This window comes from Passer montanus, unplaced genomic scaffold (genome assembly GCF_014805655.1).
Source record: "Passer montanus isolate IOZ18808 unplaced genomic scaffold, ASM1480565v1 scaffold10, whole genome shotgun sequence".
Taxonomy (NCBI): domain Eukaryota; kingdom Metazoa; phylum Chordata; class Aves; order Passeriformes; family Passeridae; genus Passer; species Passer montanus.
In genome coordinates, this window is record NW_024356505.1 from 7,784,055 (window position 1) to 8,072,412 (window position 288,358).

Sequence of the window (288,358 nt, forward strand, 5' to 3'; positions counted from 1 at the left end):
GAGGGAGTTAATATATTTGTGTTTTCTGAAAGAGTACAATGTCTTTAAAGTATTTGCAGTTTTATTGCTAAAGTGTTTGAATAAAAGTAATGCAAATGGCTCAACAGAAATTATATTTTGAAGCCGCTTCTAGGGTAGACATAGTATCCTTATTATTAATATTTCAGCCTTGTTTTTAAAAAGTTTCTTCTGCATTCTTTTTCCCTAAGAAGCATAAAATATTATTCTCGTACTCTCAAAATACAAAAAAACCACTCCCCTCAAACCCTTTCAATATTCAGGGTTTTTTATTTTATTTTAAATTTATTTCTTTGAATGCTTCAGAGGATAAAGAATTAAGAATAGAAGTTTTCATTGCAAGGATTGTGAAGATATCCAGCATCTTAACAAAGCAATTGTTAGTGCTTTGGAAAGGCTTTTCTTTAATCAGATATTTAATGCTGCAGCAATCAGAAATCAGGATAATAGTGAGTCTTTAGCAGCTTGGAAAATTGGGACAATGGCTATTGTAGTGTGTAGCAGTGGTCCTTAAATGTCTGTCTACCACAGCTAAACACCTATTGAGAGCAAAGGAAGATGTGTTTTTCCCCCATTTTGAAGAGTTTCTATCCTCTATTAATTTTGATGTAATACATGACAAGAATTTACTTGTTATTGCAATGATGAATACCTTACCTTGCTGTGATGGCTGAAATATTTTCTATTTAATGGGGTAAAACCTAGAAGGGCCGTGATAATCACCAAATCCTTTTATGACTGGGGACCGTATGCCCTTTTTCTTTCAATAACTACATATTGAATGTCCTCTTCAAACTGCTTAGCTATATGAATTACAGGTTGCAGTCTGACCCTAGAATTTTGCCAGGGAAAATTTGATTAAAGTGATTTCTACATTCTCTGATTTACCTAATATCTTATTTGTTTGTAACTTAAGAAGTAACAGAGTACAGCCAAACTTTTTTGCCTTCAGCAAGCACATTATGGAAAATCTTCACTGAAATAATGTACTTTTATCTGAAGTTCTAACTTTCTATGGCTCTATGAATAGCCTCAGAAATAAGATGCCAGTGGCCATGAGGGACATAGTGAATACAGGTCTCTAAGTATTTAATAATTGCATAGAAAGGAACAAATTAAAAACATGTTGTTGAAGGAGATACGCTGCAGAATATCTTAGAGCCAAATCAGGATAAAAATTTCTTCAGAGAGCAGAAAATTAATTTTCAAATACTTAGTCTAAATAAAACATGAACTTTGGGGACCTAATTTAGATTTTTTACTATGTAATGGAAAGATTACATTTAATGGAGAGACACATTTAATCAATTTTTATATCCAAATTTCCTTCAACTTTTTTAGTTGTCTCATTTAAATGCTTACAGCATTTAAAAATCCTCTAAGTAAAAGTAGTGTTAGACACACTTTTCATTTAGGCTAATAAAAATAACCAATGAAAAATCCCAATTATTTTTGGAACTGAAAGTGAATGGAGGAATACACTGCTTACAGACAAGGCATTCCACTCTCTGCTACTGGGTTAAAGATCAACATAGACAAATCTTTCGGCAGTGAAAGTTGCTTTTGGATCTCCTGCAAAAATTACAACTTACATGGCCCTAGTTTGTTAAAGGGAGAAAACATCTAACTATTGCTGTTGAATGACAGAAGGTAATTCAGTTTAATCTTCGCTACACTTTAAGGACCTGGACGGAGTCTACACGGATTGTATCTCCCTTTTCAATATTGGAACAAGGAAAAACAGTGGAGAACTTCAGACCAGTAACTAAGGAGAGATTTTTTGCAAATTTTTTACTTGCTTTATACATTTTTTAGCACTAGGATAAGTAAAAAAGGTCAGATGCTTTGTAAATGGGAGACAAATATTATCCCAACAGTGATCATCCCCTATGGAAATAATTGAGCTTCCTCTGTATGAAGGCTGTCAGCTGTCATGTGGGATATTGGTCAGTCAGAGCAACATTCTGGTAAAACTAACTGGATCCTGTTGGAACAAGAGCTGTAGAGATTACAACAGCAGAATTTTCATACTCTGAATTTACGAGTTTCCCTGGCTGAGAGTGGAAACTTGATTCAGTATTTAAGAAGAGATCCATATTTTGTATAAAAAGAGGGCTGGCTGATGATGAACTCTTCCAATTTTGTGTAAAAGTTTTCTTTTTTTTCAAACAGAATATCACCTTTTCCACAAATGAGACATTTGAGACATACTTTGTGCATTCAGCAGAGGATTCAAGCAGGAAGGGAAGTATCTATCAAATCACGAATAATATTATAGATAAGGTCAAAACCAGTGATTCACATGTTGAACATAAAAGAAAGCATCAAGGTAGTAGGAATCTGTCTATAAATGCTGTCTGTATGAACTTTTCAGTAATGGAAACAGTAAATTAATCTTAAAACTTTGGCTGCAGGAACAATAAACCTGGTGTTTCTCCTTTGCCCACACTTCTAGAATCTCAGAGTGAACAGCTCCCTTGCCATAGAGTATGGACTAGAATGGGTGGCTCTGTTAAAAAGAAGTGTGGAAAATGTCTTTATTACGTCTGGGGTGGATTAGTGATGGTTACACATGAGAACAAATGCATATAAGTGTTGCATATAAGTAAGTGCACATATTAGTGCATATGTGCTGTAAACCACAAACAGACAGTGGTGCAAAGGATCCTGTGAGTGGGCAGAATGACTGTCTAAAGTGAGATTATCAGGTGCTCCCTCCTCAGTAAAGCACTGAGATACCTTCATAGCCAGAAAAGACTGTCAAATCTCTGCAACTCCCTTTCCTGAACCAGTTGCATGGCGTCTTGAGCAAGCTTATATGATGCTACTCAAAGCATTGCAATCCTAAAAACCCACAGAAGGAAGCATATTTATACTGTTTTTTAAAGGAATGTTAAGTAAAGAAAATAGTTGTTTCAGTCTGGATAGACTAAAGAAGAGATTACTGCTCTTTAATGTAAGATCTCTGAAAGTCAGGCTGGTAAACACTTTGTAAGATAACACCAGGACAGCTGGACAGCTGGGTTAGAGCATGAATAAATAACCTCTAGATTTATGCTTAGCTGAATCTAAAGAAAGCCTTAAAAGAAGGGGGGAAAAAAAAGTCTTGCATTACTGTGCACATCAATTCTGTCCTTCTTTTGTGCAGGTTTGATGGGCTGTAATTGTCTTCCTGGCATTCACAGTGAATAACATTAATTTTGCTTTTAACTCTTTTGAAATTCAATAGAAAAATATGCAAATTGTTGAGAAAGAAGCATGTAATTCAAAAGAGGTGTTATATGCTGGGTTTTTATTCCTAACTGAAAGAACAGAAGCTTCATTGTCTTTTCAGGACTCCTTTATTTATCTTGATAAATCAGGAGTCTGTTTCCTCCACAAAATTTGAAATTAATTTTTCCAGCTCTTGATTCTATTCTAGTGTTTCTAGTGTAGGAAGAAAGGAAGGGTTCTCGTTGCTGTTATTATGTAATTGCATACATTCCTCTATGACAAAATGGGTTGTTCCCTTATGGATTTTCTTAAAAATGAAACCATCACAGTGATATTAACTGATTTAGTCAGCAATGTATAGACGAGATTAACTCTGCTCTTAGAGTCTCTTTGTGAATAAACTTGCTACTGTAATTTTGAGATGTCAGAGCTCCAGTGTGAGATCAAATGCATCTTATGGAAGTAGGGTTTATGGAGAGTCACAGACATAACAGAAAGATTATAACCTCTCAGCAGTGGGATTTACAATGGGTTTAACAATGTCCCCATGACCATCAGATAGCCCTCAGATAATTTCTGACAATTTCTCTAACATATTCTCCCACAGCAGTCCAGTACCCTCTGTTCAAATACTGATTCCTAACCCAAATGAGGACCGTTCCCCCCCTGTTTTGAGCAGGATGGAATATGGATGAGATAAGGAAAAGAAAAACATCTTACCAAACAAATCAACTCACAAAGCCTTGCCCTGTGCATGAATATTACCTTTGGAGGGGTGGTATGCATCTATTCAAACTCTTATGCTTAGCTTGATGGCAATGCAAATATGTGTGGAAATCTATTGCTTGCTGCTGACCTGCTGTGAGCAGGAGATCGGGCCATGCAGAAAGGCATTGGCCTCTCATCCTATGTGACCTTCTAGATAGAAGTTATTCAGTACTACATTTGCTCTGATTTTCCAGCTTAATTCCAGCAGCTGCCTTTGCCAGGATATCTTGTGAGCTGGAAAGAGAGAACAGTCTTACTGCTCCCCACTTCCTGCCAGAGAGTGTCCCCCTGGAACACTTGTGTGTTTTTCTCTTATGAAATGAAGCGAGGAAGGATGGTAAAGATGCAGAAGCACCGTAAATGGCTATTGATGGTCATTTTAATATCTCAGCTTTGACCTCGGAGCAAGCTATTACCCATCAGCTGTACTCCACTAAGGACAAAATAGAAACAAGAGGTTACTGTGGAGAAAACACCTTGTGCCAGCTCTCCATCCTGTGGGAACTTCTGTTCCTAAAGCTTTGAGAAGAATGAAGCAATTAATGTCTGAGAGGCTAAAGTGGATATTGCTCATTAAGGTGTACTTCATGTGTATTTCTCCTGTTGTATTTGTGACTAACATTGGCCCCTGGGGGCTACCTGAGGGATACTGCTGCTGCTTTAAGCATACTGCAGGGTAATGGCTGCTGTGGATGCCACAGGAAGCTGGTGATGAAGGGAAAGGTGGATGCTGAGTGGGGAAAGGAAGGAGATGTGGGACAAATTGGCAGTGTGCCTACTAAATAGGGAGGGAAGCAATAGACATTTCTGCTTGGCAGATGTGTTTGGTGTACCATATCCCCCAGACTGCATCACCTAGAACCTTTTGTTTTAGCCCTGTTCCCACATTTTGTGCTGCTCTTACTTACGAGAAAGGCATGTCTGGTGTATTTGTGCTCCTGGGGATAGGTGTACGTTTCCAATAAAGTCTGCAAGGGAGGTGCGTGTGGGAAATACTGAAAAATTACTGATACTTCTAAAAGGTTTTTAGCCTTAATGCTCTTTAAGGCTGTTTCTGCTCACACCTGAGGTTCTGGGTTTGGTTGTAGAAAAGGCCTAAGTGTTGTCCTTCCCACCCATTCTCTGAAGATATACAAGAATAAGAGGAGGGTGCAGGAGGGCATATGTAAACTGAACTGTCTCAAATTTAGAAACTATTTAAAAGTATTATTTTCATGCTGTGAGGGGAAGAGAGGCAATATAATTCTCCACGGACAAAATTGTTTCTGTTTTATTTGGGGAGTGGACAGTGAGCAGCAATACAAGGTTGACATTCATCCAAGTTAGCATTCAAAACAAAACATTCCTGGAACCACAGCTTAAATTTGTTTTTTATTTGTGTGAAAAGCCTTTGCTGTTTGTGCTGGAATTTTTAATTAACAGTGTATCACTACCTTCAGCCTTTCATGCTAACTACAAGTATTTTCCTTTAAGCTTACTGTTGTGTCTTCACCCGTTTGCATAAATACTTTGAAAAAATAGATTCATTGGCTTGCATCATATGGTGGCTTGTTGGTTCCTGCATGCTGCACCTATGCACAGGTGTATTTTCAAGTACATTAGTCTGAAAACTTAGATCCTGCAATTTTTCCATAGTTAAGATTGAAATTTAATGTTTGATACTTCAAAGGATTTTGGTTTTGTTTTGTTTAATTTTTAAAAAAACACTGATAAAGCCCAGGTGTATATAATAACTATAGTGCATAAAACTCTTTGTAATGTGCAGTTATATTCTGAGTCTTGCAGGTGGTATCTTACAATGGAAAGATTTCAGAATAAATTTCCAAACGTGACCAAAAAGGACAATAACTTCAACTTTGTTGTAATTCAAAGCATGTAAGAGTGGCAGGGCAGAAAAACCAATTATCAGGCATCCTCGTGGCCATTTTCACACATTTTTCTAGCACAGTTATTAAAATGGAACAATAACAGTTAGGATGAATGAAAATTGCAAAATTTTAATGACTATGTCAAGTGCAACTTCTGCATTTTGCAACTTGGCTTGTTGCTGTCTGTGGAAAGTTTTACACACTTGAACAGTTTGTGAAGCTGTACCATGGCTGCCATTTTATGTAAGCAGTGTAAAACCTGCAGATTAAGGTCATAGTTATTGTTTTGGTGAAGACAAAGAAACCTTGAATGAGAGAAAGGTGATAGCTTTTACAGGGAAGTGAGGAGATGGGAAAGGATAGGAAAACTTCACAAACTGGGCTATTGTTTTCCAGAAAAGCAAACATGATTGCGAATGGGATCTAAAAGCAGGAAGTTCACACCTGAATTATGTGAAGATTGGAGTCTTAAACATTTGGCTTCATCCTTTCTTGATGCATCCTTTTTTCACTGGCTTTCCCTCTTTGCTCATTCTCATACATTCCTGTTTTCAATAGCCCATCTCAGGAAGGGATTTCCTTTGGCATTCTCCTTTATTAAAATAGAAATCTAAGTTTCTGGGTTTACATAAGTTTATTGTCAGCCTCCAGGCTTGTCTTGCTGCACCTGTAGTTCAAAATGATTTGCCATACACTACTAGCAGATTGACAATACTCTTGTGTTTCATTTTTCTTTTATTATCTGCTGCAATATAATCTGATAAAGAAACTTTACATTTTCCACGCATAGTCATGGAAGTAAAGGAGGATTTATCCATTCTCCTGACATGGAGAAAAGTCAGAGAGAGAAGGATGAAAGTGGAAAAACTGCTTTGGTCCCCTGCAGAAACTGAAATTTTATGTCACTCATAATTACATTCAAGCCCCTAGAAAAGGTATACTTGCTGAAGCTTTGGCATTCTGCAATATAGCAACATCGAAGGCAGATTTCTCTTTACTTTTCTTCCTTCCAAGTACGTCATTCACATTTGGTCTCCTCTTTGTAAGCAGTGTGAGTCAAGGCCACTGTCTATCTGTTGGAATTCTTGCAGTTTTACTGAAAATCGCTTTACCTGATGGTGCCTTCCCTAGGAGGAATATGAGCTAGAAGTAGCAAGAAAAATATATTCTATACCTAAAACAATAAATAGGATTTATGTCTCTAAACAGAAACTCAGCAAAGTTGATACCCCACAAGAACTACAAGAAAAAATTGTCAGTCTTGATTTTGCTGTATTTTATTTGTGGTTTTTGGTTTTACCTGTGTTTTACCAGGGTTCAGTTATCCTGGTTTTACCAGGGTTCAGTTCCTTCTACCTTGAGTGCAGTGTTGGTTACCAGGAGGACTTGGAAAGGTCTTTTCCATTTTTCCTTCAAGGATTCAAACTTCCAAGTCTTTACATATACAAAGTGCCCAGGATGGTATAATTTAAGCATAATTTTTATCAACTCTCTAGTTTTATTTGTATGACGGGGAAAGGCCTCTGCCCATCCAGAAAATGTACCTACCAATACCAGAAGATATCTGCACCCTTTTTGTCTAGGTAATTCAGAGAAACTTATTTGCTAGTAATCTCCAGGTGATTTTCCGTGTTTACTGTTGCAGGAGGTGACCTTTTCTGATTTATAGGATGTTTTTTTAAACAAATGGGACATTTCACTGTTATTGATTTTGCTATTTCAGTCATTCACACACAAAATGCAGAATTCTGGAGACTAGAGATCATGGACTCAGTGCCCCAATGGGTTTTGTTGTGTTCTTTTTCCATTATTTTCCTCATTACAGTAGGTGGAACTATAACCTATTGGCTGTCCACCATCCTTATGGATACTTAGTGGGTTTTAATATATTCCAAGTTAAGTTCTCCACTGCAGGTGTTCAATACTGAATAAGCTGTTTCTGTATAAATTAAAAAAAAACAACACCTTTTAATTCCCTACCAGTAATGTAACCAGGAGGTCAGCTGAGGAAGATTACCCTGGACCCCTTCAGGGTGATTTTTCATCTTCATTAAAGGTCATGGGTTTGACTGCTTGAAGAGCTGGGCTTAGGTTTTCTGTCTGACTTTCCCCCACCCTGGTGACATTCTCTTTTCCAATGTTCTTTATTTCGCTGGATGCACGAGGGAATATCTCCTCTGAAATAACACGCCTGCTAAGTACAGAAAAAGGTCCTGTTTGTATATTTTTTATGCATATTCATAGGTTTTTCTGAACACATTAACATATGTTCCCTACCCTCTGTGCATGTGTTCTTCTGTCCTGGAGGTCTCTTTGGTGGTCCCTGGTAGTTGGTGACCCCAGAGTCATACCTGATTTTCTGGTGAAGTGGTAAAACCTGGCATAACTTGGCTGGTTGATTTCTGGTTCTTCCTACAGAATGAATATTGTGTGGCCCCATAGGCTAGTGGTTTTTGAAGAGTGAGCACTGCATTAACCCACGAGGTACAAATGATTTTTCATCTGGCAACAGCTGAGGAGTGGAAAAAATGTGCTCATAGAGGGAAACTTAAAAAGATGGGTTGGATGTCTCTTATGTATTAACAGTCTGAAAGCAGATTGCTCCCCTCAACCCTATAGCATCTCATAGTATGTTTCCTAAACCAGTCTAGTGAATTTAGGTGTATTAATCTCAGTTCTTGAGCAGCTGGATTTATAATGTTATCTTGCAGCGGAATACATAGTCTAGTTTAATAATACAGAGCTGTCTAAATAGATTGCATGGCTTTTACACAATTCTGCTTTTCAGTGCAAGGAATGCAGAGTCAGATACTGTGTTCAGGAGCACAGCGCAGGTATAACAGACCTGTACACCTACACAGATCTACACCACAGGTGTGACAGCCTTCTCCTAAAATGGCTGTAAGTTTTCCTATTGTTCATCCAGCTCTAAATGCTCTTTTGTCTCTGAAGAGGAAAGAGAGTTGTTTGTACGGTGAGATTTGATGTCTCTAACAGAGCTTTGGCTCTTACTTTGCACACCTACATAATTCCTGCAGAGAAGGAGGTGCTCTGAATTGTTCTCCTGGGATGCTTATCTTTCTGTATTGACTGAGAAATGAGATGCGGAAAGGCAATCTTCCTTTACATTTAGTTGCAAAGACATGAATATACCCCCTTCTCTCCCACTACCCATGCTGATGAATCTTTTATTCAAGCAAACTAATTTCCAGACTTGGAACAAATATATGAGAAAGCATGTGGTGCTTTAAAAAACAAGAAAAAGAGAAATGTCATGGAGAACAGGCAAAACGCCATATGTGTTGGTTGCAGCAGTAAACCCATGGAGAGAGCAGTAGGGACTAGAATTAAACAGCTTTGAAAACCATTTCACTACTGGTGTGTAAGCTGAAAGGTGGAGTGAGAGCCAATTCTCTTATCTCAACAGCATGAGCCTTGCAATCAAAGCTGTCTGGGTTTTTAGTTGTCACCTGGACTGATTTAGTGTTCTAGCACAGAAAAGTGTTTGGATTTGCCTCCATGGTTGCATCTGGAGATAAAAGTGCTTATGCACATCTCTGATAGCAGGCTTCTCTGCAATGCCCAGTTGTGCTTCCAGAGGAGTCATCAGGAATGCTTTGCACTCCAGAAAGTGCTTAATTTCTGCTTAGATCCCCACCTCCCACTTTCCAAACCTCTACTAAGGCCACTGTTGATATTTGAATCAAGAGGGATTTTTTAGCAGGACTTTTTGCTGGTATGATTGGAAAAGAAAATTCTGTTTGGTTCTAGGAATGGAAATCCAGAACCTGTAAATTTTCTTGAAAATTAAAAAAAATATTACAGTTACATTAGAAGAATTAAGTCTTTAATTGCTTTATTGATTGATGTATGTGTGCTTTAGGAGAGCACATAGTATTTACCTCAACCTCCCCAGTGTTACTGTGGAATTTTGTGAAAAGAAAAAAAGAAAAAAAAAGCCCATTATAAAACCAAGCTACAAATCTCCATGAGACCACTGATATCAATGGAACTCATTGTTGATTTAAAATTTGGATAAGTGTAGTGACTTTGAGTAGCAGACGTGATGCCTGTCAGGATAAAAGCTAGGATCCACTGTGGTGATTTGGTAACATTCAGACTTCAAATAGCTTCCTTCTGTTTGAGAAGAACATATATATTATTTCCTCTGCTCAAGAAAGAGTTGCATGCCCTAAAATCTCTACATTTTTGTTAAGATCACTGTTGTTTATGGGTACTATTTAAAGTTCTAAAAATCCTTGAGCTTAGTTCTGTTAATCTCTGTTTTCCTACAGACTTTTTTCTTTCATATGGTTGTTTGGGACCATTTGAAAAACTATTTAAAATGCGACATGAGCAAGGTGCTACCTCTATAATACCAAGGAAATGTCTTTAACTGCCTTTTATCTAAAAGCTAAAGGTCTTGATGTCATTTTTTCACAGGCATCTTATTAGCCAGTGTGACATGTGTGGGAAACTTCTGGCTTGTAACAGTCAACGTGTATTTGTTGAAAACAGTCATGTCAAACCAATCTAACTTCTTCCAGTGGCAAGGTAGCAGGGCTTTGCATAGAAAAAAGAAACAGATGTTGAATATCTTTAGTAAAGCTTTCTTGTTGATATGCACTACATTTCCACAAGCAAAGTAGATTAATACATTTAATTGTAACCAGTAGAAAAAAATTTCAGTAGTCATTGGACAAAAAGACAGAATGGATGAGTAAACAAAAAAGGATCCTTAAGGGATCCATCCTGTCAGAAATATAATTCAATGTTTTTATCACTGTGATGACAAAATTGAGGATTTTTAAAAATCCTCGATTTTAACCTGAGGAACAACTGTGCAGGTAGCAGTTCCCTAAAAAGTCTGGGAGGTAGCATGGATCAGAACCTGAACAGAAGCTGACAGTGTCACACAACTATCAGATGGAAAAGGGTAAATTAAATGGAAGAGTTGAAAAATTGTGAGATTCTGAACATTGGTAAAAACATAGTTGGAACGTGGTGGCAAGTTTTGGTTTAGAAGAGAATCGTGGCACACAACAATCAGGTGCCCAGCATGTGGCAATCTTGTGGCAGTCACACCTGGTGTATGATGATAACAAGAACTGCTATGCTGACTTCCACTCAGCATCATGTAATATAGGAATAGTCCAGAGCAGGAATCCTAGGAATGCACTGATTTCTCATCCTTGTTTTTACAAAAATGAGGTCACTGGTGGTTAGAACTGACATTTTTCACTCACTCTTCACAGCTGTAAAATAAGAAAAAATGCTTGAAATTACAGCAGCCTACAAAATAGTAGTTAGGCTAAATAACACAGTAATTCAAAATAAATAGAACAATAATTCAAAGTAGTACAAACAATCAAGAGTGCTTGCGATCTAATATATCCACTTAAGCTTCAGCAGCTCCAGAATTCTGGATTCTGCTGTTTTACTGAACTGAATGTTCAGGATAGAGGGTGTAAATGACTCCACAACATTTGTCTCTGTTCACTACAGGCAGGTTTTAAAGTATCCTATTGATTTTAATTCCAATACCTGTTAAGCAATGAGCACTGAAGGACTTAATTTCCTCTTTACCTGCTTTTCCTCCTTCCCTTAGGGATACTTCTTGCCATGAAAACACCCACACTTTTAACTGTGTCACCAAAAGAATAGTGACTTGCCTTAAAAATTCTGACTTTAACCATCAGGCATTTAGCACACAGGGGGACTTGGGATATGGTAGAATAACCCAACACAGTGGAAAATAATACAAGTTATTTGTGGTAACAGCCACTGAGGAATTCAGTGTTTGGGTCAGCAGAAGCCCAGCAGATGGGTCTGTCTGTCACATGATGAGGGAAGTAAATTGAAGTTAAACTTCCCAAAGATCTGTGCGTGTGCCTCATCGTTCCAATAGCCTGGCTAACCCTCAGAGCTGCTTCTGATGTGAAACTGGAGGATTGGGCAGTCTACCAGCTGGATCAGGGAATCACTTTCACCAGGAACTATGACTTTCATTTGTTGCCAAAGAGCAATGAAATTTTTCTTTCTTAATGAGTGCCAGCAGCACTTGAACCTGCAGTGGGTAGCAAGTCCACAGGAGAGGATGAGCCAGGATTTCTCTGCTGTTCAGAAAGATGTGAATGATTAAAAAATTTTTTGTTGAGCAGCTTGCTTTCTTGTTTAGTAAACACCAAGCTAGCCAGGCTGTGCAGTACCACAGTTTACAGTTTAATTGCAGAAGAAACACCATGGGTGTGCTGTACCTGCACTAAGGGAAAGCAGCAACTAGCAAAGAAGAACAGTTGAGGCAGAGAAAAAAATGCTGGTAATACTAAATAAGGAAAAGAGATGACAAGGGACTGGAAGAAATTAAACTCAGAAATAAGCAAGATGTATGCAATGTTTTTCACCAGGGATTCTATGCCCAAGCTTTGGCTTGGCACCTTAAGTCTAAGTGGCGCTGCATGAGATTCTTGCTTGATGTAGATAAATTAAAGCTGCTTTGCAATTTGGAGTACATGAAGTCTCTCAGCACCTTTTGATACTTCTGAGAGTGGAGATGGTGAAAAGTGAAGAACAGTCTTGAGTTCTCATCCCAGCCCCTGAAGAAGGGAGCTTGGGCAGCCTTGCTTGTGCTGATCTTACATGAACGCCCACCAATGCCCTCAGTTGTTAGGCATACAGAGCAGCATAACCTGCCTCCCCACCTGTCAAAGATGTAGGAAGCATCTTTGTTAGCAAATCTTATGTTAGCAGTGCCACGTGAGCTAAAATTTTGTTTTCCTTTAAGGCAGCAGTGACCACTGAGGAGAGACACCTATTTTCATAGTACCTGAAAATATGTTTGACTTTGCTAGTTCTTTCAGTCCTCATTGCCAGAAGGTCATTAAGGAGGAGCATTATCCCCTTCACATTAATGTAATCCATGCTGTCATTGCGTTTACATTCTGTCAGGGCTCGAAGTCCAAACTGTAAAATGGGCTTTTCAAGGTGTCAGATGTATCTGCACCAAAAATGAGTTCCTTGTCTCTGTGTCTTCCTCTTCCTCAGCAAATTAAAAGAGAAGCTAAATAGGCAATGGCAAAATATTTTACTTGTAGATACTTTACGGTACAAATCTGAGTTGTTATGGGGTTTGATTATGGGGTTAAATTACATGCTGTATTGCTGTTAAAGCTGTCACAGTGTTATGTGGATGAAGTATAAGTTCAGTCTGTAGCTTTTAAAATGGTGTCTGCCTCCTGGGATTTGTGAATTATAATAATACTTAAATTTTTCCTTTGCTCTTGGTGATGAGGAAAGTTTTATGAAGACAATTATCCTTCCATCTGTAGTTACATCATTCAACTTTGTTTTCTTTGTCCTGTGTTATTCCACCTACTACACTCAACATCCCTGCTCCTGCTGGTACAAGCTATTGTCCCAATCTGTTCCAGACTTTTAGTGTGTGAATATTGGGGTTTATTCTAAGTCCTTCTTTGCTACAGTGTCCTGCTTGCTGTGAGCGAGCTGCTATTGCCCTTCCTGCCCTGTCAATCCTACAGATTAATTCCTTTCACTTCCATATTTCTATCTTTCTGCTGCTGAAAAGTAGATTGTGTTTCTGATACTATGATTTTTGTGAGTAACTTTATGCTTTTTGTCAGTGAACTCCAGCATTGTTCCTGCTGCTTGATCAGACACTTGTGCTGACCTAGCAGGCAGAAGTATTTGTTTTCTCTCTCCTGCATTGCTATTTTTGTTTCTTGCCCTCTTGATCATTGCTAAGTTTTGAGGGTATTTTTTTAATCAGCTAATTCTCATTCATATAATTTTCTTTACCTCATCCCTGTCCAATAAACCTGCTACATTTGAATTGCTCTGCCATTTATTTGACTTCTCTGGCTGTAAGTATTCATATACACCTGCTTTTTGTGGACTTCTTGTCACTTTTTCTCAAATGGATTTTGCAAATACGACCAATTGCAGCCATACTTTAGAGAAGTAAGCTATCCAGGAAAATTAAACTTCTACCCTTTCTGTGAAAACTAGAACACTGGAATGGGTTCCCTAGGAAAGTGGTCACAGCACCAGCCTGAAAGAGTTCAAGAAACTTTTGGACACCAGTCTCTGGCACAGGGTGTGATTCTTGGGAATGGTCCTGTGCGGGGAGAGGAGTTGGATTAAATGATCCTCATGGATCCATTCTAGCTTGGCAAATTCTTTAATTCATTGTGATCTGTTATTATGGTAGAAGGCACATTTTAAAGAAGTTTTTGGGGAGAGGAGTTGGATTCAATGATCCTCATGGATCCGTTCTAGCTTGGCAAATTCTGTAATTCATTGTGATTCTGTTACTATGGTAGAAGGCACATTTTAAAGAAGTTTTGCTAATGTATGTCTTTCTCAGTTGCCAGTATATATGGAAAATGTGTACAATTGCTGTGAAAAATTATTCAAGTTTAATTATACACTGCTGTTTAAAAAAATTATACCATTTTTACCATATAAACAATTTTTTTTTCTCTGAAGGCTTGTTCAATTGACAGACTAGTGTTTCTGTCTTTTTTATGTGTACCTGACAGCTGCTTTTGACACCCTTATTGTTTTCTCCTTTATGGGCTTCACAGGCTGCTGTTGAAAAATTTCCCATGCTTGAGTATTGGTATGATTTTATTTTTAATGGCATTTATCATATGAATTTATTTTTAACCATTTTAATTTTTTCTCCTGTAAAAAATTGCTGGTTGAATGGAATCTCTCTTTGGCTCCGTCTTTCCAGAGGTTATTCTTCTGAGACTGTAAATGGAAATACATGAAGCTGAAAAGTCTGCAACAGCAAAGAGTAGCTGTAATCTTTTCGTGTCGTTCTAGAGGCAACGAGGTCTTTCAGGGGCAAAATAAGTTCACAGTTCAGGCTATAGCTATATTATGTCTCATCCCAGGGATACATTAAAAAATGACTTCTGTTTCAGCACAGATTTCCTGGCATGGAGAATAGTGTTGGCATGGATGACAACATCTGTGTGGATGATTGTATTTCCAATATCCAGAGCTCTTCAGAAAAGCTCTAAGAGTTTCTGCTGCAGCAATTCTTATTTTGCTTTGCTCATCCAAAGATAATTTTCTTTATCATCCATTAATTTCAGTAGTGATTTTCTACACAGAAACAGTAAGATCAGCAGTGGGGTTGTTTTAATTGAATGCAGTTGAATGAAATAAAACAAGAGGCATCAGAGTAAGGCTGTGCAAGGAAAGGACTGTACAGTACAGGCCTCTTGCAAATGGAGGTGAGGATGGTTAGAACAGGCTATAAGGCTTGTGACGGGCAAACCTTATCTCTGCTACTAGATTTTTCCTTTTTTACATGGTCTGTCACATACATCTTCCATCTCCTTGTCTGTGTTAACCTCAAATGTAGCTACCTTTTACCCAAAATTTCCCACCTGACATTTCAGGCAAGAGTTATCAGTCCAAATGTTATCTGTGGGGACATGCTTAATTGTTGTTTCCTGCCTAAGCTCTGTCAGGTGCTTTCCTCAGCACTGCCTATTTGGTGAAAGATTATCCTTCACTGCTGAAGGTGGGACTGTTCCAGATATTTTGAAATAGCAATTAGGTATTTCCCGTTGTCTGTATTGCCATAGAATCACAAGGATCCTTTCCATCTGATGTTACAATCTCTAGCTTTCTGAAGCTAGAGATTCACAAAATATGTTCTTCAAAATTATCAGCAATGCTTTCTGAAGCTAGAGATTCACAAAATATGTTCTTCAAAATTACTATTCATATTGGAGAGAAATAAATTTAATTGACTTGCCTAACTAAAGTTCACATGACTAAATTGTCTTTGCTATATTTTGTCAGTGACGGAAAGGCTCGAAACCAAATATAACTGAAGTTAAACTCTCTTTCTTTAGAAGAGTCAATAAATAAAAGAATGGAAATTTATAGTATCCAGCAGTGTGATTTCAGAATCTATGAGACGTGTGTTTAAACACTTCCTTGCATGGTTATAATTTCTATCATTGCTGACTACTATGTTTCTTAAATTACCTCTAAATATGTCTACAGCAGTGCAAAACCATGCATATGCTTACAAAGCATTTCTTACACAACCCAAAGGAGAATGGAGGAAGAGATCCAGGTCTGGGTTATCTAAGGAGGGAGGAAGAAGATTTTTTAGTGCAATACCCCAGAAAAGGATTGCAAGAAGAATAAAATTTGATATGAGAAAGTTTTAAAGATTTACATTGAACCTAGCTGCAATTTTAATATCCTGTTTTATCCAGATGAGCAGTCATATTGGCAGAATGCTATAGAAAGAAAAGATGTGAAAATAAAGGACTTAATAGCATGGGTGAGACTCATGTTTATGACAGTTTCTGAAAGCTCTGTTCCTGTACCTGGCCAAAATAAAATTTCCATGCTAAGTTGCCTGAGATACATTCACTTACAATATAAATCTGAGATGAAGAGTGCCATAAACATAGTACTAGTTTGGCTTCTGTAGGAGAGAAATTCTTTAATCTGTAATGCAAATCTCAAAAGCTGTATAATGAACATAAAAAACAATATAAAAAATCATATAACTTAAAATTGTTTTGGAGGAAATTATTTTTAGAATGGTGCAAGTAGGAACAATTAAAAATTACTGCATAGTGCAAAATATGATTTTCCATAAGAGTTAAAATTGTGGAATGCTTATATCATAGTTTCTGAGAGGAGACTAGAAAGAAAATCTGTCTAGTGAATCTCTGAATGGGGGCCTTGTCTTTCAGCAACCTTCTTGACCTCCATGGCAGAGATCTGAAGGGTCTGATTATTTCAGAGACACCTAGCTCAGTCCCAGACAGCTAACAAGAACCACACAGTTTTCCATTAACAGACTGTAAATGAATCAGTCTGTTTTATAGCCTGCCCTCTAGTAGTTAGCCTGTGAGAGCTTTCCTAAGATAGTACATGTAAAAGTAGCATTTTTTTTACAGCGATCAACTATAGTGTGCTTTGTTTTTCCATACATAATAGAAAATTTTATTTACACAACTTATTGCAATAATAATAATAAAAATAATAATAATAATAGTAATAGTATTTCATTCAGTATTCTACATTCCTGCTACCAAGTTATAGGGTAGGATTTAACAGATACCTTAATCACAATATGTTCTTTTTGCCTAAAATCATAATCTAGCTGCCTCTGTGTTTTTGCTGTCACAACAGACAGCTTCCACTGCTGGTGCATTGTCATCCCCAGCAACTGATTTTGGACATGGAGCTCCACTGGCAGAAGTGCTGGGAAGGGCAGTAACTCTGAGCCAAGCCAGCAGGTCCATAGGCTGACCACAGGCATGTGCTCCACCAGAGCTCCTGTCTAGCTGCACCATAAGGACGAGCTCATTTATGTTGGGAATCACAGAGGGAAGAATACTTGGAGTATTAAGCAGCAATAAAGACTGTTGATATTTCAACAGAGGATCTGTTGAAGGAGACCAACTGTGTGCTACAAGTACCCTGAACAAATTCCAGGTTTTGAGAGAATAATTTTTGTCCTATGCTTTAGTAAGTAAACTTTTGGTTTAGGTCCTGACACAAGTTTTGCTGAGAGTAAAATCAGCAGCATTGACCCAGCTGCAGACAGAATTTTTTCGGGCTCAGTGAAAGAAAGTGCCCCCCCCCATTGGATATACTAGAAGTGTTGTGAAGTTCTCAGGTATTGCCACTAGGTGTTACTCTCTCAAAGAGGACCAGGCTGACTTTGTCTTCGAGTAAACCAAAACAACATGTGGGAACCTAAGTTGACAAATGACTGCTGTAAACCTTCAGATTAAAAAAAAATAATTCTAGCTTAATACATATAACTTGAAAATTAATTATTTTCAGGATTTTCACTGTGCTGTGATTTGGGAAACAACCAGACTGATAACTGAGGGAGAGACACTATGTAGTTGCAAGGATGAGGAGAGGAAGTAGATTTGACTGAAGTGAAGCATCTCATGAGGCATGGAAGCACCCCTGCAGCATGCAGCTCTCAACCCTTTTAACCTATTATGGACAGATTTTGTGGCTGATACAAAAGGAAGTTTGTGGCTGATACAAAATGATCTAATGGAGTTTTAAGTGGTAAATAAAACTCAAGTGAAATCTAAAGACTGTGATACCTGAGTAAAATATATATTGGTGGTTCAATACAAAATTAAGGATACAGAATAACTCTTTTGGCAAATGCAAGGTTGTCTGAAGTCGCATTTTTTTCTCTTTGCTCTGATGCATACATGGGGAAGAACAGGTTCATGGATAGCTGGTTTTATGTGGCTGATATACTGCAGCTAATTTTTATTGTGCTGTCTAAGCCCTATCAGTCTAATTCAGATATTATAGTTCAAATATTTCACTTGCACGTGTGATCTAAAACATCACACATTTTAAGCAAGTGTGATAAATTATTTTAAGGGGTTGATATTTATAATTTGTAATGTCTTTCCAACAGTTTTGGTTTTGGCAAATTAATATTTCCTAGCACTTTGCCCTCATCTCTACCAAAAAAAAAAAACCCCAGACCTAGAATATTTTGTCAAAAAGATCATGACCAAGCCTATCTGACACCGTTTGTGTTCAGGAACTGATATGCATAAACAAACATCGATTCCATGTCACTGATCTGTTTGAAAGCTGGCTCAACATCTGTTACTGCTTGGCAGAGGGAACAGAATGTACAGATTTTTAAAGCCTTGTAAAATGTTTTCATATTTATTTAATGATTGATATTTCATTGCAATTAATAACCTGATAAAATTCTTTATCAGAGGTAGGAGAATGAGAGAAGTTAGCAGACAAGCACATCTGCTAGTCTTTTGGAGATCCAAAAAACTTTTAAAATGAGAATCAGACTTGGAACTCCTTTTGAGTTTATTTTCATCCTGAAATCTAGAGAGGATAGTAATGGGCTGAAAGGAAGCACACTGTATTGCCATGAAATGTGTCCCAGAGGAGCCTTTACAACTGGTCTATCACCAGTTTCATTAGTCAAATGTTTTCACTGGAGAAATAATGGGAAGCTGGCTGTTTTCCTAGCAAGTGAATACCACCATCTATGACACTTCTATGCTTGAAAATATTCCATCTCACAAATGATAGTAATCATGTAGTCATAATCAGAGTGGAGAAAGACTTCTGAAAATACTGGTTAGAAATTCTGTGAGCATGAAAGACATTAAAAAAAAAATATATTTCATTAAATGGCAGAAAAGTGAAATTTTGAAATGAAAAAAGATAATAGTCACCATCTTAAATGTTCAAGTGTTCTATTCAAGACATTTTTGTTTACATTTGAGGTACATTGCCTTTAAATCAGATATTCAAACTTTAATGTAATTAGATGTTATCTTCAATAAGTTCCACAGCATCAAAATGTTCTGCAAATGATAAGTAGATATCCCCAGCTGATATTAGAAGAACTCGAAACAGAGTGGTGCAGTCACTCCACTGGTCTCAGCCAGTGTGTTGCTTAGCCTGGCAGCAGCTGGTGGAGCTGAGATTGCAGCTGGAATCATTAGCAGCATTTTGCAGTGTTCCATGGGTGACTGCCTGCTCTGCCTGGGGGCAGGCTGGGATTCCCTGCAAGAACCACACAGCCCAGAGCTCGTACACTTCCCTGTGGAGCCTGCAGCAAGCTTGCTTTGTCTTTTCCAAGGCTAACTGGGTGAACACGGCTAGATGTTGGCTAAACATCAGGTTCATGTCTTTGAGTAGGGCAATTCACAGAGGTACACAGCAGTGTTCTCAGGCAACTGAATTTACAAAACTAGGGATTTAAACTTAGCTTATCATTTAACTTAGCTAGAACTATAGCAGCCAGTGCTGGAAAAAAAATAAAAGTGAAAGGATAAAGACAGCTGGCAAATCTTGAAAAGTATATGTGTAGGTAAAAAGATGTTTTTATGATCATGTTTTAGAAAAAAACTTAACTTTGCTATAATATAATGGTATGCAATTTAAGTTGACTAATTAAGCAATGAAAATTGAAAAAGGCCAAGATTTAGGTTGCATGTGAGCCCTCATGAGTATGCATCATGGCACAATATTTGCTCTCCATAAGTTCTCTCTGTCTCTATTACTCCCAGTATATTCTGTAGTGGTCTTGAGCTTGAATCATTGAGAAAGCAGCAGAGAGTGAGTTTTTCTGAGTTTAATTTCTTTCACAAAACAAATGCAGGGGAAACTGTAAAAATCTGCTCTAGAACAAGTCCAGTATAGAAAGAATTTATTCAGAGAGCAATTATTCAGAGACTCTGTTGATCATATGTAAAGTTATTTTTCTAGAATGCTTATAGTTGTACCTGTTTGCATCTGTTTAACTATTATGTGCATTGCCTCTGCTTTAAATAACAACGTTTTTACTCAGTTATGATAAAAAGCTTTCCAATCTGAGAAAGCTGTAGAAACATGGTTTCCCAATCTTCTGGAAAAACATAGAGCTTGTTTTATGGTAGTATCTTAAGTTAACAAATATATTTTGTTTGAAAAACAAACAAGGCTTTGAAAATTTTGGCACTGACACAAATTTTTATTAGATCAGTGAAGGAAAATGGGGTTGGATCCTATTACTAAATGATTGAGTGGAATTTTTTCAGTAATGATATCCTCACTATTTCAACCTTTGAGTAAATTTGCTAGTAGAAAAGCTATTTAATCTGTCATTCTCTTCCACAATAAAATTCTTTAGCAGAAGAAAAATGAATGTTTACTAGATATTTGCAGTCTATAATGAAGAAAAAAATAAAATTAAATTGGAATATTTTGATTTCAAAAGCATGAACAGTTGATGCTAAAAAGTAAAAATCATCTTTCCCAAACATGGCACACATCAATTTAAGTTTAATTAAAAGTAACAACATCAATAACATCTTCATTCTCGTCAGAATATTGAAGAGTTTTTGACAGATGCTGGCAATACAGCAGTAGGTATGAATCTTTCCCTGTTGTATCATTTAATTTTTTAATGAAATCACCGTGCTTATAGACTGTTCAGGTACATTCAGGTCCACAGGGTATTGCTTACACACAGCACAGCATAAGGCAACCTGTTTTCTTAGGTGAAATCTATGCAAGTCTAAAAATAACTCTATGAACATATGTGCTACAGTATTTTGAGGTAACCGTTGTTTTCTCACAACTTAATGTAATAAATCAAAATCATAGAGCAAGTACATGCTGTTTCAGCTCCTCTTGAACTGCCATACATCACTTCTCAGTGCAGAAAGAAAACTCCTGATTTGTATATAATATAAAATCTATAGAAAGTACTTACAGTAGTGTTTTAAAAAGAAATAGTATTTGTAAAGTACTTACCTCTTTAAAAACTCACATGCTAACAAAAGGGATGGCTGATAGGAGAGTAACTTTCTATTGAACTTTTTTATCACTTTAAGGGCTCTATACTTATCGATCACCTGCTGGGTGGTTGATAATTGTTCATTATCTTGTGGTTTGTGTTAAATGAGACCAAGGTCTGTACACCACAAGTCTGTCTCAGAGAAACTTGAATAATACATGGGCCTTTCACATTCTTGTGGGTTTTCTTCATGGTCCAGTACTTAGCGACTGGAGCTGCTTTCATCATCTGAGGAGTAAAGTAAATTGGTATCAAAGATGAAGAAACATTGCTCTATTTTGGCAAGTCTAACGTGTTCTCTCTTCAGTGGGAAAAAAATTGTCAGGTTATCACTCACGATTATTAAATTGGCTCAAGCGTTTAAAATGTGAAAACAAATTGCTTGTGGAAGACCAACTAAGCTTACGACTCTGAAAAAAACCAAACAGATGTTGTGCTTGACAATGATGGGCTGTGGGTGCCAAAGGGAGGCTGCTGCTGATCAGCCTGACAGAAGGAATGAAGGGAAGCAGGAAGACACAAGGAAGCTGATACTAATGTCAGCAGTACAGAAACATTAAGGAGGCAAAAGGAAGAGCTGTGTAGTGAAGTGTAATGCATATGGAGAGTTGACAAAGGCACCACCCATGCCTTCAAAGGCCTGCAGCTACCTAATTAATGAGTAGTAACAGCTCTTAGAACAATAACAAGTAGTGCAGGAAGGGTGCTTTTGGTTTTCTGGTTTGTGTGTCTTGTATCTTGACATGGTGGAATGAAGTAGCAAGGTGGAGCTCAGCTTCGGCAGGGTTTTCCTTTTTGTTTGGAGCTGCAGTAGGCTCATGCAATGTCCTTTCTTATGACACCAATACTTTGTCAACTAAAAAAATAGAAATCTGCAATCTAATATTTGTCTGCAGTGAGTGAAAGAACAGTCACGTAATTTAGAGTTATATCTTTTAGCTGGTTTTCTCAAGCCATCTGGATGACTTACTACAAATTCTCTTAAATTTCTTGAAGACTATTCTCCGTGTATTTTTTTTTCCAAAAAAGATGTTTTTATATTACTGTTACAAATATGAACTGGTGTTAGAAGTGTGCTTTATACAGATAAAATACATGTATCTAAAAATGCATCACAGTCAGTTTCAGATAAAATAATTGCTAACAGTCTAAATAAATTTAAATAAAGGCATTACTTCCATTCTTTGTAAAATAATCTGCTTGTAAATTAAAAGTTTGGATTATGATGCATAAATTGAAATAATGATATGGAATCTTTGGTAGAAGACTGATTCAGCAGTTCATTGTGTGGGACTGACATTGTGCAGATATTTTTGGCTTGTCTTCTAGTTAAGTTCTTTATTCTTTTCAATTTTTCTCCACATTTGGCATTCAAATGTTACTAATATCTGTGGAATGTGGTCTTTCATATGGTAACAGCCTCAACCAACCCCTGCGTGTTGGTTTTCTCTTCCTTAGGGTGGATTCTGAAATTGATGAATTCTCTGTGGTTGGAGTTTACTGTTAGTCTGAGTCATGAGGACAGTGCCATGAGTGCCAGGCCAGAACAAAACACACACATTTACTTCTGGTTTAATGGGTGCACAAAAAGCATAAATATTATTGTGTGAGTGACTTTTAATCTGTCTTTAACAGCAACTGAAGGGTGTCAGGAGATCAGTCTTTTGCCTTACCAAGAACTCCGACTGAAGGCTTCAGTTTCTTCAACCAAAGTAAACACTCCACTAGTCCTGGGACAATTTTTTAGTAAGTCCTAGTCAGTGAGTAAATATTGAAGTTCATAATATAATAAGGAAGGGAAGAACGGGGGGATTCTTAGCTTTATTGCTTATCTGTTGGAAAAGAAGAGTTACCTGAAGGGAGATGAGAGATAAGAACCATTGTGAGACCTCTTGGACAGCACTGGTGCTGGTTGCAGATGAGGAAGACAGGCCATCACTGCAGGGAGTGCCAAAGTTGGCAGATTTTTTTGTCTCCTGTCAGAAGGTCACAACGTAGTGGGATGATGTATTACATACAAAAGCCATATGGCACCTCCTGACAATAGTGCTGTAGTTAAAAATAACACCTGAACACCATAAGACTACTGTGGATTTCATAAATGTGTTTTTTTCAATCTATCCTATTAGCAAATTTCACATTGCATTTAATCTTATTACATTCATTGAAAGGAGACAAGCTATACTTTTAAAAACATGTTTTCTACAGTAAGTCACTAGACATTCTTGAATACAGAAGGTAAATAAACAAACACATCTGTTTTAATACAGTCAGTACTTGCTTTACTGCAAATGATGTCAAGCATAGAAAGAGACAAGATATTCCACTCAGAGTATTTAATCCCTTTCAAGATAACTTTCTTAGGTTAGGCTTAAATGCAGCGTGTAAAATGTTAATGCAAGTAATTCTGCTTTTGTTGTCCATGAATTATTCAGATCTGAGTATCTGCTATGTGTAGTCTGCAAGTTCACAGAAGAATCTTATCTAACTACCCTGGCAGTCAATCATTAGAAGTTTTAAGAAAGTATAATGTGCTCAAGTACTGTAACTCAGCTGATTGCACGAACACAGCTCAAAGAGATATATTTGTACAATAAAGATTATTAAGAAAAAGGTAGTTATGTGTTATGAAGGCAGGTGTTTTCAAACCGCAATTACATCCAGTAAAAAATTGTCATGAAAAAGTCAGTCTTCTCTAAGTTATAGCTGTCTTTGCCTCTGCTCAACACACAACTCTTTTGAAAGTTTGGCATATCTTGCAGCTATAAAAAAACTCATCAATAAGTGGTCCTTTAACAATTATATAAAAATATTTAGATGCAGCACAAATTGATTTTAAAAAGTGTAATAATCCAAGACTTGGTTTGGCCCATACATGAAGAATTGGTTGAGTGGAAACAGCAGTGAGGTGGTAAGGCCTGGACCTCTACTACTCTCCTAGGCAGTGCTTTTCACCTTTCCTGTCTTGTCCTCCTTTTGTCTGCTTGTCATCTTCTTCGTGACAGAGATGACATACATGACCTGCAGGTGACTGTGGTACATGACATTGCACACTGGGTCTTGGGACAGGGGAAGTTTTAAATCATGTCCCTGCAATATGAAAGCATAAAGTATGATGGTGAGAATAAGGGTGCTAGGAGGAGATGGGTGTCATCATGGTTTTCTGGCCTTTCTTTAATCTCTTGTAACAGTCCTTTGTGTAATGTGATGACAGAAATTATTTGGCATGTGGAGTGCACATGGGTGGATGGGTTTCTAGGAGAAAGATGTAAAGGGGAAAGAAAAATATATGGAGTGTAATGTAGGAAGTTATAAAAAAGAGAAGAGATACAAGTCTGTATTTGCCATGGAAAGAAAAATGACTGTGAAATTTTTAGGGAAATTGACTTCAAAATTGTTAATATCTTAACTCCTTATTAAAGACGGGACAGTTGTCAGAGAAAGCAGTAGCAAGTTTGGCACAGAATTCAAAAGGCAACAAATGTTTTGATTCATTTTTGTGACAAGCATCTTAAGCTTTATTTCGAATGTGCATTGCACATGGCACATTTATGAATGAGTTTTGTCATAATGACTTTTTTCAGAATGGGGAAGAAGATTTTTTTGGCAATTTTCAGGCATTTAGAGGTCCTGTGTTCAAGGTGCCCCAGAAGTCTGGCTGGGTGCTCCCTCAATCCCACTCTGCATTCCAGCCTGCTGCAGTAAGCTCCACTATAGCAGAGTTCACCTTGATATGAAGGCCAAATGCATTTACTTTTCAAACAAATGAAAACCTCAGTCTTTTCAAAAGGTATCAAACAATGCAAACAGCTTCATGGTCTGCAACCAAGCCTGCATCTGGTTCTTGGAAACATTTTCATGCTTGCTATATCTAAATACTGGGTTCAGTCAACTGATCTCAATGTCTCATTTTTGCATGCACCATAAAAAAAAAATCTCTTTATGTATGCAGGCCCGGCTGTTTACTTGGTTCTGGTTTCTCTGTATCTGAATTTCTCTGAATAATTTCATAAGGCAGCAAAAGGGTAAGAGGACATCACAACTCAGTTTCTAGGCTTTATTTTTTATTCACAGGCTAGCCTGGATATGTTTTCTGAATGTTCCTTGTTATCACAGAATCAGCTAGGTTGGAAAATACCTTTGAGATCATAAAGTCCAACCTATGACCAACACCACCCTGTAAATTATAACATGACACTAAGTGCTACATCCAGTCTTTCCCTAAACAGTTCAAACCACAGTGACTCTACCACCTCCCTGGGAGGCCCATTCCAAAGCCCAATCACTACTTCTGTGAAGAAAAAGCCCTGGCACTCCTTCTACTGTGCCTTTGTCATTCATGTAGTGATTTTATGTGGTGTTTCTCTTGATAATTGGATAGATTTTTCAGAAGCAGATTGCAAAGAAGTAAAATTGTCAGAGGCAATATGCTTTGTTCTTCAGAGATCTTAAGAGAAGTGGTAGACACTCAAATGAGAATTTTCTTTTCCGGGATTTTCTGTGAGAGATGATAAATAGACGTGTTTCTTTTGAAAACCACTCAAAAATGCATCTGTACACAGTATTATTACAAAGCACTGTTACAAGTCATTTGCTAGTGATGCATGAGTGAGTTAAAAGTGCCTTTGGACATGACTTATTCCTCTTGCTAACATCTACTATTCAAATAAATATTAGACAGCATTTGGGCATAAAAAAATGTGGAGGAAGAAAAATTGAAATGTATGACAGAAATATAGAAATATAACTATATAATAAAACTGTAGTAAGGGTGTGGCAAAGGGAGAAAAGGTCATAGAGAAGGTGGTTATTATTTTTGTTCATTTGTTGACGTTTATGTGCCTCTCAAGTGACATGACAGAAATGTGCAACTATTTTGAACCTCAGCATTATCCCTCCAGTACAAAAGAAGCAAGAGTTTCTTGTGAAAATAAAAATTCAATTGTGTAAATAAAAGTCATGTGGATGTCGTTCAGATTGCAAATGACTCCAGTAATTCATCGTGGTCATCAGGGATTGGCAGTCAGGAGGCTGTGAAGAGGGCACAACATCAGCCAGGAGAGGAGCAGAGGCTGGAAACTTGTGTTAGGAAGAGTAAATGCTCATCCTAAGCTATGATACGTGTGCAAGTTGTCTTCTGCAGTGTTAAAGAGAGGCTGTAAAGTGCTACCTGAATTTAACACTGTGTTCAAGTCAGGCTGACAAAAATTTGTCACTGATGGCTTTGTAACTTTAAATAACTTGGTGTTTGTTTACAAACTCCCAAAAATTTGATGCTACACTGCACATGTGATATCACCTGTTTTTGCACTGCATGTACTCATGTAAGTTTCTGCATATGCATTTGGTCTATGTATGTCAGAACCATATGTAAAACGTGAAACAGGTGCTCTCATATTATGAACTATTTGATGTTAAAAAATTCAGAATATTTATATATATATGACCCTGTTAAATATCCTTATTTTACTTCAGGGTGTCTTATCACTCTGTAGGTCTCTAACAGTTCTTCCTGTTATCCTATATATTCCTATATATTGACATTATTATTGAATTATTCCTATATATTGACAGAGACACTCATAGCATTTTTGTCCTTCTAGGCACATACTTGTGTATTTTGACTTTTTTTGCCTTTTTAAATTTTACCTGCTGCTTTCTGTGTGGCAGGGATTGGGTGCTACTAGTATTCAAAATTACATTCAGGAAATGTGCAAATTGCCTGGAGAGCAGTAGAAAGATGTTACATCCATTTTTTACTGTAATTGAGTAATATAATAAGGCCACAGTTTTCATCTTGAGTGTCACCAGGAACATGAGGATGGGGACTGGTACAATTTTCATATGGATCACGTAATTCTTGAGCATTTCAATGGCTTGTGCAGGCTGTCAGGGGGCTGTCCTGTTGGTGTTGGTGGTCTAATTTCTAAACAAAGGCAGGATGTGCACTGGTACCAAGGTGGGTTGAGTGTGAGCTGGCATGTGAAGTGTTTAGCAATGTTTGGGAGATGGTATGGGCTGTTTGGAGGGGATCTGTCCTATGAATCCAGAGAACTCATGCCTGCTTCTGCTTTCCATGCCAGACTGCTGGGTATCTCTCCCTGGCAAGTTGCTTTTCCTGTCTGTTCTGCTGCTGCTTTGGCAGTTTATGTATCTTTACTAAAAAAGGAAGCTTTTGGTGGTATGGAATGTCACCAACTATGCATTGTCACAGACTATGTATTGTCACAGAGTATGCACTATGCTTTTGTGCCTTGCTGTCACAAGGCACTGCTGTGAGCTGTCAAAAATCCCAGAGAATTTTCAACTGTCAAAACCTTTTGTAATTTCCCTGGCAGAATAGTTTGCTGTGGCCATTCTGTCTACTCCTGTTTTAGGATTTTTGCCTGCTTCTTGCCATTCCCTGCAAATACCGGCTCCACTGCCATTATTTTTTAACTCACACATACAAACACACAGACACGTGCTCCTCCCAATTTTTTACTTATTGCTTCTCTTGAGGTTTTCTTTGTTCCTCTCCTCCTTGCAGTAGGAGTGCCTCCCTCCCTGGAGGTTCATTGCAGGTGTTTCTTACCTTCTGCTGTGACTTTGCTTTTGAAGGATTATCACAATTCACTAAAAATCTTTTGGGTAGTAAACAAATTAAAATGGTAGCCAAAGAATGCTCAGGTTATTAAAGTTATAAAGATTATAAATTCCTTTACATCCTGGACATTGGAGTACTCAGATGAGAATGACAAGGCTTGCTCTGTGGGCAAAGGAGCCACTGAGTCTGAGTTAACTTGATGGAAGCCAATCCAGTTATTAATGGTTTCCTTAAGGAAGCTTAATGTGGAGGTTGTTTGCTTCCTTCTTGTGAGATGGAGTGTGGCATGAAATGAAGTTGAGGGAAGATAGATAAGAATAAGAAAGTCAGAAGAAATTTCAGCTCCAGCTGGGCTCTCTGTTTTGATTTTGCTTTGAATTTTTTATTCTTATTTTCCTAAGTTGGCTTGAATTTTCAGGCACAAATTTTAGTCTAATCCTGAATTATTTGTAATTTAAATGTATTTTAGTTATCATCAGTTGCAGAAGTACATAGAAGAAAAAAAAAAGAACCATGCTTTTAGTTTACTGAAAATGTAAATGCTGGTTTGGAGACTATCTCACTTTGAACAAGAACAAATTAGTTTTGAAATTTTTGCTGAACTGGAAGTTTGAAAATAGTTGACTTTTAAGTAGAAGTTCAGTGTTCTGCCTTTAGGCTTTCTACACCTGGTTTTAAAATGAATGGAAAGAAAAGGTTGAAACAGCAAGAAACTTGTCTTAACAGCACAGCTATATGTTTGATACAACACTGGAGTCTTAGAAGTCCAGTTTCCCTTGCTGGAAACTGTTACTTTGTGATTTTACCTGAAGTGGAGCCTACCTCAGACAATTTTAGTTTTCAGTTATAATGACATTCACTAGCTATTCGAGTAGCTGCTTTCTCCATGTGATACTTAGTGGTTCCTTAGAGAGTTCAGGGACAGAGGTGAGAGAGGTGAAGCTTTTATTGTTATTGTGTGGGTCTGGCCAGGGTGGGATCTGATTCTTTCCATAGCTGATCATATACTCTGCTGTGACAGTTCAGGCTTCTCAGGGAACTGCACCTGATGACAAAAGTATTGTATAAATAGACAAAGAGAAAACTACCTGCAGGTTGAAAATTTGTGTTCTCATCCCTACAGCACATCACTTTAGAAGTGAAAGAAGTGAAAGGCAAGGAATTATCAAAAGAAATGAAATTGTTAATAACACATCAAGTATTAAAAATTGATCTAAACACAGTTTTACAGAATCATGTGAAAAAGCTTTTTCTGGCAGCATGCTGATAGTATATGTAGAGGAGAGAGAGATTTATTACATATTATAAAGCCTTAACTGGCAGCCATCTGAGAGAAGTATTCTCTTTGGATCTAAGTTCTGTAAATAATGTCCCTCCCTAGAAATGGGTTAATATAATTTTTCAGGTGTCTTCAAAAAGTTGTTGCTTAGAGAGTGAGCTGCTTCTCATCCTGTAATAGATGAGAAATTCATGCTCCTGCTTGGACCAGAAGACAATAGCAAAGTGGTATCTGTGGTTTGCAGGCTGGCTCTGCCTGCAGAGAGAACACGCCCATCCTTGACCTTCACACACCCAGCTAGCTGAAAGCACTGGCAGAAAGAAAATGGGCTCTTCACAATAGATCAGAAAAGGAAGGGGTAGGGGTTTTTCAGTATTCTGTGTAGTTACTAATGGAAAAATAACAGCTCAAAATAATTTTCTGAAACGCTCAAATAGAATGAGCATAGCAAAGAAGGATACTTATTTGTTGAGGCAGCATCAATAAAGTACACCTTAGCAAGATGCCTGAGATGTGATGGTCCAAAGCTGTAACTTCTGTTCAATGTGAAATATCAGCAGCTGGTGTTTTAGTTATATCTGAAGCAACCAGGAGATTTTTTAAAGATTTTAAAAATCTTTTATTATGTAGTTATTTGAAATGGAATTATTTACTAGTGTGTACATGACATAGTTTCTGAAACTTCAAAGCTAAGTTCTCAAAGTCCTTGAGATTAGAAATTAGGGTTTAGGGTTCCTTAGTATCCATGATCTAAATTTCCAGTGCACCCACAGTTTGGTATCACACAGGTATACACCTCTGGTGGTTTATATAACAGGGGCTACCCTGGAAAAGCAGACTTGGAAAGCCCAAAGACTATCATGCTTATTGTCTGGGACCTGTCTTGGTTTTGTTAAACATCAGTGGCAACTCAGATATTTTTAGAATGCATTTCAGGCTCAATGATTCTAAATTTTTCTAGTTAAATTTGTTTCACCTGAAAATTCCTGGTGTAGCAAGTGTGTTTGACAGACCTTCATCATTTATAAGCACATAAAATGTATTGCTGTGTGTGAAGAAAACAGTGTCTAGTGGGAAAAAGTCTTTCTGAGTAGTTGCAGTTTGATGTATCCTAAACAACCAGGCAACTTTAAGCAGCGTCTGGGTTTCTGTTATTGCCTTCCTTGGGACATTATCTGAAAACAAAGGCATCAGTATTTTTGTCTGATTTTTGTTTTTGACACTAACAAGAGAAGACTTCAGCACTAAAGTCCTGAGGATCCTCATTTACTTCAGACAGCTCTTGTATCCATCCCAACTTCAGGATAATGCCACAGATTTCTGATGAACCTCACATTTACAGGCTTTTGCAATCCTCTTCCTGTGTGTGGGTGATTCTTTCCCCTTCCTTGCAGTTGGTCTGTCTTTCGTTGTTGTTTTACAGCTTTTTCTTGTTAAATGTTTTCCAGCTGGCAGTGAATCATTATGTGCTACTTTATCTGCTTTCCACTGCTCTGAGGGTTTCTTTATTTATTAATAAGAACAATAGCAAACTGAAATGCATGTCCTTTTCATAGTTATTAGTTGCAAAGTACATTGTTCCAGGCCACCTTGCATGGCTGTCGTAAATAAAGCCTGTAACAGCCACTTAACCCACATACAATGAATATTAAAACCAATGTTCATTTGGCTCTGTTTTAAAAATAATAGATTTAGACTCTGTGTGGATCAGCAGTTTTAATATTTGGCTGAATTTGAAGAGGACAATTAATTCCTTTTATCTTGCAATTAAACCATTTGTTTTATATCAATGTTGCTCACATGACAGAGTTTACACAAGCTAAGGAAATGAAACAGGCTCAAGAACTCTCCCTGTGGAGAGGAAAAAAGGTTATTTCTAAGTCACCACATTCTGATTTAAACCAAACAATAGTGGGAAAGTAGAAAGTGAGAACAGATTCACATCAATATTAAGAATTAAGAGTTCACTCTGGAAAGCTCAAGCTTTATGAGAGTCATACCCTGGCTGAAGAAATACAATAAAGTTGTAGTTAAGAAAAAAAAGATTAATTTCTACCACTGGCATTTCTGACTGAAAAAAACTCTTAAATGTTCCACCCTGCAGAACTCAGCTTAGAGCTGACAAGGGACCCTAGAAGCATTGGGATCTTGCAGTAAACTCTCTGGGCTAGACTTGGATGTGTCTAGAAAGTTCAGTGCTGTTATTTGTGAGAGAGAAAGAGAACTGGAAACTGTTTCACTGTTGGAAACTTTCACTTCTCAAATATAGTTTGGAGAACAAATGCCACTAACAGTGGTAGGCAAAAGACATATTGGAGAGACGACAGCTTGCAGATTTAATCACCAAATGGTCACTTAAAAAAACAAGAGGAAGGTCCTGTACCTAGGTCTATTTTGGACTTCTAACCGAGGCATTGCAGAAGGTAACCTTGGCCCAACTGACCACATGTAGAGAGTTTAAATTAAATGGAAAATAAAAGTCTGAAATGATACACATATGACAATCTGAAGTTAGTTGAATCTAATTGCTTAAGTATATGAAAGCTGAAGTGGCCTTTCTTTTCTTCAAATTAAAGATGCAACAAAATACCTAAACTCCCTATTCCTAGAAAAAAACCCATTTTTTTTTTTGTGGCAGGTTCCAGTTTTAACGTCTTCATCCACACAAGAATTTGTGTCTACATCGTCCTGTTCAACATCACCTGGCAAATCAGTCAAACATTGAATTATCCAACTGTGTTAACAATATGGAATTTTTTCAGATGTTAAGCTTGAAGTTTGGCTGTAAATAACTGTAAAGGACCTAATTGTTGCTGATGTGGGGAGAGCCTGTTCCTATTCCCAAAGCTGCCAGCTTTTTCCTTACCTTGTTGAGTGTCTCAGTGGTTATTAAGTCATACAAAGACTGCGCTGAGAGGCAACATTGAACATAATTTTTTGGGGTTTTTTCACAGTTTGTTCAATTTTTTATTACAGTGTTTCCCAAATTATAGTTAATTTCTGGTATCAAATAGGGCCTGGGGTCCTCTGACTACCACTTACCCAATGATTGGGGAGAAAGTGTAGAAGAAGAGAAAGCATAGGATGTAAAATGCCTCTGAAGGACTTGGCTGCCTGTGGTTGCAAGGTTTGCTGTAGCAGCAGTGTGGCTTGCACAGCTGTGCATGCAGAGTCAGCAGATGTGCTGCATATTGCTGGAACACACTGTCTGCCTTCTTGCCCCTGAAAATACTTGACTGAGGCAAACTTTACTGTCATGGGTCGGTATTTTTCAGATGTGATTTTTATGTCTGATGGCAGGTGAGGGAAAAGGGCTGCTGGCTGCTCCTGCTAACCTGGGATTGCAGGTGCAAAATAAACCTTACACAAGGCCTTCAGAGACTTTCTTTTATTCTACCTTGCACACAAAAAGAGGCTAATTAATTATCAACTGGCTAGCATAATTCAAGCACCTGCTCTCAGAAACTTAATAAGTTCAGTTACAGAAACTGCTGTTGCTATACTGCCCTCACCACAGACAACTCTCCCATATGTCTTCTTCATAGGCACTCTACTTTTTACAGAGCATAGTCCTGGGAATCCTTTAGCATTTATGCTTGGAAATATATTCTGCTCTCCTAGGGCTCTGTTTCCTGTTGCAGCTCTCACTGCTCCTCTGCTGCTGGGCAGCAGGGCAGGCAGGGAGTCCACCCCTGCCTGCTGCCTCCAGGCTGGGCAGAGGGACCCATGCTCAGGCAGCCAACAGTTCTGCTCCTGCCCCCCTGCAAGCCATTGTGGGACCTTGGATAAATTTTTCATGCTCCTTTTTCTCTTTGTGCAACTCCTTTTTTTTTTTTTTTGTTAGGTTGAAAGCTCTCTGAACTTTTTATTATCTCCATATACTGTGGTGAATACAACAGACTCCTGAACAATTTTAGGTGCTCCAGTTTCTACTGCAATGTGAATAATTGCTAAACTAAGCTCCATATGATGCCATTTATTTTCAAATACAATTTTCTTATTGAAGCAAAGGGCAACCAATGTTTCAAAAGGTTCTGTGCTGTGCTATGGCTCTGGTAAGGACATTGTCATACGTCTCTGAGAGTTTTTACTATTCACCTGTTTCATTTTTCTGCTAGTAAGTAGCTATATAGACACCAGCTTTTCATAACAGCTGTTTGCTCAAAGACTCTGTTCTCACCAGTATTTGAAAGAACACAATATTTACATATTGATATGCACCAGGAATAGGCAGCTTATCACCTTGGATGCCCTATACTTGTTACTGCTGAGAATTTGATCCTGAAGGAGAGTACTGAGGATTGCATTGGGTCTGGCTGAGGCAGAGCTCCTTTTTGCCTCTCCCATTTACCATCCTTTTCTCAAAACCCTTATGTTCCTTAATTTCAGCCCCAAAAAGTCATGCCAGGAGCCTATTCCAGTGTGGGTCCCCCCCATAGCTGCAGGCGGATCTCTGCATCCCTGTTGACTTCCATGGGCTCCAGGGGTACAGCTGCTTCACCATGGTCTTAACCACAAGCTTCAGGGGAACCTCAGCTATGGTGCCTGCAGCACCTCCGCTGTCTGTCCTTGGTGTCTGCAGAGTTGTTCCTCTCACATATCCTTACCCTGCTTTTTTTTTGGCCACAATTACATCTATACAATAATTTTTCCCCTGCTTTTTAAAATTTGTTATCACAGAGGTGTTCCCACTATTTCTGGTTGGCCCAGCCTTGGCCAGTGGCAGGTCCATTCTGGAGCTGGCTGGCATTGGACATGGAGGAAGCTTCTGGCAGCTTCTCACAGAAGCCACCCCTGCAGCCCTTGATACCAAAACCTGGTCATGCAAACCTAATACACGTATAATGTTTTACAAAAGACCAAGCAGCAATTTTATTTTTTTTTAAAATAAGCTTTTCATGTTGTTGGAGAGGTGGAGAATAAGGAATTTTTGCCTTCTCTGTGATTGTGGTACAAATACAAGTAACTATTTTTCTGCTCTATATATACATTTGTCAGAGATTCTGTGGCACAATCTGTAATGTAAACTGGTAATTCAGTATGGGAAAAAATAAGCAGGTGATTGCATGTCTTTGAACACATTTAAGCTGCTTGATAATCATGACTCAGTAACATTTAAAATTGATGTTATGAGATAGTGTAGCATTCAGAGAATGTGTGTGTTGCTGGTGATGCTCCTGTCCATCCTGCCTCATGTCCTTGCCTCCCACAATTTCATTACCTGCAAAGGCACAGAAAAGACTTTTGCTATTTACTTTTGGAAAATTTCAGACTACTGTGGGTGAGATGAAAAATATTTTCTATTAAGTGGTTATCATTTTCCTTTCCTATAAACAAGTATAATGCAAGAAACCCCTTCATTTATTTGCATACTACAGACTTTAAAATTCTGCTTAGAAGCCATTTGCATGGTTACTGAAATATTGCTTGCATTTTTCAAGTAAGAATACCAGCTGTATTTCTGTGCTGTGTAGAGGTGGAGAAATGAAATCCAGCAGCTCTAGATATATGTGTTAAGTTAAAAAAGTCATGTAAGGAAAGCCAGGAAGTAAATGATTGACAATGCTGGCCTTTAAAAAGGTATAATTAGTCTGTAATATTGCTGCCTATTGAGGCTTGTGCTTCCAGTTTGTCTCAGGGTGCTGCTGTTTTTGTCCTGTGTCTGACTGCAGAGTCAAGAAGGAGCTGGCGCGTGGGATTTGATTGTTTGTGCCTAGGAAGGTTAACACTGTGTGGGTTTTTTAAAATCTCCTTCTTCTTGAAGGAAGCTTTGGGGTTTTTTGAGCAGGAAGCAAACTCTTTAAATTGCCTCATGAAACGAAACCCCTCCAAATATGTGAATTTTTAATCACTATAGTTATTTTGTATTGTATCAGGGTGAGCAGAAGAAGACTATTTAATTCCATGAAGAAGTCAGAGGTAGACTACACTAAAAATAAAGAATCAGAATAGCTACCATGTAGGCCAGGACAGGGTGAATACATACACATAACATTACCCACTACATATGAAATGTGAAATTTAAGTGCAGATAAAAGTGCGCTTAGACATTTGGAAATTTGAATTGACTGTCGTAAAAATCCTTAGGATGTGTGGATGTTAAATGTGAAGGCCTATGAAATTTTAATTTTCAAAAAAATTTCCTCATTTCATTTGCACATTTCCCTGAGAAGTCTTCCATTGCTCTTTGATTTACTTAAAACTTCCACCATTGCTTTCTAAGAGCCTTGGATTCTTCTGCACAAAGGACCTTGAGACATCCCAAGATTTACAAAGAAAATGTTTGGCAACAGGCAAAACTGCAAGTTTATGCAGCTGTTCCTACAGCTGTCATTTATGGCAATGTTAACCCTTGCACCACTTTGCATTTTGAGAGAAATCAATGTAATAGATCAAAGGCGTTTGAAAAAGAGAATGAATTCAAATAGTTGTCTGGAGTTGTAGCTCTTTTAGGGATCCTGTCAGAGAACTTTGAGTATGTGAGGCTGATAACACAGCATCTAGGATAATAAAACTTGAAAATTGAGGAAATACTTCTCATAAGCCTATTGGTGGAAATATTTATTGCATGTCATATTATTTCTGTTGATATTTTATACTATGGTTAAATACATACTAGCCATTTACAATTGTAAGATATAAATTGTAAAATTAAGTGTCATTGAAGATAAAGATCTTTACTATTTTTTCTACTTTTCCTTTTCTTGGTCATATATAAAACCTTTGGATTTACCATTGAAAAAAAAAAAAAGAAATCAGTGGGTTCCAGAAAATCTGTGAACAGAGAATAAATTCAAGTGTTAATCTCTTGGAAATAAATGCACAGACTTAAAACACACCATCAAGGCAAGATGTAAGGATCCATACTAAATCTTAAAATTTAAAACAATTTGAAAGAGGAAGGTACTGCTTTTCCTCTTTTTGTGGTACCAAGCTGTGACTGACACAAGTCTTTCAATTACTAAACATTATTAACTTGTTTCTTTGAGAGATTTCCAAAGACTGGGAAATTCCAGTATCAAGGTACATAGATAAAATTTTCTTTTCATAATCCAGTTTCTCTAAATGAAAGAATCAGATCTGTGGCATTTCTTTCTGGTTATGAAACAAGAAATTGCTGTTTCTTGTCATTGTTGTTGCCACTGACAATGTATGATAGGAGAAATGAAGAGACCCTGGGAAGAGAATTTTATAAAATACACAGGAGATTAGTGGTTGGTCTAGGAATTATAGGATTTTTATGCTCATCTTGAAAGGGGTGAAACTGATTTTGCATGTCGCATCATCTAACAAACATGCAGCTGTGAATTTTTTTTTACTGGTATCTAACTATTTTGACAATTTGCAGATAATGAATGAGATGAACTTACATTTCTTGAGATAAGCTACTTGATTTTCTGAGTGTAGCAAAGACTCAGTACCATGTAGGCTGCTGGAATTGATGACAGCTGGGCAAATTCCTGTTACTGAGATAGGGGAGTGATCCAGAAAATCAAGCACGAGCCCTTTTCCGTTTCTTATTTCTTACTCCACTGCTAAATTACCAGCTATAGCCTCATTCTTTTAAGGCTGAGGTAAATTGTTAGAAGTGTTTTTCTAGAACATGGGAATGTGACTGTGCACTTTTTGTGGTAGTCCCAGCAGCAGAAGATATCTCAAGTATGTCCTACTGAGAGGCGTGTGAGGACTGTGTACTTTTAAGTTAAGGAAAGAAGATGCAGGAAATGTTGAGATCAGCTTGTTTCAACCCAAGGCTTCATTTGTGAAACACAGGATTTTTTACAAGCAACCAGGTAGGTTATTGACACAGTGTGTTACAAAATTGCCTCACAAAGGGAAATGTGTCGAAATCTCACCTGCAGATAGCAGATGGACTAATTAGAGTAAGTTATTTGTGGTAGATAACCAGCCAATGGTCAAAGCAAGATTATCACAAGAGCTGGTTATGATTTGTGAAAAAATGATAAGTATTTGCAGAATTTGTGATAAGCTGTGTGTCTTAAATTGAATCTAGTAGGTACCACAGGCACAAGACAAATACATATCTGTAATGATGTATCTTAAGCAGAAGACAAATTTCCTACTTTGGGTATTTTGATTTGTTTGTCTTCCAGTGCATTTTTTTCATGTTTTCCATTCTTTTTCCCATCCCCAGTGAAGGGAACTTCAGCATTGTGAGAATATAACAGTGCAGGAGATTTTGGTTAAAGTCCAGTGATTTACTGCCTGAGTCTTGACAGAGATCAAATGTGGTGTCCTATTGCATGACAGAGTTCAGTGAATGTTTAGTTTATTAGTGGCAGACTTAGGATGATTCTTAATAGAAAAACTGCCAGGAAATGAAAGACATTATTGAGTTTGATGAAGTTAGAAAGAGAATATAAAACTGAATAAGTGGGAAAAAAGATGAGGAAACAAATAGAGATGGAAAAAAATAGTTACTCTACAGAAGAAGACACAGACAGTGATGGTAAATGCAAGAAAGGAAATAAATGTAGCAAATTTAGGAAGTAAACGGATGCAGAATTAGATAAGAAGACAATCCTTAACAAAAACAATTTAAAAATTTTTTTTGTAAAGCTTAGTGTAAAAAAGAATAAATTCAATTGTCTCAGCTGGGTGGTTGGATGTTAGGGCATGGGATGCTTGTATTAATTTTCATATTGAGAATCTTTTGAAGGTGACATATTAATATTACAGTGGTTGTTGCTTTAATCCCAGATATCCTCAATGATCACTCTGTGTTAGAATTATTATGTCCATGGTAGTCTTGCTTGGATACTGTTCCATTCAAAAAATATAAGCCTTCATATTTGTCTCTGTGAATTGTCATTTCACCTTCAAAAGTGAAATGTTTTGCACTGCTTGCAGATACTTTCCAACAAAAGCTGCTTGAGGAATTATTTTCCTGGGACTTTCATATTATGATGCTGTCAGGGAGTTTAAAATAGTACAACTCTTCAAGACCTTCCTCTTTACTTGACTTTGGGCAGGTGTGCTGGTCTTGGCTGGGAATTTTAATTTGCTTCACACAGCTCTTCATACCAGCTCTTCACAGCAGCTGGTATGGGGCTATGGTTTGAATTTGTGCTGAAACAGGGTGATGAAAGGGTTTTTGCTAACGCTGAGCAAGGCTAACACAGAGCCAAGGCCTTTTCTATTCCTCCCCCTACCCAGCAGCGAGGGGTGCTCAGGAAGTTGGAGGGGACACAGCCAGGACAGCTGACTCCAACTTACCCAAGGGACATTCCATACCATATGGTGCCATGCTGAGCATACTAAAGCAGGAGGAAGAGGAAGGCAGGGAGGAACATTTGGAGTGATGGTGTTTGTCTTCCCAAGTCACAGTTATGCATGACTGAGTCCTGCTCTCCTGGAGATGGCTGAACACCTGCTGCCCACAGGAAGCAGTGAATTCATTCCCTGCTTTGCCTTGTTTGCAGGCATGGCTTTTGCTTTCCCTGTTAAACTGTCCTTATCTCAACCCATGCATTTTCTGCCTTTTCCTTTTCCAACTTTGCTGCTTATACTGACAGGAAGGAAATGAGTGAGTGGTGGCATGGGGCTGAGTGCTGGCTGGAGTTAAACCACAACACCTGGAATGAAGGTGTTGTTCTTGCCTTGTCTGAAGTTCCTTGAGCTTTTCCTTGGAAGGCAGTGCACTCACCTGTGTGATGCTCATTTACAGAGTCTCTGCAGTTCTGGTGTATTCCTTGAAACTATGGCCAGTACAGTGTTTGCCAGCTTTGTTTGGGATGTGCTTGACAGTTGCAGAAACAAGGAACAACTTAGAACAGATATCCTGGTGCTATTTCTAGGTAATTACTGCACATGCATTTTTATTTTGTTTGTGAATAAAATGTACAACACTAAAGCTTAGGCTGTGTATGCAAAGAGGATTTTTGTATTTCCATTGACGTTTTTAAACTTTCATACACAACTGGCACAAAAACTCCAGGACAAAACATTTGGTTTTAATCTCATGACACCAGTGTTTATACTGGGAAAAAAAAAAGCCAAAATTTTAATGCACATACATAATGATTTATATGTCATAAAATGAGAAAGCAAATGCTTCTCTCAATTTATATGGGCAGTGACAATTGTTAAGTGATATTAGGAACTAGGCATGGTGTGCTTGTGCATTGTCAGTCAATAACTGGAATATGGTAGGCAGAAGAATCAGGATTTGTGGACAGCTGTGCAGCAGGTATCCATGCATCCTCAAGGAGATATGCCTTGTGGTGAGGAGAGGACTGTGGCTGTAGTGTGCTGAGGTGAGGTGGGGTTCCTGCCCTGGGATTGGGGAGCAGGCAGCCTCCCTCAGCCTCCTGCCCAGTGCTGAAGTGGGGTGGGTGGCAGCAGATGGCTAAAGGTGAACCAGAACTGTTTGCAGAAATACCACAGAACTGTACTTGCTGCTGTATTTGCTACTATCAATTAATATTTTATTATTTTTTAAAATTTCTGGGATATTCTTTATTTAATCAGTACTTCTCTATTTAACCTTAAACTAAGTAAAATCTGGAATAAAGGGAAAGTAAGAAACCCTGTATACAAACACTCACATTGAGGTGTAGACACACTGGCAAAGTTCAGGTAGCCCAAAATGAGAGACGACACTTCATCCCTAATTTGTATCAGTAGGAAAATGGCTGTGAAAGGATGTAGGTTGGGCACAGATTATCAGCTGGGCTTTGTGTTTCCACACACGGCCACATGTTAAAATATATTCTGTCTTTGAAGTTTCCACTAAAAATCCCACCAAAACCACCTCTTAAGGAAGTTAAGCCTAAATCTGTGCTCTATAAAAATTTTAATTTGATAGCCACAAGTTTGCAATTATTAAATATAACTCAGCTTACTTATCCATTTTAGGACATTTATTTTGGCTTGTAAGCATGCTTTTTTAGAAAGCTTGTTAAATGATATGTAAATTTCATGCTCACTGCACATCTTTATATATAAAAATCAAAATTCCAATGCAAATCTGTAGCCTTGGTTGCACTGTAGCAATATGTTTCTAGTACATTAAATACCAGAAAAAAATATTGAGGGGGCATTAAGTCAGGTTGTGGATTAAATAATTTTCCAAGCCTGTAGTATCTCTTTTTAAAAAAAATCTGACTAAAAGTCAAAGCTAGTTTTTAGAGATGAAACAAAAAGATCAATTAATAATTAGCTACATAATCTTAATTCTTTCATTCAGACTTACTAAAATTGTAATTTTCATATTTAATATTCCTCAGTTTGCTCATTGGTTTTCATCCCTTTTAATGTTCTTAACCGGATATAACGTCCCTAAACGAATGTATTTTAAAATATTGACTTACTCGGTCTTACAAATGACAATGTAATGCTAAGGCACAACCCAAGAGTACTTAATGTTATCAGTATAACAACTCACTTTTTAAGTAGTGATACCTTTTTATAGGATAAAACATTCCAGCTCTTTTATTTTTAAAAATAAATTAATACCTTAATTTATTTGTATTCCACCAGAATGAGTACATTCATTGCAAATTGCATGCACATAAAAGGGAAGCCATTTGTAAACTACATGATATCTTAACAATAAATAGTATTTGATCTAATACACGATGGTAGTTCATTTCTTGTAAAACTGCAAGCTTTTACCAAAATGAAACCAAACTCTTATTCTCTTTATAAATATTTTAAATAATTTTTAGGTACATGTTTCTTACCAAGTATATAAAAATAGTGTTTTTAGATAAATTAAGAGGTTTCATTTACATGACAAATAACGTGCAACATCTAAGCACTCTCTAGCAGCTCTATTTGGTTGATTGTCTAGATGACATGCAGCGAATGTCCTTTGCCTTCACACAACTTGACAAAAAGACCAGCAGGACCCACGATCACCTGAAGCAAACAGTGCCATAGATATTGTTTGGAAACAACAGTCAGACACTCAGAGAAAACCTTTGCTTCAATGAACAAAAGCCACCCATGACGGTTCTTTGTGCTAGACTTCCAGCTGCTCTGACCCTCAGGGTCTTTGGACTATCACAAAAGTCTGTCAAACAGACAACTTATATCTGTATTCAAAATGTTTTTTCAACATGCTTCTAGAATCTAGAAATTTATTGTTTATCCTATAGTATGAACCATTACCTTTTCTTACTTTCTATAAGTCCGAATTTTCATGTTTGTAAGTCTCCATGATCACCAAAACAGGGATCAAGTAAAGCAGTCATGCAGTACTCTCTACATTTAAAACTGGCAGCTGTGGAACATGCTTTGAGTACCACTTCACTGTTTCTCATACATCTATGGCTTGGCAGTCTTTATCTTTAACATCCCTTGTGCTTGTCACAATGTCTACTGGGAAATCTGGGGTCTGTGCAGAAGTTACTCCGGCTGTTCCTTCCAGGTCCCATGATCCTGGCAGGTTTTCAAGACTTAGTGAGCTGATTGCTCCTTGGCTAAAACTCCCTTCCTCTGATCTGCTGGGCAGCACTAGGTGCAGTGATGTCTCTGATGAAGAGCATACTGAAGGAGAAAGCGTTGCTGAAATAGACTGAAGAGGAGTCAGGGTAGTGTCTGAATGGGGAGAGGTGCTTCTTAAAAACTGCAGATTGTCTTTCTGAATTACCTGATACTGGGAAGGGGAATTTTGAAGGCCTGTTGTATAATAAAGTTCACCATCCATAGAATTTTGCAGGTTGGGTTCAGTCCTTTGGGGACTGCTGCCTACAGAAGACAGATCTGTATTCCAAATGTCACATAGTGTGTTTCCACGACAAAGTTGTGCTTTGGTGCAAGTGAAGTTCCCAGCTTGCATGTGCGAGCAGGGTTGATGTGTAGTCCAAGCCACTCGAGGCTGCAGACTGTCCAGTGTGGGACTTCGAGATAGGCTGTGCACAGCACAGAATCCTGGAGGCTTCTGGGACGTGAGCAGGTTTTCCAGAAGATGCATCACATTTTTCATATCCTTACGTAGTTGTGAGACTTCTTGACTTAAAGATGTCATCTGTTGTGAAAGGGCAAAATATCACAGTATTTATTCACCCACCATGCCTAAAATATGTACATACATCCCTCTTTTCTTTCTAGCAATAGCAACTCTCATCTTTGGCACAGTGTAGAAATGAATTTTGCTAGTGTATATGTGGGAAATAGTCATTCCAGCTACTTTAATCCACCTGACTTGAAATTATTCTTTGCATATAAAAACTGATCATAGGGTGAGAACTGAGATGATTTCCAGATGCAGTATGACATCAATATTTTCTTAATCAATATGGTTTAAATAGTTTAAACCATAAAACTTTGTTTTTAAACAATTTCATGCTGATGAATTACATAAAAATGAGGTCTTGTGAAATTATGTTTAGAAATACATGTGAAGTATAATGCCGTCTTCATAGGAAAATAAAAGAAATCCATACTCTCAGCTGTGGACTACTACTAAAAACAAAAAAAAAAAGGAGGAAAAACTGGAAACTCTAAAACCCACTTGTTACCTCTAATTATTTAAAAAATATAAAAGATTGTGAAGCAGTTAGTTTCCATGCATTTTTGAGTACGCTTGAAAGGTACTACATATAACAGACATTAATCCATTGCATAAATTTCTCTGGTGTGTGCGCAAAAGGAACAATCAGATTTTTTATTAGACCTTTTATCTTAAATGCTGAAACTACTGGTAGCACCCATTTGGTTTCATGAAGTACATGAAGTCTTTTCTCAACACTGCTGTTTTGGGTGGGTATTGGACTGGCAAGTTCTGAACTTGTGTTTTAAAATTGACTGGCATTTGAACATTAATGGGGACATATTTTTAGGCCTTTGTAAGGGTGTTCTGAGCAAAGAAAAGTCTAGCTCAAACATAAAAGTAACACACATAATTTTGAAGGGTAGAAAGTAAATTTGTCTCCATGGTAGTTATCAATCTATCTTAGGTCATAGCACTATCATTATCATTAAAATAGAGTTTCTCATACTGGTGCTACTCTGTTGAAAAAAAGACATGACTGTGCATTCATCTTCAAGCCACATGTCAAAAAGAAAATAATTCAGGGAGCTTTTCTTTGATCTCAAGTAGAGACACCACTGATTAGATGACCTACACAGACTAATTTTCATTGTTCTGTCAGGATAGCTCTGAAGAAATCTGCTGGAAATACATTTCAGGCTGAGTTTGATTGTGTTATTACAGGCACAATAATTATAAAGAAATTCGGAGAAGAAAGTAGGAAGCTCCAATACAGCTCCTACAGATCTATTTATTTTTCTCTGAGCTTCTTGTTTAATAATTTTCTAATGATCACACTGCCTCTGGAGAGAAAATCCTTAAAGGGAAGAGAGTTTTGAGTGGCAGGTGACAGGATCTCTGTCTCTGCACTTCTTTTTCTTTCTACCTCATTGTCTAATTGAGTCATGGTAGATAGAAAATACCATGAGATTCTCTTCTGCCAGCAGAGATTAAGCTTTGAATGCCTGGTAACTTCAGTTAATGTGAGAAATTAAAATATGCTGCCAAAGTGCTCTGTGAGCAGGCTTCCTGTGTGGTCAGAGCACCCAGTGAAGGTTCTTGGTACCATCAGACTGTGAGAAAACACAGTGAGATTTCTGGACAAATCAGCTTCACAAGAACTCCTGTGTTCTGTTGGACCCTAGGAAATGATATTGCAAAACCTCCAAAAGAGGTTTTGGGAAGGATGGGGGAAGACAGACAATCAAACTCACGGCTATCTAGATTCACTGGTCATCAGTTCTTTCTGGGATCCTCACTGGCCCCTACACCTCGTGGATACAGCAACAATTTTCTGTGCATAACTTCCCAACTTGCATCATTTTTTTCAGGGCTTTCTGCAGGTGTGCAAATAAAAATATTGACACTACTTTATGAGTATGTACCTTACCTAGACTATGAATGCTGTGTGAAAATATCTGCAATTTTAAAATGTCTTGTTTGGTTTGATCCTCATTTTTGTTTTCCATTTCTCATCACTTATGAGCTTTTTAGAAGTTGAATCATCATTTAACATGTTTCCTTTGCCAAATCATTAAGAAAATACAGCAAAAATCAATCCCAGTATCAGCACTTGTGGCAGCCCTGAATTTCTGTTCATTACAACTTGCTCTAGTGCCCAGATACTCTATTTTTGATTTATCAGCTAGGTCACAGAGTGTTTTCTTCTCACAAATTTGCTTTTGCACCAACATAGGGATTTACTTGATAAACCTCTATAAAGTAGGCTTTAATGGTTTCCAGTAGTATGATAGTCAGAGTAGTCATGCCAAACTTAATTCAACACTATCAGTTAGTAAGACCTGTTGGGACCTATTCTGGATGTCACATAAACAAAAGATTACAAGATTAAACATCCAGTATCTATATCCATATTAATTATCATATGTCTCTACATTATTGTAGTTCTACACATGCATAGCATACTATTAGTGTTCCTACCAACATTACACTGTTTATGCTATTATTTTTTTTTTTACCCTGAAGAGATCCCTGAGCAGATACAAATAAAAAGGTGTAACAGGGGAAAAAATGTTATCAGTACTCTTAACAATTTCACAGTGTTTGAGAAAGTGCAAAAGAACTGGGATTAAAAGCCAAAGGAATTTTAAGTCTATGAAAGAGAAATTGAAAGCAGTATGGTTTCTTCCTGAGGAAAAAGGACTAATTCCTGGCATACCACTAAGGCTGCACTCTTTTCAGGAGCTCACTGATTATTGCTAGGCAAAACAGCTACTGGTACAAATGGTTCCTGCTGTGCTAGGCAGACAGCTTTAAAATTATCTCTGAGATCCCAAATATACTCAAAATGCTGCCTTAACACTTCCTAGGACTTGAAAAAGATATTGCAATGTTTCTGGATGTAGAAACTGGATTCTATACAGATTTAACTTCAAGTAGCAAGAGGTGCTTCTCAAACTGGTTGAAAGCAATGTGCTGGTGCATTTTTAGTAGACTATTTTATCAGGAAAGAATATATTCAAAATAGAGGTTAAAATATAATTTTAGTAGATGTATTTTGTATTTTAAAATTACTTTGACAGTTGCAGAAGAAAGAGTATTTTTCTTTACTACCAGTATTAAACTGTTGAGAAGTTTGAGTATTTTGTTCCATGTAGTTAGGTAGGAAAGGTGTGATGCTTGTTCTTGTTTAAATGGCTAAACAGATTTCTTTTTCTTCCCATTATATATTCCAATATCTATTTTTTAAAGACAAATTTTAAACTGGAATGCCTAGCTCTCATCCCTGTTCCTGGATAATTCTGAATGTCCTAGGGTGACTTTAATATATGAACCCTAAATTAAATAATGGGTAAAATAAGACTTTTTCTGATTGGAAGCTGATTAGATTCTTATTTGTACATATTTTTCTCTCCCTGTGTTTACTCCCTTTTGAAATTCAAACTTTAGACCCAGATGTCTTCCTGCTTTGACTCTTTCCAAACTCCCAAAATGAAGATGAATATTGGTTTATTGAGAAATGGAAGCTGCATTTTGGCAAAGTGGAGGAGTTCCCTGGCTTGCACTGCATATGGCAGCTTCTCTGTTCCCTTGCTTGGTCTTTCATTGCTTCTTCTATTCTGGTTTTTCATTAAGTCAGGGAGATTTTCAGCTAGAATGAGTTGCCTTTGAAGCTCTGATTGACTAACTGCTGGTATTCTGTTTCTTACTGACTGTGTTGTTGAATGAATGAAACAAGAATTGAGCAGACACAGACACTTCATTGATCATCTATCAGCAGCTCTGTGGCTGTTGGTATTGTGGTGACTGACATTTTTGATTTAATGGCTTTAGGAACAAAGCTAGTTGCAGAAAAATAAATCCAGTGTAGCTAATCTGAGTTCAGACTAAATCTATAGGATTTGTGCAATGATATGATGATTTAGTTTCAGTGACATAAATCCAGGAATCTGGAAGGTTGTGCAATTGGCTTTGCCACGTAAGAGTAGGAAATTTGGTCATTTGCTTATTCTCTAGCCAGCTCTTTGGTAGTTCCAGTCACCAGTCTGGGTAAATTAGGACACCAAGATTATTGCTATTAAACAGAAGGATAAATGAGAGAAGTATAAAGGACTAGAGTATTTAAATATATTCAAGTTAGCAGGCATCCCATGAAATTCAGTCAGGAAAAGGGGCTCCCAAACTGCAGTTTTAATAATAATTTGTGGCTCTTCACTGGGAGTGAATCTGGTGGGAAGGAGAAGGGAGGTGGTATGTAGCATCTGTCTGCTACAGAGAGGCTGAGAGAATTGGGATTTTTCAGCCTGGAAGAGAGAAGGCTTTGAAATAACCTTCCAGTACCTAAAGGAAGGCTACAAGAAAGATGGAGAGGGATCATTTACAAGAGGATGTAGTGATAGGACAAGGGGTAATGACTTCAAACTGAAAGGCAGTAGGTTTAGTTTAAATATTAGGAAGAAATTCTTTACAGTGAGCATGGTGAAGCACAGGAACAGATTGCACAGGGAAGCTGTGGGTGCCCCACATCCCTCAAGGTGTTCAAGGCCAGGCTGGATGGGGCTCTGAGCAACCTGGTCTAGTGGAAGGTGTCACTGTGCTTGGCAGGGGGGCTGGAACTGGGCGATCTTTATGACCCTTCCAACCCAAACCATTTCATGATTCTATGATTGTTTGATGTGGACTCTGCCTTCAGATTGGCAAAGAATCAGGATGGTGTCAGCATAATGGTGGCAATAAGAAAATCAGGTTTGGAAATTACTGCTTTGAGGAATTAAAAATTACCAGGGCCAAACTGACTGACTAGCTGTTGATTGAGAGAAAATGGAGGATTGTGGAAATCTCAGGTGGTTGGGAGAGGAGAAGCTGGCAATATGTACTGATGAAAGGAAACCTGAGGTAGTATGTATGATATTGGGCAAAAATATCAAGCAGACAATTTCTATAATCAGTTAAAGGAATATTTAAAAGAGAACCAGAAACATTATGGTTCTTAGATATAAATTATGGCAAGGCTGTAATTATTTTCTTTAACTGAAAAGCTATTTTAAAATATAAGAAGAAACTTTAAACATAATATACACCTTGTCAGAAGACTTCTAAGATATTACTGTCCACCTGACATTCTTCTAGAACTACAAGAAAATATGCACGGGACATAATCACCATAAACTGGATTCTTGCATGATTAGTATGATTTATGACTGATATCTAGCTGTCATCCATGGACATTTTAAGATATTCTTTTTAGCACCCTATCCCGATCTGTTTTTATTTAATGTTTATTTTTAATGTTTAAATGGAATTCATGTTCACTTTTAAATATCAGTAATATGAAATTCAAGAAAGATAAATGTTAAACATTATATCTGAAAAGAAAATGTCAGAGACATGAATATAATATTCTGCCTATGCAGAGTATTATAGAAAAATGTCTGTGGAGGTCTGTTGAATGACACTTTGTGGGCATTAATCATATTCCCAGGATATACAAACAGCGTACCTTTAATTGAACTTTAGAAGGGGGGTTTCATCACAAGGAATTACTAAGGCTGCTTGACATTGTGTACTTTGTCAGTGACTTCAAAGATGTAAAGACAATTCAAAAGAAAATTATACCAGTGAAGAGCTTTTAGCAAATGTAATGGGCAAAGAAAGTCAAAAGGAATTTGGTTTGCTGAGATCTGGTGGAATAGCATGTTTCCAGAATAAATTTACTTTAGAAAGAGAACACCAATCAACTTTTTCCTATGATCTAGGCAAAAAAAAAAAAAAAAAGCAGAACTTAGGAACTTGCATATCCACAGGCGTTGACATTCAGATGTTGGGAAAATAGATCTTATGAGTACAGAAACATTTTGAAATTCCTGTTAGATATTAACTGGACAATTGTCATCATCTATCATGGTAAAAATATTTTTTATTCAAATTTGAAGTCAGCTTTTGGTGTCCAGTTGATTTGTAGACTGCATGGCAGCCTCTTGGTTAATTCCTTTGTCTCAGGAGCCTTTCCACCACGGAAAAGTGTCAGGGACACACCACAGCACATGGAACTCATGTCATGTATGTACAGTGTGTTCTGCTTAAAAAAATATAATCTAAGCTTCAGAGCATCAACTATTTTTGTTACCTTCATCAGCCAATACCTATTAAACTAACATTAAAAGAAGAAAAAAAGTTAGCTGGAAAGATTAGGTCTCTACAGCAATCAAAGTATGAGAGTAGAGAAAAAATAACAAGGTTCTTTGGGAACATTAATGTCAATGCTAAAAGAGAAGAAGTATTTTTAAAAATCTCAGTAAGCAAAGTTAATTTAGTCTGCATGTATAGTTTAGAAAGCTTTTATTTCTTCATACAAATGATACTTGGTTTTATGGTTTTGCATTAATATGAAATTTACATGTCTAAAATCCAAAATGGATAGATTACTTTTAATAGTTTCCATCATCTATAACTGCCATTAGTTCACTTTTTGCCACATTTTCTTGATTGAAAAATATTTTACAAACCAAATCCCTGGGATAACCTTGCTGCAAAGTGATTTCTCTTGTGTGATGATATAGTTATGAACTTGTTAAGAAGAACATATCTTTAATTACTCTAAGTCAAGCGAGTTCATTATATGAACTCTCAAGTCACAAATTGAACTTTAACAGTATATCCCCTATGTAAAACTAGAAGCCTGACTGGCTTCACCAAATTTTCTTTAGTGGCCTTGACTAACACTTGCATATATTTGTAATATTAAAAATGCATTTTTTCTGTACCGAGAGGAGAATGGGATTGTTCTTTTGGCAGCTGGAGTTGAAATACATTTAAAAATAAAATATGCATAAAATTTATGATCTGGAAAATAAACATATTTGTTTAAGATTGTTCTTTTTGTTACAGGAAAGTTAAATATCCCCGTGAATATATTTTCTCTGTTCTGCATAAGTGCCAGATGCTTATTTTAAGTACTTGCATTTAAAAAACCTAAAATTAAAAATAGCTGAATTTCCACTAAGTGCTTCAATGTGGAGCTAAATAGAAGGCAATTACCTAGCTCAAAACCTGACCCTATTCATATTTCCTCATGTTTGTTTTTCAGCTGAATGGGAGAAATGTGAGTACTGTGCTCATTATACTGTTTGAGTACTGTAATTGTGGGATCTACTAATGTGGTAAAACATGGAATCAGTCCCCAGATTTCTGAAGCTGAGGGAGGCTGCATTGAAGCTGGGTTACATATGAGGAAACCAAGGGACATGATGAAGCAATCTGAGTTTGTCTTCATGTGCTGTATAAAATGGCTTTTTTATGATCTCAAAATCATGGACCATGTTTTTAAATGGAGAATGTGTACATGTAATTAGGGGGGGAATATGACTAAATATTGGGTATTTTTCTTATTTTAACTGAACTGTTTTAAATAATTCAGGTTTGGGTTTTTCTAACTGAATCAAAGTACAAGTATTTCTGTGCTCTTTTTATACAGTGTCATTCAAATGATAGAGAGTTAAAAGCCTTATTGGATACAGGCAATGGAACAGTGATAGGCACGTGCTTTAATCTAAATGTCTTGTCCGTCTGTATACCTCAGAAAATCTTCTTAGTGGTTTCCTATTTTTACTTTGTGGGCTCCTTAGTATTTATCTATGATTGCATCAGGTAAATGGTGCCTCTGAAAATATGATAAATGTTCAGATACACTAATTTGATCAGCCTTTGCAGACAAATGCATTGGAAAGACCAGGTCATATGTAGAGATCTCTGTAAAAGAGGGACACAGACTTGTAAGGCAGAATACTCTTCCTGAATTCTTGCTCTGCTTAGTTTGGACCAGATCTTTGAATCAAGCTCTTCCCAACTCAGCAAATGTACAGTGCTGGTAAATATTTAGTAACCTAATCTTGAAATAATTGTTTAAATAAGTGTGTTTTTACCAGAACAAGAACCTGAACCGTAGCTCTCACCTGCCATATACTGGTGTTACTGGACTATAATGAATAGCATGCCTGCCTTATTCAGTGATTATTTATTCTAAGAGGAAAGGACAAACATGACAGGAGATAAAGTCTTCCTATTCCACTCTACCTTGAAATACTGAACTGGGAGGAAATTCCTGTATCAGCTTGGATGCTCAATGAACAGCGAAGTTAGGTGAGGAAGTGAAGAAGGTGGTTAACTGGCTGAGCAGCCAAACCATGGAGCTGTACAACAGCAATTGGGGGTGTGTTCAAGTTTGTCTCCCATCCACTGTGCTGACTCTGGAGACTACTCTCCTTAGAGGAAATCTGTGCATCCTTTACTACTAAAGTAAAGAAATCTGAGAAGTGAAACCAAGGCACTGACTTCTGTTACTCTCTTAGGTAAATGAAATGGCCTTTGGATTATGTAGTGAATGCTATGTATCTAAAATACTGCCAAGAGCTCAGCTAGGTATAGCTAATTTTGTAGATTTTTCTCTGAGGTAACTACTTTTTTTGCTAACAAGAGACTTTATTGAAAGTCTGAATGGAAAGACACGTGTCTATTCCCCCCCCCCCCCAAACAGATTAAATGTTTCTAAGGTAACTAGTGAAGTGTTGTAATACAATTGCCTTTCATGAAAGCAGTTATTTTTGCATTCATTCATTGATTTCTGATCTCCACTGGAAAATGTATGAATGACAGTGTTTACTGCTGCTGGTTACTTGTGACCTATTTTCTCATATTTTCTTTTCCAGGAGGAGACTTCATGTCTTTAATAGAGAGCTTTGTTTCAGACTCTGCTGGTATTTTAACTACTGCTAGTAGTCTGCTGCAGCATCACGGCTAAGTTCCCATTACTGGTCATCATCAAATGATGGAATGATGAAAGCACTGGGTCTAAAAATATTCTATACTTTATACAACAACAAAAAACTTCAAGCTGCAGCTACTGTGGATCAGCAAGGCTACCCAGAAGATCATTTGGGTAAGCACCAACTCCATACTATCACTTCAGAAACTCCAGCTGGGGCATGCTTAAGTACATGTAGAATATGCAATTAAGCAGCCTTTCAGTCATGCATCCAATGTAAATTTTGATCCATGGGAGGACTTGGAGGATACCCATCCATCTCTGGGATTTCGCCCAGAATATTACCTATGAAATCTAAATCTAATCCTACTGCCTGTGTTATATTAATGTGGACAAGCAGGTTGCATAACATTTTGTTCAGATAGTATTATTAGGGAAAAATTAAAATTACATGTGCAGAGAAATGACCTTGAACATGTGGAAATTTTTTTTTTTTTGATTAACATATTGCCCAGCTCCAAGATTTATTTATTTCTCACTTTTCACCAGAAAAGCAATGACAAGCCCAGAACTGTTCCAGTTGAAATGTTTGTTTAATCCACAAGATGCCTGCCTTGGAATATTTGTCACCATGATCTATTTTCCAATTACCTCTTGTGGATAGCCACATAATACATTCTCTTATTTTAAAAATTACTCTCCTCAAAAGGGATGAATCAATATGACTTGAGTGTTTCAAAAGCATTACATAGGAAATATAATTTTCTATCATGATGGTGGTGCCAATGAGCATCTTGAAGGGTTTTTTTTTTTGAGTTCTTTGACCAAATTCTATAAAAACCCATAGTTTTTCATGACCCATAGTCAATGGGTTATGAGACTTTTGTCTGAACTCTACAGTTTGACATACAAATGAGATGATGCATCCATAGTAACTAACTAACCATGTATGCAGTCTTAGTTTAGGATATTTAAGTTATCTAATCAACTTAAGCTGACTCAGGATGAAGGAGGTTTGCAAGCCCAGTACTTTGTAAGTGGGAAATAATAACTTAATAATTAAATGTATATTATAAAGAAGGAAAAATTAAAAGTTAAAATTAAAAAAACCCCATGACATTTCTGGTAACCAAAGAGCTCAGGGAAAGTGCAACTGTGTAGTGGAACTTATTTAAATGTTTCCTCATGTGGAAGTATAAGGAATTGTCTCTAATCTTTTCACATTGAAAGACGTAGTAGGCTGGGAACAGATTTCAGTCTTGCAGTACAGTTGTGAAGTTAGTCTGTTGCTTTAATTTTGTTAGCTAAAGTACTGCCAGGACTGCATAAATGAAACAGTTTAGCCACAGAACAGCTCCTGAGTGTTGGATTGATAGGTGATTACAGGTTTGAAGTTATTAAACAGGAGGAATAGAAAATGCCACTGAACACTATTGGCCCTGCACTCGTCAGGTCATATTGTTTGAGCAGCAAGGGATGAAGTTCTCTTTCATCCTAAGTGGAACGTAGGTAAAGTAATCTGAATCATTTTATGTAAATGTCAACATGAAGGGATTTGCATTTCTTTCAAGGAAATTCTCTAAAAGCACAACACGCATCAAAACAAGAAAATATGGGAGAAGGAACTTGGAGAAATAATGAGAAGAATGAGACAAATAGAGGCATACCCAGAAGAGACTAAATCCTAAGAAAATCAGATACACTAACCTCACTCTGATTTTAGCCCTAGCATGACACAAACTTTTATGTAGATTTCATGTAGAAAATTAACCTAAGAATTAGTTAAAAGCCCCAAACTGCCCTACATGTAGGAACCTCATCCAGTTTTGTAAACTCATTTATAACACATTTGTCATATTCCTGAGTTTTCTCCAGCATTTTTTGGATCATTGCTAATATCCTTCAACCCCCACAAAATCTTTTTACCTCATTATTAAGCCTGCTGATCTGCTGTTTGGTCTCTTCTGCTTTGATAACGAGCACAGCAGCACCAATTTCAGCCTCTGAAAATAATTCAAATTCATGTAAATGACAAGAATATAATCACTTAGAAATGATCATACTGTTCTTGCGCTTAACCAATCCTTTAAATTTAAACCTGTTTTGCAGTTGGCTAGAATGAAAATTAAACCATGTATTTAATGTTCATTTTATAATGTTTGAGAGAAGTGCAATTACTGCTTTCTTCACTCCGGATCTGAAAGGAATGAAGATGACAACATTGGTGCCATCCACGTGACAGCTTGACACTTTTAAAAAATCATAAATGTGAATAAATTTAATCATTATTTTCCTGCTTGGCTTTAAGAGAAACAATATATTGTTTGTCTCAAACAAGTCCTAGTTGCCCCCATGATGAAAATACTTAGCTATGTGGGAACTGTTTACTTCTAAAAGAGGGGATGTTGGAAACAGTCCTTCTGTCTCTTTTTTAAATCTTTTTTCCCCCATCTTGATAAGTTCCATTGCTTTGTGCTACTACTTCACCAAGCTTTTCAGGGTATAGGTGATTTAAGACTTCCTAAAACCCCTTGTTATTCAAGGCTTTCACTCTTTTAAAAATCTATATAGTTCCCTCCACTTCTCTAAATATCTTTAAAAATGTTAAGAGCCATGTTTACATATGGCTCTTAATTAATTGGGTGGGTTTTTTGTTTGGTTGGTTTTTGTTTTGTATTGTTTTACTTTGTTTTCTTCATATTTATGGCTTGTATTTTTTTCAGTTTGGTATTAGAATGTTTTTATGTTCAGTTTTATCCTTGTATTTAGCACCTTCCATGACCAAAGGTTTGGGAGCATGAGGCAGATTGTACAATTCTTCTGTTAAAGCATGAAGCATGGCAAAACAGTTCCCACAACAAACTGTTTTATCGTGACTGTCTGTTAGCAGGAAAATAACAAATGACCTTTGGGTCCTTGTATTTTTTTACAATTGTGGCACTGAAATGGTACTGAGAGTACAAATATATGTTTAATGCATTTATGCCACTAGTGAGGATGAAAGAAATAAAGGGGAACAAAAAGCAGTTATGAAAACTGTTTTCTCTAAAGAGTGATTTTCCCAGGCAATGCTCACCTCCAGTTGTAGGAGATAACCTGGATTCCTGCCTGAGCTGATCAGAGCTGAAGTCAAAGGTTTGGCTTTCTTCATTATGGTTTCCATCCTCAATCCCATCGACAATTCTGTTGAGAAAAATTGGAGTAATGGAGCAGTTTCATAAACACCATGCTCATAATTATGTTGTAAAAATTACTCCTAAAGGGCACATTTTTAAACAATGGTAAATTTTCCACAACATCAAGTTTGGAGAAAAGCAGAACCTATTATGTTGGCATAACTTCTTGTGAGTCACTAAAAATGAAAATTACTGATAATGGAAGGCATGTGAGGCCAAGTATAATTAACTGAGTTTTCAAAATTTTCATGACTTTTACAGTGTATTCTGGGTCTAATCCAAAATTACATGGACTATATTTTGCTTTTCATAACTACAGTAATCTGTTGCTATTCTTCTGCACAACCTAAAGAGGCTTCACTATGCTCTGGTGAAGTTAAAATCTCCCTGCACATAATCAGGCTCTTGTATTAGGCTTACTTAGGCAGAGCCTAAGCCTGAACATAATATATTTATGAAAACAACTCTGTAAACTTCAGTCAAAAGTGTCATTTCCATGCAAATATTTATTTGAAATTTCTTAAAAATGAGCTAGCTCAGGCAGGGAAATCTTGTTTGCAAATTTCATATAGGAAGATGTGCAGAACAGTCTCCAGTGTCCCAATTACCTTAACAATGGTATTGGATCTGACTATTAGAAAAGGTATTTCTGCCAGTTATTTCTACCCATACATAGCAGTTATCTCTAATAAGCAGCATCAAGAAAGCCAAAGGAAACAAAAAAAAGCAGCAGTATTTTATACAATAATCAATTTCTTCATTCAAAGAACAGAAAACAGGTATTGGAGGAATCAATACACGGTATTAAAAGTATATATAATTATGAATATTTTCTGTTCTCAGCTAAAATAGATTGTGCTATAAAGAGAACAATATTAAAGTCAATGAAAGAGAATCATACAACTGCCAATTGACTGATATAAAGCATCAATTTCTTTTTTTTTGTTTTGTCCAGGAACAAGCTTAATATTCTCTCTTACAGCAGAGAGATGAGTTAAATAATAATCTGGAAGGGCTAAGACAGAAAATTCTTAGCCTCTCAGTCATTTGAGTTAAATTTCTGATTATGAACATTAGACTTTTCTTCTAATAAAGATATTTTCAGGAAAGCTTCTTGTCTGGAAATTCCTGGAGAAAGAACAGACAACTCAGAGAAATCTGTGATGTATTGGGCTTGAAAAACCCCATGTAACTCAGACCTCTGTATGCATACCATGTATTCTTGACCTTTTTGGTTCTTCCTGTGGATTTAGATCTCCATGTCACGTGTCAGTGTTCATGATGCCAGTTGGATGTTACAAGACTTGACTCTAATCTTAATCAGACTCTGGTAGAAAAGGAGACTCAAATGTGATGCTTGAGAAGCCCTGGCTTATACTGCTATCTGCAGCTAAAAACCAGAATGATTACTTTGTTTGAAATTTGCTATAAAACCTGTTTAATGTCATTTGGCCTCAGTGCTTCAAAAGGCAAGTTTTAAACACCAATATCACTTTTGTAGAGGTTTCTAATTATATAAAATGCTAACATTTTAACTGCCTTTAAAGCACACAGGAGAAAGCTTACTCAGATGTGACTTGGAATTTATAGATGTTACATTCTTTGTAGTGTTCAAAGATTCAGACTAAAAGGAAATTATATTAGCACAAATACCTAGTTAGGAGTGCCAGGCTTCTATGTGGAAAATATGTAATGTACAATATGTTTATTCATATACACTGGTCTGGCTGGGGAACTGCATAACCTAGTAAATTGAAAGCATGAGGGGACAAAGGTAATTGGTAAGCCTCATCCCTCTCTGAATCAGCTATTGTACAGCTCTGAATTTTCCCCTGAAGACAGAGATCTCCACTCTTAGAAGCAAAAAAAGTCAGAAAAGATTAACATGTGACCTCTTATATCCAGTTGCTTTGGGCTAGAGAGCACTCCTCTGTTTGGGTCTAAGGAGATTCAATTACATAAAAACTACTCCTAGAGCTGCCTTTATTATCACTTATATTTTCTTCCTTTTTGGTGCTCTTCCACTTCACAAAAAGCAATTGGGAAGACTCTGGCTCTATTCTAGAAACTACAATTCTAGCTTCTGTTCTTTGCACCAAGAGCTCTTTAAAAATTTGACCCAGTCTCTGGGCTTTATTGCTTTCACTGTGGGGCACCTGAAAGAACCTGAAGCACCTGAAAAAAGGTGCTAAAGAATTCTAATTAGTGTCCTCTAGAAAATATCCACAGCAGAAGTTTCTTAAGAAACTGTGGTTATACACCTCAGAACAGCACTGACTGGATATTTCAACCACAGTCTTGTCTCCCTTGCCTTTTCCTGCCAACACCAAATGTAAATGACAATTTTAATTAAGGTCTTATTTTCTCCTTAATGCTTACAAGGAAACACTTAAGATCATTTTTTAAAGTGGTATTAACTTGTCAGTTTAAATATTCTTAAAATATAAATTCCTTCTAGGAGATAACATGAAAATGTTTTGTTTGGAAAAAAAAGGCTGAAAAGCACACATCTTGGGCCAGTTTTCCAGCCTATTAACAGGATTAGTCTACAGTTATAAAATCATGAATGGAAACAGGAAATAATATATGTAAACATACTTTTTTCTTGTTTCCTTTTGCAGCCTTGGGTGCCAATGTCTGGCTGCATAAATTCAGAGCAATGAGCAGGACTACACTTCAGCAGAAAATATAAAAAATAGTTATTCCCTGAATTATCACCTATTATTTGAATGATAATGACCTTTACTCATAGCTGATTGAACCAAATTCATATGAGATCTAGAAAACAAATGAGTTTCACCAAAGGTTGAACTCGATCTTGGAGGTATTTTCCAACCTAAATGATTCTGTGATTGCTATGATTTTATGAAAAACTAAAGCTGTTTTGTATCCTGGTACTATTTGAAATGTGTCTGTACTAATAAAATGCATGATGAGGGAGAAAGTGTTCTGTATAATCTTCCATGTCCTTTTTATGATTGCATGTCTAGGGACTGGTGCTTTGACAGAGTTAAACAAATATTGTTCAAGCTGTGGCTATTCCACATTTGCAGTGGCAAATTTCTGAACCTTCCACTCTGCCACTAATGAATAAAAGAAGTGCTTGGACATGTAAACCACTTCAATCTACAGAAGAAAAAACTTGAACTGGAAGATGAGCTACTGCATCTCCTTGTATGTATGCTTGTGATTTCTCTAAAGAACTGTTCCTAAAACTAGGATTGCACTGCAGCAATTTAGGAACAAGTTATATAAATCACTTGTAAGTAGTGTAAAAATAAAAAATTAAATATTTTAAATTTTACTCTAGTAATACCTCAATAAACTGTTATATGATGCTTCTTTGTCTCAAATGACAGAGCAAAACAGATTTAATAAACTCTGTGTTTGATGTCTGTGTAACTTCCATCATCAGGTTTCCTGTCTCTAATGAAACAAATCCTCTAAATATTTTTCAAGATTGCTTGGAAATTGTTTTCCATTATAGTTCTCTACTCCACTAACTTTTTGTGTTTTCACAGTTATGCTACAATTTCATTTACTTGCTTTCTAAATTTTTGTACTACTGATGGACTCATCTTTGAGAGTGAATGCTTCATGGTATTATTATGGGAATGAATATTATAGACAAAATAATACCATAAGGCCAGACTATTTAAATAACCATTTTTTCAGTTGCTCACTTTTTACTGCCTTTTTTATGGGTAAAAATACTTTAGTTTGCAATAAAGTTCTAAAATCATAACATTCTGCGTAGTGTGCAATGTATAGTGTACAATAAGGTGGGCTGAACGAAGTATAAACTATTAAAGAATAACTCTTATGGTCTCAAAATCATGATATTTTTAATAGGAGTCAAATGATAGATAGGAAAATGAACATTCATAACTATTACCTTGGGCTCATATCTGGTGGGCCGCTGGTGGTCAGTGCTGACAGGTACAATTTAAGGTTTTTTTCCTTCCTTCTGGAGTAGTAATGGAGCTCTGTTTCATGTTTGGCTCTTGAGGGATTTGAACTGCAAGCACGGATGGGGGAATGAAAGGGCACAGTTCCTGAGGCCAGCTGCTTCAAGTTTCTCCCTAGGTGGCTTTTGCTGCTTGCAGTCTTCTTCTGCTGGGAGCTATTTGTGCTTCGTGTATCAATTGGTGAAAGGGTGCTGCTTTCTTCTTCTCCCTCCTCTTCCTCATCTTCATCTTCCACAATGGAAGGGAGTCTCTTCTTTATATTTCCATTTCCCTTGAGCTCTGTCTAAAATAACAAGTAATACAAACTAGTGTAAAATTGAGAGCCTGATGTTGCAGAAACCCATTTTTTCTGCTGTTCATTCTGGAACATACCCAGACCTAACACAGTTTTCATTCCTCATTAGAGACAGCTCTTTTGGAACTCATCCATAGCTTCAGCTATGGCTATATGTGCAGATACAAGAAAAATGCAAACAAATTAAAAAAGGTCACTCGTGACATGGTCAACAAATGCACTGCAATATGTTTTGTTACCAAGAAAGAGTACATGACTAGTTCTTGCAAGCCATTTGCCATACATACACTTGAGAAGATTAATTTTGTTTAGCTGAGGCATTATTTCTTGAATGTTATGCTACCAGGATCTAGTGATCCACAGCAAAGATCTGAGGCTGGTAATTCAAATAATACCACTTTTTCACATGGAACCTTTTATAAGGTATAAATGGCATTTACACCACTTCAGCTCAAGCCCAATGGTCACTGTGCCCTTCCAAATTTTTGTAACTGAAATAATAGCTGGTAGACAGACTTTTCAGTTCACTCCAAGTCCTGTTAATGCACCAATAGTGTGATGGTTTTGGCTTCAGAACTGAGTCATCAGAATGCGGAGCTATGTCTGGTTTTGAAAAAAAAAAAGGCAATTTAGATGCTTGATGTTGGAACCATGGAAATTTAGAGACAACATAGACCTGGGTTCTATAATTTATGTACTAATTATAGTGCAGTGTAGGAGATCAGTGTTATTTTTTGTAATAACAAAGTCTGCTGATCATGAGTGCCAACACGTGCCAACATAGACAGGATCAGACCTTAACTCAGAAATAGTTCCATTTGTTCCCATGGTACAATATTCTGTATTGGTAGTAGGTGAAAGACCTAAGGAAGACTTAGGTTCCAGGTCAAATTAACAAATCAAATGCAACTTCATGCTTTCTAAGGGAGCTGTTGTTTTCAATTTTTTTTTTTTACAGGCTATCCTCTTAATCAGGCTTGATTAAGGCACTGTTAGCTTTAGATAGAAAACCTCAGATGACCCTGCATAGTCAGATATCTCACATTCAGGCCAAGTCAGATTGGCTGGGTGGAAATACAGATTTGGGGAATGTATCCAAATATTCTAAGCCCCTGTTAGCATCTGTGTAAATGTTCTGCAGCATAGGTTTAATTTTGTTCTAACACACTTTCATTGAATATATGCTTTTCTCTTGGTATGTGTTGACAGATTTAGTGAACTGGTATCTTTTAATTTGAGGTATATATGAAGAGGTAAGAATTCCAAGTTGTGACAGAAGGCATGTCTTTATAAAATAGAAAAGCCTTGTTGTCAACTGTAGTAGTCATTCAAACACTGTCATGATGATTAAATTGTACAGGACTTGGCACTGATACTGCCTATACTCTACAGAGAATGAGTGTTACCCATATTCAAAATTTTGGCTTGGGTAGCCATGTATTTGAAATGCAGTTGCTATAGGAGGATATTCAAATTTAGTACCTGGGAAAAAAGATCATAAGCTGTTACTCATAAAATGGGCAGTGGCAGAACTATCTGCAGGATGCTATTTGAATTCTTATTCTGAAAAAATTGAAGTCTGTTTTCAAGAAGGAAAGGAAGGAGTTTGTTCTGGTTATAATTATGTGCATGTTCAAAGTGAAGCTTGGCATAGTTAAAATGTGATCAACATACCTGGGATAGTGTAGGCTTGTTGGATAATTTTGATATTACCTGCAAAAAACAAACCAAAGAGGTAGGAAATATGTACAGCTGCACAGTTGGGATTCCAACGGGATACAAACATCTAAACCAAAACACTTATGTCAATAAAAGAAAAGACACTCATGATAAAATGGCTGTATTAAATTAAATGGTGATATAACACTGAACTAAGGATAATCCTTGCAGAAAGGTGCTGTGAGAATAAAAAAATATAGTTGTTTCATCTTAAATAAAAAGTAAGTTAATGAAAAAAATAATATTTTACTTTAATAAAAAAGTAGATCAATATTCAAAACCTGTGAATAAATATAGATGAATGAAAGCATGCTTGATAGATTTCAGTGCTTTCAGGTATTGGGTTTGGTGGAAATGCAGGAACAAGTGCTCTACTTTGGCCGTGCCTAGCTTTAGCTCTTGTGCCAGCCTAGTCTGTATGTGAACATGAACTAAGTATCTCCAGCATCTTTGAGGAATTTTCAAAAGCAGTGGTGGGACTGAAGCAAGTAGGAGCAAGGTAGTCCTGTGGAGAGGTGTCTAACCTATTCAAGGCCCTAATATTTTCTTTTCTTGAATTGCAGAGAAAGTAAAACAAATGAAAAGGAAAAAGAAAAAAATTATGCACCTTTCAAGAGTAGCTACTTCTAATAAAATCCACTGGAACTGCCGAGTAATATGTGTTGTGAAAATTCTGCTGTTTATTTGAATGTCCACATCTTGACCGTGGGCAAGTCTCTGGCAGCCTATATATACCTGTGTACATATATGAATATTTTAGTCTGGCAGCCTATATTCATAGATGCCTATGTACATATATGAATATTTAAGCCTGCCAGGTAAAATTTCGAGACATTATTTTCAGCTTTCCTAAAGCCACATATCAAGGCAAAGAATGCTTAACCCACCAGTCAATTTACTTTTCTGCAAACATAGGTAGAAGTTAGGCATTTCTGAAAGTTATTTGAACTTCTCTGTTTGTTTGACAAATGTCTTCAGAACTCTTAAATATTCAAATTTTAGGCACAGATGTGAAAGTAATAATCTGTGTGTTGTTTTATGATTTTTTAATTTGTTCCAAGTTTTTCAGGTTAACTTAAGACCTGTTTTGTAGTGAGGGTACTAGTAGTGGTATAATATACAAATGCAGAATATTTAAGTTTTCGTAAGCGGGAATCCTACTCCATGACAGCCAAGCCAGTAGCAGGTGTGTCATTAAATGTAGCAATAACACTCTAATAACTGCCAAACAGAGAAACTGCAAGAACGAGGCTATGCAAACAAAATAACCGCTGTGTTCTTCCTGAGTTAGATAGAGTATTAGATGATATTAGCAGAGAATGAGATGTCAGATACAGAAATCTCATAAATTGCATTGTAATCTATGCCAACTGAAAAATCAGTATCTTCAAGATTCAGGATGAGAGGAAACTAGAAATGTGCTAAAATATTAAAGTCAGAATTAGGAAGTACTACTGGCCTGCTTTGCACATGTGTTTAAAATATTAGTTTAAAATTGTGCCCAGAATTTTGGGACATCAGTTTGCTTGGTTTCTAGGCACAGTAGGAATGTTAAATAGCAGCCTTGATTAAAATTCCAGGCAAATCCAAAATATTAGCAGCTTCACAAAAAACATCTCAGAAAGTATGCATTTTTCTGCTGGAGGCTTTAGAAGTGACTTGTCACTTGTAATTTGTAATGTGGGTGAAGATTTCCCCAATGTTTTGTTTTAATGTTGCTGTTTTTCCTTCCTGAATACTTGCTAATCCTGACTGTACGTCTTGAAAACACAGACAAAGAAATCATTATGTGGGTTTTAAGCTGCATGACCAGTTGCTAGTACTGTGCCCTTGCTTCTGGACCTCCCTGCTGCTGCTCAGCGCAGGAGCCACAGCCGCCCATCGATCCCTCTCTGCTCTGTATCACCCTGGCTTGGTCACTGCAGCAGGGGGAGCCTGGCTGCACACCAAATGGGGTTAGTGGCAGCACTTTGTTGCCTTGTGACCTTCCCAAGAGAAGGGTAGAGGTATTTTTGAAGGCAGGTTGCTTTTAGCAAGGAGGGGAAGGAGTGTTCTCAGCAGGCTGTGTAGCAGAAAAGAAGGGTAAGTACAAACATGGAGTCCATGATGTGAGAAGCTGCTTATCAGACTCCTCCTGTTCTCCCAAACAATCTCCTTTAACCCTCTGGGGACTATTTCAGTCTGAAAATATCGATATTTTAAAATAAACTATGGGACAAAAACTATGGACCTATAAGCCATCTTTCCTGTAGCACAAAATCCACAGCAAAGAGCCTTTTAATTGCTTCTGTATAAATACACTGCAACCATATTCATTGCCTGTCCTGCACACACAACAGGGGCCTGGGCTTTATGGCTTAGTAGCTGAAAGTTGGCAAAAGAAACCAATCTGTGCCCAGAGAGAATTCTCAACATTTTTTTTTGCTTCTAAACTTGTTCCAGTTCCTCCTCTCTGTCTCTCTCTCCAGTCTCAAAGAGAAAAGATGAAAAAGAACTTGGACAAAGCCAGACAAAGTGCTGTAAATTGGAAGTCCTCATTATGCACATAGCTTTATCTTTGTAAAAATATAGTATCAGAGTAAATAATTAGGAGGTGTTGCCCTAGTTTCTAGGATGGTAAAACCTTTTATTTAGGGCAACACACTAGTGCAGTCTTCTACAAAATGCTCTATTTTTCCTTATGCCGAGAGTGTGCCAAATACCTCATATGCCTGCCTTTTAAAACAAGTAGAGCTGTTAAAGGATAAGGGCTGCTGAAAGAAAAAACACAGATATTTAACTTACTATGCATTGGGAAAAAACCTAGAAAGATTGATGTTAGCATGAGTTATGTGAAATACAGTCAAAGAGTCTAAATAAAGTATGATTTCAATCCTGGTTTCTCTTTATGTCTTGTGAAACCAGCGACTAAATTTAATTTTACAAGACAAAAAAATAATAATGTACCAAAAGCAGACTCATATAAAATTCTTCCATGTATGGAATCACAAATCTAGAATCTACCAATTTTTAAATATCTTAATACACAGATTTTAAAAATTCAGTAATCCTTAATATTGTTTTTAGAAGCAGAAAAAGAATATTTCTCCATCTGAAAACACTAGTGGTTTGCTGTTGAAAGCTGGTGATGTGAAAATTTTTTCAGTGTCAAGAGGCAGTAGTCATTTACAAAGAATCTCTACCAGGAACTGGGACCAACCCAGGTAATTAGCTGTACAATGATTCAAGATTAATTGAAATGATAAAATCCTATAGAGAAAAATACAGAGACACAGCTAAATTGGAACCTAATACATTATATGTCCAGTCAGTAGGTTTGCATGCTGGGGCTCAATAGAATGCTTCCAGTGTTTCCTGGTCTGATTCTTGTTGCCTTCACAGAAAGTAGGAATAAAAATAGAAATATAATTTCACTCATTTTCTTGTAATCTTTGCTACTAAAATACATGAATAATTCTTTATATTGAGGAGACAAAAGATAAAATATATTTTCAGGAAAGGATTTGAAATCAAACTGGAGTATTAATGTTCTTAGTCAGCATTTGGAAATGGGAAAAGCCCATTTAGGAGCACTGGCAGGGTGGGAAAAAACCATAAGAATGCACTCCAGATGTTCTATTCTTTGCAAATTTACTGTATGGTAATGGAAAAGATACAAGTAGATAACAAGAGATTATTGTACTGTTGCAAAGCTTAATGCCTCACATGTGCTCCGGCCTCAGCTTTCTGTAATTAGGAAATTTTTAAATGAAATATCACAGTTCTCTAAATCACAAAAGACTCAGTCATTCACAAAAAGCTTGTTAGATATAATTGTTTTATACTGAGCAATTTGTCATCCCCACCCACTTTGTGGGTTTTTTTTCTTGTTTTGTTTTTCTTTTTAAGACTTTCTATTGTTCATTGGCTTGTTCCTGTATTTTCTCAGGGTTATTCTTATCTCTCTTCCTCATTTAATGGACAGAAAGAATGATTTGTGGGAGCAGATGTTTTCAGCATTCTCTGATGCTTCTTACAATGCAGAGTACATTGAATTGGCAGCAAAAGTTGAACAGCATATCTGTCACAGGTGTTTTGTCATAGGGAGACAGTAATGGTGAATTCCCATGAGTTCTGCAATCTCCTTTTAAGCTTCTGTCCTGAGTGTTTTGTTTCTTTGTAATTAACTTGCAAACTTGGTGCAAATGTTCTGTAATTGGCTGCTTGTGTTTTGCTTTGGACAACTTTTTTTCTTTTGCAATTGAATACTTTCTTGGTTGCAAAATTCTCACATGAGCTTTTTTATTTAATGTTAAAAGTTTACTTTTCATATATTTTTTTAAAACCTGAATGTTAACCTCATTGAACTCATTAATTTTTTTAAATTATACTTTAATTTTTTCATTAGCAATACAGGATGTATTGCATTTCTTGTTAAAAAGATTATACAGAATGCAAAAACTAATATCTATGCCACTTGTGCCACATTAAGAATAAATAAAAGGGAAATGTGGATAGTATAATTAGTAATTTTTACTTCTATATGCTTACATCCCTTTTCTGCACCCCAAAGCAGAAGAAATTAGGGTCTCAGCTGCTCTGAAAATACACCTCTCACAGTAAATGTGTAGCACTAGCAGCAAGAATTAAAAAAAAAAAAAAAAAAGAAAGAAAGAAAGAAAAAAGAAAAAGAACAGTCTATCAATAAGATGAAAAGAAAACAAAAGAAGGAATTGTTAAAACAGACAATGGACCTGGCAGTGACTGTACTTTCTGGCAGGTTGTATTTTTGGAAATACAGATTATTGCAGAAAAAAAGATATAGTGGAGAAAGCTTTTTAATATTCCTACAATTTGATTACAGTCAAGTAAAGACTTACATAATAGAAACTACAATAAAGGCTAATGCCTTCCAAGACAATAAAACTTATATGCTTAACTTCAAGCAGTTCTAAAGTTTTAAACAGGCTCATAAATATTTGCATGATTGGCCCTGGACTGATATTTTGTTAGACTTCTCAGTTTGAAGCTGTAGATACAGTGAAGGAATTGTGTTTGTAATGTTAGCTTTATCTTTAAATGAAACTTCATATTAGTATTTATGTAAATATGTATATCTAACTTCAGAGAGTCTTTTGACTAGAGGGGACAATAAAGTGGATATTGAAGAATATTCTCCAGTTAAATTTATTACTGCTAATTGCCTATTTGTACATATTCCCAATGTTGGCCAGGTCTTTTGTTAGCACTCACAGCACAAATGAGTGGGATGAGTGCTAGCAAGTGCCTCCCTGAGGATAGCAGTATATCCGTGGAGAATTTTTAAGAAAATTGCTTGAATTCTTTGAAGTAGCATGATATAAAACCAAACACAGGAATAGAAATCCAATATCAGTTTTGGACAATGATGGAATGAACACTGAACATAGTGTGATTAGCAATGGAATATGTCTCTGAACACTTACTATCTATACAGCACTGTACTATATATACAGTATATGTGTATAAAATGTATGTATATATTTATTATTACAATCATGTTATTATTTACCACATCATTGAAAGTTTTCAGTGACATGGAAAATAATAATGTGATTATAATAGTATAATGCCTTGGGTATCAAATCCATTTTCAGCATAACTGTATTTGCACTTATGTAGGCAGGTTTTGTAGCTCTGGTTTTATGAGGTGAAAGTATATATAATTAAAAAGAAAAATATGCAGATATGTTATTTTTGATATCAGTAAAAACTTTTCATTTTTACAGAAATAATTTTTTGTTTTCATGCTTTTATATCTTTGAGCAGAGTGGTGGTTCTAGATGACCATCAGAGGTTCTTTCCAAGCTCTGCTATTCTACTGCTCTTGCCTTTGTGGGGTTCCCAGACAAAGGAAGGAAATGATGAATCTGACTCCATGTTCTTAGAAGGCTAATTTATTATTTTACGATCCATAGTATATTAAAGTGTACTAAATTAAACTATACTAAAGAATACAGAAAGGATACAGACAGAAGGCTAAAAGACACTAATGAAAATATTGTGACTCTCTCCCGAGCCTCAACACAGCTGGCCGTATTTGGCCAATAAGTAAAAACAATTCACGTGAAACCAATGAAACAATCACCTACCACATTCCAAAGCAGGAAAACACAGAAGAAGCAAAGGTGATAATTATTGTTTTCCTTTTTTCTCTGAGGCTTCTCAGCTTCCCAGGAGAGAAATCCCGGGTGAGGAATTTTTCCAGAAAATATGACGGTGACATACTGCTCTGTTATGTTTAAAGAGAAGTTTCACTAAAAACATTACCAGCTCAGAATTGAGAGCACACACTTGTATCAAAAACATTACCAGCTCAGAACTGAGAGCACACACTGGTATCAATGTAAAATGCCAGTTTGATACACAGCTTGCACAGGTTATAGACAGTTTTCTTGAAGACTATACCACACTTCAGCGTGTATCCTGGGGTTATAATGACTCTGCAAGTCATGTAGAAACTTCACCACATAAGCCACTCTGACGTGAACATAAGACATCAAGGTAGTCTGTGCCCTCAGAACTAATGTTTTTATAGAAGACATTGTGGTACTACCATTTCCTTCATTAATTAGTCCTATATTACCCAGAATAATAAAAAGACAAGTTATTGTAAAAGAGCTTCTAAGTTTAAGGTCTCCAATGGATCAGTGCTTTATCAAGATAAAAAGAATAACGATATAAAAAAAATTAAAATCAATCCACTTTCTAAGTTGATATAATTTAAAGTTTAGCTATATTAGGATTAATTCTATTTTCCATTTTTTACCGTGTAGAGACAAAGATAATATTAATATTGTAAAGTAATATTATCATGTTCCCTAAGGCACACTGAGACATATTGGAAAAAAGTTATCCCCTAGCATGCCTGTCTAATTAAAATAGAAATATGGTTGGATTCCAAGGCAATACTCTGAAAGCCAGGAGCTTTTCCTGTCTAAAATTCTGTTTGACACAGTGTTTTATACCCTCCCCATACAACAGTCTAAAAACATCAATAAGCTGCTTTGCTAGCCTGGATTTTTTTCAATGTGTTACCCTCGGGTTAAGCTTTATAATCTGATGCAGAATGTAATAATCCCAGGAAGTGAAATGAATGGGAGTGGAGAGTGTTCAAAAATAATCAAAAGTTAAAATTAGAAGTAAAATTTCATCACTTATTTAAACATGTTAATTCTAGTTACAATTAATTTTTTTTTTGTATTTGTCAAGAAAGTGCTAAGGTCTACTTGTGAAAATCTTTTAATAAATAATGTAAAGCTTTTAATAAATAATGTAAAGCTCATAATTCCTGTCTCTTAGTCCATTCACAAAAGTAAAGGGGTTGGAATTTGGGGATGAGTCACATACACCTAACATAGTCCCAGACTAATGTAAATAAGTTAATTTCCTCCCCTCATCTTTGTCCTTTTCCATGTCTTCTCTGATTCACCCTTACAGTGAATTGGCCACTTGTTTTAAGTGTAAAATGGGAAAGATTTATAAAAACACAGAAATTAATGAAAAAAAAAATTAATGGAAAACATTTCATAATCGCTCAAATAAGTTTTGGTGGGATGAATCTTCTAACTGGAAAATGACCACAAATCAGAATAATAAATTGCTAGAGACAAAACCAGACAGTGGAGGTGTCGGTGTCATTATTTTCAAAAATATCAGAATAAGTGAAAGCTACAGGAATGAAACGGATCATTAGTGAAAAATGATTCTTCGGATAAAGACACTGGGAAAGAAAATAAAAAGGCCAACCAGTCTATCTTTTTTGAATTACATATTTCCTTGTTGCATTATTTCTCAGCAGCGTACCATATTGAAGGATATATTAGAAACACAACAGTGAGGTGATTATCTTGAGGGGGACTGGGTGGAAGAGATGGCTCAGAGTCACCACATGTCAGGCTCACCAGTAACTGGTAGTAAAAAAGCTTTATGAGATACCAGACTAAATAAAAAAGGCATCAGACCTGGCCTAAACTATAGCTTCAGGTCAGCTTTGCTCCCGTAGCAAGTGAAGAAGTTAATTGTCAGGCTGAGGGTCTGGAGGAAGGACTGGCTGTAACCCTGCACAGGGAGGAGGCTATTGCAGCAGATTTCCTCGTTTGAAGCTAGCATCCAACTTAATAGCCAAAGATTCACCAAAACATACTTACTGTCATGAATACAAGTAGGAAACCTCTGGAATATCTTGCAGATTGCTATTGAACAGAGCTCCTTCCCAAAATACATATTTTCCATTTAATATAAAAAATGAAGTGTAATTTAGGTAATGAACTGCCTTGATTTTGTTTGTTTTTTGCCAGTGCTCATGCCTATGTACAGCTGCATGACTTGTCCCATAGGAATGAAGAAATTGAGCTGTGTAAATGACATTGTGCAAGTGCTGCCTTGTTCACCAATAGAGTAACTTTTTTGTGAAGAGGAAGAGGGGGGTGGGGGGGACGGGGAAGAAGGAAAAAAAAAAATCCAGATTGTCCCAGTACAAATGAAAAATCTGAGTAGCTTGTAAAATGTGAAAGCCCTGAGTTGTACTTGTCAGCAACCTAATTGGAGAGTAGTCCATGCACAGAGGCAGGTAAGAGACCTACTCCAATGAAGATATCAGGAATCAAAGTTAATTATATGTTAGTAGTTTTAAAAGTAGTTTAGTTTTTGACAGTATGAGGAGCACCTTCATTCGTACACTATAATCACTAAGAAGTTTATAGACTCCATATCAAGAGGTAAAAAAGGAAATATTAATATATGGTGTCTTTTGGGCAGAAGCAGTGGCTGTTCAGCCATCACTCAGGGCATGGACCAGAACAACTAGAGCAAAGGGAACCAGGAGCATGTGGAGAAAAGAGAAAGACCATAAACAGTTGGTTCCCAGTTTAAAAATTGTTTTAGTTGTTCTTTGGATTATGCTTTTTGAATAATCATACAGATAAAGTAGTAGACTTCCACTGCTTTAGGTGATTTATTCAATTTTATTTTCTACCAGTTGTAATAATTGTATAGAAACACAAAAATTGGCATTGATTGGTCTCTTATTCTGCAAGCTTTGTCCTTACTGACAATAAACACCAGTGAGTTGCACTTGCAAAAATAATACATGATCCTCCACCAGACAAGCTACTGACAAAGGTGGGTGCTTAATATGCTCTAAGCATATTTAAAAATTAGAGGTTTTCCTCAAATTTATCCAGCCTTATTGTTAAAAAAGGACTGATTGACTTTTTTAAGGTAAACCACTTCATTTTAAATAGCTGCTGGGTGATGTGAAAAGAAACATCTCCTCCATTAAAAAGTTGGTTGAAATTATTTGGGAAATGTTCTATGAAAATTACTTATTATTAAAAATATTTTGCAACCTGTGATTGTCCTGCAGTGTGCAGGATGAACTGTGATCTAGGCTGGAGTAGGGGAATAGTGACTAAGTATGGCAGTGCAGTAGGAGCTGATTTGGAAATTCATTTTTTCAGTGCATGATTTTTATTATAAACACACAGGTAATACCCATGAAATAAGAATTATTTTTTTTTTTACTTTGGAAGTTAAACTCCTCAATAAGTAATTATGTGACTATTTCTAACAGGTGTTCTTATCTTATAAAACTTGCCAAACTTAAAAACATCCTTAAAAAAAGCTTTTTTTTTGTTTCCTTAATGTTATAGTGTAGCAAATATGATAAGTTGTGTACTTCTTTAAAGTGAAATTTCTATGCAGACAATAAATTAAAAGTCAGAAATGTCACACTACTTTCAATGCTGATTCATAATAGATAATCAAACATGTAATAGAAAGTGTTATTGTTATACTGGAAAGCAGCATTCATAAATTCAGATGATCTATAGCGGAAATCTAGATCTAGAAAAAGCATGACTAAAAAGGCAAGAATGAATTCATGTCAAATATGTAATCTACTAGCTGAAAACCAAACAGCGGCAAGGCAGGATTTAATCACAATTTTGTGCTTGCATTCAAAATATTTTTTGCTATTCATTCTCTGATTACAAGGGCATTGCTAACTGTTAGAACAAAGAAAGAAAAAGTTTTCAAATAAGCAGTTAAAATGACAAGAAGAGGAATTACTCATATGCTTTTAAAATACTTAAGGTTTAGCTGGAATGAACGAGAAAGCTCAGTATATTTTAGATTAGAATTTGTAGACATTTTTCTTCCCAAGCTTCCACACGCCTCTGTTGTGTGCTCCAGAGCTTAGAGCTACTTTCACCTTTACAAACAATTGATTTGGTCAGTTGTCAGATTTTCCAATAGAAAATGAGGAGCATCCCTTGTAATTTCTTAGATATTGCTAATAACAACCTGAGCTTTATTATATTAAAAATTTCTCACAACTCAGTCATTAAAATTTAATATATTATAAACACCAGCCTCTTCAAAGGACAAGAATTAATCCCTGTTTTGTCAGACAATGCCTTCCAGAGGGAAGATGGGGGCATATCCTTCGGTTTTATTGCTTCTTGGTTGCTAGATTACCTTTTAAAATGTATTTGTCTATTTATTTATTTTATTACCAAAGAGCCTGGCTAAGGTGCAGTAAGACTCCATGTTCCCTACTGGAGAAGCAATCTTCCACATTTTCATGAAACCTTATCCTTATGTTTCCTTTACACTGAGATGCACTGATGGAATCAACCCTTCCTCGTGTTTCACAAATTGAGTGTTTTCATTTTAGAACACAGCTTCTTCTTTGGGGAGAGGGAAGGAAAGCTTTTGTAGGAGCCAGAACACTACTTTTGAATCTAAAAAAGGAAAAGTAAATTCTTTGTAGTTGCAAGTTCTATCTACAAACAGATTTTTGGCTCCTCAGGAATATAACCTCTTTTTGAAAATGACTCACATGGATACAGCTTTAGTGAGACAAAGATTATGCCTGAATCTTGTGCCTTGTCTTCCTTTGGGACTTAATTATGGCATGATGGTATAGGTGTGAAGAGGGCTTCTCGTTCTTTTTATCAGTTTGACTAACCAGCCTTTGGTGTGATTTTTGGATGGTTGTTGTGATTTTTTTTTTAATCTGGATAATGTTGTCTACAATGTAAATTCTTCTGTGTGGACATAGGAAATATTCAGAAACAATAAGCTCTCCCAAAGCCTACAAAGATATTGTACAAACATTTACTTATTCTGAGTTTTTCATAGGATAATTCAGAGTTATGAACAGCTGCTGCTACTCTCTAAATGCATCAAATAACACATTTTCCAGGGCTGGTGGATAACGCAATAATTTCCAATCTCTTCCATAATAATGTATATATGTATCCACGTATGTTTTCAGAATCTTCTTCTGAGTGCTCAGTTTTATCAAATCAGGTATGGGACACTCTCACTGCCTAATACATATGCAATCTGTAATTTATAGTGAAAAATTATACAGATAGGGTGAGGCACATGTCAAAATCTGTGTCACTCAGCAAACTATTTCCTTACTATGACAACACAGTCACAGACCTAGATAAATTGGTTGAAATGGCTGAACTGTTTTAATGTCACACCTCCAGCTACCATAAGAATTAGTATTTTCTAACTGTCCCTAATATTTGAATACACTTACAAACACAGTTATTGATTTATTGATCAAAAGGGAGCAAAGAAAGCAAGGGGAAGAACATGCAAAATCAACAAAGGTCTTTTCTCCTAGTTAGTATCTTGCTATGATGAAAATGTATAAAAAGATGGAAAGTAGCACTGCCAGTGTGGCTGAACACACCTGATGGTTTTAATAATAAATCTCTTAGTAATTCCTGGCTTAGGAGTTATCATGAGAAGCCATTTGAATGCTATATCTCTGATTCTGTGTCTGTTTCTCTACCTTTTACTCTTTAGAGCCTGAAACAGTTGTCTGTTCCTATACTTGATATCTGGGCTTTTCTCCCAAGATTACTAAATAGCTCTTTCAATAAGTCTGTAACCAGACAGCTACAGTTTCTTCTTGTTACTGGGAAAGTTGTATACATACACTCTTTTTACTGGACAGAGACACAACCATGGAAGTCCTTGAGCATTTTCCACAGCCATACCTTACTCAGAGTTAAGTGCAGGTGAACCACATCATTATATATCCTCTTAGAATGAACCAAGAAAACAAATTTAAAATACTTCCTTTTTGTGTTTGTGTAGGTAGGGAAGATAAATAATCTTCCTTCTGACACTTCAAGAGAAGGACACTACAGATGACTTCTGACCCTTTTTTTGTCCACGTGTTCCTAATTCAGTTTAAATCTCTGATTCAATTTTGATCAGAACAATGAAGGTGGAAATGGGATAGTGAACAACCAGGAATAAATTCTTATTCATTCTCAGCTTTTTAATGCTGGCTTAACGTTTTAATAAATCTTCAACCTACGGTAGATTTTGGGGACTTTGACTGAAAATGCAATAACATTTTAGGTCAAGACTGAAAGACAGCTCACAAGTCATAGGGGGGAAATTCATGCTATTTCACCCGCAGTTCACCTGAACCTAAATACTGCTGGTGATTAATTTTAAGTATTAAATTCACATTCAGCTACAGACTTACAGTCATTTAAAACATCCAAGAAAAAGAGAGTGAGAAACAATTATTCAAATGAATAGATCTACTGTTTAACTGTGGAAAATTCTCCAAACTCAAAAATCCCATAAAGCTGCAGAAGTCACAGATACTCTCAAAAGTAAAATCTCCCTATACTAGGGAGAGGGAATTCAGATACAGTGGTCTAGCTGACAAGCTCTCCCATAACATCATTCCCAAGTGCTGTATTTAAAAAAAAAAAACAACCAAAAAACAAACCACAACAAAAAGAAGCAAGAAGTCATATTAACATACCCACAAAAACTTTCTTCTTACTTTTCTCTGAGAGTAACCATCAGATAACACCAATTATTTCTGTTTGCAAGTATTCTCCAGCTGAAGAACAGACAGGGTATTTTCCTGCTGAAGCAAAGTGAATGGTTGACCAGGCACACTTGCTACTGACATAGTAGCATGTTCACTTGTTGAGCCTTGTTTTTGTGATGATAAAATTTTTGGCTGCCTTATTTATGCTGTTTATCCTTATTGGTAAGTAAAATAGTTGGAAAAGAAATGAGATGTTCTACTGCAAGAGAAATAGTAGCTGAGGGGATAGTTAAGCAGAGGATGTAGGCAAAAGTGACACGCACAATCTGTCTTAGATTCTGTTTATCTGCCTGTGACACTGGATGCAATTCCATATCAGGATATTTTTTCCTTTAATTTTAAGGTAACAGATCATACCATGAAAATATAGCATAGATTCAAAAATGCTCTAAATATTTTCTATTTTAAAGCCGAAAAGTTACTTGGATGTGTCCCACATTACTTTAAATCACATCCTCCTCAGAGAGCCTGAGAAACATTCACCTTCAAGGCTGCTGTAGGCTTGCTCTCAGCAGAGAGTCTGTACATCATCCAGTTGACTTTAATTGGGAAGAGTTGTCTCTGAATTTACAAAACCTGAATGCAGCTGAGAGGGTGACCCCCAGATTTGTCACCATACAGAAAAATATGAAGCAACACATTGTGGGGATCCATCAAGTTCCATGACAAAACTGTAGTGAGGAATGCAATAATCTTCAAACCCTATCTTTACATGGAGTTTTACTCCTTTGCAGATCAAACATTCCTCCCCTAGGGAAAAGTGTAATACAAACTGATCACCAGGCTCTCAGAACAGCTGTATAGTCTCAGCTGCTGTTTTCAGCAGCAGGAAGTTTGGAGACATTTCAAGAGACAAACAAATGAGATACCCTGGTTATTTTCCTCTCCAGAAGTACACGCTTATATATGGGCTCCTTTCTGCTGCAATGGTTTAATAGAGTGTTGCTGTGGAAACACTGGCACCAAAGTACACCTGATAGAAAGCTATGTAGAAAAATCAGCCCATATATCAAACTCATTGGGGTTTTGCACTGAAAAGTACTTTGGTGCACTCTTTCTTGGCATTATATTTGTCCTCTGTTTTGAGAGTAGCCTAGTGAAAATTCATGTTTTTCCAATGTTACTTCTCTCTGTGTTAGGAGAAAAATAAAACAAACACCTGAACTGTTAAACACTTGAAAGTATGGCTATAACTGTTTTGAGCATGATAAAGTCAGAAAAAAAGAGATATCATAAAAGCTTTTCACTATTAAAATCTGAATATATATATTTTCTATATAATATCAGTAAAAGTACTTTGGTGAGTCTGTACTGAAGTCTTTCAGAAGTGCTTTATCTGGAATTTCTTCTTGTTTTATTTTTGCTTGGGGTTTTTGTTTGATTTTCTTTCTTTTTTTTCAAAAATAAGGTACTCGTTTAAGTGGAAAAAACACATTTTAATTGCAGTGTATGAGAAACAACTGTTTTTTATTTTCAGTGTGTGATGACATTGTTTACTAAAAGTGATAACTAATGAAGTATGAAATGAATGTTCATTAGGCTGGCACATGAGCTTCTAGAAAAGGTAAAAACCTTTATTTGGACACACAGCTTACATAACTATGAATTATTTTTAGACACAAACAAAAAATGTTAAAAACCAAAGAATTTTCTCTCATGGATGGCGTTATGGAAAATGAGAAGCAGAGAGGTTGTTCTATATTTATGGTCTGACCAACTGATAAAAAATTAATATAGGTAATATCTGAATTATCAAACAAATAGAATCAGCAGTTCCTTTAACATAATTTGTGTATTATTCTTTACTGTGACAAAATTATAAGAAATTACTGAGGTATGTGAAACACCTGAAAGATTACAACAACTGCAGAGACCTTTAAAGATACTTACATCACTTTCATGGCCTTCTCTCAGATTGTAAGTGAGATCATGCTGGATGTCTTCAACAAACTTGTGAGCATACTCTGGGTAAAGGTCGAGCACTTCAAAGAGACCTTTGAGGATAATACATTGGAGGTCACAGTATGTTAGAGCTTTAACATCTGCATTTGTTTTAATAACTTGATCCCTAATGGATAGGTTTGCTCCAATTAAATCTCCTTTACCTGAAAGAGAATACAAAAATAATTATCTTCAAAGCATAAATTCTTTACTTTTTTGAATCATAAAGCTGTTTAATATAATTGCTATACCTGAACCTGAAATCCCATTGTTACCAACGCCTTGTTTAATTAATAACATGCTAAAGGATCATAGACTATTTTTTTTCCCTCTTTTTGCAGGTGCAAACTTATGCACAATTAATTGGAGGTAAAAAACCTAATTCAGGTAGGTAACTGGCTGATTTAAGGGACCAATAAAGTAAATATGCGTAAAATGAAGATTTACACCTAATAGCAGGTGTAATTATTTTTGTAACTAATAGTAACTAATAGCAGGTGCAATTATTTTTGAAAAAAGATATTGTCAGGGGTTTTTGTATGTGTCTTAAAACGTGCAGGTGTTAAAGTAGCATGCAAAATGAAGATTTACACCAGTAACTAATAGCAGGTGCAATTATTTTTGAAAAAAGATATTGTCAGGGGTTTTTGTATGTGTCTTAAAACGTGCAGGTGTTAAAGTAGCATTTTAATGTTTTTGTCAAGAAGAAAAATTTGCTTAGGAAAGAATTCTTGTGCTTTTTTTTTTCGTTTATGGGCAAGACTGGTTTAGAACACTGGCTGTATTAAAAACCTCAATTGACGACATATTGAGGAGCACAAAAATTTCATAATTAAAAGTTTCCATAAATATCTGATCTGAGATATAAATTCCAAAGTGTAGTCATTGAACCAGAGGTTCTCCCCAAAAGTTAAAGCAGATGGTCTTTGTGGAAGACCTGGACAGTGTGATGAAGTGCATTATCAGCAGGTCGTGGGCAACACCAGACTGGGGGAATTGGTTGATGATACTGATGGACAAAGTTGCCATTTAGGAGGACCTCAATGAAAGATAAAATGTCTACTAGGATTTTCATGAAGTCCAACAAAACCAAATGCCAAGTCCCATACCTGGGATGAAAACCCTCCCTGCAGCAGTATGGACTAGGAACTGACCAGCTGGGCAGCAGCTCTTCAGGAAAGGCCCTGGAGGTCATGGGGGCCAAGCTGAATGTAGAGCCAACAACGTGTCCAGCAACAAAGAAGTTCAAGGACCTCCTGTGCAGCATTACCAAGAGTGGAGCCAGCAACTCCCAGGAAATTACTCTTTCCCTCTATATTTGTCATACTTCATCTGGAGCACTGTGTCCACTTTTGGGCTTCCCAGTACAAGACATAATATTGACATATTAGAGTGCAAAAGAGGCTATCAAGAATCAGGGTTTAAGGAATATAATTTATGAGAAAAGGTTGAAAAACAGGCTATTGTTCCATCTTACAAAGAAAAGGCAAAGGAGGGATATTATTACTGTCTTCAGTAGTCCAGCAGAAAATTGTAGAGAAAACAGAATTAAACTTCTCTTCAGAGTGCATGGGGCAACAAGATATACTGGACACAGGGTGTAATAAATTAAATTCTCATTATAAAACAGGAAATGAAAGTTTGGAGCAGTCTGCCCAAAGAGGCTGTGGAATTGTGAGCATCCTTGGACATGTTCAAAATGTGTCTGAATATAACTCTTATGACTCTGAGATGAATTTGCCGTGTCTTAGCAGGTTTAAGTTGGGTAGCTTCTGAAGGTCTGAAGATCCCTTCAATCTTACATTATTATTTGATTAATAAATAATAAGTTAAGACTGTCACATCAGAAAATCCACCCAGCATATGATTACAACTGTATATTACACAGGAAATGGCCAGCTTGCAGAGTAAGTTAAACTAATCAGCCAACCATCCCTGAACCTTCTTAATCTATCTTAAGATAGTTTTTTTTTCTTATTTACATAGAGCTTGAACAACTTTCTCAAAAGCACTTTTCATAAACTGAAGGTAGAGAGAGATTTTCTCTTATGCTAGGAATATGCATACACTAATGCTACTTTGGTGTCTCTTAAAATAATATAAATGAGAGCTAGTATGAGATTAGGTCAGTCTGAAAAAGAGAAATTTGATAGGTAACACTAACATCTGTCATTGCTCAACACAACATGTGTTGCTACATAATAAAATACAGCATAAATCTAAGCAGTAATACTCTTTTACATTTTACTGTAAATATCAACAATTCCTTAGATTTCTTCTATCCTATTAAGCAAAGGGCTGCCAGTGTTAATTCATTGCTGGTTGTTTATGTGGACAATGGAAAAAATATTTCAAATATACTAAAACTGATTCTTAAACATCTTAATTAGAAACTTTTTAGATATATGAAGAGTATTAGTATCCATACTGTATAAACATTTGGAAAAAAGATGGGATCATAGTTAAAATTTTGAAGTAATTTCAGGCTTAAAGATACTAAAATTGATCTGGTAGTGTTAATATATGTTTATTTTTCAAATGAAAATCATGCAGCAAAGGTTGTAGGTAGTAATCTGAAGTTTCATGTAGAATTAATGAAGTGATTAAATGATTCTACCTTGAATGTCAACATTTGTTACATAACAGAATAACTTCAGCTATTCTTAGTAGCTCTTTTCTTTTTTCTTTAATTGGATAACGAGCTTATATATACATGTTTCTCACAGACACATCTGTTTTTCAATAAATCAGGGACATGTAGTCAAAGTTATAAGTGTTCTCATTATGGATATTTTTCAAATAATTTATGACTAATATTTTTAACAAATCAAATATATATGCTCAAACAGTACATAACTCATATTAAAACATATTTTACCATAAAATATATCCTAACCATCATTATTAGAGATAAAGTAATAGCCTCTAGAAGAGGTAAAGATGTATTTAATGAGAGCATTTCACTGAGTTGTTGCTGCACTGCTTGTTAGTAAAAATGGTTCAGTAAACAAAAATGAATCCACTAGAATTAGAATCAGGACAGACATAAAATATTCTGGGAACTGCAAGTAACTCAGCATTGTCAGGGGAAAAAGCTGCTGTCTTGAGCTTACATGACATCAGCAACAAAATTTCTCATAGGGACCTACATGTTTGATGCATTCACCTTCTGTTGGTGTTAATTAGGTTTAAATGATAAATCTCCCATTCCCATAACAAAACATTATTTTTCTGTAATGTTTATGTTTTTTTACAATATGATTTCATTAACTTCTCTCAGAAATCCACTAATCTCTTTCTTACTGTTTTGATTGTCACCATTACACAATGATGCTTTAATTAACACTTTCAGAAGTGCCGGAACTGGGAATCATTAATGAAATCATAGTTCCAATGGAACTGCCTCTTGAACTTCTGCTGTCTTTTAGCTTATATTTTATTATAAGTCATATTTTATATCTTTGATCTATGTGATCCAATGAAGTAAAGAGATTCTTAAACATCTTAGAAACAAAGAAGAGAGGGAGTGATGTGTGCTGTGAATCTAGTAGAATTAAACAGTTATGACACAAATAGGACCTGTAGCACATTTACATTCTAAAAAAGACAAATCAAATGCATTCTAGTAAATTAAAGAAAATTCAACTACAGAAGACCAGAAGCTTCCATTATCAGCAGTCTAGTGTAATCCCACAAAACAGGAAGGAAAGAAAAAAGGAAATGTTCTTTTTAACTCTGTTTTATAAGAATATTCAAAGTTATTAGAAAGAAAAATACATCTAAGTCTAAACAGATATTAAAATCATAATAAAACAATTCCATACTTTTAGAGTAAAATTTACATATTTTGCCAAAAACTTCTTAAACATTAACTGAGACAGATCTAATCATCTTTTAACTGAAGATAAAGAGAATTTCTTTAGTAGGACTTAGATTGAGGCAAATCACAGAAATTTATAGGTAGAGATACTTAGACCCCAATGAATAAAAACAGTCATCTTGCAAACAACAACAAAAAATTTATTAGAACAGAATTTCTGGTCTTTCTCAATTCCGATATACTCAGATAACTGCAGACAGCATTAGTTGGCATGAAGTAGCTTGGGGGAGCAGAGCCAACAATGCTTGTTTTTCACCACATGGCTTTTTTGCAAGGGGTGTTTGTAGGCAAGTGCCAAAGAACGAAAAAGTAGGCTCTTATTGCTTTCTTTGACTTGGGACCATTAGTGGGAGCATTGCCCGGCACTAATTTTCATGAAAGATTTAGGAACTGATGACCAATGCTCTCTGAGCTGTCAATACCATCACCAAATATAGCAGAAAGCAGCAAGTTGTGTCAAAAGCTTGCAAGTACCTGTTTACAAGGAGAGAGAATAAGGAAACCAGAAGTGAAATTTTGCACAGCCAACAATCTGACAATGGAAAGCTCCTTAGGTCAAAATATAAGGAAGGTTAAACTGAATTAAAAAAAATTTAAAAAATAGGAGTGTACATAGAATAGGTATTGAAGATTAAAACTAAACAAATTCTTTCTCATCAGACAATTAGAACACACTAAACCACCAGTTAGTCGTGAAGGTTCTCCTGCACTGGGGGACAATTTTTGCTCTTTGAGTCTATGATTGTGAACATACCAAGGATTGCCAGCACAGTGCTGTCCTTCAGGACTTCCATGGAACCTGAGCACACGAAGTAGATCGCTTGCAGGGCATCCCCCTGCCGGAGGAGGTATTCCCCAGGAGCACAGAAGGAGGTTTTGATGTGCAGAGACAGAGACCTGAGGCAGCCACGACTGGCACACTCGAAGAGGGAAAGCTGCAAAATCTCCTTGTTCAAGTGCATGGTGATGTCTGAACGCAGCTCATCTGGGAAGTCTTTTAAAAGCTGTCCAAAAGAAGGAAAAAAACTATGAAAAAGAAAAAATTTGTAAAATTATTTGTTTCCACTTTTGCAGAAGTGGCCTGATTTAGTGGTGTGGCACATGTCATACTGTTGCAAATACTTCCCTTTTATTTTCTTAATCTCCTTGATGAGATGTGCTATTTTAAGAAATTTTAACACTGATAAATTCCAGGAAAAATATGAATAAATATATGCCTTTTTACTACCAAAAAACCCACCAAACTCAAAAAGCCTCATTAAAAAAAACCACCAAAAAACCAAAAAAAAAACCAGCCCAAAAAACCCCAACCAAAACAAACAAACAAAAAAAAAAAACAAACTAAAAAACCCCCAAAAAACAAAAAAAACCCCCAAAACACAAAAAACCCCAAGAAAACCAGGAGAAAAGGTCAGCAATACTGTTTGTACAAATTGCTTCTAATGCACAATTTAAGTTTGTCCCAGTTCTTCTGTGTGATAAAACACAGTAGGTTGCTCAGGTATCATTGTGGCAGTGACATATACAATGAAAACAGAGAATTCTAAAATTCATCAATATGCAATATTATTCTTCTATAGTAAAACCACCCTGTGTGGTAAAACACAGTAGGCTGCTCAGGTATACCATTGTGGCAGTGACATATACAATGAAAACAGAGAATTCTAAAATTCATCAATATGCAATATTATTCTTCTATAGTAAAACCACTGCAAGAGGAATAACTAAAAGACACACTGCCTTGAATGTGGTTTTTTTCTTGTTATTTTCATTTTTAATAGTGTAACTGGACACTGAAGGAAGGGTGGGAAAGGAATGGAGACAAGTTGCATGTTCAATGGAAGAACCTATGGAAACTAAAAGACCATGAGGTCTCACTTTTTCCTTCCAATCTGCAAGCCCACAAATACAGGGCTTTTTTGTAGTTTGAGGGGATGTGGCATATGAACAATGCACTCAGCCAATGCTTGACCAGGTGGGCTCAGACAAGGTGCTTTATCCATAGGCTGGAAATAATGAAAGACTGATGGTCTCTCCAGGGGCTGTGGTTGTAGTACAGCAGTCACTCACTTTCAGTTTGAGTAAAGGTACAGAAAGTACAAAAGCTGAAGGTGATCATTAACCACATCTAGGAAAGCTTTGACATCTAAGTCATTTTTGCACCTTTGTAAATCTTACTGAGCTCCTTCTGTTGCTAAGATGCTGTCGAAAATCCCGTTCTTTGTGCTGTGCACAACACAAAAAGAATTTATCAGGAAAAGAATGTTCCAAACCCCAAGTCTTTCTGCTTATTTCCACATTATCTTTAGAGACCACTGCGTTTTATAACACAGATAACAAGAAACCTAAAGGGAGTGTTCCATTCAAATAACACTCCAGCAGAGAGAAGCCATTATTTCTCCTGCAGTACAGTAACTCATAACCTGGATAAGTAATTTAAAACAAGCAAGCACAGACACCACCAGAAATCTGTCTTTTGATTTCACTCTCAAGTTACACTGTGCAATATTTAAAAAGATACTGATATAAATAACAAAAAAATTCAGCTGAAATAATTTGTTGACAGTATTGGAACAAAAAGATGAAGGAGGAAGGAAAGGGCATCAAAGTCCCTCGTTTAAAAAGGACCTAAAATCCCCATGTAGATATTTTGTTTAGTGAAAGACAGAAATAGTTATTATAACATTTCTGCTGGCAACATCTAAAAGGTTTCTGATTAATGCCTCTTCAGCATTTGAGAGTCATGGAGAACTGAATTTTACTACATTATTTGATGTTTTAAACCTGCTTTTTCAATTTTGTACCCTCTTCCTGCGATAATCCAGGTTTATTTTTAGGCACGGTTTTCTTTGCTATGTAACTTCACACAAGACACAGCATAAAAAAAATAAAAAATACCTCCCTTCTTGACTTTTAGTCATAGTTCATAGTCAAAACAATCAAACACAATTTCCCCCTTGTTTGGTTACCTCATTGGAATCAATTCCATTATTGACAGACCACGTGGTTTGGAAATATTCAAGCATCCTTTGCTTTAGCTGCTGTGGCAGGTGATGGACCCGGATAAAGTCCTTCAAATCCTTAGTTCTTGTGTGATATAGAGACCATCTGGAGTACATCCTCTGAATTATGGCAGTCACATTGCCAAACACCAAGGCATGCATCAGAGCTAGGAAGGACAGGAATGACATGCAATGTGGAGTGATTAGTTGATCACTAATAAATCTTAGCACAGAAAATAAACAGCATCTTCACAGAGACAAAATTTCTTGATTAAGAGATATAAGAAAGCTTTTGAACGTAAGACTCCTTGAGTAATGGTATATTAATACTGTGGTTTTATGTGATTATTCATTTCTGGTGTTTGAGACATGAGGAATCACTGTCATGCGATAGAGTAGAACTACAACGTATTCTATCTAGTCAATCTACCTAGCAAAATATTAAGTCTACCTAAGAAAATCTAGTCCACCTTACAAAAGAATTAAGTCAAATTAAGTCCATAGTCTAAGAGAAAAGGAAAACAGAACATAGAATCGTAGAATCATAAAATGGTTTGGGTTGGAAGGAACCTTCAAGATCAACTAGTTCCAGTCACCCTGCCATGGGCAGGGATGCCTTTCACTAGACCAGGTTATTCAAAGCCTCATCCAATCCAGCCTTGGACACAGCCAGGGATGGGGCATCCACAACTTCCCTGAGCAGCATCTTCCTGAGCCTCACCACCCTCATAGTAAAGAATTTCTCCCAATATCTAATCTAAACCTAGTCTCAGTTTGAATCATTCCCACTTGTGCTATCACTACAGGCCTTTTGAAAAAGTACAGGAAGGAACACATGTAGGCAGGTATGCTCAGAAAATAATGAGATACTAATAATGGGAAACTAGACTCAAATGGACAGTTGGAAACTACGCAGAATGTAATAGATTTCAGAGAACTCATGTAAATAAAAACAATTACTAATTGAGACCATGTGTAGCAGAATGAGGTTGCAAATAACATTTAAAAATGTATCATATTCTTCGAGAGATATTTTAAAAAGTCAGAAAACAACCCCATTGTAAAGCAGAAATTCAGGCTGAATGAAATATTCAAAGAGACAATCTGATTTCTAATGTTCCTTGACAGGGTCAAATATAGTTAAAATCGTTCTGATAACCTGGAGTTTGTTGGCAATTGATTGGCTTGGGAATAAAAAAGACCAGAAGCAAAATTGAAGAAATATTTACAAATATAGGTCATCTGGAATTGTCTGTGCAGAAATATGTTTGCTTATTTGAGTTGGAAAAATCACTGCTAAATTGTCTGTCATGTGATATTGATCTGATGTATAGAAAATACAGATCTACAATTGTTTATTAAAAAAATTACTAAAAAGTTTGATTATTTCTCTATAGCGAAAACTGTCTTTATAGTGTTTGAAAGAAAGCAGTCGGACTTCTCAGAGTGACAAAGGAATTGGTTTATAAAGAAGATACAAGTTGTTGACCTTGTATGTCACTTTACAGAAGTCCAATGTGAGTGAGACGAGACAAGGGGGAACAGGAGGAGGAAGGGATGTACTTTTAAATGGTAGAAATAGAAAATTCTGTAGTTTGGAGTGTTAGAAAACTTTTACAGGCTGAGAAAAATGCAAAGGAGCTAGTAACAATATCTATGTCCTTATTGTGAAGGGACTGCAGAAAAATAGATAAAGAACTGCAGTGGAGAAATAGCAGAAAAAAAGGATTATGGATGTAGTAAGAATAGTAAGCCTAACTGGAAATTTATTTCTAAAAATAATCAGCTATTTCAACTAGGTGTTGCTCATGATGGTGCAGTGAATTGCTAAGTCATTAATGTCAGAAGCTAGAGCAACAGAATGTGAGGGACTGGTATAATACAAGATACGGGATATTATATTAGAAATATGACAGCTAGGTCTGAAAAAATTCAGCCAGATGCAGATAAATAGGTTAAGGAAATAGTGTAGCCTCTTTAAGGATGCAATAATCAGCTTTAAAAGGGGGTGAGATGAAGCATTAGGTGGTGTATGAATGCAAATATAAGACTCACATGTGATGAAAGTGCCTCATCAGACTCCAAGGTTAGGAGCTGGACAGTGTAGAGATCTCAGTAATGTTATTATAGGCACAAATATCATCTAGAATTTTGTTATTGTGATAGAATCTGTCTTTGCCTATATACATTGGAGGGCAAGTGCTTCTCGTAATGACAAGCTATTTTTGGCTGTGACAGGCATTAGAATTCTTTATCAAATAATCATACACTTACCCTACTTTTTGTAAGAAACCTACTATGCCTCTGACTAAACTCAAGTAGGACAAGTTCAAAACTTCTAGGAACTTCTAGGAATACAGTGGCCTTTATTTTAATAGATACTTTAAATCACATTTTGCTTAGGGAGAAGAGGAACACCTCTGACCCTTATAGGACTGGAGCTACTACAGTGAGCCTCCAATCTCTTAAATACAAAAATACACATTATTTGCTGAAAGAACAAATTGGAGATTATAAGACAGAATACAGTATGATCACATGGTGGAGGGCAGATCTGATCAATATTTTAGAGATGCTGGATGTCCTAGGAATTCTGGTTACATTTTATTAAGTACCTTTTCTTTCCAACTTTAAGAAGACTTACTGTATTGAACAAGATCTTTTATCTTCAGAATATGACTTATAAAAAATTTAAGTTTCAAATTTATGCAAAATAAAAATTAATGTGAAGAGGCCAGTAAAAATGAAAAAGGTATTCTATATGTAACTTATTTGTTAAGTTTATACTTTTTTTTTTTTCTGTTTTCAGCTTTCTCAAGGTTTAAGTAAATTTACTTCATTTTTTTCAGTTTGTAGTGTCATACATACAGAAAAAAACTACTGATAAACTAACTCACCCTATCCATTACAGCAGAAATTTCATTAACTAATGACTTGGTCAAAAAGTCTGAAAAACTTACACCAGTTTTTCTCATAACATGCTTTTCCATTAGCGAATTTTAAAATTAAATATCAGCCAAAAAGATACACTAAAATAGGTTTTATGAAATGATGAGGCATAATGTCCCTAAGCATACAGATTATCACTTTATTCCCAACAGAGCTTTCTAAGACATGCTCACCAATCTTCACAGTATCATTCTATCTCTTTCATATTTCCTTGATTTTCCTCAAGGAAAATTCATGTTTCCTTGAATTCCTCAAGAAAATAGCTGCAGGTTGGTCTGCTCTGCTTTTTTTACCTGGACATATCTTGCTCACTGGACCCTTGTAGATTTAAATCCATTCTCCTACCTGCTTGCCTTTAAGCAACTTCACCTTTCAGTCATCAGTTTCCTCTTACTCCACTCACCTGACTAATTCTTCCCAATATATTCAATGTACAAGCATATTACAAGAAATAAATGTGAAATTGTTGTAACTGGGCTAAATAGATGTATAGGATACTTCTATATTCTACTCTATGGAAGCTCTGCCATATTAAAACGCATTAAATATTCATCACTGCCTTATACAGGAGACCTCTTGATTTCTTGATAGAAATGAAAACTCCTTCCTTCATTACAACATATTTTATGTTATGAAAGCCCCAAAGAATAGAGACCACAGTGTATTTTAAACTATAATTTTATGCAACCATCAAAAGAAATTAATGAGCTGCTTGTGGTTTTTTGACATTGTGAAAACCAAAATTATTTCATTCTTGGATGATTCGTTATATTATTGCCTCTCATTTTCAGGACTGAGGAAAATGAAAATAATTCATTGAAAAATTATTTTACCACTTGATGCTGCAAATATATAGCTTACAGGTAATTCATCATGTTCCCTGATAAGTGCCAAATTTCCAATTTATCGTTGCCAGGAGAATTTATAGTCAAAGCTGACACCCAGGGCTTTACCAACTAGCCCTGGAGAAACACCTACTAGTATTTCCAGGACAGCTAAGCCAGCAGAAACAAAAAGGAAGGACAGAGTACTCTAGCAGTGACTTGATTTTGCCCTTCATGGTCAGTGTGGCATCTTTGAGCTGTATTATGTACACATCATGAAATAGCATATCTGATTTTTTGTGGGAGAAAGATGAATGTAAAGACAGAGCTTCTGGTACTTTGTATAAAGGACTTGGCTTACAAATCTCTGCTTCTTGTACCCAGGTCCTCAGCAGAAGGAAGGGGACCATGCAGGAGCACGTGGCTTACTCGAACAGTACAACTAGGTAATCAGCATCAATAGGTACTTTGTATAAAGGACTTGGCTTACAGGCTTACAAATCTCTGCTTCTTGTACCCAGGTCCTCAGCAGAAGGAAGGGGACCATGCAGGAGCACGTGGCTTACTCGAACAGTACAACTAGGTAATCAGCATCAATAAAAATGTTACTAAGAGCTCCAAATATGACAAAAAAATGCATTCTGGTTCAATTCTGAATCAAATTTTTATCAATGATAATTGAATGGCGTTTTTTAAGAATCTTTTATGCCAAGGCTCAACAAACAGTCTCCTGGCTCTGACCTGTCTCTCCTTCTGGTCTGGTCCTTCACATAAAGATACACACCAGCTCACAGACACTTTGTCCTGTGGGCTGCACACCTCCCCTCATCACCATTCCCAGGGCTGCTGTGGGGATGGAGCTGCAGTTGGTGTGCACATCATACCTGGCTCTCTGCTAAAGTGTCTGCCACAAGGGACTGAAATCCCCAACACATGGCTGGGCCACTTCCACTGCTAATAATGTGAATTGCATTTCAGTGGGCAACACTGTTTTTAATCACCATAAGTGAACAAAAGGTTAGAAATAGATCTGCCTGAGAGAGTTTATCTAGTGAAAAGAAACAAAGTTGTTTCCTTCTTTTGCAGTTTTAAACCTCCATAGATGACAGACTTTTTAACTGGATGTAAATCACATTATTTCATTTATTAGACATCCAGAAAATCACTTCCCCCGGCCTGGGGCTTTCTCTGCCTTGAGTATGTACAATACTCCCTATAATTTGCTATACTGCTACTTAGATTTTCCTTTTATGCCAGTCACTTAACATACCAAAATACAAAATTCTACATTCAAAAATATAGAAACTAGGTGTATTTCCTACTGCATTAATTAACTATAGCACTTATATTAAAAATAAGAGAAACATTTTCTTTTTGCCATTTTAAATTTATTAAGTTTTCTGCTGTGTTTGTTTGGGATTTCTTTTAAGAAACTTAGCAAAATTTGAGCTTTTATTTGACTTTTTCTTATTTGTGGAAAAGGTTTTAAATGACATTTAATTGTACCTACCCCCAATCAGCATTGTGCAAATGGAGAAGATCTTTTCAGCATCAGTGTTGGCTGAAACATTTCCAAAGCCAACACTGGTGAGGCTGCTGAGAGTGAAATACAGGGCAGCTATATAGGCACTTCTGATTGATGGGCCTCCAAGTGTATTATTCTCATAATAAGGAGATTCAATTCGTTTTCCTAGCTCATGAAGCCAACCTGCAAAACAAAGCATAAAAAGAGTTACTTTTTAGTAATACTGACAACACTGTGAAAACTTTATATTAAAAAAAACAGTTCTAGAAACCCCCAAAAATCTACTTAAAAAGCATTATATTCTTCACATAATTCAAAGAATAAAAAGAACATTAAACTGTGAGAATTTATGCAGCACATTAAGTATTGTCTCTGGGATAGTTATTTTTATGTGCAATTTTAAATGATAAGAATTGTATATCTGCATTGAAATCAAGTGGTTTTGAATTGCATATTACAGGTCTAATGATATAATTTATAAAATCCATTAAGTCACTAAAAAGAAAAAAATCTTCACCTAATAGCACTGCAGCAACAATGCAAGATCATTTGATTCCTTCCATTAATTAATGCTTGGAAAGCTTTTTGACATTCTAAGACTAAATCATTATAATAGTAATTACATATTCAGAGATTTTCACATGTTTCTTTTTCCAGTAGAAAAGATTTAAAGAACTAAACATAACTTACAAACCAGAATTAATTTTCAAAACATGCTTCAGTAAGTATTTTCTAAATTGTTCATTAAATCTTTCCTTTCATTTTGATTAACGGCTCTATGTGTGCCAGAGAAAGCAGAATTAGCTACTGCCTCAGATATTTGAAAAAAAAACAACAAAACAACCCCAAAGCAACAATGCAGGAAAAAATATCCAGCTGGAAAACACGACCTGAATGAATTACATAAACACAATGCTTCACAAAAATCAAGACTGGGGAAAAAAGAAGGAAAAAAACCTGTTTATGTGCCCAGTTTTGCCTGTTAAACAGCTTGCTTGGGAGATTGGGAATCTTTCTTGGGTATATAGGGAGAACCGCCAAAAGAAAATAATCCTGACAGACAGAGTTTTATTTTTAGACAAAATTATTTGGGGGTCCCCCTTTTGTAAGCTGGGACATGACAGACTGAATCACCTCCTGGAGATTATTCTCTCTCCACTTCAGTCAGCGTCCATTTAGATGAATCCAAATATGAACTGGGGGAAATCTCATTGCATAGAATGTCTGCAAAAGTAATGGGTAGATTTAGAGCATCTATCCCAACACTTCCAATCAAGTAGGGAAAAAAGTCTGTAGGAAATTAGCATCTAGAGTAGTCCTGCTGAACCATGGTTGATCCCATGATCAGCTCCATGCTTTCTGGCATGCTGTTCTCCAGAGAAAGCTCAGCCAGAAGGGCTGAGTAATGCACAGCAAGGTCTGGCCATGACCCTGCTAATGCACTCTGTGCAGGACAGGGAAGTTGATCAAAAGCATAAATGGAAGCAATCTGCATTGTCATACAATGGCAGTACTGAGTAGGATGTTTTACCTTGCCAACAGACAGGGAAGCATATGAAAATCCCTTTGATTTTGCCTGGATAGATAGTATTGATCTATTCTCTATCTAAGTGGGACTATTTTATATTTGTGGCTCCCAATTATTTAAAGTGAAAGTAGAGCAAAATAGGAAAAAAAAAAGAAAAAAGAAAAAAGAAGCCTAGTTGAGTCAATATCAGTACTCTGTATATACTGTTTTTCTGAGATTGCGCTACATTTCTCCAACAGTTGGATAGTCCTTTGCATGGCAGATTTAATTCCTTTATTTCTGTAGTAGGGAATGGAATCACAAACATTAAAGAACATAGAATAAAAACCTAAGAAAATCTCTGGCAGAGAGGGAACAAAGTTAAAAAAGGTCTATCTAAACCCAGTGTAAAGCAATACAACCATAAAGTTCAAGATCAGCTCAAGGTTGTTTCAGTTGCAAAACTGAAACAAATAAGTTATTTTAAAGAATGGTAACTGATATGCCTTTTAGGAGAAAATCTCCTGCCTCTGAGTGTTCTAAAATCCACTGATTCTCAGCCTATTTCCTTTTTTCTCACTTTTCATGCATTTCCAGTGCTATCCAGGAAAGGTGGATGACTGCATTCTTTAACTGAGATATATGTGAATTGGTTTCTCCTTTACAACTCATTTTATGTTCAAGGTTTTCATCCAACCCTACTGAAACATTATTGCTCCTAAAGGATTCATATTGCTAGGAAAAGTAAGGTACAAAAATATGTGTTGATATTGTGTCAATCAGTAGAAGCCTCTATAATATTTCTACACAATTTCTACTACCAAAACACCAATATAATAATTTTACAATTTCTAGCAAACACTTCTGGCCAATATACCAGTATCTGAGATGAGTTTAGTATCCAGTGTCTTGTTCTGTGGTATAACTGAAGGTCAGACAAATCATCCCCTCACTAGGATATATGGCTTATTACTGAGCTAAAAGAGTAGCACTTAGCAATAATTAGCAATTATTAACGATTGCTAAAATAATGCCCAAAATGTAAAGAAATGCTAAGAAGTAAATTTATTTAGAGATTTAGACTTGGAAGAGAAAATGTATTTCTGAAAGGGAAAAGCCGGAAAATATATTTCTCTGACTTCTAGATGTGTTTACAGCTTCTCATTTCTATTTTGGCTGGCAGAGATTATCCTAATCAGGAAATTCTGAAAAAATTATATAAAGTGATGTTTCAGCCAGAGTATATAAAATGCTGCAATATCTTCCAGATCAACTGTAGTTCTCATATTTGTTGATAGCACTGCATTTTTTTTTGAGTTTCAGGGTAGAGGTGAGCTATGGATGGGTGTAAATACTTTCATAATCCAATGGAAACAGTCATGAAGTAGTATCACTGACAAATGCCTTTTCCTCTTCAGTTTCTGTAGGTAACAGCTCTCAGCAGATTCTCTGGCAAGCTTGAGTAATTAATTTCTGCCCTCAGGGAAGAAGAGAAAAATAAATATACCTTGTAGTCAGAGGGAGTTTCCTAGAATTTAGCATTATGAGTCTTGTCTGGTTCAGAATTAGCATTGTCTAGGCACAGCTCTCTGACTTTGAAAACATTTTAAAGTACCAATTAGCATAATTAAGAGGAAGGCCTTTCAAAGGGAAAAAGAGCACTTAAGTAATCACGTCCCATTGGAAAAGTCAATAGAAATTGGATATCTAGCTCCATTAGGCTACTTTGAAAATTGCTGTAAGAATCTGTATTGAGTTTCATTTACTTATATCTGGGAAGTACTCAAGTATCAGCAGAAGCCTAAAAAACCATTTAAACCTCCATAGATGACATACTTTTTAGCTGGATGTAAATCACATTATTTCATTTACTAGACATCCAGAAAATCACTCCTTCCCCTGGTTTGGTGCTTTCTCTGCCTTGAGTATGTACAATACTCCCTATGATTTGCAGCTTCATTCTATACTACTACTTAGATTTTCCTTTTATGCCGGTCTCTTAACACACCAAAATACTGTCTGGTACTTCAAAAACTTAGAAACTAGGTGCATTTTCTACTATATTAATTAACTATAGCACTTATTTTAAAAATAAGAGAAACATTTTCTTTTCCAGTTAAAAAAAAGGCCCAAGGTCTTTGGTTTATTCTATGCTACAGTGTCAGGAAGAATAAAGAGGTGTGGATAAGGAACGTCTCAGAGCATCCCTGAATGTCTGAAAGCAATAGCAGTGATGATGCTAAAGGAGAAAAGTATGAGACAAAGGCCGAGCTTCTCTCAGCTATAATTCCATATCAAATTTAGGGACTTCAAGTATTCCTAAGGAAAATGTGAAGGTAGAAAAGCCTATCTGCTCTCACATAATCACTTTTTTTCTAATGTTTAAACCTCACTCAGGGCCAGACCCAGACCATACTTGGCCCTTTCATGCTAGTGAGGAGAGAGAGTAAGCAATACTAAGCTGATAGTAGAAAAAGAGAATATGTAGTGAGAAATCTTGGAATTAACTAAAAGACACTGTCGATTGTATTTAGTGAGGATTATATTCAAGGAGTATGTCTCAGGCTGAGTTTTGTTTTTCTGGCTCCACTGAAAAGAAATAACAATAGAAAAATATCCTGAACTGGAGCACATGCAGCCTTGTGATATAAATAGATTGTAAGTTTCAACACAAAAGTCACTATCCTATGGCTACTAATGTGTGTTGCAGTGAACATTTTAGTGCCGTTAAGGAGAAGACAAAAACTGTACAAGAGAAATTAGATCCTTCATCATTGGAATGCATTTTAAAATTAAAATCACCCTGTAGCCTGAGAGCTGTGCAGTAGTCCCTGATCACTGCTGATAGCTCCTAATTTCAGATCTAGAGCCAGGCAGCCAGAAGCTGTAGGTTTGCACAGCAAAGCACACCACCCTTTCATCACATAGCAGCATCCTCTAATCTGCAAATAAACATCTCATATTTCCATTTTAAATGGGGGAAAAATGGTCCAAGTTTCTGTTGATCTCAATGAACCAAGATTCTCAGCTGTATTCATCTCTAACTTTCTTTGTATTAACCTCCACAAAATAGACCTTAAGGCAGAACATTTGTGAAGAGAGACCAAGGAGGTGAATTTCCTTCTTTTTAGGTAAAAGCACCTGGGATTACAGTTTCTGTGATTTTACATGTCCAAATCACTTCCCTCAACTGTCTGTGTGTCTTCTTCAGAATGTAACATAGCTAAAATTCATTTGAAGATAGGAGGCCAGAGCTAATATTGTATTTGAGATGAGATTTTTTATAACAGCATAATGAATATATTTTATCATCTCAAACCCTAATTATCATTCATTAGACCTTAAAACAGTAGCTTCTTTTTTAAGATCTCTTGCAAAGAATTCTGCACAATTACGCTCTGGGTGTTGCTGACTGATATAATTCATTCAGAATCTAAAGGTGTCTGAGAAGACGAAATCATTTTATTTCTTCTTGTGTGTATGACTGCATTATTGAATAATCATTGCTTCTGTTCTCATGGTGACTACTCAGGCTCTTCACAACAGCTTCAAAGCTTTTTTTATCCCTGTCTAGCCAAAATGTTTTTGACATGTGCAACTTTTCCCAGCTAAAACCTTTGTAGTTTTTCCCCAGACTATTAATAGACCAAACAGCACCATTCCTACTATTTCACCCTGTGGAATATTGCTGTTACTCTTTCATTTTCACAAAACCTGATCATTTGTTTACAGGTTTGATTTATAGTGAAGCTTTGCCTGTCCTGTTAGGGGAGGCTCCCAGGTACAAGAGCAGATGGTTTTAGGATTAAAGAACCCCAGAGATGACAAGAGAAATCATACCTTCAACTACTGTTTCTGAGGACACTAAATGTTCCAGACCTTATTGGACTCAGTCAATAAGTAGGACAAGAATCAGGCTTTTCTTTCACACAAATTAGGAAAAAAAATAGTTACTAACCTCCTCCCCAAACTTTCCCCCTCCCTCCACCCCCCAAAAGAAAAAAAAACAGGAAAAAGACACAGTCCTGAGCATATGTCACAGTTGCAGGCTCTGAGAATGTGAAAACACAGCTCCAGCACATGAGCTCAAATGGCAGAAGTGCATACTAGTAAAATACAGGACATGAATTTATGCTCTTTTCAAAATGAAGACAATAAATAAAAGAGTAAGAGGGAAATAGAGGTGTGTCTATATGATATGTCAACAAGTACAGGGTACAAAGGAACAGCTCTGGCCAAGAGGATTATATGTGAAGAAAATTAGCTGGTATCCAAGATAGGTAAAAGTTAATTAGCAATGAGATTTAAGCTAGAGTGGTTTTGATATTATTATAATAGACATAACCATAATGGCTGCAGGACAATAAGGAGCAATTAGCATTAATCTAGTTCCCTTGATCTTTATTCTGCTAACACACTTTCCTTCAAAGAGTGGACACCTAAAATGAGAAAGAAAACAAATATCATAAAGACAATAACATATTTATCAAGTACTGAGACTGCTTAAAAATGTTAAAGTAAGTCTCAAAATAACTTATTCAAAATACCTCTCTTAGCTTTGAAAAAATATGGTCCTTATCAGTGTGTATTTTTATTATGATGAATTTAATGATTTTTTCCTTAAACTAGAAGACATAACATGGCTATGAGATTGGTAGTGTTACAAGAGTAAAGGAACACCTACTAAAGTATTCAAATTTTGTGCAAGGAAATTTTTGCCATGGCATAAAAAAGGAACAGGTTTAACTGGGCCTATATGAAACATAATTTTACCTCAACTGCCTGTGAATGAAGACCTTGTGGCAGAGATGCTCTCAAGGCTGCCCTGTGTGACCCTGGGAGCAGAGCCCAGACACCAGCTGTGCTGACATGGAACTGCCATGCGTGCAGCAAGGATGGGGATTAGTGCTTTGGATCAGTGCAAGGCAGGGGTATCTGCCCTCCACACATCATAGCATTGCCTTTCTCTTACCTTTGAAACCTATTATCTCTATGCTTTAAAATTTAATTTAAATCTATTTTAGTATTTTCCCCCATTTTTCTATATTAAGGTCATAATCCCTGGCAAATTTCTGGTGCATTTGTTGCATCAGCTAACCCAGGTAATGAAGGGCTATGTTAAATTTGTACAAGAAGATTACACTTAACCTCTGGTTGAGAAGATTTTCAAGTGCCAAAATGTGAGACATGTGGATATTACTTTGATGTGAACTACACAAGATTTTCTACAGAAATATATGGAAGTTTATATACATTTACTTGCTGAATGTGCACCTTACAGACAATAAGAAAAAAAAAAGCAAACACCTCAAAACCCCCTTTAATATGTAATCAAAGAGGAGAAAAAGAACCCCTTTTGCATCAAGTACTCTATACTTCTTTCTATTCAGCAGATAAAATCTTCAGAGGGGAGAGGACATTTTATAAGAAGATTTCATGCTTCAGATCTCAGATGTTCACCTCCTTAAAGTCTAATCCATTAACAAAAATAGAGTCTTCTTTCATGTAAGTGCTATATATATACACATCATTTAAACATCCCTGTGAAAATATTAACAGCGTATTTTTAGGGAGCTTGCAAACAATGAAAACTAAAAAATGGAATATTTTAAAATTACAAGTAAAATAGCTGAGAATTTCAAAGCCACATGATTCTCAGAAACAAACCATGATGAGACATCTCTCCAAAATTATAGATCCACCAGTAGAAACTTTGAGTATCCTTGTCATATTAGAACTCAGCTGAACACTAGGAATGGATAGATTCAATAAATATGCCATTTGATTTCCATTGCAGAGAAACTGGATAGAATTTTTATTTTATCTCTCCCCAAATTAGCACATTGTGAGAGAGATGGTCATGAGCCAAAATCCAAGGCACAAACACACTCCTAATAAAGTTGACAATTGAGACCCTTGCATCTACTTTTAATTTTTTAAATAATTTTTTAATGGATGAAATTAAAAAATCAGGGTTTGAACGTATATCAGATGAAATTGTAATCTTCCGCCAGACTTTGGGAATTTACCACTGATTTTTGAGCATCTGTAACATTATCCAGAGAAAGTTTGAACTTGGACACAATGCAGTCAGGAGAGAAAAACAATGATAAATATTAAAGGTTCCTGTATTGCTCATGAGGCTTGGACATTCAAGATGCACAAACCTCTGCAGTCACAGACAAGTAGGTGACATGAATACCTTCATATGTGGTTCCTTTTGAATGCCTGCCTTACCCTTTGCAGGTACAATAATCTGGAGGAAACTGTGTAATTCCCAAGATCCTTAGGGAAAGCTTTTGACTATTTAGAGACCTACATTGAGACAGATGTTTTTTAAATACTTTCAAAACCCATAGAGCTTTCTGAGCTAAATGTGCACTTCTTGTTGTGTTAGAGCATTTTTAGGTACAAGCTTAACCTCTGTCAGGTCTACCAAAAATTAATTTGAGTTGAAAGGTGATTTCTTTTATAAGGCTAACGAATACTCTTTGTAAATAAATTCACTGCTGTATTTATACTTGAATGTATACTTAGAAGATAGCATAAAAAAATTACATTTTGCAGAGCTTGAATTCATCTAACTTGACAAAGTCGTAACAAGATATTGACACATTGTTTTGCCTGAAAATGAACTTTCATGGTGAAATAAATACTCAATGAACTAATCAGTTTCAGTAGGAAGAGGAGCTCAATTAAGGAATTAAAAAAGGAAAAAAAAAATCTAAGATCTAATTTCTATGTTCCTTATAACAAGAAAAACACAACTGAGTCCACAGAAGTGCTGAAAACCTGAAAATTAAGCTTTCAATATCTGATAAAACTCAACTCTAAATTGCAAGTATTACTACTTAGAATTAAAAAGTAGCATTTCTCTTTTCTCATAGTAAAATTGCCGCCACCTTTGAGTTATGCACAAAACTTCCTTGTAGGAAGCAATTTCTCATCATTACCAAGGTGTGGTCTGTTAAATAATTTACATTTTCATTTTGGGAAGCCATAAGTGCAAGGAGAGGTACCTCCTATGGGAAGCTTGCCCCAGTGAAGGCACCATAAGAATTATAATGCAAAAAACCTCTGGTGAATCACTCCTGGACATGTTAATGGATAAAGATAGTAGAACAAAAGTCCTGATACTAAATACTTGCCATGAGAGCATTTTATTAGAAAGCAATGTTGGAAATCTATATTTTAAAATATTTAGTTAGCAACAAGTCAGAATAATCTGGAGTTTGGCATATCTTCCACCTAATGCAAAATGCTACATAAACACTCTACAAAACACTGTCCACATGAATTACCAACAGCCTCACACGTTTCAAGCCCTGTACATTTGTAGCCAGAATCTAACTATAGTTCGTCCATTAAATCTTAAAATTTCTAGATGATATCCTATCTTCTTTTGTCTGCAAAATAAAGTTTTGCACTTTTACTTTTTCTCCTATGGTGAGAAATCCCTGAGGAAGAGCCCAGATAAAGTTTTACAGTCAGAGCCCTAGATGCTTCTTTGGTAGATAATTCATGTGAATTAGCTGTTTAAATTCCTTATCCACCATGTGGCAAAATATTGTCTTTCTGGGGCAGTTATTTCATGCCTGCAAGTAGAGTTTATTCTGGTAAGAGAAGGAAGAAAGGAATGGTACTGGGGGGAGATATTCCTTTGGGAAGAGCTCCAAGACAGTCTCCAAAGAGCCAGCTAATGCTTTGCAGGAGCACAGAGGTTATCACCTCCATAAGGTGAGTTGTCCCTCTCACCCCTACACTGCATTGCTGCCTTGCTGCCCCATAAGGCTGCAGACTGCATCTCTGGGACATGCAGCTGGCATTCTGTGGAAGGCTAAACAGATCAGACAGATCTGTTCCTCATATTTATGTGGAAGAATCCAATATACCTCCATACCAGTCTCACAGTACAATGTAATAAAGATTCCCCTTACAGTAGAGATACATTATTCCAAGGGAGAGACCTGTCTATATTACATACAAGAGCTATGTATAAGGATTTTAAGAGCTGACTCAGCAGACCTGAAAGGAACACATTCCTCTTGATATTTTATGACAGTTCCCTAAATATTTAGACTTACTGTTGCAAAGAAGCTCCAGAGTACATGGTCAGTGCACCTGCATTCTTGCAGAACTAGGTCATAACTTCCTTCAGCCTCATTTATCAAAGAGTCATTTAGAAAAGGAATGTTCTTGAAACTCTTCTCTGTGACAAGCTAGTACAGCTCTTCCCAACAGTAATTTGTTAGATGACTGTGTTTGAAAATGTGGGAGATGTAAATCCCTCTTGCTTTTGCAAGTCAGCTGTTTACTCTCTCTTCCCCACACCACTGAGTCACAGAATCAACTAGATTGGAAAAGACCTTGGACATCATCAGGTCCAAAGAAAGAACAAGATGGGGAAAATTTCAATATCAACTTTCTTCAATAGTAGAAGGCAATACATGAAAATCACTTTACATAGCTAACTGTTTTTATTTAAAGTTTTATTTTTACTAAGAATAGTTTACAAACAGCTCTAATGCTATTACCATATTTGGAGTGAAGAAAAACACTTTTTCATTTTTTGAAAATTGTCTTGCTTTGTTCTACCCAGTATATTTTCCTAGGGCTCTTACACTAAAAAAAATAGTAGCATAAGTTAATTAACTACTTTTTTGGTAATAAAGTATAAATTTAATTTAATCTGTAGATTACAGGTAAACCATACAAGTCTAAACGTATAGGTAATTTAAGAAATAAATTTGTAAGGCCATAATCAGAATTATTTAAATCATGTGAATATCATCTTCTTTAAGGAAATTCTCACAGTGTCACTGCAGAAAGAGTTTCAGTATTTAACATTACTGCTCCTTAGACACACTGGTGGTTGCTGTCCTTTTCCAGGCTATTAAATGCCTTGCAGCTAAGTTTGGAATTAGACACATTTGTGCTGGTCGTCCATTCAGTGCAAAGAGCACGTCCATCTATGCCCTCTTTGCTTCCCTGTGCTCCATCAGTCTGTACCCATCTGTTAGAGCTTTTCTGATATTTCTAAATATATTTCTTATATTTAGACTGTAATATCCTCTTGGGCAAGAGCAGCCTTTTTATCCTGTGTTAATTTGGCAATGGAGACAAGAGGGCCTTGACCCATAAGTAGCACCCCAGGTGTTCCTGCAATAATATTTATGGTAATAAGGGAATTTTTTTATGGTGTCAGCTAAAGAGTTAGAAACCTGTTTTTCAGCTTTATGTGTTTGGAGTCCAAATCGTGCCAAAAAGGTTTTGAGCTACTACAGGCAGGCTATTCATACATTTTTAAAGAAATAAGCACTCTCCCCCATGAGCAATAGGGATGACTTTAAAATGAAACACTTATTATAAAAATATGCCAAAATCTCCCACACAACACAGCCTTGCAGAATGTAAGTCTTAAAGTTGCTAACAAAGCTTTTTGTCTAACTGTATGCAGCATGGCGTAGTTGGTAAATTAATCTCCCCTCTACCCTGCTGTTCTCACCTGCTCAGGTCTCACCATCAGAGAAATACAAAATAAAGCCTTTCAGTTCTTATGACTATTTCTCAGTCCTAAGAGTTGATATATCAAAGTTCTGACTCAGAATCTGCAAATAAATTCTTGTGGAGGCAGTGACAGTGGTAATCAATATCTTCAAATGTTCGTAAAAAAAAAAAAATTGTTTATTTACAAGACCAAGATATCAAGAGGATTATATTTTTTAGAAAAGCAGGGTAATTTGCTACATGTATTTTATATTTTCATTCTGTCTAATTGTCAACAGTCTGCAAGAGTAGAGCTGTTTACTTCCAGACTCCTCTTTTTAAATCTGAGTAATGCAAGAAGTGGTCCCTGGCAGGTGGTACCTGCCCCTCTCCTGCCATCTTTCCTACTCCAGAAATCAAACCAACTCTCAGCACCTACTACCTGTTCAAATGCAGTCTCCCAGTTTGGCAAAACAGGGGCAGAAGCCTTAAATCAGGGGCAGAAGCCTCAGCACAGAAACTTTTTCTTTTGTAGGTCTAACTGCAAATGAAAGGTTAATTGCAGAATTGCAATAAAACCATGCTAATTTCCATCTGAATGGCCTGCATGATCACACAGGAGATGGTAATGAGAGTATGGAGTTCAGCTGGGGTCAGCACAGACTGCTGCAGCCTACATGACATCCATTTCTCCTTGTCTTTATTGCTGACATCCATGCTGGTGAGATAACAGCTAAGTGTGCTAACCCTCACTACAATCCTCTCCTTGCTTGCTCCATAGATTTTACAGTATTCTAAACATTCTCCTCTGTGTTCTTATCTAAGGAGCCACTGTGTTGTACAGGGACCTGCCTCTGACAGGCAGCCCTATGATAAATGAGCACTTTATTTGCTCTTGCTTTGTCTTAGGTTTTTATTCCTTGATTCTACGACATATGTACATTTTTTCTTTTATTTTTTATTTTTTATTATGTGCTACTTGAATCAAGGAAGTTTAGATCCAAACATGTTTGGCTTTTGTGAGGGGGAGATCAGTAACAGGGGATCTGTTACTCTGGGTTATATCTAAAGATAATAAAAAAAAAACCCACAAGAATTTGCAGTGTAATAAGGGCTTGATATAAAGAAAGAGTAAAAATTAAAGAAAAGGTGGTGTCTTAATGGAAAAGTACACTACATTTTAAAGTTTATGTAGTTCTGAAATAATACGTCTGCATCTGCAGACATGACAGGTCTTTTTGAAGTGTGTGACATAAGGGAATCCTAAGCATTAGCATTTTTATCTCCAGCTCTCTTAAACCTGACAATGAAAAACAATTTAAAATAATTAGGTATAATTACTTTTGCAGAATGTGTCTTGTGAAAAACTACATGCTGCAGAATTCATTGACATACTCTCACAGCTTCACATTGGCTTCTTTGACTGAAAGTAAGTACCAGGTAACTTTAAGCACTGTCAACTGAAAGGACAAAAGGAACAGAAATATTTTTCAGGGTATAGGAAAATGGAAGAGAGACTGGAAAGACTCTTGAATAATTTCTTCATTTCTGTACAGAAATGATTTTCTATTCTGGCAGCAGAAAACCCTTCTTTTATCAAGCACCTGCTCTGGTAAAGGGCAGTGGAAAAAGGAGAGATAAATAGAAAATAGGAATATATGCAAAGGACTTCTCTACACTAAAAATTCAAGGCATTCTTGTGCTACTAAAGAAAAGAAAAGCTATTTTAATCTTTATGGGATGTCTTTGGAACGCAATATGGCACTCCAGTACCCTAGGATCTCTTCCTATGGGATGGGGCTGAGAGGCAGTCCAATCACCTATTGAAGCAGCTGCTGGAAAGATTTCAAAATACATAACAAAGGCTTTGTGGTTTTGAACTGGATTGAAAAGTTACAGTTGGAACAGCCAAGCCATGAGCTTTAAAACAGAAGCAGAAATTTCCAAGTCCTAACAGAACTTTCTGTAACACCAATGTGTGAGACACTAATGTTTTAGCAAATTGTACAGAGCTGTCAGAGGAGGGTAGTGTAACCCTAGTACAAGATACCCAGCCAGGGTTTTCAGGATTTGGATGGAGCAAGCTGTGTTTGACTTGATTGTGATAGTCCTGGTTCAACAGTCTAACTGGTTTAAATAAACCCCAGAGGCTCTCTGCAGCCAAGAGATCTACAGTTCCAAGTACAATAAAGGGTTAAAGATTCTGATATAACTTCAAATTGATTGAACAGAGCTTCTATGCACAATATTTTCAACTTGCAATTAATTATACTCTCTGGTGTTCCCATTACAGAAGCCATGTAGAACGATCCTGGCATTATTTTACTCTTGGGACCAGCCCCTCTTCTGGGGTGTTTACTAGGCAGATTTTCCCGCTGTGTGTGGCACTGAGAATTTCTGTTATGGCTGCAGAAATTGGTTGAGATACAGCTTTTCCACTGAGACAAGAACTGCTTTGTAGCATTAATAAATGATACCCAGGTAATCTGTGGTTCAATGCAGCAGGACACTTTGTAAAATCTCAGGGGCTTCATCCACATGCCAGACTTTTACCTTTGACGTAAAAACTGTTCAAAAATTTTTTTACTAGTTACAAAATCTAGAAAATGCATTAATAATGATGTAAAAAATTCACACTCCATTTAATAAGCTACTTTCATGCCTGCTTTTTTTCTGAGCTACAAATCCAATAGGGTATCTCAGTCCTGGGGTATTTGGTGATTGCTTAAAATGGTTCAATCAGAAGGCAAAGTACGGTGTGTAAAGGAAAATACAGTTTAATCAAGGAACTAAGCCTATAGGAAAGAACAGCAGGGAAGATTTACTAAGGCCCAGAGCAGCTAAAATACAAATTGATGTTAATCTAAATGCAAAGGGAATGCTTCAGTTTAGCTCAATAAATGATATTTTAGTTTCACACACCTGCACCTCAAAAACACTGGTTTGGGTTTACAAATAGAAAGTGAATTATTTCCACAAACTTCATTTCTATGAATATTTTAAAATATATATTTGTATTTTAAATACAAGGTCTAGTATACTTTGGTCTAAAAAAGAGGCATTTTAATAAAGAAAACCTGTTATAGAAAGTATATTGATATATGGTGTATATTTATTTATATAATATGCATTCAACAACAAAAAAAAAAAAAGGCAAAGAAGCAGGACCGGGGCTTCACATAAGCCTTTCCAAGACTTTAATTTGTAAGTGTAGGTCTTTACTTTGTGCAGACATGTTACCACACATACTTCCCACATATGATTACTGTTTTGCACATGAAACTCCCTTGCAGCAGTTAAATTTTTCTCTGTCCAATCCAACTGACTGGCAGACACAGAAAATACTTTCTGCCTCTGCTTCTATTGTGCTAAAAATAATGAATAGTTATGTTTATTTGCAAATATGATTTCTTCAAAAGCCAGATGAACTTTCTCCCATTTCTACCTTATTCAAAAGTCTAACCCAATTAGAGAAAAAAAAATTTTTCCTTCAATAATATTTCATACCACAACCTTCTCCAAATTTGGCCTCATATATAGTATTTTACATAAAAAATTATTTTCAGCATTCAGGTAAGATATCCAGCAGACTTTAAATAAAGATTTTTTGGTTGTTTTGAAAAACATAGTACATTAATTCTAATTTTTTCATGATTTTAATGATTTTATTTTATGTTGTTCTAACAAGGCTAGATATTGTGAACCTCAAAGAATTCATGGAAAATTTACACATTGTGTGTATAATAAAAGCATTACTTTCACGAGGACTAAAACTTTTAAGGATTAAAAAACGGCAAGAAATTTATTTAAAAGCATTCCAATGTTAGATATTCTCCTGGGATTAAAATTTTCTGTTTGAACTCCTTTAGTGTTTTATAACTATATAATTCTTCAGAATTTTGGTATATTCTTGTCTTTTTCAAAGTATGTGCAATGTAATAAGTACTGTTTGTAGTCATTCTTAAGATGTGTATTTTGAAAAGTTTCATAGCTTCAAAGTGATCATCTTGATTTGGTTGTCTACTTTATTCCTATTTATTATTTCTGTATGACACTCCAGGGGCTAATTATTTTCTATAATGCTGCAAAAAACCACCCAAACTAGTTTGCTGAGTCTCTCAGATATTGATACCCAAATATTTCACAAGAGTGGTAACCATCAACCACTTCCTTCAAATATTAATTCGCAGTGATTTTTCAGCCCTGCTTCTTACAAAAAAAAAAAAAAAAAAAATCCACCAAAAAACTAGAACGGTGAGAATACAGATATTTCTGTTCCACACAGCAGTGGATCTTCAATACAGGTATCCCAGGTTGAGAGAGCATTAAAATTGATTTTACTAAATTGAAGATACCAGCACTCATGCATGACATAAGTATATATTTAAAACTCCTTTTCTTAAAGATGCATCTTCAAAACCAGAAAGGACCATAGTTCCAGAGGAACAGGTTCTGTTAATACTAATGACCAAAAATGAAGAAAACCGATAATTGAGAACATAATGAAGCAGACTGGAAAAGAAATTAAAATCAAACATTCAGGTAGAGAGATGGCAGACTGAAGTGAGCAATTGATCACTGCTAGCAAAAGAGCTAGCACTATAATATTTTATAAACTATAATATCTGTGCAGTGCTGTGCAGTGTAGTCAGCATGATGTTCTTTCTTGTTCTGCACAAGGATTCATAAATCTACACGTGCCAGTTCTAACCTGATGGATGTGTGTTTGGAGCAGTGAAACCAGACCAATATTTTACAGCAGAACACAGTTCTCTTGGCTGAGATCCTTGGAAATTTACAAGTACTCTTTCTGGCAGTGAGGAGAATTCACTAAGTTCTTACAGTGCCACAAAAGTGAACTGATGTTCCCACTAAGGCAGACCAGGGTGTGCTGGGCACCTCTGCTGAGCCTTGCCATCTGCCAGACAGCACCAGAGCAGGTGCCAGCTGCAGCCTTTCCCTAGACTCCAGTTGTAGCTCATTAGAACTAGCTCTTCACAAGCTGAACATTTGTTGAAATTACTGGAAGCTGTTTTGATGTAGGTCCAGGCCCAAATTCCAGAAGGTAGGTCTGGAATGCAGAAGTAGGTAAATGCACCAAACATTCCCATCATCTGGGTCCAAAACCTGATCATTCCTTAGTGCTACAGTTTTACCATGTGTTAGCAGATTTTCCTGACAGCCTCACTACCTGGAGATTTGTGATCACACAAAATCTCAGTTTTTTTTTTTTTTTTTTTTTGAAACTAAGTTCCTGGTTGCCAATGCTGCTAAGAATGCATTGCAAACATGAGTCTCAGAGGGTTCAAAAGACTGATAATCACACATTTAAAAAAAAAAAATCATTATTTTTCATATTTTTAAAATCCTTATTGAATGCTTAGATTTAGTAAAAAGTGCTTATGTCACATTCAAACGCAAGTTCTTAATCCTTTTGCAGAAGGAAATATTGTACAGGGACAAAGCTGGAATGATCTAAAATCATCAATAGTGAAGATAATTAATATATAAAAAAGAAAAATAAGCACTACCTCTATCTGAACTTTCATATCAAGTCTTCTGTCATGTCTATCCATGTAAGTAATTTTGCTTTGCAAAAGTACATTCATATTTACCTGCTTCTATAGTGCATTCTGAGACTTACTATAATATGAAAACACTAGGACTTTAAAGTTAATTATTGCTTTGACAAATCACATATTGTATTGATTGAGATTGGAAGTAATGGCAGTGATTTTTCCAATATGATTTCTACTGTTATTTACCTAATGGTTATGCTGGGTCTAAGAACACCAGAAACTTGTTAGTTCACTAAGATACAATATTTTTAGAAGAACTGGCAGATGCACACAAACCTAAAAATAGTCTTTCTTCTGAAAAGAGGAGTTTTTACCTGAATAAATATACCAATGCCACAAATATCAATTGTCAAGCATAAGCTTAAATCTGCACCTTCAGAATTCCTGGTAAAATTGCTCAGAACCTTGTGAAAATTAAAACCAGCTGCCTCTGGTTTCTTAGCATAAACCAGGAAAAAGCTTCCTGGCACTAAAACTTCCTAGGTTGTTGAAACTCAAGAGAATTACAAGTAAATGTCTCTTAATGGATATTCCAACTTGATGCTGACTTACAAAATTCTGTTGAGTGAAGCTACATGGGGACCACAAAAGATTTGGGCAAATTTTAGGAACCTGAACTTAAGGTTTTAGCCTAAAGTTTGCATCTAAGATGTAGGACACCTGCATTTTGGAAAACCCATTTCTGCCAACTCCTGCATTGGGCCAGAAGCACCACAATCTTTACATGATTAAGATATTTGGAGAGTCTCTCCTATCTGCATGAGGTCACCAGATCTTTGAGCTACCTTGTCCCTGCACCTAAATTTACTGAAGAACGCAGTGGGGAAGGTAGATTTTTGAATTAAGGCTGTTCACTTCAGTCCAACATTGACATATAACACCTGAATGAAAGACACTGTCTTATTTTCAGCATTTCCTACTAGCAGCACCACTCAGGTGCTGGGTACCTTTTTCTGTACCTTGCAACTGACAGCTGATTGTGAGTGTTCACTGAGAGTCAGCATCCAAGTCCTGTTAAAGGCTCTGATTGCAAGAGTGTGATAAGCAAAGTGTGTGTGGGAAGTTTTATATTGCAGAATATGTGGTCCAGTCACAACTGAGTTCTTGTTTTGAAAACTGCTGTACATTAAAAAACTAATAAAAAAATGTGTGAAAAACTGAGATGAAAATTGAGGTATTCAACTGAGATAAAGATTTAAATAGCTGAAGAACAATGCCCTTTACGGGCCTGATTTTAAAGCTTATTCCAAAGAAAACTTTCATTAAATATAAAAATCACAGGTTATTTTTTTACTGTATTTTGCATTGATAACAACCCCTCCATAGCCAGATTGTTGTGTTACGGTAGGAATAATAAAAGATTGCAGCTAAATTTCTGGTGGACAGGATGGAATTTTTTTGAGACAGTGACACAAATTATACCTGACAGTTTTGATTATCTAAGGGAGCCAGCATCCTGACTCTTGGCCCTCTCCTAATCTCCTTGCTACACTCAAAACAGCTGGGCTTCTACAGCTCACATGGTTCTCACAGAATGAATGCCTTCAGCAACAGGAAACATTTTCAATATTATCTGTTTCCTCTAGAGACAGGTAGAAAAATAATGTTTTCATGTTTAATAAGAACTTTAAAGGGTATAATATACAGCTCCTTATATATTAATACAAAACAGCAATCAGCATATAAAGAGACCATGCCTAAATTTGATGCCAATTAGAAATGGGAGCCAATGGAATTGCAGTGTTAGGATCAGGCAGGAACCTAAACACAGTCTAGCTTCTACTCCATGTCAGCTAACAGAAAATTAATCTTATTTTTACATGTTGGTGAAGATCATGGCATGTCTCAGGGAGACATTTTTTTCACCAGTGAAAACAAATGAGGGGAACAAGGTGAAATGTAACAGAGAGGGACCTGAGAATGCCAAAAGGGAAAAGCAGGACAAAAATTGTACCACTGTCTCCAGGGAATTATATGTCCAGGAGCTGTGGTTTTTATCAGATATTAAAGTCAAAATGCTGCACATGGAACAGCTCTTTTCTAAGATAGGAGAACTTGCTGAAGTAAAGATTTCCAGCTAAAAGCAGTGCTCATGATGTGTATCTTTCAAATAATGTAATCATTAAATCTAGGAATACTAGAGCTAAGCAAGAGATCCAGTTTTTAACCTTATGTCCTAATGCCCTAAAGTCAGGACAGTTTATCAGTAATACTTCACCTTTCTCACTCTGCAACCACGTGGCTAAATTTGTGAATGTAACCATGTTTTAAAATTATTTGCCATGGGAAAGCTGCCTGAATAAGGACAAAAAGTGAAATAAAGGTTTACAATTAGGTACAGTAAGAACAAAGCAAATGCCATTTTCTGTTCTGGGTATTTTCATAGGAACAATGTTATCACTCCCATTGCCCCAATTCAAATGCAAATTAAGCACCACAGTTGTTTAAATTAGCTAGAGAAATGGATACACAGAAGCAAGTGCTGCTAGATCTGGGCCGTGGTGCATATCTGATGGCACAGCAAGGTTCAAAGTATTATGTTAACAGTACTGCAGCTTTAAAATGTTTGCTTTAAGTGTTAGCAAATCTCGGTCTTGAAATCTCTGCTACAGCTTTCTGAGGAAGCACTAAATGGAGTAAGTAAAAGCTAATAGCTTTTTTCTCCCTCTGTATCTAACCCCCCAAAATAGCAGCAAACATAAAAAGCAAATTAATATTTTTTCATTCCAGACATAATTTTCCTTAGAAAAAATTCATTCCTATATTTCATCTATTCCATACATTACAGCATCCATACTTATGGTGCCATACTGTTTTCAAGTGGCCATCACCTGAGACATTCCAGTGAAGAATAAATAGAATTTCCAAGAAAGAGATGTATTTCCTTTAATTTAAAAACAGTATAGGAATTATAATTATTGTATGGTATTTTTTAATGTTTGCCATTAAAAAGCCTCTCAATGGCTGGAATAAACTCTGTGTATGATGCATTGATGGAAACTTGAGTCTTCAGTTCTGGTATTAATACATAGAAATTAAAAGTTAAAAAATTAAAACCTGTAAATATAGGATCATATAACCTGTAAGAGTAAGGATCATATTCTACTGCTTTGCCTGCACTAAGAAACCTCTTTTCCATGCTCTCCAAAACAGCACAAATTTTTCAGTTGAGGTCTTCCTTTAGGAGAACAGAATATCCTCAGTGCCTTACAGTAATACTACCTTAATTATACTCCAAGCAAGATTTCTCCTGTGTGCATTATTTGCTTATGATTTATTATGATTTCCAGACCTCATTTTACTTTGCTTAAGCACTCATAGTCTAAATTACAACTACTATTCTCCCCTCAAAGTATCCCCAGTGTGGATGCTATGAGGTGTAGTGAACTTGTCATTTGAAGTTTTCTTAAATGACAAAGAAAGGCTGGCTACATATAATAACCAGAATAGCAAAAGATACCCAGAGGACCAAGACTTAATTTCTTTGTGTTTCATCAGCAAGTAGTTTGCATGTGGAGAGAAATAGAATTTGTACTGATTGAAAAATATTACATAATCTAAATTTTTGTGCTCATATATGTGACATACAAGCTTAACCAGAAATTTTGTCAGTGCTGGAGTGGTCCTTGCAAAACAACAGCTTCATGACAGATATCTGAAATTTTCTGAGCTCTTTTCTTTCAACCAGTATCTAATACTCTAACATTTTAAAACCATTTCACTTAAAAAACCCCAAACAAACAAACAATCCAAACAAATCCCCAAAGCTATAAATTATTTAACTCAGCTCTAAAACTAATATCTGTAGGAGCATTACAGTAGTCATTGCAGTATAATTTTTATTATAAATTTATAGCATCTAAATATTTTAGAGACCATCCATGAAGGTGGTGGAACACCCTTCCAGGCAAAAATGCAAACTCATACCTTTAGGAAAGAAAAATCCTAAAATTATGTCTACCTGTAAGCCAAATAGAAAAGCACCTTTTCCGTGTAGAAGGTGAAAGTCTGAGAGCACACACCACTAAGTGCTTTGGCCCATCCAATGTGGAAATGTATTACCTACAGCTACCCAAGGAATGTCCCTGATTCTCACAGATTGAGGTAAGTTGGTTGTGAGGGGCTGTTAAGGAGCAATTCCAGCCTGGGAAGCCCACTGGAAGATGATCAGTTTCTGATAACCCAGATACCACCCCCTGCACTGAGACACAAATGGGACTTCTGGGAAATGTCTCTGTTCCAGTTAAACTGGGATTGGTTCTAGTGAGGTTGCTGGGACATTTGGTTATTACTGCTGTTGCCCAAGAAAGGACAAAACTGATAGGTGAAGTTTAATGTTTTCATAGTAATAAATGCCAGGAGCCCCAGGGTATATGAGGAGAGTTTTCTGAATGTGGCTTTGCCTCAGGGAAAAGAGAGCATGGGGAGCATGGCCAACAGCCCTACCCAGGGAGCAAGGCTGCAGCCCACCATCATCATTTGGACTGCAGTGAATGCTTTGAAAGCAGCTATTGTTTGTGGCCTACATAAGCTGACAAAGTGCCTTCAGAGCTACTTCCCACCAGAGAGACATTTTTATCATTATTATTATTATCTGGATTTGTTTCTCTGTTTGCGGTATTTGACCAATTTTTGCACAGTGGGCTTTCTTTGTATACTCTCCCCTAGAGCTGCAGTCTTTTCTGTCAGAAGTTTGCTCTCTACAAAAAGTTCAGCAGCAGGTCACAGACCTGGTTTACAAAAAAGACAAGTCAACAATCAACTTAGAAGAAGATTCCACAAATCTTTAAGTAACCTATTGAAAAGCTAGAAACACATATTTCTTGAACTTTCTTCTTTTTCTCTTCCTGACCCAGCATCCTCACTTTTCTGAGGTTAAGCACTTTTAAATTATTGTCATTTTCCCCTCAGATTTATCACAATTAGGTGATATTTAGGCAGATGATAACAGGAGTAAGAGAAAACAAAGAAATTAAAGGCAATAAGAGTAGGCCAATCTGCAGTTTGAATGCATATCACTCAGCCTTTGGTCACAGGTGTTTGCATTATTTCCCCCACAGCAAATATTTTTTTCTCTTGGGAAACTGTCTCACCTTTAGATAAACTTTGTTTGTGGGAGATGTTTTATTGCAAAAAATGAAAATCTTGAAATCTGAAGAGTTAATTTGGAATGCTCAGGTCAGAATGAAGGCAGAGGTAGAAACTAAAGATTGGACCAAAACTGAGCATTCCATTGATAAACATGATAAACATTGATAAACATCTGCTCTGAAAAATATAAGCCTGCAGATCCTCTAAACAATAATTTCAAAGGGAGTTTTTAACTTGAAGACATTTCAGAGCCTATCTGTTTCAATGCATAGGAATCTGCACACTTGAGGGAATGTTTTGGTTGATGAATTTTCCTAATTTGCAGAACCAGGATGAGTTGTCTAATCTACTCCGCTATGCAGTCTGCCTAGTCACTTCCTATACAGATCCTGAATTTTCCAAACTTTGAATCACTATTAAAAATCTAAAATTATTTCATATTTGACTGACTTTTATTTTAACTCTCTTCTTTTCATTGATTGGAAATTCAGAGTTTTCTCTACAAACAGCACTAAATAATAAGATTGAATAAAACCTGAATTTTTAGTGACTTATACATGCATTTTTATATATTTACATACATTTATGGATATATACACATATGTGTATATGTCCATGCGGGAAGGAAGAACTTACCTATGTCCCAGGTAAGGGGGTTATTCTGCTCCATCTCCCTTTTCCCTATGACATACCAGATGCAGGCCATCCAGTGAGCAAGCAAGGCAAACATGGACATGAGAAGGGTGAGAACGATTGTGCTGTGCTGGGAGTAGCGATCCAGCTTCTGCAGGAGGCGCAACAGGCGCAGGAGCCGCACGGTCTTCAGAAGGTGGACAAGGGAAACCTGGGAGAACAGGGAGAGAAAACCACTTGTCAGCACCTAAACAGCTTGGCAGAAATGTACTTCTATCACACAGTTCTCCTGTTTCAAGAAAGCTTTCATTAAAAGTTCTAATACTGATTCTTAAATTTCTTAACTAAAATATTGCCTTTCATGTTTATATGGCAAAAGCAGCACCTAATTTGCTCAGCACCCTAAGTGTACATCAGTTTAATGAAGCGTACGGCCCTGGCTTTAGAGGAGTTCCAGCATAAAGTGAACAGTCTCTGGATGATCCCAACCCTTCCAGAGCATCCTGCAACCAACATCCACAGCACACTGTGCACAGCCCACAGTTTTACAGGGAATGTGCTCGGCTTGAGCTTCAGCTGCTGGGCAGAGATAGCAAACAATATAGAGATTAGGATCCAAACAGATTTAATGTATTTGTCTAAGATTAAATAGCCATAATTTTTATTAACAATAAGCTTTTTTTTCTTCCTCCATTAATGAGACATTAGGATTAAGGCCTGCTTGATACAGGATACCCACGTCAGCTGGAAAAGTAACATCAGACTGGACATGTCTTGCCACAGCACTCTCCCAGAGTGCAGTAAAGCGCTCTCTCAAAAGCAATTCTAAAAACACAGCTCAATCAATACCTTTTTGCTTTTGTTAATCCAGAATATTCTGATGCTCAGCCTTTCTCTTACCAAAGATAGTAGTCTGAAATCTAAATTTTATTGGTGTGCATTCACCATCAGCTAGATCTGAGGTGACTGATATATTCTGTAACATCAGGTGTTTTTGATTTTTTTAAAGATTTAACAACTCATTGATTATATTCCACTCTCAGGAATTAAGTATGTGAGAAACCTGTAAAGAAGAAAACAAGAAATCTACAAGCATTATTTTTTTTGTCACTACAGTTTTGGTAGTGCATAAGTAATCCTCCCATGAGCCTCTTCAAAGGGCAATATTTGCAGCCCATTATTTAATGTGTTTTTTTTCTCAAGAACCTTTACATTTTTTCATGCACATAGAAAGGGAAAAAAGAAAGTCAACAAAAAATATAGCATTTTTCAAAATGCATTGTTAAAATAAGGTCTGACATTTGAGCACACAAATATTTACAAGGTCTTTTCTTGCATTTCATTTCTATGTCATTCTCCATCTACAGTGCCAGAGAATTAGTTATGTCTGTGGCCTTAAGTCCAAGAATATCTGCAAATCTAGGGCAGAAGGCTGAAGTAATTGCCATGTTTATATTATTACAATCATATAGCTTTAATTTATAGTTGTTCTTTAACTGCTGTGAAACTGTACCAACCGCCTCTGTTTCAGTGGTAATTCATCTCACAGTCTCCTTTTCTTCTCTCATCAGCTTGTTTGAACCAAACATGGTTCTGTTGCATTTATAACATAATTGGGTTCCTATTCATGACTGACTCTTCAAGGTGTAGCAGTAACATTAAAATATTTGTATAATGATTTTATATATAATGATTGTATATGCACTATGGCCTACACATTGGAGCCGTCATCTTCACATGGGAGCTGTGTTGTTAAACATCACAGTTAAATAATGATAGCTTTTTTGAAATTATTTCATTCCTTTTTTTAAGATTCCTACAAACAAGAAATTGCAAAAGGAGTGTTATAATTCTATGTGTGCCCTGCCAGTTATCAGTCTTCCCTAAATTCTGACCATTTTTGTTAAGCTACAGATATAAAGACATGAATCATATATCATAATATTCTTTTTAACGTGGAAGCAGTTTCATTTTAAGGCTTAAGGACTACCCTATTTCAAAATCATTTCTTCATAAAATTGAACACAGATGTAATTAATCATGTATTACTGGACTGAATTTTCTCATTAGTCATGCCAAATGCTCCTCTGGTATTGTGCCCAATATGTCATTGGACGGTTCTGTTGCATTTATAACATGATTGGGTTCCTATTCATGACTGACTCTTCAAGGTGTAGCAGTAACATTAAAATATTTGTATAATGATTTTATATATAATGATTGTTATGCACTATGGCCTACACATTGGAGCCGTCATCTTCACATGGGAGCTGTGTTGTTAAACATCACAGTTAAATAAAGATAGCTTTGTTGAAATTATTTCATTTTTTTTAAGATTCCTACAAAAAAGAAATTGCAAAAGGAGTGTTATAATTCTATGTGTGCCCTGCCAGTTATCAGTCTTCCCTAAATTCTGACCATTTTTGTTAAGCTACAGATATAAAGACATGAATCATATATCATAATATTCTTTTTAAAGTGGAAGCAGTTTCATTTTAAGGCCTAAGGACTACCCCATTTCAAAATCATTTCTTCATAAAATTGAACACAGATGTAATTAATCATGTATTACTGCACTGAATTTTCTCATTAGTCATGCCAAATGCTCCTCTGGTATTGTGCCCAATATGTCATTGGAAGATCTAAAATGCCATCAGGCAGCTTCTTTTTCTATGTCACAAATTTAGGAAGACAAAATAAGGAGTCAGCACTCATACTTGTGCCTGCATAGATTTTTCTTTGCCCACAGATATAAAATCATCAAAATTTTCCATTTTGTTAATCGTTTTAGACTAGCTGTGTTAACCTTTTTCTGTCAAAAGGATAGGGACAGAATTTTATATGAGACTAACACAAACTCAAATAGAAGTCCTGAGAAGTACTGACAAAAAATAAAGTTGCTACAAACCAATGATGAAGTTCTCTGCTTGGAAGAACCATCTCCATAAAAAATGAATTAATGAAGAAATGGGACACATTTTAAGAAATTACTTGTGGGAGAGATTTTTAATAATTTTTTGTCCACCTGTTTATTTGCTTTTCCTCAAAAAATTATACTCTTGCTCTACAACCATCGATAGCTGCTCAAAAAGGAGAAATTAAACCATTATAACTAGTGCTTAATGGCCTGGTTTTTATGGCAACATTTGAAACAATATTTTCCCAAATTAAGGGAACCTTTATGTCAGATGAACACAAGGATGGAAGGAGCTGGGGTCTTGGCAGGCACTGAGGATAGGCAGGAATGTGCCTGTGGTCTCTGATCTCCAAAGAGTCCCTGATTTTAATGCTAGAGCAGAATCCAGGTAAGGTGTAAAGGCAGTAGAGCCAACTCCTACAGTTTAACTTTTGTTTCTTTAGAATATATAAAAAAACCAGCAAATGACTCCACAGCATTTACATGCACTCTGGCTCCATCAGTCTCCAGCTGGGCTATGACATATATGTGCCATACATACATACACAGGTATGTATGGCACTATACCAATGGCTTGCAGAATTTAGAGCATCCCTAAAGGTTTGGCCTTTGTGCTGGGGGGGTCTGAGCAACAAAGGAGTGAGATGCTCCCTGATGTCACTTCTCACCATTCCGTTGAGGCAACATCTGAAAGTGGATGAAGTGAAAATCTGAGAACAGACATGAGGAAATGCCTTATTAAATCACAAAGTCTGAAAACAGTGTTGTGTGATTAACACATCCCCCATTCTTGAGACAGTCAATAAGTCATTGTTATCTTGAGGTTTATATTAACAGTTGCCAAGTCTTGTCACTACAGGAGATGTGATACAGTAAGTCACTGTGTTCCCATCAAGGAATCATACAGAGGTCTTATTAAGGGAAAAAAGCTTAAAAGTACGACAGGAGATGTGTATTAATAATATTATGGCAGCATTTTTAATAATGTGACATTTTAATTGTAAAAAGAATAATTGGATAATACTTTCTTTTCCAGAATTAAGTATGGAAATATTATCAGTCCTTCCACTGGGGACAAAAATTTCTTTTCAGGTTTTTTAATTTTTTTCTTTGGCAGAAAAAGTAAACATGGTTAACTTAATGAAAATTTTTAGTAGAAATTAAATCAACAGCATTATGCTGGCTGTTTTGTAGGAGTGTAAGGGATAAACTGAGATAGTAATGTATTTAAATAGATTATCCAGCTTTTATAAAGAAACAGTGAACAATGTAAAACTAACAATCAGGTTCTAAAAAGCATCTGCACTAGCATTAGATTGATTTTTTTTAATGTAATAAATGACATGAAAAGAGAGTTCATTGAAGGAAATGAAACTAAATTATAAAATCAAGTGTTACACCTTATATGGGACTCTTCTGGACTAGTGTTTTTCTGTTTGTTAGTTTTTTTGGTATGTGTTTATCCTATCATCTCTGTACTAGTCTGTAAGTCACTTGTAATGAAATTGAGGTTGAGTGCATCTGTTTATGAAAGATAAAAATTATGGGAATTAGAAAGTGGACAGCTGATAAACTTAGTCTTTTTTGATAAAAATCTACAAAATTAAGAAACATCTGCTGATATTTTTTTCAAAAACTGAACCCTTTGATTCAGAGGTGTAGGAGGTGTTTGCATTTTTTGGGGGGGATTGTTTACGTTTTTGTTATTGCAATTTTTCTTTGTAGATCCTTACTCTACAAAATCCAATAGGGCTAGCAGAATAAAAACCTTTGTCTTAGCATAAGTAAGCCAACACAAATGTAATCCATCATGATTGTGACATCACCTAATTTTAGAACATTTTCAAAGCAGATTATGCTTTTTGTCATTATATTCCTAAAAAAAAAAAAAAAAAAAAAGAAAAGATGAGTTGAAACCAAAGTTAAAGTAAGTGACAATTGTAAGCCATACATGTTAGAACACACAAAAAAAAATAGTAGTCATGCCGTAATTTTTGCATGAAAATTCCCACAGGTAAAGAGAAAGAGGATTCCTGACTAAATAAATAAGTTGACCATAACAATGATTTACTTTACCATAGTAAAATGTATGAGTCTTGAAAAATTAAGGACTGAATTTATGTACCATAATAGAGCAAAAGTCATAGCAAACTGTATTTGAGTAAGGTAATTAGACATGAAGCTAACATGGATGCAACCATTCACAAAGCAAAGATAATGGAATAAAAAAATTGGTGCATCCAGGGTGAAAATCCACCACAAAGCTGTAAAAGACATCTAGATATTTTAGTGAATTCAGTTTCAGTCTCCAGATCTGGGGGAAAAAAACCCCACATCAACAAGCTTCTCTTGAAAAAAGAGAACAATTAAGAACACGGGTTAGTACTTACCACAGTGACGTTGAAAGCATAAAGAAGATCAAAAGGAAGTGCAGCAATTAAGTCAATGATAAACCACGTGGTCACATAGTGGATACAAATAGATCTTGCTTCAAATATCACTTGGCCAGACTTGCTGACATATGTTGTTCGGAAATTTAAAATAATATCTGCTTGAGAAAGAACGAAAAGAATCAGAGACAGTGATTTCTTAATTCCTGGGCACAGCACCAGGAATTCAGAATAATGATGGTTGGTTTTCTTCTGCATTATAAATACCAGGTGAATAATCTAATACAGAAACAACAAAAAAGCATAGTAGTAAGAGATGCACATACACAGAGTTAAACCAATGAAAGCATTATTCTTTTCAAGGAATAAACAAAATGTCTAAAACATTTATCACTCACTGATTTAAAAGGGGGTTTGAATTAAAAAAAAACAACATCCACACACACTGATCTTTAAACTGTACAAATACTGGTATTTTTCTGAATTAAAAAAAAGGGTATTATTTCTGTCCCTAAAATTTACTTGCATTTTTTTTAAATAAAAAAATCATTAATTATTTTATTTAAAAGATGTGATTTAAGCTCTTTTAGTGATAACTACTTAGCACAGATGACAAATGTCATCCTCAAGGATAAATGCTTTTTTATCAACTGAAAAATGCTGAACACACTTGAACAAAAGATTTTTTGGGCTATGGTGGATATCACAAAAGTGATATGAATTGCTTGGTGACTTGTGTATTTTGTATGTTCCCATCTAACATTCCCGGATGCGTGTCTTTCAGTATGAGATGTACTTTTGACGCGTCTTGTCAAAACACATTAGCACTTGAAAAAGAATTCAGGTCTTGACAACAAAGTCTCAATTATTTTCATGTCCTGCAAGACGTAGACTATAATCTGTCCTCAAGCTATGTACCCTGTTTCTACTAACATTAGTAAGAACTACTGGTGTAACTTTTACAGAGTCAGAAAAGCATGCAGCCAACCATTAAGGCTGGTGTTTTACAGCAAGATAGCTTTAGGGGAAAACAAGAGATTGATTTGCACCGCTCCCTAGAACTTCTTTAGGTAGGCTATGCTAAGACTGCATAAAGTATGACCTTTTCTTCAAGCCCGTTAACCACAATATTCAAGAAGACAGGAAACAATCTTTTTCCTCCCCACTGGGGGCAAAAGGGAACAAGAGAGAGGTTCAGCACACAGAGAAAATTGTGCTGGATCGCTGCTTTAGGGTATCAGAAAAGATTCATTAGGATAAATTTTGATCAAATCCCAAGTTCTAATGTTCTGGGTCTGAAGAATAATAATTTCCAGGTTTCACTAGCAGAAAAATTTTATGCTGTCTTCTGAAGCTGGAAGCCAGACAACCTGCTATGCTCATTTGTCATACTGGTTAACCTGTACTTTGCTAGTAATAAATCTATAGCATTTCCAACAGTTTGACCTTGGTCTCTACATCCCTTTGACCTAGTAGAATCAAGTCTCCTAAATTAATGAAATCTTTGGGGAATTTCTCAGTTTTTCGGCACATTGTTGATTCTGCATTTTTTTAGGATTTAGTGCAAAACTGTAACACAAAGTGACCTAGACACACATTGGCAGGTATCTGGTTCACAGACTGAGGTCTTGCAGATTATAATTGGTTCATGGTTTAAAAAATGTTTTCCTTCAACCAAGTCCTCAGGCTGAAGAGAACATATAAGTGAAATCAGAGATATAATGATTTTAGATTACCCCATGAAGTAGTCTCAGCTGTCTCTGCTTTCTTAAAGCTAGAAAAATGTTATGAAACTTTCAATAATACAACTGAGATGGGAATATAGCATAATTTCACATGGTTCATAATGAGCAAGGCAGTGACTTTAGCTCCACAGGTGCTTTGTAGAGACAGTTGGTTACTAGCCACATTTCCAGATAAGTGTGGCAACACCAGTCACATACAGAACACCTTCATGAAGATTTGTTTCATAGAGATAACAAAGATAAAGATATTTGCATCACTAGTATTTTGAAACTGTTCATTCTCATTTGTCTCACAAACCCCAAAATGTAGTTATCAAAGTCAGAAAAAGTATTTGCTTATTTATTGCCCATTAGTGTCTGTGAAACCACTAAAGCTTTAACAGAAAAGGAGATAAATTCTTGCTTTAAATGTAAGTACATCCAGTACACCAAAGGCTTATCAATGTGCGTATGCAATTCACTGTTCAAGATTGAAGAGATTACAGGTTTTTCTGCACAGCACCCTTTTCTGCCATCCTATCAAAGCAAGATAGGTCAACAGCCCCAGATAATAGCTATAAAAAAAAAAAAAAGGAAATGCTAACTGTTTCTTTTTGCATCCAGCTTATTAGATAAAAGTCCAGAGGGCGGGAAGTAAGAGTGATCCATCTTGTGTTTCTTAACAACTTTCTGAGCTATACTTGGGTGTAAACAGTTTCTTCATCTGGGCAATCTTATTTACAGCTTAACTGCTGTGCTAAAGTACTTACTGTGAAATCTGTAAGGGAAAACACAAAAAAAGAACTCCTGAGGCAAGAAACTTCTAAGAGCACAACAAAATCTTTAACACAAGTTTAGAAATTACCATTTCTTCTGAGAGATTGTATTATTTCTAGGAATTATATATTCCACAGGTTTTTTGGCATTTCTATTAAGAAAGTGAAGATTTACTCTTTCATTTATTATAAATGTTTTCTTATCTCTAATACCTTTATTAATACAAAGATAGAAAATAATAATGCATTATTTAAATTTTAGAAATTGTTTGTTAATCTTATTGTGCAGTAGCATTTACAAATTGATGACAATTGAAAGGACAATCTGAAATTCAACACAAGCATCAATAATGTAAAGCTTTGGAGATTCCAGATAACTCAAGGGCTTCAAAACTAATGGTTTTCTCTAGTGCTTAGTTTGTTCCAAATGTTCTGAGATGAGGTGAGTTTTAATCATTTCCTACAACATGAAGGGCAACAATTATGAGTAAACAAGGCAAGAGGGACATTTAATCTCTGAGCTGATTCTTAAATCATATATGAAGTGACCCCAATATATTTGGATAATTAGTGGGTTAAAATTTTTTTACAAGAGATACATTTGAATGTCTTTAAGTATGCTTAAAGATATTCACAAAGGTATTCAAAGGATAAAGATATTCACACTATCTTCAAGTATGCTCTAACAAAAATTTCAGCCTGTGCAAACTTCAAATTTAAAGCTGTGTTTAATTGTTTCAAGCTGGGACAACGACTGCAATCTCTCTTTTGCTTTAGCACCTCTCAGCAAACATTATAAACAAAGATTATTACTAAAGAAAAAAAAATAATTTGAATTTATTTTATTTTTTAAAATGTGAGATAGGAAAGGATCACTTTAACTGGTCTTGTGAGTCATACATGTCACGTGCTCAGGAAAGCAAAACAGAGCATTTAAATAATGTCTCTGGCATGAGAAATATCATTACAAAGTTGCCTTAAACTAAAGCAGGAGGAACAGCAGAAAATATCAGACTGCTTAACTCATTACACCTATCTTGAAGTACAGCACACGCATATTTAAAATACCATATTTTTCTTGATGTAGTGAGGGAAAAAAGAGTGAATAATCTTCAGTAGGAAAAATTTGAGTTCTTATTTTGTTACATAATTCAATTTCAGTTCAAATTAGACAGAAAAAAGTCAAGATTCAAGAAAATTAAAGCTCAGTATAAAGTCCAGATTATCCTATTGACTTATAGAAAGGTCCTTAAATAATGTTTAACTACATGGCCTTTTCCACAAGATTTATACTGTGTTTAACACAGACACATGTTAACAAACACGTATGTGTCTTAAGCCAGCCATGATCTTCTCCTTCCCCACTCATTTCTGCACACACTGCTGTGTGTGAACCTCGAACAAAGAGTGTCAGCCTTCCAAGCAGTGAGGGGTTTTTTTTGTCTGTTGAACACAAAGGTAAACTTGACCTGAAAGCACCCAACAGGGAGAACCCAAGATCTCCAATTTCAAGACACTTGGAACTTGGAATCATATCACCCTTGCACACTGTGTAGGAAAATGGGCTTCTGCTCCACACACCCTCTGATCACAGTTCCCTGCTGATGCAATTACTTTCTACTTTTTGAGTCCTGTTCCTCTGAATTCCCCTTTCTCTCTACCCTGCAGACTGATCAGCTTTCCCTCCCAACCCAACACATCACAGACCTGAAGCCCCTTTAGGCACTAAGCCCTTAAGATGCATGCAGAGATAATAAACAGTGAATTTGTGAAATCATGACTGTGATTTTTCTCCTGGTTAGATCCCATGGCTAATTAGCTCCATCTGCATGGACTCTCAGTCTGTTGTTTCCACTACTGGTGGACACACATAGCTCAAAAAAAAAATAATCTTGTAATAAATATGATATCTCTAAAACTCATGCAAAGATAGACTGAAAGATTATAGAAAATGCATTTTTATAAAACAAACCCTAGCTTTTTCAGCCATGAAATGAATTTAAAATTGTAATCTAGATACAGTTGCAGTTCCTAATTTATTTATATATTTTGCTCCCATTATGCTCTTGCACATTATTCATAGTAAACACCAGAACACAGGGACCATTATTACCCAAATGTTTTCCAAGTTTGTAATTATCATGTCTACGTGGGTCTGTGATATTTTCATTCCAAATACATGAGATATTTCAATAACATTCCAATAACATGATATACCTGGAAAGCTCTAAACAATTACTTTCCTTATTTAAGTGGCTTTTATTCACCTATTGGTGACTATTTTCTTTTTCACGAGCTTCCAGTGTGAAATCCACACCCTAGCAATGCTCGATTCCTAAGAAAGGACAACTTCTTTCATAGCTGGGCATAAAAGAGCTGGGAAATCCAAGCAAGTTCCTAAGGTTCTGAAACTGGTGACCTCACTTGGATTAAAGCTCTGTATGACATGCTACATCCTTGACCAAGTTGCCTCTTTCTAGATTTCTACTATGCAACACATTCCCATACAGATACATTCACACAGTGAATAGTGGGAAAACACCAATTGAAGCTGGTGTTCAACAAAGGGAAAAAAATGCATGTTAAAAAAATGGAGGTTCTACTTAGGGCATAATGCAGATTGGTCTCCTAAATGATATAAAAGGAACAAAAGCCACCAACTGTTAGTCATCTAGCTAACCTATTCATCATTAAGATGCTTTCACCTTGTAAAATTTTAAAAGTACATTATGTTTTTTGTATAATCTCAATTTCTAATCCCTGTTAAAAAAATAGGTGTCTGGAGGCCAGCTGAACCACTTTACCCATAAACAGAATTATTTTACCTGAAGCAGCTGATTTTCTTATGACAACATTTTTTTTCTCTCTTTAGGTTTGATTGCTTAAAAAATAAATCCTGCTGGGATTAAACATATGATCAAGTTATAGTAGAATAACATTTCAGGATTAGGGAGGTGATTTGATAACTGCCCATGATATAGTCTTAAATTTCAGAAAATGTTATGTAATATACCTTAGTTTAACTGTCTTTCATTGGTAACTAAATGAGATTAAAAACCCTGTACCTTTAGGGCAAGTGGCATACATATAAGCAGTGGTGTTTCGTTAGACTGCAGTCATTCAAACCTGTATTGAAAACTAGATGACTGAGGTATGTTAAGCCCACTGATTTTCAAAGACAGTTTTCTACATTATCTCCCTCTTCTAGATGGTATGACTGACTTGACTCTAATTTCTTGTATTTTTTTTTTTCACTTTCCTTTATGATATTTTACATTGGTTATCCTTAACGAGTAAGACTTTCCGCAAAGTTCAGTCTCTTTCATGTGTCTGATTGTTTTAGCAAATTTTATTCAATGGTACAAGGAAAATGATGTTAGAATCTGGCCAGAGAGTTATTAGGAAAGTTTCCAGGAAATGTCAGTGCCATACTGTTTGAAGAACAATTTATTTGTCCCTATATAAACCCTTATTTTTTTATTCTATTGCTGAGATAAACATTCTTAGTAAATTGCCTAGGAACAATTTATTCAAATGGAAGTGTGATTTTTCAGTTCAGCATCTTCCTTCCAGACATTTATAACCACAATTAGCTTAATGGGTTTTTTTTTCAGAGGTTGACATGATCAGGTGAGGGAGCTGGAACTGGGTTTATGTAGGAAAAGAAAGTAAAGCTCATCTTATACCATTGCGTAAGAACTTGAGCCATTACCAAATCAAATAAAGCTTACAAGAAGAAAAAAAAAGCAAAACAAAGGCTAAGTGCTAATAAACTAAGTACTAAAATGTAGAAATTTTATGTAATAAATGTATAAAATATAATAAAATACATACTATATAAATAATATAATCAAAATTATGTCTTATTAAAAGCCTATTGCAGCTGATGGAGGAACAGTATTTTTTTCTTCTTTTTTAGAAAGTTATATCAAATGGTGAACAGATATTAAGCAACAACCAATATAAACATAGAAAATTTGTAATGAAAACCTAGACCTGCTTGAGAAAGAGAAAGAAATCACTGGTTTCCATGATGAAGAAAAATGACAGTTTTAGGAAAGAAACACTAACAGAAAACTTGAGTTCCTTTGTAAATAGTAAGGATAATGATAAATAGTTTTATGTCATTACAAGAGCAGCTAACAGTATTCTTGCATAAAATCTAGATGTATTCCATACATACTTATCTAATTTTGGAACGAAGCAGCAAAGCAAGGTTGTGTCATATCAGATGTCAAATTACAATCCAGTGTGCCCAAAATAAGAGTCATAAGGTAGCAACATTTTAAAAACCAAAGATTTAACGAGATGTCACTTCTGCAGATTGATGAAAAAAACCTTCAAAAATAGAAATATATGGTTTACAAGTCATAAGTAAATAAAGTTATGGATTCTTTAAGATCTTTGAAGAAGAGTTGATGTCCTTCAGGAAAACATGCTTTATCCAAACACAGTTTCGTTAATACATGGGTTAAATATGACATCTTCTATTTAAGACTCAACTAGATGGTAAAAATTTCTAGTTCTTGTCAGAAGCTTTGAGAACTGAAAGATCATGCAAAACTACATATAACTGAAGTCTCACATGTATTGTGTTGATGAGAAGGAAGAAATTGGACCAAATAATATACTGCTGGAACTTAAAGAAATTGAGTATCCCAAGATATGATGTCTAGATCCTAAAGGACTCAATATCTGAAATGGAATTTCATGATCCATCATTGTACTACCAGGATGGGGTTTTGTTAAGTAGGAAAATTTGTTCTTTCCACTGCTTAAACAGAAAAAAAAAAGAATAAAAAAGCTCATTGAGGAGCATTATCATTCAAGAAAATTATAGAAAATTATTAGAATTAGCCCTTAAGCAACTGTACATTTAAAAACATAAAATATGGCTATCAAGTATTCCTCTCCCTCCTATTTTTCTTTGGATACAACCCAAATATTATTTTCTCCTGGTCACTAGCACTTCAGAATATTGTGCAAACAATGCCATTTAGTTTGTGTGGGTAGTCAGAGTCTGGAAAACACATTTAAGAGCCACATTACACCTCCATTGAAAGAAGCTCTTTTTTAGAAGCCTTGTGGCTTTAGCTGGATCATTAAAGTTCAGATGAACAGCAGGAACATGGTTAAAACTAGAAATTCTTAAAATCTCTACAACAATTCACATGATATTATGTAACATGATGGACTTCTGAATAAGAGATTTCTGCTAGCATGGAGTAACTAAAATTTTGAGTTTTTAATGTTAAAGTAATGATTTAATACACTGAGCTATTTTACCAGGCAAACTTCTTCAGTGAGAAGAGTTTATTTACCATTTGACACCAAGTAGCTTATCACTGCATGGTACATGAGGAGTAGCACGGTCCCTGTCCTAAGGCAGTGCTATGATGTATGTTCTAAGCCTTGATTCATTCAAGTTTGTGAAGTAAACAACACTTTCAGTGATATTAATGCAAGAAAATCTGGTTTTGGGTGTGACAGGTCATAGCAGAACTGACTCCCAAAATTAATCTGCAACTGTCTGATTTACTCTTCCTTACTATTGTTCTCACAATGCAAAGTAATGTGATATTGAAGTTACATCCACGTGGAAATACTGTTTTTCTTGGGTAAATTACCCATTATATATAAAAAAGAAATCTGAAGGCATCTTCTGAGTGGGTATTTTTATAACAAAAGTCACTCCCTCCAGAAGAACATGGTCAGTGATAATGAGCTAATATGATATGTCCTAACAAACACCATGCTTTGGCTGCTGTAGACAGGAATGACCAGCACCCCAATGTCACGAGACAGGAGTTATGTCTTTTCTCTGCTTCTTTATTTTATCCTTTGGGGTTTGCTCTTTTTAGTTGCTTTCTTTGACTGTGAGGGTGCCTAACTGTGAATAGTTAATCTCAGTCCCATAGTAGCTGACACACCAGAAAAGCATCACATATCATGACCATTATAATAACACACTAAACTGGAAAGACTTTTTTATTATAAGCTATGCTGTATCTTTTGAAAACAGACTCAATCCCTGAACATATTGAATAGCTAAAATATGTTTTATTGACTTTTCTACAAAGAAAGACTTTGGAGTCTAGAAAGACAAGCAAAGAACTTGAAGCATTTCTGAAAAATGAACTGTTAGCTCTGCTTTGAAAAGAAGCTGCTAGGTGTGACTGCAGAAGTGTGAAAAATTCTACATGAGCAATTTCCTTAATAGAACCTGCAGAAATATGGCAGAAAGATGTAATTCCAAAGAATGGAGAAACATCGATAATATAATGGAGCTTTTCACTAAATTCAACATATGTAAGGAAGACATAAGTGTCGGGTATTTCATGAACAGATTTTACTTCACACAAATGTTGCAGCAAACAAAGCAAAGATCAAATCAGTAAAATATTCAGTGGGAAGTGGCATAACTGCCTCGTTCACTTGCAATTTTTAACCAGTTTCAAGGGAAAAACTGAAATATTTTTCTCAGAACTTACACCTTGTAGTTTGACAGCAATTCACATAGATCATAGCCATAAATCATATCAAAAAAAAGGGAAAAAAGACCACATGCTAATTCACAAAAAGTGGGGTAGGCTGTTAAGCATAAAATAATTTCCATGGAAATTATCTAGATCAGATTACCTAGAAAGGATTTAATGACTTTAATCTTATCGAAAAATACAATATTGTATTATCAATAGAATAGCAAATGAAAAATACAACTATTGTCCGATTGTAGCTCTAATAAAGAGGAGTTAGTAGAGGCAATGCAAGTAAAATTTTCAGGGTGCCTCCATTACCATAACACTTATCTTCATCTACATGAAGATACAGAAATACTTTCATGAAATAATCACAGGTGGCTTAGACTTTTCTCCTTCAGGTTGATGTTTTTGTGCTTGGAAACAGCATCTTGTGTGCAGACAAGGATCTCTTCTCCTTACAAGAATCCAAGGAACGTTATTGGAAAGATTTTAGCATTAGAGTGGTCTTGCCCACCTGGGTTTGACGTTTTGAGAGAGAATCTTTAATAAACTTACTACTGCTTCTCAGCATAAATATTTTGCACTGTTTTTTCACATTGCTAGGCAATACATAGAGCATGAACATTTTCTTATGACCTTCTCTTTCAAATATTAGGTGTATCAACAATGTGACTCTATCTGTTTACATGCTCTGTTCATATACATTCACAGATGAGACTATTTGTTGCTTAGAAATAAATTCCCAGAGATAATTTCAAACCACTCCCTTGGTCCTTTCCTATTATGACCTGAAACCACACCTTCAAAATTTCAAGATACTACCACTTCCTTTCAAAATGCAGACGTTTTCTTAGATGTGTCCCCCAGACACAGAAATTGTTTTAAATGATCCTCTGTGCACTTGCAAAGATAGGAAATGATAATCATTATAATAATGAATAAGAAGATGAAAGAAAAAAGAAAACAAACCTTCCATTTTAAAGCAATCTAATAAAATTTATAACATTTAATACTTTCTCATCTTATTCCAACAAATTTCATTCAACATATCTTATTTTCAGTATAATATGAATACTTGAATTATTGTGTAAGTCATGAATTATTATATTAATTTCTACAAGGTTTATACCATAATTTGAAGTCTCTACATATTAAATGTGTAAGATACAAGGACTTCATATGATTTAAAACAGTTTTTGAAAGATTTTGAGTCATTTACATTTGTGATAGATGGTAATGGCCACACAAGTCTCCTTAGTCTATAGTGTCATGCCACACAAATCAGAGTTTTAGTACTGTTAACATACTGCTTTAAAAGCATAAATTGCTGGTAAACCACTTTGTTAAATAATATTTAGTGGGACAGAGAGAAATATACATACAAATAGAGGAAATCTTAGTGTAAATCTCTTGAATGTGTAAACCATAGATCAAGTCTTGAGATGTCAGTGTGTATGGGAAGACTGGAGGAAGGAAGGGATGGGTATAGGTTTTTTCCCCCGCAGGTGCCGAAGTAGTATACTGCTGGAAATCACTTAAAACAACTCTCCAGTCTGTTCAAAAGATGTATAATTTTACAGCCATAATTAGTAACCAGTGTTTGTTTTCCACTAAAAACTAAATTATCCACAAACAGAAAATTGAGCTCTTCTATCTATAGTTGTTCCTGGCCATCTTAGATACAAAAATACTCAAACCCTTTTGATCTTATTCAGCAAATAATGCATTACCATTACCCAGAAAGCCTGTGCATATTTTCACAGAACCATTGCACTGATCTCAACTCCTTTTGAAGGCCTCCTATTCAAATAGTCCTGTGAGTAGACAATAAAGTACTGATAATTTTTCAGATATTACTGCTTTCTTCAATCAAGATGTTCAATACATTTTTAAGAAAACAAAACAGATAAAGAAAGGCAATATCTGAAAACTGGAATAACTGTTGCAGAAATAACATTGCACCAGATAGTTATGGAACAGTAAAATTAAGAAATTGGGAGGTTATTGCTAATTAAAATGAATGAACTTGCTGAGAGGTGCTTCTGCTTTTTTTTTTTTGCTCCAGAAGACAGAAACTTAAAAATATTATTGAAAAGTAACCAAGGTCCTTTATGCTTCTTAGAAGTATTGGCATTCAGACTCTCAGGCACACGTATGCAGAAATGAAGGACCCAGCTACCGTCTATGCAAATACAGGAGCATAAACTTTGAAGAAAATAGTGCAATAAAGCAAGTAATGGCCCTCACCAGATAAAACACTTCTTAAGCTATTTTTTATGAGTTTTTAAAATACTTTAAGGCTAACAAGCTTTTTTTCTGCACCTCTCTATGTTTTTTGAATACATAAGACAATATAAAAATTCTAAAACTAAACTAATTCTACTCTATTTTGGTAAGACGAAGCAAAAGATTTATTTACAGGAGGATATTAGAGAAGGTTTGCCCACATAACAAAGGGAAACAGATAATGGAAGTACACTGAAGTACATCACACAAGTTATCACAGGAAACATCAAGTGAAAACTTTAGTTTCATATGAGAAGACCTAATTATGTTCTCCCTTCATGCTCTTCCTGGAAGATGTCACAAAAGGGGCTGTTATTATTGTTTATTTCCTGTCTGAGTTTTAGATAACTTTAAAGGCTAAAACAGTTACACTTCTAGCTAGATGCTTTTCTCATAAATAATTTAATTCATATCAATGCTCTTACTTGTAAGCACTCCAAGTCAGAAGAACCCTTTCATGTGTATTTTTATCATGCTTAAGCATAGGTTGACACATTACAGAATCACAGATTAAGCTGAGTTGGAAGGGACCCACCAGGATCACCAGTTCCTTTTCCAGTCCACTTCCTGGCCATCCACAAAACCATCTCCAGGAGTCACACCATATGCATCAGAATATAGTCAGTCTTGGAAAACACAGCTAAAAACAAAGACCTTGCCAAGTCCAAATGAGTGTTTATGCAATCCATGTTCATAAAAGGGATATTGCTGCATGTTCTCAGAAATATGAATAAAATCAAAGTAGATAGACTCTATTTCTTCAATCCATGACTATTTTGTGATACCTCAATCTGTGACTACAAAGCTGTAATACAGCTGAAGATCCTATATCAAACAGATCTCCCCACTGCATTTCTGAGGCAGCAGCATCATAAGAAGAATTTCTCTCAACATTTCTCATTGACTTTTCTCAGAGCACACAGATCATCCATCAAAGATGTGCTTGTCAGAGACACAATGCAACAAATGCCTGGGAACTTATGCTTAAATTTAAGTATGTTGTCAATCATACCACTTTCAATATAGTTATACATGTTCTGAGACACATTAATTCAACATTTTAACAGACAAGCGACCCTTGAGAGATGATCATAAACACGCTATTTTCTTTAAATTCACTGCAGGGATTTAAATGCAGTATGACAATGTCCTGAAAATACTCCATAAACCTTTCCTCAGAGCTGGAGATTTAAATCAGATAATAACTCTAGAAAAAGAAAATTATTCTGGGGAAAATTGAGCTGTTATTCAAACTCTGGAGGAGGAATATTGTTATCCTACAGTACAGTGTTTGTGGCTACCAGTAACATGATTAGTCAAAGTTTGTTCTAGTGCTCCATGCACATTTCTTTGAATGCATCTAGTTACAGCTATAATGTGATTTCCTGGACTGCAGACCTAAAAACCTAACTAGAAAATAAGAAGTAAAATTTACAGAAAATCTTCACTTTATTTTTCTTACTCAGCCATTCTATTGATCATAGACGTGTCTTTGCTCTTGACTTACTGATAGAAAGACTCCATATTTCCAGTAAAATATATAACCAGAAAAGTACCATTGAGCAGTTCACCACCTTTCATGCTTCAAATGAATATTACATCAGATAAATCAGTTAGATAAAGATTATACTCTCTTGTGCTTATATTCAAATAAACACATTTATAACACAAATCAGTTATTTACACAGTTATCAAAATATTGCAACCTTGATTCTACTCTTTTTATAAAGTCACCCAGGTACATAAATGGGTTTATTTGATTTAGTATTCTTAATGTAACATTAATTTATGAGTGATTAGAGTCACAACCTCACTCTTTTTACACAAGACAAGGGATGATCCTTGATGATCTGCATTGCAGAATGCAAGTTGCTTACTGCAGTGCTTGAGAATCTTTGAATATGAATTGTTTGCATTAATGTGAAAGAGTTCACCAAGGTCTAATAGTGAACATAAAATGGACATTTAGACCTTAAGTCTAATGACAAAACAATGATCAAAGGAAGAAACAAATATTTATTAATGATAACATTTGAGTCTTCCATCAGCCATATCACCTATCAGTCTTACTGTTTACAGTAAAGCTGACAGAGAAAAGGAATAAACTTTTCAAAATTTTTATAATAACATCTTCTGAGATATTTATAAGTGTTTTGGTTTTATTTATTTCTAGAGAAGATTGTAATATTGCTTTTAATATTTGAGCTAAACTGTATTTTTTCCCAAAAACGTAAGGAAGATTCAAGTGGAAAGAAGCTTCAAACCTGCAAATTATTTTATTGTTTTTTTGCTCGCTTTCTGTCTAAGGTTGCAAATGCAAGATGTGGCCAGAGGTATGTATTCTGTTGCCATCTGTTAGAACCAGGTGCAATAGTTTTTTTTAATCTCTTCCACAACCAATCCTCTCTCCAGGGAGATCTCTTCTGTTAATGGGCCATTGAGTCTCACTGCATGACAGATAAAACTACATCATTCCATTGTGAGAACCTCTGCCCAGAGGGAGGAGCCAAGAATTCCTACGTGGATATAATCTGATATTTGGAACACCAGTCAGCCTTTTCCACTGGATGCCTGGAAGACCAGGCCCATCTATACTCCACTGGACCTTCAGAGGAAAACTACACCCTTCTACAGGGTCACTGCTTCCAGAAAACCACACCTATCACTCCAGGAGGACTGCAGCCACCATTTAATGGGACTGCTGCCAACACCCTGACCAACAGGGTGTCAGGTTGTATTCTGACTCTGTCAGTGTTGTTTTGTATTACTGCATAGTTTATTTTATTTTTACTTTTATTTTTCCTAATAAAGAATTGTTATTCTTATTCCCATAACTTTGCCTTTGCCTTGGAATTTTAGTTTCAAAATTATAACAATATACATGGAGGGGGTTTACATTTTCCATTTCAAGAGAGGCTCCTGCCTTCCTTAGCAGACACCTGTTTTTTTTCAAACCAAGACACTTTCTCTCTCAGAACCCATCTTAACCCTTTCATGTTCAAGAAAGACATATCCAACTTGGCTTATTTCTTAGAAATGATAGCTTCTCCACCTGCAAGTAGCAACAGATCTGAGCTTTAGTTTGTCAGTGTGACAGCACTGAGTAGTATTATAACAATAAAATCTTGGGGAAAAATCTGTCTGACTCTATTCAGGGATTCTTTTCAATCTTCAGAAATAAACTGAAAAAAGATACTACCAAAAAGAAAATAGAAACATGAAAGCCATTATTAGATATGACCTTGTCTCCTTTTTGATTCTTAAAAGATAGAAGAATTAAATGGATCACAGAAATAAAAAGTTTAGAGAATGGGTCAGATGACACACTCAAACTCCTCAAATTCTATTCCAGTTATCAATATAGCATATTGATATTGTACATGTGTGTTATTGCAGTATGAGTTTAAATCTTACATTGATATTTAAAAAAATCTATTCAGCTTGTGGTCCATGACTCTTCTAAATGTGAAATAAAAAAAATTACCCCATAGATTGAGAACAAAATTGTAGCAATTCTAGGGCACATCTCTATATTGGGAAGGTTTGAGGCATCCCCAAACCATTGAAACATTGGCTTTCAATCCTCCTTGAAATCTAACGTCCCTTTAGAGTAACAGCAGAACTACCCAAATAAATTTAAAGAAAAAAAAAAAGTGATCTAAAGTTCAGATAAAATATCAAGCCATTCAACTAAAATTGATTTTCTTTAAAGTCGTAAAAGGGATAATTGTTTCCTTTTCTAAAATATTATTCATTCTGTGAAAATTCTAAATGTCAGAAAAGAGATCCCAGAGATCCCAAACAAGTCTTACCGATGATGAAGAGAATTTCCACTGCGATGTCACTGACAGTTGTGCTTCGAGTTGTAGACAGCTCATCATGGCCAATAAAGGAAACATTGTAAGGTACAGTCACAGCAACATAAAACGTTGCCAGTAAAATAAGCCAGTCCCAGCCAGCTTTAAAAGTGCTAAAATGCAGCAATATGAATTTGGATTTTTTTGCATCTGAAACTTTGTATTCTGGAAATGCTGGTTTATCTACAAAAACATTCTGAAAAAGAGAGAAAACATTAAATGAGACAAAACAATTATTTGATTACACAGAAACATTTCTTGCAAGGGAGCCCTTAGATGGTTGATGTTTTTGTAAAAAAAATCATAATAACATATGCTGGCAAGGACAAATGTTATTTTTTTTTCTAACCTATGCCTCACATTTCCTTATACAGGTGTTCATGGAATAACTTTTGTGAATGTTGAGGCAGGAAGAAGACTAATAAATTACAGATTACATGGAGTAAGAGGGGATTGAGTCTGGTAAACTATTTCTTCCTCTGTTGGACTAATTCTCACTGCAGAGCAATATTACTCTACTGGACAGATAGGTCAGAGCTTTGTATACACAAAGACATAGCACTGTAAATAGGAACATATGGAAGAAGTAGGTTCTTTCAGACTATCTCTAGCCTGGTCCTAGGGATTGAACAGTTCCAGTACTTGACACACCTCTCCTGGTTTTGTTTCATCTACAGGAATTCAGTTTATGTGAATGAAAGCATAGTTAGTAGGACTAACATTTTGTTTTTCTTTAAAATTGCACTCCTGATCTAAATCAAAATATTAATCTAATATAATATGTCCCCAGAACTGACTACCGTTCTCACTAGATTAGTTTGTCTCGAGTCTGTGTCTTACCACTGTTTTATGCAACCAAGATTTCAGTGTTAAGCTGTAAATTCTTAGTTTTCACCTCTCATAGCTTTAACAAAAAACACCTACCTTCCCGAAAAAGCAGCATGTGGGACATGACCTGTCTTGCATTATTTACTAACAAAATTCATGCTCACTGTTACTGTGCTCCTGGCTAATGCTGATCCAGTAACAAAGAGCCTCCCAAAACAATATTGTGCATTCAGCAAGCTAAGATTACTTCTGATTTTGAAGTTATTCACTATGAAATTAAAAAGACAAAACCTGCATAACTGTAGACTTAACTGCATACATTTGCCTTGTCACAGCCTTTCTCTTTTTGTTTCCTTTGAAATACTGATGTCATTGTCTTCTCTATTCTTGGTTCTTATTCAGCTGAATTCTCACTGTTTTTAGAGTCAGCCCATTTTTTAATCACAGTAAAGGAAGCATTTCTCATATTATTTCCAACCCATAGCTCCAAAAATCCATGCACTAAAGCTAGTAAATTAGTCTCAGAATAAATGTTTTAACATGGTAAAATAAGAGCTACTCTAGCATTTTCACAGTACAAGTAGGGCATCAAACATTGTTTAAGAGTCATATTCCTAAAAAATATTATCATATTACCATACAATGAAAATGTCCCTGGAACACCTGGTCATATTATGCAGGGTTTTTTTTTAATATTATTATTATGCTTCTTCAACATGAAACACTTGTAACTTAAAAAAAAAAATCATTTTTCAACATTTAATCTGTTTTCAACATTTAATATTTAAATTCAATGGAAGTAGCTGTATGCCCTATGACATGTATGCCAGTTGTGTATTTTCATGCCCTTAATCTATAGCAAGATTTTTAAACTTTTAATTTGTACTGCACAAAGCAGGAGAGTTATTTTTTCTCATTAACATTTCTTTAGAAGTCATTATGTTGCTATATTTTTGGATTGTCTATGGTTTGATTTAGTGTTAGCAATATTCACAGCAAGTTTTGTGAAATTACTCATTATTTATAGTTACTGGGAGAATACAGAATTAATTTGAAGACAGAAACATTACTATTTCAATGATGAAATTAAAAGATAAATATCACAGAATAAAGTTGAAGAAGTTCACATGAAAACTTGCCTAAATGAAGTGCGACCTTTTGTAGCTTAACAGCATTAAGAGTTTCAGCTAGAGGAAGACCTTGAGTCTGGCTTTTTTTTTTGGGGGGGGGGTGCAAATAGTAATAATTGAGATAAAATCATTGAGATGACAAGGTAAATTGGAACCTAAAATTCTGAGAACCTGTGGAATCTAAGTTCTGACAAATTTTACAATGTGACTTCCATGGCATTAAATATCTGTTTATAGCATGATAATTGCACTGTCTTGTTGTATGGTAACAAACACCACAGTAGGCAGAAACACGCTTCAGTGAGAAACATTCTAATCCTTGTTGCTGTAAAATTGTGGTCAGGATATAATTCAAGTACTCCCTGACCTTTTACAGCACTTTAAATTTTTTTTTTAAAGTCTGTGTAAAGGCTAATTCTTTTTTTTTTTTCTTGGTGGTGTAGGGGAAGAAAAGAATTTCACCTACATTGTTAATTTTTAATTTGTTCTTCTCTCTTCTTTGTAGATGTCCAGAGATGTGATAAAGGACAGCTCTACTCCGTCTGCGTGCCGACTCAAAATGCGATCCTGCTCTTCCTCTTCCTTTCCATTTTTCTGCAGAACAGCAGTGAGAGTGCATTAAAGATCAGGAAATAAGATTTTAACCTTTGGGACCTGAACTACTGACATTTCACATTGGTAGAAATGTAAATATTATGCACACCTTTTCTTTTGCTTAAACTTTTGCAGCAAAGAAAAAAAAACAAACCCTCTCCTGAAGGGCAAATAAAAACCACTGCAAAGTTTTAATTGTCAAATGCCTTCACACAACTCAGAAGCAAGTAATTGCAACATTTGATTTCACACTTCAGATAAATGTACTCTGTACTGTTTCAGACCAGAGGGATGTCTAGAAGTAACCACTGAAAATATCCTTGAGGTAATCCTACTCTTTCCCTCACTTCACAGAAAAAAAATCCCTTGTAATTTTTAAAAACAGAGTCTGACTTGTACTAGGCTTCCATTATGTCAGAATATGCTAATTTGTAAGCTCGCTCATTAGTAATAACCTATTCTTACATTCATGCGTTTAGATTCCTTTTCCCACCACATGGCCACTGGCAAAATCACATGGCATATTCCTTGGTGACATGAAACCCATTAAGAGTAAAGACTGAACATTATTTTGGAAAGGTTTGCAGTTTTTACCTCCATTCAGATGTCTGTAATTGTCAATCATGGGAACAAATTTTGTTCTTGCTTATAAAGCAGTAAATTCAAAGTAATTCTAGTCACTCTGATGGAATTACAGTGAATTGATGCCAGAGTAAATGAAAGCAGACTTTTTGTGATGTGTCAGGATTAAGAAAAAAAAATTATGGGACTAAAGGAAGAAGCCGTCTGTCAGGGAGGTTTAATTAAAGTCAATTGAATGCATACAAATTAAGGGGGGAAAAATTAACAAAACACAAGACTAATTAGCAGAGCCAGAATTTAGAAGCAAGCAAAATAGCTACATCTTGAAACCTGCCTAGAAAAGCAAGAAAGATTTGTATTATAGGAGACTGATTTATTTTTGGCTTAACAGCACAAAACCATACATAACAAAATGTGTAGGAGGAAAAATTTTCCAAACTTCTCTTCTTCTTTACTTCAAGAAGTTTCTGTGTAATTCATGCAAAAACACTTTCTAGTTGAGGATTTTTTTTTTAACTTGTCAGTAAAGAGAAGGGGGAAAAAGAAAAATAAAAAAAAAAACAAGAAGGGAAATCTTTGTACTGCAAAGCCAAATAGCTACTCAAAAGTTGAAGGGGGCAGAAGAAGAAGCCTCACACTTTTCTATCTCCAACACACATTGGTATCAGCTATAATGAGGAATAACAGAACAGAAAAGCATTATTTTAGAAAAGACCAAAATAAATTAATGTTGTTTTTAAAAAAAACCTAATCTCTCAATCATCAAAAATTTTGGGTCTTCTTAAATTCTGGGTAAGAACAAAATGAGAAAAAATGAATTTAAACTAATCTCTCAATCATCAAACCACTTAAACTAAATTTTGGGTCTTCTTAAATTCTGGGTAAGAACAAAATGAGGAAAAATTAATTTAAGTCAATTGAATTTGGTCTCCACTGCAGAATTGTTCAGCTACAGTAGCCTGGTTTTGTCATATGACTTGAAAATTCTCTTTAAAACTATTTACAGGCCTCTCTTTTTCCCTTTCTCAACCTAAACTGCCATGTTGTTAGAAGCCACTCAGTTCACTCTACCGCGTCCAAAGGAAGTCAATAAAACAGGCTTCAGGTCAGCTAGGAAGCAGGCTGGGAAAACCCTTTTCTTGAGCTTCTGGCCAGCAATTCTTTTGAGATGCTTTAGCTGAAGGCTTCATCCTCATGCTGTGCCCTAATACCTGTCCTTGTCCTAAGCCTATAGAGCCCGAGGCAGTCCACGCTGGCAGATGGCAGCTAAAAGAGCCTTGGTGATGTGATCTGTTGTGAGACCCACAGCGAGCCGTGCTCAGAAGGCAAGCCTGGTGCCTTCAGGTGGTTTCCTTGAGTTCTTTCAACATCCCCAGCAATATGATGCCTTCCAGCGTGGATGTGGATCTCCCTACCTCTGGTCAACTTTGGAAGTCTTCTCTTTACCTCAGCTAGATCACCCATGCCATTTAAAATATATTCTTTAAACATATCCTTTCAGTAACTATGTGCAGAACAACATGCAGCTTTCAAGCTATGGATACATGATTGCCTGGTACATTGGTGCAATACTGCCTTCAGTTTTTTTCTTTATAACTCCTAAACCTGAGATGTGCCTTTCTGTCCTATGCTGAGCACTGAGCTGAAAGCTGTTCACAAATCTCTTTCCAGAATGCCATGAGACTATGGCAGCAGTTGATGCACACATATTCAGTTGTTTATTTTTTCCCCCATATATTTACTGATACAGAGTTTCACTTTCTATCCACTCTTTAAATGACGACAGGTTCCTTATAACGTTTTAAAGTTTATGTTCCAGCAGCCTGACTATTTTTGGCTTTACACAGATTCCATCTCTCCTACCTAGCTTCAGAGTTTCAGTCACTAACCTGCTCAGGCTGTGGGACTTGATATGGCACTTAGAAACATACCAATTGCATATTTTCACAGTCAGTGCCTTCCATCACATGCTGATTACACTATTTGCAAAGGACTAATGTTACCTCTGCGTCACTCAACTCCTAGAGACAGAAAAGCATGCATCAATAAGGAAAGCATTACATTAATTATGAAGTAGTAATTTTCTTACTAACTAGAATTGGCAAAAAAAGTTTTTTACTGTTGTTATTAGAAATGAAAAAAATTGAGTTTATTGTAAAGATAAGATGTCATCAGAGCATATGTCAGTAGTTTATAAATAAGTGAAGGACATTTGTGAATTCTCCTGCTTTCTGGTCTCCCAGTGTCTTCAGGAAAGGAATCAATCCTGAGCTTTAGCAAACTACATTGTTCAGGTATGCATCTGCAAGTGTGTGATTATTTTCTGTAACTTCCCTCTTTTCTTGTCATACTCAGTTCACAGCTCACTATTCTGGAAGAGACAGCTCATTTTTTATAAACTCCCATCTGTTTCTCTCTGGTTCTTCAAAAATTTAGGTACCTGACAGACTTGATTTTTTATTTTTTTCCATGGCTGATTATAGAAAAAAAAGATCCAAGAGTAAAATCAAACATAAACAGAAAGTCACTTTAATACAACTGGCTTATTTTTGTCCCGTGCTTAAAATCAAAAGGCCTTTTCATCTCCCCAAATGTAATGAGAAATATTGTTCTAGAAAAATCCCAGATTTAGGGGTCTATTTCCTGGCACTTCTACACACCCCTTCCTGTGTAACGGTAATCCCCTCCCCAAGATAGCTCCTAAAAAGGATGTTTGCAGTTTAGTCTTGCCTCCCCTTTATCAGAAAAGTGGTAAAACATTTTTAAATTCTTACTGCTGTCCTTCTGATTGTTCTTCTTTCAAATGAACACAGGTATAGTACCACAACCATCAGACATGACAATTACAAAATATTTTCTAAGAAAATAAAATTACTGAACACCTCTTTGCTAAGCTTAACATTAGCCTCCTAACAGCTTAAGACTTACAGTCTTGTTAGGGAAGGTTGCAGTAAAAGAAAGCACATCCAGACACAAATGTCTTTGTAACTCTTGTCTTTTCTTGTGTTTTTATAAGAACATGAGGCTTCAATCAACTATTTAAGGTTAATAGAAAAGGGAGGCATAACTCTTTTCTTGTCCCCTTGGAAAAAAACAAAAGATCTGCTTCTTAGGTATAAATCAGAAATATAAACCCTGACAACTTCTGACAAGCTTTCATAGGTATACGCTGCCCTAGGAATGCAGAAGTGGAAAGTCAGTTTACTGAGTAAATTGACACCAAAAGTATATCTGCTCTCCTTCTAAGCAGTTCATCGAATCCTATAATAATTTAGGTTAGAAAGACCCTTAGGATCATCAATTTGCAACCACTAATTGTGAACTCCACCACTAAACCATATCCCCAAGTGCCACTCTGATGCAGCTTTCAAATACTTTCATGTGGTGACTCAGCCACTCTCCCAGGCAGCCTGCTCCAAGCTTGATAACACTTTTGGTGAAGAATTATTTCCTAAAATCAGAATAGTCAGAGCATAGCATTAGATAGAGTCCAGAATTCTTTATGATTTATAATGACCTCATTCTCCAGGCAAAGTCTGACACATCTATAGAATCATAAACTCATGGAATGGTTTAGGTTGGAAGAGACCTTTAAGATCATCTAGTTCCAACCTTCCTGCTATGGGCAGGGATGCCTTCTACTAGACCTGGTTCTCAAAGCCCTGTGAAACCTGGCCTTGAACACTTCCAGGGATGGAATATTCGCCAGTTCTCAGCTGTTCCAGTGCCTCCCCCTCTCTTAGTGAAGATTCGGTAACCCTGATTTGACCAAGAAGCACTATGCTCAGTCCATAGCAGACAACCTGTGGCATGAGAGAGACCATGACATGCATTTTTTTCCAAATACCAAAATGAACTAACCTGCTCTGGCCAGAAAGTTAGCACTTCATTTACAAAAAAATGTCTCAGCCCTGGTAGTTTTTCCTCATTCTTCATAACATTCATTCGTATCCCTTCAAAAGAACTGCTTTCACTTTTCTCATTCTTGCATTAGTTAAAACCACTACCTACAATTCTCTCTGGTGTGACACATACCAAATATATTCTTGTATGGAAACATCTCCAGTTTGATGTCTGATCATGGGTGATTACCCATGATTTTGTACTGAAAATTTTCAATACAAATGTGGACACAAAATGGAAAATTAAGATCTAGTACTTCATTCACAGGACACAGGAAAATACAAGAGATTTGCCCATGTTTACCTAAAACATAAAGAATGAATAAAATCAACCTGCACCTCTCAAATTTAACCCAGAACACAATATCCTGGCAGTATGTGAATGAAATATAGGGATGATGCAACGTAGCCTGGGAGTTTAGTTATGGAAGCACATGCACAACTGATTAACTTTATTCAGAGATGGTATTTCTACCAACAACCAGTGTGACAGACTTATCCTAAAGGCTGTGAAGCTGCAGACCTGGATCTCTAAGCAGTATTTCTTCAGTACAGTGGCCAAGGAAAGACAAGTTCACCACTAGGGACAGGGCATGACTCTTCACTGCTTTTTACTATCTTCACAAGAATTTTAGTTCCATGCCCAAAATTATATTCCAGCCCCAACTACTTGATTGCCAGTGCTGTCCTACTTGCTTGGCAGGTGGGATTGTTAGGCTTAGGGTAAGATTGATTCAGGCACATTGACAATCCCCTTCAAAGAGTGTAAATATGACCATCTGAAGCCATGATGTTCAATAACCCTGATTGGACAAAAGTAGGAAAGATAGTATAGATATAGATCTCTTTAAACACTTTGCACAAAGAAAAACAGCTGAGTTTTTCTCAGCTGTTTTTTTGAGTCCTGAAGAAAAAAAGCAAGTTCCAGATTTACATGGACTCTATAGTGTGTGTTCTCTGTGAAAATTCTAAATTTTAGGTTTATTTAGCATTGTGGTGTACCCCTTTATAAATATATTCCGTTAAATAATGAGATTGCTTCATTTTAGCTATTTTGAGAGCGAAGCCAGGAGTATGAGGAATAAAAAGATTAATTTTTTAATTTTACTAGCATTTTACTCAAAGGATTAGGTAAGTTGGCATTGTAGATAAGAACTTTTGTTTCATTGTTTACAAAATCAAAGTTAATCATGAGATGAAACAGCAAGTAATGCTGACTCCCACTTAAGAAAATTTATCATAGAAATAACATAATTTTGAGTGTGTAAACTAGATTTCTTTTTGAACAATAACACCAACAACAGAGTAGAACAGGACAAATCGACTCCATTGCTAAAAGGTATCCAGATACAGACTTGAAGAAATCCATGATGCTGCTCCATGCACACTCTGGAAGGAACACTGTGAAAATGCATGGTAACCAGGTTAATGCTGTGATTTTTGCTGCTGTTCGGACCCTTCCCCACTCAAGACACAGTGGTATATTGTCATACCTGTGTGGTCTCTCCTGCTGCTCTATTCTGAAATCAGGCAGGGAAAGAAACCTCCCCCATCACCTTTCCTGTGTACATCATCATGCTCTCACAATCATGCACAGATGTGTTTTTACCTGGAATATCTTACAAGCACTGAATTCTTCCCTTTTGAACCTGGGTTCAGTGAATGATTTGTTAAAGAATTTGTCCATAATTTGTTCATCTTACAACTCTATTTATAAAATGCTTCCTGTAAGAAGTGCAATAAAATTCTTTTTGCCCTTTTAATATATGTCTTGAGAAACCCTCATCACTTGCATCATAAGGTAAGGAATAGCACAACAGAAAGAGTGATCTTTGAATAGGCCCTCATGATAACCCATGTGCAATAAAATATGTACAATGGTGTCTACAGGAAACACAAAGGTTTTAAAACTTATCCAGTATCATTGACACAAAACATGTGTCATAGGCAGTCTTCAAGAAAAGCAAACCACCAAGGAAGTTCTGAAGGAGACACCTGGGGTAAAACAACTCTAAATGAACACAAAAAAATCTCTAAAACCAGATTATATGGAAAGTTGGTTTAATTTTTTTCTAGACTTTTAAAAAATCTAGAAAAAAATTCAGTTATTATTCAGGAGACAGCACACCAGCAGTTGCCAATAAATAGAAAACTGATAAAAGTCTTCTTTGCTGTTAATGCCAGAATAAAAGCACTACAATGGGCAAGAGGCTGCAGGAGTTCTGTTGGTTGTATGACACATTCTCACTGACAACAACAATCAACGATTCACAAAACTCTTTTCTGTATGGTGGATCCAGGCTAGCCTCTAGCTGCTTTTAAAATTCTGTTAACTGATTAATTGATTCAATAAAAAGATGTACTTAACACACATACCAGCTATACACTGTAAACATGATTGCAGAACATTTTTTAAAGGGGAAAATTTTACACAATCAACAGTATAATTATCATAATTTTAGGATTATGCCTTCAGAGAAAATTAACTTTGAACAGAAATAGAAAAGAAGCCATATTATACATTACTATTAATGTTTTTTATGAATTAGAAAGACTTTTAAACAACTTATGAGATAAAAATCCTTAACCACATTTTGGTCTGCTGATTCTTCCCCTATGAAGAAAAAAATGGTGTGATATAAGAGACACAGAAAGCCAAAAGAAAGGTTCTTTCTGCTCTTCCATTTTGCTGGTCGATGGGAGTACACCCCTAAATAAATAAACAAGTTTTCCTTTTTAGATGTCTGTATTTGGGTCTATCTCATAAAACTCATAAAAAAGAATTGGGAAAAGAATTCCCAAAAGGCATACCTTTCTTCAACTGCTTCTAATAGGCTAAGTTTCACCAGAACACTGAAAGTTAATTACTTTAAACTATTTTTTCATTTATTAATAATACTGCCAAAAGTTACAGAACTTTTGTAATGAAGTAAAATATTCGAACTCAAAAATAGCTATTCCATAATTGTGTAAAAATAGTTTGTTTGACAGCTTTCTACTATTATTACTCTAGAATTGTCTCACAAATTGGAAAATGATCATTTTTATTATGTCATCAAACTTGAGACATGTCTATTGATTCAAGTGAAGTGAGTGGTCATGTTTTTTTAACAGAACAAAATGGAGCATTGAATTTACTGCTGGGTCATCAATCACTTCCAGCTGTTTTTAAAGTGACTGTTTTTTCCAGGAATAGTTTGCATTTCCCCCAGCCAATTCCCACAAAGCTCGTGAGAGAGTGATATGCTCATATATCATTATGAACAAAAGTGTAACTGTAATAATAAAGAGAATATTTGAAATATTTTTCAAGAAACCCCTAGAACTGAAATAATATATATAGATATAATACTGAAATAATATATATAGAAATATCATATATAGAATAATAATATATAGAAATAATGCCAACTATTTAAATCACCAAGAAACTTTTCCTTCTCTTCAGCAAGTGTTAATATCTCTTCCTCTACAAGTGTGTAGTATTTAACGACATAATATCATGGAACCTGAGAGTTTTCTCTTTTCCTTTAATTCCATAAAATTTAATATTGCATTTTATCTATTTATATTTTTCCTCCTTTTTTTATATTCAGAAAAAAAAAAATCATAATTTTAAAGTCATTATTTGCAAAAATAATTTAAAAATAATTTACACAGATTATGATATTAAAGTACACCTTGCTTACTCAAGTGAAAATACTAATTTATGTACCTGAAAAATTGCTATCTTGTAATGAAAGCGTCTTTGAGAATTAAGGTCTTGTGTTCTTGATCAATTTATGTAAAATATCGAACCAGATAAGTCCCCCATAAAAATGTTTAGTGATCAATGGAACTTGCCCTGAGTTAAAACAGCAAGAGGAAGGGGAATAGATTTTTTTGAAAAATAGTTTTTAAACTTTAGAAATATATACGTTCAAAATCTTATGATGTCTGTGTATATATTCCACGTGGTCATTTAAAGACCCAGAAAGTATCTCTGAGTATCCCTCAAGGAATGATATGCTCAGATTCTGAGAGTGACTGGCCCGAAGCCCAACCTGTTTTACAATTGTAAATGCAGAATTTAGGATGGATAGTTGTAAATCCATCTGTTCTACAGCTATGCAAAACTCACTTGCAATAGATCTGACCTGCTGTGTCTTTACAGGACCCCAGAATTGTTCTGAGGAGCCACAGAATTAACTACATGCCCTAAAACTGTAATTACAGTTAATTTTGCAAATGGCCCAAGGCCTTCTAAATGTGTTTCTGAACACAAAGTTCACATGAAAGAAATATGCATTCTAGTCCTCATGGTTCCTTAATAAAATGTAAGATACCAGGCTGTGCCTAGGCCAGTAAAAATCTTTAAAGATATTTGTCCCTTTTCAGTTGTTTTTTTTTTCCCACAGAAATAAGAAAGGTTGTAAATTATATAGGAAGGTTGTAAACTGTCTGACTCGTTAAAAAAATCACCTACCACACACACAGAGCTCTGAAAAGTGCTTCAGCAACATATGTACAGAAGATATTCCCTGTTTCTTCTATGCTTTCTCTTGTTTGTCTTACATGGTTGTTTTCAAACTTTAAAAGGAATATCTGAAGATACTTTTCAAAAATCTGCCAGCAAAACGAAAAACAAAACAAAACAGAAACAAACAAACAACGTCTCCCTTCTCCCCCACCTTGATAACCTTGTTTTCTAAGGAAAATCTGTAAGCCATGGCATAAATTTATCTAGGGACTGGTGAGTATGCACTTTTTGGTTTCTAATACATATATTCTCTCAACCTTCCAGACTATCCCAGAACAATCTGCTGCTCTGCATTTGCTCAAGAATCAGACTTTGCTTGTCTTTTTTCTCATTTTCATTCTACATATATCACAAAGGACACTTTCCCCTCAGCTCCAGAACATGCCCTGTTCCTCTCTGAGAGCTGCTGGAATGGAACTGCCACTTGCATTTAACATTCGATGCAAGGCTAAAGCAAGAGCTACAAAGATTGATAGGTCTCTAAAGATTCAAGGCTCAAATAAAACTTATTTGCTTGGATAAGAAGGTAAAAAGGTGAGAGGGAGAACATCTATGTGCTCACAAATGCAAAAAGGAACAGGGAGAGAAAGGCAGCTCTAGTTTTGTCCTTTAATTATTTAAACTATAGTCCACAGACCTGCAGGAAAGGAGTTTCTCTTTAATGATGGCAGAAGAGTTTCAGACCCTTCTTACTTTAATGGTGAGCCAGGAGCAAAGTCATCCTAGGGGGGATGTAACTGAGTCATTGCAGAATAAAGGATTCTTCAATATGTTCTTCCTTTGGGCAGTGGGAATATTGGGGTAAAACTCTGCTTCTATCCCACTCCTCCACTGATAGAACTGCATGGTGCCTGTGTATCCTGAAAAAATTTTAGCTACTTTGGCTATTGTAAGTTCAGGTGACTGTATGGTTATTTTCCCCATCCCAATGTAGTGCCTCCCGACAGGTATAAGAAGCTTTAAAATGAAAAATTGTCTCCTGAATATTCGCTGCAGTAGCTTGAGCAATCATGAAATAGCTGAGACATAATTAAGCAGAATAAATCAAAGTGCACATTGCAGAATTTCTTATAAGAGACCAGTGCTGCTCCAAATAGACATTTTCAACATAAAAAAATCTGGAATGTAAAATGTTTGGCACATGGTATTTCACTTCTGGCACACTGAAAAGAACAACTCCTCCCTCCGACAAATGATGCATAATCAAAATAAATCTGTCTCCTCATAAATTCATATGGACCTAAGGATTACTGAGAAGCCAGAAAAAGTCAGACAGTTGAACCATAACATGCGTCTTAGCTTAATCTGTTGTGACAGAAGGTGTAGTCCAGCTTTTAATTCACATTATTTAGAAAGTAAAGGCATCTTTACCAACAGGCAGATCAACCTAAAACATGAAATTCTGTTTCAGAAAAGCTTTTTTTTTTGCTTTGTAAGGAGTCAAACACTGGAACAGACTGCCCAGATAAGTTGTGGAGTTTCCATCCTTCATGCTATTGAGCACATATCTGCGTGTGTTCCTGGGCAATTCATTCAATCTGATCCTGCTTTGAGAAGGGGGCATTGGAATCTCCAGAGATTCCCACCTCAAAAATTTTGGGATTCTGTAGTTACTATATGCTGCACATACTTTTATAATAATTCTGGAATAAAGTTGAGAAAATCTGTCCTAAAATAATTGCTTTCAAACAAAAAGTTCAAAATTTTCACAATAAAAAAAACCAAAATAAAACAAAAGTAAATAAATTACTAATAGCTTTGTGAAATAAGTCAAATTAATCAGAGGAATTTTAGCAGTGACTATAGCAGTAGAAACCTACATCTATGTAATCTAAATTATTCCACATTAGCACACAGATTAAAGATCTAAAAATAGTCCAAGAATAATTTAATTTCTTATTTTTCTACCTGGAATTCTGTAGTCCCACTCAATTTCTTCATATGTCCTAGTGTCATGTGCAGAAATGAAGAAGCACTGACCCAGCCATGCCACACTAGAGTCCAGATTTGGAGAATAGAATTTTCAGTTTAATCATTTTTCCTCCAAACGGACAATGGAACTTTGAACCAGTTTACCAAAAAGTAGCTCACTGTAAGTCAGGATGCTAAAATAACACTGCCATAAATCCACTTAAGAAACAGTATATTAAAAAAAAAAACAAAACAAAAAAACCAAACAAACCTTTTCCTGTATATTGCAAAGACCATCAAGTTGCTTAGAGTGCACAGTTTTAGGAAGAAAAGGTGGCGAGCTGCTTTTCAACAGCAGAATGATTACAGATATTATTAAGCAGCTGGAAAGCAGAGCATATTTCTACAGTAAACTTACAGGCAGGGCAAACATGTATTGCTGAAGGCAAATTAGCAATACTGAAAAACTGAAGCTCTATAAGGATATTGTCAAATTGACTTAAAAACCAAACCCAAACCAAACCAAAGAAGTGTGAAAGTTGCTGACTGTCACAGAACTTCTTAAAGACTGTCAAACTTCTCAGGCATGTGTTTTTCCATTTTTCTTAAGTGAAAGTCTTAGAATGAAGGCTGCTTCTCTCATTGGCTGATAGGGCTCTTTTCACTGGAAACTTTTATAGAGAGAAGAAAAGCAGGAAAGAACCCTGTTAAATTTGTATTTAGAATGACACATTCAAAAGAAAAGGTCACAGACGACATCTGACATTTGGGCTGGGTAAAGGAAAATAAGGTAAAAAAGTGGACTTTTGCAAGGCACATTGGCACAAAGGACCAACTGAAGCTGTGTGAACAGATGAAATAAAATTGATAAGAAAATGTCTGCAGAAAATCAGACAGCATTGGCTCCTGAGATTTGCAAAAGTAAATACACAATGCACAAGAAGAAAGAGGCCATAAAATCAGAAGATAAAGTTCAGGAAGATGTCATTGTAAAAGTACAAGGAGAACAAGATTTTTCAGAAGAAACAGGTGATATCAAACGTAGGAAAGACCTGAGGAAGTAGGAGTCTGGAGAAGGCTTTTGCAAGTGACAGTGTGCTACCATGAAGTGCTGGTGGGATGTCAAAGGGGCAGACTTAGGAGAAAAGGAGCACGAAAGAATTTTGTTAGATAAGTTTTCTAAGGAGTTTAAAAATTAAAGTGAGATGGAATATAACTATTAATGATGCATACAAATTATAAAACTCAGTTCTGGTCAGAAAACAGAAGAGAAAGACAGAAACAAAAACATTGATAAAGGGGCCTTGCATGGGCAGAATAGTTTCACACTGAGAATGTTTGTATCTAGGGTCTCCTTGCATACACAGTCTAACCTCAAGAGACATGCTAAAAAGGCAGTAGAAAACTGTGCACAAAGGCAATTACCTTGCAGCAATAGCTCAGTTCCAACTACAAGTTTAAAAATTATTTGATTTTGAAAGGACAAATTCAGTAATCCTTGAAAAAGTAAATCAATCTCTGAGCATTAAAAAGGTTTTGCTATAGATCTAAACAAAACAGCAATTCCAGCTTTTGTTAATACAAGGTGCATTGTACATTCCTGAAATTTCAGGTACTGAATGAGTTGCACAGATTGTACTGGGAATTCTTTTCTGAAAATAATGAGATGATATTCACCACTGGAGGATTAGTAAATCACTCTGCAGAAGAAGAATTTTAATGTTATTCAAAAAGACCTGGTATACCTCTACATTTGTTTTTATATAGTCAGGTGGATATACACAAAACTAAAATCCTGAATTTAAAAAGAAAATTTGAATAAATAGTTAAATCCTGTTTGTTATCTCACTCTACTTAATAAAACGCTATAATTGTCAAAGCCCCACACTAAGTGGTACTTTCTGTTTCCATGAGGTTAATAACACAAAATGATTGTCATGGTTTAAAATTAGTATGAGGGGACGGAACAACCAAGTTTCAGGATGATGCTCCAAAGAATACATCATGGAAGAAAGCCAAGTGTCGATATTCATTCTTGTGGCAATTGAATGGGCATTTGCTGCTATGGTGTAGCCCTGCATAAGTGCATTCCTGTGTCAGCACACAACAGAGTTGTATTAATTTGTAAATGTGCTACAGGAAACAGAAGTTAAAATCTGCTTAGATTTATAATTTGACATGAAACCACGTCAAAGGAGCATCTTAATTCCATCCTAAAATAAGCACACAGCTACCAAATGTTTATCAGATAAACAATAGCTGTCATTTTGCAAGTAATCAGCAACATACCTATTTCGAGTCATCACTGGCATACTTAATGTGATTTCTCACTGAGTCTACCCTGAAAATTTGCATCACTTGTAAGTAAATCATTAGCCTTTAGAGCACAGATGTTCTGACAATCTCTCTCCTACATGGTTCCATGTATCAGGTTTAAATAAATTACTTTCCTAAAACTTTCATAAGAGTAAGTTTTCATAAGGTTTTCTGAGGCTTAAGGAGAAACAAGATAAAATATTTTTCATACTTTTATTTTTTTGCTTCAAGAGGTAGAAATTGGTTCAAATTGAATGTAAAGAAAAGCAGTAAAATATACTTGTGTACTACTTCAAAACCATTTTTCAGTCTTCCAGCTTTGAAATTTTCAAATATATTCAGTGCAAAAAGTGAAGGATACAAAATTCCTTCCCCCCAAACCTTATAATATTCAGAGCTTAAAAATTAAGTCAAAGTTGAAATTATTTGTCCAAATGTACACAAGAGCCAGACAGCATAAGCATCTATGTTAATTGATAAGTATTAATCAGCACAAGAGAGAACAATATTTTACGGTTTAAAGTACTAAAATTTCATAAAAGAATACCAAATCACACACCTCTGTAACTGAAATACAACTTTTTTGTTGAAAAATGAACATTTAAAACCTGAAAAAGTTGAATATTAATTGTTCCCCTACTACTCCCACGAGGAGTAAATGTGTTCTGAGGCCCATAACTATGTAGTTTTTGAGATATGAATGCATCAATGGCTATCATGGGATGAAAAATTACAAAGATCCCAGAGTTGTACCAGGTTGGAAAATACAACACCAATGGCATTTTAAAGAATGTGTAGACACTCATGGTGTCTACAGATAAAGTCTTTCTAAGCAGTTCCTTAGAGACTGAAAAATTACAAAACTAAAGTGTTGGTTCGCTATACCTTTACAAAATGCAAATCTGGAATAAGTTCACTGACTTTGATGTACAACTCACAACTGACTTAGTTTTGTGTTAGCAAAATTTAGCAAACCTTAATTACATTATACAGTCAAAATTATTTTATGGCAGTTGTGAGCCATTACCATAAGCCGGTTTTCCAAATTCATGGAACAGAATCTTTGCAGTGTTTCTTTTCAGAAGCAAATAAAAGTGAGAAATTATTTCTTATGTTATTGGATAATTCTGGTGACATAATAAGTCTTATAACTTAAAGTGTAATGAAAATGAGATGAAACAAGAATATATATGCTCATCAATAGGAAAAATAATTTCTAAAGCTGTTTTAAATTCTGCTTATATGAAAAAACACATTCCTTTACTCTCAGCCATGCTGAAATCAGGTTCATAGATGGAACTTTTGAAAAGGTCTACCTGCAGCAGTATGTAAATAATAAAAAACCCAAACAGATTATTTATCATTCCATGTCACATATTAATTTCTTCTTTGGAAAAAAACTAGGAGGTCTCTACATTGAATAGTGTACTTGTGAGAGAATGCTCATGCATGTGCAATAATTAAAAACATAGAAATGTTGGTTCTTATCAATGGTTTTGCAATTCTCACAAACCTTCCTTTTTGTCTTCTGCGGCAATCTTCGCTTTTGTGTCTGTTATGTCTTTGAAAGAGGCCAGAAAGAGTACCACATCTCCTTTTTCATTCTTTATAGGAACAATATCCAGTAAGCACCAGAATGAAGACCCTGCAAGGATAAAGAAGGAATTTAATTCAAACAGCTGTCTTTTAGCAGAGAGAGGGAGGTAAAAAAGTGAACTGCTTATTTAGGAGGTCAGTAGTCAGGGAATCACAGATGTTCAGCTCATGTAAATCACTTTGCATCACTGGTTGAAGCTCTGTAATACTGCATTCTCCAGACACAAGACATTAATTTAAATGCAAAATTTATCTACAGGGATCATTAATAGAGTTTAATGAAGCTGCTTACTCCTCTGAAACCATGCTTTCCTTTGAACTCTCAACTGATGTTGCTTATTTCCTGGAATAGCTTTCACTTTGTTAACTTGGCATCTGAAGCATTCATGTCTGCTATGGAATCATTCTGCCTTAATCATCTGACTTGATACTCATTAAAAGCTCTTGACAGAAGACCTGATAGTCAGAGCATAATTTCACTAATTCAAAGCTATTTAAATTAATCAGATATCAGACTTAGAATAGAAATAAAATCTTTGCACAGACAGTGAGATATATAATACCACACATAATCTCTAAAATTAATATCAGCTATCTTCTTTAATTTCATAATGTTCACCTTTTTAAGACTGAAGTTGGACAAAACTGAGTTTGACAATATTTTTAATTCTTGTCAACTTTTCTCTGTCCACACCGACTACATAATTATGCAGTTTATAATAAAATCTTACTGTTTGTGTCACGTTTTGTTTGCAAGATATGTTGTTCAATTGCAATGACAAAATTAATGTTTCCTAAGAATATCACTTGGAACAAGAAAATATTTAATGCCTAGAAGCAAGCATCCTAGATCCCACTCCCATCCATTCTGGGGTAACTCAGCAGAGTACCAGGCTTTTGTCTCTTTCAGGTTTTAGGTATCAATGCTAACTACTTCCACCCACCATCAGCCCACAAATATTATTTATAAGACATATAAGTACTACTAGAGAGTTTAAAATTTATTTTTGTACATCTTTACACTTCCACAATCTGCTGCTTCACAACGTACTATTTTTAGCATTTGTTTACAAACAAAAGTCTAGTTAAATTCATAAAAAGAAACAGGACCGGTTCCCTGGACAACTGCTGCCCCAGCTGACTACTGCCAAATGATCAGCTGAGCTTTGGAGGGCTCCTTGGGATCAGCAAGCAGACTGGCCATTTCCTGCTGTGCTGTCTTCTGAAGTTTCTAGTTTTGAAAAAAAAAATTGGGCACAGGAAAATCGCAGTTAAGTTTTATAATTTAGATTTTCAAGTGGAAGTTCCCTGGCTGCCTTTTGAACACTGTAGATGAGCACGAGAGGTGAAAGAGCAGGTTTTCTTTTGAGGGACCACAGCAGTTAAAAGTAAAAAAAATTGTTTCAAAGGAAATTCATCTGGCCCTCTGTGCCCTGATCAAACTTTCCAAGAGTCACACAGGCACCTTTGAGACTAACATTCCTAGTTCAGAAATGTGGCAGCATTTCCACTAAAGGTATTTAAAGAAGGGACATGGAGAAATTAGAACAAGAGAAAGGAAAACTGGAGGACAGAAAAACCTGTGTAAAGAAGCAGACTTGCTTTGTGTTGGGTTTAAATATTCTTATTTTGAAGACAAAGCAAGGAAAAATTCCCTTTTAAAAGAAGAAAAAACATGTCAGAATCAGGAGCAAAGCATTTCTATTGTTCTTTCTCCCACTTTGATTCTCCATTCTCCTTCTTTTTATTTTTTTTTTCTTTACAGATTTGACTCTATTAAAAATTCTGGGGAAAACTGTTCAGTAGCATTACTGTCAGAAATGTTTCAAAGAGTCACACAGTCCCAGCCTTGAAGTGGTCCATTCAAGGAGGAGAAGCATTAAGAAACTTTACTGCTTAAAAATAGAAACATAAGTCTTTATAAAATACCATCATAACTTCTAAACTGGCCAAACCCCTAGTGGCAAAATTACTTTCTACCCAGCTGCATTCTAGCAGTAGTTTCAGTGAAGAGAGAAGTCTCTCTCATCTCCTTCTTCTAAACACCATCAAGAGGGCCAATGGTCTTTTCAGAAGATGTTTCTATCTTTCTATCTCCTCCAGAAGTGGAAGTATACCTTACTCATTTCAATTGTTACGTGTCTTTCCTATACACACACACACACACACACACACACACATTAGCCATTAAGGCCTGAAAGAAAGTTGCAGACATCAACCATTTGAAACAAACTTAACTCAGTTACAGTAATATTGTCCAAAATGGTAATTTGTAGGTTTAAGGGAGTTATTACAACATGGTTAATCATTAGAGAAAAAAATCATTTAATATTTAATGATTTAATGCATTGGCTCATTTGTATAATCAAAATGCCTTTGAATTCTTTAGAGGTTTGTCTCTGAACAGTGGTCACTGGTTCTACATCCTGTCATCATTTGGTTTCTCTCAGTCATATTTTCTTTTGTCATTCTACTTCTCTGTAAATATCTGAAAATATTTTCACTAAGCAAAGCAAACATGTATAAAATATGGTATGTGCCACTAAAGAAAACACACATCCAATACATGTGCAGACTACTTCTCTCCAGAAGAGGTCCAGGGTAATGCCCTGCATGGTGGGATGTCAGTTCTGGCTGTATTTATACACTGAATATTTAGAAGTTCTAAATTTGAGCTGGTTGGTCTGGTGGTTTTTTTTTGCTGTGTTTTAATTTTATTTGGTTTTTTTCTGCCTTTTCTCTGAAAGGAGCAAATGAATATGAAGGTGTTTTTAGACTGGGTGAGATGATCTGTTTTAGGTCATGACTAGGTCAATATAAGGTTGCACTCTGTCAAGAACAGAAGAGCTCTCTTTCACTATTGAAGAGCAACCTCGGAAAAATAAACTGCAATGCAATCTGTTACATAGCTTTTACTGAAAGCCAGCATCACATAATTCTATAAAGCAAAAGCAGAACTTTCTCCACATCAAAAAAAGTAGTGCCCTATTTTGTTGTGGTTCTTTTGAATGCACTCGTCTGTGAGACAGAAATTCCTTCCCTGCTTCAGATGGTGCATACAAAGATTTTCTGTATTGTCAAGAGTCGCCTATCAAAGAAATTTCTTTTGGAGGTTTATTTATATACAGGCTATTTTTATTGCTTCAAGCCACCACTCTTGGAGAAAGAGTCTAATCTTTCTCTTGCATTATGAAGGGTCAAAATATATTTTAATATCCTCAAGGCTTATATAAGCACATCACAGGGAAGGAGAAAAGAAACCAAATGAAGCATAATCTTATCACAAGGCAATTTGGCTATAGTCCACCTTTTATATATACAAAAAAAGAGAGTGCTTTATGGTCACTCTCTCAACCACCCTTTCTACCTTTCCTCATTTTGACAGCTAGAAGTCTGTCCTCAGACTGAAATCAAAACAAGGGTCAACAGACCACAGCATTTAAAAGGGAGATTTTGTACAAAACCCTGTCATTAGAATGCCAGTAGCCTTTAAAACCAAACACTCTTTTCACTAGAAAATAAAGCCTGTTTGAACCATGGGACAGACTGAGACCATTAGCTCTGTTGATGAGCTGGGTGCACTCACTGTACAATAATAGGTGATCTCTAGTCATGCCCACCCTATACAGAGCCCAATGAAATACTCAGAACAGAAATATCTTTGGTGGATATTTGGGTATTGCAGAGGTTTCATAATAGAGATATGATGTGGGATGATGGTCTGCAAAGTTTATGTAATTCTTTAACCAAATAAATAAAACTCTACACCCATCTTGTTAAAATTTTACTTCATAATTTTTTAAAGACACAAATATCTAAGAAATACTTGGAATGAGTGCTACTCATGCCAAGCTATGGCTTCATTTTGCTCTTGACAGTCTGGGAGTAGTTTTGTCCAGGAAGAAAAGTTTAAGGCTTCTTTTTGCTTTTTGACTGGTCTGGTTATATCCACTTCCAGACCATCAATTCCTCAGGACTTTTATTACCACACTGCTCTCCAGAGGGACACTGAGCTGCTTTATGCAGTCCCTTCTATCATTCAGGGGTCAGAAATAGGAAACACACAAATTTCTGTGATCTATCTCCACTTCTCTGTATCACAAGGAAGAGGGACCAAGCTCTTTTGAGAAGCTCTGAATCTGCACATAACACATTGAATTAACCAAATGCAATTGTTCCTAGACTAATGGCCCAAATATCTGAAGAAAGAAAGAAAGTTTAAATGATTTGCATACTAGATATAAAAGTCTTGCGGCACAAAACAATAGCTCTTCAGGGAATAATTATATATATGCATGAGAGGGCAGAATTAGGCTTCACAAGCCATCATAAATTTGGAATATTTATTTTCATTTAAGTGGGTGACTTAGTAAACTAAATGCTCTTGTAGGGAGATGCAAATCAAGCCTTAAACAAAACTATTAAAACACATTACTCTATTTCCAGGGATTTACGTAGAAGACAAAGATAAACATATTTTCACGTAGATAGCTGTAATAACTTGTCAACAAGATTGATGCTAAATCCTCAGCATTACAACAGTGTCTCATTGGTGGTTACTAATTGTCAGCAAAATAAACCTGCATCATAACACCAGAGATATTTGAGCCTGATCATTTCCACTTTTCCATCACAGGAAGTGTGCACATCAAGACTGGCAGACTGGGATGCCAAAGATTTTATCTGAGGAAACCAAACTCTCATCAGCTTACCCAAAAATTCCCAGCCTCACTGATAACACATCATTTTGAAAGTTAAGTGGTTTTGACAAGATGTCAACATTTTGTTGAGGAGAGCAAAGTTCTAAGAAAACAATGCTTAAAAAATTTCAACTGGACTGAACAGGAAAGGAAGTGAGCTGCAAGAAAACTATAGCTATATATTCAAGCACTTTCTCTTTTGTAAATATCATAACTTTGGCAATGATCAATTAATACAGCTAATGCAATGTTCTGCTGCTTTAAGCAAATTATCACTTCATTCTCCATTATCGCTGCAAAAATCAAATTTATAAGCTAACAAAACCTATAATTTATTTTTCTTGAATTCTGCTACTGAAGGTGTCAGCTTATCTGCTACACCTAGTGACATTCTTTGGTCAGAAAAAACTGCAAAATTAAGAACTCATGTGGGTTATGATGAAAATGACTTACATGGAAACAGGTGGTTGTGTTAGATTTTCATACAAGTGGCAAAGAAGACTCAAGAATTTGTTTCCCCTACTTCTGTGTGACCACCAGATCACACTTGTATCTTGGATGGAAATCTCCTTACAAGTATTAACAGTCAATGTAAATCTATTCCAAAGTGGATTTGTAATCCATTAGTGCATCCAAAATAGAGCCATTCCAAATTTACTTACATCCTAAAGCAGAATACAGTTGTGTCCCAAGAATTTGGTAGATGAAAGAAGACTGTAAGATACTTCAATAACTGTAATCATAAGATACAGTAATAATAAAGCAAAAATTGTATTTCAGTATGAGTAAGTAGGGAATGAATAATCCTGTGGCGTTGATTTAAAACTTGCTAAAAATAGCTCCCCGATCCTCTATATTCCCTATGGAGTACCATGTGCAATTATTCAGATCTATTACATCTCATCAGAGATACACCAATCCGTCCCTCCATGTCTTCCCTGCCTTTTCTGTGCCCAGCTTCAACCTATGCTCTGTCCCTTCTGCTGCCAGGTATTCCAGTGCCTCATATGTCATATGCCTCATACTGCCAGCATGTCTGAGTTTCTCTGCCATCTCTGCCATGATGGAGAGATGAAAAGAGGGAAAGGAGAAGAAAAGACCCTTTTCAACACAGCAATCTCCTATCCTTGCCTCTCCTGCAAACTGCCAATGTTAAGCAGAGAGAAGCTTCATTCATGACCCCAAAGTTTGTGTTTGTCACTTTTTGGACACAGACTGTCAGTGTTATGGCAGCTCCTAGTTTGAGTGCATGTCTTTTCCAGCCTTAGTGGAACAGTCTGTGCATACAACAACTAGTACAGTCTGCAGTGAATGTTTTATACAAACTGATTTATGAGCTACAGCACATCTACATTTCAGCTTTGTTTCTGCTTTCTGGTCTTTCCTTGTATAGCTCCACTATCTTCCTTAATTATTAGACCATTTCAAAATCCTCTAGTTACCCTGAGTTTCCTTGAACAAAAGCAGAGAACTAAGCAATGCCTTTTAATGCCATGTGAGATACATTATCCTTGGGTATACCACTTTCTTTTCGTCTGCCCTAATTTCCTTTTCCTATTTCCTTCCAGATCAGAAAATAAAATAACATTTATGGAGATAAGTACTTCCCTGATGTAATACATTTACTGGGTTGCAGTTATGACAATTAGCAAAACACACAGGATTATCTAAAAACTAAGTTAAGGCAGTGAGATGCATTCTGTTTAAATGCAAAAAGCTTCAGGGCAGACTCATAAATATTATCTGTCTGCAACTTACTTTCCCTCCCTCTCCAATGATAATTACTTTGTCACAGTTATATTAGTACAGGGCATTCAGCATTTGTCAACTAACTCCCAGGAAATACTAATTGAGACAATATACTTATACAAACAAATATACAATGTCTATGACAAAAATGAAAAAAAACAACCAAACTAAAGGAAGAGAAAACAAAACAAAATACAGTTTCTCCAATATCTTTATACAGACTGCTTCAGAAATAGTCAGGTTTGATCCTTCCTGATCAGTTTAATCTTTACTTCATTTCTTTCACCCAAGCAATTTCTAAATAAGCCAAATTTTCTTTCTATTGATCACTGTATTTTTGAAATCTATTGTTAAAACTGTGCTTATTCCTTTTGGACCTTCAGAGTCAACACATAGATATCAACACAGCAGTAAATATGATTTCTCAGCCTACTGAGGGATGTACTTCTGAAAAGAAGGCAAGAATTTTTAAAACAGGATTATCTGTCATATACATTATATATCTGGATATATATTTATATATATATATATATAAATAAAAACATATTTATTATTCTGAAATTTTATCTTATATTTTCACATCTGAAGGAATTAAAGCACACACTCACCTAAACATAGCCATGTTTACAAATTACATTCTTTTGCTTTTAAGCTCATTATTTTATAATCTGAAAAGAGAGACTTTAAAGATGATGTGAAATGTGCTACAATGAAAAAACCCAGCCATCTCCAAACAGACCACTACACCTAGGAAAAAAAATTAACGTTTTTAGTTTCAAAAAACAAGTGATAATTATATAAACTAAAATATTTGCAAAATATTTTGTGATTCTCACTTTGCTTCCTTGGGCAGTGGCAGCCCCTAGAAACAGAAAGTCTGGAGTCTGCAGAATGCGAGATCTCCCAGAATTGGGAGAGGTGCTGGCTGCAACCTTGTGCTTATTCATAAAGTTTTCTAAAGGCATGACATGGAGAAAAAAGGGATTTTACTGGTTACTCATGCACTTACCCTGAAAGACTACATTTTAGAAATGGATCAAGTTATTTTACACTGCTTTTCCCACAGGGTTAGGTCAGAAAGTATTTTGCATTATAATCCTCGCCTTGTCTTATATGTTCATATTATTCAAAAGTTTTCAACAAGTTTACAGATTTTCTGTTGAGGCTGTGATTCAAGAGCTTGAACCTTACTCCATATGCAGTCCATGGGCACCTTCCTGGAAGGAGGGGGCTAAAGCTGTGACCTGAGATGGAGCTGAGTCATGGATCTGAACTGATAATTCCATCCTGTCAGGTCTGAGGTTTTTGTACAGAAGGGTTTTGAAACACACACTGAGCAATTATGTAACATGGTAGAGAGGATTAATCTTCCCAATTCACCACTTCAGTCCATGTGAGCACATGCTGTAAACAGTCTCTGAGCCTGTCCAATGAAATTACAGCAACCCCACCAGTTGGAAAACAGTAGGTTTTAACCTTCTAGTTATTTAACTGCTTTATGAAATCCAGCTGCTTTTGCAATTCCCTACCCAAATCAGTGAGAAGGTTCAGTAGACAGTCCTAACATGAGCCTCCTACCACCTTCCAAAAAACTATGGAACTAAAGCAAGAACCCATTGTGGTGGTCAGCACAGGAGGTGGCAAATAGTCTGCATCATAATCCAGAATGTGGATTTAGGGATCAGGGAAAAAATAAGGAAATGCCAGCCAAAGAGAGGCATATGGTCATCTGGAGAAATGACACTTTGAACTTTCTTTATCCAAAAAACAGCCTAATGCATGGTGAAGCACAGGCACCCAAGCCAGCTTTTACACAAAGCTTGATTTAAGTCTCATAAAAAATAAAAGGCAGCAGACTCAGTGTGGCCATAAAATTGTGAGAAAAAAATTTGAAGAGAAAGGTGACTATACTGATGTCTTATGAACATCCTACTCCAAAATTAATACCAATATCTCTTACTAAAAATGGATGTATAAAAAGTAGTACAAAGAAATGTCTTAAAAAACTTAAAAAAAAAAAAAAAGCATCCAGCAGTACCAACAGCCATTCCTGCCAGGTGCAGCTGGAAGCCCAGGGTGTCTGTGTGCAAAAAGTAGCACAAAGAAATGTCTTTAAAAACTTTAAAAAGAAAAAAAAAGCATCCAGCAGTACCAACAGCCATTCCTGCCAGGTGCAGCTGGAAGCCCAGGGTGTCTGTGTGGAAACACTAATTGCATCTGTTAGCAGTGAAGGGCATGAAGTTATAGCAATACAAGAAGGAACAGGAAAATTTCACACACATTTATTTACATATCAATGTGGGTCTAGAAGAAGAAGTCTTTTCTCAGTGAATTACGCTTTTAATACATCACATTGCTGCTGAAAGAAGCTATTAGCCAATATCACTGTGGATGCACCGGAACGAAGTATCAGCACTGTCAGTGAGCTGCAGCCTTGTTGGTGTCTCATTAAATTCTAGAAAAAAGATCTCAGATGGTTGAGATCACATTGCATACAGGGGATTTTGCCGCCTTTTTTTTTTTTTTTTTTTTCCTTGTAACTAAAATTCATCCCCTTGTTTTTTCTTCTTTCAGGCTTTTGCTGACCACTTCACCCAGGCCTCTGTAAAGTTTTAGGCAGGGAGGAGCACAGAGGAGCACAAGCCTGTTCTGTCTCCCTCTTCTCCTGCAGAAGCTGGGACTGTCTCTAAAACATCAAAACATTTCAGAGGTACACATTACCTTTAATCAGAAGCCATGGGTCAAGCAAATGAAGGGAGAGAAAAGAAAACAAAAATTCCCTATTCTGTGAAACAGAGGAAAATAAGGACATGTCTTCTGTCTATGTTCTATACTGCTCTTTAAAGAGGAAGACTCCAAAAATCAGTGAAATTTCTTAATGATTAATGAGATATCTGAAAGGGGGAAATGAAAAAGAACAAAAAAAAACAAAAAAAAATGAAAGAGAAAAGAAGAAAGAAAAGAGAAAAACAAAGAAGAAAAGATATTCTTTTATAAAGTTACAAATTATTTTTTATGGCTCAGGTAATTGCAATTAAATATCACCTTCAGATTAATCTTTCAGTGCTGCTTGCTTTTTTTATTTCCCTCCTCCTGTATTCTGTACAATAATTTAGCAAATGTGAGCAAGCCAACGACAAAAGCTTTTTAGCTTTCTTATTTTTAGATGATGTTTTCAAGGTAGAGAAGCAGTGAAGCAGCAGTGAGGCCACATTGCTACAAACCACTCTGTCAAGCAACTTGTCAAGGGGCTTTCTCTACATTAGTAAGTAGAAAATTGTCGCTAAAAAATAGTAGAAAGTAGTCACAAGGAAATTAAGACCTCTGTAGAGAAATTTTTTTTACAGTCAGAAAATTCTAATAAATGCATCTTTTTAATGCTGGGCTTAACTTCCAAAAGATATGGTGTGTTTCAGGAGTTTGTTGAAGAAGGCAGATACTTTCTGTAGAGAAGCTTGAGGAAAATCCAATTTTCTTTCATTTCAAAAGAAATTAATTTCTCTTCAATTTCTTAATAATTCTTCTACAATTTTAAATAACATTAAAAAACCCCACCTTTTCTGCAATCCTAACACAAGGAATGCATTAAATATAAATGGTGTTGTGTAGCCTTTGCTATTCTCTAGCCTTTGCTATTCTCTAACGTTATTCAACCACAAACACGGCAGAGGCAGCGGGTGATGTCTCGTGGCCTGAGCCTTATTTCATTTACCTGTGGCTGTCATTGTTGTTCATGTGGGAGCACCCAGACTTCAAACAGCCTTTTGCCTGATGAATCCAGGAGCTCAGTAACAGGGTCTGACTTTCACCCTTTCTCTATTCAGACTTTGCTCATCTGAAATACCTTAATCCCAACCTTCCAGGTATGGATACAGCCTTATCAAAACAGATATTCTCATGTAGATGAGATGATGAGAAGAGATAAAATACTTTGATTTAATCTTACTGACTTGTAATAAATGAAGAAACAAATACAGAAATTGAATACATCATATCTTCCTGACGTTACAATTTACTTACCAAACCTTTAGGGACCAAGAACACTCCTAAGACATAACCCAGAAAGTGTTTAAATCAGTGTACACATAGAAGCTGACAAAATGTCCCTTGAGTCCTAGTTAACTGTCACAGACAAAGGAAACTTCTTGCACCAAAGTCCTAAGGCACCTTGTAAAGACAGTCCCAGCAAAACCCATTTGCTGCAATCCTCTGATACCACCAAAGGGGTATCGGGGACAGCCAAAGGTGAGACAGAGACTCTATTATTAGAAGGCATGAAAGACACTTTATTATTAGAAATCTACAGTTCTTATAGAAACAATGGTGGACTTAAGACTTGATTGGCTTTTAGGAATCTTCTCTCACTATTGGTGAACTATGAATAACACACTCTGGAGAACCATATCTATAACCAATGGTTGCAGAAAGAGAGATGATAATTGTTTGAATTCTTTCTTCTAAGTTTCTCACAACTTCTACACAGTTTCCCAGGATTTTCCTGGGAGAACTGTGTCTCTCTCTGTTCAGAGGATATGTAATTACCACACTCTTACAGTGGGGATTTTTAACTATGCACAAAGGCTTGTGCAAACAGCCCTTTTTCTGGGACGCACAGATATGATGGTCACCACAGCGAAGTCTCTCAAATGTCCATAAATCACAAGTGGCCACTGCTGTTTACGCTGTGTTGCACACAACTTAGACATACACAAAAAGAGAATTTCCTTTCAATCAAGGAGGGCTGTGGAATTACTGCATGTTTTAAAAGGCTGTGTGTATGCACAGATCTCTTTTCAAACACTACAAACCTAATTTTGAGACAAAGGAAATAAACCTGATGGGGTCACAGTTGACCCAAGCTGTGACCTTCTCAGAAACTGAAGATGGAGAGCTTAGACTGGACTAAGTCACTGATTATCTGGGTTACTGCAGCATTATCTTAGGCTGCAATAGAAAAGGAAAAAAAAATCCACACAGCTGCTTAACTGTACTTCAGTTTGACGGAATGTGAAGACCTCATTTAACTACCTGTACTCACTATTGACAAATTTCAGAAGAGGGCTGACAGGCAGAAAAAAAAAGGGTTTATTTAAATATATCTCCTCAGCATAGTGTCCAACTGCTTTTAGATTGTTCTAAACAAGAGATCCAAGAGTGAGCATTTTTCTCACAACTCACTTGAATTCCAAAAGGTTAATTTGCATTTCTATCATCATAATTGACAACTTAATTTGTTGCAGATGTTTTAAAGAAAATTTAGAAATAGTAACAGAAAAAAGTTTAAAAATCAGCTCCTAAGCAATATAATTTTAAAACTTTCTGAAGAATGCAACAATCATAAAATTCCTTGTCTTTTAATAGTCTCCTTTTCCAATTGTCTTCAAGAAACTAATATAGCTCTGTCAAAGAAAAAGCAAGAAAATTTCTGGGGAACCAAAATAAATACTGAAACTATGATGAAAGCTATATTTTGAGTTAAATTTTCAAAAGACACCCCTCTCTGAAGCTGCTGTATCTGCTGCCATGGTTCTAATATTGCTCTGTTGCTAGCATGGCAGAAAATGTTCAGGATGAGGAATTACAACCAGTTTATCCTATTCTAAGAATTCATTAAAATTCCCAAAAGAGAACACACATAGAAAAAATTCTTATCCACTTCTAGTGGTCTCAGAAGGATTGGTCAGAGAACAAATGCTTAAAATCATTCTTCTCTTGTAATCCAAACCCAAATGACAAAGACAATGAAATACTGTGGTTCATCCAACACAGACAGATAACCCACTTTACTCAGATTTTACCCAGCTCCTTGCACACCACTCTTGCTGCAGTATCAGCTCAGAGCAGTCTGGAACTTCCATGAAGTTGCATGTGGATTGCTGCAGTTGCTTTAGTTATAGCAATCATTCCTTTAATTAACAATTGCTGAGCAGAGGTGTTATGTGAATTCTTGAATTATGGTTAAATAACTGTGAAAGGTCCATATTCAAGCTCAATGAATTCAGATCAAAATTTTTTGTTTAGAATGAACAGTCTAACTTAATGAAAAGCCCTGAGATAAGTTTAAATCAAAATTAAAATATTTTAAAATGTGACAATTAAGGAATAGATGTATGTTCAGTTTTGTAACCTTAAAAGTCTGCCCCAAAAACCATGACAGATATGATCTACATTTTAGACCAAATCCAGAGGAACAAACCATGAGTAAATTGTGTTCACACATCTATGTCTCTCATAGTAAATTTTTATCACAATGTTGTACTAACTATTGAGATCTCAAGAAGAATTCCATGAGCTCAAAATTACCCCTGAGGTCTGGAAGTGCTTGTTTGGTCTTGTAGTTAGGCCTATAAAGCAAGGCTGTGCTAAATAGCAGACTAAAGGCAGGTGGGGGTTTCCCTCTGACACCTCAAAGCCCTAGCAGGACATTGAAATGTGGCCCTGTGATAACTAGGCATTGCTAGCTACTTGTCTCCCACTGACCTATGTTCCTGACATTATACCAGCCCAAAAATCAATGATTTTTCATATTGGGTATACTGGAATGTAGCCATACAATCTTTCAGGGATATCATTCCCAAGGTTCTTATGTCTTTAAATATTTTAAAAACCTTTTTCTGGACAAAAACCAAAGTTGAATAAGCTTAACAGCTTCAGAAGTTCAATTTTTGCTCTGAGAAAAACCCCAAACCCAACCCAAAAGCAAAACCATTTAGCTAAAATGGCTGATTTGCCAAATTTGGAGCCTGTGCTTTGCAGCTCTGTTGAAAAACCAAGATTATTTTTTTAGATAAATTTAGCTTTTATACAAGAAATTCTCATGTTATTTTAATACCTATTCATTTCTGTTTCCCAGTGGTACAGAAACACATGGAAATGAAAAATATAATGGGCAGTCGGGGAAATTTATTCCTATTCAGAAAATGTATTGGGGAAGCTTCCAGTCAAATTATGCAGAGGGATGCATGTAGGATGTATAGTGGGAATTCCTTTAGCCTCAACAATTTCTCTTTATCTGTTTATCTGTGATTCAGCTACTTCTCTGATAATTGACCTGCAATCTCTTTCTGCCTGTGTTAATCATACCTATTACAGATTTGAAGCACCCCTTCAAAATGTAAAGGAATCACAATTTATCATTCAGGACAAAGACAACGAAATGAATGTCTTAGCTTTACTTCTTTAATTTAAATACATTGAAATATCTTCTTATCATGCCTATTTATCAGTACAGAATACTGGAAAAAAGCAGCTCTTATCTTTCTTTAAAACAAATTTTCCCCTATATTCCAATATGTTTTACAACTTGGAACTACATTATTTGTATAGCCTTCCTGAAGCTATTTCAGGAAACTGTGTGAGTCTCTTCTATATGATAAAAAACCAAACTAAACACATACACACTCCCAAGCCTCCCCAAAAAGTTAAGATAAGGAAGCATTTAGCAGGAGCTTCCAGATTAAATTCAAACTTTCATACTGTGAGGAGCAGCAATCAGGAACACAAGCCAACTAAGGAACATTCTTCCTTTTTTTTTTGTTAATGAAACTGAAGTTGTCTTCTTCTAACACTCCAAATCACTTTGTTGTCATTATGCAGTAATCACTTTTAAAAAATAAGTTTTTAAAGCATACAATAGTAGTAATATTATTTGAAAGGAAAAAGTTTTATTTATAAAGACAGAAGAAGAGAAAACCTATGAGGAAAATGTGGTCTACACATATGCCTATAAAGCTTAGCCACATAAAAAAAGAGAAAGTGATACTCAACACCCATGGATCCATTGAGTCCATGGATCACTTGGCTTCTGTTACCCTGGCTGAAATCTTGTCCTTGTCTCAAACTTAGTGTCACCTGTTTGAAGATCACATGAATGTGGCTATAGGAATATATGGAATAAGTACACTGAAGGAGCCTGATATAAATGAAATAAGCTGGGAAATGTGCATCGTGGGCTGCTGTCTTCCATGCCTCATGCATCCTGACTATGAAATTGTCCTTATAAATGCCTTGTCATTGGAGTCAAAACTTTGCTCGTGCAACTTGAAATTTCCTGTAGTCTATGGGGTTGCTTAATGCCTGGACATTTTCTTTATGTGACAATACATACTTGAATATAAATTTTTCACTTTTTGAAAGTTATTATTATTTTGGTTGTGTATAGTAGCTGTTGAGAAGAAATCGCTTGGCTCATTCAGACATCTGAGAATTTTACTGATGGCATTGAAAATTTTGCATAGTTTATCTTGTGATGAATATGAATTTTTTTCATAACGGCTTCAGCAATAACAGGTAAAAGATTCAGTATAACAAAAAGCAGAAAAAACAGTGTCATACTGAGTGCAAATAACAGTCTCACAATGCAGATTAGTATCCTGAATTTCATCTATGCAGCTTTGTAACATATTGATGTAAAATCAATAACACCAATATAAACATGGTCTCAATATGTACCCTACTGTCCTTACTCAAATCTATTCTTATAGGCTTGATGATAGACATACTAAATTATCACTTAGAAATGAACATTATATATTATATGCGTTTATGCTTATTTTCATTCTTTATGACTAACAGAACAGGACAGAAGGACTTACCATTCTTCTTATAGAACATGATTTCTCCTTTAAATTCTATCTTTTCCTCCAACGATTTCTCAATTTGAAGAATCATCTGCTCATTTGTTTCAGCACCAAGTAAGAATTTACAGCTGCAGCTCTTCTGCATGACTTCAGTCCGTGCAAATCCAGCAAGCTCGCAGAAGCCATCAGAGCAGTAAACAATGGGGAATCCCTTAGCCACCTGAGCATTTGCAAGGATAAAGTTACTATCTGCAGAAGAACACAAAAGTAAAATATGAGTTAAAGTCTAAATTCTGCACTGCTTGACACAGTACTTTCTATAACATCATTAGAAGGCACAACTGGACAGATATTGTAAAGCAAAGTTCCAGCTTGCCTGCAAACCAGGATCTAACTTCTGGTTTCAGACTGGTATTCTGACATTAAGTAAAATCTAGTCCACAGATCATATACAATAGTTTTCCATGGCTTTGTACAGTTTGCCTCATTGTCTCCTCAAGGAATACCTTATGATAATTGCCTCTGAGATAGATGCCAACACACTGAAACAACCACTTGACCAAAGACTGGTGACAAATACCAAAATTTTGGAGAAATTTCAAATGTTATGCTGCCATTCAGAATACTCTGCAGTCTGCACAGACACAGCTACATCATAAAACTCAAAAATATCCATGGTCTCAATAAGATAATGTTGACCTATGTCAGCAAACTAATTCATTCTATATAATTTTTCAAGGGAACCTTTAAAACCACAGTTGAGTGACACACCAGGCTATGTGGAATTAGGGACATTCTAAACTACAAAGAATTATTTGTCCTTTATGGTACATGAGGTTGATTTTGTTTCTTCTTTTTTTGTTTGATTTGTTTGTTTGTTTTGGGTTTTTTTGTTCATTTGTTTTTTGTTTTCCTTGTTTTTGAGGAAAAAAACATTTCATTCAAAATCAATCACCTGTCTTTTGGAGCCCCACCATACTTCTCCCATATAAAACAGGCATATCAAAGATTCACCATTCAGTTATACTTAATGCTCTTTATATTTTTTCAGTGTGTTTAAGCTGTGGCAATCATGTATGACACATTCAAGTGTAACATATTTACATGGACATCAATCAACCAAATGTCATGTCCTAAATCCTTATTTGATTTCAAACCTTTGGCAGATCTAAGAGTTGAACCTATTGGCAACCTTATAGCTCATTCCCATCCCTCTCTGAAATGTTTTTGAAGACTTTGAATCACAGAACATCTTCAGCTCATGTCAACAACACTGACCCTTTACAGTATTATTCAGCAATCATTGACACCCTTTCCAGATAACATATGAACTTCTCATACAGGTGTTTTGCCTGTGTGTCCTTATCTTGAAGTGAAAAAAAAAAAGAAAAAGGTTTTATGGGCAGAATCTGTCTACATTTCACATGGAGGGAGGAAAGACTATTTTTTGCTCATTGCTTGTTAAGGAATGTTTACCTTACAGCTTGCTAGCAGGAGCTGAGGAGCAGTCTAGTCCCAAGACAGACACCTCTCATTTTTCTGACTTATGTGCAAGTGAATTCATGTGTATGTATTAAGAAGAAATACTATTAACTAACCCATAATCCCTTGATAAATATTCATAAATTTAAAGAGAAAGACATGAATTATTTTAATGGAAAACTCAGGCTGATATACCTAATCCCCATACAGGGATATATTATTTATGATTGGGAGAGACAGAATGCAAACATGAAAATAGAGGAAAAATAAGTCTGGTTTCAATCTGAACTGTCGCAAGAGTTCCACATCTGTGAAATCCCAAAAACCAGCTGAGTTACTCTTTAATTACCCAAGGGATAAAATACTATGTCTTCTACTGCTTTCAGTATTTTAAAGACAATGGAGGCTTATTAAATGATCAATTTACTCTCAAGACTTTCCTTCAGCTACCCACATTTTGTACAAATTTAATTAAATTCTTTCAATAAATGATTGTTATGTTAAAACAATCTTTTCCCATTTACCAAATGATGTGTTTTTAAAATGCATTCTGGTTCAGTGCTTGACTTAGCCTGTCATTTTTATTTGCCTAACTGGGGAATAGGTATCATTACCATTCATGCACTAACATGCTGCTGCCCCTGTCAACACAAAACTAAATCCCCACACTGCCAGAAGAATTAAAATCATATGCTTGCAGTGCATAATGAAAGTGTGACAGTACAAGACCAGCAGATCATTCATATCAAATATATTTGTAGCTAGCAAATTAATTTACTTCTCTGATTCTTGTTGTTTAAGATACAATTATGTGGTGCAAAGACTGCTGTGGGGTTTTGTTTTTCTTTTTAATTCTAATTGTTGAGAGTTGTATGAAGCAGAATCTGGAGCACCAAAAGGACACAAAAGGTAGAGAGGATGTGCAATAGTGAATGAATGCCATTATGGACAGGAATACACTGGAACTTATCAAGCATACCATAGTTTTATGAAAAATGTAAGGTGGCAAAATTCAATTGTCAGTTACACCAAAATAAACCCAGAATAATTGTGGTTGCTTTAAAATTCATGAAATAAACCAGTTTACTTATAAATGCCAATCCAGTACTAGCTAGAATACCAGCCAATCTTTGTGTTAATATCAGCAGGTGTCTGATAAGGCTTGCAAGCCTAATTTTACTGAACTTTTTGGAGTACAACAGCAAAGCATCAGGGAAATGCAATCAGAATTATATTTGCTGCTCTTCTTGAGCTTGAATTTAAAAAAAATAATGAGAGATGCACTTATAATCCCAAACTAAGCGACGTATCTAATTAATTTGTTGAAAAATTTCTTGTCATACTAAAATGGACCAAGGAACATTATGCCCAGTAATTACATGTATCATCCAATTCTTCAGTAACATTAATAAAGTGATTAATATTTACCTCTTAGAAAAAGTAAATTAAAAAAAAAAAAGCCAACAATACCATACCTTAAGATATTCTGGTTAAAAGTTTGTTTAATTCTGTAATTTATTTTTATAGCTTCAGCTATTTAATATCTATTGCTATTACTTGTGTATGTGAAACATGATAAAATTTTTCAAAAAACAAGTATTGAGGGTGAAATTTCTATCATTCAGTCTTTATTGTGACACAAATAACAAATCTAACATTTAATTTCATGATCTTCAATGATAACTAGCTGGATTTTAAAATCAAGAGTATAATAAATGACATTTTCTTTAGAATAATGTATTAGAAACTTATGGACAGGAAGACAATATTTGCTTATTTTTGAACTTGCAATAGAAAAGTTGCAATGAGTCATGCAAACATTTTTATATATTTCGTATATGTTTGTGTGCAGATTGCAACACTTCCATAATAATATAGAAGTTGTTAAATTCTGTATTATGCTTTCAGCACTTTAGCTGGCATATTAAATTATTTTATTGATCAGGAGACAGCATTAGATTACTGGTTGGATGTATTTTTTAATTTTATTTTTAGATAAGAAAATACATCCAAGCAAAATACTTAATCCATTGAGAAAGATGTAACCCCGAGCCTTTGAAACAACAGAGTAGAGCTGCTGAAAATCTGTCTAAGAAAGAAGAGATCTGGAGTATTGAGGAGTAAATCTGGTGCAGGTAGCTCAGTTTGCCAACTGCACATTGAGATGCAGATTGAGCTCTGGGTGGGAGCATGAGATAAGAGACCATGATCTGCCAAGCCTTTGGTCAGCAAAGGGAGCAAAGATGGACTCTAGGAGACACAGCAGGAGCAGAGGACTCAGGACAAAGAGAGATTTGTGTGAGGAGAGATTGTGAGGCTATACAATCCTTGGGTTTCTTTCACTGAGGGCGACACAGCTGAGGCTGTTTTTGTGTTGCTGCATCATGAACAAATGGCTTTATGGAGAGAGTCATCTGAGCTCTGCTCTGGGACAGCTGGGGTGGATCTGGGAGGGAAACCTGGTCTGACTGTGGGAGTGTGGGGTCGGAGGGGAGTTAAGCGGGCACCTGTCGGTTCACTGGAGCCACCCACAGGGAAGGGACCTTGGTGCCTGCAGTGAAATCTCTGAGCTGGGAGTGAGACTGCCAGAGAGTCCAGGGAATGGGCAGACTGGATGCTTTTTTTAACGACATGACCCTAGGTTTCAGCTCAGAAATTAAGTGATGTAAGCCTCTGCAAAATAAAATTTTAAAATTCAAATTGGATATCTGTATATTAGCTTCGGATAAAAATTCTTGGTTGTTTGTCCAAACCTGTGAGAGCTGTGCAAAGGATGATTTAAAAGTGCTTCTGCTAAGACGGAAAAATAAACCTAAGCACAAAATATCCAACATTCACAAGGTTTTCCTTTAGCAGCAAATCAGCAGAGGTGCAGGAATATGAAAGAGGACCCTGGCTTGCCAGCACAATTTAAAAGCAGGTTTCTTTCAATCATGATTCTTTTACTTTAAACTCATTTTCCATGAAGATCAAGATACTTTTTCACATGAAGGTTTGAAGGAAGACTATTAGAAGCTTGCATGCCTGTCTTCATTTCAGAAGTAGAACACACTGGAGAGGTGTTAGGACAGGATAGGACACTGATCAATGGAAGACTCATGTGGTTTTCAGAAATCTCTGCCAGAAACACAGCACAAAGCCACAGACAATCAAATAAGACAAACCAGAACCATGACAACTGTACCTTCAATCGCAGACTTAGACAATGTTGCCCTGTTTCAATGATGAGATACCCAAAAATCATAACTGGAGCAACAGAAATTCAGATCTCATGCCATCCGATACAGAGAATCTTATTCAGCAAACATCCCATGATAGAGTTTTAGAATTGAGATAATTAAAGAAAAAGGCTTTATGCAATACTCTTTCTTGTAATTAATGCCCACAATTTATCTGACTATTTGTAATGACATTGTGTTACATTTATACTCTGCACTCCCTTCATGAATCCTACTGTCACATCCAGCAAAAAATGACAGAAGGATTTTTGCTTTAATACTGTGGCTATGTCTGCTGTAAATCTCATCATTGTGCTTCCCCAGTTCTTTTCACAGTTCTTTTCAATCAAAGTCGAGAAGTTTTCGTGAAGAGAACACCTGACTTATTTTGCAACTGAGAGAAGCCAACAACCATTCTAATTTTAAATGTTAAATTATTTAAGAATTAAAGAGGAAGAAAAAATCCCTCAAAAGAAAAAAATCTTTAACACTCGAAGAAGCTGCATTCAATAAGAAAGTGACTCACATAGTTACTCTACATATGGTAGAGCAGTCCACAATTCTTCTAGATGCAGATGTACTGCACTTAGATTTGATTACACAGTTTGTACACAGGCAACTTAACAAGGGAAATCTCATTCCAGGTTCATGCAAATGACCATGACGGAGAATACGGCCACATTAACAGTTAAGATTACTGATTAATTGGATGATTAAAGCAGTGAATGAAAACATTTAGCTTTATGTCAGCACATTTAGATGCAAGTGAATTTATCAGATCTCAAAATAATTTGCCAGCTAGTGTCCTTTGCATCTGATTGAGACCAAGATGATTTTTATAATGCACAACCTTCCAGATATTAAAATTCCTTTTGAAAAATCTCAGTACAGTTGACTGGGTCACTAACATGAGGTGAAGATTTATCTAGATCTAAGTCAGAAAAAAAGCTGATTATATTGATATTTTCTCCCACTCTTCTCTGAAAATGAATTCATATTCTAATGTATTTATAGTAGTACAGTGAGAGAAAAAACTATTGCATTATAAAGTACAAGTATGGACTGATGAACAAAAGATCTACCACTGTAACTCACTGTAACCTTTATAATTGGTTTAATTGGCATACTCATTTCATTACATAGAGTCATAAAATTGGATAACAGCTACAAATTTAGAATTATGAATCAGTATTTGAAGTACCCAGACCTATGGACTCAGCTAAAGGGGTGAGCTTCCATAGTTTCTACTTGACCTGAACTGACAGGAATAATTTACAGTAAGTAGAAAAGTTCTGAATTCAGTAGCTAAGAAATAAACCTTTCACTTTTTATTTACAAAACAATATTTAGTCTGACAGTGAAGATGCTTTACTGTATACCATATTCATAGCTAGAAGAGGGAATGTGCAATGCAGTTCAGCATGGAGATATCTAAGCAAAATTTAAGCATCTGGTTGCTAAATAATTTCCCAGTCCTACTGATAAACACAAGATCATAAGCCACTTAAAAGACTTGGTATTTAATGATCTCCAACCCAGCTTCCATTGCCATTAGTGCATCAGGTCAATACTGGAATATTGACTGCAGCTTTCTGCATGACCAGTAAAATTACCTACTCCTCCTGTAAGAAAGCAGAACAAAAAGCCAGACTGTATCAGAGAGAAAAAAAAAGAAAATCAAAAGCAGAAGTGAACCTGGTGGTGAAATGGGTTTCTGGCATCTTAGCAAGGGAAAAAAATAATTTGTTCCTCCATTAAAAATCTTTGTGCATGTTCCTCTTGCTTTCCTCAGTATCATTTGAATCTACCTGAACTCTAAAATATAAGACTGAGAAGGACTTGTTGAAATTGTAGTACTGCTGTGACTGCTCATTTATCATCACAGAGCACCATTCAAATAAACAATCAGTGCAGTTGTAAAGGGTGGACTGTAGTAAAGGAGAAAAACTTTTAGTAGAGATGACTTTCAAATTCTTTAAAATTAAGCTCCACTAGCAGAAGCAAATAGCTACATCTGATCCTCATAAGGAAATATTAATTAGTCTAAAATAAATCTTTGCTTTTGATTTTATATTTACCTGGAGTTACAAACATATATATGTCAGCTGAATCAAGGTTGCAAAAAAATATTTCTTTTCCCACTCTTAAGTTTTTTGAATATTAACAAAATTTTATTTTTCACTAAAAAACTATTGCATTATATTTGATGAACTTTATTTGTGTTATTAATTGTGCAGTGATTGCCAGTGCACAGTGTAGATGTAACTAAAAAAGTTCTATTGCAGCTGTCAAATATTTGCATGCTAGTTTTATAGACATTGAAGTGTTGCACGTAAAAGAGCACATGGCACTGGGGGAAAAAAAATCACAAAAACTAAAACATTAGCAATCAAGAGGCACTGTAACTCGTGAGTCACCAGCATGTTGTGGCAATGTGCAATGTCATCCAGAAGTTACTTGCTGACATATTGGTTTCTGCCAGAACTGAGCCCTATATCCCTCATGAGGGGCTTCAGCTGCTGTTCTGTGCATTCTGTGAGCACCCACTGCACAGCAGGGTGCACAGGTTCACATTTCCAAGGGAAGCATGTTTTGCAATTTCGCCAACAAAATACATGAAAATTTTAAATTTATCCCCCAGGCAGAAGAACCATTTGTTTAGCCCAGCTATATTTGATTTACTGTTTGGTATTTTTCCCCAAATGTTCCATTGATTTAAATTTCACCTGGAATTTAGAAATGGAATTGCTATATATCAAATTAACACATAGGGTTCTCATAAGCTCAAATCATATAGCCCAATGACTTAAGAGTCTGGGACCATGACTTGCTTTCAAGTGTTCAACTGAGAAAAAGGTTTGCAGACAACACTCTTCCTGAATAGAAATATTTTCAAAGACAAGGGCTACATCATCAACAAATGTTTATTAATTTGATTCTGTCCATACCTTCCTTTGTCATTTGTCTGAAGTAAAAATGAAATAAGGAATTGAAAACTCTTTTGTTTATAGTTGTATTAAGCACCATGCCACCTGCTCACAATTCGTGCTTGGTCTACAGGCATAATAAATTTTCACCATTTCATAATATTTTGTGGGTTTAGCATCCTACACTTGCCTTCACTACACACATGCCTGATGAACCTATTTATAATGCTATTGCAGCAGATAACCCTTTGAATATTTGTGCTCAGTGTATGCACTGCTACTGATAGTGCAATATATGAGCAGCCATATGTTACAGATTCTGCTAAGAGAGCTAGTGGAAGAACACAGGAAAAAAGATTTACCAGACATTCCTGCACAATTGAGAGGAAGAACATAAGCTAGACATTTTAAAGCCAGTACAAAATGGCTTTGAGAGATCAAGTTCCTGGCTTTTTGAAATCTAATGCTCCTTTCTTTCTATGAGACTATGTTAATTATGGAGTGGTAGCTCAGGGGCTTGGAAAATATCTTGATACCATCTGTACTGGAAACAAGAAACTAAATTTCTTTATAATGTGATGATGTGAAGTTCAAGGACTATTTACCTGTCATTGGGAAAGTTTCTTATCACTTGAAGTGGATATGATCTGGAAGACTCAACCTATCTGGAACATTTTGCAGTAAAGGACCACATACATCAACACACAGTGAAATTGCCAGGGTTTTGAAATTAGTTTTGAGATTTCATGGAAATTTGTTTCCCCTTTAAAGTGACCATCTTAAAAGAAGTGTGGCTTCTATAAATCCTACATAAAAGAATGTTATTAATAAGTACATAAAGCAAATTTTACATCACAGAAATATAAAAAGGTATTAGTGCAAAGAGAGTGGAAAATCTTTACAGTACTTCCACTTGTTTCTACCATGTGTGGCCAGAAGGTAGTTACTGTCCACATGCTGAGCACAGGGAACTTTCAGGCACCATTCCCAAGAATGAAGGAGGAGAAATTCCACTTGCAGCCCTGGAACTGACCATGGAAGAAACAGACCAAGCTATCCTCTGTGGAGAGACTCAGCGAGTTATGAATCATAACCATACTCATTCTCCTCTGGTGACAGTGGGGCTTTTTATACCAAGGTTCCTCACCTGAACGAAATTATGCAGCATCAGAACAAAACTAGATCCGCATCTGGGTTTTAAATTTAAGGCAGAAGGGACAGTGGTCATCCCTCCTCAGCTCCATCTGCCTAATGCAGCATCCTAACTTTTGCATATGATTTTCATTTTCATGAGGCGAGAAAAGCCAAATGACAATGCCAAAACCACTATCTTTTAGGATACCACATGTTGCTATTATATTCTCTGAATAAGAAGCTTTTTTCCATTTCATACAAGTGCTACACTAACCTGAAGTTGTTACTCAAAGAGACCCAAAGCTGATTTTCATGTATACTAGCCCTTATACATAAGTTTTGAGCTTTTCACTGTCACTTTTATAATCCCCTATGACTCCCATGACAATTTCTTGACAGCTAGTGGTGAGTTTTACTTATTGATTTTCCCTTATAAATATTGTACTTCAATATTAAGGTGTCAGAACTTTAGAAGTAACCATTTTGAACCTTTGTATGCTCATCTCTCTATCCCTGAAATTAAAGGATAATCTTGAGTTAATTTTAATGGGGAGAAAAAGCAGACTCCCTTGTGCCTATTCCAGTGAAATGAGTTCTCTGTAAACAGCAAAGATTTCTGCACACAGTTTTCTCAGAGTAGGAACACTAATCTGAAATAATGCCATGGAAAAGAAAGCCTGTTCCAAGAATGCTCTTCTGAAAAATTGACACAAATCATATCAAAAATGGCTCATAAAATACTGACCAGTGTCCAGGAAATGCCATTTCCAGAGGGGAGAGTTGTATACTGCACTATCTGCCATTATAAAGAATTACTCAGTATATCCCAAACGCACCATTTCTGAATGAGAACATCCTAATTTCTATATAGGAATCACTGATATTGTCTTGAGCAAGACCTGTAAAAAATCAGTATTTTGAGGGTGGAAAATTATGAGAGGGAGGTTACAGGTGAGAATGTAATTAAGTCATCATATTCAAAGGAAAACTAATCATCTTGTAGTGAATTTCACACCTAAGAATGATCTCATAAAAAATCCAGAGGCAAAATGCTAAAAATATGGGGAAGGATGAGTTTTGTTGTAGAACAAACAAGTAGAGTAACCTTAATTGACAAGCAGATGTGGGAAGTAGAAATGGGCTATTATTTCTTATAATAAAGTTTCTATGGACCTCCTAAAGGACTGGCATGGTTTATATCAGGAGTACCTGATTTATCCAAGATATACAAATAATTATTGAAGAGGCTGCTTCAGGAACCAGAAAGGCATGATGTGAACACTGCCATAAGATGGTCTTCTGGAGAGAAATCCAGATTTTGGCTAAAGAAATTAATATGATCTGAAGACGCGAAACATCTGGAACTTCTTTGCAATAAAGGAGTACATGCATAAATACACAGTGGAATTGTCAGGCTTTTGATTACCTTTGAAGGAGGAAAAAACAACTTTGGACTAAGTATTGCCTCAATGAAAGAAATCAGGTACAGGAAGATTGCTATAAAAAAAAATAAAAAATCCACCGAACTGAACCCCTAAGGACTTAAACTGTGCAGATAAGAGAAGAAATACACCAAAATAATGACAGGACTGAAGATAGCTACCCAAACCTAGATCTTGTGTCTCCTTGCTTTGTTCTCTTCATAGTTCTTTTTTACAGGAAATAAAGAGACTAAGTATCATAGAAACAGCTTTGGCATTTCTAAAGCAAAAGTTTTATTCTGCCATGGAACAAAACCAATATCCATTCCCACCTCTTTTCCCCACAGAGCTACCTAAACATAAAAAAACCCCAAACCTTACTTCAGACAGAGACTCTCAGGAGAACAATAAGCCAGTGCTCAATAATTAATGCAAGTCCCAAGCCTCCAAAATCCCAGGAAAATGTTACCTATTAACTGTACTGCAGTGAATCAGTATCATTAGGGAACCAGGAAATGTTTCTGAGAATTCTATCAGTCAAAACATATAAATTCCACTAGAGTTTTTAATTAAATTCTTCTAACTGGTCTGAAATACTTTAAATTAAAAAAAAAAAAAAACCAAAAAAAAAACCAAAAAAACCCACAAAAAAACCCCAAAAAACCCCCAGTTGCTGGCACTAAACTCGCTAGACAAAAGCAACACAACTTTTTTGTTCTACAGGAAAAAGGTATAAGAATGCTGCAGTCTAATTCCAGTGTTGTTATGGGAGGTAGTTCAAAGTCTTGCTTAGTTTGTCTGGAGCTCCATCTGAAGAAAGCTATGAAAAGTATCTTTCCAAATGGCAGCAGGTTCTTGTATCTGGTTGCAAAGTTTTCAGGCTAGAGAGAACCATCTTTTTCATTCTGAGAGTTTGGAAATAATTTGTAGAAAGCCAGATATTTATATCTTTATCTCATCAAGTAAAAGTGTCACTGAGGAAACAGAAAAATACTAAAAATACAGAAATAAGATTCCATAAATTACACTTACTGAAAACACCAAAAGTAGAAGAAAACTATAAATTACAACATGATTACACTGCCACATTTCCTATGCAATCTGATGCTATAAATGTGGAAATTCATTGCTGCTCTAAATACTAATTTAAGAGTAAAAAAAATAATTCAGAGACTAAAAATCAGTTGGAGAATTTAACCAACAGCATCATATACACCAGAAAAAATGCTATTTGCAAAACAGGTGTCCAAACCACTGAAGCAGTGTAAAACCTTTCTTTTAACCTACTCAAACTCAGTATTGGGGTCAGGAGGTTCAACATCTCTGGAATGGTAGGAAATGATATCTTCAAGGTGTCACTCAGAATAAGGGCTTATACCCATCATATGTGGAGGGTGTGGTGACCAAAACCCTTCAGGTCTAGCATTATCTTAAAGCAGAGGAAGCAGGTAATATCCATATCAAGCCAGGATAGAGATCAGAACATTTCTGTACTACATTTACACAGCTAGGCTCTAAACCTTGAGGAAATGCACCTGACTGTGCCCACGTCTTTCCTTCTTGTAAATAAAGGTCAACGATCATCTGTAGGTGAGATACTGTAGAACTAATTTCTTAATTTGAAATTGCTCTTAGGAAAGAGGAAAAAAAAGTACATGTTTTTGTTGCTGGTTTTGATGGTTTTCTTTTTATACTAATTGAATAAGGTGCATGAAGTAGGAGACTGAACTTGTGGATTACATTTGCATTTTGATGTAGAAAAATTATTCAGACCACTCCATATCTGTAAATATGAGTAAACAGGGTAGTTATACAGACTGTGCAAAGCAGCATAAATTAACTTTCTTAAGTTACAATAGCAATAATGAAATCTCTGGGCAAAACTTCACAAAATCTACAACTCTTGGTCAAAAATAACAAAACATATGAAGCATAACTTTTAAAGTCAAATAACCTCACAAAAGCATAGAAAACATGACACATTGGATTTGCATCAGAAATAAGAACAAATGTTTTGAGGTGTCTTTGGTACCGTAGCCTTGGCAATACTATGACTTTGTAACCCCTACCTGCATTATTGAGGCAGTTTTCAGCCTCTGTAGTATTATTTTGCCTTTATTCTCCACATACTGAAATTCTCATATCACACTTCTCCCAGCCTTGCACCTGCAAGGCTGAATAGTGATGGCTTCTCACAGTAAGCACGGAACACTGGTTTAAGAATGACCCTTCCATTCCCACTGCCTCCTTATCTCATTTCACAAGATATCAGTTTATTAGACAGAACTGAGACATCATGCACATGCAAGTAATTAATACTGATCTATGTATCAGTAAATGTTAGGCTTTAAAATGTGTATACACAAAGTTAACAAATAATAAATGCAAATCACTACTGGCTAATTCATCACTCAGCACTAATGCTATCACTTCATGATAACCACCAGTGGTGAACAGAGTGGGGGTTCAACAAGGTTTTGATTAAAGTGAATAGCAATAGAGAAAAACCAGGTGAAAAATCTTCTACGTCACTGCCAACAACTGCCCTAGAGAGCTGCCCAGAGCTCTTCAATGAATCCTGTCACTGCTTTCCAAGGTGAACACTGGATAATTTTCTTTTTCCCCTTCTCCCATTGCACTCCCTGTCCTTTGTCAGTGTTGCTAACTGCTTGTACTTTGTTAGATGCTTACGTTCTAGGGTGCTCTATGAGCATATCCACACAGAAATTTAAAAAGTCCTCTAAGCTGCTTTAATCATGAACAAAAATGTAAATGAAGATACACCAAAGAAGGGAACAAAGAGACAAAAAATTAGAAATATGGGAAAAAAATTGAATAAAAAATGGGGGTGAAATCAAGAAAGTTGTTAGTGGCATAATTGGCTTGCCAGTTCCAGAGGACACTGTGGGATACAGATGTCGGCACAGGTCAGATTGTTAACCTCTTAGCTTCACTTCCTCACTCCATTTCATTAAAGATATTTCAAAGAGAAAAGTGCATAAGCAGTGAGTTTTAGATATAATTAAGATATTCTTATTATTGAAGCTATCATAAGAGGTATTTTTTTATAATACCTTGAAGTTTATTTTTCACATTATAGAAATATGTGATTGATTGGAATCCTTAAAAATTAATTGGAATACTCTCATAGGATTAAGTTTTGAGCCTGTCCCAGAGCAGTGTTTCCCCATGTTTCTAGCCCACCAACTAACTGACTATATTTAAAAGGGTTCTTCAGAAGCAGGAAGTATATTATGTATTTCTCTGAAAGTCCTGCTAACTAGCTTTTACTTAACATTTAAATTTGCTTCTAAAAATACCTTGTCCACATAATCTCTACATTGTAAGAGCATGACTTCAAAAAATTATTCAAACACATTCAACACATTAAACTAAGACTAAAATGAAATAAATATTTAATCAATGTTTCAAGTAAATTAATTTTTATTATGAAAAATTACTTTATGGAAAAAAAAACAAAACTAAAACAAAACAAGAAGAAACCAAAGGTAATGACAATAAGCTCTATTTTTACCATTTCATGCACCATGGTAATGAAAATATAAAACAGCACACAGGGAAAAAAAAATAAATTAGGAAAAGAAATAAAGAAAACCATTTCCCAAAGCTTATGTTCTTCTCAATAATGCATTAACCAACATTTTTGCAGCATGCAAGAAAAGTAAATATGCTTGGAGCTCTGGAAAGTAGTACACTGGTGATATTTCAGTAAAGGATTTTCATTTTGGCTTTTATCCCCACATTTTAATGAATGGGCAAATTGGTAATATATGAATGGCATTTAGAGGACCAATTTCCTTGCCATAGACACTAAATTTCATTCTTCAGAGGCACTCTTAGTAGTTTCTTTCAGTTGTAGAGGTCATCCAGGCTCTCTGCTTTAAAGAGCAGTCAAACTTGTTTCTCATCTCTGTTCTGGCCTCCACTGCCACTGCAATTCCCAGAACTATCAGTGCTTCTTTGGGTGGTTTGAATCCCTAGGAAAGGGGCTTTATGTTGATTATTATGGTAACTGTCTCTGGATTTAGGAGAGAGGAAATAACGAGACTGGAACAGAAATAGCATTTGCCTCAAACTTGAATTAAGTACAAATCTGAGAATCACACGTTCTTGATCTTCAATCTTTGGTTCTAAAAGGTTATAACACAATGGTTAGTCACATGGACCTTTCCCCTTGCAGCATTTAGCAACTAATCTCCTTCCTGAACAGCTTTCACTTCCATTTTGGCTTTCCTAGAGAAGAATGAATACCCTCATTCAGAGTTTGAGTCTCTTGATCATATCCCAGCCCTCAAGAGATACAACTAAACCAGATTATTCTGTCAGCTATATGCCCTCAGTAGAAAGTGAGTAACCTAACAATCTTTTGTACATATTTCAGCTTCAACAAGAAGTGAAGGAAATGGTGAAGTTTATATTTAACATCTTCCTTTATAAAAAGAGGCAATGTTAAGGATTTCACTTTACCATGTTACAACATTTTCAATTAAATACAGTGACATTCACATTTTTCAATATATTTGTATACAATTATTTGAATATTTAATTTCTGATTATTAGTGTCTCCATTTCTTACTGACATGTAAGACATTTTCAGGTACTTCTCTTAATCATGCTGAAGAAGTGGGAGCTGATATTAATTGACCCAATCCTATTCAGCTGTTGAAACTAAAGGATAAGTTTTCACTTTCTGTAGGTCAAACCAAACTAGAAGAGCAAAATGGCCCATTTATTTTATTTCTGTTCCAAACCCAGTATGAGTTGTTTCTAAAAAAAGTTAGAGAAAAATTAAAATCCATATCTAGCCACACATTTCTGTTGCTACATGGACATGTAAGCAAGATTTGTATTGATCATGACATCCTATTTTAGTAACTGAGGTGTTTCATTTCTGTAAGGATTTTTCCTCTGCAAAGTCACAAGTAAACAGAGACCACATTCATAACAAGATTAGCACGCAATCTATAAAACTTTTCAGGAACATGATAATTCACAAGAAGCCTGTTTCTCAGCTGTGAGACAGATGTGTCTCATTGATGTTCCACTGCTTTCAACACCCCATGTCAGAGCACAGAATTACTGATGGTTGACTGGCACCATCAGTGATGCTTTCACCCAAATAATGTTTGTATTGAAAGGAAAATGAGGTGCATCCAAGCTTTCTGCTTTGCACTTGTGTTTCCTGGAATTGATTTTAAATTTCAGGAATGTTTGCAAGGCAGAAAAAAAAAAGATCCTGAGGAGACCTTTCACAATAGAGTTATAGCAAGTGACTTATAGACATTGCTTAATTATTAGATGTGAAGCAAAAAATTTGGTTTCTTTAATGGGATGTATAACAATAGAATAATAGAATTGTTTAGACTGGAAAATACCCCAGGATCATCAGGTATATAGATATGCAGCTCCTAGCCCCTGACTTTGTAACTGCAGTCCACTATGAAAAGAGCATCTTCCTTATTCCTTTTCTTATGCCATGGTACTTAGATTCCTCTTCTTTCTCTATTGCAGTTTTCCTTACATGCTCCCCTCATGATTCCCCCAGTTCCTCCCTATCTTCTTGAGGTCCCTATTTCAAGGTGAGTAAGCCAAGTCAAAATTCTCAGGTGCTGAGAGCCAAACAAATGGCTCAGAATATGTTTTGTGGCTTCTGATTGTTTCTTCTGCAGGCCAGTTGCACAAACTTATTTTTAAATTCATCCAGAAAGTTCCCAAGATTACTTTCTGGGGAAAGAAAACTGACAGAGAATAATAAAGCACACAGCTTGTTTCTTGGAATCAAGGCAAAGAGATGTGTTTGCATTATGATATTAATTTTAATACTCAGATTTTTAAAATGATGCAGCAGTACTGCATAATGAAAATTAAGAAAGTGAAAATCTCTAAACAGTACCATTTTCTTGATACAGATTTAGATCAATTCAAATTCAGTAAAGTCATTGATAAAAAGTATGCTTACTTTTGTTTACAATTGATAAAATACACTGGGTTTGCTCATCCCAAGGTGTCACTGCTGCACCATGTTTTGCATAATATAATGGTCCCATATATATACTTTTGTAATTTTACTGGGCAGAAGAGCCCAAATCAAATGTGGTTCTCCTATTTCAATCACTGGGCTTTTTAGCCAGTGACTTCTTAGCCAAAAAATACCCCACTGTTTTTTCATTGTTTGGTGTTGCGGGTTTTGTTCTTTCTTTGTTTGCTTTTGGGGTTTGGGTGGTTTTTCTTCTTTGTTTGTTTTCATTTTGTGGTTTTTTTAATTATTAAGTTTTCAACCTAATTCTTCCTTTGGGTTGTTAATCTGTTCAAATTTAAATACCATTGATCATAGTTCAAAGACACCATATCTATAATCAAAAGTAGTAGCCAGAATAGAAACTCTCAAGCTTGCTATTGACTGGAGATGTAAATTGTAGTTGCAATCCTTCATAAGATTCCTACATGAGCTGTGAGAGCACTGAAGTCCCCTTTATTTCCCATTATTATCATTTCTCTCTCATTTTTTTCTTTTTCTTTATTTTGTTTCCAAATGTATGCAAAAGCTGTCTCATAAAATCTTGTTTTTCTGTCACAATATACAGAATATATATATTTTAAAAGGTTATTTTTGTAAATGTGATATTAGCAACCCAAGGTTAAATTCTATGCTTTTGCTTGCCATAGTTATTCTCCATTTAATAGATTCTGAATCTGTCTGAAAATACTCAGCTGAATAGATCCTGATAAAATCTTGTTCAAGTGCAACTTCCTTGGTTTCCCTTGACATCTCTTTGGAGTCATGAGTGTGCAGACCAAAATAATGTTATCAAAAAAAGAATAAAGCAAATCTGCTGATGACACCAAGCTGTGCAGTTGGCACATCTGAAGAGTGGGATGCCTTCCAGAGAGAGCTGGGCTGGCTCAAGAAGTGGGCCCTGGGGATCACATGAGGTTTGACAGGACCAAGAGCAGCACTGCACCTGGGTCAGGACAACAGTACCAACACAGGCTGGGCCATGAACAGATGCAGAGTAGCTCTGTCCAGAAGGACTTGGGATGCTGCTGGATGAGAGGACATGACCCAGGAGGGTGCACTTACAGCCCAGAAAGCCAATTGTATCCTGGGCCAGCAGGGCTAAGCAGAGGATTCTCCCTCTCTGCTCTGGTGAGACCCCACCTGGAGCACTGCATCCAGGTCTGGGGTCCCCAGCACAGAAAGGACATCAACCTGTTGAGAAAGGCTTCCAAGATGATTAGAGGGATGGAACACCTCTCCCATAAGTAAAGGCTGAAAGAATTGGGATTGTTCAACATAGAAAAAGAAGGATCCATGGTGACCTAATCGTGGCCTTCCAGTATCTGTAGAGAGCCCACAGAAAGATGGAAAGAGACTTTACAAGGGCATGTAGGGACAGGACAAGTGGGACTGGCTCCAAACTGGAAGAATGTGGGTTTCCATTAGACATTAGAAATAAATTTTTTGCTATGGGGGTAGTGAGGTACTGGAACAGGTTGCCAAGAGAAGTTGCAGATTCCTCATTTCTGGATGTTCTTCAAACCAGGTTGGATGTGACTCTGAGAACCTGGTCTAATGAAAGGTGACCCTGTACATGACAACGGGGTTAAAACTTTAAGGTCCTATTCAACCCAGGCTATACTATGATCCTATGATTCCATGGTTCTGTGTACTACTTGAAATCTACTTTACTACTTAATATAAAGGTAAGAATTGTAGATGCCTCATCCCTGGCTGTTCTTCAAACCAGGTTGGATGGGACTCTGAGAACCTGGTCTAATGAAGAGTGACCCTGCCCATGGCAAAGGGGTTAAAACTAAATGAACTTTAAGATCCTATCCAACCCAAGCCATACTATGATCCTATGATTTCATGGTTCTGTGTACTACTTGAAATCTACTTTACTACTTAATATAAAGGTAAAAAGCAAGGTGAGAGGGGAGAGCCAAACAAAAACCCTTTACTGGTAAGCACCACAATTTCCTCTCCTTGATTCCCTAAAAAAACCAAAAACAAAAAAACTCCAAAAAACCAGTTCATAATGAGAAGGAATTTATGCCATTTTAATCTATATATGTTTTTTCCACATTCAAATCTTCATCTTTAGAGATACCTACATTTAAAATAACATTCTCCATACTTTCAGTTACTCTGGTACATCCCCAGGGCAACTCATTTAACAGCAATAAAATTATCTTATTCTATAAGAGATGGAAATCTGGAAACTTGGATTAAGTTTTGGTACATTTGAAAGACATTTCATTTGAATCCAGCACTTTTATCCTGGCAGCTGGCAAATTAGATTCTGATTTCAATAATATTCATTTGCATTTTGTACAAAATATTTTCTCTGCATACTGAAGGAGAGACAATGATTTTAGGATCATAATCTAGCAATTAACCAATTGTATTGAATTGCAATATTTTTATAAAAGAGAGCCAGCAAAACAGCAACTAAGCCAATAATCATTTTAGGTTGCAGTTTTACTGTCAATAAATAGAATTTGTTTCTAAACTTCCACATTCTGTCATTTATAAACTGCTTTGTTCCACTTTACAACAGATGTTACATTATTTATTCTCCTGCTATTTTAAGTCTGATGTTTCATTTTTTAAATTCTTTCTCCCTGCAAAACAAGAGTGCCAAACAGCATTCAGCTGTCAATCTGAAACTATGTGACAAGCTTGAAACATATATTGATAGGTTTTTAATCTTTACCTGTTAAAGACAGAAATTCCAACTGTATCAAAAGGACTAATTGCTTGATAAGTTGATACACTTAGAATATTTATAAACTATAAAAGAAAAGCAACTCAGTGGCACCTCTCTAAAAGCACATTAATATACTGTTTAAAATATTTTTTATAGAAAAGACATTCCAAAGAGATTAGGTGTTCTGCAAATTTTGAAATTTAATTTATAATAAGATTTTTCCAATCATTAATGCACAGAACATTATGTAAAGTTTAGAATGGAGTTTTTGTGTCTTCTGAGATCTCCCCCGCAATTGTGTAGTATCTATTCCCTTGATTCAATCCCTTAAAAATCCACATTTTTTCTCTATAAGAAGTGCAACAAAATTAGTGTTTTACCTAACTAAGATCAGAAGTTAATTCAAGATTCATTCATGCGAAAGCTCTGTACTATTGCATCTATCTGCAAGTCACTAACAGGAGAAATATGAAGAGACTTCAGAGAGCAAAACAATACCTTCAGTATTACTTTTAAAAGAAAAGAGAACTTTTGATGGATTTTGTTATGTGACCTGCCTCTGCAAGAAACTGCTGATCTGAGCTGATCCTGCTCCAGCATACAGGGCCTGCTGGAGGAAACTGTTGTTTAATACTCATTCCACAAGTCTGATTATTAAATATTATTTTGTAATTTTAGCATCTCATCTTTCACCAGAAGTTAAGTAGAACAAAGCTAAATAAACATGAAATTCAAAACTAATCAAAACACAGAGACAATTATAGTAGATTTATGCATCAGAATCAGTGACCAGAATTATGTCAAAATGGGTTTCAGTCTAGCCAAAAACTCCTACTGGATTCATATGAATTATTATATTGGTGACAGGGATGGTTCTGGGTCTTTGTCACATGGGATAGACTTATACTTCTTTCCCTCTCATGTTCATTTTACTTCTCTGATTTCTAGTATCTCCCCTTTCTCTTCTCTAGTTTTTCTCATTTATATTTTTCTAATTTCTCTAGCTCAGTACAAGCCATTTCTAGTCCCACATTCCCAGTCAGAAGATTACTGAAAATGCAAAGGTGCTGCCTATGACCGAGATGAAATATTGAAGATGGGAGTTCGTTTTGTATATTATTTTTGAGCTTGGAAATTAATTGTTTGTGACCTATTTGTGCAGCCAGTTATAATGTGCAATATTACAATTTCAGAGAGCAAAGAGTAGGTAACCTTCCTGTAACCTATAATCCACTAATATATCTCAACAGATCTGTGATAAAGACAGGACATATGGCAGCTTTCCTTGCCAATACTAACCTTCTCCTCTGACTTGCAAGAAGATGTCATCTTGAAGAGACTCACCAAAACTGGGAAAACCTGACTGAAGTTTATTACTTACTTTAAGCTGAGACATTGCACTGAGCCTCAAGATTAAAAACACACTATCTAGAATAAATGAAGTTGGCTTAAACTGAAAGTGTGTACTTATATTTCTTCAAGCATGTAGACAGAAATAAGTGTTAATTAAGCAGTCATTATGTCACTTGCAACAACTACTTACCAATTATTTAACAATATTTTCCAAGTCAGCTAATAAAAGCTTAGAATCATAGAACTGTTTCGGTTGGAAAAGAGCTCTAAAATTGAGTTTGACCATTAACCCATTGCTGCCAAATCCACCACAAAAGCAAGTCCCACAGTGCCACATCTATGTCTTTTAAATACCTCCAGGGATAGTAATTCCACCACTTCCCTGTGCAGCTCATTCAAATGCTTGGTAATCCTTATGGTGAAGATATTTTTCATGATAACCAGTCTAAACCTCCCTTGCTGCAACTTGAGTCCCTTTCTGGTTTTCTATCACTTCTTACGTGGGAGAAGAGGCCAACCCCCGCCTGGCTACAGCTTCTTATCAAGCAGTTGTAGAGAGTGATAAGGTCCCCCCATAGCCTCCTTTCCTTCAGGCTAAACAACCTCAGCTCCCTCAGTCCAGATCCTTCACTAGTGTTCCAGACCCTTCCCCTAGCTTTATTTGCCTTCCTTTGACACACTCTAGACATGTGTAGGAGTGCAACAATAATCTGAAGTAAATTATGTGATATGAGCAGAAATATCTATAAATTGAGTCTGACATGGTAGCACACTTCCCATTATGGATAAAGAGCTGTAGCAGGCAAACAGGACTTCCCTACTCTAAAACTGACATTTATTTGTTCTGGATTTCATTCTATGAGTGAATGAACTAACCATCAACTAAGCATACATTTATTACACATTCTACCCTGCCAGTTCCAATTTAAAAGCAATGTTTACAGAGGAGCTGCATTTATTAAGTGTGCTTTAGAAGTGGTCTCTAGATACAGTGATTCAAGTTTATTACACTGTAGGAACATAAACTTGAGTGGCAACATGAGGCATACATAGAAGAGTCACAGCAGTGTTTGTCAATTACAACTTCAGCAAGCTTGCAACAAGATTTAGACTTGAAACACAAAGCTCCATGGAACTGAGTATCCTGAGAACAGAGAACCAATTTCATCAGAAGTGCTGTGGTCTGGAAATACAGATTTTGTTCAACATGGGGTGCCTCCTCTTCCTAGTAGAAAAGGAGATTTTCATGCATCTTTGTCCTTGTTGCCTTTCTTCTTTTTTACCAGTAATCAGAAATTAAGAAGACTGGACACTTATCCAACATGCAGGATTTGATCCCAAATGGGTTGAATCGGTAAATACCTGGATTATTGAATTATGTATTCAATTTCTGTCTCTCAGTCCTTTCTAGCCCACATGAAAGATGACATTCACTGAGTCAGAGAGTGACTGAGCTGACCACAGTCACCAATATACCAGGATATTACACATTTTGGGTTTTAATCACCCCTAACTCTTCTTTCTCCAGAAATTTTGTCTAGATGCTAATAGACTGACTGAATTTTTTAGAGCACATGAGAAAAGACTGTCTTGTTTTGAAGAAGATGGACACCACCATAGTTTCAAACGTACTATTAATTTGAACAAAGGAAAATTTTAGCCATCTTTCTTTTAAATTACCTCCTTCTGTGACATAGCTACCACTGTAGACTTCTATTTCTTCTCACCCGTCTGACACCATAAAATCTATTGCAAGATCTAAGACAGAAACAGCAAATAATTAAGAGTTTATTCGTTTTTATATTAATTTTTTGCAATTCTTGTATTATGAAATAAGTATTATAAACAGAGACTTCAGGATTCCATTCCCTTGCCACCCACATAGCAGTATGTTCTGACATATTTGTGTAGCAGAATCTTTGAAGCTATTTTTTCCCCTGAGATACCTAGACAACAGATCACTTACAGGAAAGAAACAACAGCCACATACAGGAAAGAAAAGGTAGACTGTATACATTCACTGTTCTTTTAAAAAACGTCCATTCCTTAAATCATGGTGAAGTCTCCCCTGACTAGGTCTACTTCAAATCTGAACTAGACATCTAGTCTAGTAAAGACATCGAGAGGGATGATGGGTGTTTCCTGGTCAGCATTCATCTGTTTTAATGTAGGTGTCACAGAGAGGTCAAATGAATCATGCCCTGAAGTTTTCTATTTCTATCCACTATTTATAAAAGAGAAAATGGCTTTGACTTAAGGTGGATATTTAGATAAAAAGAGCAGCATGTTTAATACAGTCCAAAAAGTCATGGAAAAGCAGAGATCACTTCCCTCTTATTATTCCACTCTACTACTCTTTTAGAAGACAAACCATGGTATATGAAAGTCTGGATAACAAATTTTAAAAGAGTGAAATGGTTTAAAAACTGTTGGAACTGAAAAACAATGTACATTCAAACCTTTGAAAGGTTAAGCTCCATTTTGTGCCTGCTTTTGTTTACAGAAGACACCTACACAAACATTTCAGGATTCCTCTACTCTACTATAAATGCAAAAGAGGTTCAAACATCCCCTGGCTTGAGGTCACCTGTGACTTGGTCCTGGAACAAGCCTTCAATGCAGTCTATAGAGAAGCACCAGCTAATATGCATGGTCAAGCTTGCTAATTCATAGTAATTTCCTGATATGTTTAGGAAGGAAAATGCCTTTCTGGCCTGGGTACCTGATTCCTCTTGTCCAGGAGACTCCACACTTGCATAGCACAGAGCTTCACATTGCCAAGGGAGTACACAAATAATCTGTAAATCAGGTTTTTTTTCTTGAGCAAGAACCAGCAGCCTAACCTCACCCAGTCCAGTCCCACACATCTACATGCAGTTATTTTCATGAGTCATCCTCTATGACTCATGTTGTTTATAAATAGGGGCAGAAATTCTGAATGTGCCCTTGTGTAAAACTGTTTGCAGAACAGGTCCCATATAAAATATTTTCTTACAGACAGTATGAGGCCTGACAAGGTAATAGACTCAATTTTAGCTACATATGGCCTTGTGTGCTATGTACTGTGATTTGTCTGGACCAAGTTCTCTGAAGTTAATTTCAAAGATTGACTTTAAAGAACCTAGGGCTTTGGTATATCAACCAGGTAGTTATGGTAGAAAGAAGACAGGAGAACAAAGAAGATATGCCTTAAATTTGTTTAGCATCACATGTTCCACTAGGAACACAAGATCAGGTTTTTGCTGTGGGTTCCCACTGTCACCTACAGAGTGCAATAAACTTCAGGTTGTGCTCACTGACAATATCTTGGCTTTCCCAATAGTTTAGAGAGTATACTGGCTATTGAGAACTCACTTGAAACACATTTCCTTTTCTGTCCTCAAATACTTTTAACATAAGGCTATTTGTGAGACACGCCAGCATCCTGAATTGAGACCTGTCTTCTCTGGCAGAAACTCTCTACTCCTACCAGCCAAAGAGGAGGGGGAGCTTGGATGAATCATACTCTGCAAACAGCTAGCTCAGGAAGTTATGTATCTTCTCACCTTTCACTAATGACTGAACATTACACCTTTCAGGAATTTTAGTAAAATAAATTACATCTTAAAATACTAATGAAGAATAAAACTTGCATTCTGACTAAAATATAGGCAGGCTTTTTTAAGGTGTTTTTGTTTGCTTGTTTTGGGTTTGGTTTTGTTGGATTTTTTAAATCTAGAACAAAGAAAAATAAATTGAGAATGAAAAAACAGTGGATTAATGACTCATACACATTTTCTTAGAGACGATGTTTTACATCCATGAAATTAATATTTGAAAATTTCAAAACACTTCTAGTAGCTTATATTATACTGAAAGATTGCAATGAAATAAAAATATCAAATCTTACTTATTATAAGTCACTCTTCTTTTAAAGTCATCATGAGTCCAGATTTATAGGGAGGAAATTAATTTCACACTTGCTGACAATACTTTTTTCAATGTAAGAGTACAATAACAATAATGATTTCAGTGAAAGACTATAAAGAATCCTCTACAATGAAATGAAATGCCAATGTAAGATATATTACTGTTCAAAAATGAAAAGGAAATTAAAGAAAATAAAATCCATAATAATCCTTATTATTAGGATTTACAGGCATATCTGCATATATGTTTCATTCTTATTTTCCTGGTTATATATCACAAAGCATACGTTTACCATCAGCCTAAGGAATAAACATTCACAAAGTGAACAGAAAGCTTCTACGTCAGCCGTCTGACTGGGGGCTGCACCCTTTCACAGGTTTGTTATAGACTGTTTTGTTTAACAATGTTATTTTTTAGATCAACTAGATTAGAAAGACTTCAATGTTAAAAGAAAATCACTGAGAAGGCATTTCCTGGTTTATGACTAAGCCTAAATGCAAACAGCTTTCAAAAATTAATTTCTCAACTAAAATATTTATGGAAGATTATCACCTGTTCGTGTTTGAATGAGATTCTCTTCCTGTTTATTTAACATGCAGTCTACAAAAAGATGCCAGATTTTGGTTGCTGCTGGCCAGGCAAGTTTTCCTCTCTTGGCTCTCAAGCAAATATTAACAGGGTCAGTAACAACAGGCTACAGGTTTCAACCCCAGACAGAAAAAGTGTTTGAAGGGAGCATAAAATGGAAGATTACTGCTATGTGATGTTAATTTTCTGCAGGTGTTGAAAAGTTCACATAAACATCCTTTAAACTGCTTTAGTTTACATGAAGACCAAAACAACAGCACTTTCAGTATGAGAAGGTTGCATATGGCTTTTAAATTGTGATTGCTTCATCTTCAAAATTAAATGACTCCCAGTGAAACAGAAAAAAAAAATGCAATAATTTATCTTCCATAGTTTTCTGCAAAAGGTTCTGTAACTGAATATGTCTGATAACTTCAGCTCTGTTACTGGTTTATGTTTACTTTGAATTTGTTCTTACACCATTGTAGTAATTTAATATGATTTCTGCTTAAATGAAAGGCCAATGGATTACTTATAGAAAAAAGGCATTGCTATCTCTTTTCACCCCACAAGCACATAAAGGAAATATTCTAGGAAATGGTCTAAGATAATAAAAAGTATTGTACTTTCAACAACCAGAAAAAGACCCAGTCTAAGAATCTAAGGGGTCTTACGTGCCCCTGATGGACTTGAGCAAGAGTAACCCAACATAAGTTGAAGTGGACCACGAGTAACAGAGGAAAAGAGAGTAGGTACCTCAGCATCCTGCTGTAACATTCTGACTCATTAATGGGTCACACCTGCCTTGAGCTCCTGCCCTCTGGATGTAATGGAATGACTCTGCCTGGTGCTGTTTTCCTCTGACAGGTCTGGGACAGCTCTGCATTTGCAGACTCACATAATTTTCATAGCACGTATGGTTTCAAAATAAGGAAGACCCACTATGAATAACACACTGAAAATTAATTGTAGCAATGTAAATGATCTTGGAAAGTCAGCAGCATCCTGTAAAATTCTCCAGTCTATGGCAATTGTGATATGCATATGGAGAACATGCATTTCACATTAAAAATTAATCACTAGAAAAATACAAGAAAGTTTAAGATGTGTTTTTTAATACCATTTGATTTTTTTCCAGTTCTTTGCCTGGTAAATAAACTCAAAGGGTATTTGAGATGATGCTGTATTGAATGTGTCCAGTGGGAATTGGGTCATAAGCTTCAATGGGACAATACTATATGCTATCCTTTTAAATTAAGATATTTACAGTGAGCTTGATTGTGAGAGAAGTTGGCATGTAACTTTCCTTAAACAATCTCCTTGGTCCTGAACTCTCATAGTAGCAACAAGATCCAAGGAAAATTCAGAAAAGTAGTGACACCTATGTGACACCACAGAGCAACCCCAAAAGGCATAGGGACTTGATCTTGAAAAGAAAAATGTCAAAAAATGTAATGAAAGGCTAACTTAGAAAAACACTATTGCATTCAAATGAATATGCTCAGACATTTTACCTCTTACCCTTATGTTTCAAGAAAACTCAGATTTAAATGAGTGAAAGATTTTATTCAGCATTATATTTTCTTACAAAACACTACAAGATAATCAGGAAAACAGTAAGTGCTCATAAAAGAACAAATGAAAACCAAAATAATCCTATTTCCTTCAACTCAGTGAAGTCATGATATAATTCATGTAAAAGCAGGTGTAGATAAGATTCTGTAAACAAGTACCTACAGACCTGTGTTCCGTTTCCTTGGCAGAAAATGGTCTGGAAACAAGAGCAGCAGCATTAAAATCTAATGCCAAAAACTGAACATGGAACTTGTCAGGTGCTAAGAACCCAGAAGAATCCTGCAGAATTTTCCACTCTATGGCACATGAGGTACAAAGAAGGAGTAGTAGTGTGCTCATTTCATGTAAGTACAGAATTCTTAACAGCAAATGTTATACCATTTACATGAAATACTGAATGCCTAATAACATTGAAGAGGATTTCTATATATTTTTAAAAGTTTGTTTATCCTGTTCCTGAATTATTTTTAGAGATAGTTTTGATGAATGCAGCTAAACTAGCAAACCAAGATAACAAGAGCCTCCACTGCTCCATTCTGATAATTATGACTGGATATTTTTTGTGATGAAAAATATATGTGATTTCAACTTTTTATGATATTGGTTCTTTTTCCTTCCAATTGCTTAAACTGTAAGTTTCACAGTGGCATGCCAGTCCCCTCTGAGTATGCTTGGATTGTATTTACCACAACAGCTCTTTCCCATTTTCTTGTGCTGCACTACTGAAATATATGGCTGGTATTTATGTCCTGGAGATTAATTTGAAGATATAGTTGTGTCATAGCTTCCTGAGTCTCCTATTTCAGAATACAAATGTAATTTTATTTCTCTCAAGAGTTGGGAAAAAACTCTAACAATAATTATACTTTTGGAAATGCCTCTCTAGTCACAAATTATTTCCCAGTAAGTGTAGTTACTTACAAGCACATAAAAGAAATACTTCATTGAAATGTCTTATAATTTCATATTTATGAATTGACTTGCCTGCATGGCTACCACTTATGTTAAAATAGGTCATTTTTATGTAATGTTCTTCACAAATGACAAATCTTTACTTGCTATGGACACATAAGTGTGAAAATTAATTTGTATTTATGATACTTAAAAAAATTAACTAGTTTGAAGAGGAGTTTAATTTAGGATGGAAAATGAAAATTCCAAACTCTCATTCAAAGTATCCTAATGAAATACAATTTTTTTGAAGAAGAATTAGAAAAATCTTAACTATCTAGAAAGAGAAAGAAATTTAGGAAATGTGTAAATCACAGCTTATATCAAGGGTTACAGTGAGTATTTTAACTTAATGATTCCAAACTCAGTATTTTTCCAAAACTACTCTATGGCTCATTGTAAGACATGCTAATATCTCATATGTCATCTACTTTAAACAAAAGTTTTGCTTCTAATATTTGTAGTTAAATCTGATATTGACTTTCATACTTATATTTTCATTTTCATCCTCTTGACAAAAAGACAGACCCATTCCTATACTGCACTTGCATAAAACCTCCTTGTTCTTCTTTCTTAAAGGGAATGATTCTCTCTAACCCTGTGGCTCCTAAATTGATATCATCTAATATGACACAGAGGCCTATCTTCACACATACATGTACAGTCACAAGTCAATACTCAGCAGTTACACCACAGTCCCCAACCTTATTCTTTTTTACCTGATCATTATCATCAAAAGCCAAAGTAGAAAGAAGGAAAAAAAAGTCCTTTAGCTGTGCAGTTTATTAATGTATTTGTTTAATTTACAAGTTATTTTACTTAAAACAATTACAAAAGATACCTTGAACTCTGTCTATTTAATCTTGCACACTCTATAAAGAAGCAGCTTGTAACAGAAGAAGAAATGTGGGAGTTTGACAGACACCAGTAGATTAAACTGAATGTTTTCCTTAGTGAATTTTTTGCTTATGAAAGAGGTGTGGATTCAGAAGAAATCTCATTTTATACCTTCAAGGAAAGATCCTCAAAGACATGACTTGAGATTTCTGTTGCAAAACTTTCACCTAAACCCAGACCAAATTCTATTGCATATGGTCAAAAAAACCATTACTAATAAGTGAAGCACAGTGAATGGTTTGCCTGGAATGAACAAATTAATGAAAGATCTAATTAGGGAGCAATTTCCTGCAGATTTCTCCCCTCATGAGTTGGAACATTTTTCTGACTGGAACAGGACTAGGATGTTCAATTAGCATGATCCAATCCTGTTCTCCATGTATATTAAACACATACATCAGGATTGTGCTCACATTTATCTCCCATATATATTTCCTCAAATACACAGAGGAATAAACACAAAATGCTTATAGAAAGTTGCATATTCAATCAGCTGGGCTGGTGGAGTATTGCCCTTGGTCCACAGCCTAATCCTGTCTGTGATAAGTAGTTTGTTACAGCTTGAATCACCAGCCACAGGAGTTTTCAGAAGTAGTGCAATCTTGGACAGTCAAGCTGTCGCTTTTCTTTTAGGAAGTCAACACCTCTTTTCCAAATAGGTCTGCTATCCTAACAGAAAGACAATAGGGAAAGGACTGACACTTAAAATGTGATGTAGATCTGTTGCTGTTGGGCTTTGTGTCTTGCAATTCAAACCTCTCCAAGAACATTTGCATTTGCTTAATCACAGTCATCCACAACAGTTCAGAGTTTCCATGCCTTTATGTAAAATGCATCTTTTCCTGATCAACAGCTATAATTGATCACTCTGTCAACACTGAAACTTTCTTAAAAAATTTTATTGGGCCGAAGTCCCCACTTCTAAATATTTCGCTGGACAGTACTTTACTACAGTGTCACTAAATTACATGTAGGAGAGAGGCAGAAACTCTTGTTTTCTAAACATTTCTCCTCCTTACAATGGGGAAAATCTTCCATCATCTCTAATCCATGTAATATTTTCTTTCATGATGCATGATGTAATATGTCAAAGTCACTCGCATTTTTTTTCAAAGACAAGCATACTCTCCAAGTCAAAACCAGGACATTTTTATATACTGTGAAAATATTTCAAGGGATTTTTCCTCCTTTTCAATATACTAAATCTTTCAAGACACTCATTAATAAGAAAGGTTATAATTATGGATTTCTCAAAGGGTTCACTAGAATTCAAAGATATTTTTTAAAATGGATATATAAAGAGGGAACAGTAAGGATAAAAATCTTACAAATACACGTCTTAAAGACTGGTAGCAAAACTTATGTCTTCAAGACTCTTCATACTTTATATGGTTATTGTTTTGTCTCTTGTTAGCATTTTGCTATATTAAATTAACTAGTCAATGCCAAAAAAAAATCAAAAAATACATGGCGTAAGAGCTGTAATGGAGTGATTATTAAAGCTTGCAGAACTGGAAAGACAATGCTTGAGTCTACAGAACTTCTGAAAGGACCTCTATAAACAAAACCCAGGTCAGCCTTGCCTGTTGCTCTGTTTGAAACACAAGATCTCCTAGTGACAGACACTGTCATAAACACATGTTATCTGACACTATGATGCAAGTTTCATCAAAAGTCATGTTTAACATGTCTGTTCACTGTCTCTCATATGTCATCTGCTAGGAAAGACTATCCCCAAGAGCAAACATTAATTGATTTTAATTCTTTCTCTCCACTCGGTTCTAATAGCATGGTAGGAGATGCAGTAACTCAAATCTACCTGTTCAGTGTCCTTGCACCAGCACAACATATTTTTCATATTAAAAAGACTAATGTTTTTGTGCCTCAGAAACAGCTCTGCAAGAATTGGCTGATGATGTTGGTTGAAGGAAGAGGTGTACAGATTTTTATATATATATATACATATAGATATATATATATTAAAAATATATATAGATATAAACATATATAGTATTATATATATATTTATAGAATAGCACTATATAGAGCAATTTCTGCTAAATAAAATCTACTAAAATGCTTTGTACATATTTCAGTTATCTTAATTAACTGAAGTTATATTAAAACTTCCTAAAATTCAGCTAAAATGTAAACCTTGTAGTTTTAAAAAAATCTCAAAATAACGCCTTAGAAAGTCTTTAAATCCAGTGCCTTATCTCAAAATCTCAAGGCACCACACTACTATTACTTTAGGCACCTCGTGGTGCTGTTTTGTGCCTTTACCAAGGCAGTTTCCAGTAACTCTTTCCTCTCCTTACCAGCAGGTGTATGACCATTTCAGTTGCTGCTCATTTCCCCTACTTATGCCAGGAGCACATGGCTTAACATTTGAAGGGAAGCAGAGACTGATACCACTGCCAACAAGAAATTAAATGAAATCTGAACAGGATAAATCCTGCTGGTAACAGCAGACAGATTTCCTATTTTTTTTTTTCAATGGAACTGTAAATATCTGTGCTTTGTCTAGTACTTGCATTCATTATACTTGTAACCATAGCTGCATGTGCTGTAAAACTAAGAATATGTGTAGAGATGTTTACTTAGAGACACAAAATCTCGTTTGCATGAACATCTTACATGCCAATTTACAGATTTAAGCACTTTGCTCAGTACTCACAGAGAACTTTAAAATAAATTTTATTCTAATACTGTGTAAACAAATTCCACTGAAAAATAATTGTTATACCAAAATAAAACTGACATGAAAGATTTACCAAAGCATGTAATTCATAATGTATTTTTCCATTGTTCCTTCTTCATCTTTTGCATCTACATTGTTGCTAACAGTATCTGTTCAGCATAATAGATATGACAGTCCTTATTCCTACCTTTTTTGAGTCAGTAATTTTAGGAAAGGTATAGAAGGATCCATGCCTTAAATTTAGATTGTGTACTTCTCTGAAAAAAAAATCTGGGATTAAACGGAGAAGGAGCTAAAGGAGGTAATAAAGGCAACAGAAAAAAAACTTAGTTTCTGCATCAGAATATACACATTATGTAAAATAATTATTTTTCTTTTTTACATAGCATTTTAGTCAGCTGAAAATGACACAACTAGATTTGTTTTGCCCAATAGAATAATTTTCAGCAATACTATTTTAATGCTAAGCATGTCTTCAAGTTACAAAAACAAGCAAAAAAAAGTGGTAGGTTTTTAAAATATCATGTGGAATCTAAATAGGAAGAGTTCAGATGACTATATCATTCTACAGCCAAATTCTTCTCTGTGATGATACATGCAAACACTTGGAGGGAAAATGAGTAATTCCCTTATTTATCTTTTTAAAATATATGTGTAACCAATATGTCTTTCATTTCACATTTTCATCTTTCTTAAAAGAAAGCTCTTACAAGTTTAGCTCACTCTGCTAGGACTACTTTCCTCAGAAACAGTTTCTTAACTACAGTCTTCAGTTATTAGTGATCATCATGACAGGTCACAGATTCATAACCTTTCTGCTCAAAACTGGAAAAGACAGAATGAAATATTTTATGTACTTTCCTGTGACTTACAAGCGTGAGATGGAAAAGTAATATCAAGTTCATAGATTAATATTTACCCATAGATCACTCCTGGGACCACAACACTTCAGTTTTAGGCAACACATTATAGTAAGAAAATTAATACTGTATTCCATCTATTTTATGATCACTTTACTTAGATCTTGTCAGATAATCAGGATGATTATTTTAATTTACACTCAATATGCAAAAAGATCTGGCAACAACTATATTTGAAGTGTTCTGTTTTGTAATTAGAGCAGGGGGAAAACCACAACAAATTTACTTTAATTACTTTCCCAGATTTAAAAATCAGTGGGCCATATTCTGCATTTTTCCTTCTACACCAAATAACTACACCAAATAGGTCTGAGAACTTAGTAAGTTCTCCTTCTAGTATATAAAATCTGGTTTCCATCCCCTCTTGCCTTTGTAATTTAGGGAAGGAAATAGAGAATAAGAAAGAAAGAGGAGTAAACCCCTTTCTTTTTTTCCCCTCAGCTACAGTTGGTGATGTATGACAGAGAAAGGAGCTCTCAAGGCTTCAGTTGATCCTTACTATTTCTCTCTAACTACCTGCCTGCCTCTGCTGAAGAGCAGCACCAGAGAAACAGCTTTTCTTCCTCCAGGATTCTGCTGGGAATAATGGGAGACACCACACTGGATAGAAATCAAGCCCCACATAGATAATTTACTACAACTGCCCATCATCATAATTTCTGTCTTAGGGTATATCTGCCCTGAAAATGGCTCCACTGAAATTACAGGAGTTTTTAGTGGCATAAGGCAGTAAACAGAGTCATTATAAGATGATCAGTACTGAGTTTCTGCCTTCCTCTGAATCTGTCTCCACCTGGTGAAACCATGATCCCTCGTCTCAGTTGCCGTATATTTCTCCTGAGTATTTCTCACCACCTCTCTACAAAGTAGGCAGAAATTATATTAATCTATGCTGGCTGATTTTTGCACTAAAACATATCAAGAACACTAATAACATCCATTCCACTGGCTGCACTGTGAAGATACTAATCACCCCCGAGAGAATACAAACATTGTAAATCAACATGGCTGTTTGTGAAAAAATCATTAGACCATGGCTGAAGGGAATGATTGCAGACTCTGGCCCTGTTGTTATTATTAGCGAAACTGGAATTAATTTAAAACCATTCTCCAGCAGAGCTAGCTTGCTGGGATTGTACATGAAACGCAGACTTGACCTGAAAAGTAGGTTTTCTCCTTTTCTCTAGAAATGCCATGCATGCTTCAAGCTGAAGCTGAAATTGCAACCAGCAGTGTGCTGAGATAGCCCCTTTCACCACATATTGACAGGGAAAGCTAGGTGAAGAAGCTTTAAAGAGCTAGCTTGAGTGCTGAGGTAAATGACTTGCAGTGGCTAGTATACAACTCAAAAATCAAAACTCTATAGAAGGGGAATGAAAGAAAAAAAAAAACCTGAAAAACCAAATTAAAATAATTTAAAGCAAATTTTGTTCCAGAAAGAGAACATTTCATATATTCTGAGAAAAAATAAAATCAAAGCAAAATTAGACAGACTAGAAAAGAAAATAATATTAATTCTTATCAGCATTTATAATCTACTTAAATATACAAATTTATGACCAATATTCATGATTATATTTTTTAAAGTCTGTTTTCACAGGCTTTTCACCTCCTAAAGTTTATATAGCAAATCAGAATATTTGTGGCAGATTACAATTTATTAGATATGGGTTTTAAATTAGATTTACAATAATATAATGTAATCCAAGTTATATATTCTTAAGTACACATGTTCATTTTCTAAACAAATCTTTGTATCCACATCTAAAATAAACAAATATTCGTACATCACGGACTAAAACCAATCATAATACTTCTTCCAGTTTGAGGAGTCTTTTGTCCTTTAGAACTCTTTAGTTTTATATCTATTTAAGAAATCTGAAGCAGAAAACAACCATTATGTTATTGATTTATCTCCACTTTGACAGAGTTTCTTAAACTTTATGTAATTACTTGCATTTATTATGCTCTGTCTACCATCTATGTAGCTCTCACAGAAATGCTAAGACATCATGCTGGGCTGCTGTGTTGACGGCAGGTTGTCTCCAATTTCCACCTGTTACACTGTATTAAAACAGATAAGGGAGTATTAAATGCAGTGGCAACACTGCTTAGGGTAATTGCTGTGGGGATGTTATTCCATCATTACTGAGACACACTGCAGTGCAGGAGATAACCCTAGGATGCAGCATACACCAGGAAACTGGTTCTGACATGTTCTGTAACTGAAACTGAGCCTAACAAAAACTAAACCACAAAAAAGAACGTAAGTTAAGTAACAAGTGCTCCCTGAAACCACGTTTTCATAAATTTGAACTACCACTTACTGCCTGAATTCTGTGGTTGGTTTCATCCCACAGATTGGGACTGAAAGGGGAAAAATTGTTCAAAACATTTTGAAAGCATTTAAAATTTCTACAGCTCTGGAAACTTTTTCACAAATGCTCCAAAAATCTTTCTTTTGTTTACTTTTTAGACTCTATTAGCCTCCCCAAATTAAAAAATCTATTATTTACACAGGGTCATTTCTAGTATTTCATATAAATTCCTTTATACAAAATGAACTTATGAAATGTGCATATGTACATATGCATACATACACAATAAACATCTAATCATCAAATTGTGATCATGGTCAAAGAAATACAAACCCTGACTAACTGAGAAACACACAAGGTCATTGAGTTAAATAATATGGAAAAGTTAGAAAAAGAAAGATCAGGCAGGTATATTAGGAAGAACATCTATTTTGTAGGGTAAAAAATAAAGACTTAATGGCCGCAAAAGTAATATCTATCATTTTCTTGCTGAAATAGAGGGATGTATTATCTATATTATGAAGTTGCACATTTCAAAAAAACAAATATAAAAAAGTTGAGTAGATATAATCTAGTAAACCAAAAGCTTGAGTCACAATCAGAAGAAAAAAGCCTATCACTTCATGCAATGTCCTTCCTTTTCCACTCCAGCAGAAACTAAAGAAAACAAAATAAAGAGAAAGGAGAAAAATAGAGACTCTAGATTTGGACATACAATTTCTCTTGTTTCTGTTTCAGTCCATTCTTAAATCAAGGTTTTGGTAAGCAATTTAAGCAAAAGAATGTGATTTATTGTCCCAAAGATGTCCCCTTCCCCTTGGGATCTGATATTTACAGAAACCTTAATCTCCCTACAGAGAGGACTGGAAGATACTTTGTGCGATGATAAAGAATAAAGAACAAAAAGAAAAACAACTTTGTGAAAGAAGTCAGTGTGATAACAAGGCCACTTATCAAAAGAACCAAATTGTTGAGCAGAATTTAAAACCAGCCACTGGGACACAGAACACAGGCAAAGGATTTGTCCTCTGACAAAATAATCAGAGCTCCACTTTTTTTTTTTCTTTTCTCTTCTAAAAATGCAGGATTTCACTGTGTTTTTCAGTGCAACCAATCCCAGATGAGTGTTCCCCCCCACCCTGATTTTGCATGCATGGCGCTGTCTGGTAAAGAAATACTGTTGTATTCAGCCACATGTACATCTGGATATTTTTTTGCTGCAACTTTTAGAAACACTAAGAAAGGTAATTTCACTTTTTGCTCGTTCTTGTTACTCCTTTCAGCATTTAAAAACTATGAATAAGCAGAATATCTTTGTAGTGTTTTTTCTACACTATAATTAATCGAAATGTATCATCTGACTGTACAGGAAAGTAGAAGGTGCCTAGTGCTGCTTCACTTTTCAAAAGCACATCTGACCTACCACTACAAAATCACACACAAAAAATGAAGAGGAACAATCCTGTAGTGATAAACAATTGGAGCATTTGGAGCCAATCTGCATGTTATTAAAGTATATCATGATCATAGTTTTACTCAGTATTATACCAGAAATTAGACATGACATCATTTGCTGGTAACTGAAATTGATTGAATAAAAGCGTAATACATACCTACTTAACGCCATGCATAATGCAGGATATTTAAACATTTCTTGTTCTCTACTAAAATCAGTTATCTCCATGTCATTAATGGAGCTGAAAGACCCTAACACATAATAATATGTGATATTTTTAGGAGAACTTAACTTACAACTCCATTTATAATGAATTGCCCACATATTTTTGCCTCTGCCTCCAGTTTTAAATTGTGTATTTTTTTCAAAGGAAAAATGCAACAATGAAGATAAACTATTAAACTTCTCTAAGGGTTTTCAGGGAGAAAGGGCTACCATCTACAAAATTTCAGAAGTAAATGGAACATATCATCACTGGAAGAGATAACAGGGAAAGGAATGGTTTTCATTGAGAAATTGTACATGCAAAATATGCTTAAGAAATCAAATTCGTTAATTACAAAGAAGTACTCGGGATTCAAATTCACACACACAAAGAAGAAAATTGTGTTCTGTGATAAATCAATAATAGTAGGAAAAAATGAAATTTCATTTTTAACCAATAGTTGAGCAGAATTTTTTAGATTATACTTTTGCATTTTGATATATTTATCATCTGATGATAATACACCCAAAAAGGTTTCATAGGCTATTGCATAGACCACCATTACTTAACATCATGATTTTCAGAAGTGTGGTATATGTCAGCTTTTTTCCTTAGCTGATTTACTAATAGAGCAGTAATATTCTCATCTAGCACGGTAATAGTTTAAAAGAAAATTATAATCTGTATTCACAACTAAGAGTGTCTGCAAATGCTCCTTTTTTTCTGTGTATTAACCATTCACTTCATCTCCTTACTACATCAGTGTGTAGCTGTTACAATTGGAGAATAAATTTTACAAATTTTTGTTGCATATATTTATCAGTGTTTCAAAAGGTTTCCTTAGAAGTCATGCTTGCTCATTCTTGTCACAGCCATACATTATTTATGAAATGTCTGTATAATGATAGATTATTTATACTCTGATATTTATGGCACATCCTGATCTGAAAGTGTGTATGAAATTGCTCAAACTGTAGCACAAATTGTAGCACGTAATATGAAAACCTATTATTAAAAATGGATGGCAAACAAGACTTAAAATATTGTTTTTTTTAAAAAAAACCCACATATTTTCTCCTATTGTCTTTCAAATAAAAATCTACGGTTCACCATTCATAATTTATTATATATATTTTTGGCTGCACATAGGCATAGGAGCTTTTTAAATATTTTAGTCTGAACAGTAAGCTATTGCTGAACTATAGCATCCTATAGATACTTTTCCTTCCTCCAAGGGTTTAAATGTTAAGATTTAAATAAGTATGAACTTCTGGAATTTATCCCCATGAAAAAATTATTTACAATTCAGAAGATATTTTACTTGCTAAGATTACAGAAGACCTTGCTTTTATATGTTTCAAAGTATATTTTTGGCGAAATCTTAAAGAATATTTTAAGATAAAGTGCCACCACTCCCGTGATTTACACACAAACAGTTAAGGAGTGAGCCTGGAAAAACTCATAGAGCACAAAAAAAGAGAAGAGACTAAGCCCTGGCCCATGATACGTTGGAAGTCAGCAGGGTTGTGTATACTTCTTTATCAGCCAGTAAAAAATTAAATTCTTCCTAAACAAGAGTAGTAGATGTAATAACTGAACAACAGCTGGAGTGAGAGCCAGCTGTGCAGCTGGAAAGGATGAGGGCCATAGAGATTTGTGATCATGCTCTTCACTGCCCATGTACACCCAGTCTCTATGGGAAAGCAAAAATGGCATTATAAGAATGTGAAAATACACTGAATGGTATGAAACAGATGTAAAAAAACCCAAAAAGACCCAAACCAAATCAAAACAAGAGACTTCCAGAAGTCAAGGAAAGAAAGAAAATGGAAATTCCAGGAACAGGCTTTCCAATAGATCCATGATAGTAGGATTTCTCTACATTAAGTCCCTGAAAGAGTAGTATATATGCATGTTTTGGCTTAAGACTCAGAAGTCTTTAGCAAATAGAATCTCTGGTCTTCCAACTATTAATTTCTCTGGTCTGTCCCATCTATGCATCACTCTAACTCCTAGAAAGTGGGTGTGGAGAATTCACACACAGAAAGGGAGTGTAAATACTCTAACTTTAAAATGACAAAGTACCTAGAAGAAAAAAAAGAAAATAAAATAAAAGAAGAATCCTTTATAATTTGTTTCTTATTGTGATTTTCAAAAAAATTACATTGCATTAATAAAGAATGGATAACTCCAATTGAAAAAAAATGTACAAGAAAACAAAAAAAGAGAGTATTTGAGGTACAAAATGATAAGGAGTAATAGCAACATTATATATTAACTTTGAAAAAAGCATAGAAAGAAACCCTTTTCTACAACATATTTCTGTTTCAATTAATTTGACAATGATACCTAGAGAATATGAAACTGCACAGATATTATAAATCTTCTCAAAACAAAACTGGCATCATAACTGAGAAACCCAAAGTTTTGATTAAGCTGGAGTTAAACAAACAATATTATAGTGTCAATATTGTTCTGTGGGTGACATATCACAGCAGCAGCTGGAACTTAGCACGACCCTACTGCTCTGCCAACAGGGGTGGGACTCTCATGGAATTGGCCACTCACCCCAAAGGAGGTTTAGGTGGGACCAGAGTAAAAATAATTTTCTTTTTTAAGTTTAATTTATATATTTTTTTAAAAAAATATATTAATTTAGAGCAGTAAGCAAAGATAAAATAATAACAGTCTTAATGGATTTGGAAAATGAATAATTTCTTCATAATTAAGGAGTGATAGCCAATATTTGCAGATCGTTGCATATCTTCAAGATGTTTTAAAAGCATTAAATATTATTCAGAGCTCCCTTGCAAGTTAAATGTACATGAAGTCTCATTTCAAGGATGGAAGAAAATTGATTTAGGGAATTTTGTTATTTACTCAGCCTTGTAGCTGCCTCAAGAGCCAGAATGAAGGTATAACTTAAATAATCCAAAATGCCACCTTTCTACTCAACTCTAGAACTATCAGATATCTTAATTTCCCCTCAGATTTGCCTTCCTATCACACTCCGTCTTCTTACTTGGAAAGAATTTAATTTCCTATATTTTTGTGCAGTACACTCCCATGAACTTACTTCTGAAGGAGCAAGATAGAAAGAATGACCATGGGAAATCCAGAAATAGTGGGCAAAGCCTTTGCTGAGGGACAGCACCAATGAATGCAACATGTGCATTTATAACACAAAACTAAAAAAACTGCAGAAATGCAGTCTACTCTGCATATTAGTGTAATCTCACTGGATCTGGATGTTGTTATAGGTTGTCATGCACACTGTCAATGATGCTTTCTGCCATTCCAGACCAGGAATGAACCAGGTCTCCATGCCCACTCTACCTGTCCCACAGATTGCATAGAATTAGCAGTGCAGTGAGTCCAGCAAATGTGAAACACGCTACAGATACCATACAGGGACCACACATACAAGTTTTATCTAAATTAAAGGATATATAGGAGACCTATTCTTAGAATCATAGAATGATTAGGGTTCAAAAGGACCTTAAAGTTCCAACCCCACTGCTATGAGCTATTCAGACCACACCTCATTTTTAATGCAAACTCCTTAACAAGAGGCAGTGATGTATGTTAGTTTGAGTTAAAGTAATAATAATGTTACAAAGTACAGACATCAAGTATTTCCTATAAACCTACTGCCTGTGTATTTTCCCATTATGCAGTGAAACACTTCGCACCACTGCAAGCAGTATCAAGAGAGAGTAGGACAACATTCCCATGGAAAATATTCTATCTGTGTATGATCTGATCTATGGAGTGGCATTTTCAGCCCTCTTTCCTTTTTCAAGTCTGGGCTTGCAAGTTCCTGAGGAGCAGTGAAGGAGAGCATACAGTGGCAAGCAGCCAGTATTTCCAGCCTGAGAGAGCTTACTCTGAAAAGGCTTATGGTTTGGTGGGTGCACAGAGCTGCCTCTGTTTACCAGGAAACAGGATTTTTCCCCGATTATGACTATGACAGGCATTGTTACAGGACTGCTCTGTTCCACAGTAATCTCCCAAAGGCTTATGGGATTATGAACTAACACGAGGTAAGTGGCAAACAACAGCCCAGTTGCTCCTGACCCACCTATGCTTCCTTTTCACCTAGAGTGGGCAGCTTCCCACGTTCATCTGTTTCTACATCTACTCTATTTACCTCTGCATTGAAAGCCAAGACTTATACAGGGGTTTTAATTTGCAATTTTGTTTCATTAAAAACAGAATTAAGTTCAGACCTAGAGTAAAGTCAGAGCAACCCTGTGAAATACCATTCCCAGTTTTAATTTGGCACACAGCTTTCGATACATTGCTCTGCAGATGTAACCTACCTTATTGATGATAAATATGGCCAGTAGACCTAAGTTCAAATATCAATACTAACTTGGTTTGTCAGAAAGAAATTTTATCTCTGAACTGGTTTTGAATTCAATCACTGCAGCAATTAGAACTTGCTGTAATATATATATATAAAAAATTAATTTATTGAAAATAATCAATATTCTTCAATGATTGAACTTCATAACTGTGGCCTTTATGGCCATTTAAAGACAATGAAAAAAGACCATTAGTGGTCCCTTTTGTCTTGTCAAATTTCAGGCATTTATTCTATACTTCTGTTCTCTAATCAATGGAGAGAAGGACACTTTTCAGATGGTGAAAACACCATCTGGACCTGCCTGTCCCCTTCCTGTGTCTGGCAATCCATTTAGTAAGTGTGTTCCTAATAAAGACACTGAAACATTTGGTCCTCCAGAAGTTTCACATTTTAGTTTAAAATTGACTTCATTCCTTAGATTTATCTGAAAATTACATTTCCAAGAATGAAGTCACTTATAAAAAATAATGCACTGCAAGTTATATATAACATGCTAACTCATCAGATATGGATGATTTTTCATAAAATAATTTTGTATCTGTATTTCGAGATCTGTCAGGGGGACTTGTTCCTTATTACCCCATTTCTATACATGAAAATATGAATGCAGGCCAAAGCAACCAAATAAGAGAGTTATTTTTCATTGTTAATGATAAAGCTCTGGCATTTTATAATCATTGATTCTGAACAAATATTTAAAAGTATTTCTGTTCTGCTGATTTTTGTGTTATAAATGCATAACTTCATAACTCATCCTAACAGTGGATAAAATTATTTTGAAATACTTAATGGCATAAAATGTTATAAATCTATGGTTCAGCTTATACGGAAACTACTCTGATATAATCTTTACCATTGCATGGAACAACAGAGAACGTAGTAGGTACATGATGTTCAGACACTGCATGACAGACAATGCTTCTATTTTAGAAAGAAATTGTTTTCATGGGGAAAACCACAAAAGACTGCATGAAAGATTTGGAGTATCGTGCAATGTGTGATTCATTGGCAATTACATTAGTGATTCTTTCAGTATTTAAAAAAACCCAAACAAACAGCAACCAGATTTTGATTCTAATAATAAAACCAGCTAAGTTCATACTCCTCCAGTACATTTTTAGGCAAAACCAAAACTGTATTCAGCAATATTAAAGATATTAAATAACTGAATATATACTCAAATAATGGTTTAATTATCAGAAAATATATTATGTGCATATTAGGACTGCTACCAATATCACACATATCTAAAAAAATATTCTCCACATCCAGATGGGTTAAATTTATAGCTATAAATTTGGGTCTTTTCTCAAGTGTCAGAACTATCTCCAGCTGCTTCATTTTGTGTGCTAATATATGATTTATCTGAAACAGTGTAAAAAAAGAATGTTGTTAGAAAACTCATTTAAGTGTCGTTTATTTCTAAATTGCTTCAGGCAAATAAATTATTCCACTTAGGCAGTAATTTCTATTGATGAAATTAGTTCAAGTCCATCTGCATGGAAAAAAATGCAAGACATGAAACTAGGTGGCTCTGCTTTTGACCACTCTTTCACTTTCTGCATTAGTTCTCTTAAAAGGTGTGTTTCTCAGGGTGTTATGCAAGATCCTTCCATAAAAGCAGAAAAAGGCAACTCTCAAACATAATTGGTTTCACTATTTCCAGATATGAGAGATTTGAGAGGAGCTATTACAAGATTCTTCTAACTTTTATGCAGTTATGAAGGGGAGTTATACAATCTATTTTAGACCTCTAATTAGAGTGCATCCAAGAAGCACTAAAGATCAGGAATGCAAGATTCCCTCTGCAGACAAAAGACAGAAAAGCACTTTCCTGTACTCCATTCTGCAAATAACTTGGACCAGTTCAGCAAAGAAAAATAGTGCCACATTCAGCATACCTTTCAGAGGTATTCAGTGCTAAAAAAAACTCCTGTCTAAAATAGCAAGAAGGACAAATAGCATATATGACTATCTTCTGAGCATTTCGATTGATTTATTTTCTCCCTCACAGCAACAGACTCAGAATTAATGTATCACATTTATTTTAGGTTACTGAAGCCAAAAAAGCCTGAAATTGGAAAGCTTCAATACAGAATCAGTTAGGTGTCTATTTCAGAGTGTTCTAAAGGGTGATATTTGAACTGCAATGGATTGCCCATGCTTGCTAAATCTCTCAAGGAAGTTTTAATGTACTGCTGCTTTTTGTAATAAAGCAAACAAGACTGAAGTGACTGTGTTTGCCATACACCCCAGTTTCTTCTCCTCTCTTCTCAACACTAAATCCCCTGCCTATTTTCTGCAACATTTATCAGGGAAGAAGAGTTACAATAAGTTTTATGAAACAGCCAGGAGAAAAATTACTCATACCCCAATTTCACAAAATTTCAGTGTCAGCTTGACTGTACTGGATTACAGAATATTCATATAGCAGCTCAACTGCAAGGGTAAACAAGGATTCTTTGACACACAGAATCATTTTTTACCCCTTTCATATATTTGCAACAGCTGAAGGGATTTTTTTTCTGATATTTTAGCAAATATTAAATGTTAGAATTTCATCACTTTGTGAAATTAGGAAACAAAAACTATTAATTAAAAACAAAGAGAAAAGGATTATCCAAAGAAATTTTCCAGATGTCCATTTGAATTTGTACCATTTTCACTGCATACTAAAGGTGACCAGTCCAGGGCTAGGGTCTAAATGTTTTAATTTCTTATCACTGATTTTATATTTCAGTTATGAAGAAGAACTTGGGTTTGTGCTGTTGTTCTCACAAAACACTTTGGAACCTGTGTATTATCTATGGAAATAAAACCTCCCAGTACTTTTACAGTTAACCTGGTGAACAAGGAAGCCACTAAATGTCCCCACACTTCAAGGACAACTCTCTTACACTTGGCAAAAGAAATTTTCCAAATGATCTGAGCTGAGTCAAGAACTATCTTGGGAGAAAGTCAGGTTGGGCCACTGGTATCCAGCTGGAATTGAAGGAATCGGGAAAGATACTGCATTGAAGAAACAGCTAAGTGCAATTGGTTGAAGTGCCAGGAGGTTCTGGTCTTGATGGTTTGGAAAGCAGGAAAACACACCGTGACACCTTAGAGTATTTATAGTAGTTCTGTTTTTACATTCAGTAGACTGAAAATAAATTCAGCTGTCCCTCAGAAAATGCGGTTAATACAAGTAAAAGCCACTATGTTTTTGATGCTTCCCAAAATGTGGTAGAACACAATATTGCAGTCCTGAAGTTCTGAAATAAAAATATATCAGTGTGATAAAATGTATAAATTTATTATTGCCACATTTTCACTGATGTAAGTTTGTTTGAGTCCCTCTTTTATTTTTAGGCTTTTTTTCTTTTTAAACATTTATGCAATTTGCTTTCTGACTTTGGTCTGAAAGCTACGTGAAAGTTGTGTCATTATAACAACTTTTTGGAAAATAGAGTACATTTTTAGAGGAATATTTTTTTTCTCCTGGACATTTAAAACCACATTTATATGAAAAATTTTTGTCTTGCTGACTGAGCGTTAATGTTCTGAAAGATATGCATTGCAAGTAAAGATAGAGTTGCTCTTTATAGACGTGCTGTTTCATCACAGTGTAGGCTGCTACAAATCTCCTGTCATGAAAAATCCTCTTCATTTCTTCAAAGTCTATGATTGAGACCATTATAAGATTAGAAAAAGTGAGATATTTTCTGTTTCTCATGCAAGATGAGTTTCTGTGGCCTAGATGATCTAGTCGCATGCTTTGTTCCTTCCTGTTTGTCATCAGTGTAGTTTCAGCCAAGTTTAACATTCCCAACTAGTCTGGTCTTGTCTGGATGTGATTTTATAAGTAACTCTGGAAACACAGGGATGGAAATATGCTTCTCACGTGCAACAATCCATTCATATAAAGGAGCTATGCTGGAAGGATTTAAGGGTGTGAAACATGTCCCTTTCATGGCAAGAATAGGATAGATAAGGTGCAAGGGTGGTTTTTAGTGGTGAATATCTTGCATCTGCAACTCTCATAGTAATTTGCACTTCTGAAAATAAGACACAGCCTTCCCTTTCTTTCCTTCTCTATTTCTCTTCTGCTGTAGCCATTATGTTCTCTAGCACTATATTTTAACAAGAGAAATACCTAGATGCAACAAGAGAAACAACCTGGAAATTATTTTGGTCATCATGACATTTCTTAAGTAAAAAAATGTAAAAGGTTACTGAGAATTATTTCTAAAGCTTAAAACTTGATAAAATTTCAGGATTTATCCAAAACTTCAGTTAATTAAAAAGTGAAGATTTTTTTTTTTTTTGCTTCAGAAATATGTTTTAGTTTGTTTTCTGTAATGAGACCACATGTTTGATTTTAAGTGCAAGTATAAAATTCATGTAGGAGCTATTGATATTTTAACAAGTGTACAAACATATCCCTCAGTGTGGAGCTGCAGTGTTACCAGAAAGAAATTAAATTTCTGTAGAAAATTTAATTTATTGATGGGGACTATTTTGCTTTCTTGATAATACAGAGAAGAGCTCTTGACTCTTGTCTCATAATCCCAGCAGACAGGCCTGTGACCATTAGACAGTGCTGTAATTTAGACCCTTTCCTTCCAGGGGTCCACACTCTTTATGTAGATGGCAGCTCTGATACTTGATTTGTTATTCAAGGACTTATCTGGAAAAGATGTTCCCAGAACAAGAGAAGTACTGGGGCTTCCCTGCAGCAGAACAGCAAGCCCTGCAGTTGGACTGAGCCTGGCTGAAAGGCATATCCAAATTTTCAAAACCAGCCCCAGAGATATTCTGCATCATGTGGCCCAAGATGGCATTATATTACGTGCCAAAGAAAACACTAGTCTGTCAAAAAGGAAGGATTCAATTTTTTTTGCACAGCCAAACTATTAGAACACTCATTGTATTATTTTGCTGCCACAAACTTTGCTTGCCAAGCCCTGAAAAACCTATCAGGAAGCACCTGCTTTCAAGAGCAAACTATTCTGTTATTACATTTAGTTTATTGTGCAATTCACAGATTCTCCCTGGAAGCCATGAATTAGCCATGATAAATGAACACCAAAACATTCAAGTGCTGTGCAAACTGCTGCAACACTCTAAGCATTAAAACAGATGAAATAAAATCACTGTTCTCAGCACAGCAATATGTCAAAATTTAATAGCTAGAAAAATAGCTACTATCAAACTAAGAAACACTGTAACAAGGATTCTTTCTCATTAACTTCACTTCAGAAAAATTGTTCATTGAATAAATAGCTATGTACATCTTAATTAAATATAAACAATCAATTTTATAGACTTTTGAGCATCAAAAAGTTAGAAGTCAATGCCTTCATTCTATAATTGTAAAAAACTTCCTTCTTCATTCTTGCTTCTTTTAGAAAGTCATACCATAAAACAGAATATGTAAAGTTGGCAGAAGATGTCTCATAACCTTTAATAGAGCACCTAGAAGCATTATTTTCAATGACAGTTCATATAAACTGACATATCAACCATATCAGGCTGGGGAAAAACCTAATAATATTCTCCCAATTAATTCTAACCTCTTAGCTTTACTTGTAATTATTTCACTCAGCTCCTAAAACTCAGCTTATTAAGATCCATCCATCATGGTGTGGATCACACAGTATTTCTACTGTTGGGCTTTCTGGCCTTTGTCCTCCTTGTGAGAGGATATGAGAGGACCTTGCCTACACTGAACTCATAAAAGGGAAACTTGTCTTAAAATGAAGAATAATGCTAAACTGCAAAATAATTACTATAATTCCAGATTATTTATTTATTTATTTATTAAACAACTTTTATGTCCCTGAACTTAGTCTGCTGCTTTCCTGGAAGAGACACTCCTCATGCTCATCACTTGAGAGTGCCAGTTGAAATATTTACCTGTACTTCACATCTGATTTACTGGTGCATAAACTTATTGGCTGGTTTTATTTCCACCTTTTTCTTCGAGTGATCACACCTATTTATATAAAGTTATTGCTTCAGTAATTTGATATATTCCAGGTGAGATTGATACAATGTCAAGTTGTGATTATTTATGTTTAGAAAGCATACCCACAAAAACCCCAGCAGAAATTAGCAGCATTTCAATAATTCACCACAAAAGACACAAACAGAAGGTCTGTAGCTCCCCTGACAGTTCAAGCAATCATTCCCAGGAGACACACATCAGCAGAAAAATTCATAAATGAACCATTTATACTATTTGAAGCATAATTTCTCCTGTAATTAAAGCAGGTTATCACCAGCCTATATGTTTCTCTATTTATAAGCTTATTTGAAATACTAAGTGTTGAAATGTCCAAACAGATAATTGCTTTTCTGAAGACACTGTTAGTGTCAAAGCACATTTCTGATACATAACTGTCTTATTCGATCAGAACAAAAGCAGGCGGGAAAACTGGAATTCAGATAGATCCAACTGGATGCAGGCAGCAAAGTCTCTGCATTTCTCCAAGAGTTACTGCTCCCACTATCTAATTTGATGATTAGCACTGATTTGTAATTGGAACCAAAACCCAAATCCCCATCTGGATCCTGCTCACAGCAGTATGAACACAGTTCAACACCTGCCTGTCTTATTTATATAAGAATCATGACTGATGTGTTTAAATGTCTGCAGCAATTTCCACCTGTCCCTCCTGACTGTTGTTGATCACTGCCTCTGCTGCAGGGATCGATCAGCAGCGTGGGCAAGCATTTGGTTCATTCCAGAGCAATGCCTGCTGCTCACTCAGCAAGCCCATCAGTCAATCCATCTCTGCTTCTTCACAGCTGCTCCCTCCTTTTTCCTTTCTTAGCCAAACATCACTGGTGCACTTTACCACCCAGGACTATCTCTTACCTCTAAAAATCAATTGCCACTGCAGTTCATTCTGTAAGAAAACTTAAAAAAAAAATAATAAATTCTGTGTTTAAGGTTGCTTATAATTTGGGTTTTTTAAGGGTTCATGTTAAAGGATAAGAGACTACTTTTTCAAAATTCAGACATCACTTATGGCTACTCTCTAAAGTTACAAATATTGGTTAATTAATAATTAACTGTAATTGCTAATGAATTTGAAAAAAATTCAGAGGGGAAAATGGCAAGCTTTCACAGGGAATTGAAAATAGTTGTATACAAACCTCCACCCTATCAGAAGAAAATCTGCAAGTAGGTTTTAACCTGTGTGTAAAGGATGAATCCTGTTCTTGGTCCCACACTGCACTGCAGTGTGTTTACATGACTGATGTGGGTAGCCAAACCTCCCACCCCTTTCCTTAGGAAAAGTGCTCAGTGCAGTACAATGGAAGACCCTCACCTACCCAATTCCAGGCAGGAAGTTGCTGGCAACAGATCTCTGGACAGTGCCTTGCTCTAACACTCTCAGGTGCATGCTCTGCAAAGCAGCAGAGTCACTCTCCTGGTGAAGTCTAAACATCTCATTCACATCAGCTAAAAAACCCCAAACAAACCAACAGCTTTGGGTAAATATTCCTGTAAACATACAAAGAGGACAGTCAGGATTTCTGATGCATCCTGGTTCCTGTTTCCAGTGCAGAAGCAACTCTTGAGCATGACTAAAATGATAACTTAGTCATAGCTCTGCTTCAAAGAGGATCATTAAAACCCCAAACACTAATTTACAGTAAGACCTTGAAAGGTCCCCAAAATATAGTGTATAACCACACTATTCTCTCACCTTTCTCCTCCCGTGATGTCACCCAATTATTACAGCACTGAAGCAGACACAACTTACAGCTACATATATTCCTCTATAAATCAGTGATCCTGTTAATTTTCCTTAATCTTGGCAAATGTGTAGCTCAAGAGCTTTCATTAATATTTATTAACTATTCTTTTCTACATTGAACTTTTAATTATTTAAATCACTAACATATAATTCTATAACTACAGGTTTTATGAGGTGCATTCTTGTTCCCACTATTCTGGAAGTGAAAAAAATAAAATGGAAAGTCCAAATTCCAAATCTCAAGATCTTTCAACACAATAAAGAAACAATCCAGTTTAATAAATGCAGTGAATATCTTATCTCACAAACATAATTCATACAGTAAAAGGAAATATATGGATTAAAATACCATGTATTTTGATTTCAACCATTAAAAAACACACAGAAAAAAGTAGAGAAAACAGCTTGTCACTGATATACTGTGATTATTATTGACTTGTAAAGGTTTTTTACTCTCCACAGAGTCCTTTTGATTTTCCATAAAGAAGACTGCTTTTTCTGCAAAAAATATTTTCCTCTAAAACAATATAATTTCTCTATTGTTTTTTACATCACTATAAATTCCTAAAATAAATTGTGAGATATTCCTAACTAAAATGTGAGAAAAGGCAGAACTTTTGCAAAAAACACATTTATCACTTGTCCAGGAGTTATCTGACATTTAGGGGGAGAAAAAAAATCAAGCTATTTGTCCAAGAACAATTTTCTCATTCTAAACATCAAATAAATGACAAAAGGACCAGCTCAGAATTCTCTTTCATACCTTTGGAATAGGATGCCTAGTCACATATCATAACTAGCTATTGAGTGATATGAAAGGCAAAAAGAAAAGGCCACCAAAAAAAGCTGTAACAATGAATTTCAGGTCTATTTAGGTCAGAATGACTCTTTCTTTATTTCTATAAGTTTCAAAAAGAGAAAAAAGCAAAATAATCCTAGACTTCTAGTCATCAGAAATAAGGCCTAAGGAGAAAGTGAATTGAGTGCTGGCACACTGGAAGCTGTTTTCTCTTCAAAAGATCAACAGGGAAGACAACATATTTTTCCATAACACAATTGTCTTCAGCTGTCCCTGAAATGATTGACAGGCAGCATTAAGCTTTAGGGATGTTCAGACGATATTTAATGTCAAGTTCAACGTTGAATATGCTTGTATTTTAAGAACAACACCTGTTCCATAGTCTTTGAATACTACTATCAGTACCAGAAAACAGAAGGAGCCAGAAGCTCTTGGCAAGATAAAGTCCAAAAGAAGATTTTTTTTTTTTACTGTTAAGGAAATCTCTCTCCTCTCTGAGATTTGAGAATGTTGTGTTTGTTTCTTTATCTTGCTGTGCCTCCCCTTCCCCCACACCCTTCCCTTGCCACCTTTTCTTTTTTGCCTTATTTCTTATTTATTTATTTTTAGATTGAGTGGGCAAGAAACAAAATTAGTCTGTGAGCAGGTTGTTCCTTACCTGCTTTTTGCTTTTAATCACTTTAACACAAGGTAAGATGAGCTTACTTGTGATAATGTAAAACTGCTGTAGCAACTGCCTTTGTTAACCTTTTCCAGGCTACAGCATGAGTAATATATGTACCTTGTTTTTCTTTCAAAAATTCATTTCCTCAGACTAGTACTAGGAGTAGTGAATGCTCTGTAAACCCATATCTTGCCTGATTTATTTTAATATATTCATCTATTTGTTTACACTCCTACATGTGCTTGAGGCAGGGGTTTTGTCACATTTCTACTCTTTATTGCCCTGAAAAATACTCTGAGCATCTTTCCTTTACATCCAAGAAGACTTGGAATGCATATAAAATTACTACCTGCACAAGTAAAATAAAAAATGATAGAAGTTGAATGTAATGATAACAATAAGAGAAGGCTGTTTTCAGGATAAACCTATTTATTCATTAAAATGCGTAAACAGAGAAAAACGTAATATATGTCTGGGAAGGGAATAAAGGGACATTTACAGAAACTCTCCAGTGGGAATCCAGGTAATCATCTATGGTTTAGAAACATTAAAAATTTTCTTCCATTCACACAAAGTACATGTTCATTGAAATATATGTAACTTCAAATATACAGTTTTGATTTGATCACTGCAATGTGTATCAGGTTTCTACCCAAAAACAATACAGAGGATAATATTCTTTTGTTAGTCAGAAAAAAATATCCCTTATTTAATGAATATTTTCACTCTAAATCTCAAATGCTTGCCTTGAATTCAAATACAGGGTTTGTTTCTGAAGTAATGATGTGTGCTATAAGTCCAACTTTATATTAATACTAATCTAAGATTAGTGTGATTACTGAATTATACAGCCTCTGAATGGATGAACTACAGAATTGTCATCCTCTCTTATTTCTCTCTAGCAAAAAATAAGAGGACATCACCCAAGAATTTGAATACATAAGTTGTTTTTTTTTCCTAGCAGTAACATGGACTCTGAATAAAACATAGAGTAATGACCATTTTTCATGGTTTAAAATGATTACACTTTAAAAATAATGCCTGAATATATTTTTGTTTGCTTGAATCAGATCCTTAGGACTAGAACTGAAAATTTAAGCAAAATATGGTTTTAAGATGCCTTGAAACCCTTCCAGTTCCATCTTTCAGGTCCAATTTTAGCTCAAGTTAGAGTCAGAAGTTACTCTAAGTGCTGAAAGTGAAGAAAACCAGATAAACTGACCTTAAATTATGAAGTTCTACACCCCCAAAACATGTGCCAAAAGAAGAGGAAAAGATTTTCCAGTTAGCTGCCTAATCTGGCCACTTGGTCATTCCAGCAAAGAGCAACAATACAAAACAGGTTCCAAGATCCAATCCCTGATTTATATTAAAAATCATATTTGCCCTTTTTAGTAACAGAGCTACAGTGAGGTGCACTGGTCACATCTTACAGAGAAAAGCAGAGAGAGGCGAAGTCTGCTTTTTTGGGCCTCTGAGCTGAGAACAAGCAATATTCTTTCCAGTGTTGGCTGTATATTTTTCCACTGACAAATTATTAATTCACAACACCCTATTATTTACTTGTTCAAGGACATGAGAAAAAGCACTAAACAATTCTGCATTAACATAGGAGCAATAAGAGACGTATCTTTGGAAATTTCCTTCTGACCAACTCACCCCATCTCTATGACAAAGAATTTGCCCAGCTTCCTTGCTCTTATTCCTTCAGAAGGACAGTTTGAAAGACCACCAGATTTTCCACTGTCACTGCTTTGAAGCCTCTTTGACTTTGATCAGTGCTCATCATAGTTTGAATCACCCTTCCTTGGTCACAGGGTTTTACAGAATCGCATAATCAACTCAGTTGGAAGAGACCTCTGAGACCATCAAGTCTAACCTATGACTGGACACCACCATGTTTACACCAAGTGCCAGTGTTTCCTTACACACCTCCAGGGACAGTGAAGAATTTCTTTCTAAAGTCCAACCTATGCCTCCCCTACGACAGCTTGGGACTGTGTCCTCTCATCCTGGCACTGGCTGCCTGGAAGAAGAGACCAGTTCCCAGCTGGCTACAGCCTCCTTTCAGGAAGCTGTAGAGAGTGATAAGGTCTCCCCTGAGCCTCCTTTTCTCCAGGCTAAACAACCCCAGCTCCCTCAGCTACTCCTCAGAGGACATTCCCTACGGACCCTTCACCAGCTTCATTGTCCTGCTCTGTGCCCACTCCAGCACCTTCCTGAATTGAGTGGCCCACAACTGGACCCTGTATTTAAGGTGCAGTCTCACCAGTGCCATGTATGGTCTATGATCACTGTCCTGGTCCTACTGACCCCACAATTCCTAATGCAGGCCAGGATGCCAATGGTCTTCTTGGCCACCTAGGCACACACTGGCTCATGTTCAACCAGCTGTCACCCAGCACCCCAAGGGACTTTTCTGCTGGGCAGCTTTCCAGCCACTCTGCTCCCAGTCTGTAATTGGAGCATATTTTGTCTTTGTCAGGTGGACCATTCTGATCTTGGAGTCCAATCGAAAGCTTCCTCCCCCTGGAAACTGAGTTGTTGCTTCTCTACACATGACACTGAGCCTGCAATTCCTGAGAACCCCCAGGCAGCCAAGAAGCACTTTTTTCTGCTTTTGAAGTTTCTGTGATACTATTAAGCAGCACATTGACTGGCGTAGAGAAGATAGGATTCACCCTGAATGAGACAGAATTTGACAACAAAGTTGCAAAAAGTGTTAGTTCATTGGTTCAACTTAGCAGACATCACCAGTTTGTTTGTGAGACAGAAAAGCAAGTGCTGGGGGTAGCTGGGAAAGAGTGGGAGAGGAATCTGACCCTGCAATCTGGAAAGATCACTGCATACAAAGGCTTTCAGCTCCAAACCTACTGACAATGATGCAAAAGAGACAACCTGGTTCTACCCACAGTGCCAGCAGAAGTATGCTGACATCACATTTGGTATGCTTAAGTCTGTATGTTCTCATCAGGTGCTTTTCAATCACGCCTCAAGGGTAACTAAAACAATCAGAAAACTGATTCCATTTTATCAGGAAGGAAAGAAACCAAACAGTTATGAAAATTGCCGTTTAGGTGCAAAGATCCTTCTGTTAGTAATTGAGCACGATTTTAATTGGAAAATATATTTGAATGTAGAAGATGTTCAGTAAATAGAGAATTAACAAATTATGACCATTGACACTGAGCAAGAAGGAATTTACTCAGCTTGATCTTCAGGTTAGATGGGTAGTGTAAACTTGTCAACAAGAATGTGAAGTACATACTTAATTTGGAATCTGATCACATATGACAGACAGCAGATAAGCATAGAACTTCAGCTGTCATTTTATAGTATAACCATACACAAAATGTTGTTCTTTTTCAAATACAAATTAATAAGGCCATTTGCTGAATCTCTGTTAACTTTACTCCCTGAGAAAGTCTCAGAAATTTTCAGAAACCACCTCCTTGGTGTGTATTTAATCAATTTAAATAAATAAATAGTGCATGCAGAATATTTATGTACGTGTGTTTGCATATATATATATATGAAAACAATAGAACATAATTTTCTACCATGCAACTATTTCTGAATGCTTTGCCTAATCTAAATAGGGTTAAGAAGCAGCAATATGCACATTTTCCATTCAAAAGCTTGAAGTGAAATAACTCAGTTCAGACATTCAGTTTCATAATATTTGGTGGTGGGGTTAATTATAGGTTTATATTTTAAATATTTTCACACTTGAAAATGTTATTTTGTCTCAAAAATATAAAACTCAAAACTAAAACAACCAAAACCCTTAAACCACACACCACTCATTTGAAATGCTTGTGTTTGTTTTCCACATAGGCAATAAACACATTGTTAACAGAGAGGGCAAAAAGTCTTTGGATGACTTGGTGTTTACATTTTGGATGGAGAGGAAAACATTGTGAGAAACCATTAACTTAAATTGTCAGAAACACAAAAGATATTTTTGAGTAGGAAGAAGGTGTCGGCATAAAAACGCATAGGCAGAACCAAGAGCTCTGCCATGGAAATCCAGAGAAGCAAACCTTCAATGCTGCTCTTCCACATGTGTAACACAGGTAATGGGAAATTTGTAGGAGACTTCTGCAATCTGCTGCACAGTTAACAGTATACGTGTTAATATATGTGCTTTCTTTAGTACATATTATTGGTTTTATATGTAAAGAATACTGATGTCTAACAGACTGAAAAAAATAAATCTACTGGGAAAATTCTGAGCAGCTGAAGCACCTGCCAAGAACTTTCTTTATATATTTTTTGAGATATGCAGTATTTCATAGTGCAATTTATAACTGTTAATTAAACATAAGTCACTGTACTAGTACAGTTCTGTCAATGAAATTTTGAAAATTCCGTGCAAAGCAAAGCATATTTTCTAATATTATCTGGAATCCCTTCTTGCACTTTTGCCCGGAATTAGAATTATCCCTCTTTTGGATTAAAGATGCATTGGTGGATTAGTCTATCACTGATGACAACATAATATATCCTTTCCAGAGGCTTAAACTGAAAAGACGTCTGTTAACTACAGACTGTATTAAAACAACAGGGGAAAAAAAAAAGGAAAAAAGAAAAAAAGGGCATTGGACATGAGACTGTATTTTAACATTTAAATATCAGCATGTGGGAGGTCAAAGTTTGTGAAACATAACCTCAGGTTCAGTGCCATGTATCAATCTTACTCTTTCCACAGACTGTATCACCTGTAAAACTAGTAAGGCATGGGACTGATCCCTGCAAGGATTAGCCATGAGTACTACTTCTAGCTTTAGCCACCTGAGCAAGCTCAGGAATACCAGCCACACAGGCAATTTAAATGAAAAATAAATTGGTTTTAATTTTTCTACTTGATGGTCAGATATGTACACATATTTTGAAAAATTTTGCTTCTTTATTTGAATATTTTTTTGGCCAGTTAAAGAATACTTAAATTTAGCATTTCCAAAGCAACAAAGCAGATGAGCTGCTTCTGAACTGAACTAATTTCTATTTCTGAAACTTTGTTTCAGATGACATGAAGTTGATTCACCACTTTAGCATTCTAAAGGAGATGTTATATTATTCTGTATTTTAAGAGACATGCCAGCAGTTTCCCATGGAACAGTATCTTCCTTCAAAGTTTTTCTAGGTGTAAAACCACATAGTACATAAAACATCTTTCCATGTGAACATCCTGAAATATTTCACATGCCAGTAATCGTACAATGACACCTTCTAGAACACACCTGTTTAATATTTAAGTCAGATTCTGGAAAGCTAACTAAAAAAAATATTTCAATTACTCTAATAAATAGATAATGTGCTGTACTTTCTGGTGAACTTAAACACCTAATTACATTCTTTTTCAATTATATGCCAGAAAAAAGTAGATGAGTTGTTAGCATTCAATTTCAATGTAAGATGCTGGGGTCTGTTTTTTGTTTAAGAAAAGGTCAGTCCTTCACTTTGGGAAAGTCAGTAAAATCATTGGCTAAAAAAAAGTAGCTCAATATGGGTGTAGAATCCATCTAAGAAATGAGCTTTCTACAACACTCGCCTGTTAGTGGCACTGAGAAGATGGGGATTAGACATTTTTCTGGTGTTTTATTTAACAAGAGATCTGGATGTCATCACTAATGTTACTTGCTAAATTGAATCTTCAAAGAACAGTGTAGAATATGTGAAGTGTTTGTGTGTAAGCTCACAGGCTGTGTGCTCCATCCTTTAAAAGGAAACCATTGTGAAAGGGGAGGGTCCTGAGCACAAAGAAGGGAAGTGCTGCTTTTCTGGCAAATGGCAGTAGCAGCAACAAAACTCTAATAAGAGCCACATGCTTCAATACGCAGTAAATAATACCCGTACACAGAAATAAAAGGTTGGAGGATGGTGGGAAAGGACTTTGAGTTCTGCAGTCAAAGAAATTTAAAGGTACATCTAAGTAGTCTTACGAGAGATTGCTTTATAGTGAAGTATCAGTTACACACAGCCCTGGATCATAATTATCTGTGCATCCTCAGACTAGCAGAGCAGTTATAATGCAGTTCCGTGCTTCTCTGCAATTGATCTCTGTGACTGCATCATTTTCTTGACGTTTTACAACTTGCTGATTCAGTAATCACAGTTCAGCTGTCTTAATCACGCGGTAATTGAACCATAGAGGGAATGCCAATAATCAAGAAGATACCAAACCAATTAGATAGCAATGTTTTCAGTCAAGAAACAGCTAGCAGCAACTCAAATATGACTTTGTTTATTCTCCACTATCGATGCCTAGATTTCTTAAAAGGCAATTAAAAGGGTGGCAGTCCATTTTGGCCCAAATCCGCTATCTCCCTGCTCCTTTTATTATGCTCTAAAGAAGAAACAAAAGTGCAGATGCAGGCGGGGCCTGGCGCACGGCCGGAGGGGGAGCACGCCAGCCGTGCCGGGGAAGGCAGCGCCCGGCGGGGGAGCTGCCCGGCGCCGGGGGAGCGGAGCGGGAGCAGGAGCGGAGCCCGGGCCGGGACCCGCCCGGCCGGACCTGTCCGTGGTGCTGCAGCCGGGACCGCGCCGCCAGCGCCGCCGCCGAGGGGCCCCCGGTCCCTGCCTGCCCCCACCAACGCCCTGCAACAGCTGCTGCCGCTGCTGAGCCCCATTCACAGAAATTCAGCTTCTGGGGAGATTTTGGACCCCCTCAAGGCTGGGGGTACTAAACAAAATAAATTCCCCAAACCTCCTCGCAAAGCCCTGCCCAGGCTCTGAGCGTGCCTCTCCCCGGAGGTCTCTCGGCTGCCCGGAGCGTGGGGGAAGCCCCAGTCCAGAGCGCAACTTTCCTGCAGGGAGCCGGGCTCCAGCCCCTCGGAGCCCCCTCGAAGGAAGAGGGGACCTGGAGCCCTCCTCGCCTGCAAAGCTGTGGAGAAGCCAGGCAGGAGAGAGAGGCTGGGAGCTCCCTCGCCTCGCCTTCCTCATTGCCGGCTTCTGGTACCGGGGAAACCCCGGGGGCGGAGGGAAGAGGGAGCTCCCACCGTACGCGCAATGCCCCCCGTGCATCCCCTGCTCCGGGAGTCCGGAGCCCCAGCCCGCACTCACGTGTGCCGTCAAACCGGGTGGCGATGGTGTCGAGGAAGGTGTTCTGGGGTGCCAGTAATCCCTTCATAACAGGCATTTTTCCAGCGCGGTGCGAGGTTCCCCATCAAAGTTTGTCTACGAGGGTGGCTCGAGAAGAAAGTGCAGAGGGCGCCCGGGGGAAGGTAGCGAGGGAGGAGGCGGAGGGATAGGGAGGAGAAGGAGGATGGGGATGCCGCCGCGCCGCCTCCGGCGCCGGGAGCCCCCCGCCCGTCAGCCCCGGCCCCGCAGAGCGCTCCCGCTCCCGGGAGCCGCGCAGAGGTGCGGAGCCGCGCAGAGGTGCGGAGCCGCGCCCCCGGCCGGCAGAGCCCGCGCCCCCTCCCCGCACCCCTCCCGAGGCGAGGGGGAGGGGGGCCTTGGAGAGCCGCCGTGAACAAGGACGGGCTGGAGGAGAGCGGGGAGCTGGGGAAGAGCCACCTTTATCCACCTGTAGCGGAGCCGGGTGGGGCGGGGCAGCGCAGGGACCGGCGGCCCCCGGGGGCTACCGAGCCTCCTCCGCCCCCGGCAGCCTCAGGCACACTTCGGCTCCAGCACCTGAGAAAGGTCCCAGGCATCTCAGCTCACAGTTTTATGAGTAACAATATCACAACAAAAGCACGGGCTTACTTTGCTGCAAGGAGAAGGAACACCCTTGGTAGATAGGAAATGCCTCTGGAGGTGCTCATTGGAGAGTGAGACTGGGACATGGATAATTCTCCACCAGTTGTGTGGCCTCAGACATCATCTGCATGGTTAGGTTATTTCATTTATTTAAGGAACGATATTTCTGTGATTGTTAGTACATCCTATAACATTCTTTCAACATTCTTCCTGGGAAAATTCCTGATTTTTTTTTTTCCTACCAGCCAAACAGAGTCAATACATATCCTAGCCCAGAAGATCTATTGTGTAAATTCCAATAAATGAATATGAAACAATAGTAATAAAGAGGTGGCATTCCATGTTGAGATGAGTAATCTGCTCAGACTGGTACCATGGCTCTTTAAATGCTGCCAGATAACTCTCGGTAGTACAGTCATTTCACTTACTGTAGCAGCAATGGCAAAACTGCCCCATGTTCTTTCAGGATTAAAAGACCCTAGAGAAATGAAGTGGGAGTACACTCCCTAATCTACAAAGCCGCTGTGCAGAGGAAGCCTGTTGGGTTCTTGCTATTTTACAGTACTGCTATTTGTATTTTTTGCTATTCTTGTTTATTTATGATTCTCTCTTTCTCCAGATGGTTAGAAGACTTTGATTCCCACTTTTTAGCATAAGCAGCACAGAGAGGTTACAAAAGAGAAAAAATGGTCTTTCTTTACAACAGATAATGAAACACAACCCCCCCCAGAACCTCAGAAAATGCTGAGACACAGGGTTTCTAGCACAACATAAAGCCATGGTAACCTCACCTTGGCTCTGGAGAATGCAGCAGTATTTTGCTGAGATCGTGAATCTGTCTAGTTGCCCTTGTACTAGAAGCCGTTCACAAACTAGTTGATATAGAACTGCCAGATCAGTTTTCAGAAGTAGCACATGAACTGAGAGACTGCCTGTACAGTACTTTGGAAGTCTTCAAGACCTCAAAGTACTATCAGTTTCTCACTACCTGATAATTAATCTTCAAATTCATGTCAGCCTTGTCCTTTAAGTATATAAGCAGCAGCCTTGTCCTTAAAGTAAACAATTTTTAATACCAGAAATTTTTAAGTTTCATTATTATTCTCATATCTTCCAGTTCAATATAAGCAGAGTCACAAAATTAATTTCTAATTTTAGTTTTCCATTTAGCTTTTCTGGCTACTTGGGTTTGATGGTACATGTACTCAGTAGTGAAATAAAGAAAATCCTGTTTCAATACCTGGAAAAATTAAAAGCGTGATCAGGTTTTCTCTTCTGCCAAAGTGCTCAGCAACAGAGGTTGTTAAGATAAATCCAAAGGTTTGAAACCTGACAAAGAACTTGCCTATGTTGTAGCCTGTGGTGCTGCAATTGTGTTTCAGTTTGCATTTTTTTCCATGACCTGCCCTAACACCATTTAAGTAGGGATGCAGTGAAAGAGAAAAGAATGCATTCTTAGTCCCAATACAGGCAGCCAGGAGAAGAAAACCCATATATACATTGAAACATATAAATGTATTTCTCAATTATGGTCATCACAAAAGGGGAGACAAGTTGTTGCCTGATAAGTCTGTAAGTCCATAAATGGCCACACCAAGTCTGAGCTCTAATCATAGCCTTTTGAGGGCTTTAGGACATAACAGCTTCAGTAAGTTTAGAGCATTATTGAGTGCTCCAGGAAACTTCTTAATTATAAGACAAAAATTGTTTCAATAAAGCCTTAGGAATTCACTTAGACAAAGAATGCCAAACAGTTATGCAAACACACAGCTCAGAAAGGATGGATAAGTGCCAGAGGAGTTACATGGCATATTCCATGTCGATAGGGGTGAACACAAATTGGTTATTGAAATTCACCACTAGCCAGGGGGATGTGATAGCAATGGCAGTGAAAGCTTTACCAACAAGGAAATTCTGATGCACAAGAGGGAAGGATACCAAATGCTGCTGAAAGCCTCTTCATCTCTGAGGAAAGAGGAAGTTTGCAATTCTTCACAAGTACCCACAATCATACCATACTATTATAAATTTCTTGTAGAAATGGCTACATACTATGAACAATTAATAACAACTAAGCTCCTAAAATTTTTGTGTTTGTGTTCTGTGTATCTAAAAGCAACCACCCAAATGCTTTGGAGGTTGAGCTAATAAAATATATTACAAAAATAATGTACATTAAAAGGCTCAAACTACAAAAGATGAGCTATTGAAGTGCAGTATCCCATTTTCCACTTGTTTTTAGTATATCCTAGAGACCTTTACTAATAAGAGTAATCTTCCTTAATACAAAGTGGTACTTCAGAGAGCTTACTGCAAAGCACAGTAAACTCTTAGAGTTGCTCAAAGCAGACAAATTTAACAGGCTGAAATTTGGTAAGCAAAGAAGAAATAGTTAAGAAAAGCAGACAAGAGTTGAGCATATGTAAAAGACAGGTAAAAGGAGGAGCTGAAAGTTTGCAGTCAAGTCCTGGAAAATTGTTTTTAAGATTTAAATGAAAAGCAAAGGGTCTCTGAATAGACACACACACACACACACACACACACATATATATGTATATATATATATCAATGTTTGACCAAAAATTAAATAAAAACCCTGGTGATTTTTTGTCTTGTTTCAAGAAACCAGCTTTCAATTTTGCTGTATCAATTTCTAATATCTGGAATATCTGGACATAGTTCTTATTATAATACCTATTTTTGCTGGCAAGGACAGGTAAGCAAGAGTTGGAATCTAACTTTGACATTTTGTATATAAGTCTATATCCAATTTACATAAATAACCCACTCCCCCTGTTCTTTTATTTTTCACTGTGGAGCATTTTGCTGAATTCAAAAGCATAAATATATGTAAAAGTGTATGGATAAGGGTTACAGATAAACAGTACCAAAGCTGAGAATTTAAGTACTGATAGCACTGCTGCTAGTCTTCAGGACGCCATTAGCATCCAGATATTGCAAGTGAAGTTTACTCATGGGCTTAGAGTTTAGACTAGAAGGACTATCTAAGAAAATAAGGTTTGCCACTTCAAATTACTCAACAGTATATAAAAAAATCTCAGCCTACTTATCCACAGCTACTTGCACTCAACATAGCACATTACATTGTGAGACATGGTATAATCTGTATTATTGCTTCTTACCCAGAAAAACTCTGCATGGGCAGAGTTTTGCACAAACTATAAGTAGGGGAAGCCGAGAAATTAAGTACTGATAGCACTGTCTTCAGGACACCATTAACATCCAGACATTGCAAGTGAAGTTTACTCATGGGCTTAGAGTTTAGACTAGAAGGACTATCTAAGAAAATAAGGTTTGCCACTTCAAATTACTCAACAGTATATAAAAAAATGTCAGCCTACTTATCCACAGCTACTTTCACTCAACATAGCACATCACATTGTGAGACATGGCATAATCTATATTATTGCTTGTTACCCAGAAAAACTCTGCATGGGCAGAGTTTTGCACAAAATATAAGTAGGGAGCAGCATGTTGTAGCATTTTTGCTTATAACTTTTCTTCATTTATGATTTAACCAACAGAACTTTTCCCAAATATTTTTATTAATGTTCTACAGTATCATGAATTACCTCATGAAGCAAGAAGTCAGGAGTTGCTTCCCTGGCATAACCATTTGACCTCAACTTACCTGCTACAATTATGCAAATGAAAGGAGATAGTGAAAATCAAATTAACAATGACTGCCCGTAGCTTGCTTTTGTGCTTGAAATTGCCACCCACTTATTTGTTTGTTAACATTGGCATCCAGTGGAAAAAAAAGAAATTATGAAAAAGCCTGAAAATGGCAAAGAATGGCAACCTGCTGTTCATATGCAATGAACAGGCTAATTTAGTCTGAAGTAGTGCATGTTAAGAATATTATCCTGATAAATGGCTGCTGTACTTGAAGAAATGCTGGCCCCTGCTTTTTGTTGTGCATAAGCCAATAAGAGAACTTTTTGAGAATAGAGCTGCATGATTAAAACTCTGACAAACAAGGGACAGTTTGGGTTGAAGTTTAAATGCAAAGCCAGCACCTCTGGCTCAGGAGGAGACTGAGTTCCTACAAACCGGATGAAGTTGCAAGCAAAGAGAAGAATCCACACTTGATGGTACTTTGAATGAAGTTAAAGATTTAAGCCTCACTTTTCCTCTGCTCCTGGCTGACACCAGGAAACATTTTGGCAAAAGCTACTTTTCAGTACAGGTGTGCGTTAAAGGATGCAAACCTGATGTTCAGAGACATGACATTCACTAATGTACTGAAAAAACACTGTGGTAGATGCACAAGGTTCTATTATACTAATATCATCATCATATTAGGCTGCAATTTATGCTTTTGTTTTCTTTTGAAATATCTAAGTAATCATGGATAAGGTTTAATTCCATTATGCATGTTGCTCAACTAAGTAGATTAATGATTTATACAATATTGATTTGTGTTTTGTATGGTTAGAATGCTCTTCATGCATTCACAGACCCAGATTTCATGTGTCCATTGGATTTACAATGAGAGAAGATGCTGTCTCTTGTTTTCTACAAAGTAGAAAATGAATTAAGATCTAAAAGTTGCTCTGTTGTCAAACCAAAGAATCAAAGGTAAATAGACTAGCAGATCTCAAAATTATTCAGACTATAAAATTTTCCACTTTCCAGTCTATAAAAGCAGAATCATAATTTTAATCTCCAAGGATTGTGTGAATATGGTTAATGTTCACAAAACAACAAAATTTAACAAAAACCTCTGATAAAGCTAGAAACAAATTAGCAGTTTTTATTTAAGAGATTGGGTAGCATTCAGAAAGTTACTGAACCACATTTCAAACAACCAGGAATTAAGAAGACACTCAATTGTTCTAACATTAATTGAGCACCATCATGTGGGGAAAAACTCATTGCTTATTGGAAAAAAGTACTGCATAAAGGAGAAATGTACCTCTATGCACAAAATTAACATCTGAAGCTGAAAAAACAGTATCTTTTTCAGTGGAGTTTGGTTTTCATCAGAAAACAAAACCAAAACTCCCAGAAAACTAAAGCTAAAGCCCTCAAAAATAATACTACTAATATTGAATAAAAAAATAAAATAAAATAGCTACACTACAATTCTGGTGACAAACCTTATAGTTAACTAAATAGGAACAGAATTTTCTTCTTAAAATTGTTGGAGTAAAATAAAGATAAAAAGAAAGTTGAATTCAGAAGAGACTGAACCATTGTAATGGCTTATTTTGCATTTCCTGGGTATGAAAGACATCATAAGTGTTTCACCCTCACTGTGGCATTAGAGGCAATGCTGATGTTTTGTAGATTATTCTACATCTCAAAAAATGTGTTCAATTCAGTTCACCAGTTAATAAGTAGTGTTAATTTTCTTCCAAATTCTTTCTTTTTAAAAAAAATGAATTCACTTACTGAATATCAAAATAGCAGTTGACAATATTCTTTATAGTAATATCAGAACTTCACTTTTTTATGACCTGGAGTTTAAAATAATTTCATTATGAAATGCAATTTATTACCATTTATCTGCTTGGATTCAAAGAGTACAGTACCAGAATTATTTGCAAGGCAAGATTGTGCTCAAAGAAAACAAAGGAGAACTCAGTCCAAAAGTTTAAGAGGTGATACTGATTGTATAAGAGCTGTAGAAGGATGCTTTGAATACAGATTAATCACAAGCACAGCTCTAGATATGGGATTTTCTCTTAAGCCTTAAACATCATCTTCCTACATGCAGGTGTAAAAAGTGATTCCTCGCACAGATCCCTCCAAGTTAATTAGAAATTGTGCTACCATGCTTCCACACAGATATCCCCTCAACACTGGGAAATAGCTATCTAAATTTCATGATTACATTCTAAATACCATTATTGAAAAGGAACTCCAAAGACAGAACAAATCCCTTGATAAGTACACCTATTTTAAAATCCTTAAACCAGATCAGTCTAAAATAATTTCTTCTGTTCCTTACCCGGTGTTTTTTGAGCACAATTTATATTGTTCTTAAGCTTCTTCAACATCACGAAAATAACTCGCATGACTCAGCCCTATTTTTCCTGACTTGCACCAGTGCAATAAAGAGAAGGCTGAGACACGCCAGCTGGTTTGACTTTATTAATTTTTCTGACCTACAGAGCACGGCAGATAATGCTGAAAGAATTAAGCAGTGCAGCTATGCTGGTTCCCAGCACTGTTGTGGTGCTGATGTGAACTAAGATTTTGGTAACCATCCATGAAGTGAAGGGAGAAGGAAGTGAGAGCAACAGTGTTTGTTATAAATCACCACAGGTCACGAAAGACTACCAAGACACAGAATTCTCAAAAGGAAACAGAATAGTACTTCACTAGATGTCATCTTGAGATTTATCAGTGCAATTGCCTTGACAGATGATTCATTAATAAAAAGCCTGAGTGGCATTACTGGGTCTTGTTCCTTTTTTTCTCTTAGATTTTACTGCATTTTAAAAAGTGAAAATCTAATATTAAAAAATAAGGTTAATGTTTAAAACAAGGTAAAAGCATTGGAAAATTCCAAGCTCATAATGTAAAAGTATTTTTAATCACTTCATATCATAAAGACACAGAAATTAGTGCTGTGATGTATGTACTTTAGATAGAACTTTATATTAATATATAAATTAGACCTGACATCTAATTTATCTACCAAAAACATCCTCCTAGAGAGACACAGGTGAAAATTCTCTGATATTTAGGGGGTTTGATGGTAAATAAGAATACCACTCAATTATATAGCTTGTTTGGGTGTTAACAGCAATAGCACATTTTCTCTAAGGTGCTATTGGCAAGCTTTGCAGAAGTCAACAGCAATAACTTGAAGTCAGATATTAAGTTTAGCTTTAGAAAGCTCCCAATAGAGAAAATTGAAGTTCTCCCCATTATGTAAGTATAATCAGAGTATTTTTTAGTACCTTTCATAATGTCTCAACAGTAACTGGACGATGTGAACTTAATTCTTTTAGCATTGTTTTACACAGAAATAATTCAGGACCAATACTTACGGCAGGACAAATGTACCTTCTACATCAATACAGATAGTAAGTGGCCTTAATTTTCACATATTTTAAAGGTATCTTGAGGTGTTTCATTATTACCATAGAAGATTGCAAACACAATGATCACAGAGATAAAAAAGTGGATTTAATGCATCATTAAAATGTCATGAGCAGTAGCTTAAGAAAATTCCCAAATTGTTAGAGAAAAATGTGTTTACAATATATTACAATAGTTCCAAAATACCTATCTATAAAGTGTAAATGCACTTAAAAAACCTCAAGATTATTTATTAGTATAAGTACAGACTCACCAAGATCAAGTATTTTGCCAAGAGCTAGCTGAAGCAATAATAAATTTGTCAGACTACTGAATGTAATAATACCTTCTAATTGAAGAAAGAGTGAGGGGAACAAGAAAAAAGAATGAGTACTGATTAAAAAAAATATTTGAAGTGGGTTAGAGTTCTTTCAAGAATCCTTGCATCAACTAGACTAGGTAAAATTGGTTAAGATACTGCACTACATACATCTTTTCAGAAATAGAAGAAAAGTGCCATTTTCCACAGATTTTAGATAAAACCTCTGTTAACTACAGTTCAGGTTACATGACTTTTTGATTATAACAGTGATAACTGAGTTTTCCTCTACTTAGGTCAATTGCATAACTGTTTAAAAATAAATTGAAAACCCCTAAAACACAAGAAATCCTCCACAATCTTTTGTTCTGCAGTAAATCTTCTACATAACAAGTTCTTCAGAAGACAACAGTTAAACAGCAAGTAATTAAGAAACAGGAGTCTAACTTGATCCATCAAGTCTGTAACAGATCAGCCTTAATACTGATTGATTTGCTTTTTAATCTTCTCCAACTCATCAACTTCTTTTCCATCTTAATAAGAGTTTCTTTAGTCGTTCTTCTCATGAGGCCGTTTAAACAGAAGAACCAGTAGATATTTCAGTAGTCAGAAGTCATGTTTCTCTACCTAGAAGATACTCCAAATCTTCACAAATAAATCATACAAACTACCCTGTTTTCACCCTTATAAGAAAAACATATATCTTTCTCCCTTATTTTGGAGAGATTTTCATAAATGTGTCTTCCCAGAATGTGTACTTGGAGTTAGAGATTTGCAAAGAGGAACACTGCAAAAGGATAGAGACAGAGAAAGAATACAGGAAAGAAGTTTCTCTGTTGAGAGAAAAAGCAAGTCAATGACTAAGGCAAAGAATTGGCAAAGAAATCCTATGGAAGTAGGCAGTTAAGGAAATGCCTAATAGGTGAAAGTTACCATGTTTGGCACAGGACTGAGTTTGGGACTAAATCTGCTGTGCAACACTGGTGACAACAGGGAAAACAGGGTTTAAGTAGGAGAACATGAAATCAAGGGAGAGGAGAGTGGGCAGCACACCAGGTCTAAGAACGAGCAGCAAGATTCAAGAAATGCTTAATTTTGCAGAGGTTTGTGCAGAGGCCAGGAAAAAAGAGAAAGAAAAAAAACAACAAAAAACAAAAAAAAAAAAACAAACCCAAAAAACCCCAAAAAACAACAACAACAACAACAAAAAAACAACAACCCACAGCATTTTTGCCTGTAACTGAAATAATTGTGACAATGTGGAAATCAGGATTAAGGGGAATTTTATGCTGCAATCACATCCATCTAGTTTTTGTGTGCTCTTCTTCCAGCAAGCTCCCAACAGGGCAGAAATAGGTTACTTTTGCACTTTGTCTGAAGAAATGAATCTTTAACTCATCAGCTCCAAAATATACTGCAAAATAGTCTGTGTGACACTTTGGACCTAAAGAATTCTTTTTTTTATTTAGATTTTGATCTGTCCTATTTTTTTCAATATTTCAAAGAATTTGGGATTTCAGATGTGTCAATCCTCTATTAGCTTACCTTCTATATAAAATATTCCTTATACTTTTATATGTTCCATTTACAGGCAGTGCTCTGATCCAAGCAAGTAAAGTCTCTGGTATGCAGAGATCTCTACACAGGAAAATTAGTGTGGCATAATAGCTAGGTGTAAGGATTAGACTGAGGATCATATTACAGGATTAGGGCACATATACATGCAATGGATTTTGTAGGAAATTACCAGCCTTGCAGTAGATGCAGCCTCAGAGTCCTATTTATAGTATAATCTACTTCATAGTCAGGTTGAATTAATATCCTTATCCTTTTTGCATAGACTAGCTGGTATATTCTTGGTACAATTTTCAAGACTAATCTTTTATCTAGGATGGCATTTGCTGTTACAGTGCAGTTTAAAGCTCAGTACAGAATTTGTGTCAGCACTTTTTGTCCCATGAAGAGCTGAAATTAAAACATTTAAGTAGATAATGTAGCCGTGGTCCAGAAAAAAGCTCACAGCTTCTTCCAAGCTCATAATAACTGAACAATATAAAATCCATGAGCACTTTGTAAGCACTGTTTTGAGATTTCTCAGCCATGGAAAAGGTTTCCCAGGTGTTCTTCTGAAGCACATTTATTTTACAAGAAATAGCATCTTATTATGCTGCTTGTACTAAAAACCTCCTCAGATTAAGGTTTAAATTGATTTGTTTCATACTAAGGAACACAAACCTGTGATCACGTTCAAATATTTGATCTAGTGTCAAACAGCAGAGGTGGGAATTATTCTATCTAGTTATTTAGTGGGATCAAATAATGTGGAGTCAAATTCAAGGTGAGCTGAAACATTCAGTTTGGAATTCAAGATTTGGACAGAATTCATTTTCCCACCTTTTGGTAACATTTTTTCTACTTAAGTTGTTCTACCAGGCTATCCACAGGAAACAACAATCAAAAGCCTCACAAAAATAAGTATAAAATTTACTCAGGTGAACTAAGAAATATATGAACATTATGACCTGCTCTTTATGAATATCTCCACTACCTGATCATCTGTCAGATGAACATGGAAAATTAAGGGAACCTCTACCATCCAATTTGTTTGAAGCAATATATACACAGGTAGACATGTAAATGCAATTTATGGTGTTATTGATATTAGCTTACAATTTTCCTAAGTAAATTTTATATTACTAAACTATACAGGCCAAATACACTTCTAGGCTCCTGAAATCTAAACAGCTATTTTTTTCATTAGAAATTTAGGTCAGATGCTTACTAGACAGGTTAAGAGACAGATATTATCTATGCTCTGTAAATGGTTGGAAAGATAAATTTACAGCTGGAACATTCTAGAGTTTACTGCCCTGGGCAGAGAATCATCATTCACAGTAGTTTTAGTTTGTTATATTCTTTTAGAGTTGAGATAAGCACTTATAACAGTTCATGAAAGTGCCTGTTGAAAAATCCAAGTATTGTAGTGATATAACTGATATAACATATGGTAAACAAGAAAAAGAAGCATTTGGAAATCAAAAGGCCATAGTAGGTTATTAGATAAGTAGAGTCCTATTGCCTTATTCTATCATTTTCATTTAGTATTTTTCTGTACAGAACTGAGAAAAACAGAATGCAAAGTTGTCACCTAATAACTGCCAACCCACCTTTGGAATTAATTATCTCCTCTTTGACAAGACACACAAAGTTTATGAATGTATACTGTGGTTCTCAGAATTATTGTAATAACTTTTGACTAATCCCGTTGCTTTTCACAAACATTTAATTTCAAAACTATGAATGTGTCTTCCAAATCTGTAAATTTGCATATTTGACTACACTTCCAGACTCTGGAATGAATATTCTACATTTCTCATAGCTGCTAAATATTGATGTCTTTCTCTTAAAAATTCATCTCATTCAATTTCACATAGTGAAAAGCTTGTTCTAACACCTCTGATATTTGGGACACTTTATCCTACCTAAAATAGCACAAAATGTAAGATTGCATTTGGATTTTCACATTCTTTAAACCAAAACATGGACAACCATTGCATTTCACATTAAGTATTACCACATTTTCTTACTCTGAAGAAGACATGAAATAATTTTTGTATTTTACTTTTTGTTTATCTTTGGAATATTTGAACCTTTAATAAAGCATCTTGGGATTAATAGGTGAGAATACAAGAATCACAGCAGAGAATCTTCTCATACCATGGTTGAGATTGCAGTATCACATTGACTAAAATAAAGGGCAAGGATCAGCTTCATCCTATTCAAACTTCAATTAAGGTCAGGTAAAACACTGAGTTCAAGGTACTAACAACTAAAGATCAAAATTTTAAAGGTTTTAAGATGATTAAAGAGGAAGGTGGGAAAGGTAGAGGATTTACAAAAATGTTTGTTTTGTGTAATTTTGCCTCCTGAGGATCACTTGTTTTTTTCTGGAAGTCCCCATGAGAAGTTGCTCTCACTTTCTCCTCCACTGTGCATGAAGCAAATGATTTATAGCCATCAGGACTCCCATTCTCCTTCTCCCCAGTCTTAATATGTCCCTGTAATCATTCCCTCACCTTTGCTTATCCAGCCCATTTTGATAAATCTGAGCAAGGGAGGCTGCTCCAAGGACCACCATCCCAGGCAATGCTGGACAAGTCAGCAGAGAGCAGAGCTGAGTGGTTGGGGCAGGAACCTCTTCAGCCATCCAGCAGCAGCTGCTGGAGGAGGATGCAGTCAGACCTGAACAATTTGGAAGTCTGGCCTTTGCATCATATGTGATCTGGGCCCTCATCCTCCAATGCAGCTACATCACTAAAAGAGCAGCCTTACCACGAGGAACATGAAGCAATTTTAATGAGCATATAAGAAGCACATGAAAGATTCTGGAAAAAATTAACTTTAAAAATATGCTTTGAAATATTCATTTGGACCAGCTGCTTCCTCAGGTGAAAATACAAGCTAACAACCCTCTGACTGATAACCAGTTCCATCATTAGTGTGGTTTTGGGTTATAGAAATGTGGTAGAAGAAGGTGGATATTATTTTCACAGCTAGATCTGCCTCTATTTCCTTAGTTTAATTGGGCAATATGCTACTCTGAATATTATAACTAGCAGAAATTTGTTCAAATTAATACTTTTACTGACCACAGGTTGAATTACAGGAAAAGAGCTTGTATGAGCATATTTTGGCCCACTTCAATTCAGCAATATACTACTGCTGCAAATATTTTTAATACAACTTGTACTCAAGTAAGTACTTGATTTTTCTCTAAACTTACTTTTATGAAAAAGAACTTTGAATCAATGCTCTAGTATTGTAAGCACAAACTTAATGTTCTCCAGAGCTAATCCAGCAAAACACTTAAAACATATACTAATATAGGACTGGTAATATGCTTAACGTTAAGCTCTATTTGAAATACCCTTAGCACTTGCTGCAGTGTATTTTGTAAGATAAGCATACTCAAGTATTAAATTCTCAACATGCATTTTTCCAGGACTGTGGTCAATGTTTGCCTCCAGCCACAGCATGACCTGATTACTTATCTGTTTTAAAGCTCCTGAATAGACAGAAAGCCTAGGACTCTGCTGGTGTAATTGTACTGATGGCACTGGAGATACACCACAGCTTCCAGTCCTTGGCTCTAAACATTATACAACATACACATTTTGTGAGTTCCCACTGGACCTATTGCTTTCACTGCAGGTGTCAAGGACCCAGATCAGATGAACATTTTAAAAAAAACCCCTAAAAATTGAAATAACACTACCCAGACATAATTTGTTAATTCATTATCTGTATTTGATGTGGCTTTAAAAACTAAGTTTTAGATGTACATAGAATTGCTTTTATCAAAGAAGAATCTTTTTTAGCAGTTTCATTTAAATTTTTTAATTCAAGAATCCATTCTCTTTCCTTAAAAACCTCAAAAAAGTGTTTGAACTGTTATACAACATTTGAAATTGACAAAAGATAAACACAGTATCTCCAGCTGTGATCTAAACATAAAATTGATGCTAAAACTCAGGGGGGGTGGGGGTGGGGTGGTGTCTTCTTTTTATGCTTTGCACATGTGTTGTCTCACAGCAACTCATTCTATGCTTCCTTCATTGTTATTCTCACTTTTTAAACACATACTGAAATTCCCATGTCCTATTTCTATTTCTGACTATATATTTGCCTATTTTGTAACTAGATTATGGATGGTAAATTAGTAAGAGCTAAACATAAAGAGGAAGATATTATTTTATTTGAGGAGTACCATTCCCATTCACCAAACATTGTAACATTAGCAAGGTTTCCTGTGCAATACAGGACTGCATGTAACTCAGTGTTATTGTTTATTATTAAATGGGCAAGTGATATATTTCACAAAAACATCCGTAATGAAGCAGAGTCTTGAGACAGTAATACCCAAGGTGCATTGGCCCATGACCTATCATGTTACTGGAACATTTTCCTTTCAGAAATATAAATACTGAGATGAAAGTGTGTGCCATAAAAATTCTTTCATAAACCTGTCTCTCCACAGCCCACATTCAGGTGGTTACATAAGTACATGAATGATGTTAAGCAAATGAGTTATTATAATGAAGTTAAATACACAATTCATATCAAACTAACGTTTAAACACCTTTTATGTCTTTGTACATTTTCATGGAACATTTAACAAAGTTTAAATCTTTTACCACTTATTAAAACAGAGCTGCTCTCTTATGCAAAATCTAAGTGATCAGCTTAAAGAGAAAAGACTAGACAATAAATGAAATATTTTTTTTGTTGAGCACCCATGTGATTTTGAATATTACAAAAGCTGCTTATTTGCATCACAAGGGCCAGATACACAAAAACATTTAAGCACTGAGTATTCTTCCTTTTCAGCATGATACAATTATCGTATTAGAAAGAGAATGAGCAGCTGTTAGGTAAATCTGTCCTGACTAAAATCCACACAATTAAATACATACTAAAATAAAAGAGGTACCTCACCCAGTTCAGGACACTGAGTTACCTACTCCTGGTAGTTCCCATTCAAATTTGAGTGAGCACTGGTATTTCAAAGAGTGCTCTCAGGGATACCTCAGCAATCTATACTTGTACTGAAAGTGTACTTCTACACACAAAATCCTCAGGGCGGGAGAAGGGGACTGGGAGGAGGAAAAGGAAGTTAGGAACCTTTTTGGAGGCTGCTAAAACAGTTCTAACAACCTTTTTTGAGTCTGAAAAGAGAGTAGCTAATCCAAGTCACAGGGATTCTGGTGAAGCATATTAAGCTCTCATAAAACCAGCTTCAGTTACTGATTGATTTCCCTGTCATCCACCTCCCAAGATTCTTACCACCCCCAATTTCCTTCTGCATTATCACTTAGAGCCATCACTAACTCTTTTCCTTTCAAAACTTTGTTTTAGATTTTTTCCATTAAACACATCTGAGTTATATTTTTCACTAGCTTCTACCTAAGCACATAATCTGACACTTTGTGATATTGAGTGAGATGACTTAAGGATAGTGTATCAATACTAGCAATTAATTTCCTTCCTTTTATTGCTTTGAACAGCCGTTCAATCTAATTTTCAGGATTAATTATTTTCACTTCCCACTGGTACTGCAGACAGAACACAATGAGCATCCGAGAAAGCTGAAACCAATCCAGCTTCTCATAAAAGCCTTTAATAATTTGACTTTGCTCATCTCTCCTGATTTAAAAAGTCTGCTTCGAGTCTTGCAAAACAAATTCCAATTTCAATTTCAACTAGGACTTTCACTGCATGGTACTAGCAAGCTTCCAGTACATAGTACACACATCAGAACTCATACACATTCCTGTTTACTTTAAGCCAAAAAAAGTCTTCCCTTGGTAATACTGCACATGAATAGAAATAGAGATCTAAGAACTTTCTTTCTAGACTGAGTGAAAACACATGCTAGGAAGTCTACAGTTCACTGTAATCTTAAAGTAGGATGCCACCTACTGCTAAATAGCCCGAATTAAAAATAAGAGAAACCAGTTTCCTAATGACATAAAGCAACCTGGAAGCAATCATGACTAATGTTCATGATTCTGGTGAAAAAGTCCAGTTGTCAGAAAAGAGCTTCACAAGCAGCTCATCATGTGAAAATTGGTGCTCTACTGCTGGAAGAGCAGAGTTCTTTACAGTTAATTGGAAGAGCACATGCACTCAAAAGGTAAGGTTATACTTATGGAAAATAGCATGTCACTTTGTGACATAAATTTAGGTTTTGCCTGCCAAATTTGTTCTCCAGTTCACTGAAGTTAGCAGAGGAAGTCTTTGTCTCAAAAGTTCTGGATTGGTTGCTCAATGGGCAACCCGCTGATTATTGCTTTGATATCTAAGAATTTATTACTGTTTGGGGGAAGAAAGGGAAAAGGATATAAGAAATAAAAGTAATCTACCAACTTAGCATAGGCAGTTTACTTTAAACCTCAAACCTGGCTAGCAACATATCTAGAATTGTGTACGTAAATGGTTCCAATGTTCTAACCTGCAGAGTATTCTGTGAGTCTTTGCCTTCTCTCATATAACCCAAGAAAAAAAAATCCCATTTCTTCTACAACCAGCAAGCAAACAAACAGAGAAGCAGCCTAAAGCACACAAAACCAGCTTAACAAGTTCCTTCCTTGGTGCTGCTAGCTTCCCTGGAAGAGTTTCAGCCTCCTTAATTTTAGCAGTAGAAATTGTTTAATAGGTGCTCAAATTAATCAAATTAATCAGCAAATTCTTCTAGATTCAGAGCAAACTTCAAGAATCTAATTCCTTTTCCAGCCTATGTTTCCTCTGATTCAGGTGATATTGTAGCCCTGACAAAATCTGTGTCAGCACAACGTGTGGGACAAGGCTCCCTAGCACAGTCTGGTGACACAGATTTCCAAAACCACCTCTGCTGCCAGAGGCAGTGCACAGTGCAGTTTCTTAAAGTTGTCCTGTGTGGGACAAGGCTCCCTAGCACAAAGTCTGGTGACACAGATTTCCAAAGTCACCTCTGCTGCCAGAGGCAGTGCACAGTGCAGTTTCTTAAAGTTGTCCTCTGCTCACAAATTGAAATGAAACAGACATTTCAATCACATTTTAATTACATGTGAGCAATTCAGGAAAGAGCCACACTAATTGGACAAACGCTTTATATTTTTTACACAAGAGTGAAATATTGAACAGAGAACACAAATAGTGCAGATAACCTCCACTCCCATTTGTGGTTTTGCATGCAACTCCTCAGTGCAGCATTTCCCAGAGATTATGGTTTATAACAGAAAAACATACTGATTTAGAGGCTAGAGAATGAAATTACAGATTTTCCTAGGGTGTTGAGACCATTTTGAGTTTCCTGCACACCTTAAGGCCAGCAAGCAAGTACTTTGCCACTATTCTCAACTAGTTTTAAAGTAGGTTTATGCCACCTCTGTATCAGAATCAGACAACTTTTTTATTTGAATTAAAATACCACACTCAACAAATAAGGGATCTTGAAAGAATGGTTTTAATCCATCTAAAATTCCTATCATTCACTGTACATGCTAACTTACAAGATACAAGAGGATGAAGTTTTTTTAACATACCATATATTAACATAACCAGCTTGTTCTGTGTGATTAGTCAAGACCTTAAAAGAAGAATGCATGAGATACAAGAGGGTGAAGTTTTATTACATACCATATATTATTATAATCAGCTTGTTCTGTGTGATTAGTCAAGACCTTAAAAGAAGAATGCAAAGCCTCTTTTGGGGAAAGAAAAGCACCAAATTAGAGCCTGGCTGTAATACCAAGTACTTCCTAGCCATCCAACAGCTTGGTTCAGGAAATCCAAACAATGTCTTATCTCCTACATTATGTAAAAGCAGTGTGTTAAGCATGTGTCATAATCTTCCATCTATTCCATACATTAATCACCAGGCAATCACACAAGTTTCAAAAACATGCAGCCTCATAATTATGTGAGGATCAAGCTGTACTGCAAAGCCTAAGCATACCACAATTTGTAAATGCAACAACAAACACAGAGTCATTCACTTTACAATTACCAGCTCTCTAAGGAACCAAGACATGACCACGATTAGTCTAGCATCTCATCATGTACCCACCAAACCCCCAATCCCCCAGGTCATTTAGAGAACTTTTTGTTTCAGGTGTGTGTGTGTAATTGCAGTAATTAAACTTTATATTTCTGGATCTTTACAGAATTACTTTAGCCTACAGTGATTTCCTTCAGAGATAAAGAGGGAACACTTGCATAATTCCACCTCTTACTCAGATACAGCCTGCTCGTTTTTGTGTGGGATGGCACTGGCCATACATGTTTCCTCAGAATCTACTGAAAATGTGACTTCTGATGATATTATTAAGAAAACACCATTATAAACACATGCATAAAGGGATGAGAAGTGACTTACAGGAAAACACTGTATGAAACCATTCAGTGAAACAACTTTACCACTCTGACGTGTGACAGCAAGAGTTGGCCAAAAAGACACAATGAATGTGAATATGAGAGTTCAAAAACTCAGCAAAGGCCTCCTGTGTTTCACCCACTTTTGTGGGTAGTTATGCATTTTGGTTTTGCACAGCCTGCTTTTTGGCAGTGGGAATCTACAGGGCGGCTCCTGTGAGAAGCTGCTAGAAGCTTCTTCCATGCACAGAAGAGTCAACTGCCGATGGCTCCAAAGTTGAATAGGTTGCTGGCCAAGGCTGGACCAATTAGAAATGGTTGTAATGCCTCTGTGATAAAAGATTTAAGAAAAAAAATCAAAACAAAAGTTGTGGTGCAGTTTCAGTTGTGACTAGAGAAGAGTGGAGTGAGAACAACTCTGCAAACACCAAGGCCAGTGGAGAAGGCGGGGCAGGAGGTGCTACAGGGGTGGGGGCAAAGGCATTTTTAAGGGCTTGTTTCACCTCTCATTATCTTGCTCTGATTTTGTTAGTAATAAATTAATTTCATATCTCCAATTTTATCCTGGTTTGCCTCTGATGGTATTTGATGAGCGATTGCTCCTGGTTCTTAACTCATGAACCTTTGTTAAATTTTCTCTCCTCTGTCCAGCCACACGCGCATTCTTATTATAGCACTTCTGTGGGTGTTCTTTCAGCCCTTTCCCCCCTCTCGGCTGCTTCCAAGGACCGATCCATCCCGGACCGGGCGCGGGTCGCTCCCGCGGCGGTGAGCGGCGTGGCACGGCCGCCCTCTGGCGGCCGCTCGCCCGCACTGCGCTCCAGAGCAGCCGGGACCCCGCGGCCGCTCCTCTGGGACGGGCAGGGGCGGCAGGTGACAATTCAGGGACATCTGGCCTTTTAAACGTCATTCCTACTAGTTTCATCCAGCACCACAAGTTTAGACAGGGAGCTGTCTTCCTACTCCTCTCTGCTATGCGAAGGATGAGGTAGTCGTACAAAAGAAATGGCTCGACGTTAAGGTGGGAGTAATGGGAATGGTGACAAGACAATAACAAAAACTGATGCTGCGCTTTGCTGTTACATCTCCCACGAATTACTAATGACAGAGGCCGAATTACACAAATGTATTAATTGACGAAAATAAAGCAGCTTAAACTGTGAATGATAATGTGTCAGATATCTGTGTGTCTGTCTGTGTACCAGAAACTGGAGTCTTGAACTCTCAGAAACAAGCTTAATTTTAGGACTAGAAGTGAAGCCTCATTAGAGCCCTGTCCCTAGAATATCTAAACTTTCACCCTCAAAACAGCACACAATTAATTGAGCTCCCTCTGCCAGCCTCTCACAGGCAGTATGGGAGGTATCTGCCATATTTCTCTGTCTTTTCCTGCTGCCCAGTGAAGCCAAACACACTACATTAACAGTTAGTTAATTAATTAGTCCTGAATTCTACTTCTATCTTGTCTTTACCTAAAATATTCCCTTACAAGTCTTTCTCCTCTACAACCCACATTTTTTTCCTGTCTCACAATATTTCTTGTCCTATGCAAGTAAACTGGCACACATTTTCTACTCCACTAATGGTAATGGTCTTAAATGCTCCAATTCCAGTTTCTTCAGCATTTCCAAATTTTAATTCTGCATTTGGTCACTATTGTAGAATACCTTCCAAATTGACAACAAAACAATTTGCTTGAAAACTGACCCCTTTAATGATTATTACAAAGACAAGTCCTACAGTAAAGCCCAGAAAACTGCAATTGGCATGTTTGTGCAGCAGTTGGAAATAACAGATTTTATTTATCACTTAGTATCAGACAACTCCAGAATGAAGCAAAAATATCATAGAAAAGCAGCAGGATCCCATTTATGTTATCTAATCTCCTTTTTGTTCCTCTTAATTACTTGTGCTTTGTTCCATATTAGACTGTGTTTTCCTTGGAACAAGAGTGTTACTCATCTAAGTACTTATGAAATACTTGGACATTCAGATGAGAATTATTTTGCGTGCATAGAAAAACAGCAGATGATAATGAAAACAAAAAGGTAACAGGTTAGTGACTTGTGGTGAGCTCAAATTTGTGGCCCATGTTTTCAATTTAGATTAATGTGTACCATAAAGAATTATATAAGCTTTATAATTAGTGTGTGGGTTTTTGGCAGACTGTTAGATTTAGAGGTTTTTTTTAAGCCCTGATACTTCATTCATTGTGGACTTTTGTCTCCCGCAAAATTAATTATTATCTTTCAGTGTAGAGACTTGGAAAAGGCTATATCAGGATGTGTACTTATAAATCCTACCAACCAAGAAAATGTACTGTAAACAGCATTCACATTTTCAGGGCACAAAATAGCTCTTGCAAGCTCAGCCCTACTAGTGGAGTGGTTATTATGGCTACTTCAGGATTGATTTTAAGCATGAGTCCAACCTTATGCTTGAGTTCATACTTGTCTGAAACAAGTTGTGTGGTCGTAAGCCCAGACTGTGGTGAGGAACAAATCCTGTTTCCATGGCACCCATTAGCACAGGTCCAAGCAGATATTTGCATGTTGTGAAGAGCAGTGCATGGGAACAGTGGTACCTTCTCACTCCACATCTTCCATGCCAGCTCCAGAAGTGTCCATACATGACTGAGGTAGGAGAAACAGGCCCAGGACATCATTGAGGTGGCAAAGACAAAGTTGCTCTGCCTTCTCAATAGAAACACACGCCATCAGGTCTTTGCAAAATGTCACTGCACAAATACATATTGTGTCACTCCACCAAGACCTGGCCACCTGTGGGTGCAAGTCCCAGAGCAAGGCACACTTCTGCCATTTTTGTGCCTGTGCTTTGGCAAATGGTCATACTGGTTTGCCAAAATGGAGTTGCTCAACGTGTGTCTGAAAAGAGTAGGAACTACCAAAAACAGATTTCTGGAACATGTGCAATATAAAACCACAGGTCGTGAAGCATTAAAAATACATTTAAATCTAAGAAAAGTTTATAAAATATACACAGAAGAAGTGCTTACCCTGGCAGCAATGGTTAATTAGGCCAATAGGAATTAGTGGGGGTAGAAGCAAGTAGAAAAACTACATGTGTACTGGAGCACATTGAAAACTGTAAAATGAGGCTTTGTAGGTCTATAGAACAAAGAATACTGCTGGTTTTTACATCTGTTAAAGGCTTATCAGCCTTCAACTTTCCCTTTACTGCTAAAGACATGCAGCACAGCTTTGGCACACCCAAAATACCATATATACATGTGGGAAAAGTCTATTGGTGTTTGTCATTTTAGGGAGATAAAATATCAGAGTGGCATGTGGCCTGATAGGAATCATATTGTTCATGACTGGAAGGTGTTCAGAAACAGGTGCAGTGTGAAAAATAAATATTTTGCTTCCTCCTTTCATAGCTAAGTTAAAAAAAGTAAACTTCACTGTTATTTTGAAAATACTGGAGTTTTTTTTAAACTTCAGCAAAATGGTGGGGTTTTTCCACTCCATCCTGACCCTGTCAAGCTTAGAATTTGATTCAAATGAGAGAAATCCAACCCAAAACTTGCTCCCTGGAGTCCCTTTGAATAACACACTGCAAAGCAGCAGAGAGAAATTAATCTCTATAGCTACGCCAGTAAAACATTGATCTTCCTAGATGCTCTCCTCCTGTACCTCAATGGTAGAGCAGTTTTCTCAGTGGTTGTTTTCATCCCTATCTACCCTTAGCAGACATCATATATGTACCTAAATATTTAGTTCCTACTTTGATCACATCTACACAGATGTTTTAAAAAGAAATCTTACTGCATTATTAAACTGATATGCTAGCTCCCAGGATAAGAATAACAAATATTGATCCTGCAGTAAGAGTCCCTGCAAGAGTTGGGAATGATTTACCATTAAGCCGTGCCAGTGCACTGTACCACCTTCTTCTCTCCAACAGCTACCTGAAGGAATTTGGAAGAACTGTCTTGAAAACAAGAATCTTTTTTGTTGCAAAACTGGAGTAAAAGCACCAGATGAATCAATATAAATTGCACCAACAACAATTAGTTTCAATCCAAATCCAACAGTTCCCACAAAATGTTTCAATCTAGCTTCTAGTAGCATAGAACACACACAAATACATCCTTGTGTGGCACTATAACAATCAAATCAAGCATTTATTGCTGTAGACTGATAAACTGACAGAAGTCATCCTCACCTTTACTTGCCTTCATGATGTTAAAATACTTAAAGCTGCTGCCTGCCTGCCTCCATGATGCTCCCTGCACACTCCCACACAGATCTGCAGCTGCTGGAAGTCAATCCAACTGCCCCAAGGCAAATGGAGCCATACTGACAGACTCCACTGGGAAGCCATCCCCTCTGTTAGATGGCAACCACAAGCAAGAAGCATGTGCAAGCACATTCTCAGGACTATCTTGCACTCAAAAGACTTCAGTTCCCAAAGGTCAATCAGATAATGGAGGTAGTGATGTTGCTTTGACTGAAATGAAGTTTTTTTAAAAACAGATTTCTGCTACTTCATACCTTCTCAAAATTGAGTTTTACTTCATTCTTAAGATCTTTCTAAAGGCTGACATAACCACAATATGTAGTGTGAAGAAGCATACAAAATATTGTAAACATAAAGAAAATATCCTTAACAAGTGTAATTTTTGAGCAAAATTCCATCTAGGAGCACATTGAGCTTTTAAGGAGTATTTAGTATTACTTAACACATTTTTAAACATCTCAACACAAACTGTAAATGCAGTCTGAATGTTTTCCATAGAGAAGAGACTTGCTATTGCATGATAGCCAATTTAAGTGTGTGTCTGTGGATTTTTTTTTCTTTCATTAAGTGGCAATTCAGCTCTTCATCTTTTCCGATTTTCTTTACTCACTTTCAAGCAATTACTGCTGGGGGCTCTGATGTTAATGAGTTATACACAGCATATTTAGAAATGAAATACGCTTTTAGAGTGTGAAGTTAAGTTAATGGAAGCATCAACCTGAATAGATGTAAAAGCCAGACATCTTTGATATCAGTGCTTGATTGATTTTATAAGTCAGGTGTTCACATGAATAAGTAACCCTTACTTAGCTCAAGGAGCATTTTGATAAGAAATTTGCACTGATGAGCTATAAAGGCAGCCTTTTTATAAAACTACTTTGCATTGTCCCTCATATTTTTGATCTTGTTTGCTTTCTCTCTTTAGTAATCTAAATCCTTATCAACATTGCAGATCTCTATATTATCATAAAAGCTGTCATACAGCTACTTATAAAAATCCCTACAAATTAAGAAACATGAAACTACTGATGTGAAAAGCACTGCCTTGCTTCTGCAAATATTATGCTTTTTGAAGGGTTCTTTATTGTATTCTCTTAACTTCTGCAGCTGAATACAGCTTGTAAATATTGACCAAGTTTCTTTTTCCATGGAGTTTAAAACAGTTGACATTTAAAGTAATGTAATTTTTAAATACTCTTCCATCTACTCTTTATTCATGTTGACTAAAAACTTTAGAAAATTTCAATAATAAAATCCAAGAGGTATTTTAGGTACTATAACACTTAGTGTTATAGTACCTAAACTGTAAGTTTATAAGTTATAGTACCTAAACCTAAGCATAGAAACTTAATCATTCTTACTAACCATAGAAGTTGTCAGACTTTTAACCACATAAATACAAAGGTTAACCAGATTTTGCAATTTATTCCCTTGTTTGTGAGCTTCATTTTTTTTTCATTTAAACTAAATCCTTAATCTGAAATGCAATTGCTTATATTAGACTAATGATACAGAGTTGACCTACTACAAATTATTACTTTGCTCCTAGTGAATATTCATGCATCACATGAAAGAGACACCTAGATCTGCTTCAAATGTACAGCCACATAGACCAAATGTGAAAAGGGTAATCCCCAAAATTACATTTTATTATTAAATCTTTTCTTCTATTGCAAGCAGGAGGAATTCTACTCTTCACTGAAAACATCTAGCAAGTTCTCCTTCTCTGCAACACCCCACCACCTCTTCACCTAAGGATCTTTAGAAGAAGCATTATCTGAGAAACTCACATAATCACAGCTATACTGCAGAATTTTTAGCCAAAACTAGAAAATTTGTGGAAAGAGAAAATAAACCGACAAGATACATTCATTTGTAACTCACAAAGTTATACAAATAACGGAAGAACTTACCCATGGAAGCTGCAGACTTTCTACACCTTAGTAGCTTTAATCTAACAAAAACACAACAAACACTATAGAAAAGCAGAGACCAGAATAGTTACCTAGATCATCAACCACCCTAGGACAAGGGCATATTCATTCAATTTATATCCTTTCACAGACACACTTTAACATGTTGAAGGATTCATTGTGTTTCCAGGTGATGAATGACATTGTTTCACTAGGGTTATGCTGCTAGACCAGAATCACCTGAGGAAATGATGAGATCTGTGCTAATTTCCAGGTGGCTCACATTAATAGAATCCTTCTGGCTTGAAAACCTGTTAATCTATCACAATGTGTATTACAAAGACAATCTTCTATGCAGCCATCAGGTGTCACTCTGTGCAATCAAACACTAGAAATGAAAATGAAATCTCTGCCTCTTAGGTTTCAGCTTATAGTTTCTCTTCAAACAATAAATAAACAAGTAATTAGAGCCTAGCTCTTGTGAAGGGCAGATATTTTTATATTTTACCATGAACACTTGAATTCTGCCTGACTTCTCGTAAAGGTGAGTTATACAGCCAAAGACTGGTTCCAGCAAAGTAGGGCTGCATTTCTAGATTCTAGCTTTGCCTTTGAGCTTATTTATTTTAATTTACCTTAGTGGTACAGTAAATCAGGTTTCAGAGCATTACAAAGTAGAGTAGAAACACCACAGCCACAATATGAAGACCAAAACTAGAATATGATTTTCATATTAATATTTGTCCAAAACACGGTGGAAGTATGTCTTCCAGGCAGGCATCATCCCTAGACTAGTTAACACCAACCTACACTGCTCCACTGCTATGCTAAATGTGATTTTTATTCTCCCTCACAACCAATATTAACATTGGTTTATGTACGCTGGATAGTTTAACCCTAACTTTAGTTACTTGGTGTATACTGTGAAGTAATCCCACAGTTCATAGATCCAAATCTGTTACCACACAACTGCAGCTGTAAAGCATGTATAGATCCTGGGTAAGGCAAAGTGAAAAGCAATATTTGATCTAATTTCATGGCAGAGCATCCAAGAATTTGCAGATAACCAACTAGGATTTCTGCAGCTGTGTCATAAAGACCAGAAAATGACTTCAAGTGCTCATGGCATTTCAACTCCATCTCATGAAACAAAGAAAGGTTTGTCTGCATGATGCAAATTAAAAATACTTCAAGTATTAGTTTGGCAATTACCTTATCTAGTTATTGAGGTATAATGCTCAATTCCAAGGTGTTTCATTTTCTGGTTTTGCATCAACTAATAAATCCTACCTGAAAGTTTCAGATAAGCAGCGTTCACACATTTGCTCTGGTATGGAAACCATCACACCCAGCAGTCCAGCTCTCGTGTGTTTTCAACAGTTCTGGATCAAAACAGCACAGTTAGAGGCAGACCCTATCAACTCTTCACCTGTCAACAACCGCACTGCACCTCTGTCCTTCTGCAGCTTCACATGATCAATAATCTGGAAGACTTTTCTTGGCAGAAAAAAGGATAAAAGACAAATAAGGATAAATTTTCAGGGTATGGACACAGGGAAATCTGAATTCAAATATATTGTTTGATAAGGAATGTCTATGCTGTATCTGCTATGCAGCCCCAACACAGGGGAACAAAAGGGCAGCTGAGCATTACAAAGAGGGATTGTTCTCCATCTGCACTGCCTAGCAGCAGCAGCACCTGATGCAGTCTCTGGAGCAGCAACATTGCCACAATTCACCACTGCAAACCAGGGTGAGATGCTGGCACATCTGGGTCTAGTGGAGCTCTGACTTCAGCAAGACCAGAATTCAGCCCAGGTTCTTGTTGCCTCGAGAGGCAGGAAAGTGTGCTCACAGATATGAAGTAGAGACATTTATACTACCACAAGCTGTAGTTTGTATTTTTATTTTCAAGGCAGAGTCTTATGGAGACCTATTGGATGCTCATGCATTATTAATTTTCTTCAGCTATAAAAATATAAAATGGAGCATACAATAACATGTTGTTTATTGCTTATGCTGGTATGAGGCTCCAGAGCTCGGATCTCCTGCCAGACACTTACAAGCAGAACTGTTCCACTTCATGCTGATGACACTGCTCCATCAAACAGCACTAACCAAATTGCCCAGGGCCTTCCAAACAAACTGTTAAACTGCATTATCAAAAAATAGTCCAATAATACTGCCCATCTTAGTCTTATATTGAAAGTGTGGCTTGGAAAGCTTCCAAATATGTTGCAAAATTATAATAGGTTCTGCAGATTTGCTTCTAAAATTCCAGCCATTTTACATCACTGTCCTTAAATGAATGACAGCTGATAGCTATCACAATATTTAGAGGTTTATAAAGAAAAATGTTCCACTTTAAAGGTAGCAATGTGTTTGCATCAAATTGTAACATGCTTAATGACAAAGACTCCTGTTTATCTGGAAAAGTTGCTAATACAGGTCTGCTTGTTTCTCTAAACATTTCACAATAATTAAAAACATTATTTCATTCCAAAGAAAAAATGCACTCTGGTTTTCTCAGTTTCTACCACAGAAAAACTAGATTTTGTACTATCAGAAGGTCACCTTCATACCATTAATTTCTGGGCATGTTTGATTTTCTTTCAAGCAAGCACTTCAGTCAACACCACTAAATTAGTAAAGCTGCCCTTATGTACCTGGTTTTTTCAGTGATGAAAAAAGAGAGGGACCTTCTTTTAGTTAGTTGACCATCTACATCTTGGTAGTTGTCAGTCTTGTCCATGTCTCTTCTGCTTCTTCATACAACTTTACAGTGTTTTCAATATGAAAGACGAGCAGCTGGTAGGACCACGTCATCAGAAGCAGGCAGCTTTCAGACTGGGCAAAGGATCCAGAAGCATCATGAGTTGTATGTTCTCCTAGAAACTGGGAGATGGTCAGTGTTGTCTTCTCAAGGATCACCGATCCCCTTGGAAAACTGCAGAAGGTTAAGAGCCTTTCTGTAATACAAATTTCCCACTTGGAGTGAGTGGCAAGCTTTTGGGCTCATGATATTCTTCTTTCCTACAATCTGTGTATCCAGTTGCTAGCAGATCCTCTGAGGTATACAGTTGGCCAACTCTGTTTTGGCAAATTGTGTCATGTATCAGGAACAGATCTGTGAAACAAAACTGTACCTACTGAACATCTGACATGAACACTCTTGGTGATTCTTCCAATACACACTGGGGAGTATTGGCTTCCACTTCAGCTTCATCTCCAAGTTTGAACCACTTCAAAATGCAAACATCATGGCAATGGGGATTACTGGATGATTCGCAGCAAAAGCGTGCTCCTGATCTCAAAAAAAATACCTTTGGAAGCTTCTTCATGCTTTAGTCTCCAAAACTCTATAACCCCTTAAGAGACAAACTGATGTCTCAAAAATTGAAAAAAACTGGTTTCTTTCCCATTCAACAATGTCAGAAGACTTCCCAGACCTGAAATTGTCTCTATCTAAGACTGAATTGAGGGGTTTTTTTTGAGTGTGGTCAGTAAAATAAATAAAACCAGCAATATTTAGATGGTAAGAGATGGCTTATATGATGTAAAATACTGGAAGGTGCATCTGTATTTTTTGCCTTTTTATTTTCACCTATTTTCCTTGGTGAATTTGATGAATACAATAGAAGAAGCAGCTACAGAGAGATCTGGACAGGTCCTAGCACACTGTGAGCACTCTGAGTAAGCTTCTGCAGGTGGTTTTGCCAATGTCCCTTGATGTTTGTTTATAGAGATTCAGTTCTTTTAGGGCAGGACAAGTCTGTGCAGAGACTGCTCTCTAAGCTATTGTGGTACCACAGTGTAGGTGTGTGAGAGGGGCTGGGAATCATGTCCTGGTAGCACATAGTGATATATAGACCATCAGATTGAACACAGGAAAATTAGACATTTATTAATTTAATTATTTATTCGTAATTATAGAATGAATTAAAATAAATCTGTAACTATAAAATAAATTTAAAAAAATTTAAAAACTCAAACCCAAAACCAAAACCAAAAACAAACCCCCAAAGCCATGGATAACAGAATGATAAACCACTCATAGTTATTTTCCTTCTGAGTCATGGGCACTTGGGCTAAGTTATAACTTGGAACTCCACTAACATATCTCCAGTAACTCAGACATTTTTAGTGAAGCACATGTAGTAATTATATTTTTTAGGATTGCAGATAGATTTTTAAAAATTATCAATGCCTTTAGAGAGCCTTTTATCTGAAAATAAGAACAACAAGCTGAATAAATAAGAGGCTAAATAGAAAACTTGGCTTTCCTCATTACCAACATATCAGCAGTTCAGCAGAATCATTGGGAAATGGAGAAGAAAAAAAAATATATTAATTGCAGTATATTTTAAAATACATCTCATGTAGAATTAATTCCCCAGGTCACATCCAGATTTGTTTTGAGTATTCTAAAAATGTCACATATTTTCTATTTACAGGCCAGTATGATCAGACTCCCACAGAATGCAATGAGGTTTACTAATTTAAATGTCCAACAAGGAGATTCTCTTTCTATCATTAGATATGAAATACAAAACCCAAATAATACAATGTGCTTTCCTATAGTGACAAATAATTTCTCCTTTCAAGGAAATGTGTCCAAAAGACATTGAAAATGAAACTGTTTCTTCTTCTCATTTGATAGACATAGGTAAAGGCTAATTAAGAATGTCCCACATTACAATTCCATGAAGCTCCTCTGTTTCCCACATACATACACTGTCTTATGGACTAGATGCAAAGACCTGCCACTGCAATTACACATTTCTCTGGACCAACTCAATCCAGCAATATGCACAGAATTACAACACTGTTACACAGGTAAGTGTTTATGGTGAAATTTTATTTACATTCTGGTTATTATTTTGTTTCATTCCTCCATTTTGCTTAACAAAAAATCTCATATATTTCTTTAGCAACTGTACCACTCTCGGATGTGATTTATCTGATATTGTAAAAGCCATATAATCAGAAAAAAATATACTATGAAAATCTAAGATACTCACAAATATGTACATGTTTTAAATACTTATATATAGATACATATACATATATCAGGATATACTTGTAAAGAAGCCGAAAAAAGGTGAATTTGCAATTTTTATAATTGTAAGTACATGATTAATCATCCAGCTTAATAGCATAAATAACAATATATAACAGGCGTTGTTTCAGAACAGTTAAACAAAAATAATCCAAACAAGCCCCTGTATTCATAGGGACAATTCTTTTATGACAACATCACAGGAAAAGGTTGTAATTAATGCAAAAATAAAGCAGACAATCTATTAACATAATCTGAGTAAAATCCTTCCACTGTTAAATGCAGGCACTAAGTGCTAGTATAATACTTTATTAATTAACAAAGTATTTATCCACTGGGAAATGAGGATAAAAGACTGTACACTTTGTCAGACTTCAGAAAAATGTGTTAGCTCTTCATAAGTAATGCATAAAACTCAAACAAAAGAATTATTATTTCTTTAAACCAATTACATTTAATCTCGGAAGAAAGAATGAATAAATCTGCTCCTTCGTGTTACTGTGATACACCACCAAAATTATGGAGATCAGAGTTCTTATAAATTTCAAGGCTAGTACCCAGTTATTCATTGAACTGTTAAAAGTATTAATATATCACGTGGAATTTTAAATTACAGGATTTTTTAGGAGGATGAAGAATAGTTTTATAAATGCAACACTTCCTTAAATGGAGCTAGTTTTTAAGTAAATGAAAGATATGGTTTTTTCTAAATGAACAGTCTGTCACACAGCACAGTCATTCTGGCTAGACACCTTTATACAGTGTATCATTACACTTGTCATGTGCTCTGGAATTCTTACTTTTCCTGCACTTAGATTTTGCAACTGTTATGTTTTTGGATAATCATACTTCAACTAATTATAAACAACTTCTTACTCCTTTCCAGTTAAAAACAAGGAATCCACCAAGAACAGTACAAAAAAACAGGCCTTCCAAATTAAAAAGAATTTACAGATCAAAGCAAACACAAAGGAACATTCTACTCAGAAGAGAAAATATTTTACATTAAGCAAGGAAAATTAGAATAGTAAGGATAGAAGAGTATGCTCAGTGGAAGACAATGCTTATTGTAAAGTGGCAAGTGTATGGAATAAACTGGTCTAAAATTACCAGCAGATGACTAAAAATTTCTGACCTGACTATTTACCGATGCAACTGATTTTCAAAAATTTTGAAAAGTTTGACTTCCATAAGACATAACCGTTATATTTTCTGCTATTGATTCTGAACCTGAACGTTAAGATGCTTCCTAGTGCCTTTAAATATCAATTGCTATCCTCGAATTCATGGGAGAACTTTGGAGAATTACAAATACAGTATTCTCCACAAAACTGAGTCACTTCCTAATACACCTTTGTGTAAGGTCTGGCATTATCCCAGGAATAAGGAATGGAGAACACTGAAATCTGTTCCTACACAGATAGCCACTGCATCATTTCAGTCTTCCTGAAGACTTTAATTCACACTGTGTTATCATGCATTTATACATATCACATTCTTTTAGTAAAAAATGCAAGTCAATTACCACAGATTATCCTTTGAATTTTTTTTTTTAAAGGGGGTTATAAGACTAATTAAAAAAAAAAAGTTCTAGTGTAAAAACCATCAAATGGTTACTTGAAGTGTATACCCATATTTTCTGTTAGGAGTTCTAGTTATGATCCTTTGCCCTTCTAGACTTTTTGTGGACTTGAGTCTCGGAGAGCCTGCATCTCCCTCACAGAAATGAAGCATCATAGGATTGTATTGTAGATGCAAAGTCTGCTTACAGCATAAATACTTCAGAGCAGAAGTTCGTCATCAAAATTTATGAACTTTGATGTGTTAAAAAAGTCTTGATGTGGACACCGTTCCATCCTGAGGATGTGGACACCATTCCACCCTGAGCTCCCTTCAAGGCAGCTCTTTTTACCTGGTGGCGTGTTAAGAATACCACTTACAGTGATAAGATGCAAAGCATTCATAATGAATAAGGGAGAACTAATTTGTTTACTATTCATGTGTATGCATTGACTTCAGATTACTATCATTTCCTCTTTATGGGATAACATTCTAAAAACAAAAGGACAAAAATAAAACACATTCAGATAAGAAAGATAAAACTTTTGTTGCAATGAGTAAATGCTTTTTTTTTTACATCAACATTCCAATAAACTAATCAAAGCTTACTTTTACAAAGGCTTATAAGACTAACATAAAGCAGTGAATAACTCCAGTTTCTAAAATGGAACTAATCAAAGCTTACAAAGGGTAATAAGACTAACATATAAAGCAGTGAATAACTCCAGTTTCTAAAATGGAATAAATTTCTATTTCAAGATTGTCTGAAATATCTTCTTGTATTCATAAAGAATACACATATTCAAAATTACTGATCTAGTAAACAACTTGATATTTTTTCCTGCTTATTTTTCATCTCTTATTATTTCTATTGCTCCATTTTACAGAATAAGAAATAGAAACTTTCACAAAGTTGCAGAATGTCTTGCTCAGAATGAGAATCAAAAGTCAGAAGTTCTTAACTGGCCTCTGCACTTCACAGACAAATGATTCTGTAGCAGCATCAATAAATTTAAAAATATACTCTTGGAGGCTCAGATCTTATGGAATGACTTTCTTTACCTGAAGCCTTAATACAGAACAAAAAATTCTGCCTGTCAATGTCTCTTTTGTGTGGCATAGTCATGTAGCATGTGCTACTGTCTTTCTCTGAATGTCTTTGCATTTTCAATATTCTTCTGATACACTCTTGTTACATATTTAATGTTGTTACAGGTGCAAAATTGTAATTTCAATCTTGAATGCTGTTGCACATGTGCCTCAAAAACACTGAAGGCCAAAACTCTATGCTGCTAACACAGATTGTGGGTCAACAACATTTTCCTTTGCTTGCTAATGCTTTATTGTCTCTTAGTATACATTGAAATAATAATGGTAATTTATGCAGATATTTTGTATGCATAGCAAATAATGAGAAACACCTGCAGAAATTTCCCTCCTTCTCTGAGTTCAGCAACTAATTATATTTTTAAATAATGGCTACCGTTGAACACAATTATCCAAATCACTTTAAGTAATGGAATCTTTTAAAGGTGTTTTTGAAAATTTTCACACAGTTTTTAAACACTCTTTTTATATAGCAGATAGGAGACAAAGAACATGGTAAGCAGCTTAGTAACCCAAAAATGTTTTGGCAGCTACAAATCAGTCTGTGTTTTTTCTTCTGCAGCTAACACTTTGCTGATTTAAGGAAAGGCTTTCCCCAATACTTTCCTGTCCTGATTAACATTCATGGGTGCTATAAAGAAAAAAACTACAGGAAAAGTCAAATACTGAACCACCCCAGTTAAAACTACTGACTCAGCAAATCTTGCCTTTCCAAAGTTGAAATTTGAAAGCATAAGCGGGGATGGAAAATGGCAATCTTATGAATAAGAAATGAGAGTCTAATTTAAGGAAAAGCGTAGACCCAAGGTCTCTGAAAACTGAAGTAACATCCACTCATTTGAGAGATACTCATATCTTCGTACCCAGCATGTTGAGCATTCCTTCCAAACCCCTAACTAAATAAGACAGAGGTGCCATTCTCCTGCTATATTCTGCATTGCAAGTAAATAAGTGAAAAAGTGTAAAAAAAATCACAAGACAACTACAGCAATCAGTTCATCACATGGATTTTATTCTTTATATCTGCTTGTAAAGGAGGGAAATGGATCAGTTTTATTTCAACATCTCTTTCTCTGGTTTTTACTTCCAAGTTTTTCTGAATTATATAGCAAAGTACAAAACTGTTTTAAGTACATATGAAACTAAAACATATATATACCTCAAAGCAATAAATGAAAGCAAAAGATTACCCAAAATCTCTATAGCATATTCTGCCTTATATTCAGAAATTTTACTTAAAGTTTCCTGCATTTTCCCGCACCTGGATAAGTATGCAACTGTAATTGTCATACTATTCACACCAGACCCACCACCAGGCATCTCAGCAGTGAGTTAAAACCAATTTTTGCAACCCCAAAGATGACAGATAAATATTAACTCAAAATCAGGATGCTCAGCTATAGAAAAATAAGCACGCAGATGAAAGCTGAGGTGGTCCAAATAGGATAGGGAGAGTCCTGTGCAGTCAAAGTTGCAGATTCACTGTTTCCATGGGATGGAGGAGATTACTATGGAAAAGCCAAAACTACAGCCACAGGTCCTAATCTACTCCACTGTAGAAGCACAAGAGCAGCTCAGTTTTCCAGGGTAATGCTGCTCCTGTTGGTGATCTGTGACCTGGGTCTACTTTGCTTCGAGGCTTGGTAGCCAGTCTCTGACTGTACAGGTCACACTTGGCTGCCGTAGTCTTTTGATACCAGGATTGATGGATTTGTGTTTTCTGTTGCCAATTCAGCTTACCCTTCAACAACATTGCATTGCACATGAGAAATCTCACCTAACAAAACACACAAATTCCCGTCATCTAACAACACAAAAGTTGAAGAAATCACAGCAACACCCTAAGTTTGAAATATATCAGGAAAGTGCTGAATTTTAGAACCCATTGGGGTCACTACAGCTTGGTCACTTGAGCAAGATCATGCCTACACTGTGGCTGTATCAGATTTGCAATTCATCTTTTTCATTTTCTGTTGCTAGTGGAAACAGACATCTTCTGTTGCTCCTTGAAGTGGACAGGGATGACAAAAATTACCATTACAGCCTCAAAGAAACCAATTTATCTCTAGTATTACAGGTGCATAGCACAGTGAAATGGAGCAATTAGAGTTAAAAAGGAGGGAAATTAGGATTCGGTTATATGTATGATACTTCTGTGTGAAATGAGCTGTTATTCTAACTCATCTCCCTGAAGCCAGGCATCCACATCATATAAATGTGTGAACTGATACTTAGAGCTCACCTTCTGAAAAGAAGCCAAGAATTAACTTCTAATTTTGAGTTAATCAGAACAAGAATAAAGCAGTTTGGAAAAGCATTGACACACCTTCTTACATGTTCTATAGACAAACAGTAGAAATTATTCCTGAAGCTTTTGTATCAATATCTTCTGCGTGCACACAGCCCTATGATGTGACTTTCAGAATCTTTCACTATTATTTTCTTATTTTGTACATGCAGTATATTTTTACAAACATAACATTGATTCAGTAATGACATATCACAAATGTCAAAAGCATCTGAGTGACTGATTTTAAAATTGTGTCCATTACTTGCATTTTGAAATTCACATTAAATTAACTTCTTTTCCCTGCAAATTTCTTACACTTCGGAAAATTAGCAAAAAATATTTTCACATATGCTGCAATAGAATCTCCCCTTACAAACAGTACATTTTGACAGCTATGTTGGATTTTTTAAAAAAGTTTCCAAAACATTTTAAGATTATAAAATAAATCAGCAGATAAATAATTTTGGTTTCCATCCTAATTCTAAAAAATTTGTTATTTCTTTTGCAATTCTGAAATTAAGAGAAATTTTGGAGTAATTTTTTTGAATTTAAGAATAATTTTTGTTAACATCTGCAAGAATATCTTGTACCAAGATACATTTGGAATCTAAGGAGTAGAATATCCTGGTTGTCTTGATATAGGTCAAATGCTGAAAATTGTATCCAGGAAAAATGTCACTTTTCATCTGTCCTTTGTATAGGCATTTGCTAAACTGGTTGATCAAACTATGCTTCGGAAAGAGAGATAAATCAGGGATTTTGAAACATATCTCTGCAAGAGTGCAGTTCCAAGCTGGTCCTGATTTCCAGAATGAAGCAGGAGAATGTTAATATTCAAAGCCCAAATAGATCTGCAAAGGACTAAAAGGCATTTAGTTAGAAATACAGAATAAATAATAAATACCGCAAATAAACTGGCAAATTCTCTTTTGCTTTCTTTGTGATGTCCAGTGTGGTCCTTAACTGGAAAGAGAAAAAGAAACCTAATGTTACAGAAGTAGGCAGCAAAAGATTTAAATAACACCAATTTAAGGAAAAGTAGATAACTTTATCCTGAAATATTGCAGTGGGCATTCAAGGGAGAAGGAAGGTGCTGTGGGAAGGGAATTCTCATATCCATGCAGATTACTGGGATTACTTTACATTTGCAAATTCCAAAAGGAGATCCAGGCTCTACTATCTTGCAGGATCAAACCCAATCTCAAGATATCAAAGACTGATCTGAAGTATAACTACAAAATACATTATCCATTATAATCTCATTTGACCAAGTTATTTACACTAACTTGCACTTTATTGAGATAAAATGCTAAATTTTTCTCTTATGTGACAAATTAATAAATAATACATAATATTATTATAAATTTCCTGGTAAGTATTCTCCCAGTTAAAATACCTTGCAGAAAAAGAAAAAAAAAAAAAGAAAAAAAAAGAAAAAGTGCATCCCTTTGCACAGTGTAAAAAAGATCTTGCATTCCCACCTGCCTTTGCCATAGACAAAAGTAATGGTGAGTGTTGTAGAGACTATTTCTCCTCCCTTCTGGAAGCAAATATATCATGTTTGGTGTATAGAAGAAGTAAATATTTTTTTTTTAATGCTGCCACTCTCCAGCCACATTTTGCAAACTGTGGTAGCTCCCACCGTCCATGAGAGGGAACCATTGTTTAACAGTTGAAGATTCATATCCCCACTTCAGTTCACTCAGAGCAATTTCCCTCTGCTTATCTGAACCCTGCCAAATGGGATGCTCAGAATGTAAAAGGACAATCCCGATCCTCATTAGAATGCTATTTTTGAAAGCTAGACTGTTTTAACTTTTAACAAGAAGGGTACTAAAGATGGTGCTACTAATGGGATTTGGTGTGCTATGCAGATGGAACCAAGTGACAGGCTCCTGATACCAGAAACTGGAGACATGATAGCAATAGACATCACAACAAGAACACATTTGCTACATTCAGTGCTTTCCAGAGAAAAAGAAAACTTTTCCTAGGGATATAATAATTCTAAAAAGTGTCATGGTAAAGCACAAAGAATAGCTCGGTATTCATCAGATTCCTGCTTGACAAGTAAAAATAATGATCTGTAACTGGTACAATGTAAACATGTGCTATGAAGTACTTATTTTTACAGTCTCCCAGGCCATTTCAACCAGCAAAATCCAGAATACTGCACCAGAAGATATATAGAGTGGACTCTTGGAGATTACACAGTCTTCTCCTATTCTGCTTAGCTGCTACAGTGGCAGAACTACAAAACAAATTAGAAAATATATGCTTCTTTAGGGTTTGGTGGTTTTGTGTGGGTTTTTAAAAATTTTTTTGGAGCAAAGGAGAAGACAAATGTGTTCATTCATCTTGACAGTCTCCTGATTTATTAGAGCATTGACATGCATTTTCTTTGTACAATTTGGCAAATGATCAATAGAATTATTCTTTGTGCAGGCAGTCTCAGATTGACTGCGGCAGCAGGTACAAAAGGCATCATACCAGATTAGGCTTTGGGATGAATTGACAGCGTAAAGGGACTTCAGTTTTATAGACTAGGCTGAAAAGCAGTAAGTGGGTTGATAATGGGGCTGAAATTTATGGAAGCAAAGCCTTTTTGTGAATTTCCTACTGTTAATTGTTTTTTGTTAAATAAATTTTACAGAGACATGTAAAATATATATTTATTTTCAAATAAAGATTTGAGAACTGCTAAGACAAAAAGAGCAAACACTGTTGTTGACTCTGCCTATTCCTACCTTCTTAACTTTGTATAAGTGAGTTGTCCACCTGAATTTCATGAGGGAAACTTGGATGATTTTGTCTCTAAAGTTAAGAAAACCTTTGCAAGTTTAAGTAAGATCTTTTTGTGAATTTTGATAACTATCTTTCTGGTGTATAAAATTACTCTGAAATAAAGAGAATACCTCCAGAATTATTTAAATATATGTTGATTTAAAGTGTTACACATTTCCTGGCCTTAATTTTGCCCTTTGTTTGAAACTAATAGTCATCAAAATTGTAGTGGCTTAACTGCTGTCTTTAAACAAGAAAACATTCCACATTTGATTAACATAGAAACCTCCTCATCAAGACATTTTTTTAATATTCTATTTTTTATTCCTTCATTAAAAAATGCAACTAAATAAGATGTCTTATAAGTAAAAAAACTATCACAATTAAGCCCATTCTCAAATTAATTAAATAGCAATGTCCTGCAAACATTTTGTTCAAAAATGTAAAATCCCTCAACTTAAAATGCTCTGAATTAACATTTATTTTTTCTATTAAAAAGACTCAGCTTCTCTGTGCTTCAAAACTGACATATTGTGCAATAAACAGCAATCAGCCTAAAGATGCTATATTAAACAAACCAAGTTTTGTTTTGCTAAACTAAGCAAAATTAGTTGAATGCCCTAAGTAATAGTTGCTGGTATTTTTTTGTAAATTATTTCTCCACTTGTTTTTGTGTCTATGCATAAATTAAAAATCTGCTGAAATTTATTATTCATCTGAGATGTAATTAATATGCAAAAATATGCAAATTAAGATGCAATTAGGCTTCAATTCTCTAGTGGAATTTTCCATTATAATTTAATACAAAGTAATAGAGTAATTGGTGTCACGTGTAATTACGGTTACTCACGTGTACTTGCAGACGTGAAAATGGTGTGGTATATGTTAGTTATCCTATGCAAATGCACCGTACTGGCTCTTAACACTTGGGAACTAGGTAAACAAAGATTGTTTTAAAAAAGAAGTGAGCAATAGTGACCCTTCTTGCTTGTCATTTTCAAGATGTACTGTCATTTTCAAGAACATGAATAATTGTAATTAATTTTTGCTGTGTTTATTCCTTAGAATTTATAAATAGGTGGCATGATGCAATACTAGGTTTTCTGATTTAAATGTCTTCTCTAGGAAATAATGTTTGGCAAAATAAAAAATGGTCATCAAAAAGACACAGACCTGGAGGATCAGCAATATGCATAACACCAACTTGTCAAGTTTTTCACACAAAATATATTTTCTGTCTTAATGTGATATAGAACCCATTTCATTTGTTTTATAATTTGCTACTTCTATACTGTAGAGCTTTTCACTACAACCTAAAATGTAAAATAGATTCATATGCTTTGGCTGGAGGGATAACCCCCAAACAGTCATGGATATGAGCACATGTACTGGGTGAGCAAATCACACTGAATTCAAGTTTTCTGAAGTGTTAACATCTGCAGGATCAGCCTCTGAGTTTATATGAACTTTCAATATATGTGGTATCTGTGATACTGCAGATACAAGATTTTCTTAAGTCTCTTTCCTGTTGTGAAATATAATTCTTGCTTTGCACTTACAGAATTTTGGATATAGCAATAAATTGTACAAATCACCTAAGCAGTCAAAATTTCATAATTTGGCTGATAACCACGTATTCAGTTGGATCAAAGAGACAGATTGCCATGCATTTGAATTCACAAAAATAATAAAGGGAAAAAACCCCCAAGCAAAACCAGAAAAGGCTTTCCAAATTTTATTGTAACAAAAGATGAAAACTGAACAAATGTAATTTTGTGCTTAGCTCTGACTCCAAACTCATCATTCCTGCACAGCACCATACACCTCTCATTTTTAACACCCTAACAGCAACACACATAAACCAGCAGTATGTGTGAAAAAGAATGATTCCATTCCAGACTGGTTATTTTTGAAGGTCTTTTGGCTGTTTTTTTAAAGAGTTCTAAGGTATATTGTACAACCATGCTTTTGCTTTAACGCTATCACATTCTCAAAACCTTTTTCCCCATGCAGGCTGGAACTTCTTACAAGTTTAATGTGGATGAATCAATGTCTAGGTAGGTGGGGTGAAGAGAGGGAAATTGGAATGATTTAATGTAATGAGTATAGAGCTTCAATGTGCCAAACTAGTCTCCTTCTCTTTCTCTTCATTTCCTTCTACTGCCGCTGGCTAATTATTGAAAGGAAAAGCCATCTATGTGAGAAAATAAAATCTACCATTAGTCTCTTGTGCTGCGCCCTTCCCCAGCCCCACCCATTCATCCATATGTAGCTTTTCCATTCACTCCCATAATACCACCAATTACTATGCAGTCAGGACCATTCATATTCATATTCACATCTCACTGTGGACATTTAAGCTACACTCTGAGCAACACTCATACCTTAAACTACACCTATTATACAGCTGTTGTACAATTACTGTAAATGAAGTATACAATATGGGGCTCAGCTTGTATAATAATTTGTAATCAGTGATAGGGGAAGAGGGTTTTGTCTACTTCTGCCCTGCGTACCTTTTGGTCTCCTTCTTTCCATCATTCTTCTCTCCCTTTCTCCCCTTGGGCTTGGTTCAATAAAGGATTATTCTGAGACACACAACAAAGAGATTCTCATCTAGGGTAAAATAACTTAGCCCTCCTGCAACTACGCCAGTTTATGCCAGCTGGGACAGTGAGCCTGTCTGTCTCAGCACATAGCACTGATCTCTTTTGTATCACTCTTTGCTGAAATGGACTTAAGTTTGATTTATATGCAGGACCAGAACATAATACGTAACCTATGTGTGATAAAATAATCAGAAGAAAGGTTAAAGAGAATCACTACAGGAAGCATTGCTAACTAATTTAATGGCCTTTGATCTGGTTATTTTTAAATGTTTACGGTGTATGAGCTCTTCCAACAGGCAAAAGATTACAGATTTTATGGATCCAGTGGTCAATCTCAGGCTGATAACAAAGTAAAGGATATTCAGTAGAATGTGATTTATGTAGGCCAACTATATCACTGGTGAGCTAAAGTTACCACAATCTTTCCATCTTTGTGGTTTTGTCACTTGAACTTGGGATGGATTTGTCACTAATAGCATCAAAGCCATGTTGTAATATCTTGAAACAAAAAAATCCTTCCCACTGCTACCCAGTGTATGGTCAACGTGAACTGTATTTTGCAGAAAACATAAAACAATAATTATTATAGATGGTTTAACAAATTTTTTCAGATTTTTTTTTTCCTGTTTATAAACATGTTTATAAAAATACTGTCATACAAACAAAATTTAACCGTTGTGGAGTCTTCACTTGACTAGAAACAGAGATTATTTGTTGTTGCTGTTGTGGTACTTCTTCACCAATTCACTTTCACACAGTGACTGTCATCCCTGCATTGGTACAGTAATACCAAGACTTTACACAATTCTCACAGACTTGCATGTTTCTGCAGGTATGTTTGTTCAAACAGTTGTCAGCAAGACATTGTCTTTTATGGGAAACAAGTACATACACCATTCAAGTGGTTAATGGTTCAGAGTTGCTGCATTTGCCAGGTATATCAAAAGATACAGCATGAAAAGAGAAAAAAACCTCATTCTCAGATAGCCTTGAAGAAGGCAGATGTTCCAAACACAACACATACCCACGACATCTGCTACAGTTCAGCTGTCTCACAACATGAGAATTAGAACCTCACATTCAGGTAGACACCTGACTACTACTTTTATGTCTGTAGTAAGTCCTTCTTGCCCAGGTTTGAGATACAGCTTGGCAGAAGACATGCTTATTCTGTAGTTTAAGAAAGGGCTTAAGAAAAATAAAATCACTACTGGTTAGGAGAAGTCCTTCTGCAAGTAACAACTGAAATATTAATATATAACTTGTATTAGGAGTTTCTGATAACCTTCCAAAGACATGTAGTAAATCAGTAAGATAAATGTTCTTAACTGGAGATGTATTTTTGACCTTTAGTGCTCATCAAGTGACTTACCAGCTCCAAATTTATCTTTGATCTCTGTGTAGGTGCAGAGAAGGAATTGGTTTTAGCTGTTTGATCATGGAAAGAAATGTGGACAACATAACAACATGCAGAAAAGTTATAGTGATATGAAGAGTGGTCTTGATAAGAGCACCATCTTAAACAGCCTAGATCTTCCCTCTCATCCTTCTGGTCTGTAGCTTAATGTTCCCTGGTCTGTAGCTTAATGTTCCCACATCCTTTATACTCTTCAGCTGTACACCCAGTAGCAAGGGAATATGATGAACTGACAAGGATTAAAAATAGTCTCTTAAAACCAATTTGTTTTAACCTGACTGTGTTAGTCATACTGCTGCTAAAAAGAATTTCTCAATTTGCATTCCTGTTTCCCCAGGCTCTTCCCCTTTCTACTGTATCTTCTAAAGTAACATAGGTAGTAGACTTAATTCATTGTCATTTCCATGGAATCCAGATGATCATCCAGATCACAACTGCCTCTTTCATCCTTCTCCAACAGCACAATGTCTTGCTGCTCTTGTCTTTATCTCTCTGACAAATACCAGTTGCCAAAATGGGTTATTTGCAGTATTCCATTTTTACTTTAATGATCTCCTACTCTTACCTTCTCTCTAGGAAGTACTGTCTGTCTTCTTAGTCATTCATTGCTGTAAAATCCCTCCCTTCACCTTTCCCAGCTTTGGCAGTACTCTGCAACAGAAGAGTTGTGATCTCTGCTTCCAATGACAGTAATGGCCTCACTGACTTGTTTTATAATGCCTTATTTTTTTATCAGAGGCTTCCCTGGTTTGGCCTCCCACAATTCAATGTCCACAATTCAAAACTAGAATTAGGGAAGAATCTAGTCTGTAAGAGGTTAAAATTTCCTGGAAGTTCCTGTGCATTTTTAGTATGGGAAGTGCTGAGAGAAAGAGAGTGTGACAAAGAAGGAAGAGACCTCAATTACCAACAGAACAGCCAGTGACTCACATTTGCAATGCTGAAATAGGATAAAAGGCTGAACTTCAGGTGCAACTTCAATCAATATTTAGTTACTGATATAGAGTGGAACAAAATTCAACAAGAAACACAACAAATATCTACTGGTTGGGTGCAGCTGCCCCATAGACAGAAGCCCAGGCTGTGTCTGGTGTCACTATAGAAGATTTAATCTTGATTGACTGGGTGACTTGCTGCTCTGGTTGGTAATTCTTCATGGCAGAGCAGCACTGTAGGGCAACACCTCTTCTTAGAAGAGAATTCCATCCTTGCCAGAGCTGAAGCTCGTATTTCAGGTGCAGAAGGGGGATTTAGAATTTTAAAAGCAAACAAAAATAAAGGAAAAACAAACAAACAAAAAACCTCCCCAAAGTTCTCTCAATTAGCTGGGAAATCTCTAGTCTGTTTTACATAAGACCTTTCTTTTTTTCTCCACCCATAACTAAATAGTGTGTAACTTCTATCTGAAGCCATTTTACTTATTTATTCTGCTGAAAATCTGTATTTTACTACATGCTCAAGACTATTTCCTCCTCCCCAACTGCTGATCACCACTACTACTCTAACAAAGATGCCATATAACAATTAATTGCTTTGCTTTGTATTATAGCTCATCAACTTGTTGGGAGCTAGGAAAAATGAAATAATGGGGGTCACTTCTGGAAAATGAGTTTATTTTCATGCCAGCTGCAGAAAATGAGCAAGGTTGGCTTTGTGCCAGTTAAAGGGACGCTCTAAGAGGTTTCTTTCTGTTTGCCTGAAGAACAAATGCTGATGTAAGGAGTTGCACATGCTAATACACACACGCATGTTACATACATGCAACCTAAAACAATCATTATTGCACAAAATAGGCTAAATTTCACATCTTACTATATTTTCCCCTCACCTTTCCTCCTTTATATTTTTAACTTACAATAAGAACTCCTTGTGCATTTATCCTTTTGAAAATCATTCACTAATTTAACATAAATACTAGCCAACAGGGATTTTGAAGCTACATGACCTGGAAACTAAACATTATTGAACTACTTTAGAGTTTGCTTAGAGTTTCTAGCTTTTTAAAAACAAGCCTAATCACCTGCTTCATCTATTTGTCAAACATTAAATGATTAAAAGTTTTCTACAAATGGAGGGAACCACATGGATATTTTCAAGCACTCATCACCAGTGTACTGATATTTTGACTAAGGTGTCTTAAATCCCCAAGAAAGCTGAGCTCTATAGACTTAGCAGATCACTTAATGGCAACATTTGTTAAGGTACTGCTATAAGTCAGTTTGGAAGTAACTGATGACTGGACTCATCACTGAGAAGAGAGAGGATACAGTTTTCTAACAACAACATATTGCTGAAAATAATTTCTTCACTGAGACACAAATCTCTGTGTAGCACATGACTTGAACACCCTACATGGCAGTGCCCTTAACTTCCATATTTCTGTGTATGAAATGTCTGTTTCTTGTTATAAAATTCTGAAAATTTGAATGGAGAAAAGAAATTATGAAAAGAGAAGAAAAACCTTTTTATTATTGGAATGTGTGAGCCTTAATAGCAAAGAAAAAAAGAGGAGATTGTAACTGATAAATAAATGAAACAAGGTGTAAAGAAGTATTAATGTTTTCATTATTTCATACCATTTCTACTCTGTTGCAACTGATTTCCATAGTAATATAGTTAGCTCAAAATCTGTCTTTGCATATAAGGTCTCCATAGAAAAAGCAAATGTGAAAATGGCAATATTTTCAACACTTCTTTTCTTTAATAAAACTAACATTTTCAAATCTGCTTTTATTAAAACACAATAAATACCATCAATTTTTGACATGAAATCTCATTACACACTGTAAATATTTATCACTTTGCAGAAAGAAGATTATACATTAGTTCTATTCATTCAATTCAAATCTGAGTAAGAATGAATTCATGTTTTATTTTTCTTCCTCTATTTAAAAAGGCCCAGTTGCTGTAAGAAATGAAAGAAATTCTCTTTGTTGCTGCTAACAGATAGGCAGAGAGAAATATCTCAGAGGTAAGTGCTTTGACACACTGTTCCTTGACCCTGCAATTACTCCCTGCCAATGCCATTTATGATTCTCACAAACTCCCATTGATTTCAAAGGAGTCAGTCCATGAAGACCTCTTTGTTAAATGAAGATACTAACCTTTCTGTTACCGGAATTTAGCTTCAAACATGGAGGTTACAAGGGTAAAAAAAAAAAAAAAAAAAAAAAAGGAAAACCTGATTATTTTATTCTCCTTTTACCTTTGTTACAGAATCACTGTTATATTAACCAGTAGAGCTCAGAACATGGATATGCTTCTGTTCACAAAGCTCAAAATTGAAATAGCAGTGGTGTAACAGCAGGACAAGGTGAATAGATAAAATAAATTGTGGAAGCCTAATATAGGCCTGGCTGTACTAAGCAACATGAGGACTCTTTATTATTCTTTTCATTAAATCTAACCCCAACCCCAAGTATTTTAAATCAATGTTTTAGCTTTGAAAGTCTAGCTTGCATAAGTGGCATGTTTTCTGAGAACATCATTCTTGCAGATCTGTTGCTCTTTGAGTTTATGGTTTTACCTAGATAACAATATAAACCATATCCTGTTGCACAGTCTTTGAAGAATTCTGCAAGTATCATAATTTAGTTGCATATGTTCCATAAGTCTCATTCAAATCCTTTGAAGAATGTTTTTGCTAACCTACATACATTTAAGAACAAAAAAAAGTGGGCTTCCTCTCATTTTGGGGGGCACAGTCTTTGCAGAATAAAACAATTTCATCACATGCAAAGAGAATTTGACACATTGCTCAAGCCATTTGAAATTCTACAACAGACATTCAACCATTCTGATAATAAACAAGAAAACAAATAAATAAAACTGAGGAGGTTTCAACCACAACTAACTCTGATGCCAGGCTCAAGTATAACTTTTCCTGCACAAGCTGGGAGACTGTGGCTGAAGAGCATTCCCACAGAAAGGCATCTGGGAGTCCTGGTCAGCAGTGAGTCCTGTCAACCCAGCAGGCAAACCCCATTGTGGGGTTCATCAGACACAGCAGCACCAAGCAGTCAGAGGTGACCATCCCACTGCATTCAGCATTGGTGTGGCCTCACCATGGACACTGTGTGCAGTGGTGGGACCCACCGTTTAAGTAGGGTGTGGAAGCCCTTGAATGTGTCCAGAGGAGGGCAACACAGCTGGTGATAAGCCCTGAGGAATGTCCTGTAAGGAGTGGCTGAAAACACTGTGTCTGTCCAGTTTGGAGACATTAAGGCTCTTGGTACCTTCCTGAGGAGGGGAAGTGGAGAGAGGTGCTGACCTCTTTTCTCTCATGTCCAGTGATAGGATGCATGGGAATAGCTCAAAGGTGCAACATGAGAGGCTCAGACTAAACATTAGGAAATATTTCTTTACAGAGGGAATGGTCAGACTCTGGAACAGGCTTACTAGAGAGGTAGGTGACAGCTGCAGTACTTAGGAGGTGTTTTGATAATGTCCTTAAATACATGCATTAACTTGATCAGCTGTGAATTGGTCAGGCCATTGGAGTAGGTGGCCATTTTAGGTCCCTTACAAATAAAATATTCTATTCTATTCTGATAATAAGATATCTATAATTGTAAGGCACTTGTGAAAAATAATACCATTCTGAATGTGTGGTTGAACATAAAACACTACTAAGTGTAATTTATTTGTAGTCATGTGAGAATTAAAATGAATTATGAATTAATTCAGTCAGAAGGATACCAAAATATTTTAGCTCATGATTTCATGATTCACAGACTCACAGAATGTCTAGGTTTGGAAAAGATCCCTGGAGCTCATCTAGTCAAACCCCTCTGCCAAGGCAGGGTCACCTAGAGCAGGTGACACAGGAATGCATCTGGGTGGGTTTTGAAGGTCTCTAGAGAGGAAGAGTGCATGACCTCCCTGGGCAGCCTGTTCCCATGCTTTGCTACTCTCAATGTAAGAGTTCCTCATGTTGAGGTGGAATTTCTTGTGGTTTGTTTCATGGCCTTGTTGCTCGCTGTCCTGTCTCTGGGCATCATTGGAAAGAGTCTGGCATCATCCTCTTGGCATCTGCCTCTGAGATATTTATATTGAATATATAATTATTTTATATTATATATATATTATAATAATATTCATTATTATTCATAATTACATCCCCTCTCAGTCTTTTCTCTTGATTAACAGGTCCAGCTCCTACAGTCTCTCATAAGAGAGATACTCCAGATCCCTAATAATTTTTTGTGTCACTCTGCTTAATCTTTTCCTTGGCTTTCTTGTGCTGAGGAGTCCAGAACTGTACACAGAGCCAGATGTGGCCTCAGTGGGACTGAGTAGAGGGGGAGGACAAGCTCCCTCAATCTGCTGGCCACGCTCTTCCCAATAAAGTCCATGATACCATTGGTCTTCTGATTGCAAAAGAACGGCCTGCACATGGTCAGCTTGTCATTCGCCAAGACTCCCAGGTCCTTCTCCACAGATTTGCTTTCAAGTAGGTCAAGTACCAACCTGTGTTGGCCCCTGCACTTGCCCTTGTTGAATTTCATTAGGTTACTCCACAGAACCCTACCAGTCTATCAGGGTGATAGGCTGCTGAACGGCTGCCTCAGCATGGATGAGTATTTTCCCTCAGGGCCCATGGGTTTATGGTACAAAATTTGTTTACCTGATCTCTAACCCAACCCAGCCAAGGGGGAATCTTCCTTTCTTCAGCATTCTGCTATCTCCAAATCTGGGACTCCAAGGGTCAACGTCAGCAGTAAAGACTGAGGCAATAAAGCCATTCAGTAATTCCACCTTCTCTGTGTCTTCCATTATTAGGATGCCCATCTGATACAGCAGTGGCCTCACATTTTCCCTAATCTTCCTTTTGCTACTGATGTGCTTGTAGATGTCCTTCTTGTTGTCCTTGACATCCCTTGCCAGACTCAATTCCAAGTGGGCCTTTGGCCTTCCTCATCACAGAAGGTGTCAGAAGTCCAAAAAAATGAAGTGCTCTTCTTGTAGAGACAGAGAAGACTAAAGGATTTTTTTTCAGTCATGATCATCAGTTGTCTGTCTGGCTATTTAGTCTATTTGTCGAGATCTGTCTCTGATTTGTTTAAGGTCTTCTTTGTCTATTGCTAAAAGTTGCTCCTTGGAAGATATACAAATAACAGAACTATTCCTAATTATTCTTCTAAGAAGTTGAAATAAGGAAAGGAAGAGCAAAAGATAATTGAAAACCTAATGCAGTGAGGATTGTGATACTCCCAAACTCCACTTTTGGGCTAATAAAAAAATTTCATCATAGTTTTATGTCCATTTTCCCTTATCTTAGCAATCTTAGTGTCAATTATACAAAGCATAACAGTACATTCCTAGACCTAAGAAAGCTGAAGATTTTTTTTTTCCAGACAAGGAGGAAAATTTTAAAATTATACATTAGCAGTCTTAATTCAAGGTTTTTTCTTCACTGAAATTTCCCTAAAGAATTTTCGTCTTGCAGTTCTAGTTTGCACAAATGTGCAATCTTACTATTCTATGACTTCTGTTGTCATCAATAAAATATTGAATATTATGGTTGAATATTATGGTTGAATATTATGGCTGACTTTTGCAATTTACCTCTCAAACAATAAGACTGAAAGAATCTTTGAAAGATTCTGAATATATGTAAATTCAAAATTTCTTTTTGTCTTCTGATGGGTGTTCCAAAGTTAGAAAGTAATTCAGCTGAATAAATGAACTTTAGTTATTGTTTGTGGGCTTGTTTTTTTTAAATCCAGTACTCAGTGTTTCACTATATTTAAAAACTATATTCAACTTATACAGATAATGAAATTTCCAATTCCTATATGAGCTTCTTTGAGATGCGTGTTTTTCTCATAAAATAATGGCTCTTATTTCCAAGTAAGCCTTAGCAGTGCAATAATAAATAAAAAGTAATTAAAATAGTAATTATAGTTTTAAAAACGTACCCAGAAATGAGAATATTAGAAGCTTACAATACATGTTTGAATTTTAAAAAATCAATGACTATTTATCTGTGGATTGATGACTTTGGATTCCATCTGAACAAGTCTGTCCATCCTTATTTCTTTCAATCTTGGAGAAAATTCACCTTCATTATTCATATACCTAAACAACTGTTAACAAGTACTCCTAATTGCCATATGGAACCAGAGCTCTGCGAGAGATATTTATATGAAACAGAAACTCTAGAAAAGGATATTCTCTTCTTTATTAATCTGATGCCAACATTTTGCTAATTAAACCACCACATGTCTCATGTCACTTCCTACGTAGGTCACTGGAAGAGGAGATACATTTGGGCAGCCTTAAGGATGAATCCCAGGGGAGCATCCCACAAAAGCATGGTATTTAAGCTTGCAAGTTTATTAAACAAATCACAGAATATATTGCAGTCTAAATCACAGACGTGGCATGACACAATTAGAAGATTTATTGATTCTTTGGGCTAAAGATCTCACAGCTTGCACTGGGGGCCCTACACCCACCCGAACCAACAGATTTGCTTCATCACAAGTAATATTTCTAAACTAGAGCAAGGAAGTTTATAAAGTTGAAACTGTCTGACTTAAACTTTGCTTGTTTTCAACTTTGCTTCTATTTTAGCCCAACTATAAACTGAACACATTTTGTATTAGTCCCATGTCTCACCACCCCAAATTATTGGCACCCAGCCTGCAATAGCAGAATCACTGTATGAAGCAAAGGGAAAAAAATTAATAAGCAGTACTTTTTACAGTCTAGCTACCATCTTCCTGTATTAGAAGTTCTTACTTATTTATGTACTCCTTTATTCTTTAATACTGATCAGAATAGTGGTCAGAACCTCTACTCAAATAGAAGATGCTGTAAACAATTGGCTATGTCATCTACATCATATTTCCAAAAAAATAAAAAATGATGGCTGATTATGGCTGAATTATATGTCTTCCAGAACTCAATTCAGGTGTGAAATGGCTCTTTCCAATCATACCTTGGAGTTCACTACTTTACACAAAACACAAGGACATTTTCTTTAAAAGTCTGGTTTTTTATTCTCCTTTGTGACTCGTAAAAGTGCCAATATTTTTATCAACAGAAACTCTGTTCAACATTCTACGTTCACTGAAAGGTCACAGGGGTGATTAGGGACTGGAACACCTCACATTTAAAGAAGGCTGAGAGAACTGGAACCATTAAGCCTTGTGAAGAGGAGGCTGATGTTTTAAAAAAAAAAAAAAAAAAAAAAAAGATGGCTGATTATGGCTGAATTATGTGTCTCCCAGAACTCAGTTCAGGTGTGAAATGGCTCTTTCCAATCATACCTTGGAGTTCACTACTTTACACAAAACACAAGGACATTTTCTTTAAAAGTCTGGTTTTTTATTCTCCTTTGTGACTCGTAAAAGTGCCAATATTTTTATCAACAGAAACTCTGTTCAACATTCTAAGTTCACTGAAAGGTCACAGGGGTGATTAGGGACTGGAACACCTCACATTTAAAGAAGGCTGAGAGAACTGGAACCATTAAGCCTTGTGAAGAGGAGGCTGATGGGTCAACTTACAAATGTATGTAAATACCTGAAGGGCCCATGCACACAGGACAAATCTACAATGTTCAGTGTCAGCACAAGAGGCTCCACAAACATAAGGAAGCATTTTTTTACTGTGAGGGTGGCTGAACTCTGCAACAAGTTTTATAGAGAGGTTGTGGAGTCTCCTTCCTCGAAGATTTAAAAAAACCCCATCTACACATGTTCCTGGGTAACTGGCTCTATGTGACCCACCTGGAGTGGGGTGTTGGATGATGACCTCCAGAGATGCCTGCCAATTTCAACCATTCTGTGACTCCATGATTGCACGCTAAAATCTGTCTGTAGGGGAACAAATTACATTCCTTAGGCTCTTTGGATCTAGAAATCCCTTTCAGTTCTTCACAAGCAAGCCAGTAACATTACCATCAACTTTTTAGCTGAACTATTAATGTGAAAGGCTCACACTAAATCTGCATATTGGTGTAGGCTTACCCACCACGATCTCATTCATACCAGTGGTCCATGAATCACTCCTTAACCCTGAGATTTGTCCCAGTTGTGGCTATCATCTAACTGAAAGGAATCAATCTTGCCCACCTTCCTTCTCTGATGCAAAGAATGAAAGTCATCATCGAATCATAGAATCGAATCATAGAATCAAAGCATCATAGAATCGTAGAATGGCTTGGGTTGGAAGGGACCTTAAAGATCATCCAGTTACAACTCCACTGCCATGGGGACATCTTCCACTTGACCAGATTGCTCCAAGACCCATTCAACACAGCCTTTTCATAATCTTTTAGGTACTCGACATTGGTAAGCAAAGTCACTAAAATGATAAAAATTTATGACTTTAAGCTGGTGCCTGTTAAATATCTTTGTGATGACAACTGATATCTGATTAGAGAGCCTGGTCTTATTGTCTTTCTGTAAAGCAGTGCATTGTGAGAAGAGGTCACTGTCAAAGACATCAAAAGTGCCAAGGACAACAAGAAAAGGGCTAAATCAGAAAACATCCTTACTTATACATTCTACTGATATTTAAAATTGAGGCACCTTAGAATCAGTGTTAGCTCTAGGCAATTTGGGATGCCTGACTGCCTCATTCATTCAGATCAGCTTTTGACCTCAGTACCCACAAGATACTAATAAAAGGTAGACCATCTTAATTTTAGGCATAAGAGACTATTTTGATTTCATTAGGGATGAAAGGATGCTGCTCTGGAGGGAGAAAGAACTTGTGAGTGTGCTTAATTTTAAGCATGCAAGTAATTCTGTTGCTTTCATTGGATTTCAAAGTTAAGAACAGGCTTGAGTGCATTACTAAAATGAATTTCAACATAGAATTTCCGATGGTTGCCTGAAGTTATAATAATGGAAATTATGAGAGGGAGAAGAAAAATAAAAGGTTTATCAGTTTTATCACACATTAGCTTGATATTTACTTCACTAAACTGTTTTCTGAAATAATTAAGCCAGTGTTCTCCAGTGTGGTTTTGTTTTCTTCTTCTCTTTTAGAAATATCACACACATGTGCAGTGGATCATTTTTTGTCATCACATAAAAAAACAATCGGCATGTGTGTTTAGAAGGAGAGCATTAAAAGACTATTATTTTTTATATTAGTGGGTTTTTTTCATTAAATTTCTTTTTTTGTCAGTACCCATTTTCTGAAAATGTGAAGTGACCGTCTCAAAATTCATTCAAGCTTTTCCCTTTTAAAGAGTTCAATCTATGCAACAAATATGTTACTTTCTCCTGGGAAGCTTTTCCTTTTAATATGTCAAATTATATGTGAAGGGCTAATTTCCATCTGGAGACATCAGTGAGAATCTTTCTTCTTCACAGCCTTGGGAGGGAAATATTTTCCTCCTGAATAACTTTTTTTTATTATTATTTATTTTTAAATCTGGGCGGTCGCTAGAGCTGTACGGAAGTGTCTGCTCCAGAGTGCAAAAGCATTTTAATTCAGTTTAGGTTCCACATTAAAGCAAATCTGCAAAAGTGGTCTCTAATGTTGGAGAATTGCATCAGGGTGTTTCTGAGTTTTCACACCACAGTTTTATGTGGGAAAATTATTGGCCTTTTTTTCTATGGTATAGGGAATATAAATATGGTTAAACTACTTTTTTCACAAAATATTAGTTAAGGCATATGTCAGAAATCATATCTTCTCCAGCCTCAAATACTTAAGACAACATGATATATCAGCCCAAGTCAGAAAACACGGTTCATCAGGAATAGAAGCTAGATTTTAGTGTAATTTTCTAATTTCAGTTCAATTCTCCAATCCTATTTTGGTAAAATAATGAAATATACTTCCTTTTAGCCTCTCTGTCTACCTGAATAGACTGTGTTATAAAGGTATCTTAACAACTAATTTCACTTTCTGAATTGCCAGCTAAGGTACATTGCGTTCTAGAACTCATCCATTAAATATTTTAAAATCAACACATCTTTTGCTCCATTTGTAGTACAGCCTACTCAAAATCACCATTTTCCTTCTCTCATATCTTTGTATGTTGCTGGGAAAATAGCCCCCAGCTTGGCTCCCTGCTCAGCAACAAAACTTAGCCAAATGAATTCACGGCAAACTATCTTTCTAGGTTTGCAGTGAAAAAAATTCACTATATTCAGGAGCAAACATAGCACTTGATATGACTCACAGTTTAATTACTGGCCATAATGGTAATTCTAGGATGCTTTGAAGGTACATCCAAAAATACAATTTGAAACTTATAGTTTTTGGCAAATAAACTATACTTGTAAAAATTTTAAGCTGACTGAGGAGGTAAAAAACCAAAGAATTTCTATGCATTTGGTTGTTTTCACCCCCAGTAGAATGTTACAGTTTGAATTTTTTACTTTTGGTTCAAAAGTAAATTTCTTATTAACGTTCTACAACATATGCCTTTCAATTTTCAGCTGTTACCCTTGGTATTTCCAATAAATAAGTGACTGGAGAAGTTATAAGGTGACTTCTCTTACCTACTTTCAGTTCTGGATTCACATTCTTATGCCAGAAAAATTATACAAATAATTGCCTTTTTTATTATACATATTGGTGCCATGTAGCCAGAAATTTTGAGGTATTTTTAGGACAGCCATATTTTATGACATTATTTTATTTTTTTCTTTTCTTAAAGTATTTACCAAATATTTTAGATGAGAAAATAAACAACCAAAGGATTTACTGTAACACAGTTTCCATCTTCTAGCTTCTAAAACTAGCTAATCAAACAATGACCTTATTTTTTAATAGAGGGGGCAATTGAAAATCATTGAACAGCCCTACCCCTTAATGATTTTTTTCTCAGACATAATTATAATAATTAGCATTATAAAGTGCTAATTATCTTTGGACACGAAGGACTTGCACACCAGAGACAGGTCCACATTAAGTAAAGAGGATTTTGCTTTTTTCTATTACCATTTTTTTTCCTTTTGTAAAGAAGTAGAGGACATTCAGCCCATCAGACTTCCTTTCTGAATGTTCACATTTTGTTACTGCAGGATGATTGACCCCAGAAACAGGTATGGTCTTAAAAACCATGTGGATTGATCCTCCACATGTCCAGTCTGTAGATCTGAGATTATCTTCTCATTTTATTGGACTTCATATTGTCCAGTAGTATTGCAAAGACCTTGGATTATTGTAAAGGGTTGCTTCAGTCCTACTCAGTCCTGAAGGGACTGGATTAATTTTGTTAGCAGACAGTATAATTTTCTCATAGATTCTTTCTTATTGACACAGGAGAAGGAAGGTTTCAGTCCCCTCAAGAAATACCGGAGTCATGTTTTTAAGGACTGTAATATATAGTGCATATATTTGAAAATCAGGAATGAGAACACATGAGCATGACATAAAAAATAAAAGATTGGGAGTTATTTTTCTTGGCTTCCTGTACTGAACCTTACGTCTGTCCCTGGCTAAATGATCCTTCTCCTATCCCTCACACTGGATATCATTCCTTGAAGAATTAAACATTTATCTTGCCAACATTTTCACTTGTTTGCTCCTATAGGCTATATATATTGTTTTATATGGATTTTCTCCTGCATGTTGACAGAGCTTTTGCACCAAGCACTGCTATTTCACTCAGTTGTTATGCTCAGTCCTTCATCTATGTTCCACAGACTTCTTTCAGTGCCTTAAAAACAGATTTTCATCTCCCTTATTCTCCCTCAGAAAATGAGTGTCACAAGTATCACACTAAAAGGTGTTATCCACATATGTCTATTTCCTACAGTCATCTTGGTGTTTTGTTCAATCACCACAGATGCATATAAAAGGTTATTCCTTCTGTGTGTGTATCTGAGCTGTCTTCACTGATGAACTTCTACATTAAATATTATAGAATGTCTTCTCCTTTAACAAAAGCAGATTATGAGTTCCAAAGAAATTGGCAACTGCTCATAGCATGTGTGGCATGGATAGATTGTTCTGGGTATTCAAGTTAACAAAAAATAGAATGACTGCAAGAGTTTGCTCTTGAGAAATATGTTTTGTCTCTTCTAGAGAACACCTACTATCCACCTCTCATAATATTATCAGGGCTATCAGCAAGGACTCAACCTTCCTCTAGCTAGGATAGCATGAAAACATCTCTAAATGCCAGCTGAAACATTCTCCAACAGTATTCTTCAGGAAATTTCCACTAAATTCCTTCAGAAAAGACTGTTTATGTTTTAGATTGCTATGTTGTTTCCCTGGATCTGAACCAATAAATCCAAATTTTCTATGAATGCTGAAAGCCCTATGTGAGTTCAGAAGAAGACATCTTTCTCTCAGAGGCTCTCGCTTTTCTTTAATCTCATTTTAATCATAAGTCACTGGTCAACATTGATCACTTTTGAAAATAGAACTGATGATGAGTATAATTACCTGTGAAATTGATATGAAAAAATATTCTTTCTCCCACAGCAGGGCTAGCAGAATAGTTTTGAGTGCTGTCATACAGCTCTTCTGGTTGTATTGCCTTTGAAGTTTCCAATCAGCTGCACTGGTCATTTAAAATCATAGACACTATTATAGCTTTTGATTGAATGACTTTTGAAGTATTTTTGGTATGTGCATCTATATATATATACACACACACATATACACATATATGTGTATATATATTTCCCTGACTCTTCTGTGTGAGAAACAGCTTTGGGGAAAATAAATGAAACAGTAAATGGAATATAGCCAAATAGAATTTGTTAAAAAGGTTTATAAAATCTCTGCTTAAAATGAATTACAGTATGCTCAGATTCTGTTTAGCATATGCATCCCCTTTTAAGTTTTTTACTCTGGATGTCTGCTTGGATAGCAAAGGAACTTCATTTCAGTTCTTACAAACTTGGAGTATTGATTGTGTGTTGGATCAAGACAATATCATTCATTAGAACAAAAAAGGCATCTTCTAATGGCTGAAACTCCCTTTCTTCATATTTATGTCAATTTTCAATGGTTTTTTTTGTATTTGGAAGGTTTTTCCTTTTAATAAAAATATAAAAATACAAACTTAGAGATAAGAAGGAATTACAGTAATATGATATGAATAGAATGCATCACACTAAGCACCTCAAACTGTATGCACTCACAGGAGTAATGAAAATCAAATATAACGTCATCATCTGCTTCCCATATGAACAATCAAGGGAGTCAAAATCTAGCTAAACCAGCAAGAGTAAATAGTTTAGTGATGAAAAATTGATATAAAAAGTTCAGTGAAAATATAAATATCCTGTGGGCTGTCAAAAGCAATTGGTTCAGCTCAATCTGGTAAATCTACTTTTAATGATAATGGCAACAACTTTTCCTTTTTATTACACTTTACATAAATTTATGAGCTTTATCACTTTAAACCAAAAAGAATATATTTGTCTCTGTATCAAGTTTTAAAGTTATCATATGCCTTGGAAACCTACCTAAAAATACAAGAATATAATGGTGTATGCAAGCCATTTTTGCTAGGATGGAAATAGAATTCTTGTATCATACAACTGCTACTAATTAAAAGGAAGGGCATGAACATAAAAAAGACTGCAGCAATTTAGGTGGTTTTCAGTTTTCTTAAATAGCTAAAAATACCACATTTATCACAATTAACAATCATGGAAAAAACCTGCAGTTTAGAACTGAGATTTCTTTCTTAATAATGCCTTTTATATTTACATATATTTACAAATGACCTCTGAAAAATTGAATGGAACCACATCTGTTCAATCTAGAAACAGTCAGATTTTCAAGGCCTCTCCAGTAGAGGCAGAAATATTATTTGTGGTTATTAAACTCTAAATAGCTGATATTTTTTTTCCTCAAGAAAAATACTGAAGTCAATGATATGTATACAAAAAGTGGGGACCTATAAATCAGTAGCCATATATAATACTACTGGGAACATTACTAAAGATTTTTGCTTTCAGTAAAACATAAAGTAAAATGTTGGTAAATGTTTTACACCAATAACAAATCAATACTACTTAATAACCAAGTGTACTACTAAATTCAAGCCAGTTCACATAATTTTTGTTATTATTTATCCTTTAATAGTGACATATTGTCAGGACTTGAATTAAAAGCTGATTTCTCCATGAACTTATTAATTATCACTGCATCCAGCCCTGCTTTCACTTTGTCTTGCATTTGACCAGTCAGTCTTTACAGACTGGTGTTAAAAAAGTTACTGTTTTGTTCTTCATGATGTTTCTATTCACAAAGATTACTCTGGTTTACTAATCACCTGAAAGAATGAGTTTGCTTTCCTATTACATTTCCATCACTACTTCTAGAAATTACAGGTGCATTACATATGCATTATATTTCATACAGTTTTAGTTTGTGAGAAACAACTTCATGTTTTTTTTCTTCTGTCTTGTTTCCAGCCATTAATTCAAATCCAAGTGTGGTTAATCGGAAACCTACCTTGCCTTACTGTGCAAAATGTGTGATCTCCATTAATTTCTCAGTTTCATAATTAAACAGCCAATAGTTTTTCCATTGCTTGTTCTCTCTCTATCCAGAAATCTACTTTGAAATAAGAAAACCCTTCTTTTCAGCTGCATATTTGCATCATCTCTCTGAATAGACATTTGACTTTCCTTTCTATCCAGAAAATTTGCAATTGATTCCCACTGTTGAGATAGGAACATCCTTTCCTTGCTTGCCAATTTTAAAAATCCTTGCTCTGTTTCTAGATCTCTGAAATTAATTACTACTTCCCAAACTATACTGTATTTATTACTTTTAATTTATATGACTTATGAAGTGTTTCAGCTTCAAAATTATTTTTAAAGAAATCTCTACTCAGAGAACCTCACAAAGTTGCAATTCTGACACAAAATGTAAGGACAGATATATGTGCAGAGAGGACAAAAATTATGGCCTTGGTCACACTGAGCATAGTGAAGCTGGTAAATTTATGTTCCAGGTAGACATATGAGCAAGAATCCTCATTCAGGATGGAATGGGAAGAAGATTTCTCCCTGTCTTCACTTTGTGAAGCTTATCTAAAGCTTGTGCCTGTGTGCAGGCTTGCATCAATACAGTTTGAGCCACAGCCAGTGTGTTTAGTTTCATGTTGAGATTCAGTCACCTCAGTCAACAGTAGCTCAGGATAATGTCTGCATGTAGGATGCAATAAGATATTTGCTGTTGTAAGGAACTTAAGAGCTTGATGCCTTGAATTATTTACTTATATTTCTGGAGAAATAAAAAAAAAATTAAAATATCTTGTGGAAGGACTTTCTAAAGCCACAGTCAGGATGCAATGACTGCCTCTGAGAAACACTCAAGTAAGAATCTCGGCATTAGCATAGATTAAAGTGTCTTTTCAAATGTATTACCTTATAATTCAATAATTCAGCTTCTATGTCCCGTAATGTTGAGATTGCAGAGGGTTTTTTAAAAAGTTTCTCTATAAGCAAATTTTAAATATTATACTCCACATTCATTAGAAATTAAGAAAAAAAGTCTTGAAGCAACTGCAGTCTTCTCCAGTAGTAATCTGATAATACATAAACACACATACATTGTGTTATATTTAGAAAATGTGAAATACTCTGCATAAATTTTGCCAGTCAGTATTGTATCCAACACAAAACACAAATTCAGAATTTGTAGGACTTTTATTGCTGCACATCAATACTATGCCCTTACCTATTTTCTTTAACTTCTTTACAGTGAGATTACAAAAATTGCTCTAAAAATATCAAAGACAAGCCATTTTGATAGTTTCCTTTTCAGTATTTGTGAAAGAGTGGAGGAGTTGGTGACTGGAAATTAATGTTTCTATTTTTTCTGGAACTGGTATTATTTGACCTCAGCTGTTTTTCTCATGGACTGAAAATAAATTTTCTTATTATAGATCTCACATGTACAAAGACAGCCTGAATAGTTATTTCAACACAGCGTGGTAAAATGCCTCAAACGCCTATAGAACTTAAGAAGTATATTTGCCAATTAAGGATTTAGGAAGCAAAACCCAAGTAGGATGTGCCACATACAATTATTTTGCAGAGCACAGAAACCATTATGCAATATGGCCAGCCTAGCATTGCTCATGAGTTTTTTTGTGAGAGAAGAAGGTTGTTTTCTAAATATAGATAAAAATGTGCTGCACTTAGGTGATAACTCATGACAGAGAGGTAACATATGCTATCATAATGCAGTGGGAGCTGCATGACACAAAGAAAATATGAGCAATACCACCTTCTAGAGTTACAGCCCCTTATTGCCATTATAAAACATCTTTATTGGAAAAGAAAATGCTATATTTTGGTAGAAAGAGGAGATGAAGTACTAAGACAAGTGAAATTTTTCATGGAGAACATTCAAATTTACAGCTCTATACAGCTCCTGCTGTGCTCAGGGTCCATCAGAAGACAGATGTGTAAGGGTGTCCTGCTTGATATACAAGGCAATGATAGAGTGACATTTTTGACCTCTAAACAAGAAAGAGTTTTAAATTAAAAAAAAACCCACTTAGTGCACAACAAGCACAGAAAGTCCTGTTCCCTTCTCATCTCTCCCTTTCTTTGAAAGAATTTTTTTATGAGTGTTCCATCAGGAAGGATGATTTTACTTCCGGTCATATTTCATTTCAAATAATATAAACTGCTAAAATAGACTGTAGGGCCCAAACTCTCACTGATTTTAAAAAGGGAGGACTAGGCCCAAGCTGTTATTTTTTGTTTGTTTAGCAGGAAACTGAAAATTCATGCCTGGAAATGTCCTTTTGAAATGACTTATGCATTTACTTTTAAGCTCTTTGGTTCTTATCTGACTCAAGGCAACTGCACTTTTGCTTCCAACTCCTCTAAAGCCCATGATAAAAAACAGTCTTACAATGTGACCCTGAATACACCACGAGAATTAATTTGTGTTTAAGATCAGACTCAGGGAAGAAAACTGAAATATACAGAATTTTTACTTTTAATCAGCACACCTGAAAGAATATTAGCTGAAATATTTTCAAGCCCATTAATGGGTGGAGTTAATTTTTGTCATTCATGCCTTTATTTCCTGTATATAAGTCTCTGAAAAATTTTAAATTATGGTTCTGTTGAGCAGTTATTTTTTAATCTTTGCCTTTTATACTCTGAGACAAGTTGAAATGACAGAACATACATATTGCCTGAGAGTGAGTGTGGTGAGACAGGTTTAAAAAATATTTTTGCTCTTAGAAAGGTGTTTTTGAAATTCTTTAGGCCTTTTCATAATCTATTGCCTAGTTTGCTACTCAGTCAATGCAATTCAAAGGCAGACCTAGTGTCAACATTTGCACAGGCACTAAATAGCACTTCTGAAAACAGGAAGGTTTATGAAAGATTAAAAGAGCTAATAAAATGCTTATCATTTTAACAACTAACTATATAAAAGAAATTATTTTAAAAAATGAGATTCAAAAACCACTTTGAGCTGTGATCTAGTGTTATTTTCACAGAAACTCCAGCACTGAATTTCTCATCTCTGTACTTTAAATTGTTGAGAGAGTGTCCTGGTTTAGAGCAGAGAGGTAGTACTAAAAAGTCTTTTTTGGCAACAATTATCAGCCCTCAATTTTGTTTTAAAACAATTAAGGCATGCCACTACACCGTCAGCAGCTGGTACATTCTCAACTTCCATAAAAAATAGTGGACTACAATTTCTGCAAAATCATAGAGAAACTTTACATCAAGCTTTCTGAACTGAAAGAATCAGGAAAACCAAAACCTTTGTTGAAAAAAGAGCCTTATATTAACTAGTGCAGAAACACCTGCAGCTTTACACATGTAATTTAAAGAAACTTATGTAAAGATTTATGTAGGTCATTGCTAGTTATGGAGGGTTTGTGTGAGATACTGGCCTTGATGCAAACGATAAGCACGTCTCACAGTTTTAAGCACGTGTTGGTCAGTCAATGTGTAGAACAGCAACAAAGGTCTACAGAAGAAGAGTTAAAAGTCCCTGAGAAAACGTGCAAAACCCCAGGTGCTACATATTTAGGTTACCGTGCCATCTACTCAGATTTCTATGATCTCTCTAAGTGTGGGTAAGTTGTAGGTAGGTGCGTAGGCTGCAGTCTTCGTAAATCATGGGTAAGGCTCCAAGCCTCTTCACAGACTTGGTGCAAAGCAGGATTCAGCGCTCTGAGATATATAATCTCAGAAAGTAAGTACTGAATCCTCTACAAATCTCTCGTTACCACATATGAAGGGTAGGATAAATGCATGTTCTACCTCAGATGGGAGATAGTGCCCATAGCGTGCAGTCAGCAGAGGCATCACATATAGAATGCAATGTGGGACGAGCGGTGGGGCAGAGACCTGTTAACTCTGACGCTCCAGATAAGGCGGTGTGCCATCTTCCCCTTCACCACTAAACAAACTCAAGTCACATTTTGTATTATCCTTTCTATCTGCAATGTGAAGCCATTGCTTGGTTAAGTCTCCTTTTTTAGAAACATCTCAAACTACAGGTTAAACATAGGCATCCTCTTCTCACTGACACTTTCTATCTTGCATTAATCAGAGTTTGTTTGTACCCTTTCACCAGCTGACCTGGCAGTAGGTTTCTTTTTGCCCTGTTGTGGTACACACATTCAGGACTTCCGTCTGCCCACAAAACTGCACTCTTAAATTCCCAGATAGTTCAGATGGAGTTATAGATGCTTATCAGACGGGAAAGAGCTGCAAGATTAAGATTAACAGATTAGCTCTTGGATAAATTGGAGAATGCACACTTTGTTTCTTTAATAAATATTGTTACTACTGTTACATGCTACGAGACAAGTACTGTAGACATTATTCACTTTTTACTTCTTTTTCCTGGGAGACAGTAGAGAAAAAGAGTTAATAGTCCTACTGCAAATGAGAATAAAGAGCTTTTTACTAAATACTAATTTCAGGACATGATATTGTTTTATGCAGATATGCATGAAAAGTTATTTTATTTGTATTTTTATGGGTGATTTATAAAAGAACATATTTAATAGCCTGGATTCAATTTTGCTTCATTTAAAACATCCATATATAACCTGTATGTAAGCATTGACTATACTAAATCCAAATGTCCTTACTTCCTATTCCCTATTTAGAAACACTCTGTATGCCAGTCAACAGATTCAAAAGAAATAAAATATCTTATAACAATCTACAGATGAGGAGACTTTTTTTTTCCCTGATGGGAAAGAGAAGAACTAGGAAAAAAGTACATTCATGATCTGTACAAAAATAATATTTCTTTTCTTCTCAACACTTACTACTATAAAATAATGAACCTGAAGGCCTTTTGTTTTTAACAAGGAGGAAGAAAAAAAATTAACAAATAGAGTGGCTACAGAACTTTCTCGTAGGACTCATCATAATGGCATAATGGTTATCAGCAGAAAATGTCAGATGGGACCTTTAAATGGCAATTGGTTCATGAACAGAGATGTCAGCAAAGAACTAACAGATCAGTTCTTAAAAGTTGCTGGACTGACCTTATTGATGGCCATAAACTGCAGTGATTTCATTGTCAGGGCTCCAAGGTAGTGATACCTAGTACATAAGTGCTCTGCAGAAATAAGATTGCAGTAGCTCAGACTAATGAAAAAAAGTACTGAGCAAGAGAAAAAGCACAATGATACTTCATGCATGAAGCATTCCAGTAAGTAAACTTAGGAAACATGATGGGCTTTATTGCTCTTCCAGGTTCAGCCTGGGTCACTAAGGATGTATCTCCAAGTAATGCATCACAAAACAGGAGGCTATCCACGCAGAATGCACTGTCAAGAGTGATATTAAAATGGGCCAGCCAAAATTTACTGGATAAACCAGACCAAGTCTCTCTGCAGTATGTTGTCAACAATGCTACGACTACACCACTTTCAGTCCTAGCTCTCACAGTCTGTGCACAATTCAAGTTCCAGAGTTGGTTTGTTCATGTGGGTCCAGGTAGAATACACACACAGTAGATGCAACAAATATTTTGAAAATTTTCTGCTGGAAATGGGAACTGTAAGACCCACGTCAGCTGCTTCAAACTTTAGCTCTTTTTAAAACATTTCTTTAAGCATCCCTTTCAGAAAAAATTTCTCAATACTTACAATAGTTCACATTGATTTGTATTTACAGTTTCCAATGTTTTTGTTAGAAGCTGGAAAGAAAGTAGAGTAGTTCTCCAAGACTACTTTTTCCCAAGATGTCTGAATATTAGTTTATTCTGGTTAATACTGGTAGCTAAATCAGAACAGATATGAACAGATTGCACTACTAAAAGAGAAGTAGTTATAAGATATTCTACTGTCCCCCTGTCAAGTATATGTTGTTCATATATTTAATAATAATCAAACAAAAAAGCAACATTGCAAACAAATACATGAAAGTAGTATTTGTCAGTACTCTAAATTCTCATATCAGAGAAAGAATTATTCTAGTATTTAAGTTTATTCCATGTGTTTGTGTTTTCAAAACCAGATTAAAAATAAAAAAAACAACAACATTTGAAAGATTTCTGCTAGTTCCTGGTTTTGTCACTCAATGTAAGACAGATTTCAAAGTCTTCCCTGCACATTGCAAGAACAGTTTTAATCACCATTGATTCTGTTTCTAATATACCAAAAAATTGTGTACAATTCAGATGATATTCGTGTGCCCCAAAATTCCTGTCCTTTAGCTAACTATCCCAATAAATGTTAGGTGTCACCCAATCAGCCTTGCCACTCTCATACTGTTTCTGTAATTTTTGGTTTCTCAGTCATTTTTTAAACCTTAAACAAGGATTAGTATTAGATAAAGGAAAAATATACTCCTGTTTTTAACAAAACTAACACTGCGAAGAAAGTAATATCGCTCCATTTTACAAATAATAGCTCTTATCAGAAAAAAAACCCTGACTCTTAATATCGTGTCACGTAGTGATAAAACAGTACTAGGACCTAAAAGAAATACTTTTACTGCTATTGTGGAAAGAATAAACAATGTGGGTGTCTAACAGAAAACTGGAAGGGAAATATTCGCCAGGCCCAGACAGCTCCTGGAGTCTGAACTCCAAAGGTAATGTTTTCTCACTCAGGTGTACTTTCTGCCACCGGAGATCCTGTGCCATGTTCCATTCTTGTGCACGTGTTACTTGGTCTGTATGAAGCCAATGAGACAGGTATTCTTGGATGTGAACACAGCCTTTTGTTCTCAAATAAGTCTCTCAGTTCATACATAAAGGATTTGGTAAACTACCTCTTTATTAACAATTCAGGAAAATAGCTGTCATTTTCTTTTACTATTTAAGCAAGTAACAGTTTAAATGGATACTAAGAGGCAAAGGATTGTCTTATATCAAAGCTGCAAGCAGTTTAGCTTAAAAGTTTATGGTGTCTCAAGGCTTTAACACATCTCTTTGTTTTCTGCAGAGTGATAAGACAAAGAAAATAGAGACTTTAAGCAGTGTTTTGAAAATTCTCATGAGCCTATTTACTTTTCTATCACTGTAAAGAAAAAAAAAGTAAATTGTGACATTCGATAAACCTAATCTTCTTTAGTTTTCGTACTTGACATATCTTTTTAGAGTATAGCAAGGTTTTCAGTAGCAGACTCACATACATTTCAATAAATATTATATGGAAGAAAATTAAGGGTTAATGCAAAGATCACAGAGCTCATCCATTTTTATATCAAAATTTACTGACAGTTCTACTGAAATAGATAAGATGATCCTTTCTAACTAGGGCTAATTCAGTAGAAAAAAATTATAATGAAACACTTAAACACCAAATGAAAGGGTCAGCTCTTTGCAAGATTAAACACAAACTGATTTTTATTTTACTTCTGGGCCTCCCCAATGGAAATGTACAACAATTATTTAGAATTAGGTGCCATTAAAACTGTGGGCCAAATTCACTTCACATGTATTCCATTGACTTAATAAGACTGTTTCAAGAATAAATTTGGCCCAAAGGTTATTTTAATATCATCTGAACAACCAGCTAACAATAATACAGTGCCACTTAGTGGCAAGGAAAAAGTTTTCAGTATGTGAGATATGGAGAAACATTCACACATACAAGAGCTGGTGCTATTTGTATTTGAAATTTTGATACAATCTTATCTGATAGCTTCCAGTTACATTAAGCTCATTATTGCCACAATATTATATGCATCTTTTCATATAAAAATACAAAAATGTCTGCAAAGAGGGAAGGAAAGCGAGCCCTTGTAATTAATGTAACATTAAGAACACTCCCTTCACATTATATCTTCAAATTATAGCCATTTTCTAAAAAGGTTAGAATGCCTGTAAAAAGCATAAATATCTTAAAGCTATTTGTATTTCTCATGCTTCAGTAATGTATGTGTCACCTTCCTGAAAAATTATCCCTCAAAAAGGTCTAGAGTATTTCTTTTGTTTAAGTACCTATAGAATTACAATTTTGGGGAGCGACAACTATACTTAATATAATTTTAAATGTCAGAATGTAACTCATTATTCAGTGCAATATCATTATATTTCTAAGAAAGAATGAGATAAAGACAAGAAGGTATTTCACTAGATATAATAAAAAATAAGTCCAAAAGGGTCTGCAATAGATCATGGGGTCCATCAACCTGCTGCAAAAGAGTGACCCTTATATTTTTATAGGAAGAAGCAATGCTAGGTAATGAACATTTTGATAATTTCACATAATCACAGAATGGTTTGGATTGGAAGGGACCTTAAAGATCACCTAGTTCAAGCCCTCCTGCCATGGACACAGGGGCGTCTTTCACTAGATCAGGTTTCTAAAAGCCACATCCAGACTAGCCTTCCTGTGGTGCAGCTTTCACAACTTGTCTGGACAAAATGTTCTATTGCCTCAACATCCTCACAGTAAATGATTTCTTCCTAATATTTAACCTAACCCTACCCTCTTTGTGTTTCTGTTTTCCCTATCACTTCATGCTGTTGCAAGAAGTCCATCTCAGATCTTTTGTAGGTCCCCTTTAGGTACTGCTCTAAGGTCTCTCTGGATCTTTTTCATCTCTGTGCCTGGGGTAGCCCTGACTCACATGCAGGACCTTGCACTTGGCACTGTTCAACTTCATGAGGTTCTCACAGGCCTGCCTCTCAAAATTGTCAAGGTCCTTCTGGATGGCATCCCTTCCATCCGGTGAATCAATGGCATCACACATCTTGGTGTTGATCTCTTCAGCTTATTTAAAGCCAAAGGTGGAATGTATTGACACCAGCAATGAAAATACACTCCCTATGTGTACAGTGGGAGTAAAATTGTTCTCTGTCTTCAGAATACAATAGAGAGATTGGTATGATTTTTTGGGACTCATATTTAGTTGTTTATAAGCACTTTTAAATAAACTAAGGCTCATTATTTCCAGCTGGGTTGAACAATCATTTGGCAATCATTTGGTTCCATTCATGCTTCAATCCCATTTTTTATACTACTTAAAAAACTTGCTGGAAGTGAACTTAAGCAATAATTCTGCAATTATATTGCCGATGAGATTTGTACCTTGAATGAGCACCCTGTTTCTACATACATATTTAAACTTTTGAAGTGAAAAGTGACCATTGCCTATCAGATGTGGATGACATGTAGATACTATCTTGTAAAGTGAGCTTTCTAGAACTAAGTCAAATTACATCAAGAAACTTAGTATTAATATACATCCAGTATTGCCAAACCTAATGCCCATTACAGAGCACATAGTACTGAATCAATTGACCTGCAGTAACACCAATAAAGAAATAATTAACCTGAATTTAAGGAATACACTGTAGTATCATAACACCATAATGTTAGAATAATTCAAGGGTAACTCACTAGAAAAATATTACATGAATCAGTAACATTTCAGTTTTACATTACAGTAACATTTCACTTCAAAACAGGAACAGGCTTTTGAAGCAGGTGTTCTGACTGTTCCCCACTTACCAAAACTCATTAACTATAAAATAATTAAGACTTTTAAGGAGTTTTTTTGGGGGTTCAACACCTACTTGGGGCAGGGCCATTTAGATCAGATTGGTAATGGATTTTTTTCCAGCCAAGTTTTTAAAATCTCAAAAAAATGGAGATCCCAACTCTTTCTGAGAAACCTGACCCAGTGACTGGCCACTTTCAGTCAGAAAAAGTTTAAATTTTTGAGTCAGAATTTCCACCTTTCTAAGTCCTGTGTGTTATCTTTTGCCCCAAAATTGTGTGAAGAAATTGTGTATCCTCTACAACCTCCCAGCAGTTAGTCAGAAAGCAATAAGATTCCTCCTGAGTCTTCTCAACCCTGAACAAACCTGGCTTTTCATACTTTCTTCATTCGCCAGGTACTACAGCCACCTCAATCTCACTCACTTCAACAAATCAACATCTTTCTTTTGCTGAAGGAAACAGACATAATATTTTAGAAGTAATGTCAGAATGGTGAACAGAGAAGGATAATTTGTCTTAACCTCTTGGCCAGACACTTACTAATAGAGCTCTCCCATTCTCCACCTGACCCATTTTCCCCCGTCCAACTCCCATCCCCTCCCTGGTGGGGAGGAAAATCTGGAAAAAGCAAACCAAAACTCTATTTATCTTATGCTAAGATAAATAGAGTTTGATAATTGAAATAAAATATAAGATATTAATAATATATCAATCAATAATGACACCAATAATATCAGTAATAATAGTAATAATGAAAAATAGAGAGAAGAAGAAGAAAGTCTAAGACCGACAATGGATGTCCACTACAATTACTCAACCCCTGCTGATGGATGCCCAGTCTGTGTCTGAGCAGTGATCTGCACCTTTTGGCCAACACCTCCCAATTTATATATTGGACATGACATTCTATGACACTGACTATCCCTTTGGCCAGTTTGAGTTAGCTGTCCTGGCTTCTTGTTCACCTCCACACTGGGAAAACATGGAAAACCACAAAAACCTTGACTTATACTAAGCAGTAGTTAGCTACAACTAAACTTCAATGCATTATCAACATTATTCTTATAGTAAATCTAAAACACAACACTGTCACAGCCAAAACCAGGGCAGTATATTTTTTTCCAGTCTGTATTTTTTTGAGCCATGAAATAGCCTCAGATGGTGATTGTTCCTGGATGAAACCATGAGTTGGGCTTCAGGAGTACCCCTAATTTACTCCAGTTGCTAAGGTGTTTTTAGTTCCTAGGACAAGAATAGAGCTATTTCAGATTACAATCTCCAAATGATCCACACGATGTTGCATCCCCAGGCCCCAGGATCAGCTTGTTACTTTTGACTTATTATTTGCTGATAATTATCTGCCAGACACAAATTTGATTTATCTTCTGTTTAAAAAATCTTTGTTGGAATATCCTGAATGAAACAAATTAAATCAATTTTGATGAAAGAAATAAGCATAACATATGGAATGAGCAATTTATCCCACACATTTAACATATTATATGGGTGTGAGTGCATTTATCAATAATGTTTCAGTCATGTGAGTTAGAAACATGTAACCTCAGGAAGATGAACCATTCTGAATACTATCATTCATCTGGGGATGATTAAGTATATTCATTGCATCATACAAGGTTATTCTAGTTCCACCATAATGGTAGTATTTTTTAATTTAGTATTTTATTTGCAATAACAATAACTCTTACTACTTTTCTTGGTTTTTTGATGTAATTTATTTATTGAAAAGAAATTTCTTGATGTTTATTTCTTCTCCAATTTATTTTCATTGATAAATAAGTGGAAAAAAGGTAAAATTTCCAAATGTTGAGGCACCAGTGAATTGTTTTGCTATGTTTTGTGCGTTAATCTGTAGGGGAAGGAATTTTTGTGCACTCAATAATAATTTTTTCTTTTCAGTTAATAGTCTAAGTTATGTAAACTTTAACATTTAGCCTCAAGTACTGTCTTATTAAAAGGGTCCTAAAATTGTCTTTTTCTGTTCAAATGCTATGTCTGATTCCAAAGTGAATGACCCATTTGTTCTTATGGCTAAAATATTCCTGTTTTTCGGTTAATCATAAATGATTGAGTAAATCTCCCTCATTACAAGAGTCTTGTAGAAGTCAGTTTTATTTAGTCCTGTGCCAATCTGACAAAAAGATTAATTTCATAGATATTTTCATTTATCCTTAAAAAAATAATGACTATTTACCATGCATTCAATCAGAGCCAGGGAAGTGATACTAAATTATTTTTTTATTTGTCAGAATATAAAACACAGAATCCTGGCAATTATTCAGACATAAATTTCTTTTAGAATTTTTTTCACTTACAAAATTCTAGGGGATTTAGATCATCCTAAGTGGAAGATCTATAAACATTCTATAATTCTATAGACATTAGACTTGAGCAATTTTCCAGTGTCAATAGGTCTTTTCATCTTGCTTTATGTTATGAGGCAGACTGACCGATTTAAATTTATTTGAAATTATTTATCTCTATGCAATACATCCATATCACCTTAAGATACGTGTTTTTCAATTTAAGAACCTGTTCTCTATGATCCTCATGTAACAACACTCTGAAAACAAAATAAATTTGCTTCAAAAGAAGCTATTAATTTGAGTAAACTTATGTACATCTGTGCTGTTTGAAGCATCTTATCTTTTATCTCTTTATCCTAGTTTATCCCACTGTTTCTGTTTCTTTCAAATGTATAGGATGCAAGAAAAATACATGAGAAATACATGAAAACAGTCCAAAGTGGTCTGAGAAGTACATACACAAATGTATTGAATTCATGTAACCCAGATCTTCCAAGTCTACCTCCCCACTAAACTGAACCATTTCTAACCTTCAATCAGTTTCAACCTCACAAACCATACAACTCTAAGCACTGAAGTTTTGTCCTCCACACCTCCCCAGCACATTGGAAAATTCTGACAACTGTTTCAAAGCAATATTTGTTATTTAATTCCTTAATTAATATCTTTGAATGACAATTTCCAGCCAGAAAAGGTCATTAGACTTAAAAACACCTCAGAAATCTTTGATAACATGAACTGTTGACAAAATAATCTGTTTTACAGCTGTACACTCAAAACATGGACTAAAATTAGAAAGAGAGTGTGTACCCTCTAAAAAAGTATTTGGAACAGCCATCTTGGGGGAAAATATAGATGAAAATGCACACAAGTGATAGTGGAATGAGAGAAAAGACTCAGAACTAGTTTAACTCAGGTGCAAGTATAGCCATTGATAATGGTGCAAAAAAAAAAGCAGAGCCAATTCTAAGTGTTCTAAAAGTCCTACTTTAATGCCTAGATGTAGCATTAATCTGCCAGTTTTCGAGACAGTGAATATCTAGTACTGATAATCAGAGATGTTCTGCAACACCTCAGTCAGAAGACCAGACTCACATATAGTTTTTAATTTGAAGGATCTCTTTGTCTAGAGAAAGCGTCTGGTAAATTAGATAGGAAAAAAGTAAGACTTTTAGCTCTCCTTTCAATAAACAGAACATGTAATTTCAGCAGCATAATTATAGAGAAGCTGAACAGGTGTCATGGTACCAGGACAGGTCATCTGAAATATCTTTGAATATTAACCAAAGCAAAGCAGAGAGAAGATCAAGGCTTAGCTTCCAAGTTACAATTATAAACACAAAATGAGTTCTTCTTAATTTGGGAGATACCAGGTCTGCATACAGCATTAGCCATTTTCCAGTACATTTCCATTAGTAATGTCTTTGCTGATTAGTTTTTTCTAAATTAGCATGTTTATCCATTAGCATATCAATATTGCTGCCAACCATCCTCTTAATTTTTAGTTTTCTTGTTGTAACAAAAAAATTGCCAATAAAAGCAAGCTTTACTTGAAGCCTTAATTAAGTCTAGTACAATTCTTTTTTCTTTCTTTTTTTAAGCTTGTTTAATAATACTGTGTAATATTTACTCAGATTACAGATTTGCTTTGCTCAATAACACCACTTGCTTGATTAATCAAAAACTTTGCATTTCGGTTCGGCTGCAACA

General features: G+C 36.0%; 1 protein-coding gene across 1 annotated transcript; it reads right to left on the reverse strand.

The window, feature by feature from the left end:
• Positions 1-41,382: 41,382 nt before the first annotated feature.
• Positions 41,383-218,622, reverse strand: KCNH8 (potassium voltage-gated channel subfamily H member 8). The gene is made up of 16 exons (XM_039709733.1): positions 218,547-218,622; positions 162,148-162,381; positions 147,022-147,153; positions 132,151-132,278; positions 129,682-129,922; positions 114,602-114,759; positions 109,298-109,505; positions 86,984-87,181; positions 81,668-81,867; positions 79,453-79,702; positions 74,768-74,982; positions 59,932-59,970; positions 57,890-58,245; positions 53,895-54,001; positions 52,745-52,821; positions 41,383-42,093 (listed from the first exon to the last, which is right to left on the reverse strand). Exons 1-16 carry the CDS (start codon positions 218,620-218,622, stop codon positions 41,383-41,385), a joined length of 3,330 nt encoding a protein of 1,109 aa, XP_039565667.1.
• Between the last annotated feature and the right edge of the window lie 69,736 nt (positions 218,623-288,358).

Excerpts from the sequence above, each read along its gene's own strand:
- KCNH8 (XM_039709733.1), bottom strand. The coding sequence starts at position 218,622 with ATGCCTGTTATGAAGGGATTACTGGCACCCCAGAACACCTTCCTCGAC. Across the intron at positions 87,182-109,297 it reads CCCCCTTACCTGGGACATAG|GTTGGCTTCATGAGCTAGGA; the intron begins GTAAGTTCTTCC and ends TTTGTTTTGCAG. Across the intron at positions 74,983-79,452 it reads CACTGTGCTGGCAATCCTTG|GTAAAGGAGATTTAATTGGA; the intron begins GTATGTTCACAA and ends ATTCTCTTTCAG.